Genomic DNA, 288,358 nt, shown 5'->3' with positions numbered 1-288,358 from the left:
TGGCTCGTCATCCCAGACAGAGCTGCTGAGACAGTTTCTTTGACTCCTACCAGCACCGGCCTGCCCTCTGGGGGATCTGGCAGGCATGTGGGGACTGGGAATGAGGGGAGGAAGCAGAAGTTTGTAAAGGAAAGACACAAAGCAAATCTGGCCAGACCCTGCTAGTAAACATCCAATGTGCACATCCACATCTACCACTTCATTTCACCTTCACAACAACCTTAGGAAATAGGCAGGACAGGTACTATTTCTCTCTCATTATAGATATGAAAAAGAAGCCCAGAGAGATGGAGACGTGTACAGACAGCTGGTTGGTGGTAGAGCTGAGGCTAGAGTCCAGGGTTCCAGGGCTCTTTCAACAGACTGGTTCTCCTTGGGTTAAGAATTAATCTAGGGGCTTCCCTGGTGGCGCAGTGGTTGAGAATCTGCCTGCTAATGCAGGGGACACGGGTTCGAGCCCTGGTCTGGGAAGATCCCACATGCCGCGGAGCAACTGGGCCCGTGAGCCACAACTACTGAGCCTGCGCGTCTGGAGCCTGTGCTCCGCAACAAGAGAGGCCGCGATAGTGAGAGGCCCATGCACCGCGATGAAGAGTGGCCCCCACTTACCGCAACTACAGAAAGCCCTCGCACAGAAACGAGGACCCAACACAGTCAAAAATTAATTAATTAATTAATTTAAAAAAAAAAAGAATCTAATTTTCCTGCCACCCCAATTTTATATAGGGAGCAGGAGGAGATGCTTTGCACCACAGACTTTAGAATGAGAACGTAACCTTGGAAATCATCAGAAGAGAATACAAGAATTCAGGGAAAGACCCAGCGGGACTCCAGAGGTCTATTTCTTTCCATAACTCACTTTGTAAAACCACCTCTGGGAGATTGCCTGGCTTGTGCCTCCTCTGAAATATCCACCTTATCCAACTTCAGTAGTGACCCATGAGGTCTCCCTGTGCCACGCCCTGCTTACCACTCTGACCTCCTCTCTCTCCAAGTCTCTACTATTGTCCCACGATCCAGCCGACAGGAGCGTGAACAGTTCCCGGAGCATGCTGGGTTCACACCTCCCAGCCTTCTAACACTTGCTTTGCTGCCTCCTTCAGTCTCATGAGCTCTCCATTCTCCCAGTCTGTTAGTCCCTTCTTGGTCTCCCTTCCTTCTCTACCAAGCAGGACCCCGTGGCATGCCCCCTCAGCATTATTGTCCCTTTGCTAGCACCCCTACACTTCATTCACACACACCCAACCAAACCCCAACTGGGGACAGCACAACGCGACTTCTCTGCTCCTACAGTTGAACGGCTAAGCACTGCTGGAGGCAAATCGCACAACTCTGGAGACCGCTGCTCCTATAAACTTCCAGTCTCTTCAGCTAGGCCTGCAGCCCACTCATCAGGCCTCTCACTTGTCCATGGTCCAACCCCTCTCACACTCCTCTCGATGATGTCTCCAAACTTTTTACTACCCTCCTCAATCCCTTTACTTGACCCTGCTTGCCTCCCTCTTGGCAGAAAACTTTGCTTCCCACCTCACTGAGAAATTTGAGGACATTGGGATGGATCTCTCCAACTTCCTACTCCCACCAACTACAGTCTCCTCTCCATCCACACCCATCCTTCCTTTCTTCTCCCCCAGTTTCAGAGGGTGAGGTACCCTCTTCCTGTTTAAGGCCAACACCTTTAGCCAGCCCTTGGACCTACCCCTCCTGCTTCCTTCAGGACCTTACTCTGTCAGATGACCCCTCTCTCCCTCATCCTCTATATCTCTTCCTCAACTGGGTTCTTCCTCTCAGCCTAAAAATTCAAGCCTCTCTTATAAAAACAAAACAAAACAAAACAAAAAAGCCAAAACAAACCCAAACCTTTTTTTTTCTTGGCCCTTTTTCTTGATCCCTTCTAGCTACTATTCAGTCTCTTTTCCTCTCCTTCTCATCTAATTTTCTCAGGAGAGTATTCTACATATGCTATCTTCACATTCTTTACATTCACTTCTCAACCAACTAAAGTCTGGCTTCTGTCCCTCCCCTACTACTTTGCTAAATACTCTTGCTAAAAATCACTAGTTACCTACTCCTTGCCAACTCAATGGACACTGCTCAGTTCTTAGCAAATCTCTCTGAGGTTTTTGAGATTTCTGACCACTCCCTCTTTAAAGAAAAAAAATAACAGGCTCTTGGCTTCCACAGCCCCCTGTTCTCCTTGTAATACCCGTTATTCATCCCTCTGCACGTGTGTAAGCTCCTCTTCCTCCACTTACCCCTTCACCGTTGGTATTCCCCACTGTTGTCCTTAAGCCACTGCTTTCATCCTGTACTAGTTTCTCCCTGCATGATCTCATTCATTCTCATGTTAGTAACTCCTCTTTTGGTTGGAGGAAAAAAAAAAAAAAACAACCCTCACTCAAATTATCCTCGATGGCTGGGCTTTGATTTGAGGCTGCACATAGACTGAGATGGGAACTCTATCAGGTAGTGAAGCAGCTTCAAGAATGGGCAAGTCCCTGCATCTTTTTCTTGGGCCACGTGCTCACTTTCTCTGTCTCTCTCTTTTTGTATCCTTTTGTCCAGTGTCTACTCCATTCTTCTCTTTCTACTGCCTGATGTCCTCTGTTTATCCATTGTTTTCATCCCCTTCTTACTTCAGCTTCAAATGGCCTCAGCTTGTCATGTCGCAATTTTCTACAATCTTCCATCTTCGACTTCCATTGTTAACTGGCCTGGAGTCTCTGTAGTTCTTAGTTCAAAATCCTTAGAGAGAGATTCTAATAATCCCAGTTTATCTTTTTCACCAGGCCATGGGTCATAAGTCTCTGGTCAGTTTACAGATTGGCTGCCCTTGGGTCAGGGACATACTTGGTTCCATTGGCTGCAAGCACGGCAGGTGGGGGGAGTAGGTTAGATGGATCATGTAGCACAAACTATAGCTGCTTGGACATCAGTCAGTGGATGCATTAAGTTCCCTTAGAAGTGCTGTGGTCATGGCAGGACATGACTAATATCCCCAGTGTAATCTCACATCTAAATCTCTAGCACAGACTCTCCCCAGGGCTTTAAATGTTTTAAATTTTTAATATTAAAATGGAAGCATTTAAATTTCAAAATGCCTGCTAGGCATCACCTCTTGGATACTCCCTAGGCACATTAAACTCAACATGTCCAAAAGGGGAAATTCTCCATTTTCTTCTAAACCAGCACTACCTTTTGGATTCTCTATCGTAGTCGATGGCACCACCATTTTATTGCTCTTTTTATTACTGCTGTTGTTAGTACTATCCACAGAGCTACCCAAACTAGAGATCTGAGTATCATTTTGAAGTTTCCTTCACATAAATCATCCATCTTCAATTGATCACAAAGCCCTGCCTATTTTACCTCCTGATTTTTTTTTTTTCTTAATTCCATTCTCCCCTTTCCACACTGCTCCAGTTTAGGCCACCATTATTTTTCACGTGGATGGTAGCAACAGCCTCCCAACTGGGTTCCCCTTTTATGGTCTTGTCGCTCTATAACCCATCCCTCACGCCGCAAGTAGAGTGATCTATATTTCTAAAAACATACATGACCATTCCTCTTCTGTGTCTTAGATCTTGCAATGACTCTCTACTGCCCCAGCTCCTCGGCTACCACGACTTGCCTTTCATTTCACATCTCAGCATCACCACACTGCTTATTCCCTCCACACAGCATGCTGTTTCTCACCTCTATGCCTTTGCTTCTGCTGACCCTCTCTGCTTGGAATACCTTCGCCCTGTTCCTTCCTCCACATGACAGGATCATTCAGATTCTGTTCAGGTATAACTTCCTCCAGGAAACTATTTTGTCTTCTCTCCTGTTTCCAATGTGAACAAGGCAGTCCTCTATGTTCTAATTATGTCCTGGTCTTATTTCTATCATTGCGTATCTTCCCACATTGCTCTTCAGAGGGCAGGACCTGTGTCTTATTCTTATCTATATTACTAACACCTAGCATAGGTCCTGGCATGCAGTAGGGGCTCAATTTTTGTTGAATGCATGAAAGAAGGAGAGGAAAAGGACGCTGAGGCAATAATAGGCAGGCCGGTGAGACAAAGGAGATGGGGAGGATGAGAGGAAGAGGGAGGGAAGATAGAGAAGATGGGAGGGGAGAGTGAGAGAGAGAACGAGAGGAACGACCACACTGGGTCAAAATCATCTTTCCTCTGACCTCACTCAGAGAGACTAGCCAGAGGGCTGGGACCTGGCTCATCCCCCTTTTCCCTCTCCTAGAATCACAAAAGCTGGCAGAGCTATGTCAAGGGCTGGGCACAAGAAGCCCTGGCGATAGATGGAAATGCAGGCTAAAGGACTGTCAGCTGGGTCACTGCTGACAGCTGTAGCAAAAGGGCAGCAGACTATAAGAGGATGCGGTCCTGCTGGGCTGCTGGAACCAGAGATGGGAGAGCCATTAGTTATTAATAACCATAACTAGGCCGTGGTGGCGCAGAGAGGTGACTGCCTCCAACTGGCTAGGATTCCACTTTTCAAATAAGCCATCGCTTCCCACACCTGTGGGTAATGGCGCAGTTCCCAAAATGAAGCCACCGTCCTATCAGCCAATCCCAGGTGGTTTGGGCTTTTAAACCACATAGAGAAATGACAAATGACAAGGGCTTTGAAATAAGAGGCTGAAAGCCTAGGAATTATGATAGTGTGGCCTGGACTCAAGGAAGACTAATCCTAGTAGAAGCAGAAAGAAGGCCCTTCCCCTGGAACAAAATGCTCCTCCATCCTCCCGTTTCCCCCAAACCACTCCTGGCTCAGGCTTCCCCATTTCTGTCAAGGATGTAAATAGCCTCTCAGTCACCAGGCTCTTCCTCACTATTTAATCATTAATTAGCCAAGACTTGCTTAATCTTTCTATAAAATTTCTCTCTGCTCTTCCCCAGTTAAGTTCTTTACACTCAGGTTAATATATAACATAGTTGCCTCCTAAAGCCCAAAGTCTTCAGTGGTTCCATGGTGTCCAACAAATGGAATCCACACTGCTAATCCCAAGCTCTCTTTCCAATTTTGTTTCTTACCATCTCCAGTATCAACCTTTTACTCCTGCCAGTCTAGAAACTCACAGTTTTCTGAACTCTCCCTTATGCTGTCCTACATCTGGGCTTGACTTGAGGATTCCTTCCACCTAAAATGCTCTTCACCAATCTCTCCCCCCGGGACATCACTGCTAAGTCCATACTCAGCGCCAAGAACAGCCCCTGTCATTTACCATCAGTGTGAAATTGGGCACATTGTGTTGCCCCCCTAAACTTCCATTTCCTTATCAGTAAATGGGGGTAAAAACAATACCATTCAGGGCTGATGGGAGAAATACATAAATTTTTAAAAGGTATTCAGTGCTCCTTAGTGCAAACAACAAAAGCCAACTCTAGTTATGTTCAGAAGAGGGAATTATTGAAAAGATAGCAGGTTGCTCACAGAATCAACTGGAAAGGCTGGCTATCCAGTTCAGAAAAGGGTCAGGGACCCAGAGAAGCTGGGCAGGGAGACCCCCAAGTAGCTCACATCTCAGGGTCAGTCTAACTAAAATGCCACTACTGATGCTACCATGCCACGGGTACCACCCTTGGACCCCTGACCCCCCTCTGCTTAAGTGCTCCGCGAATGGTAGCTTTCATATTAAATCTTCACCATCTTTTGAGGCTCAACTCAATTACCACAATAATAATACCCCCCGCCCCCCAGTTTCCAACACCCTGAAATGTTGATATTCTCACTTGATCCTTTCAAGCACCTGGTCAGGTAGAAAGTAGCCAGCTGGAGCAGAACTGGTTAGGTCTAGGATACCTGGCCAGTAAGTGACAGACTGAAAGCCAGGTCTTCTGTCCCTAAATTCTATAACAGTAAAATGTATTGGGTGATTACTATGTGTCATGCACTATTCTAAGAGTTTTGTGTGTATTAACTTATCTAATCTTAATATAACCCTATGAGATAGGTATTATTATATAGTCCCATTTTACAGTTGGGGAACTGAGGAACAGAGAGGTTTAGTAACTTGCCAAGGTCATAGAGCTGATAAATACCAGATCTGAACCCAGACAGTTAAGCCTTAGAGTCTATCTTCTTAACTGCAACACCCAGGCCAGAGTGCCTTCAGAGCCTAAGCTCTTAACTGCTGTACTGTATTGCATTGCAAGTCTGAGATCCTTTTTTTTTTTTTTTAATAATTATTTATTCATTTATTTATTTATTTATTTATGGCTGTGTTGGGTCTTCGTTTCTGTGCGAGGGCTTTCTCCAGCTGCGGCGAGCGGGGGCCACTCTTCATCGCGGTGCGCAGGCCTCTCACTGTCGCGGCCTCTCTTGTTGCAGAGCACAGGCTCCCGACGCGCAGGCTCAGTAGTCGTGGCTCACGGGCCTAGCCGCTCCGCGGCATGTGGGATCTTCCCAGACCAGGGCTCGAACCCGTGTCCCCTGCATTGGCAGGCAGATTCTCAACCACTGCGCCACCAGGGAAGCCCTGAGATCCTTTTTTATGCAGACTAATGTTCCTCCTTTTTCAGAGACCAGTCCAATCACCTCAGCTAGAAGTGATGCCACACACCTAGTTCATCTCTCACGCTACAGGGTAGATATGTAGCGTTTACAAGACATTAAGTTCCTTGAGGGCCATGTGCTATATCGCTTGTAGCACTTCGTAACTGGTGAGTGATTGAGTGAAGGAGGAAGTGAATGAAAGAGAAAAAAGACAAGTGAATTCAACTATGGAGAAATGGGCATTGGGTCCAGGGCGCGGGTTGGGGGAGGATTACAAACCTGGTCAAGCTCCATGTCAGAGGCCCAGATGATTAAGGCCCAGGGATGACTCTGAGGGTACCCCAGCATCCCAAAGCTGAACTGGAGCCCAAGGTTTGCTGATGATTGGACCTTGTCTTAGTTTGCTAGGGCTGCCCTAACAAAATACCACAGACTGGTGGGCTTAAGCAACAGAAAGTTATTTTCTTATAGTTCTGAAGGCTGAAAGTCCAATGTACCAGCAGGCTTAGATTCCTTGAGGCCAATCTCCTTGGCTTATAGATGGCCACCCTCTTGATGCCTCTTCAAGTGGCTGTCCCTCTGTGCCTGCATGCCCCTGGTGTCCCTTTTGTGTGCTCATCTTTCCTCTTCTTGTAAGGACATCAGTCCAATTGGATTAGGGCCGACCTTGAGGGCCTCATTTTATATTTAATTACCTCTTTAAAGGCCTATCTCCATATACAGTAACATTCTGAGGTACTGGGGTTAGAGCGTCAACATATGAATTTTGGGGGATACAATTTAGCCCGTAACAGACCCCTTCCTCCATCTTACCCTTGGCTTTTTCCCAACTAGGGTAGAAGGGAAATGGGTGTGCAGTGGCGGTAAACGCATTGAGTCACACTGGGCCTTGTTCACCTACCCAGGGACCTTAGGCCTGTGTAACTCTATGCATTTGCCTTGGGCCTGAAGTGGGTAGAGAGTATCTTTTGAGATTGGACTTAAGGTTAAACAGGACAATGCTGGCAACTTTAGTGCATCCCTTCCAGATATACAGAAAATGAAAGTTGTGCCATCTGGCTTTTAATATTCCACTTGGGTGCTGTCTATTTAGTTAATAAAAGAAAACCCTAATCACTGTCCTTTGCTAAGTGAGCTGTTATAACATCTGTTTGAAAGCCCCCTACACACAAGTAATTAAACAAGCACCATGTCCTCTGGGGGTGAGGCAGGGAAGTCAGCTGTACTGCCAGCGTTCTCCAGCTGCACAATGCTGGACATCCCAGAGTGCTAGTTTGTTCAGCAGCTATTTACTCAATGTGTACCATTGCCCAGGCCCCAGGGGAGGAGGTGGGAATAGAGACAGAGAGGGAGGCCTAGTTCTTGCTCTTAAGAAGCTTACAGTCTAGTGGCGGAGAAAAATGGGTAGCCAGATAATTCAGTACAGTGATCAGTGCTCTGGCAGAGGGAGACACCGGGTGCTGTGCAAAGCCAGGAGGGGCATCTCACCCGGCCTTGGGAGCCAGAGCAGGTTTCCTGGAAGAGGAGGAGATGAAGAGCTCAGTCCGGAAGAGGGACTTCCCTGGTAGCCCAGTGGTTAAGGCTCTGTGCTCCCAATTCAGGGGGTGTGGGTTCCCCGGTTGGGGATCCCGCATGCCACACTGTACAGCCAAAAATTAAAAAAAAAAAGAGAGCTCAGTCCTGAAGAAGCAGAAGTTAGAAGTTAGTGAGTTAAAGATGGGGACAGGCTGGGGTGGGTAGGTGAGTAGATGCTGCAAGCAACGTGATTGTGTTGCACAAATCCAGGGGGCGCCATTCACCCTGTGGTCTATGACAGAAGCTGCCCCTGGAGCTGTGTGACTCAGTGACAGAAAGGAGTTAGCCTCCCAATTTTCCAGAAAACCTTTTTTTTTTTTAACTGGTTGGTGCTTTTTCTCTTTTCTTTTTTTCTTTATAATTTTATGTTGGAGTATAGTTGATTAACAATTTTGTGTCAATTTCAAGTGTACACCCAGAAAACCTTTAAAAAGCTAGACTGAGAATCTGGACAAGGTCTTATGCTAAATACAAAGAAAAGGTCTTTAGGAGGATGCTATGGCACGAGGGAAGGGGGCACGAGTGGGTTTCTAGGTTCCTACAAAGACTGAGTTGAGACCTCCACTGAAAGCATCTCACCATGCCCCTAGACCTGGAAACAGTGCTGGGGCCTGGCTGGAGAAAGGAAAGGCTGTCAGGAGGTAAAGCTGGAGAAGGCTGCAACTTCAGACCAGGAATGCTAACAGGCAAGACTCATCCCTAACGGAAACCAGGAAAGAAATTCACCGTCAGTCTCATGTTTTACAATCAGGAATGGCTCATTTTCATAAACCCACTTTTAATAAGAGAAAGCCCTGGGCAAGATTGCGAAATAAAATAATCATACTCCTTTCATTCATACTGCATTGTGTGGTTTACATAAAGTTTCATTTTCTTTTTTTTTTCATGCTAGCTTCACAATAAGCCAGTGAGGCAGGTAGAACAGGGATTGCCACTCCCTTCTGGCAGATGAAAAAACTGAGGCCCAGAACAGTTAAGTTACCCCAATTCATAGAGAAGCAGCCGAGCTAGAATTCAGGCCCTTTTAGACCTGGTCCATGCTTGTTCCACTCACCACGGAGAAAGGCCTGCCTTTGACAGCTTGCTGGCCAGCTCCCTCGCCCCCACCTCCTGCCTTGGGGCATCACACTCCTTACATCCACTTAGGATTTTTCTCCCCCTTCGGCAGCTACCCTTTCTAGGCCACATGACCTCATCCACATCCAGCCTTTCTCTTATCTCAGGAATGTGTCCAGGTAGAGAAGCTCTTTTTAAGGTTCTACTCCATGGGAGAGGGGGGAGAACCTACCCACTAACCTAATTAATATTCCTGAGAGGTTTGGGAAATGACTGTTACCCCTTCCAGAGAACAGTGCACTTTAAGTTCTCAATGCCTTAATCCAAAGGATGGACTCCAATAGTGAGAATTCTAGCGTTTTGGCCTATTTTGAAGCACACTCAGATCCTACCATGTACGTGCCCCCAGCACACACACACCGGGGACTAGCCCCACCTGGGTGAGCTAACAAGCTACTCATCTAGTCCTTTGCCCATAGGTTAGACAAGTGCCTTCTGCCCTCTGAACCCCACGTACCCAGGGACCACATCTCCTTGACTCACAGCTGACCAACTGTGGCATGGTGGCCAGCTGGCACCGTGAGCTCTCCAGGGAGAGCCAGCTTCGGATGCTAACGGCACACTCCTGCCTGGTCTGGAGAGCCGGCCCCCCGCCATATGTGCCCCCTTCCTGCCCCTCCAGGCAGCTGCAGCTTCCCTCTCCTTTCCCCTGGGATGCTCTGGGATTCTTGTCAGGTTGGAGCCAGGAGGCGTGCGGCCCAGGTTTGTCACGATGGGAAAATGGAAATCACAATCACAGAGCACACGTGTTCCCTGTGCTGACCGAGGTACCAGTCCTGGGGCAGGTCCGCTCAGGCCTCTGATAAGACCCTGGGAAGAGAAAGGAGGAGAAAGATTTCACTTGAAAGCCAACAAAGCCCAGAAAGGAGAGTGCCTTTCTGTAGGAAGGGCTGATGCCTGGCATTGAGCTGGGGGAAAGCGGCCACGCTCCCCATAACTGGGAAAAGGGATGGAGCTGCACAGGCCTGGTGAGGGGGGAGTCCTGGGGGCGCTGGGAGGGAGATCAGGAGGCCCATTTAGCACTTTGCTCCTGCCACCTCCCTCGGACTGGCAGGTACATTGGGGGAGTGCCGATTCCTCTCCCAGCAAGAAGTCTGTGGAGCCATCACTCTGGGAAGGGAAGTCCTTTAGTCCTCTGTGCTACTTGCCCGTAGGTCTGAGCCCCTGATTTGCCCTCTGGGCTTCTCCCTCAGAGTCCCTTCCCGTCCCTGGTCTCTCCTATCCAGGCCCTCAGTCAACCCTGCTGTCCTCCAGCCTCCTCCTTCCACGGTGAGGGCTCCACAGTTTAATTATGCTCCAGCACTGTCTTTCCCTGTTCCCCTGGCTATAAAACTGCCTAATTTAGCTCTCTAGATCTATTTAGATCTCTAATTGATATGACAGTTGGAGGGTATATCTCCCCCACCTCTGCCCTTTATTTTCTTTATTTATTTTCTGAAATCTGTTTGCCTTTCTCAAGTCTTCACAACTGGAACCGAAATTAGAGCTGTAAAGCACATCATGCCAGTGGCTGCAATGAAACTAAATCTCTGTTCAAAAATGCTTATTCATATTGTATTCCAAATGTTCTATTTCATGTGCCAAAGCTTTTACCACTAGCAACAAGCCATTGGAGAAATAAGTACTAAATGTAAATCGAGTTAGACCAGCCATGGGTCCTATTTGAAACGACTGGTCAGAACAGATAAATTCAAAGAGTAAAGTGGAAAGGGAATTCCTTCTAATTAGGAAACAGGGTTTTGTATATCCTCTCTATCAATATGTTTTTGTCTCCCTTTTTATCTTCCGTGTAGTAAGGAAGAAAGAAGTAGCCAGAGAATGGGGCAGCTGAAAAAGCAAATGAAGTCAAACTAGTTTGCAAAGTCTAGGCCAGTGGTTCTCAAACTTGAACCTGAATCAAAATCACCTATGGGTCTGGAGCAGGGCCTGAGAATTTTCATGCTAACATGTTCCCAGGTGGTACTAATGCTGTTGGTCTGGGGACCACACTTTGAGAACCACTGCTTTAGGGGCTGTGCTGAGTAGGCTTGAAGGTCAGGAGTCTCTGGTCCTGGGAAGACTTGCCCAGTGGCAGGGACTGCCCCGTGTGCCCTGCAGGAGGCTCTAGCTCAGCGGTCAGAGCTCAGCAACCCGCTCCTGGGGAGCCTACAGTGGCCAAAGAGCACAGGTTACGCCCGGGACCTCCGGCTCCAGAGCTCCCCGTGTTGTGTCTGCATCACAGTTCAACTTCCTCCTCTGCCCGCTCCTGCTCCCCAAGAATCCTCCTGCCTGCGAAGCTCTGTGTCACACTCTATTTCCCTGGGAACACAGCCCGTGATGCTTCCCCAAGGTCACAGGCCAATTCAGTGGATTCGGGACAGGAGCCCATGTCTTCTGACTTTCGACATTTCTACCACACCTGGCTGACCTCCCACACTGATTCCTCTTAGGCTCTCTCTCTAGATAACATCCATCCAGGGATTTGGGACAAGTGACCTTAGAGACTGGGTCAAAGGGTGCTAGGAGAAATGCCCCTCGTGTGCCAGGAGCGCCCTGCACGGTAATGAGTACATGCGTGCGTCGGACAATTAGAGCTGTTACAGGTTCATCCGCCAGGAGGAAATGCGAGGTGCCTTCCTGGCTCCTCCAGGCTCCTCCGCTTGCCTGGGACAGTGGCTAGGGGAACTCAGCCTGGACCAGGCTGAAATAAAAGAGATCATGTCAATGGCTCAGGGCTTGGAACCCAAGGCCCTGGACCAGGTGAGGCTGGCCTTGAGGACTAAAGCTCTGCCCCAAGACAGAGAGAGGCGTGCTAGGGATTGTCAGAGGGCCCACCACGCCCTGCTAATGCATTTCCTGCTCCTCATTTTGCAGCAAGACCCAGGGGTTCACAACTGGCACCTAGGCTGTGCCCACCGGCAGGATCTGCTCACTGGAGTCCTCCCTCACCATGTGTCGGCTGCCACTGCAGCCTGTTTGGTGGTGAAGTATGTGGAACCTTGCATTATGGCCTGTTTACAGCCCGGTGGAGCCACAGTGATGGAATTTGTAGGGATTCCTTTGCTGCTTCTGTTTATCGCTGTACAGTGGCAGCGAGGCCCAAAGGAGACCAAACCCTAGACTTTCAACAGTTCCCTGGGCCCCTCCGGATCGCCCCTCTGTCTTGGGGAGCTGGAGAGGGGCTGAGAGGAGGCCTCTGACCCCAGTTAACAATCAGGAGGCCAAGTACTTGGGAAGACACAAAGCTTTTGTTTAAGTATCAAATCCCCCAAGTAGTAAACAGGCCAATACTTAGTGCAGCGTTCACAATGCCCCACAGCAAGTGAGACAGACGGACCACAGGCCTTAGAAGAAGGCCAGGAAATGGGCATTTTTAGAAGTTCCAAGACTTGAGCCAAATAAGAGTGAGGGCCAAACAAGGCTTTCAAAAGTGTTGTGCTGGGCTGAGAGGGAGAAATGGCAGTGGGTCACTGTGCAAGGAAGATTATGGATGCTCGGTCCGGACAGAAGGGTGCTGGTTAAAACCTCACCAGAATGGACATTTATTGTCCCTGCTTCTGTGTCCTGCTTAATATGTTTCTCTCATCTGTAAAGACCAATCTCTCTCTTATTAAAACATTTTATCACGAAATATTCAGATATACAAAATATATAGAATAGCATAATATACACCCATTTATTCACCATTGTGTTTAAGAAATCAGACCTTACAAATATAATTGGCATCTCCTGTTTACCCCATTCCCATCCACTTCCCCACTCCCAAGGAATAGTACTCTGATTTGGAGTTTATCATTCCCTTGCATGAGAAAACACCTTCTTTGTTCTCTGTTTACCCATATTCATCAGTAATTTCAAACCTAGGGCAAAACTCACCGCCTGGCGCAAAATCATCCCCGATTAATCACACCTCACATAAATTTCTTTATTCTCTCTTCTAAGGTTTACATCTTCCACTTTTTTTTACTCTGTTTCCTTTTACCTGTGGGTTCATTCCTCGATAACAGTAAACTTCCTTTATGGGCTCCCTTGATCCCTCCAACCAGCACTGATGTTAGTTCTGAAGGGGAAATATAGTTGGCTTTTAAGTTAAAATAGTCCTGGATTCAAATCCTGACTTCATCACTTACTAGCTCTGTGACCTTGAGCAGTCAACTCCTTTCTCTGGGCCCCTAGTTCCTTATCTATAAGATGGGGGGGGTCACATTAAGTTTGCTGTGAAGATCAAGAAAGGTAACATATTGGGGTTTATCATCCCCATGCACGTGAAAGTCATCTTCAATGTATTGAAATCCACAGCCATCATCAATTTCAAACTCGTAAGCATTGATTTGGTTGCTTGTGCTTATTTGATTCATCTATTGGTTACGCACTGTCTCCCGATACACTGTAATCGCTCCGTGTGCATAAATGTCTTGTCTTCCCAGAAAAGCTGTATGCTCATGAAAAGCAGAGAGTGAGCCACACAGAATGACAATATAATTTATTGCCCAAACCAAGATATTTTTTAGAGTAGGGAAGGGGTGTTAATAATTGCATCAGGTCCCAGCATAAACAAGGACTGTCCTAATGGAACCGGGATATATGGTCCTCCTAGTCATATATCTCTTCAGAATCTCCTCCAACCCTCAGGCCCAGGGCCAGGTGGGGAGTAGATGCTTGCTAAATCAATGCTGTGGAGTGGAATTGAAGGGCTGGCAGCCTTGGAAGTTAGCAAACATGGCTAGCCTTGTATAGCTCATCCCTTCCTCCCTCTGTCTCTTGCACGCCCTTCTCCTTATTCAGCACTAATGTCACCCCCAAATGGTACATTCATCATCCCAAATTAGCCATTATTAAAGCCATTCATTTGCAGGGCTGCAGCTAAAATGAATTGTGTTATTATTCCAGTTATGGCAATGAATGGCTGAACATCAAAAGCCATTTTGATTTTGCAGCAAGAAGGCAATCAATTATTGTGTCCTGCTGGTTTGTCCAAAGCAGCATCCAGCTTGCTGCTGGTGAAAAAAGTCTCCCTCCCCACCTAATCATACACACAATTCCTTGGGCCTCCCCTCACGACACCTGAGAGCCCAAGAAGGGGAAGGACAGTCTGGGGTCAATTTTACCTCTCAAAACCTGGGGTCTTCTTCCACTACAGACGCAAGAAAAAAGTGTCCTTGTGTTTTCTGTCTGATTGTGGTGGCCCGATTGAATGGAGGAATACAGAAAAAAATTTTTGCAGCTCACAAATAACCTTGTGAGCGGTAAAAGCTTGCTTTACTCCAAAGAAGAATTTGAGTTGACAAGAAAAATATTGGAAAATTACTTCCCTATACCCTTGCCTTCTGTGATTCCACTTTTAAAAGCATAAGGGTTGGGACTTCCCTGATGGCGCAGTGGTTAAGAATCCGCCTGCCAATGCAGGAGACACGGGTTCGAGCCCTGGTCTGGGAAGATCCCACATGCCACGGAGCAACTAAGCCCGTGCACCACAACTACTGAGCCTGCGCTCTAGAGCCCGCGAGCCACAACTACTGAGCCCACGTGCCACAACTACTGAAGCCCGTGCACCTGGAGCCCGTGCTCCACAATAAGAGAAGCCACTGCAATGAGAAGCCTGCTCACCGCAACTAGAGAAAGCCCACGCAACAAGGAAGACCCAGTGCAGCCAAAAATAAATAAATAAATAAATAAAAGCATAAGGGTTAAGTCTAATTAAAGGCAAGCCAATGGGGAAAAAAAAACCCCTGGGGTCTTCTTGGCTTTGAGGCTGAGGTATGAGACTCCTCCTGGCTTATACTGCTTTCATCTCTCCCCTGCTCCTGATCCCTACAGACCCGGGCAGTGAGCCAGACTTGGGGCGATTTCTTGGTTCAGTCCCCTCCACTGTCCTGCTTACCTACACTATAGGTCTTGTTGGAGGCAACGTTGCAAGGCCCAGCAACCTCATTTCTGGGCTCCTCCTTCTTGAGTCACACAGTTCTCTGGATCCCCACCCTGGCTGCCCAGTACCATCACGTTGCAAAGTTACTGATGCATGAAAAAGGCGTGAGGCAGGTCATCTCCTGGAAAACACCTGCATCTTAGTAGGGTCTTTACTGCTTTACCTCAAAGGAGTGATTTAAACTCCCAGGGTAGGACAGTGCAGGTTGGGATGGAGTGATGGTGACAATCTTGCCCGGACAAGGTATTGATTAGCAGGCCCTTTCTGGGCTGGGAATAATGATGACGGTGATGAGAATAATAGCAGCGACTGGGCTTTGGCTGTTTACACTGTGCTAGACATAAACCAAGCAGGCCGGGCTCCTCCAATCCCCACTGTGCACAGCCTTGAGCTGTTGGGAAGATTAAATGAGCTAAAGTATTGCAGCACTTCAAAACATATTTCCTGAGGGCTGTACTGGGTAAGGTGCTGTGAGCTCTGCTACTTCTCCTCACATCACACTTTGGCTCTGCTGCCTGTAGCCAGAGCTCCTCACTGATAGTCCGTCTCCCCTTCTCCCAGCTTGGCTTTAGGAGTCAGGCCTGGGGGTAAGACTTAGCAAGAGTGTGTGACGTAGAGCAAGTTTTTCCAGGCCTGTCTCCTCATCCACAGGTAGTGGGAACGGAGGCCACGTTAATTAGCTGAAATGAAGTTCTCTCAGTTGGAGAGTGCCCCCAAGGGCTACCACTATAGAATTCATTTGCCTGTGCCCAGTGACAGAAATTACACAAGCCCTGGCATTTCCCCCAAGCCCCAGAAACAGAACCGTGTGAGACTGTCAGCCCCAAGGCTCTCTGTTCACCACCACCCCTGCACTCCTGATCTGTATTTCCCATGTGTTGTGCACACACACACACCACACGTACACACACACCACATACACAGCCACACCCACAATACCTCCCCCCCAATCTCACCCCCCGCACACACACACACCCACCCCTCCCCACCCCCTTACCCCTCACACACACACACCCTGAGGAAACTTTCTAGTGAGATCCTCCTAAGAAATGGGCTATGGGGGCAGAAACGGCCCTCAAGCAACAGCTCCCAAATACTTGCCAGCTAATATATGGATTTTTGCTGTATATTTGCATTGTCTATGGGAACACAAGCAATATTATGAAGTATTTGATCAGTGTTTTTATGTTTTTAGCCGCATTTCTGCCACTACCATGAAGAGGAAGGCCTCTATTTCCAGGAGCAAAGACAAGTATGAGAAGTAAGTGACTTGTCGAAATGGTGTGACAAATCAGAAACTGGACTGGAACAGCAAATGTAGCTTCAGAGTTTCTGATTTGTTTCCTCACTTTTAAGTTATCTCTTGAGTTGAGAGCACTCATTTATTTGTTCTGTTGGGCCAGGAAGATCCCAAAGATTACAGTGGTCCTGCAAGTATCCATCCAGCTTGTTTTTCTCTATTCCAACTTTTGATATCCCAATGGGGAGCAACAGCCTTTAAAATACAAAGCCCAGTTCTTTAGAAAAATCTGTAATGTTTTTACAATGTAACAGTAAAACAAGCTTACTTCAGATGTTTAGAGAATGAAGAGAAGCTGAAATATACAAGCTGAAATCTACACAACCTGTAAGCATTTTGGTACATTTTCTTTTTGTCTTTTTTCTGTATGTGTGTTTGTAGACATATTTCAAACCACATTTCCTGAATCCTGAGACACATATTCTTCATTTCTGAAATCAGGATGCATCTTATAATGGATGTCAAAAGTGATTTGCAAATGGCCAGACAGAAGAATCCACTGTGATATTGTTGTCATTGCCTGCGTGTGCGCAGACTTAGCCGGGTGTCGAGGATATCTGTTCATCTGACTCTCACTTCAAGTGAGTTATTTGCATTGGTTGCATCACTCATGGTTAAATTTTTAACTTAAATTTGGCTTTCTCCCTAATTGTCACTTAAAATGTCTTCTGAAAATTACACTATGATGCATCATTGAAATGAAAAATTATTGTGTCTGCAGAAGATTGCCTGTCATGGTCCAGACAATGCAATTAAGGACAGTAGAAATTGCCAGATCTCTTGGAATAGATCATAAAAATTTCAAAGCTAGGAAAGGTTGGTGTGACCGTTGCATGCATTGTGAGGGACTATTACTCAGGCACTGAACGTCTATCTGTCAAAAGCTTCTGAGTGACTTTCAAGAGAAAGTCTGATTGATTTCTAGCTAATGTAATTGAATTGAAAAAAAAAATAGACAACGGAAAGAAAAAAAGAAACTATGAGTTTAACGGAAGAGGAAATGTGGATGAACTCCCAAGATTCTTCTACATGCTTTGATATGATCTTCTCACATTATCACAAGCCAGGGTTATGAAAAGCAGCCATATCTCAACACAATATGCTGCGACACTGCCAATGGCCAAAAGTAATTCAGAAGAATCTTTAGATTCTGGAACGTGAAGAAAGGTTAGACTCTACTTTTGGGGGTGCTCCTGAAGAAGAAAGTGGTATAAATTGTATGGATCTATGCACATTACTATCAGCAGAATACAATTTAGGTATATTAAAGGTAGTGTTTCTTTTTCCCCAAGCTATTAATAAACCAATTTCTTACAATCTATGTCATCTCTGAATTGAAAAAAATAGGATCATACTGTATGTACAGTTTTGGATTATGCTTTTTCATTTAATATATCATGAGCATTTTCAATGTGGCTGAATATTTGAAAACCTGATTCTATGGCTTGCTATTTTTTAGTATGTGACTATACTGTAATTATTTCAACCATTCCCCTATTATTGGACATGTAGTGTTATAAATAACACTGAGATCAACATCCTTATCTTTTATCAGGTTAAAAGGAATTTATCCTGGAATTTATCAGGAATTCCTCAGTTCCTCAGACATAAAAATTGTGAAGGCTCTTGATACATGTTGAAAAACTGCTTCTCAGAAAGGTTTTGCCAATTTACAATTCCACCTACAGTGAATGAGAGTGTATTCCATCAGTACACTTTTTTTCAATTGAAAAATTGGCCTTTGCTAATTTGATAGACAAAAAAAGATAGCGTCTCATTTATACTTGCAGTTCATTGATTACTACTGAGGTTAAATGCTTAAAAATATTATTGTTGGCATTCATATTTTTTGTGTACAGTTTGCCAGTTCATGTCCTTTGCTCCTGTGTCCACTGGAGTCTCAAGGTCTGTCAGATTTGTTTCCAGTTATGTCCAAGATGCTGTTGATGCCCCATATTCCCCGGCCCACCTGATTTCACCTGCAGCTGCAGTTTCCAGCCTCCTGACAGTCATCCACATTAAGTGGACTGTCTTTCCTCTCTGTCTGCGGCTTTCTTGGGCACAATAGAAGCTTGCTCTGCCTCACCCAGGTGTGCCCTGGAAGTGCAGGATATTTTAACACCACTGAGGCTAAACTTCAACCAGTGGGGATGGAAGTCCATGGACAAATATCACAGACTCTCTGTCCTCCAGCGGGATGATTCTGAGACACGTCTCACACAGTTTCTCAGAGAGTCCCCAGCAGGCCTGAGTCCCAGCTGCCCACAGGTAACTTGCTCATTAACATTCTCCATATTAGTTTTTCTTCCTCGTGTCACTTTCCCTATTTTCTTTTTGCGCTTCCTGAGATCACCTCCCAAATAAACCACTTGTACCCAAATCCTTTTCTCAGGGTCTGATTTTGAGAACTGAAAGTAAAAAAAAAAAAAAAAAAAGAAACCAGAATGTTTTCTGTCCACTTGCCTTTTGACAGCAATGTTCATTCTCTCAGATCGAACTCCTCCAATATGAATGGCATATTTGAAAACAAACACAGAAGAATGAACACTATCCCCTTAGTAAACTTCAGAGTGCAGGACACGGCAAGGCAGATGGTCCCGTCACCGGGGGAATAGCAGTTGGTTGCTTCCAAAACCTTGCAGGAGATGTCTGGACTCTCAGCGCAAAGACAAAATTAGCTTTCTGCAAGGCTAAAGATCAGAGTCTGGATTGAGTGAATTCAATAAGGTCAAGTCAACTTAAGCAGGCTCACATGGCTTTTTGATACATAGAGACTTCAATAATCTTTGTGTTATCTATATTTCTCTGTCCCCCACAAATATATTGGTATTCTGGTCTTGTATATATCTATACTGGCATGCCAATTTATTAATTTACAATGAGAAATACAATTGTTAAACAGGCTAAAATGCTTGAGTGGGCAGATCAGTGTATTCTTTCCCTGTGGGCAAGTTGTATGGGGAGCCAAGTAAATTATCAAAACATTGCTTGGTGAGCATAAAATCAGAACAAGGGGGAGTTAGTTGATCATAAAAATGATCTCTCAGATTAGACAACCTGAAGCACGCTCATCAAGTATAGGGCCAGCCTTGCCAAAGAACCCATAATGCTGGGTTCACTTGGCCAAGATCATTCTCTTGGATGGAGCTGGCTGGTAACTGTCATTTCTTTGCTTCTAGCTGGCCAACTACTTTCTATTCACTCCAAGAAGTGTATCATACAATTAATTTGGTTTCCACTTACCAAAATTACAGTTGCATTCCAGTTCTGCCTCCTTAAGATTTGTCCTAGTTCACCTTGAGCAGAGTTTTGAGAGTTTGCAAAATTTCCAGTCACGTGTTTACTGATAATCTCCTGGTTGATTTCCAGATATCTAATCCTGTGCCTTGCATGTGAACTTTACTAGTTTAACTCTCAGGTGGCAACTTAATTGACTTTGTTTGGAGGGGGGAAAGTGTATATAGGGAGCATCACATAGGTGCCCCCACCCCTGTTGAGATGAAAACTACTTTCAACTCAACAGATTTCTGCCTTCTTTTCCAGCTTCATCTCCCACAATCACTCTGTGTTCTAGTAACAGCCTTCAACGTGCCATCCCCAGAATAGCCAATGCTCTTTCCCTTTCCCACAGTCCACACGTGAGAGAATGTGCTTCCCGTCCTCATTCCCCAATGAACTCATCCATTCTTCAAGATCCAGCTAACATAGCACTTCCTCTGAGATTACATCCTTGAACCACCTCCATCCCTACTTCAGCACCGAAGAGATGGACTCTTTCTCTTTAGTGCTGTCACAGCACTTAATTCAAACTTCTATCATACCATTTACCCCATTGTACTACAATAATTTATAGGCCCACCTTCCCAATAGACTATGAGATCCCTGGTGGCAGAGGCTGGAGTCTTATTTATTTATTTTATTTATTTTTATTTTTGGCTGCGTTGGGTCTTCGTTGCTTGCACGGGCTTTCTCTGGTTGCGGCGAGTGGGGACTACTCTTCATTGCGGAGCACGGGCCCTAGGCGCGCGGGCTTCAGTAGTTGTGGCACGCGGGCTCAGTACTTGTGGCGCACGGGCTTAGTTGCTCCGCGGCATGTGGGATCTTCCTGGGCCAGGGCTCGAACCCGTGTCCCCTGCATTGGCAGGCGGATTCTTAACCACTGCGCCACCAGGGAAGCCGCTTCTTTATTTTTATATTCCCAGTGCTTAGCATAGTGCCTAGCCCTCAGTAAATGCTTGCATAAACGAATTATCCAAAGTGAGACAGCCAAGTATCCAGGAACTGTTATATTTCGAAAACAGTGGTCTTGAAAGATATATGACAGAAAATCATCGAGGGTCGTTTAACAAAGTTGACAGAGAGCTATTAGCTCATACCTTATGCCATCCAGTCATTCATCAACAAATATTTGTGCCCAGCACTGGTGACATAGCAGTGAGTAAGATACACAAGGCCTCTATTTCATGGAACTTACATTTCTACTGGGGGGAGACAGATGATAAGCACATAGATAATTAAAATAATTACCAGGGGGAGGGGCAAGATGGCGGAAGAGTAAGACGCGGAGATCACCTTCCTCCCCACAGATACATGAGAAATACATCTACACGTGGAACTGCTCCTACAGAACACCCACTGAACGCTGGCAGAAGACGTCAGACCTCCCAAAAGGCAAGAAAATCCCCACGTACTTGGGTAGGGCAAAAGAAAAAAGAAATAACAGAGACAAAAGAATAGGGACGGGACCTGCACCAGTGGGAGGGAGCTGTGAAGGAGGAAAGGTTTCCACACACTAGGAAGCCCCTTCGTGGGCAGAGACTGCGGGTAGCAGAGGGGGGAAGCTTCGGAGCCACGGAGGAGAGCGCAGCCACATTGGTGCGGAGGGCAAAGCGGAGATTCCCGCACAGAGGAGCGGTGCCGACTAGCACTCACCAGCCCGAGAGGCTTGTCTGCTCAGCCGCCGGGGCGGGCGGGGCCTGGGAGCTGGGGCTCGGGCTTCGGTGCTAGCCGGGAGGGAGTCCGGGAAAAAGACTGCAGCTGCCAAAGAGGCAAGAGAATTTTTCTTGCCTCTTTGTTTCGCGGCGCGCAAGGAGAGGGGACTCAGAGCGCCGCCTAAATGAGCTCCAGAGACGGGCGCGAGCCGCGGCTATCAGCGCGGATCCCACAGCAACAGGGACGCAGAGGGAAAAACGGAGAGATTCCCGCACAGAGGCTCGGCGCCGAGCAGCACTCACCAGCCCGAGAGGCTTGTCTGCTCACCCGCCGGGGCGGGCGGGGGCTGGGAGCTGAGGCGCGGGCTTCGGTCGGATCCCAGGGAGAGGACTGGGGTTGGCTGCGTGAACACAGCCTGAAGGGTCTAGCGCACCACAACTAGCCGGGAGGGTGCACGAGAAAAAGTCTGCAGCTGCCGAAGAGGCGGGAGACTTTTTCTTGCCTCTTTGTTTCGCGGCGTGCAAGGAGAGGGGATTCAGAGCGCCACTTAAACGAACTCCAGAGACGGGCGCGAGCCGCGGCTATCAGCGCGGACCCCAGAGACGGGCATGAGACGCTAAGGCTGCTGCTGCCGCCACCAAACAGCCTGTGGGCGAGCACAGGTTATTCTCCACACCGCCCCTCCCGGGAGCCTGTGCAGCCCGCCACGGCCAGGCTCCCGTAATCCGGGGACAACTTCCCCGGGAGAGCGCACGGCGCGCCTCAGGCTGCTGCAACGTCACGCCGGCTTCTGCCGCCGCAGGCTCGCCCCGCCTCCTCCGTACCGCTCCCTCCCCCCGGCCTGACTGAGCCAGAGCCCCCGAATCAGCTGCTCCTTTAACCCCGTTCTGTCTGGGCGGGGAACAGACGCCCTCAGGGGACCTACATGCAGAGGCGGGTCCAAATCCAAAGCTGAACCCCGGGAGCTGTACGAACAAAGAAGAGAAAGGGAAATCTCTCCCAGCAGCCTCAGAAGCAGCGGATTAAAGCTCCACAAACAACTTGATGTGCCTGCATCTGTTGAATACCTGAATAGACAACGAATCATCCCAAATTTAGGAGATGGACTTTGGGAGCAGGATATATTAACTTTTCCCCTTTTCCTTTTTTTTGTGAGTGTAGATGTGTATGCTTCTGGGTGAGATTTTGTCTGTATAGCTTTGCTCTCACCGTTAGTCCTAGGGTTAGGTCCGTCCGTTTTTTTTTTTGTTTTTTTTTTTTTGGCTTAAAAAATTTTTTTTTCCCTAATAAATGTTTGCTTAATAATTTTTTCCTTATTTTCTATTTTTAAAAAAAATTTTAATAAGTTTTTTCATATTTTTTATTTTAAAAAATTAAAAAAAATTTTTTTAATAAATTTTTTCTAAATAATTTTTTTCTTATTTTTAGTATAAAAAATTAATAAATCTATTTTTAAAAATTAAAAAAAATTTTTTTTTCTTAATAAATTTACTCTTAATAATTTTTTTTCTTATTTTTTATTATAATTGCTTTATTTTATTTTATTTTATCCTCTTTTTTTCTTTCTTTCCATTTTTTCTCCCTTTTATTCTGAGCCGTGTGGATGAAAGGCTCTTGGTGCTCCAGCCAGGCATCAGGGCTGTGCCTCTGAGGTGGGAGAGCCAACTTCAGGACACTGGTCCACAAGAGACCTCCCAGCTCCACGTAACACCAAACGGCGAAAATCTCTCACAGATCTCCATCTCAACATCAAGACCCAGCTTCACTCAACGACCAGCAAGCTACAGTGCTGGACACCCTATGCCAAACAACTAGCAAGAGAGGAACACAGCCCCATCCATTAACAGAGAGGCTGCCTAAAATCATAATAAGGCCACAGACACCCCAAAACACACCACCAGACGTGGACGAACCCACCAGAAAGACAACATCCAGCCTCATCCACCAGAACACAGGCACTAGTTCCCTCCACCAGGAAACCTACACAACCCACTGAACCAACCTTAGCCACTGGGGACAGATACCAAAAACAACGGGAACTACGAACCTGCAGCCTGTGAAAAGGAGACCCCAAACACAGTAAGATAAGCAAAATGAGAAGACAGAAAAACACACAGCAGATGAAGGAGCAGGGTCAAAACACACCAGACCTAACAAATGAAGAGGAAATAGGTAGTCTACCTGAAAAAGAATTCAGAATAATGATAGTAAGGATGATCCAAAGTCTTGGAAATAGAATAGACAAAATGCAAGAAACATTTAACAAGGACGTAGAAGAACTAAAGAGGAACCAAGAAACGATGACAAGCACAATAAATGAAATTAAAAATACTCTAGATGGGATCAATAGCAGAATAACTGAGGCAGAAGAACGGATAAGTGACCTGGAAGATAAAATGGTGGAAATAACTACTGCAGACCAGAATAAAGAAAAAAGAATGAAAAGAACTGAGGACAGTCTCAGAGACCTCTGGGACAACATTAAACGCACCAACATTCGAATTATAGGGGTCCCAGAAGAAGAAGAGAAAAAGAAAGGGACTGAGAAAATATTTGAAGAGATTATAGTTGAAAACTTCCCTAATATGGGAAAGGAAATAGTTAATCAAGTCCTGGAAGCACAGAGAGTCCCATACAGGATAAATCCAAGGAGAAACACACCAAGACACATATTAATCAAACTATCAAAAATTAAATATAAAGAAAACATATTAAAAGCAGCAAGGGAAAAACAACAGATAACACACAAGGGCATCCCCATAAGGTTAACAGCTGATCTTTCAGCAGAAACGCTGCAAGCCAGAAGGGAGTGGCAGGATATACTTAAAGTGATGAAGGAGAAAAACCTACAACCAAGATTGCTCTACCCAGCAAGGATCTCATTCAGATTTGATGGAGAAATTAAAACCTTTACAGACAAGCAAAAGCTGAGAGAGTTCAGCACCACCAAACCAGCTTTACAACAAATGCTAAAGGAACTTCTCTAGGCAAGAAACACAAGAGAAGGAAAACACCTACAATAACAAACCCAAAACATTTAAGAAAATGGGAATAGGAACATACATATCGATAATTACCTTAAATGTAAATGGATTAAATGCTCCCACCAAAAGACACAGACTGGCTGAATGGATACAAAAACAAGACCCATATATATGCTGTCTACAAGAGACCCACTTCAGACCTAGAGACACATACAGACTGAAAGTGAGGGGATGGAAAAAGATATTCCATGCAAATGGAAATCAAAAGAAAGCTGGAGTAGCAATTCTCATATCAGACAAAATAGACTTTAAAATAAAGACAATTACAAGAGACAAAGACGGACACTATATAATGATCAAGGGATCGATCCAAGAGGAAGGTATAACAATTGTAAATATTTATGCACCCAACATAGGAGCACCTCAATACATAAGGCAAATACTAACAGCCATAAAAGGGGAAATCGACAGTAACACAATCATAGCAGGGGACTTTAACACCCCACTTTCACCAATGGACAGATCATCCAAAATGAAAATAAATAAGGAAACACAAGCTTTAAATGATACATTAAACAAGATGGACTTAATTGATATTTATAGGACATTCCACCCAAAAACAACAGAATACACATTTTTCTCAAGTGCTCATGGAACATTCTCCAGGATAGATCATATCTTGGGTCACAAATCAAGCCTTGGTAAATTTAAGAAAATTGAAATCGTATCAAGTATCTTTTCCGACCACAACGCTATGAGACTAGATATCAATTACAGGAAAAGATCTGTAAAAAATACAAACACATGGAGGCTACACAATACACTACTTAATAACGAAGTGATCACTGAAGAAATCAAAGGGGAAATCAAAAAATACCTAGAAACAAATGACAATGGAGACACGACGATCCAAAACCTATGGGATGCAGCAAAAGCAGTTCTAAGAGGGAAGTTTATAGCAATACAAGCCTACATCAAGAAACAGGAAACATCTCGAATAAACAACCTAACCTTGCACCTAAAGCAATTAGAGAAAGAAGAACAAAAAAACCCCAAAGCTAGCAGAAGGAAAGAAATCATAAAGATCAGATCAGAAATCAATGAAAAAGAAATGAAGGAAACAATAGCAAAAATCAATGAAACTAAAAGCTGGTTCTTTGAGAAGATAAACAAAATTGATAAACCATTAGCCAGACTCATCAAGAGAAAAAAGGAGAAGACTCAAATTAATAGAATTAGAAATGAAAAAGGAGAAGTAACCACTGACACTGCAGAAATACAAACGATCATCAGAGATTACTACAAGCAACTCTATGCTAATAAAATGGACAACCTGGAAGAAATGGACAGATTCTTAGAAATGCACAACCTGCCGAGACTGAACCAGGAAGAAATAGAAAATATGAACAGACCAATCACAAGCACTGAAATTGAAACTGTGATTAAAAATCTTCCAACACACAAAAGCCCAGGACCAGATGCCTTCACAGGCGAATTCTATCAAACATTTAGAGAAGAGCTAACACCTATCCTTCTCAAACTCTTCCAAAATATTGCAGAGGGAGGAACACTCCCCAACTCATTCTACGAGGCCACCATCACCCTGATACCAAAACCAGGCAAAGATGTCACAAAGAAAGAAAACTACAGGCCAATATCACTGATGAACATAGATGCAAAAATCCTCAACAAAATACTAGCAAACAGAATCCAACAGCACATTAAAAGGATCATACACCATGATCAAGTGGGGTTTATTCCAGGAATGCAAGGATTCTTCAATATATGCAAATCAATCAACGTGATACATCATATTAACAAATTGAAGGAGAAAAACCATATGATCATCTCAATAGATGCAGAGAAAGCTTTCGACAAAATTCAACACCCATTTATGATAAAAGTCCTGCAGAAAGTAGGCATAGAGGGAACTTTCCTCAACATAATAAAGGCCGTATATGACAAACCCACAGCCAACATTGTCCTCAATGATGAAAAACTGAAACCATTTCCACTAAGATCAGGAACAAGACAAGGTTGCCCACTCTCACCACTATTATTCAACATAGTTTTGGAAGTGTTAGCCACAGCAATCAGAGAAGAAAAAGAAATAAAAGGAATCCAAATCGGAAAAGAAGAAGTAAAGCTGTCACTGTTTGCAGATGACATGATACTATACATAGAGAATCCAAAAGATGCTACCAGAAAACTACTAGAGCTAATCAATGAATTTGGTAAAGTAGCAGGATACAAAATTAATGCACAGAAATCTCTTGCATTCCTGTATACTAATGATGAAAAATCTGAAAGTGAAATTAAGAAAACACTCCCGTTTACCATTGCAACAAAAAGAATAAAATACCTAGGAATAAACCTACCTAAGGAGACAAAAGACCTGTATGCAGAAAATTATAGGACACTGATGAAAGAAATTAAAGATGATACAAATAGATGGAGAGATATACATTGTTCTTGGATTGGAAGAATAAACATTGTGAAAATGACTCTGCTACCCAAAGCAATCTACAGATTCAATGCAATCCCTATCAAACTACCACTGGCGTTTTTCACAGAACTAGAACAAAAAATTTCACAATTTGTATGGAAACACAAAAGACCCCGAATAGCCAAAGCAATCTTGAGAATGAAAAATGGAGCTGGAGGAATCAGGCTCCCTGACTTCAGACTATATTACAAAGCTACAGTAATCAAGACAGTTTGGTACTGGCACAAAAACAGAAATATAGATCAATGGAACAGGATAGAAAGCCCAGAGATAAGCCCACGCACATATGGTCACCTTATCTTTGATAAAGGAGGCAAGCATATACAGTGGAGAAAAGACAGCCTCTTCAATAAGTGGTGCTGGGAAAATTGGACGGGTACATGTAAAAGTATGAAATTAGAACACTCCCTGACACCATACACAAAAATAAACTCAAAATGGATTAAAGACCTAAGTGTAAGGCCAGACACTATCAAACTCTTAGAGGAAAACATAGGCAGAACACTGTATGACATAAGTCACAGCAAGATCCTTTTTGACCCAGCTCCTAGAGAAATGGAAATAAAAACACAAATAAACAAATGGGACCTAATGAAACTTAAAAGCTTTTGCACAGCAAAGGAAACCATAAACAAGACCAAAAGACAACCCTCAGAATGGGAGAAAATATTTGCAAATGAAGCAACTGACAAAGGATTAATCTCCAAGATTTACAAGCAGCTCATGCAGCTCAATATTAAAAAAACAAACAACCCAATCCAAAAATGGGCAGAAGACCTAAATAGACATTTCTCCAAAGAAGAGATACAGATTGCCAACAGACACATGAAAGAATGCTCAACATCATTAATCATTAGAGAAATGCAAATCAAAACTACAATGAGGTATCATCTCACACCGGTCAGAATGGCCATCATCAAAAAATCTAGAAACAATAAATGCTGGAGAGGGTGTGGAGAAAAGGGAACACTCTTGCACTGTTGGTGGGAATGTAAATTGATACAGCCACTATGGAGAACAGTATGGAGGTTCCTTAAAAATCTAAAAATAGAACTACCATATGACCCAGCAATCCCACTACTGGGCATATACCCTGAGAAAACCATAATTCAGAAAGAGTCATGTACCAAAATATTCATTGCAGCTCTGTCTACAATAGCCAGGACATGGAAGCAACCTAGGTGTCCATCATCGGATGAATGGATAAAGAAGATGTGGCACATATATACAATGGAATATTACTCAGCCATAAAAAGAAATGAAATGGAGGTGTTTGTAATGAGGTGGATGGAGTTAGAGTCTGTCATACAGAGTGAAGTAAGTCAGAAAGAGAAAAACAAATACAGTATGCTAACACATATATATGGAATCTAAGGGAAAAAAAAAAAAAAAAAGAGGTCATGAAGAACCTAGTGGCAAGATGGGAATAAAGACACAGACCTACTAGAGAATGGACTTGAGGATATGGGGAGGGGGAGGGGTGAGATGTGACAGGGTGAGAGAGTGTCATGGACATATATACACTACCAAATGTAAAATAGATAACTAGTGGGAAGCAGCCGCATAGCACAGGGAGATCAGCTCGGTGCTTTGTGACCACCTAGAGGGGTGGGATAGGGAGGGTGGGAGGGAGGGAGATGCAAGAGGGAAGAGATATGGCAACATATGTATATGTGTAACTGATTCACTTTGTTGTAAAGCAGAAGCTAGCACACCATTGTAAAGCAATTATACTTCAATAAAGATGTTTAAAAAAAAAAATAATTACCAGATTGTGGCAACTATTGTGAAGAAAATAAAGCAGAGTGACATGAAAGTAAGTGACCTGAAGAAAAAGGGTTTTCTTTGATTAGGTTGTCATGGAAAGCCTTTTTGCTAGAATGACATTTGATCTGATATCTGAATGATGAGGAGGAGCCAGGTATTCAAGGATCTGAGGAAAGAGTGTACCAGGCTAAAGGAATGGGAGGTGCCAAGTCCCTGAGGTAGAAACAGGCTTGTGGTTAAAAGAACAGAAAGAGGGCTTCCCTGGTGGCGCAGTGGTTGAGAGTCTGCCTGCCAATGCAGGGGACACGGGTTCGAGCCCTGGTCCGGGAAGATCCCACATGCCATGGAGCAGCTGGGCCCGTGAGCCACAACTACTGAGCCTGCGCGTCTGGAGCCTGTGCTCCGCAATAAGAGAGGCCGCGATAGTGAGAGGCCCGCGCACCGCGATGAAGAGTGGTCCCCACTTGCCGTAACTAGACAAAGCCCTCGCACAGAAACGAAGACCCAACACAGCCAAAAATAAAAAATTAATTAATTAATTACCATCACCATAAAAAAAAAAAAAGGAACAGAAAGAAGTTCTCTGGGGCTGAAGAATTTGTGAGTGCTGGAAGCATGGTGCAGGATGAGCTCAGAGAGGTGAGCAGAGCCCAGATCATGCAGAGTTGTGTAAGCCACATGAAGAAGCTTGGGTTTTATTCAAAGTACAATGGATAAGCACTGGAGGGTTTTCAGTAGGAGAATGATATGCTTTGATTTGCATTTTAAAAAGATCACTAGCCTTTTGCAGGATAATTATACATAGAAACTAAGATTCCCATAAGCAGTACAAAACTGAAAGCTATCACTAATTCTGCTACTTCAACAGCACTCAGTCTAATGGTACACTGATACACAAGGGAGTGAAAAACCAACTTAAGGCTCTAATATACCCTCCAGAAAGTTAGTTGAATGGCACCACTTTTACAGATGGTTGGGGCAGGTCATGAACACCTTACTCCTTTATAAAGAGAACTTTAAAGAATGCAGAGTCCACTCCAGCTAGATACTTAAAAATGAGGAGGGAAGAAGAGTAGTCCACAAAATGGCCTAGAGTAGGCTGGGGAGGAGACTCTTTGGTCCACGGCCAGATTCATCATTAAGGTATAAGTAGCTTTCAGCTCACTTTTAGTGGTCAATAATCTGTGCTGAAAACCCCACCTAAACTCCCTAACAAAGGTTTAGGAGTTGGAAGAGAGAAGGGCTGAGCAGGAAGCTGTCCACAGAGCACCCACTTTCCCCTCCTGATAAATCACTGCAGAGAAACTACACAGCCACTTGGTCTCATTCTCAGCCCCTCTCTGCCAGCTGCAGGATTGGGAGCAATACAGGTGCAATTACAATTCCACCAGAACATAACCTGTGTGCCCTGTGAGGTTCTGGATTTGAATTTCCCTTAATAAATCTTAGGAGAGATATGGGAACAGAGACCCACTGAAGTATTCTGTCAGAGTTAGGCTTTTTGCTTAGCGTGAACCAAGAAGACTTCTGGTGAAGCCTGAGCAAGACAGAACAACATCATCAACTAGGGAAGAATTCTGAGGCAGAACCATGGAGGCTATTTCAATCTCAACCCCTCCCCACAAAGAGGCAGGAGCATTGGATAAGGAAGGCAGACCTAGGACTCATATCTTAGAAACCGAACATGTAGAGGGTTGAGCCTAGCAAGAGGGGGGAGATTTAGAAGACAACAAGGACGAAGTCCAGATGGATGCTGCAAACTGCCGGGAATCTAAGGTAACGCCCTGCCAGAGGTACTAGTGATGCTGATAAGACAAGGTCTTTGCATGAGAAAGAAGAAAACAAAAAATCCAAGGCATTGGGACTACCTAGATGGAAGAAGGGGGCTACTAATACTGTTTGTCCCCAAAGGATATTTAGAATCCAGGTGTTATAAGCAAGGGGATCCGGGTCCAGCTGTGAAAGTGAGGAAAGGGTTTTAAATTCTTTCCCCTAAAGGAGACACAAAAATTAAGGTAGCATCTAAGCCAAGGGTGCAGTTGAAACATCAGGTGGGGGAATTGAAGTCGCTTCTAAACTAATCAAGGGAGTTTGTCCATGTAGATTAAATTCAAAGTACTAAGACCTTAACCAGTAATCTGGCATCTATATGAGGGCCCCAAAGAAGGGAAGGGCTTGGAATTTTTTAAATGAGCACCTGGGGAGAGGTTTTGCTGGTCCCTCAGTGAAAAAGATCCCCAAGAAGAGGGCAGGAAGAGAACTGAATGGAGGAGCTACATGCTGTGAGTAAAATGGCCTACCTAGTGAGAGGAACCTAATGGAAATGTGTGGGAAGGGCTGATTAATTAACTGACTTGTATGGAGGGATATAATTATAAATCTCCCACAATTCTATTACAGCGCCTCCAGTAGGGGCAGTCATTTACTTCATAGCCCTTGAGCACCTCAATCAACAGTGCATGTGGTGCCCCTTCCCCCTCCATACGAGACCATCATCCAGAACTGACTGGAGAAGATCACAGATCGTATATGAGCAGTGCCTGGAATTGTACTAAGCCAGGCGCATGTGGGATGAAGGGTGGAGGGAGAAAACAGTGACCTCGAGGTAGGGAGCCCATCTTTGAAGCTGCTGATTGGCTACTCAGGTGCCAAGGGCCTATTAAGGAATATCCGTATCAATTGCCACCCGCCCCTCCTCCCCAACATATTGCAGAGCTACTTCAGGCTAGGGAAATATGACACCTCATCAGTTGGTGGGAAGACAGAATAGCAACTGCATGATATGCCATCTGGAAGACAGCTGAAGCTGCAGGTTGGATGCAGGACATTAAGGGAAGGAGTGAATGTCATGGCTCCTATAAAGGGACATATCACAAAGGAGTCAATTTTTGTTATATTGTTTGACCTGATGTGCTTGAAATATAGCAAACTGTCCAACTCTATAACACTTGAAAGATTTTGGCCTGACAGTTCCTGATTCCTTCAATACGGGTGGTATTTCGTTTAGAAAAATATATGACCATCGCCAGAAGAGATATAAAGCTGAGAGAGAGAGAGAGAGAGAGAGATCCCAGCAATAGTTAGCCAAAGCTCTATTGGCCTTTTTCTCAACCTTGGGTTGATCTGTCAAGTCTAAATTGTATTGTATTTTCACAGAGCCTTTAGTTATTGTTTCAAAGTGTTCACAGAGGCAGTGGGCTATAGAGGTAGAACACTGAATTACATTCAGACCATCTGAGTTCTAGCAAGTGACAGAACAAGGATATGAGTAGCTTAACCTCTCCAAGCTTCAGTTTCCCCCCATAAGGAGGAGCCAAACCTCATCTACCTCACAACGTTATTTTGACAGTCAGCTGAGAGAAAATGGATGTGTTTTGTAAACTGAAATGCACTCTGTAAACATGAGAGATTATTGTTTATCATCACCATAGATCAGGGTCAACAATCTTTTATTTGTAAAGAGCCATATAGCAAATGTTTTAGGTTGGTCAGATTTGGCCTGTATAACATAGAATGCCAACCTCTGTCCCAGATTATCAACATATTTTGGGACGGATGATCCACCTTCTCTGTATTTTTTAAGGTCCCCCATAAAATCTATCTTGACTGTAAAACTATAAGGATTATCTGAATCTCTCCAGTTTTATTAAGGTAAAATTCACACAACATAAAATTCTCCATTCTAACCATATTAAAGTGTACCATTCAGTGTCTTTGAGTACATTCAAAATGATGTACAACCATCATTATTATCTAATTCCAGAGCATTCTGATAACACCAAAAAGAAACCCATGCCACTAAGCAGTCACTTCCTTTTTCCCGCTTTCCCCAGATTGGCAGCTGCCAATCTGCTTTCAGTTTCTATGAATTTGCCTGTTCTGGACAGTGAATGTAAATGGAATCATGCAATATGTGACTTTTCGTGTCTTGCTTCTTTCATTTAGCATAATGGTTTCAAGTTTCATTGATGTAGCATATATCAGTACTTCATTTTTTATGGTTAAATAATATTCCATTGTATGGACATTTTGTTTATCTATTCATCAATTCATGGATATTTGGGTTGTTGCCACTTTTGAACTACTAAAATAGTGCTGCTATGAACGTTCATGTACAAATTTTTATGTGCACATATGTTTCCATATTTTCATATTCTAAGTATATATCCATTTCCCTTGGGTATGTGGTTAACAGTGGAATTGCTGGGTCATATGGCAATTCTATGTTTAACATTTTGCAGAACTCCCCAACTGTTTTGTACAGTGGCTGCACCGTTTTATATTCCCACCAGCAATGTATGAGGGTTCCAGTTTCTCCACATGTTCATCAACAACTTGTTATTTATTGGTTTTTTTTTTCTTCTTCTTCTTCTTTTTTTTTTTTGGCTGTGCCGCATGCGGGATCTTAGTTTCCTGACCAGGGATTGAACCCATGACCCCTGCATTGGAAGCAGAGTCTTAACCACTGGACTGCCAGGGAAGTCCCTTTTGTTTGTTTTGTTTTTTAATAATAGCCACCCTAAAGGGTATGAAATGATATCTCATTGTGGTTTTGATTTGCATTTCCCTAATGACTAATGATGTCATATGCTTATTGGCCATTAGTATGTGTTCTTTGGAGAAATGTCTACTCAAATCCTTTGTCCATCTTTAAATTGGGTTGTTTGTCTTTTTGTAGTTGAGTTGTAAGAGTTCTTTTATGTAGTCTGGATATTAGACCCTTTTCAGATACATGATTTGCAAATATTTTTTGCATTTTGTGTGTTGTCTTTTAATTTTATTGATAATATCTTTTGATGCTCAAGTTTTTAATTTTGGTAAAATCCCATTTATCTATTTTTTTATTGCTTTGCTTTTAGTGTCATTTTAAAGAATCCATTCCCAAATCCAAGGTTACAAAAATTTACACCTATGCTTTCTTCTAATAGTTTTATAGTTTCAGCTCGTACATTTAGGTCTTTGATCAATTTTTAGGTTTTCTTTTTTTAATGCGATGTGCTGGTTAATTTTATGTCAACTTGACTGGGCCCCAGGAGCCCAGATATTTGGTCAAACATTATTCTGGGTGTTTTTGTGAGGGTGTTTTTGGATGAGACTAACATTTAAATTGGTAGACTGCCCTCTGCCAATTTAAAGGGTAAAGTAGAATGCTCATGTGGATGGACCTCATCAAATCAGTTGAAGGCCTGAATGGAATAAAAAGACTAACCCTTCTCTGAGTAAGAAAGAGTTCTTCCTGCCTTTGAACTGGGACATTGGCTTTTTACTGCTTTTGGACTCAAAATGAAACGCTGCCTCTTCCTGAATCTCAAGCCTGCCGACCTTTGGACTGGAACTACACCATTGGTTCTCCTGGTTCTCAGGCCTTTAGAATTGGACTGGAACTACAGTCTCCTGAGCTTCCAGCTTGCCCTCCACTCTATCATCGATCTATCTATCTATCTATCTATCTGGAAAACACAAGAATGTGTGCTCTCACTACTCCTATCCAACATTATATTCCTATTGGCTCTGTTTCTCTGGAGAAACCTAGTACATATTGTGTGAGGTCTAACTTCATTCTTTTGCATGTGCATATCCAATTATCGCAGCCCCATTTATTGAAAAGATTCTTCTTTCCTCATTGAATGTCTTAGCACCATTGCAGTAAATCAACTGACTGTAAATGTAAGGGTTTATTTATGGACTCTCAATTCTATTCCATTAATATATATGTCTATCTTTATGCCAGTATCTCAGTATTTTGATTATAGCAGCTTTGTAGTAGGTTTTGAAATCAGGAAGAGTTTCCCAACTTTGCTCTGCTTTTTCAATATTGTTTTGGCTATTCAAAATCCCTTGCAATTCAATGAATTTTAGGATCAGCTTATCACTTTCTGCAAAAAAAGGAAGTTGAAATTTTTATAAAGATTGCACTGAATCCGTAGATCAATTTGGGTAGTATTGCCATCTTAACAACATTAAGTCTTCCAATCCATGACCATGGGATGTCTTTCCATTTATTTAGGTCTTCTTTCAACAATATTTTGAAGTTTTAAGTTTACAAGTCTTATACCTCCTTGGTTAAATTTATTCCTAAATATTTTATTCTTATTAATGCTTTTATAAATAGAATTTTCTTAATTTGGTTTTCAGATTGTTCATTTCTAGTGTATAGAATATAGAAGTACAGCTGATTGGCATGGGAGGACATGGAGTTTGCCTCTCCTCACAACTAGGGCACCTGCCGGACACTGGTGGGGGACCCTGACGCCCAAGGAGACAGGAGGAACCCCTGAGTGACCGGGTAGAATGTGGGGGGGAGTGAGGGGGGAGGACAAATGGAGGCCGGACAGGACCAGCACCCCTGAGGGGTGGCAGGGAGAGGGGAGGTGTTCCTTGGCCTGGAGGGACCCTTGGGGGCTCAGAGGATCAGGGGAGGCATGGAGGGTGTTTCCCCCACCCACTCAGGCCCCGGGAAGCCTGCTGGGCTCCCAGGCCTGGTCCTCCACCCTCCAAGGCCCCCTCTGGCCACAAGGGAACTAGGGGTGTAGGAGGGAGGGACGAGGGGGGAAGAGGAGGAGAGGCAGACATGGGGGACCCTCCGGGATCGGAGGATCAGGGGGAATGCGCCTAGCATTTCCCCGCCCACACGGGCCCAGGGAGCCTGCTGGGGTCCCGGACCTGGTCCTCCATCCTCCAAGGCCAGAGGCACTCCTGGGCACCTCCTGCTGCGTTGAGCCTAAGCCCCACCCCACCTCCCAGGGCCTTTTCCGGCCCAGTGGGTCCTAAGCATAGGCCCCGCCCACTGCCTAAACCCTGCACTTGCCTAAGCCCCACCCCCACAGCCAAGGCCTTTTCCAGCTTTTTTTTTTCCTCTTTTTTGCCGTTGTGGTTCTGTTTTACCTTCAAGTTGTTTCATCTATATTTTTATGTTGTTATTTTTTCTAACATATCTGTTAGTTTTCTAATCTTATTTTATTCTTTACTCTTTGTTACTGTTCTGCTCCTTTTTTCCTTTTTATTTATTTTTTTTGCCTCCCCACGCAGCTTGCAGTATCTTGATTCACAAGCTGGGGATCGGGCCTGAGCTCCTGCGGTGGGAGCTCCAAGTCCAAACCACTGGACTAACAGAGAACCTCAGACCACAGGGAATATTAATGGGAGTGAGGTCTCCTGGACGTCCTCATTATGGCACCGAGACCCAGCTCTACCCAACAGCCTACAAACTCCAGTGCTGGAGGCCTCAGGCCAAACAACCAGTAACACAGGAACACAATCCCACCCATCAAAAAAAAAAAAAAAGAGATAACAAAAAAGTATGTCACAGCAAGGTAAAAACCTACAAGACCAAATAAATGAAGAGGAAATAGGCAACCTACCTGAAAACGAATTCAGAGTAATGATAGTAAAGATGATCCAGAATTGCAGAAATAGAATGGAGGCATGGATCAAGAAAATACAAGAAATGTTTAACAAAGATCTAGAAGAACTAAAGAACAAGCAAACAGAGATGAACAACACAATAACTGAAATGAAAAATACACTAGAAGGAATCAATAACAGAATAACTGAGGCAGAAGAATGAGTAAGTGAGCTGGAAGATAGAATGGTGGAAATAACTGCCAAGGAGTGAATAAAGAAAAAAGAATGAAAAGAACTGAAGACAATCCCAGAGACCTATGGGACAACACTACATGCACCAACATTTGAATTACAGGGGTCCCAGAAGAAGAAGAGAAAAACAAAGGGACTTAGAAAATATTCAGAGATTATACTGGAAAACTTCACTAACATGGGAAAGGAAATAGTCACTCGAGTCCAGGAAGCACAGAGAGTCCATTACAGGATAAACCCTAGGAGAAACACACCAAGACACATATTAATCAAGCTAACAAAAATTAAATTAAAAAAAATTAAAAGCAGCAAGGGAAAAGCAAAAAATAACATACAAAGGAATCCCCATAAGGTTATCAGCTGATTTTCCAGCAGAAACTCTGCAGACCAGAAGGCAGTGGCAGGATATACTTAAAGTGATGAAAGAGAAAAACCTACAACAAAGATTACTCTACCCAGCAAGGATCTCATTCAGATTTGAGGGAGAAACCAAAAGCTTTACAGACAAGCAAAAGCTAAGAGATTTAAGTACCACCAAAACCAGCTTTACAACAAATGCTAAAGAAACTTCTCTAGGCGGGAAACACAAGAGAATAAAAAGACCCACAAAAACAAACCCAAAACAATTAAGAAAATGGTAATAGGAACACGCATATCGATAATAACCTTGAATGTAAATGGATTAGAAGCTCCAACCAAAAGACATAGACTGGCTGAATGGATACAAAAACAAAACCTGTATATATACTGTCTACAAGAGACCCACTTCAGACCTAGGGACACATACAGACTGAAAGTGAGGGGATGAAAAAAGATATTCCATGCAAATGGAAATCAAAAGAAAGCCGGAGTAGCAATTCTCATATCAGACAAAATAGACTTTAAAATAAAGACTATTACAATAGACAAAGAAGGACACTACATAATGATCAAGAGATCAATCCAAGAAGAAGATAGAACAATTGTAAATATTTATGCACCCAACATAGGAGCACCTCAACATATAAGGCAAATGCTAACAGCCATAAAAGGGGAAATCAACAGTAACACAATAATTGTAGGGGACTTTAACACCCCACTTTCACCAATGGACAGATCAACCAAAATGAAAATAAATAAGGAAACACAAGTTTTAAATGACACATTGAACAAGATGGATGTCATTGATATTTATAGGACATTCCATCCAAAAACAAGAGAGTACACTTTCTTCTCAAGTGCTCATGGAACATTCTCCAGGATAGATCATATTTTGGGTCACAAATCAAGCCTTGGTAAATTTAAGAAAATTGAAATCATATCAAGCATCTTTCCGACCACAACGCTATGAGACTAGATATCAATTACAGGAAAAAAACTAAAAAATACAAACACATGGAGGCTAAACAATACGCTACTAAATAGCCAAGAGATCACTGAAGAAGTCAAAGAGGAAATCAAAAAATACCTAGAAACAAATGATAATGAAAACACAACTACCCAAAACCTATGGGATGCAGCAAAAGCAGTTCTAAGAGGGAAGTTTATAGCAATACAATCCTACCTCAAGAAACAAGAAACTTCTCAAATAAACAAACTCTCCTTACACCTAAAGCAATTAGAGAAAAAAGAACAAAAAACCCCCAAAGTTAGCAGAAGGAAATAAGTCATAAAGATCAAATCAGAAATAAATGAAAGAGAAATGAAGGAAACAATAGCAAAGATCAATAAAAGTAAAAGCCGGTTCTTTGAGAAGATAAACAAAACTGATAAACCATTAGCCAGACTTATCAAGAAAAAAAGGGGAAAGACTCAAATCAAAAGAATTAGAAATGAAAAAGGACAAGTAACAACTGACACTGCAGAAATATAAAGGATCATGAGAGATTACTACAAGCAACTCTTTGCCAGTAAAATGGACAATCTGAAAGAAATGGACAAATTCTTAGAAAAGCACAACCTTCCGAGACTGAACCAGGAAGAAATAGAAAATATAAACAGACCAATCACAAGCACTGAAATGGAAACTGTGATTAAAAATCTTCCAACAAACAAAAGCCCAGGACCAGATGGCTTCACAGGCGAGTTCTAGCAAACATTTAGAGAAGAGCTAACACCTATCCTTCTCAAGCTCTTCCAAAAAATTGCAGAGGAAGGAATACTCCCAAACTCATTCTACGAGGCCACCATCACCCTGATACCAAAACCAGGCAAAGATGTCACAAAGAAAGAAAACTACAGGCCAATATCACTGATGAACACAGATGCAAAAATCCTCAACAAAATACTAGCAAACGGAATCTAACAGCACATTAAAAGGATCATACACCATGATCAAGTGGGATTTATCCCAGGAATGCAAGGATTCTTCAATATATGCAAATCAATCAATGTGATACACCATATTAACAAATTGAAGGATAAAAACCATATGATTATCTCAATAGATGCAGAAAAAGCTTTTGACAAAATTCAACACCCATTTATGATAAAATCACTCCAGAAAGTAGGCATAGAGGGAACCTACCTCTACATAATAAAGGCCATATATGACAAACCCACAGCCAACATCATTCTCAATGGTGAAAAATTGAAACCATTTCCACTAAGATCAGGAACAAGGCAACGTTGCCCACTCTAACCACTATTATTCAACAGAGTTTTGGAAGTTTTAGCCACAGCAATCAGACAAGAAAAAGAAATACAAATTGGAAAAGAAGAAGTAAAACTGTCACTGTTTGCAGATGACATGATACTATACATAGAGAATCCTAAAGATGCTACCAGAAAACTTTTAGAGCTAATCAATGAATCTGGTAAAGTAGCAGATACAAAATTAATGCACAGAAATCTCTTGCATTCCTATACACTAATGATGAAAAATCTGAAGGAGAAATTAAGGAAACACTCCCATTTACCATTGCAACAAAAAGGATAAAATACCTAGGAATAAACCTACCTAAGGAGGTAAAAGACCTGTACTCAGAAAACTATAAAACACTGATGAAAGAAATTAAAGATGATACAAACAGATGGAGAGATATATCATGTTCTTGGATTGGAAGAATTAACATTGTGAAAATGGCTATACTACCCAAAGCAATCTACACATTCAATTCAATCCCTATCAAATTACCAGTGGCATTTTTCACAGAACTAGAACAAAACATTTCACAATTTGTATGGAAACACAAAAGACCCTGAATGGCCAAAGCAATCTTGAGAAAGAAAAACAGAGCTGGAGGAATCAGGCTCCCTGACTTCAGACTATACTACAAAGCTACAGTTATCAAGACAATATGCTACTGGCACAAAAACAGAAATATAGATCAATGCAACAGGATAGAAAGCCCAGAGATAAACCCATGCACATATGGTCACCTTATGTTTGACAAAGGAGGCAAGAGTATATAATGGAGAAAAGACAAGCTCTTCAATAAATGGTGCTGGGAAAACTGGACAGCTTTATGTAAAAGAATGAAATTAGAACATTCCCTAACGCCATACACAAAAATAAACTCAAAATGGATTAAAGACCTAAATGTAAGGCCAGGCACTATAAAACTCTTAGAGGAAAACATAGGCAGAGCACTCTATCACATAAATCACAGCAAGATCCTTTTTTGACCCACCTCCTAGAGGAATGGAAATAAAAACAAAAATAAACAAATGGGACCTAATGAAACTTCAAAGCTTTTGCACAGAAAGGAAACCATAAACAAGATGCAAAGACAACCCTCAGAGTTGGAGAAAGTATTTGCAAATGAAGCAACTGACAAAGGATTAATCTCCAAAATTTACAAGCAGCTCATGCAGCTCAATATCAAAAAAACAGACAACCCAATCCAAAAATGGGCAGAAGATCTAAATAGACATTTCTCCAAAGAAGATATACAGATTGCCAACAAACATATGAAAGGATGCTTTACATCACTAATCATTAGAGGAATGCAAATCTGAACTACAATGAGGTATCACCTCACACCAGTCAGAATGGCCATCATCAAAAAATCTACAAACAATAAATGCTGGAGAGGGTGTGGAGAAAAGGGAGCCCTCTTGCACCGTTGGTGGGAATGTAAATTGTTACAGCCACTGTGCAGAAGGGTATGAAGGTTCCTGAAAAAACTAAAAATAGAACTACCATATGACCCAACAATCCCACTACTGGGCATATACTGTGGGAAAACCATAATTCGAAAAGCGTCATGTACCAAAGTGTTCATTGTAGCACTATTTACAATAGCCAGGACATGGAAACAACCTAAATGTTCAATGACAGACGAATGGATAAAGAAGATGTGGTGCATGTATACAATGGAATATTACTCATCCATAAAAAAGGAACGAAATTGGGTCATTTGTAGAGATGTGGATGGACCTAGAGTCTGTCATACAGAGTGAAATAAGCCAGAAAGAGAAAAACAATTATCGTATATTAACACATATATGTGAATCTAGAAAAATGGTACAGATGAACCTATTTGCAGGGCAGGAATAGAGACATAGACGTAGAGAATGGACATGTGGGCACGGAGGATAAGGGGACCGTGGGACGAATTGGGAGATTACGTTTGACATAAATACACCACCATGTTTAAAATAGCTAGCTAGTGGGAACCTGCTGTAGAGCACAGGGAGCTCAGCTTGGTGCTCTGTGACCACCTAGATGGGTGGGATGGGGGAGATCGGAGGGAGATCCAAGAGGGAGGGGATATAGGTATACTTATAGCTGATTCACTTCATTGTACAGCAGAAGCTAACACAACATTGTAAAGCAATTATACTCCAATAAAAAAAAAGAAGTACAGCTGATTTTTGTATGTTCTCGTATCCTGCAACTTTGGTGAATTCATTTATTAGCTCTAATACTTTCTTTGTATATGGATTCTTTAGGGGTTTCTGTATGTAAGATCATGTCATCTACAAACAGAGATAGTTTTACTGCTTCTTTTCTAATTTGGATGCCTTAAATTTCTTCTTCTTGTCTAATTTCCCTGGCTGGAACCTCCAACACAATGTTGAATAGGAGTGGTGAGATCACACATTCTTGTGTTATTCCTGATGTTAGGGTGAAAGCTTTCAGTCTTTCACCATTATGATTTAACTATGAGTTTTTAATAGATCCTCTTTATCATTCCTATTCTGTTTGTTGATTTTTTTTTATATAAATGAAAGGGTACTGGATTTCATCAAATGCTTTTTCTGCCTTAATTGAGATGATAATTTTTTTCCCCTTCATTCTTTTAATAAGGTATATTATATTGATTGATTTTCATATGTTGAAACACCCTCACATTCCTGGGATCAATCCCACTTGTTCATGTGTATAATCCTTTTGATATGCTGCTAGATTTGGTTTGCTAGTATTTTGTTAAGAATTACTGAAACTACATTCATAAAGGATATTGGTCTGTAGTTTTCTTTTTTTGTGATGTCTTTGTCTGGCTCTGGTATCAGGGTAATGCTGGCCTTAGAATAAGTTAGGAAGTGCTCTCTCCTCTATTTGTTTGGAAGAATTTGAGAAGGATTGGTTTTAATTCTTCTTTAAACATTTAATCAAATTTGCCAGTGAAACATCTGGTCGTGGACTTTTATAATTCATTTTATTACAGTAAGGTCAGTGGTAATGTCCCCACTTTCATACTTGATTTTAGTGGTGTGAGCCTTCTCTCTTTTCAAAGAACTAGCTTTTGGATTTGTTGGTTCTCAATGTTTTTCTGTTTTCTATTTTATTTATATTTGCCCTAATCTTTTTATTTCCTTCCTTCTGTATGCTCTGGGTTTAGTTTGTTCTTCTTTTTCTAGTTCCTTAATATGGAAGATTAGGTTATTGATGAGATCTTTTTTCTTTTTCAATCTAGGCATTTACAGCTATAGGTTTCCTTCTGAGCACTGGGTTAGCTTTATCCCATAAGTTTAAATGTTGTATTTTCATTTTTATTCATCTTAAAGCATTCTCTTATTTACCTTGTGATTTCTTCTTTGATCCATTGGTTGTTTAAGAGTGTTAATTCCCACATATTTGTAACTTTTCCAGATTTCCTTCTGTCATTGATTTCTAATTTAATTCCTTTGTGGGTGAAAACATACTTTTTATGATCTAAATACTTTAAATTTATTGACTTGTATTATGGCCTAATATATGGTCTACCCTGGAGAATGTTCCATGTGCACTTGAGAAGAATGCATATTCCTCGGTTGTAGGGTAAAGAGTTCTATATTCTTCTAGGCCTGTTTTGTTTATAGTATTATTTAAGTCTTCTGTTTCCTTGCTTATCTTTTGCCTAGTTGTTCTATCCATTATTGAAATTGAGATTTGAAGTTTCTAACCATTATTGTTGAACTGTCTATTTATCCTTTCTGTTCTATCAGTTTTTGTGTCACATATTTTGGGGCTCTATTGTTCTCTGTATATATGTTTATATTGTCTTGATGGATTGACCCTTTTATCATTATATAATGTCCTTCTTTGTGTCTTGTAACAATTTTTGTCTTAATGTCTGTTTTGTCAGATATTAGTATCCACTCCAGCTCTCCTTTGGTTACTGTTTGCATGGAATACATTTTTCCATCCTTTCACTTTCAACCAATTTGTGTCTCTGGTTCTAAAGTGAATCTCTTGTCTGCAGTGTATAGTTGCATTATGGTTTTTATCCATTATTCCAAACTCTGCCTTTTAATTGGAAGATTTGCTCCATTTATGCTTAATGTAATTACTTATAAGGAAAGACTTACCTCTGCCATTTTAGTATTTGTTTTCTATATATCTTACATCATTTTGGTTCATCAATTCCTGTTATTGCCTTCTCTATGTTAGATATTTTTTAGTATACTAATTTGATTCAATTCTCATTTTTTTTATTATATAATTTTGATCATTTTTCCTGGGGATTACAATTAACATATTAATTTATAACAATCTAGTTCTAATTAATATCAACTTAATTTCAATAGTTTACAAAAACTTTTCTCCTATAAAGCTCTGTCCTTCCCCTTCATATTGTTCTGATCACAAGTAATATATTTATACATTTTGTGTTCACCAACATAGATTGCCTTATGTAATTATCTTTTAAATTGTATAGGAAAAATAGAGGAGTTACCAACCAAAAATACAGTAATACTGAATTTTATATTTTCTTATTTAATTATCCTTACCAGTGTTTTTATTTCCTTATATGAATTTGAGTTATGTTTAGTGTGTTTCCATTTTAGCCAGACAGACTCCCTTTGGCATTTCTTGTAGGACAAGCCTACTATCAATGAACTCTCTAGGATTTTGTTTATCTTGGAATGTCTTAACTTCTCCTTCATTTTTGCCAAACACAATATAGAATTCTTGGTTGAGAGTCATTTACTTTCAACACTCCGAAGATGTCTTCCACTGCCTTCTGGCCTTCATGGTTTCTGATGAGAAATTACCTGCTTATCTTATTGAGAATCCTTTGTATGTAAGTTACTTCTCTTTTGCCGCTTTTTAAATTATTTTTGTCTTTTGACAGTTTGATTATAACATGATCTCTGGATTTATCCTTTTTGGAGTTCTTGAGTTTACCGGGCATGTAGATTCATGTTTTTCATTATAACTAGGAAGTTTTGGGTCATTATTTCTTCAAATATTCTTTCTGTACCCCCACATCTCCTTCAGTGACTAACATTATGCATGTGATTGTACACTTGATAGTGTTCCATAGGTCTCTGAGGCACCATTCATTTTTCTTCATTCCCTTTTCTTTTTGCTCCTGAGACTAGATAATTTCAATTGTCCTATCTTCACCTATTCTTTTTCTTCGGATTCAAATCTACTATTGAACTCCTCTAATGAATTTTTAATTTCAGTTGTAATTTTTAACCTGAGAATTTCCATCTGGTTCCTTTTTATAATTTCCATCTCTTTATTCATATTATCTATTTGGTGAGACATCATTCTCATGGTTTCCTTTATTTCTTTGTACATGGTTCCCTTTATCTCTTGAGTATATTTAAGTTAGTTGATTTAGTCTTTTTCTAATCAGTCCAATGTTTGGGCTTCTGCAGGGACAGATTCTATTAATTTCTTTTTTTCTTGTATGGACTCTACTGTTATGTATGTACATATGTATGCATTTATTTTTCATGCCTTGGAATTTTTTTTGTTGAATACTAAATATTTTGACTATTATGCTATGCTAACTCTTGAAACTCTTGCCGCCCCTCCCACCCCACATAGTTTTCTGTTGTTCCTTGGTGTGTTTGCTCTTGTTTGTTTGTTTAGTGACATTTCTGAACTAATTTCGTAAAGTCTGTACTCCTTGCTGTACATGGCTATTGAAGTTTCTGTGAATTTAGCTTAGTAGTCTGTTAGTGAGTAGAAAGTCACAAAGCTCTTCCACAAAGATTCAGGCCCCATTTTTTCTTGATTAAGCATGTTTCTGGTTGCTATAAACCTTTGATTAGTTTCCAGAGCTCCAATAAAGTTGATTCTGATAGTTTTTGCCCATTTATTCACTGTTTTGTTGGAGGGATGGGCCCTTGGAGTTCCCTACTCTGACATTTTCACTGATAAACTTAACTTGTTCAGTTTCCTTCACCTCTCTGGTCTCAGCTTACTCACCTGATAAATAGGAAGAATATAACATATCTCACCAGGTTGTTGTAAAAAGTAAACAGTGCCATCTAGCATGGTAGGCTAGCAATATATGTTTTCCAAAATGCTACTTGGAAAGAGTATCACACTAAGCCTTATAGATCATTACCACCTTAGCTCTAATTGGTTTCCAAGAAGATGGTGGATCTTGAGAAAAATGTGGACATAGGACAGGTGAGTTGGATTAAGTAGAGGACAACAACTTGGATGCTACTGGCAACTTGAGAAATATTAGACACTGCCTACGGAAAGGGGTAGAATGAAAAGGCAGGAAAGGCAATTTTTTACTTTATAATTTTGTCCTAGATCAATTACCAGTGGCCAGCACTTGTGACTTAGCCTCACAGAAAGCCTCTGAGACACACAAAAAGCAGAAGATCCTTTGCCTATTAAGACCTCATTTGATTTATTACCTTCTCCCCAGAACTTTCCTGATTTGTCCAATCCACAGAGATTTCTCCATCTTTATCCTGACTTATTTTTTAGTATTTATTTATTTTTATAGCTGTGTTGGGTCTTAGTTGCAGCATGTGGGCTCTTCATTGCAGTGTGCGGGCTTCTCTCTAGTTGTGGCATGTGGGTTTTCTCTTCGCTAGTTGCGGCGTTCCTGCTCCAGAGAGCTTGGGCTCTGTAGTTTGCATCACGCGGGCTCTCTAGTTGAGGCGTGTGAGCTCAGTAGTTGTGGTGTGTGGGCTTAGTTGCCCAGTGGCATGTGGGATCTTAGTTCCCTGACCAGAGATCAAACCCATGTCCCCTGCATTGGAAGGTGGATTCTTTACCACTGGACCACCAGGAAAGTCCCTATCCTGACTTTTTTTGTGTGTGTTATTATCCTGACTTTAAATCATAAATTGCTTTTGTACCATTGTAGTTTTAACTCTTCTTGTATGCTAACTCAACTCATCCTCTACTGCCCCTCCCTAATTGTACTATAATCTCCTTGAGAGTGTATTTTGACATTTATTTATTTGTATTTGTTATAGCATTCAACAAGTGCTATGCACATAGTAGGTATCCAATAAACATTTAAAAAATATTTCTAGCATGATAAAAAAAATCACTAGCTCAAAAAATAGATGGAGTTCTTTCAACATCTCCATGTCAAGGCAAATCATTTGAATGATAATTAGTTTTCTGAGCTCAGCTATAAGCTTTGTCGTGCTTCAGCAGGGAGCAAGGGTCCTATATAATAGTCAAAATGGAGCAAAATTCTTGACCCAAATCAAAGAAATTCTCTTTCAAGGAGAACCCTTCAATTTCAAAGTCCTCCTGCTGATATTAAAAGCCCCAGAAGCTCTTTTAGCCCAAACAACCCTGGCTTCAAAGTCAAAATTCCTAGGGACTTCCCTGGTGGTCCAGTGGGTGAGACTCCACGCTCCCAATGCAGGTGTCCTGGGTTTGATCCCTGGTCAGGGAACTAGATCCCACATGCATGCCACAACTAAGAAGTCCACATGCTGCAACTAAGAGCCTGTGCCCTGCAACTAAGACCCGGTACAGCCTAAATAAATAAATATTTTTTAAAAAGTCAAAATTCCTAGTACATTGTGTTGATTCTCCATCCCAGACCTTTTAGGAAGCAACAGAAGCTTTGCACTTGCCCATTTCCTGACAGGCTATCAAGTCAGTTAACTCTGGGATGCATCAGTCCATTCCTCTAGTATCCAGGCTATCAGAAAGTGATCATAATGATAGGGGGTCCTCCCCAGCCTGTTGGTTTCATTATCCTTCTTGATTAATAGGACAACCTGGCCCATTCTATAGAGCTTCTTCCTGCCTTTGTGTTATTGGCCCTTAGTTATGAAAGCTTTTGCCTGGAAAGCTGTGTCAGAGGTTAATGTGACTATTTTTTTTTTCTACCCAGATTCACTTTACTGGAAACAAACTCCCTAGAATGCTGCTTGGATAGTTATTTATCTTTATAACTTGAAAAGGCCATGTTCATGCTAGGGGCTCTGGGTGAATCTCACCATTGTTATTTTCCCTCTGTCACCTCCCACTAGTCGCATCAGCTAAAAAGATCCAAAACAGACTGTGAAAGAGAGTAGGTCAATGGGATGCAGGGCTTGGCCTTCTAAAGGGCATGCTTTTTTCTCAAAATGGTTTGTCACTGGACACTGGAAGACAAGGACATGGATGTCTCTCTAGGGCCTTCCCATCTTGAATTTGAATGAACCTGGCCCAGGGTGAATCAATAATGATCTTTGCTTTATGCTTTTCATCTACCCTAATATGCTGCTCAGCGCACCATCACTGTTAAAACACGGGGTGGAAGGCAGTTTCTTTGTGTTGGAAGCACAGTCACATTTTCCTTCCAGTTCAATCTTCAACTCAGGATTTTAGCTTACTACCTTCTCTGAGGCTTGAAGTTTGGGGGGATAGTGGATGATCCACCCTACTATTTAAAAAATCACATTGTAGCTTCTCTGGAGATGCCTCTGTCATCTGGAAGGACAAGAATACAAAAAATTGAGCTATGTTCTGGACATGGGAGAGCCACAGGGCTGGATGGAGAACAAGGACTGGGACAGCCCCAAAGCCTGGTTCAAAGGCTACCCCCTCTGGAAGATTTAATGTTCTCTCCTTTGTGTTTCCAGAGCACTTAAAAAAACCTTTAAATAGTATTTCTTTATTTTTAGTTGCTCAATTAATATATGAATACATTCTTAAAGGATTCAAATAATGCAGGAGAAGATAAAGACCCACTTACCTACCTCTTTGCCCTGCAATCCTAATCCCCTCTCCAGAGGTAACCCCTATTATCAGAGTGGTATACCTCCTAGACATCTTATGTGTACATGCAAACATATATATATTATATACATATATATGTGTACATTGAAAACATTCAGTGTTTTTTAAAACATATATAGAGTATCACACTGTGTATTTCATTCTGCAGCTTTTTTCCTTCTGAACTAATGGTTCTCAAATGTTAGTATGCATCAGAAACACCAGGGGTGGCTTGTTAAAACACAAATTTCTGACTCCCACCTCCAGACTTTCTGATTCAGTAGGCCTGGGATGAGGTCAAGAACTTACATTTCTAAAAACTTCTCAGGTGAGCTGAAACTGATGGTCAGGGAACACACTTTGAGAACCACTGCCTTAAACTTCACTTTATTCTAAAAACTGCTGCATAGCATTCCATAATAGCATCATGTATATACCCCTTCTATAGTGTTTATCATGTGTCATTTTAGTTAACAATCTTCTCTGCCATCATTGCCACACTCCCACACTCACAATATATTGAGCTCTGTGAGGGAAGAGATTGCAGCTTTGATTTTTATAGCCTCCATAGTGCCTGGCATGTAATATATACCAAATAAATTAGTGATTGAAAAGAATAAATGACCAACTGATCTGAAGGGCTATTTGAAGCTAAGTATTTGTGTCTGGGGGGAGGTCCAGTAAGATTTAGGAGCACTAAACATCTTGGACTCCGTTTGAGCTCTGATGAGTCACTGATTTATCGATGGGAAGGGTGTGAGTGTGTGTGTGTGTGTGTGTGTGTGTGTTAGGGTGGGGATGGAGAATGTACAGTAGGAGAAAAAGCTGTAAGTTGATTTCTTGTCTCCCCCACCTCTTCCTCACCCTTCCACCCCGTCCCACACTGTCCACTGCCTTTTTAAAAAAGCAGTGGCTTATATGAGGGCAGAATAAATGGCCTCTGTCTGTGCTCAGAGGCTAATAATTTGCTGGTTACACATTACCAGAGGTAGAAATCACTCCTCTTGCACTTGAATATTCTCATCTATAAGATAGAATGGCACTGGAAAAGGATACTCATTTTACACTTTGAGTTTAGCACTTTTCATTTGAGAATCATAAGGCATTCTTATCGCTTTTGTCCTTATATCCTCTGCCTGCAGCCTGATAATTTGCTATCAGAGAAACATTTACTACAGTCGTATGCAGATGCCTGACATCTCCAGTGGACTTGTAGTATGCTTCTCAGTCACATTTCTTTACTGAGGTGTGAATTACAACCCTCTGCTCATTGTATGATGCAACCAAAATCACTTATTCATACTATTAACTACTATTAGCATAGTACCATGCTAAAACTTGAGGGCCATAAAAGAATTTTAAGGTGAGATTTCTGTTCTCAAGGAGCATAGATGTTAGGTGGAAGGATTAGACATTTACACATGAAACATTCAAGTAGCAATACATCATGATGTATGATTAGGTGCCAATGTGTATAGTATAAATTTGTGTGGTTCAATATGTAGCCACTAGCCACATGTGGCAATTGAGCAACTGACATGAGACTAGTCAGAATTGAGATGTGCTATAAATGTAAAATACACCCCAGATTTCAAAGACTCAGGACAAAGAAAAGAATGTAAACCATCTCATTAAGAATTTTTATGTTGATTATATGTTAAAATGATATTTTTTGATATATTGGCTTAAATAAAATATGTTAAATGTATTTCTCCTGTTTCCTTTCACTTTTTAAAATGTGGTTACTAGAAAAATTAAAGTTATATATATATATGGCTCATTGTCTTTCTGTTGAACAGAGCTGGTATAGAGAGCTGTGTTGTAGGAATTCATAGAAAGCTGAAGCAGTCACAGAAGAGATGGGACTCTTGGTAACGAAAGATGAAAACTCAACTCAGCTTAATTAAGCACTCACACACACAAGGTGGAGGTGGTACTTTATTGATTCAATTAACTGGGAAAACTAGAGAGTATATTGGGACTGTAGGAAGCCATCTCATGCACCATGTGAAAATAACATTGTCGAGACAGGAACAATTCTGATGATGCTGTTGGAGCCCCAGACTCACAATGTCCTAGGTAAGTAACCTGAGCAGGAAAAAGAGACTCTTTTCCTCTAGCTTCAATACACAAGTCTTATTTCTGTTTTGTATATAAGTTCATTTGTATCCTTTTTTTAGATTCCATATATAAGTGATATCATATGATATTTGTCTTTCTGTGTCTGACTTACTTCACTTAGTATGATAATCTCTAGGTTCACCCATGTTGCTGCAAATGGCATTATTTCATTTTTTTATGGCTGATGTACAAAACAGAAATAGACCCACAGACATAGAAAACAAACTTATGGTTACCAAAGGGGGAAAAGTGGGAGAGAGATAAATTAGGAGTTTGGGATTAACATATACACACTACTATATATAAAATAGGTAACCAACAAGGACCTACTGTATAGAACAGAGAACTATACTCAATATTTTATAATAACCTATAAGGGAAAAGAATCTGAAAAAGAACACACATATATATATTATATATATATTATATATATAGTATATATATTAGATATATATACTATATATATAATATATATATATAGTGTGTGTGTATAACTGAATCACTTTGCTGTACACCTGAAACTAACACAACATTGTAAATCAACTATACTTAAAAAAAAGAAAAAAAGACAAGTCCTGAGGAGGATCCTCATTGGCCCAGCCACACCTGTGGTTGGGAGAAGCAAGAGTTCTGTGATCGTGAGGTTTACTAGGGTCATATGGAGACGGGGAAGTGTTCTTCAATGGAACCAGAAGAAGAGAAGTAGGAAAGAGTAGACAAAAACCAGTTACTATGTCCACTGCAGCTGGACTATATATATGTAAATACAATTTAGATAAGAATATAAATATAATTTAGATAAGCTAATGTGCTAGACAATGCCAGAGGCAGACTTGTTTTTTCTTTTAGTTAACTTTATTTTTTGAAAATTAATGTCAAGGCTGGGAATTCCCTGGCGGTCCAGTGGTTAGGACCCTGCGCTTCCACTGCAGGGGGCACAGGTTCCATTCCTGGTCGGGGAACTAAAATCCCGCAAGCATCAGGGCACAGCCAAAAAAAAAAAAAAATTAATGTCAAGGAAATTTTTTTAAAAAGTTTTGCCTCACCACTTCTCTCTGGTATGTATTGTCTCCTCCCCTCTCGAGAGCCAGTGTATTGAGCTTAGACCCAAGGCTGAATTAAGGCTCTGCCATTTACTCGACATGCAACATTGATAAAATACTTAATGTCTTGGGACTTCCCTGGCAGTCCAGTGGTTAAGACTCTGTGCCTCCACTGCAGGGGGCGCAGGTTTGATCCCTGGTTTGGGAACTAAAATCCCACATACTTCACACAGCATGGCCAAAAATAAACTAAAATAAATAAAATTACAGAAAGAAATGCACAGCATTTGTGCTAATAAATGTTTACGAACCGATTCCCTGGGTAAAAAGTGCTCTGATTTGTAGAGTTTACCAATTTCTGTGGTGTAAATACTCCCACCATGGCAGATTTCAAGTTACCAATGTAAGGTCACTGAACACATGGTTAGGAATAGATGTGCAGAATCAACTCTCTTCATATCACCTTTACAACTCAATTCTCTCCTCGAGCTTTGAAACCATACTGCCGTCCCCTTCAAAGGGGACTATGGAACAAAATGGAGAAGTTATCATTTGTGAATACTGTTCTGGAAATTCTCTCCTGATATCCCTTCTTTGCCAGACTCTTCTGATTACCTCAGATGAATTGACTGTAGCTATCTCAGCTTTTCTTTGGGCCTAGTAGAAGCTAAGCAACTACTTTGTGGTTTTAGGGCTACTGGCTCCCATATGAACGGAGATCTTTTATAGCAAAGGTCAAAATGGCTTTCCAGCAAAAACCAGTCAGGAGGCTTAAACTGAAATAGTAAGAGGTCTTATCTCAAAGGAATTTCAAAACAGCTTCTCTCAAGTTTGCCTGTTTAAAAAATAAAAGATTGACATCACTACATACCCATTTAAATGACTAACAAAAAAAGTAGTGAGACCACCAAATACCGGTGAGGATGTAGAGAAACTGGACCACTCATGCATTGCTGGTGGGTATGTAAAATGGTACAGCTACTCTGGAAAACATTTGGCATTTTCTTAAGAAAAACTAAACACGCCACTGTAAAACCACCCAGTGATTGCACTTCTGGGCATTTATCCCAGAGAAATGAACATTTTTATTCACACACAAACCTGTGCATGAATGTTCATAGCATCTTTTTTCATAATAGCCAAAAATTGGAAACCCAGATGTCCTTCAATAGATGAATGGTTAAACAAACAGTGATACATCTATACCATGGAATACTACTCATCAATAAAAAGGAGCAAACTATTGATATACACAGTAACTTGAATGAATCTCCAGGAAAATTATGCTGAGTAAAAAAAGCCAATCACAAAAAGTTACACACTGTATGATTTCATTTATATGACACTCTTGACAAAATTATAGAGATGGAGAGCAGGTTAGTGGTTGCCAGGGGTCAGGGATGGGGATATGGTGGAAGGTGAAGGTGAACGTGGCTATCAATGGCAACATGAAGGATCTCTGTAGTGTTGAAATTTCAGTATTTTGACTGTGATGGTGGATACATGGACCTACACAGGTGATAAAATTGTATAGAACTGCACACACACACACACACACACACACACAAACACACTGAGTACAAGCAAAATTGGGGAAATCTGAGTAAGACTGGTGGATTATATCAATATCGACATCCTGGTTGTGATATTATACTATAGTTTTGCAAGATGTTACCATTTGGAGAAATGAGACAAAGTACACAGTGGCTCTCTCTGTATTATTTCTTACAACTGCATGTGAATCTACAATTCTAAATTAAATGACTAATTAAAAAGTCAGAGAAACGCTAAAAAAGAAAAAAGAATAAAAGAAGATCCTCAACCTCAGAATTCTCCAATGTGATAAAGTCCTTTCATCTATTTGCTTCCGCCAGATGTCTCATCCTTTAGCACTGACCTTTTCTACATTAATGTCTTCATTTAAATGCCTATACTTTTTCACTTGCCCCCAATTTGCTACTGTGTGTTGTGTGCATCATGCCAAGCACTTCTTAGTCATCTTCTCCTGTCTCGTTTCACACACTTCTTCTTACACATAGTATTCTTATTGGTAAACTGTTTGTCTTTTTATAAATCTGGTGATTTAAAAACAACAACAAGGACTTCCCTGGTGGTCCAGTGGCTAATACTCTGCGCTCCCAATGCAGGGGGCCCGGGGTTCAACCCCTGGTCAGGGAACTAGATCCCACATGCCACAACTAAGAGTTCGCATGCTGCAACTAAAAATCCCGCATGCCACAACTAAGACCCGGCACAGTCAAATAAATATATAAATATTTAAAAATACAAATAAAACCAACAACAGTGTCAAAGACACTGGCCCAGGGCCTTGTACTGCCTGTCTATCTCAGTTAGATCTGGCAGCCTTACTTAGTCTTCCAGGCTAGGCCTTCCTTAAGCCATGCCACTCTCCAGGATTTTATTTATACAGAGGTAATCTAGAAAACTCTTATTTTTCTGTCATGTTAGAGTGTGCTGTTTAAGAACAAGAGCTTTGGAATTAGACAGACCTAGGTTTCAATCAAAGGTTTGGCACTTACTAGCTGTGACCTTAGGTTACTGAGTCTGTTTCCTCATATGTGAATGGGGGTAATAATAATATCTACCCCATAGGTTGCTTTGATGATGAAATGAGATAATATATGTTAAATGCCTAGCATACAGTAAGTGCTCATTTATTATTTTCTGAGATCTTGGATCATCTTTACTATCATTACTCTAAATTCTTTTATAGGTAGTTTGCCTATCTCTTCTTCATTTAGTTGTTCTTGTGGGTTTTTATCTTGCTCCTTTGTCGTAAACATATTTCTCTGCCATCTCATTTTATCTGACTTTCTGTGTTTGTGGTCTCCTTTCTGCTGGCTGGAGGGTCGTAGTTCCTCCTGCTTCTGTTGTCTGCCATCTGGTGGTTGAGGTTGGTTCTGAGGCTTGTGCAGGTTTCCTGGTAGGGGGCACTGGTACCTGCCCACTGGTGGGTGAATCTGGGTCTTGTCCCTCTGGTGGGCAGGGCCATGTCAAGGGGGCATGTTTATAGGTGGCTGTGAGCTCAATATGGCTTCAGGTAGCCTGTCTGCTGATGGGTGGGTCTGTGTTCCCACCCTGCTGGTTGTTTGGCCTGAGGTGTTCCAGCAATGGAACCTGTAGGTTATTGGGTAGGGCTGGGTCTTGATGCCAGAATGGCAACCTCTTGGGGAGCTCACACTTATCACTATTCTCTGGGGCCTCTGTCACCAGTGTCCTTGCCCACAGTGAGTGCTCATTTATTATTTCATTACTCTTGCACTTTCTGCATTTAAACTTCACAGCATGCCAGCTTTGCACCCTCAGGCTTTTTTGTGTATGTATCCTAGGCCAGGATCCATTTTTCCAGTCTTTTGCCTCCCAATGCCCTGCATGCTTTTGCTACCCAGTGCCTTTATAAAGCAAAAACAGATGACTATGCTCAGTATAGAGGAAGGATGTGACTACTGACAAGGGATGTCTCAAGGTTCAGTCCCTTCCTTGTTTGAGTCCTAAGCCAAGACTGCCCTGAAATCTTTTCTTGCCTTCTCAGGCTTTGGATCAGTTTAGCAATGTCCCATCTAGTAAACATCAACGAGCTGGTAGGCTTATCCTTTTTCCCAGTCCCACCATATCCATTAGGCCCTAGAGCTCAACTGATCTCTCCTGTACTAGTCAGAAATATGGTTGCTTTACTCAGATAATTCTAGACAGGGTGGTAGGATAATTCTTCCCCCACAACCTAAGGGAGAATATTTCAAAGCAGTTGGAGAAAGCAAGCAATACCAACATTATCCCAAGCCTTTCTTTCCCCATGTACAAAAGGGTGGTGGTTCTCAAAGTGTGGTCTCTAGACCAGCAGCATCAGCATCACCTGGGAGTCCGTTAGAGATGCAAGATCTTGGGCCCCATCCCAGACCTTCTGAATCAGAAACTCTGGAGGTGGGGTTCAGCAATCTGTGTGTTAACAAACCCTCCACGTGACTCTGATAAACACCACAGTTTGAGAGCCACAGGTGTAGTGGTTAGAAGCACAGATTCTGAAGTCAGATTGCTTGGGCTTAACTCCCTGCTCTTCTGTTACTAGCTATGTGACCTTGGGCAGATTACTAATACTCCCATGCCTCAGTTTTCTTACCTGCAAAATGGAAATAATAGTACTCTCTCTCCTTGAAACTCCCACTATTTTTTCTCTTGGCTTCAGTGACACTACACTTTCCTGGTTTCTTTTATACCTCACTGCCCCTCAGCCTCTTTTGCTGGTTCCTTGTCCACTGATTGACCTCTAAATGTTGGAGGCTCCATGGCTCAGTCCAGGAACTTCTTCCTCTTTTCTATTCCATTCTCTCCCTAGACAAGGTCATCCAATCACAGGGCTTTAACTATTATCTACCTGTTGTTGACTCTGAAATTAATTTGTATCTCCAACTCTCATATCACCCAGAACTCAGATAGGTATATCTGATTATTTGACACCTCAGTTTGGAATTTTATTAGGCATCTCAGCCTTTACATGTCTAAAACTGAATTTTTAATATGTGACCAACTCCTTCTCCTTGAGTCTTTCCCATTTTAGTAAATGATCTCACCATTCACCCAAGTCAAGAAACCTGGGAATACCCTTGAGTCTTCTCTTTCTTTTTAGACCCTTCATCCAGACCATCACCAAAATCCTAACTCCAAAATACATACAGAATTGTCCTTGTCTCTGCTCCCTATCGCCTTACTCCAAGCCACCACGACCTCTGACATTGGCTACTGCCAATAGTCCCCTAACTGGTTTCCCTGCTTCTGTTCTCACTCTAAGATGGTTTATTGTCTAAAAGTATCAGGGAGATCTTTAAAAATGTCAATCTGACCACCTCACTCCTCTGCTTAAAACCTTCCAATATCTTTTCTGAACAAGTATTCAGAAGAAGAATGAAATCCAGGCCCCTGACCCAGGCCGACAAGGCCTCCATGATTTAAACACTGACCGCCTCCCCTACCTCCTCTCACATGACTCTCCCTGTTGTTCATGATACTCCTGTCACACCAGCTTTCTTTGCATTTCTCCAACACGTCAAGCTCTTTCCTGCCTTCAGGCTCCTGCATCAGCTATTCCCTCTGTCTGGAACATTTCTCTCCCAGGTCTGCAAATGGCTGGCTTTTTATCATTTAGATCTTGGCTCAAATGTCACCTCCTCAGAGAGCCATTCCCTTATCAACCAATCAAAGGTAGACTCTCCATCTCAATCACATTACTCTGTTTTTATTTTGTTCATAGTGCTTATCAAAGCACCTGTCATAGTATATTTCTTTGTGTGTTTATCTGTCTCTTTGCACTAGAATGTAAGCTCCATGAGAGCAGGGACCTATCTTGCTCACTGTTGTGTCCCAGTGTCTAGCACTGTGCTGGCACATAAAAGGCTCTCAATAAATATTTGCTGAATTAATGAATATTCTCAAATACAGTCAATCCTTCAGTAATCGCAGGGGATTGTTTCCAGGACCCCCTGCGGATACCAAAATCTGCAGATGCTCATCCCTTGTATAAAATGATATAGTATTTGCATATAACCTATGCACATCCTCCTGTATATGTTAAATCATCTCTAGATTATAATACCTAATAACAACGTAAATGCTATGAGAATAGTTGCCAACACATGGCAAATTCAAGTTTTGCTTTATGGAACTTTCTGGAATTTTTTTCGAATATTTTCAATATGTGGTTTGTTGAATACACCAATGCAGAACCTGTGGATACGGAGGGCCAACTGTAGTTGTAGTTCTAGGAAAATGGGTAGTTCTCCATCTGTATGCTGGAACATGCCAGAGATAAATTCCTACATGCATGCCTACATTCACACCTAACCTTAGGCTCTTGTTTTCTCTGAGCAACTTATGACTCTCTCTGTCTCTCCATGTATACAAAATATATAATATATATATATATATATATATATATATTCCCTGTATATATATTTTTTCAGTAAGTGTTCCTAGAATGAATAAATGAAGGAATGAACTTCTACAATCTCCTCTCTGTTTCACCTAGCACATAGATATAAGCAACAGTGATGATTCTGATATTTGCTTAGCCATTATATTGCCCTAAAAGCACCGCCCTCCAAATGAAGGAATAGGGCTACCTACATGTCATAATGGAAGAAGGTAACAGTTAAAGCAGTTAGCAAAGGCAGTGAGTGCCACAGTGAGCCAGCTGCAGGCTATGTGTGTGCGGAGGGGGTGGTCTTCAGGGGGGAGTGGAGGAGATGGAGTGCTTTGGCCACTACAGTGGTTCTCAAACTTCAGTACTGATAAGAAGCAGTGATTCTGATTCAGTAGATCTGGGGTAGGGGTGACCATCCATGCAGGTTTGTCCAAGAGTTTCCCAGTTTTAGTACTGAAAGTCCAACGTCTGGGGAAACCCCTCAGTCTTGGGGAAACCCAGATGATTGGTCACCCTGGTTCTGAGTCAGTTATTGTAAAACAACATCCCCAGGTGTTTCTGATGCAGGTTGTCCCCAGGCCACACTTTGAGACACTGCAACATGAATAAAAGGTTTGGTGGAGGCCCAACTTGCCTCACTAACTCTCATCTCCATTCTGATACCAAATAATAGGGTTGGCTCAGCTGCTGCTGTTCTCTTTCCAACCTTAGCTAAAAGGAACACTTTGTAAGGCTTCAACTGATTCAAGAAGATTGAAAATACAGGGCTAAGTGATTAAACCTCTTACAGATGGAAGAACATTTAAATGCCTGAATTGCCTGAGTACTTTAAAAATAGGGAGATATGGCCAAATTGTATCACCCAAGAAGGTCTAAAACAATCAACTAAAAGGAACCACTCAGAATGTGAGTGGCATAGTGTCATTTCTTCCCAGTCTGCTGACCTCTTCACTTCAATGGCTATGGGCAGAGTTGTTAAGTGATCTATGAAATGTTAACCTTTCTATCATGGCTGCAGATGCTGTCACAGGAATAAATTTGAATTCAGTCAATGAAAGTGTGTCAGAGGACACCGATCTCTCTCCCCAATCATCTCCAATTCTTTCAAAGATTTTCTGCTCAGTTGTCATTATGATTTGAAATGCATTTCAGTTTCTTCACCTTAGATTTCATAGTTGAAGTGTGTACAATTAAGAATACAACATTTAGTTTCAAATAAGCCAGTCTGAAGACAGACAACTACCTAAGTAGAGGTGTATTTGCAATACAGGTGTTATTTACGGTTTGTGGTATGTGTCGGCGGGGATGTGGAGAAATTGGAGCCCTCATACATTGCTGGTGGGAATGTAAAATGGTGCAGCTGCTGTAGCAAAGTTTGGCAGTTCCTCAAACAGTTCAACATAGAATTACCATATGACCCAACAATTCTATTCCTAGGTATATGCCTCAAAGAATTGAAAACAGACTCAAACAAATACTTGTATGCAGATGTTCACAGCAGCATTATTCACAATGGCCAAAAGGTGGAAACAACCCAAATGTCCATAGATGGATGAATGGATAAACAAATTGTGGTATATATACATACAGTGGAATATAATTCAGCCATAAAAAGGAATGAAATCCCTCCATCCAGAGCGGAGTTCAGACACATGCTACAACATGAATGAACCTTAAAGACATCAGGTTGAGTGAAATAGGCCAGGCACAAAAGGACAAATATGGTATGATTCCACTTACATGAAATATCTAGAATAGGCAAATTCATAGAGACAGAAAGTAGGCTAGAGGTTACCAGGGGCTAGAGGAAGGGAGAAATGAGGAGTTATTTTTCAATGGGTACAGAGCTTCTGTTTGGGGTGATGAAAATATTTTAGAAATAGATTGTAGTAATCATTGTACAACAATATGAATGTAGTTAATGGCACTGAATTGTACACTTAAACATGGTTAACATTTTATGTTATATATATTTTAACCTCAGTTAACAAAAAAACCCCTGGTAGTGAGTAGGCACTAAGTAGTTGGGGGTGGTGGTAGGCTGGAGGAGAGGATGAGAAGCCTGATGCCCTGAAGGTAGTTGCCTGGTAAGCCTGTAGCTTTGAAGATAGGATTATGTAGGGCCCAGAACACTGCAACAAAGATACAGAAGGTAGTATATGAGGTGCCACTCAGGTGAGTGGCGCAGGTAGTCCTTGGAGCACACTTCCATAAGCTACAGAGTACAATGATGGGTAAGTGGTCAGCAAAGTCTTGTTAACTGGAAATTTGAGTGAGTGAACAAGCATCCAGGAGCCTAGCATAGCACCTAGTAGGTGCTCTAAAAATTGTGTTGCATTATTGATTGATGGGAGGGGTGTGCAATAAATCTTTTTGAATAAATAATTTCATATTATTGCCTCTTTTTGAGATGCCTTTTTCCTCCATCTCTGAGGAAATCCTGCCCCCCATCCCTCAAAACTTGGTATAAACACAGCCTCCTCTGTGAAGGCTTTCTTGATTTCATGTCCCCTACCCTAAATATGTGACCTCTCCTGTGACTATGAGGAGTTATGGAGAGGCATTAGTGCCATGGTTCAAGGGAGTATTGACACTGGGACAGCTAGGCGAGAAATGTCAGGAAGGGTCACAGGTTTGCACTAGGAGTTTGTACACAGAAGTTAGGGTTGCTACAAGGGAAGGGAGCTGAGGGTCAACCAACAACAAAGTAAGTAAGGGCAACCCCCTCCCCCCTAGTGATTGGTCAGAAAAATGAACGTAAGCTACAATTGGAGGGAAACCAGTCAACCGATAACAAAGTAACGCAGCCCTAGCCCCCTGATTGGTCCCAGTGACACATTCAATCCATATAGCAACCCCTCTCTTTATCTTTACATTAATGTATGGCCTTGTCTCCTTCTGGAACATTCTTTCTCTTCACATCTCTGCCTGTGGAAATCCTGCCTTGTTCTTCAAGGCCCAGTTCAGGCTGAAGCTCCTTTTATGAAGCTTTCTCTGTTTTCATGTCTCCCATCCCCAACAGGAAGATGAGCTCTCTCATAATGCAATGAAAAGGAGATATGGGGGCACCAGACCCGGAGTGCAGGACATTGTTGGACGCGTTCGGATAAGAGAGATGGGAGAGTGCTGGAAGGAAAGACTCAGGTTTTGCATTAAGATTTTGCACCTGCGTTTGTTCATTTACATTGTGGTTACTGTACATAACAAAGTAACCAACCCTGGCCTCTGAGGGTAAGAGCTAAGCCAGTGAGATAGGAACACAGGTATGAGGGCAAGGAGTAGGTAGTGATACCTAAAAAGAGAAGGTAAAACTACTCATTGGCAGAGCTAAGATTTGAACCCAGGTTCTTTTGGCTCTAAAACCCATGAAGTCATTCTTTATATCAGTTGTTCTCAGACTTCAGTATGCATTTGAATTACCTAGGGAGCTAGTTAAAATGCATATTCCTGGGCATCATACCTGAGATTTTGACTCACTATATTAGAGCCCAGGAATTGGCATTTTAATAGACTCCCCAACTAATTCTGAACTCAGTTGTCCAAGGACCACATTCTGAGAAACTTTTCTGTTTCCTGGTGCCATGACCTCAATCCTTAACCCATCTTCATCATTCATCTTTAGCAGTGTGATAGACACCTCATTTTAGAAAAGACGCTTTTTCCCATTGATTAGTCTTGGCACACCCTTGTAGAAAATCAATTGACCACAGATGTACAGGTTTATTACTGGACTCTCAATTCTTTCTCAATGTACAATATATCTCAATTATCTATATGTCTATCCTTATGCCAGTACCACACATCTTTTTAAATTGAGGTAAAGTTCACATCACATATAAATCACCATTGTAACCATTTTAAGTGTACAATTCAATGGCTTTTAGTACATTCACAATATTGTGCAACCATCACCAATATCTAATTCCAGAACATTTTCAACATAACAAAAAGAAACCCTGTACCCATTAAACAGTCACTGTTCATTCCACTTCCCCCACTTCCAGCTCCTGGCAACCACTAATCTGCTTTCTGTGTCTATGGATTTGCCTATTCTGGACATTTCATATAAATGGAATCATACACTATATAGCCTTTTGTGTTTTCAAGGTTCATCCATGTTGCAACGTGTCAATACTTTATTCCTTCTTATGACTGAATAATATTCCATTGCATGGATATACCCTATCCATCAGTTGATGGGCAATTGAATTATTTCTGCTTTTTCACTCTTATGAATAATGCTGCTATTAATGTACAAGTTTTTTTGTGGACATATATTTTCAATTCTCTAGGAGTGAAATTGCTGGGTCAGATGGTAACTCTATGTTTAACTTTTTGGAGAACTGCCAAAATGTTTTCCACAATGGGTGCCCTACTTTACATTCCTACCAGCAATGTGTGTGGGTTCCAATTTCTCCACATCCTTGCCAACACTTGTTATTTTCTTTTTCTTTTTTTTTTAGTTATACCCATCCTACCAGGTGTGAGGTGGTATCTCAGTATGGTTTTTTTTTTTTTAAACATCTTTATTGAAGTATAATTGCTTTACAATGGTGTGTTAGCTTCTGCTTTATAACAAAGTGAATCAGTTATACATATACATATGTTCCCATATCTCTTCCCTCTTGCATCTCCCTCCCTCCCACCCTCCCTATCCCACCCCTCTAGGTGGTCACAAAGCACCGAGCTGATCTCCCTGTGCTATGCGGCTGCTTCCCACTAGCTATCTATTTTACATTTGGTAGTGTATATATGTCCATGACACTCTCTCACCCTGTCACATCTCACCCCTCCCCCTCCCCATATCCTCAAGTCCATTCTCTAGTAGGTCTGTGTCTTTATTCCCATCTTGCCACTAGGTTCTTCATGACCTTTTTTTTTTTTCCTTAGATTCCATATATATGTGTTAGCATACTGTATTTCTTTTTCTCTTTCTGACTTACTTCACTCTGTATGACAGACTCTAACTCCATCCACCTCATTACAAACACCTCCATTTCATTTCTTTTTATGGCTGAGTAATATTCCATTGTATATATGTGCCACATCTTCTTTATCCATTCATCCGATGATGGACACCTAGGTTGCTTCCATGTCCTGGCTATTGTAGACAGAGCTGCAATGAATATTTTGGTACATGACTCTTTCTGAATTATGGTTTTCTCAGGGTATATGCCCAGTAGTGGGATTGCTGGGTCATATGGTAGTTCTATTTTTAGTTTTTTAAGGAACCTCCATACTGTTCTCCATAGTGGCTGTATCAATTTACATTCCCACCAACAGTGCAAGAGTGTTCCCTTTTCTCCACACCCTCTCCAGCATTTATTGTTTCTAGATTTTTTGATGATGGCCATTCTGACCGGTGTGAGATGATACCTCATTGTAGTTTTGATTTGCATTTCTCTAATGATTAATGATGTTGAGCATTCTTTCATGTGTCTGTTGGCAATCTGTATATCTTCTTTGGAGAAATGTCTATTTAGGTCTTCTGCCCATTTTTGGATTGGGTTGTTTGTTTTTTTGTTATTGAGCTGCATGAGCTGCTTGTAAATTTTGGAGATTAATCCTTTGTCAGTTGCTTCATTTGCAAATATTTTCTCCCATTCTGAGGGTTGTCTTTTGGTCTTGTTTATGGTTTCCTTTGCTGTGCAAAAGCTTTTAAGTTTCATTAGGTCCCATTTGTTTATTTGTGTTTTTATTTCCATTTCCCTAGGACCTGGGTCAGAAAGGATCTTGCTGTGATTTATGTCATAGAGAGTTCTGCCTATGTTTTCCTCTAAGAGTTTGATAGTGTCTGGCCTTACACTTAGGTCTTTAATCCATTTTGAGTTTATTTTTGTGTATGGTGTCAGGGAGTGTTCTAATTTCATACTTTTACATGTACCCGTCCAATTTTCCCAGCACCACTTATTGAAGAGGCTGTCTTTTCTCCACTGTATATGCTTGCCTCCTTTATCAAAGATAAGGTGACCATATGTGCGTGGACTTATCTCTGGGCTTTCTATCCTGTTCCATTGATCTATATTTCTGTTTTTGTGCCAGTACCAAACTGTCTTGATTACTGTAGCTTTGTAATATAGTCTGAAGTCAGGGAGCCTGATTCCTCCAGCTCCATTTTTCGTTCTCAAGATTGCTTTGGCTATTCGGGGTCTTTTGTGTTTCCATACAAATTGTGAAATTTTTTGTTCTAGTTCTGTGAAAAATGCCAGTGGTAGTTTGATAGGGATTGCATTGAATCTGTAGATTGCTTTGGGTAGCAGAGTCATTTTCACAATCTTGATTCTTCCAATCCAAGAACATGGTATATCTCTCCATCTATTTGTATCATCTTTAATTTCTTTCATCAGTGTCCTATAATTTTCTGCATACAGGTCTTTTGTCTCCTTAGGTAGGTTTATTCCTAGATATTTTATTCTTTTTGTTGCAATGGTAAACGGGAGTGTTTTCTTAATTTCACTTTCAGATTTTTCATCATTAGTATACAGGAATGCAAGAGATTTCTGTGCATTAATTTTGTATCCTGCTACTTTATCAAATTCATTGATTAGCTCTAGTAGTTTTCTGGTAGCATCTTTTGGATTCTCTATGTATAGTATCATGTCATCTGCAAACAGTGACAGTTTTACTTCTTCTTTTCCGATTTGGATTCCTTTTATTTCTTTTTCTTCTCTGATTGCTGTGGCTAACACTTCCAAAACTATGTTGAATAATAGTGGTGAGAGTGGGCAACCTTGTCTTGTTCCTGATCTTAGTGGAAATGGTTTCAGTTTTTCACCATTGAGGACAATGTTGGCTGTGGGTTTGTCATATACGGCCTTTATTATGTTGAGGAAAGTTCCCTCTATGCCTACTTTCTGCAGGACTTTTATCATAAATGGGTGTTGAATTTTGTCGAAAGCTTTCTCTGCATCTATTGAGATGATCATATGGTTTTTCTCCTTCAATTTGTTAATATGATGTATCACGTTGATTGATTTGCGTATATTGAAGAATCCTTGCATTCCTGGAATAAACCCCACTTGATCATGGTGTATAATCCTTTTAATGTGCTGTTGGATTCTGTTTGCTAGTATTTTGTTGAGGATTTTTGCATCTATGTTCATCAGTGATATTGGCCTGTAGTTTTCTTTCTTTGTGACATCTTTGTCTGGTTTTGGTATCAGGGTGATGGTGGCCTCGTAGAATGAGTTGGGGAGTGTTCCTCCCTCTGCTATATTTTGGAAGAGTTTGAGAAGGATAGGTGTTAGCTCTTCTCTAAATGTTTGATAGAATTCGCCTGTGAAGCCATCTGGTCCTGGGCTTTTGTGTGTTGGAAGATTTTTAATCAGTTTCAATTTCAGTGCTTGTGATTGGTCTGTTCATATTTTCCTCAGTATGGTTTTGATTTGCATTTCCCTAATGACTAATGATGTTGAGCATCTTTTCATGTGCTTATTGGCCACTGCTATATTTTGTTTGGATAAATATCTATTCAACTCCTTTGTCCACTTAAAAATTGAGTTGTCTTTTTTGTTGTTAAGTTGTATGGGTTCTTTATATATAATATTTATGCTAAACCTTTATTAGATATGTGATTTGTAAATATTTTCTCTCATTTATGGGTTGTCTTTTCAGTTCCTTGATAGTGTTCTTTGATGATCTAAAGTTTCAATTTTGTTAAAGTTGAAATTTTGTATTTTTTCTTTTATCATTTGTGTTTCTGTCATATTTAATGATAATTAATTACCAAATTCAAAGTCATACAGATTTTACCTTTATGTTTTCTTTTAAGAGCCATATAATTTTAGCTCTTGATTTAGGTCTTTGTTCTGTTTTGAGTTAATTTTTTTATATGATGTGAGGTACGGGTCCACCTTCATTCTTTTGTATGTGGATATTCAATTGCCCCCACACCATTTGTTGAAGAGACTATTCTTTCCCCATTGCACAATCTTGGCACCTCTTCAAAAATCAATTTTGTGTTGGTTAAAGGAGAAATAAATAACATAGAGTGTATGGGTTTCTATCTGACCCTCAATTCTATTTCATTGATCTTACATGTCTATCCTTATGCCAGTACCACACTATTTTGATTACTGTAGCTTGTAGTAAGTTCTGAAATTGAGAAGTGTGACTCCCACAATTTTGTCCTTTTTCAAGATCATTTTGGTTATTTAGAATTTCTTGAAATTCCATGTAAGTTTTAGGATAATCTTGTTCATTTCTGCAAAAAAAGGCAATTGCATTTTGATAGGGATTGCATTGAATCTGTAGATAGCTTTAGGCGATATTGTCATCTTAACAATATTTAGTCTTCTAATCCATGAACATAGTATGTTTTCCCATTTATTTATGTCTTCTTAATTTCTTTCAACAATGTTTTGTAGTTTTCAGTGTATAAGTCTTATACTTCCTTGTTTATATTTATTCCCAAGTATTTTATTCTTTTTGATCCTATTGTAAGTATAACTGTTTTCTTAATTTCTTTTTCAGATTGTTCATTGCTAGTGTATAGAAATACAAAAGATTTTGTATGTTGATCTTGTATACTGAAACTTTGCTGAATTCATTTACTAGCTCTGGAAATTTTTTTTTTTATTTAGAATTTTCTGTATATAAGATCATTCCACAGGTGAATAGAGACAGTTTTTTCTAATTTGGATAACTTTTATTTCTTTTTCGTGATGAATTGCTCTGGTTAGAACTTTCAGCACAGTGTTGAGTGAGAGTGGACATATTTGTGTTGTTCCTGTCTCCCAGGGAAAATCTTTCAGTCTTTCACCATTGGGTATAATGTAAGCTGTGAGTCTTTCATAAACACTCTTTTTCAGGTTGAGGGATTTCCCTTCTACTTCTGGATTGTTGAGTGTTTAAACCAACCTTACATTCATGGGATAAATCCTGCTTGGCCATGGTATATAATCCTTTTTTTATGTTGTTGGGTTCATATTGCTAGCATTTTACTGAGTGTTTTGCTTCTATATTCATAAGGGATACTGGTCTTTAGTTTTATTTTTTTGTGTGATGTCTTTGTGTTCTGTGTCAGAGTAATACTTCATAAAACGTGTTAGGAAGTTTCCCTTCATTTCAATTTTTCTGGAAAGTTTGAGAAAGATAGGTGTTTATTTTTCTTTAGACATTTGGCAGAATTCACCATTGAGGCCATCTGATCTTGAGTTTTTCTTTGTGAGAAAATTTTTTTATAACTCATTCAATCTCTTTACTTGTTACAGGTCTAAACAGATTTGCTACTTATTCTTAAATCAATTTCAGTAGTTTTCATGTTTTTAGGAACTTCCCCATTTCACCTAGTTTATCTTATTTGGTGACATATAATTATTCATAGTATTCCCTTGTAATAATTATTTCTATATAGGTTGCTGGTAACACCCCCTCTTTCATTCCAATTTTAATTCTGTCAGTCTTCTCTCTCTTTTTTTATTGGTCAGTCTAGCTAAAGGTTTGTCAATTTTGTTTATCTTTTCAAAGACAAAATGTTGGTTTCACTGATTTAGTCTATTGTATTTCTATTCTCTATGTTATTTATTTCTCCTTTAATCTTTGTTATTTCCTTCCTTCTATTTGCTTTTGGTTTAATTTGTTCTTTTTTCTGTGTGTGTTTCTCAAGGTAGAAGGTAGGATTTTTGGTTTGAGATTTTCTTTTTTAATGTAGGCATTTACAACTATAAATTTCCCTCCGAGTACTGGGTAAATTTCATCTCCTAAGTTTTGAAATGTTGTGTATTCATTTTCATTCACCTGAAATAATTTTCTTATGTGCTTTGTGATTTTTTTAATCCCTTGGTTGTTAAAAAGTATGTTGTTTAATTTCAACATATTTGTGAATTTTCCAATTCTCCTTCTGTTATTGATTTCTAATTTCATTCCACTGTGGTCTGAAAACATATTTTGTATGATTTATATACTCTTGAGAGGGCAGACAGAAGAAGAAAGAAGAGCTACAATCCTGCAGCCCACGGGAAAAAAAACCACAATCACAGAAAGATAGACAAAATGAAAAGGCAGAGGACTATGTCCCAGATGAAACAACTAAATGAAGTGGAGATAGGCAACTTTCTAGAAAAAGAATTCAGAATAATGATAGTGAAGATGATCCAGGACCTCGGAAAAAGAATGGAGGCAAGGATTGAGAAGATGTAAGAAATGTTTAACAAAGACCTAGAAGAATTAAAGAACAAACAAACAGAGATGAAAAATACAATAACTTAAATGAAAAATACACTAGAAGGAAACAATAGCAGAATAACTGAGGCAGAAGAATGGATAAGTGACCTGGAAGACAGAGTGGTGGAAATCACTGCCTGGAACAGAATAAAGACAAAAGAATGAAAAGAAATGAAGACAGCCTAGGAGACCTCTAGGACAACATTAAACACACCAACATTCGCATTATAGGGGTCCCAGAAGAAGAGGAGAGAGAGAAAGGACCCGAGAAAATATTTGAAAAGATTATAGTCAAAAACTTCCCTAACATGGGAAAGGAAATAGCTACCCAAGGCCAGGAAGCACAGAGAGTCCCAGGCAGGATAAAGCCAAGGAGAAACACGCCAAGACACATAGTAATCAAATTGACAAAAATTAAAGACAAAGAAAAATTATTAAAAGCAAAAAGGGAAATACAACAAATAACATACACAGGAACTCCCATAAGGTTAACAGCTGATTTCTCACAGAAATTTTGCAAGCAAGAAGGGAGTAGTATGATATATTTAAAGTGAAGAAAGGGAAGAACCTACAACCAAGAATACTCTACCCAGCAAGGATCTCATTCAGATTCGAAGGAGAAATCAAAAGCTTTACAGACAAGCAAAAACTAAAAGAATTCAACACCACAAAAACAGCTCTACAACAAATGCTAAAGGAACTTCTCTAAGTGGGAAACACAAGAGAAGAAAAGGACCTACAAAAACAAACCCAAAACAATTAAGAAAATGGTCATAGGAACATACATATTGATAATTACGTTAAACGTGAATGGATTAAATGTTCCAACCAAAAGACATAGACTGGCTGAATGGATACAAAAACAAGACCCATATATATGCTGTCTAAAAGAGACCCACTTCAGACCTAGGGACACATACAGACTGAAAGTGAGGGGATGGAAAAAGATATGCCATGCAAATGGAAATCAAAAGAAAGCTAGAGTAGCAATTCTCATATCAGGCAAAATAGACTTTAAAATAAAGACTATTACAAGAGACAAAGAAGGACACTACATAATGATCAAGGGATCAATCCAAGAGGAAGATATAACAATTATAAATATATATGCACCCAACATAGGAGCACCTCAATATAAGGCAAATGCTACTAGCTATAAAAGAAGAAATCGACAGTAACACAATAATAGTGGGGGACTTTAACACCTCACTTACACCAATGGACAGATCATCCAGACAGAAAATTAATAAGAAAACACAAACTTTAAATGACACAATAGGCCAGATAGATTAAATTGATATTTGTAGGACATTCCATCCTAAAACAGCAGATTAAACTTCTTCTCAAGTGCACACGGAACATTCTTGAGGATAGATCACATCTTGGGTCACAAATCAAGCCTCGGTAAATGTAAGAAAATTGAAATCATATCAAGCATCTTTTTTGGCCACAATGCTATGAAATTAGAAATAAATTTTAGCGAAAAAAACGTAAAAAACATGAACACATGGAGGCTAAACAATACGTTACTAAATAACCAAGAGATCACTGAAGAAATCAAAGAGGAAATCAAAAAATACCTAGAGAAAAATGACAATGAAAACACAATGATCCAAAACCTATGGGATGCAGCAAAAGCAGTTCTAAGAGGGAAGTTTATAGCAATAAAAGCCTACCTAAAGAAACAAGAAACATCTCAAGTAAACAATCTAACCTTACACCTAAAGGAACTAGAGAAAGAAGAACAAACAAAACCCAAAGTTAGTAGAAGGAAAGAAATCATAAAGATCAGAGCAGAAAAAAATGAAATAGAAACAAGGAAAAAAACAGAAAAGATCAATAAAACTAAAAGCTGGTTCTTTGAGAAGATAAACAAAATTGATAAACCTTTAGCCAGACTCATCAAGAAAAAGAGGGAGAGGACTCAAATCAATAAAATTAGAAATGAAAAAGTAGAAGTTACAACAGGCACCGTAGAAATACAAAGCATCCTAAGAGACTACTACAAGCAACTTTATGCCAATGAAATGGACAACCTGGAAGAAATGGACAAATTCTTAGAAAGGTATAACCTTCCAAGACTGAACCAGGAAGAAATAGAAAATATGAACAGACCAGTCACAAGTAATGAAATTGAAACTGTGATTAAAAATCTTCCAACAAACAAAAGTCCAGGACCAGGTGGCTTCACAGGTGAATTCTATCAAACACTTAGAGAAGAGCTAACACCCATCCTTCTCAAACTCTTCCGAAAAACTGCAGAGGAAGGAACACTCCCAAACTCATTCTACAAGACCACAATCACCCTGATACCAAAACCAGACAAAGATACTACAAAAAAAGAAAATTACAGACCAATATCACTGATGAATATAGATGCAAAAATCCTCAACAAAATACTAGCAAACAGAATCCAACAACACATTAAAAGGATCATACACCATGATCAAGTGGGATTTATCCCAGGGATGCAAGGATTCTTCAATATACGCAAATCAATCAATGTGATACACCATATTAACAAATTGAAGAATAAAAACCATATGATCATCTCAATAGATGCAGAAAAACCTTTTGACAGAATTCAACACCAATTTATGATAAAAACTCTCCAGAGAGTGGGCATAGAGGGAACCTACCTCAACATAATAAAGGTCATATATGACAAACCCACAACAAACATCATTCTCAATGGTGAAAAATTGAGAGCATTTCCTCTAAGATCAGGAACAAGACAAGGATGTCCACTCTCACCACTATTATTCAACATAGTTTTGGAAGTCTTAGCCACAGAAATCAGAGAAGAAAAAGAAATAAAAGGAATACAAATTGGAAAAGAGAAGTAAAGCTGTCACTGTTTGCAAATGACATGATATTATACATAGAGAATGCTAAAGATGCCACCAGAAAACTATTAGAGTTAATCAATGAATTTGGTAAAGTTGCAGAATCCAAAATTAACGCACAGAAATCGCTTGCATTCCTATACACTAACAACGAAATATGAGAAAGAGAAATTAAGGAAACAGTCCCGTTCACCATTGCAACAAAAAGAATAAAATACCTAGGAATAAACCTACCTAAGGAAGTAAAAGACCTGTACTCAGAAAACTATAAGACACTGATGAAAGAAATCAAAGATGACACAAATAGATGGAGAGATATACCATGTTCTTGGATTGGAAGAATCAATATTGTGAAAATGACTATACTACCCAAAGCAATCTACAGATTCAATGCAATCCCTATCAAATTACCAGTGGCATTTTTTACAGAACTAGAACAAGAAATCTCAAAATTTGTATGGAGACACAAAAGACCCTGAATAGTCAAAGCAGTCTTGAGGGAAAAAAACGGAGCTGGAGGAATCACACTGCCTGACTTAAGACTATACTACAAAGCTACAGTAATCAAGACAATATGGTACTAGCACAAAAACAGAGATATAGATCAATGGAACAGGATAGAAAGCCCAGAGATAAACCCACACATCTATGGTCAACTAATCTATGACAAAAGAGGCAAGGATATACAATGGAGAAAAGACAGTCTCTTCAATAAGTTGTGCTGGGAAAAGTGGACGCTACATGTAAAAGAATGAAATTAGAACACTCCCTAACACCATACACGAAAATAAACTCAAAATGGATTAAAGACCTAAATGTAAGACTGGACACTATAAAACTCTTAGAGGAAAACATAGGAAGAACACCCTTTGACATAAATCACAGCAAGACCTTTTTTGACCCACCTCCTAGAGTGATGGAAATAAAAATGAAAATAAACAATTGGGACCTAATGAAACCTCAAAGCTTTTGCACAGCAAAGGAAACCATAAACAAGACGAAAAGACAACCCTCAGAATGGGAGAAAATACTTGCAAATGAAGCAACTGACAAAGGATTAATCTCCAAAATATATAAACAGCTCATGCAGCTCAATATCAAAAAACAAACAACCCAATCCAAAAATGGGCAGAAGACCTAAATAGACATTTCACCAAAGAAGACATACAGATGGCCAAGAGGCACATGAAAAGCTGCTCAACATCACTAATTATTAGAGAAATGCAAATCAAAACTACAATGAGGTATCACCTCACACCAGTCAGAATGAGCATCATCAGAAAATCTACAAACAATAAATGCTGGAGAGGGTGTGGAGAAAAGGGAACCCTCTTGCACTATTGGTGGGAATATAAATTGTTACAGCCACTATGGAGAACAGTATGGAGGTTCCTTAAAGATATTAAAAATAGAATTACTATATGACCCAGCAATCCCACTACTGGGCATATACCCAGATAAAACCATAATTCAAAAAGACACATGCACCGCAATATTCATTGCAGCCGTATTTACAACAGCTAGGTCATGGAAGCAACCTAAATGTCCATCAACAGATGAATGGATAAAGAAGATGTGGTACATATATACAATGGAATACTAACCATAAAAAGGAACGAAATTGGGTCATTTGTAGAGACTTGGATGGACCTAGAGACTGTCATGCAGAGTGAAGTAAGTCAGAAAGAGAAAAACAAATATCGTATATTAACACATATATGTGGAATCTAGAAAAATGGTACAGATGAACTAGTTTGCACGGCAGAAATAGAGATACAGATGTAGAGAACAAATGTATGGGTACCAAGGGGGGAAAGCAAGGGGTGGGAGGCGGGGGGTTGGATGAATTGGGAGATTGGGATTGACATATATACACTAATATGTATAAAATAGATAACTAGTAAGAGCTTGCAGTAGAACACAGGGAACTCCACTTCACTGTACTGAAGAAACTAACACAACATTCTAAAACAACTATACCCCAATAATAAATAAATAAATAAGTAAATAAATAAATATTCTTAAATATATTGATACTTTTTTTAAAGTGTATTTTGTCATTTATTATGTCCTACTTATTGTATAATATAAAATAGTAAGTTTCCAATATGGGCAAAGGATTATGTTCAAAATCTTATTTCTTTTAAGTTTTTAAAATTATATTCTATTCTAAGCTATAATACAGTTTTGGTGGCAACATCTAGAACTTTCTTCCCACCTGAAATACCTTTTTGTCCTTAAATTTCAATTCAAAATTCAGTTGAAATTGATAATATTCCCCAGAAATTAGCACATATTCAGAAAAACTTCAGACAAGAACCAACTGTACAATATATCTGTAATGAGCTACTTAAATCATGCTATCATATGCAATTCTAGTTTTAGTCTGTACTTTTATATCATGAAAATTATAGAATTTTGCCACATTTCTATACATCTTAGTCACAAAATAGCAAGACTTGAATTACTCTTTTTGTTGATTCTTTTTTTTTTTTAACATCCTTATTGCAGTATAATTGCTTTACAATGGTGTGTTAGTTTCTGCTTTATAACAAAGTGAATCAGCTATACATATACATATATCCCCATATCTCCTCCCTCTTGCATCTCCCTCCCACCTTCCCTATCCCACTCCTCTAAGGTGGTCACAAAGCACCGAGCTGATCTCCCTGTGCTATGTGGCTGCTTCCTGCAAGCTATCTATTTTACATCTGGTAGTGTATATATGTCCATGCCACTCTCTCACTTCATCCCAGCTTACCCTTCCCCCTCCCTGTGTCCTCAAGTCCATTCTCTACGTCTGTGTCTTTATTCCTGTCCTGCCACTAGGTTCTTCAGAACCTTTTTTTTTAGATTCCATATATATGTGTTAGCATACAGTATTTGTTTTTCTCTTTCTGACTTACTTCACTCTGTATGACAGACTCTAGGTCCATCCACCTCACTACAAATAACTCAATTTTGTTTCTTTTTATGGCTGAGTAATATTCCATTGTATATATGGGCCACATCTTCTTTATCCATTCATCTGTTGATGGACACTTAGGTTGCTTCCATGTCCTGGTTATTGTAAATAGAGCTGCAATGAACATTGTGGTACATGACTCTTTTTGAATTATGGTTTGTCAGGGTATATGCCCAGTAGTGGGATTGCTGGGTCGTATGGTAGTTCCATTTTTAGTTTTTTAAGGAACCTCCATACTGCTCTCCATTGTGGCTGTATCAAATTATATTCCCACCAACAGTGCAAGAGGGTTCCCTTTTATCCACACCCTCTCTAGCATTTATTGTTTGTAGATTTTTTTTTCACACACACACACTGTATTTTATTTTTACAAGAGATAAATAGACTGACACCAAGCATTGTAAATGGATGACCACAACAAAAGCAACAATGATTGCAATCACCAAACACGAAACACACTCATACTGTGTCATAATATTGACATTCAGTCCAGTAATCCTCCACTGTAACAGCTCTTTTACTTTGCAGTGAAAATTGATTTCTATATTCTTTGCCTCTGAGTCCTTGTGGGATTTTTTTTAAAAATTCAAACAGAAAGTCACAAAAATTATAATCATCCTCATCAGTTCACTCAGTCCCATGTAATTAATTTTTTTTCATCTTGATCTTTTGTTAGCACTTTTATGAGTTCATCAGTTTTTCATTAGAGTTCTGAAAATGCTTATTCATTCAGTTCAGCAGTACAGTTACCAGAAACCTGTACTTGTCAGAGTCTTTTCTATGAATTCCTTGAAGATGAAACACTTTTATAGGAACATATTTGCAAAAGCATCAGAGTACACCCAGAACTGTCTGTAACTGACAAAAGACTTAAAAATGACCACGGTTAAAGATTTGATGAAAGTTCATAATAGTGCAATTGACAAGGAAATTTAGTTATTTCTGAGATATACATTTTAAAGTAATAACTAGAATTATGACTTATAACATTATACCAGAACATATAAGATTTTTAGAAATTTCACGTAATGTCTGAAACATTTATATTAACATGTTTCCATACAGATAACCCAATGAAAGTTTAGTATTAGTTGTTTTGTTTGTTTGTTTGTTTTATACTGCAGGTTCTTATTAGTCATCAATTTTATACAAATCAGTGTATACATGTCAATCCCAATCGCCCAATTCAGCACACCACCCTCCCCACCCCACCGCAGTTTTCCCCCCTTGGTGTCCATATGTCTGTTCTCTACATCTGTGTCTCAACTTCTGCCCTGCAAACCGGCTCATCTGTACCATTTTTCTAGGTTCCACATACATGCGTTAATATACGATATTTGTTTTTCTCTTTCTGACTTACTTCACTCTGTATGACAGTCTCTAGATCCATCCACGTCTCAACAAATGACTCAGTTTCGTTCCTTTTTATGGCTGAGTAATATTCCATTGTATATATGTACCACAACTTCTTTATCCATTCGTCTGTTGATGGGCATTTAGGTTGCTTCCATGACCTGGCTATTGTAAATAGTGCTGCAATGAACATTGGGGTGCATGTGTCTTTTTGAACTATGGTTTTCTCTGGGTATACACGCAGTAGTGGGATTGCTGGATCATATGGTAAATCTATTTTTAGTTTTTTAAGGAACCTCCATACTGTTCTCCATAGTGACTGTATCAATTTACATTCCCACCAACAGTGCAAGAGGGTTCCCTTTTCTCCACACCCTCTCCAGCATTTGTTGTTTGTAGATTTTCTGATGATGCCCATTCTAACTAGTGTGAGGTGATACCTCATTGTAGTTTTGATTTGCATTTCTCTAATAATTAGTGATGTTGAGCATCTTTTCATGTGCTTCCTGGCCATCTGTATGTCTTCTTTGGAGAAATGTCTATTTAGGTCTTCTGCCCATTTTTGGATTGGGTTTTTTGTTTCTTTAATATTGAGCTGAATGAGCTGTTTATATATTTTGGAGATTAATCCTTTGTCAGTTGCTTCATTTGCAAATATTTTCTCCCATTCTGAGGGTTGTCTTTTCGTCTTGTTTATGGTTTCCTTTGCTGTGCAAAAGCTTTGAAGTTTCATTAGGTCCCATTTGTTTATTTGTGTTTTTATTTCCATTTCTCTAGGAGGTGGGTCAAAAAAGGATCTTTCTGTGATTTATGTCATAGAGTGTTCTGCCTCTGCTTTCCTCTAAGAGTTTTATAGTGTCTGGCCTTACATTTAGGTCTTTAATCCATTTTGAGTTTATTTTTGTGTATGGTGTTAGGGAGTGTTCTAATTTCATTCTTTTACATGTAGCTGTCCAGTTTTCCCAGCACCACTTATTGAAGAGGCTGATTGACACTTGTTTTATAGCTTAACATATCTTCTATCCTGAAGTATGTTCCATGTACACTTGAGAAGAATGCATATTCTCTTGTTATTAGGGGGAGCGTTGTTCTGATGTTTGTCATGTCTGCTTGGTTAATAGTGTTGTACAAGTTTTCTATATCCTTGCTGATCTTCTGTCTAGTTATTCTACCCATAATTGATAATGGTGTGTTAAAATCTCCAACTACTATCGTTGAATTGTCTATCTTCCCCTTCAATTCTGTCTGTATATGTTTCAAGTGTTTTGGATTTCTGTTGTTAGGTACATATATATTTGTAATTGTTATAACTTCCTTTTGGATTAATCATTTTGTCCTTATGAAATGTCTTACTTTGTCTCTCTAAATAATGTTTGTCTTCATGTCTATTTTGTCTGTTATTAGTCAGCCACTCTAGCAATCTTTTGGTTACTGTTTGTGTGATATATCTTTCCCCCTACTTTTACGTTCAACATCTATTTATCTTTGATTCTAAAATGAGTCTCTTGGACTTTCCTGGCGGTCCAGTGGTTAAGACTCTGTGCTTCCAGTGCAGGGGGCATGGGTTCAATCCCTGGTTGGGGAAGATCCTGCATGCCACACAGTGTGGCCAATAAATAAATAAAATAAAATAAAATAAAATGAGTCTCTTGAAGACAGAATCCAGTAGGATTTTGATTTTTATCCATTATGCTAATCTCTACCTTTTAATTGGAGAGTTTAATTCATTTATATTTAATATAATTACTGTTAAGATAGGATTTATGCCTACCATTTAGCTATTTTTCTATGTGTCTCATGCATTTTTTGCTTTGTTATTCCTCAATTACTGCATTCTTTTGTGTTAAATAGATATTTTCTAGTGTATTATTTTAATTCCTTGTCTTTTTTCCCCACTATATATATATTTTTGAGTATATTTGTAGTGACTCTAGGGAATATAATTAACCTCCTAATCTATATCAAAATAGTTTAGATTAAAACCAATGGAATTTCAATAATATAAAAATCTGCTCCTACATTGCTTCATCCACCTCTCTTCTATCCATATTATTGTCACAAACTACTTCTTTATATATTGTGTTCATCAACATAGATTTTTAATTTTTGCTTTATGAAGTTGTCTTTTAAATCAGATATGAAAAAATGTAGTTACATGCAAAGAATACATTTGTACTTTTATATTTTCCTATGTAGTTATTTGTGAGCCTTCTTTATTTCTTCATGTTGATTCAAGTTAATATCTTGTGTCCTTTTATTTCACCCTGAAAAGCTCCATTTAGTATTCTTGGAGAACAGTTCTGCTAGAGATGAACCCTCTCAGTTTTTTCTCTCTTAATTTTTCCTTTATTTTGAAGGTAGTTTTGCCATATATAGAATACTTGGTTGACCTTTAAAGTTTTTTCTTCCAGCACTTTTAATATGTCATCCCACTGCCTTCTTGCTTCCATGGTTTCTGGTGAGAAATCAGCTGCTAATCTTATTGAGGAGCTCTTATGTATGCTTACTCATTTCTCTCTTCCTGCTTTCAAAATTCTTTGTCTTTTGACAGTTTGATTATGATGTGTCTCAATGTGGATATCTTAGTTTGTCCTACTTTGATTTCATTGAGTCTCTTTTATATGTAATGTGTTTCATCAAATTTGGGAGTTTTTCAGTCATATTTCTTCAAATATTCTTTCTGCCTCCTTTTATTTTTTTCCTTTCCTTCTGGGACTCACAGTATATGTATGTTGGTATACTTCATCATATCCCACAGGTCTCTGAGTTTCTGTTCAGTTTTCTTCATCCTTTTTTCTTGCTGTTCCTCAGACTTGATAATTTCAATTGATCTGTCATCATATTCATTGACTCTTCTGTTCTAATATGCTGTTGAGCCCCTCTAGTGAAATTTTTATTTCATTTATTGTACTTTTCAACTCCAGTATTTCTATTTGATTCAGTTTTATAATTGCTATCTCTTTATACTGTCTATATAAAGAGACACTATTCTCCTAATTTTCTTTAGTTTCTTTAGAAATCGTTTCTTTTAGTTCTTTGAACATATTTAAAATAGCTGATTAAAAGTTTATATCTAGTATTGCCAATGTCTGGGCCTACTCATGGACAGTTTCTATTGCTTGGTGTTTTTCCTGTGTTATGGCCTTAGGATTTTTTTCATGTCTCATAATTTTTCATTAAATACTGGATATATATGTGTTTTTGGCCACACCACATGTCATGCAGGATCTTAGTTCCCTGACCAGGGATCAAACCCATGCCCCCTCAGTGGAAGTGTGGAGTCTTAACCACTGGACCACCAGGGAAATCCCAATACTGGATATTTTAAATAATATAATTGACAATCCTGGAAATTATGTTGTTCCCTCCCCCTAGGGTTTGTTGTTATTCCTGGTTTTTGTAGTTGTTTTTTGTAGTTGTTTGCTTGTTCAGTGAATTTTCTGAACTAATTCAGTAAGCTCTATACTCTTTGTCATATGTGGCCAGTGACGTCTATGCTCAAGTAGCTTAGAGGGCAACTAATGACTAGGTAGAGATTTTCTTAAATGCCTAGAGCTAAAAATCTCACAGTCTTTGCCAAGGGACTCTGCAAGCATGTTGGACACACTTTCAACTCTCAGCCAAACACTTTACGACTCTGCATTAGCTTACACTTCCTGCTTGCACAGAACCACAAATCAGCCAGGGGTGGGTGAAAGTTTATGGCTTTCTCAGGGCTTTCCTGTGTGTGTGCACAGCCCTACACATGTGCCTGGTCTTCTAGATTATAAGAAATATGTACTAGCTTTTCAAAATCCCTACGGACAACTCATTTTTCAGTTTTTCCTTTTAAGCTTTTCAGGTAATCTATGGTTTGCTCCAACTGTTATCCATTACCTTAGGCATCTATCACATTAAAACACTTGCTGAAGTCTTCACAAAGTTAATTTCTCAATACTTCAAAGCAACATATCATTTTGTTTACATTATTTCCTAGAAAACCAATGAAAGGTAAATTTTAGCTCAGTTCAAGTCAAACTATTTCAAAACAATACAATTTTCTAAGCACTTTAAATGTAACTGAGGATCAGGTTAGCAAGCTTTCCCAGAGTCTGGTTGCTAAATCATTTTAGGCTTTAAAAAAAGAAGAATATTTAGAACTAGCAGTTAGTGGGAGAATGCTAGCACAGTAAATGAAAGTGACAGTGATGCCTTGCCATATCAAGATTCAAAGGTATTAACCAACTTCAAAGCTGTGAAATAGTAAAGGTACAGTATTTGTGATGGAAATAGTCTGAGACACAATTTAGTCCTAGGTTTGTCTGACTCTGGAGACTATTTTCTTTAATTACTAGGTTATATATTTCCTCTTCTCTCTGTATCATGTCAATTATCTGATAAAAATCTGGATTTACTGGATCAAGGCTAAACTCTTCTTCTGACTTTCAAGCTCCTCTCTAATTTTTCTTCCACTTGCCTAGCCATATTTATTCTCTGCTAATTCCTAAAGCAATCGTCCGATTTAGTCAGATCAGTTTGCATACTGTGCTTCAAATCTGTCATATTCATTTCTCATTCTGGGCCTTCACTTACCAGGAGTGCCCAAATCTCAGCCATCCTCCAAAAGCCAGATCAAGACCCATCTCATGTACAAAGTTTTTCCTGATGTAGTCCTCTGAAAACTTATAGAATTTATCATCGTAGCACATACTTTTTCCATCTGGTTTATTTTTCAATGATTGAAAAATTGAGGTATAATTTACATACCATAAAATTCACCCTTTTAGAATGTACAATTCAGTGGATTTTAGTATAATTCACAAAGATATACAACCATATTTTTATTGCCTACTCTTCACCCCATTGGTGAGAGAGGGAGTCTGACCCTAAGATTATGAGGATGGCCAAGCACATGACACCTGACACTGGACAGATGAGATTGACAGCAGTTTATTAATCACATATACTCAATCCCCAGGGGAAGGCACAACATGTCACACAGGGCCACAGAGGAGTTGTACTTGGGAACAGAATGAATATGCAGGGGCTGTGGGAGGCAGACTTTGTAGTATCAGGAATGTGGAGTGAGCCTTGGTTCCCACATGAGAATGTGATTGGTTTGTTTGAATAATTTCACAGACTGGCAGGGAACTGAAACCTTTTACTTAAAGATAAGCAGGAATTTTGCCTGGTCCCTGTGATAAGGAGGGTTATTTAGCCAGGGGACCTTATCCACAGGAGTAGATTGGGGAGGATGGCTTACAGTTAGGCTATTAGATCCACACCTTCCTCCTCACTTTAGATGTCAAGGAAGTACATAATATTGATCTACAAACCATTTCCACTTTCTAGAACATTTTTATCACTCCAAAAAGAATCCCCATGCCCATTAGCCCATTCCTCCTTTTGTCAGATGTAGGCAACCATAAATCTACTTTCTATCTGTAGATTTGCCTATTCTGAACATTCTTTATATATATATATATATATATATATATATAGTTTATTTATTTATTTATTTTGTTTCACCAGGTCTTAGTTGCAGAAGGCAGGCTCCTTAGTTGTGGCCCACCTGCTCCTTAGTTGCAGCACGTGTGCTCCTTAGTTGTGGCTGGCAGGCTCCTTAGTTGTGGCATGCAAACTCTTAGTTGTGGCATACATGTGGGATCTAGTTTCCTGACCAGGTATTGAACAAGGACCCCCTGCATTGGGAGCTCGGAGTCTTAACCACTGCCAGCAGGAAAGTCCTGAACATTCTTGATTATGGTACCTTTGTAGTAAGTTTTGAAATTGGGACATGTGGGTTCTCCAACTTGTTTTTCTTCTTCAAGATTTTTGGGGCTATTCTTGGTCCCTTGCATTTCCACATACATTTTAGAATCAGTCTGCCAATTTCTGCAAATAAGCTACCTGAGATTTTGATAGGGTTTGTGTTGAATCTGTAGATTAATTTGAGAGGATATTACCATCTTAACAATATTAAGTCTTCTAATCCACAACCATGGAAAGTTTTTCCACTTATGTAGGTCTTCTTTAATTCCTTTCAACAGTATTTTGTAGTTTTCCATGTACAAGTCCTATAGTTCTTTTAAAAAACTATTCCTAAGTATTTTATTTTATTTTATTTTATTTTATTTTATTTTATTTTATTTTATTTTATTTTCTGGCCATGCCATGTGGCATGTGGGATCTTAATTCCCCAACCAGGGATCGAACCCGCATTCCCTACATTGGAAGCACGGAGTCTTAACCACTGGACCGCCAGGGAAGCCCCAGTATTTTATTATTTTCAATGCCAGTGTAAATGTAATTGTTTACTTAATTCATTTTCAGATTGTTTATTGCTAGTGTATAGAAATACAACAAATTTTTGTATGTTGATTTTATTTCCTACAGCTTTTGTAAACTCATTTATTAGCTTTAAGAGGTTTTTTGAGGGTTATTTGGGTTTTTCTATATACAAAATTCTGTAGATTTTGTTCTGTATGCAAGATAATGTTATCTGCAATAGTTTTATTTCTTCTTTTCCAATCTGGATGACTTTTATCTCTTTTACTTGCCTAATTGCCCTGGTTAGAACCTCCAGTCAACTGTTGACTAGAAGTGGTAAGAGTGGACCTCCTTGTCTTGTTCCAGATCTTAAGGTGAAAACTTTCTGCCTTTCACCATTAAGTATGTTGGCTGTGGGTTTTTCATAGATGCCCTTTATTAGGGTGAGGAAATTTCCTTCTATTTATAATTTTTTGAAAGTTTTTGTCATGAAAGGTATTTAATTTTGTCAAATGCTTTTCCTGTATCTGTTGAGATGATCATGTGGTTTTTGTCCTCTATTTTATTAATATGCTGTGTTACATTGATTGATTTTCTTTTTTTTTTCTAACATCTTTATTGGAGTATAATTGCTTTACAATGTTGTATTAGTTTCTGCTGTATAACAAAGTGAATCAGCTATATGTATACATATATCCCCATATCTCCTCCCTCCCACCCTCCCTATCCCACCCCTCTAGGTGGTCACAAAGCACCGAGCTGATCTCCCTGTGCTATGCAGCTGCTTCCCACTAGCTATCGATTTTACATTTGGTAGTGTATATATGTCCATGCCACTCTCTCACTTCATCCCAGCTTACCCTTCTCCCTCCCCATGTCCTCAAGTCCATTCTCTACGCCTGCATCTTTATTCCTGTCCTGCCCCTAGGTTCTTCAGAACCTTTTTTTTTTTTTTTTTAGATTCCATATATATGTGTTAGCATACAGTATTTGTTTTTCTCTTTCTGACTTACTTCACTCTGTATGACGGACTCTAGGTCCATCCACCTCACTACAAATAACTCAATTTCGTTTCTTTTTATGGCTGAGTAATATTCCATTGTATATATGTGCCACATCTTTATCCATTCATCTGTTGATGGACACTTAGGTTGCTTCCATGTCCTGGCTATTGTAAATAGTGCTGCAGTGAACATTGTGGTACATGACTCTTTACATCGATTGATTTTCATATGTTGAACCAACCTTCCATTCCTCGGATAAATCCCACTCAGTCATGGTGTATGATCCTTTTGATATGTTGCTAGATTTAGTTTGCTACTATTTTGTTGAGAACTTTTACATCTATATTCATAAAGAATTATTGGTCTGTAGTTTTCTTTTCTTGTGATGTATTTGTCTTATTTAGGTGTCAGAGTAACACTGGGCATGGAACTTTGAAGGAGCTCTGCATTAGTTAGGGTGCTCTAGAGAAACAGAACCAATAAGAGATATATATGTGTATAGAGATATAGATGTAGATTTATTATAAGGAATTGGCTCACATGGTTATGGAGGCTGAGAAATCCCACGATCTGCCATCTGCAATCTGGAGACCCAGGAAAGACAGTGGTATATTTCAGTCTGAGTCCTAAGGCTTGAGAACCAGGAGAACCAATGGTGTAAATTGCACTCTGGGTCTGAAGGCCTGAGAACCACAGGTACACAGGGGACAAGAAAAGATTGATGTTCCAGCTCAAGCAATCAGGCAGGAAGTGCCAAATTCTTCCTTCTTTCACTTTTTTGTTTATTTAGGCCCTTAATGTATTGGATGATGCCACTCACGCTGGGGAGGGCAAACTGCTTTACTGAGTCCACAGGTTCAAAATGCTAATTTCATCCAGAAATACCCTCACAGACATACCCAGAAATAATGATTAGCCAAATATCTGGACACTTTGCGATCCAGTCATGTTGAGACATAGAATTAACCATTACAATCTCCAACCTCATTTTGCACCCTCCAGTGGTTTCCAGGCTGCTTGTTTTCACCATGATTGTGGCCCATTGATTTTCAAAGTTACTGTGGAATCAGGGAGAAGGTGGAGGTGGGAATACAGTAAGTTAAAATGCCACAAATATTGCTATTTTTACTCAGATTCAGCTATTTTCCTTAAACATTCCCTGGATTGTTGCAAGCTTTTTGTTAATTTCTAGAGTTCTCAGTTAATTCTTAAGAATTTGTGCTAGTTTTCTCATTGCTTTTATGGAGAAGAGGATTTTCAGTGGTCCTTACACTACCATTTTTACTAACATCCTGCAATATAACATATATATTGCTTTTGTATCACATGCTACTCACAGTTTCCAAACTAAACTGTAGATTTTTTGACTGTATACTTCTATACACCACCTCTACAATGTCTAGCAAAGAAGTTCACTTACCAACGTTACTGGAATTGAGATTGAGCTCATTGTTTCTTTATGTCTTTATGTTGAACAGGTTGTATTTGTGAAATAAAACCAGCTGTCATCTACAAACAGATTCCCTGCTTGGTGGAGTATATTCACCAAAACTTGAAACACTCCACAGGTGAAAATGGCAAAAAAAATTAAGTCCCAAGCTGCAAAGGCAGAAAGAGCAGTGATGCTCTGAATATAATTTTGCAGCTGATTTTCTCCTTTACTGACTTTTTAAAACAAACTTTTTATTTTGAAATAGTTTTAGACTCACAAGAAGCATCAGAAATTGTGTAGAGAGTTTTCATAGTTTACCTACCTTCCCCTAATGTAACTATCTTGTGTTACCATAGTACAATTATCAAAGCCGAAAAACTAGCATTGGTACAATAATATTAACTGAACTATAGACTTTATTCATATTCCTCAACTGAGTTTTAAAGTCTATAGTGCAACAAGGAAAAAAATGGATGCAGAGAAAGAAGGACTGCCTGAAGTTGTCTAAGGCCAAAGGCATTGAGTAAAAGGGAGCAAGTTGAGCTGAAAATTCAGGATAGGCACTGTATAGTGCCTCCCCCTAATTGGCTTCTGGGGAGTGTGCCTTTTTGTTACTGGTCTTTTTGTGGAGGGTGCTTTTGGGCGGCCTTTTTGTCAATGCTTGAGGCAGGGGAGCTTTTTCTTATTTGCATAAAGATTCCATGTTAACCTTGGCCTTGCCTTTCCCTGTACTCAGAGTAATCCATAAGTTAAATGTTGTAAACAAAAAAATTACCTTTGCCCTTACTACCTATCTGTTCAATTCCCCCCCCCATACCACTCCTGAATGTGGGAATATTTAGACAATACATTTAGATAAAAACACTGCTTAGGAGGAAGGGTGATACTGTCCTTTACTGCATGGAGTATGAAACAAACAAAACAATAAACAGATAGGCAGGATGAGGAAAAAAGGTTGCTTTCCAGCACCTCTTTAGTTGGGTGTTCATAATGAAGCTTCTTAAATTTGTACTAGCATAAATTCAGTGTAAGACCTATTCATACATATGTGAATGTATTTTAAAGTCAAATAAAAACATTGCAAAATTATCTTGTCAGAAGGGTTGACTAAAAGTGCATTGCACTCAAATTCTGTTACTTTGTAATATATTACAAATCATCAACTGCTCTTCTCACAGCATAATTTATGGATGATTTCATGGTAAAATTAAATGGGAGAAGCCAGAGTGTGACAGTGAATGTTTTAAATGTATTTTATAATGCTCAAATCTAGTATTAGGAGACTAAAAATTAATTGTTCTAAAATAAATTCCAGATGGATACAGTTTAAAAGTAGAAGATGAAGCCTTAAAACCACCAAAATAAAAATAAGTGCAGGGACTTCCCTGGTGGTGCAGTGGTTAAGAATCTGCCTGTCAATGCAGTGGACACGGGTTCGAGCCCTGGTCCGGGAAGGTCCCACATGCCACAGAGCAACTAAGCCCATGCACCACAACTACTGAGCCTACGCTCTAGAGCCTGCAAGCTACAACTGCTGAGCCCGCATGCCACAACTACTGAAGCCCGCGTGCCTAGAGCCCATGCTCCACAGCAAGCCACCACAATGAGAAACCCGTGCACCACAAGGAAAAGTAGCCCCCACTGACGCAACTAGAATAAGCCTGCGAGCAGCAATGAAGACCCAACACAGCCAAAAATAAATTTTAAAAAAAGTGGATAATCTTTCTACAAATATACTACATAACAATAAAAAATTCCTATTACAAATATTATAAACAAAATTAAAAGGTAAAGAACATTCTGGGGGAAATATTTGTAAAATATATTACAAATAACCAAATTTGACAAATCAATAAGAAAAAGTTAAATATTCTTATAGAAAAATGATCAAAAGAAAAAACAGTCCTCAAAACAAGAACATAAGAGGCTAATAAGTGTATGAAAAATTGTTTAACTTCACTAGTATGTCCGAGGTGTAAATGCCCAACAGTTAGCTTTTTTGATTGTAATATAAGTGCCTGACATTAAGCTTTTGATTTTCGAGGCATCCATTTCAAAGACATCCATCTTCAATAAACACACTGCCAGTTGCACAAGTAGATAAAGAGCCAGGCCGCCCCGCCTGTGAAGTTCCCCTTTTAGAAAGCCCTGGGTGACCTAGATAACTGACCGCTTACTTTTCCCTTCCTGTGATTTAATTCCTGCTCTTATGTTTTAAATTCACCAATGAAGGGTGAATCAAGGGAAACCTTGGACACTTCACACTTGAACCCAATAAAGGCAGAACCCCACGTCCACACAATATCTTTTTACCCGTGACCTCTCCGTGTGGCCCTCGGACATGCTGTGTACTGTCCAGAATGTGTAAGTAACATATCTTGTTTTTTCAAAGTTTCTGGATGGTTGTTGCAGAAGTGGGTCTTGCAATCATAATAAGAACCACGAGGGCCAGTTGGGGAACTGTCTATGGGGGCACCTCTCAGGTAGCACAGGCCCAGGTGAGAGCCGCAGGCATTCCTAGCTGATAGCATCACTATCAATAGGTGGAAACCAACACAAAACAATATCGAAGAAGGTTATTTGTCAAAATGACATGATGTTATTTTTCCTTATTAAATTGGAAATGATGAAAAGACATGATGACTTTCAGGATTTCTTCGAGTGTAGAGAAATGGGTACTCATATATTGTTGGGGGAAGTAAGTATATACTAGTATAAGCATTTTGATAGGCAAGTTGGCTAAACTTATAAAAATATTTTAAAATGTGTATATCTAATAATTTCACTTCTAAGAATTTAACCTAAGGAAAAAAGTATGAGATGTAGACAAAGAGAATGTATAATAATGCTCATATCAGTATTATTGATATAGGAAAAATTAGAAATAGCCAATCCATTATTATTGGATATTTAGAATCAGTAAATTGTATTATATACATGTGATGGGATACTCTGAAACCATTAAAAATCATTGTAGTGGACACTATTATGTGCATACAGATCCTGCTTCAAGACAGAAGGCCTTATTCCTCCAGCAGCCAGCAGAGCTGCTGGCAGATTGTCCTCAGCTGTCAGCCTTTTCTGGGAACTCAGCCCAAGAGAGTGACCTATCCCAAAGTTAACACTCTCTTCCAAGGTGCAGTTTGCATTCAATGACCAGTCAATGCTGGAATATAAAGGTTCAGCCTCCTTGCTCCAACTGGGGACAATTCTGGGAGATTATTCCAGATTCAGAGCTCCCTATGCGGTCTGCTAAGGCCCTGTGACTGCTTTGCAGCCCAACTTCTCTCTTTGTCCAATATTGTTTCCTTTCCTTCCTTCAACAGGTGTTGATCTCAAGAGCACTCTCTAATATACTTTTGCCGAGTTGGAGTCTGATTTCTGGGAAATTCAATCTACAACAGTTGTGTTGAAGAATATTAACATGGGAAGATATTAAAAATATTTTGCTAAATTAAGAAAGCTGACTGGCCATGGCCAATTAAACTAACTGAAAAACCCTTTTGATACAGACCTCTATGAGTACAAGATAAAAATATACAAACATTTTTTAAATTGCATAACTGAGTTCACAAGAAATCAAGGAAAACTCCCAGATGCCAGAAATGAAGAGGAAATGGAAAATCAGAGTTGTAATCTTGTGAGTGGGAGTTGTGGTTACCCTGGGAAGGGAGGTTTTGTTTTGTTTTGTTTTTTAGTTTTTTGGGTTTTTTTAAGTTTTAATAATAAATTTTATTCAACCCAATATGTCAAAATGTCATTTTAACATGTAGTCTATATAAAACATTATTAATGAGATTTAAAAATTTTTTTTGCACATTGTCTTTAAAATCGAGCAGGGAAGGGAGTTTCAACTTTTAAGAACCACAGGGACAGGAGATGAGGTCTTGGGCCCAAGGGTCTCATCATAAAGGTCCCCTGGAAGGGCTGTACTCTGTATAAAAGTTTGGAGTAGAAAAAAATCTGCATCTTTGGCATAGGGAGACAAGGAAGTTTATCTGACTAAATCAAAGATGGAAGAAAAAATTTCCTCTGAGAATTTAAAACACAGTTCTGGAATTCATGTGAGCTTTGGGTTTTAATTTATCCTACCTGCATGACCAAGGAACCTGTACACTGAGGGTCTTGGAAGAAGCAAAGGTAAAACTGCTTGAAGGGCTGTTCCCACAACACAGACTGTAAGAATTTTTCACAGAATTTTTTTAAAGCCCAATTAAAGAAGATATTTCAATTTTAAAAAACCTACAAGATTTAGAGAACAAACGTATGGACACCAAGGGGGGAAAGTGGGGTGGTGGTGGTGTTGTGATGAATTGGGAGATTGGGATTGACATGTATACACTAATATGTATAAAATGGATAACTAATGAGAATCTGCTGTATAAAAAAATAAATAAAATTCTAAAATTCAAAAAATAAAATGTGAAAAAAACCCACAAGATTAAATGATCTACCAAGAGTGAGAGTCAGTGGACACAATCACCAGCAAGATTAGAATCCTGAGAATCATTGAGCTAGGGGATAATAGATTTGAGAAAATTATCCAATATTAAGGAAAAATAGAGACGGAAAATATGTCTGAGAGGCTGAAAAACATAGAGGATAGAATGAAAGGTCCAGGGACTTCCCTGGCAGTCCAGTGGTTGGGACTTCGCCTTCCAATGCAAGGGGTGTGGGTTCAATCCTGGGTTGGGGAGCTAAGATCCCACACACCTCGTGGCCAAAAAACCAAAACATAAAACAGAAGCAACATTGTAACAAATTCAATAAAGACTTTTAAAATGATCTACATCAAAAAAAAAAAAAAATGAAAGGTCCAACCTTAATCTAAGAGGAGTTCTAGAAGGAAAATAGCGAGAATGGGAGAAAGGAAATACTTGAGTACATAATGGCAGAGGATTTTCCAGGACTGATGAAAGATTTAAGAACAAGTGCCAAATAAAATAAATAAAATAAAATCTATATGCAGACACATTATAATCAAACTGCAGAACACCCGAAACAAAGAGAAGAATCTTTAAAACTACCAGAGAGAAAAGATAGATTACCTCCAAAGGAACAACGAGATAGACAGCAGACTTTTAAATTACGAAATATAGTCCAGAACACAGGTAAATAATATCTTCAAAGTTCTGAAGGAAAATATCTGTCAACCTAGATTTCTAAGCCCAGCTAAATTATCATTCAAGAGTGAGGGCAATAAAAACATTTCCAGGAATGAACTGAGAGAATCAAGAACTCACAGACTGTCACTGAAAGAAATACTAAAGTATGCACTTCAGAAAGGAAGCACTAATGTGGAAAAAGGAATGGCGAGCGAAGAATTGGTAGACGTGGGTAGATCTAAATAGCATCCATCATGAAAAAACAATAATGAGGATGATGAATAATTTGGGGGTATGAAAGCAAAGTTGGAGAGGCATGGTTTAGTTAAAACTTTCTATGTCTTTGAATCGTGTTAAGGGCGGTAGAACTATTGAGAAACTTTAGACATTTGAAGTAAAAAAAAAAAAAAGTATGTATAACTTCCAAATCAGCAGGAGGAAAAAAGAATTTTGAAAACTGACTAATAGAAAAAAAAAAAGGCAAGAAAGGAGAAAAAAAACTTAGAAAAAAGCAGAATAAGAGAGAAATCCCATGATAAGGTTATATAAGTAAATCCAAGTGTATCATTCATCACAATAAATGTAACTGGATGAAAACATGTGAGAATCTTTGTTGCATTTAAAAATCCAAAATTTATCTAAATTCTGTTCATAAAAGTCATACTTAAAACATAAAGGCATAGAAAGTGATGGAAAAAGATATGCCAGGCAAATACTAACCAAAGTTGATGTAGCTATGTTAATGTAAAGTAAAACATACTTTAAAGCAAAAAACATTATTAGGGATAAAGAGTGTCACAGAATATTGATAAAAGGAATAATCCACCAGGAAGACAGAACAATTTTAAGTCTGTCTGCAGCTAAATATATTGCCTTAAAAAACATAAAGCAAAAATTGACAGAATTACAAGGAGATAATGAACAAATCTATCATCACTGGTAAATTTTATCGATAATACACCTCTTCATGTTGATACAGAAAGCAGGCCAAAAATTAACAAGAATGTAGAAGATCTGAACAACACAGTTTAAAAAAGAAAAACGAGTTGAAACACAACATTGTAAATAAACTATACTCCAATAAAATTAAAATATTAAAAAAACTTGAGTTGATATATATAGATAGAATTCTGTGCCCAATAATTACAGAATACTCATTCTTTAAAAATACACATGGATCATTCATTTATCACACTTTTTTATCACAATGCAATACAATTAGAATTCCCAGAAACAAAAAGATAATAAAAAAGAATATACTTGGAAATTAAAAGAAAGTAGGTTTTAAAGCCAGTTTGTGTGTTATCATCATATTTGGGGGAAAACTGGTATCTGTCTTATGCATTGAAAGAGAAAGTTGGAAAGAGGCACTAAAAATGGTTAAGAGTGGTTATTTATGGTTTGTTGGCTTACAGGTGATATTAAATTTTGCTTTATTTTTAAAGAGCTTTTCTGTATTGTTAAAGTTTCCTACTTGGATCATGTAAGCATGTACTTTTTTTCTAATTAGAAAAAAATCAAATGAATTTTACTTAGGATGAAGTGTAGAATAATAATTTGCCTGGGCTATTGCAATAGCCTCCTAAGTGGTCTCCCCATTTTCATTCTTGCCTCCAAATACATCCTCTTTTCCAAAGAACTTAGAATAAAATTCAAGTTCCTAATCTTAGCCTGTAAGGTTCTACATGACATTGCTCCAGCCTACATTTCCAACCTTACCTCCAGTCACACTTGCCAGATTCATTCTACTTCAACCACACAGGCTTTAATTTCCTTGAACTCTATGCTCCAGGTTCTTTCCATCCTGGGTCTTCACATTTGCTACTCCTTGCACCTAGAAGCCCTACCACCCTCCTTCCCTCAACACTCTCTTTGCCTGGCTAAATCCTAGGTATTCTCCATGTTTCAGCTGAGTATGAAATCCTTAGGGGAGCCTTTTCTGACCTCCTTCCCCAGACTAGGTTTGGTTTCTCTGATACTCTCAAAGCACGCATTGTTTTCCTTCATACTACTAATAAACTTGAAAATACGTATTTATGTGTTTACTTGGTTATTGTTGGTCTCCCTTGCTAAACTACTTGCTCCATGAGGACAGGGACCACATCTGGTTTGATCATTGCTATATGCCCAGCACGTAACATAGGGCCAGGCATGTGGTAAATGCTCAGTGGTTATTTGTTGAAAGAATGCATTAATGAGTGCATGAATGAATGACTGAATCCTCACAAACGCAACTAGAGACTATAAAACCAAAAAGGGAGGTAAAGAAGTTCATGAAGGAGAAGGCTAATAATATGCCACAATCGTGGTTTTAACTTCCTTTTGTATTCTCTTTTTCTACATTTGCTTTAATGGACTATTCCCCTTTAAAGAGAGAAAAGTCCTGTGAGTTAGCTTAAAAATGAAACAGCAACGATAACAAAGTTGCTACTTCTGAGGCCAAGGACAGTGAAGTAGGATGATTTGTAGATGGGTATAAACTACTGGATCACATTTCATTGTTTCATTATATAATTGATACAGTACAACAAAACCAAAGCCCAATTCAAGTTGGCCTGGATATGCTCTATCTTCTCTTCCAGGGACAACTTGTACACATTCAGTCAGCTTGAGTAATAATGGTCTTTGTAATTAGGGCCAGTACATCGGAAGAAGAGATACATTTTCCACTGACTCCCTGTTGCTCTCTAGAGAAGAAAAATATTGGCTACTGTTTAGGCTTACTCCAGAGTTTACAGTTTAGGGTATAATCTTAAATTCTTAAAATACAGCCTTTTAAAAAGATGTTAAGAAAGCAAAGTAGGACACTCTTAATTCTGTGACACCATGGACTTAAATTCACAGACACTAACTTCCTTTCAGTTAATCCCACCCTCAGAAGAAAGTCATGGTGGTAATTTCAAAGTCAAATTCTCTACAAGAGCTTGGTGTTTTAACATAACCACTTTTTCCAAAATCTCAGTCTTTTCCTTCTATTTGATCTAGTCATAAACTAGATGCTTCACAGTTATCTGCATAGTTAAACCTAGACAATATCTGCTTGAGTATTTAGTCCCTTAATAGTTCACATCTTTCTGCTGTTTATCTCTTTTCAAAATTTACTCCCAGGTAACTCCAGAGTTCTACAATGATGTGTGAGACCAAGTCAACAAGTTTTAAAGTACAAGTTATTCATAAATAATTCTAAAATAAACTTATGCAATACAGTACAGAAGAGGCAGGGTACAAATTCATAACATAAGTATGTCCAATTACGAATAAATATAGGAGATGAGAGAGAACAGGATTTGTAAATGCGCCACACTTTTCTTTATACTCCTTTTAAATGTCAAGAAATTCAATTACTAAATATAAACACAGTACTCAAAAAGGCATTGTTAATAATTATTAGTGCACAAAAGGAAAATATTTTTAACTTAAATAGATCCAAACACTGAGAACAGGACCGAGGAAGCCAAATAACACTGTGTGCTCAAGAGTATTTCTTATTCAAGTAAAACATGTTGTTAGTATGGCACATCAAACTATTTATAATCCTCTGTTATTTGTATATTACAGAACAATAGTGAGCGCCTAAACAGAGAACACTGGAAATCATTTGATTAAATCAACAAAAAGGAAACTAAATAAACTTTTCTGGTGACAGTAATGACCAATTGCTATGCAACTGATTGTATCACGGTATAATCAATTGGCTTAAGTTCTTCAGACTACTGAAATAAGTGGACCAACGATTTCATGGTCATATTTCAGTTATTTAGCTGACCATGTAGTAATCTAATTGGTTAGCCTGTAAATTCTATCCAGCTATCACTATAAAAATGGAATAGCTTATTAGTATGAGAAAACAGCATTTTCTACTAGATTAATAGAAATGACTGTAAATGATCAGAATAGCACTAGAATTGAATTTAGGCCCTGCCTGAAATATGTCAGAATAATAAAGAGAAGATAGAAAACATTAACCAATTTTTTCAAAGTTTTTTATTTTTTATCCGTGGTATTTTACCACTTTTCCTCCTTATTCATGTTGTTTCAGAAGAAATTAATAAAATCCAACTCTCGTTTCATAGTCACGGTGACCTCGAGAGTCTCAGTTTCAACAATATAGGAAGCTTTGGCACTGCTGCATTCCACAGGATGGGGAAGGGTTACCAACAGCTTCCTAAAAAACAAAACAAAATAAAAACCTAGAATCAGTGATATCAAGACAATGGGAAGCAATATATATCATCACAATGTTAGGAACCAAAAAACTATTTAGACAGTATGAATACTGGATCAAAAATATGCCTAAATAGCACAAACAGTATACCATTTTTTTGTCCTTAAAAATCCAAGCAGTGGTTTTGACCACCCCTCTTTTTTTCTAAATTGACCTCATTTCACATTATATACACATAGTCTCAGGCTATGTTTATTGGTATAGAAATAGAACCATTGCAACTTTAAGCTGGTTGGATAGATCTGTTGCCAGTCATACTTATGTGTAGATGGAATGTGGCTGCCTGACAGAAACCTGAAAATTGGAATGGTTCTAAATAATTCTGCTAACACAACTGAGTCTCTACTACTACTTTAGGTGTAGTTATTGAAACTCAGGCCTGGAATGATTTCAATACCAGATCAATGAAAGTGCTTTTCTCTGCCTGCTTCTGTTCTTTCTACTATACATTGACAAAAATTTCCTGTGAGAGATTGCTGAGTGTAATTTGCAGTTTATGGCTCAGTTGCTGGATAACTGTATGCTTTAGAGGCATGGTTGGGATGAGACATGCATAATTCTGTCATAGTGGGATGAATCTGAACTATGCATAGGGTCGGCACATGCTGGTATCTGAAGAAAATTAAATACATGAAACACTTGTTACCTCACATTCTCAGTAGAGAAGGCTTGAGTATCTCCGTAAAAAGTGGACAGAAAAGCTCTTTTAGAAGGTATAAGATCCAAATCAGTATAGGAAATGTGGTAATCTTTAGGGGTACTTATTGAATACTTGTACAAAAACTAGTATTTGAAAACAAAGCCCTTGAAAATCAATTGCTTCTTTGCTCATTTGCAAAGACCTAAGTTCAGGAAACTGGGCTCATTAAAAGTATTTATCACACATCTCTGGAACCTATAGGAGAAATTTTCTGTTACTCTTGTTCCATTCCAGATATTTGGGGTAGGAGAAACAACTCTCTCCACTTGAAGTAATGAAATCGCGATGTTTTTAAATATACCCTGTAATATTTGGCATCTCAAAAAAAAATGGGTGCAAAAACCATTTAGAGTCCTTTTTTTTTTTTTTTTGGCCATGCTGCACAGCTTGCAGGATCTTAGTTCCCTGACCAGGGATTGAACCTGGGCCCACGGCAGTAAAAGCACCAAGTCCTAACCACTGGACCACCAGGGAATTCCCAAGAGTCCATCTTTTTAAAGTTGTTTACACTATAGGTTGTACTAGAGTTAGATTTGCTTTATCCCTTATTCTACAAATGATAGTATATTCTTTTTTAAAAGAAAGCAAAGCTCAGTGGTGGTAGCTTCATTGCACTAAAAGACAACTAAAATCAGCTGAAGAAGGAGTTCCAATGATAATGTGCACTTCTCTATCCAGAGAGAAATAAATTCAAAAGAGACAGTGGCCATTGGAATGATCCATCTATCCCTGCATTTTTGTCTAGTCCTTAGTAGTACAGCTTCCCATACTAAAATTTTGAGTAGAAACTGTGCAACTTATTTAGGCTCTTAGAAGAAGGAAAATACTGTCTGATATCTGAAGTGAGAGTTATATTTTAAACAATATAAAATTCTACTAATACTTAATCATATACAATTCATTGAAGAACAGGACTGTATTTTATTTCGGTGTCCCCCCAGTGTCTAGCGGACTTCATAAATGTTTGTTGACTGAATGAATAAACGAATGAAAAGCAAACAGGTCACCACAAAATGATATTTGAATAACTGGTATAAATTAGTACTATAATAAAATATGAATGAACATTTAAACCCAATCCCTCTGCCTCTACTTTGAAAATATATTTGCCTTTTAAGAAGCTACAGTTTAGTCACTGATCAAATGTTTATCCAGTGTTAATTTTCATTAGAAATTATTTAAATGCAAACAACAATATATGAAAGTAAAACCCCAAAATTATCTGTACAGTGAACTCTATAGACTCACATGTTTACATTTATATTAGAGAATTCAAGTTGATGTTTCTTGCAAGAGATTTAAATAAAGGACAACCTTGTTCTGTGCATATTCACATAATGCACTTTTTATTTTATGTAGTTAATAAATTATTTGATTTACATATCTGGGATAAAAAAGGACATGGCCTTTTTAAGGTTTCCTATTGGAGACATAACTATTTTCAAAGAAAGTGCAGAAATAGCTACTGAGCTGCAATTCACTATTCCATTTAGAAAACATTTTTTTAGGTGTTTACGTCTTTGAACATCAGTCAACTCTCAATCTATTGGGTTGGCCAAAAAGTTCGTTCGAGTTTTCTCGTAAGATGTTACGCAAAAACCCGAAAAAACTTTTTGGCCAATGCAATAAATCAGAGGAGCACAGCAAAGGTGAGATAATCTAAAGCAACACACAACCAAAAATTAACTCATATTTGTCTTCAGAGTGTGTTTTTATTATCACATTCAAGGAATTCATTTATGATATTCTTAGAATTCATCTTAAAAACTAATGAAACCCCATATGAAGATGAAGTCAGGAGATTCTGAGACATTATACAATTTTCCCTATCTTTCTTCCTTTCTATCTCCTCCATGTTGGGAATCTACATACCAAAACAACGTTGTAAAAAATGAAGAATTCAGCAAACAGTTTTATTTCTTTTCGATCTACAATGCTAAAATTCTGAGTTTTATTTATAATTTTAATGCCATTGACTATCAATAGACTGATATTACTAGTCAATTCAGTTAAAATAAATTCACTTGTTTTGCCTTACAGATACATGAGCAGAATGTCCGCTCTTATCTTTCTTGGAGCCGGTAAGCATAGTGTTACAGGTGTCAAAGTTAGAAACTAAAGAAAGTAGATGTGACTATTAATAAACTAAAAAACAAGACACATTTCCAATAATACAATTTCAGGTAATAGCATGGCTCCAAAGCATGTTCAAGTGTTTAGGAAAAGTGATAAAAACTTTAATTCTATCTTCTGTCTTCTATATTAATTAATGAATCTTTTTCTTAAGAGACAGTACATTCATGCACTGAGCATTTAATGTATAAGTACTGTAAGATCCAAATGACCTAGTGCAGCCTACATTCAATGTGGAAAAATATCTGTGTGTGAGTCTTTCATTTAGTGGGCTCTGATAAATGTCTGGAATGACAGCATAGCCAGAGCAGCTGCCTAAAGATGGATGGAGACAGGGAGAACTGCTAGGGGAACGGAAATTAACTCCACAGTGTGTAGATATGTGTGTGCTTTTAACAAGTGCACAAATATCATGAAAAATTGACTGTTCATTTAACCAACTTTCCTTGCAAATGTTGTGTGGAAGAGTAAATGCGTGTATAACATGTAATGGAAAAAAATTACAATACTCCTTGAAGTGAATGGTAGGAATAAGGAATGTAATTTTTATAACATGAGACATTTTTTTTGAGTGAATACATTTTTGAAATTATATTAAGTAATGAGAAAATATTTGATATGTTTTCATCTGTAGATCATTTGGGGTTAAATGCATCTACTGTAGAAATCAAGGTTAAGCTATGCATGTTATGTTGGGTTGTTTACACACAGAAGTCTTTTGTACCAGAGATCCAGTTTTGTTATTTTCTTGAAGCCCTACAATCAACAAAGGAGAATTATAGGTACTGATAATGGAAGGAAGAGAATGTGCTAGGAGCTGACTCTGCTCCCCGCACCCAGTTTGAAATGTCTATGAGTTACAAAGAAACACTGCACTCAACCAAAGTGTGCTCATGCTATACATCCAGGTGAAAAGTGAACAAAGCAGTGAGATATTTAGACATTTTCTCTAGCACTTGCCAGGTTCTATCGATTCCCTCCTTATAGAGTTAGTTTTGAGAGACAGGGCTGATTTATCCAGGTTTCAAGATAAACATTTTTATCAGAATTTTACCGTATACATTGTGTTTGGGGAACATGATTTGAACTTGTATAATAACAAGACTATTTTGAAAATATCAAACGTTTAATTGAATTATTCCATTATCATCTGCATTATTTTTAAATGTATTCATGCAACTTGAGGATCTAGTGATAAATTAGCTGTTAGAATTTTTGTTTTAAGCAATTGATAAGACTTTTTGCTTATTTTTAGATGAATATAATCAAATTTAACCTTAGAGCCCCACAGTATCCAATACGCTTAAAGATTGCTTCTTTCATGCCATCACTGTACCAGAAAGCCACATGCAAGACTTACAACTTAAGAGGTTTTCACCTCTAGCTATTTTTCCTGACAGATAAGCAAGCTGTATCTGAATGTCAAGGACTATGTCTTGGTGGTATCAACCTACTCCAAATGTATGCATGTAAAGTAGGAAAAAATCTAGGTATTTACAAATATATGTTTATATTACCTAGATCAAACATCTGAATGATTGACTTTTTCACTTTTCTTCAGACTTTAGGAGTGAAAGAAAATAATTACGTACACTTTTATAAAGGATATTGACTAAAGATTCATTAATATTATAATATTCATTATTCTAGTTCTAAGTTTTACTCACTTATTAGGAGTACGGAGGTCAAGGGTCATTTCCTGAATGTTGATTTCAATTTCAGAAAGGTTCGTATTTGGCAGTTTAATTTTAATCTGAAAGAGAAAATGAAAAATACCGTTGTCTTGAGGAACAGTTAATTTGAAGAGTGCAGTAAAATATGGGGGAATGAGAAGTAATATTTATTTAATGCTGACTATGTGCCAGACTATGCTCTTTCCTCGTAACAATCTTGAGAAGCAGTGATTATTACCCCCATTTTACAGATGGAGAAACCAAGATACAGAAAAGTTTAGTGAGTGACCCAAGGCAACTGTCCGTAATTTGACTAAGATCTATCTGCCTCCAAAGCTATTATAGAAACACTTTGGTTACATGCCTGTACATTCATTGCTTGAAGGTGTATACTAGTGCACCTGCTAGAGTTGGGGACCTTCAACTACTTTTATATCACTGGGTACTTTGTATAAAGAGTGGTTAGTTCTCATGTTGGGTGTGGGTTGGTGATGCCATGTTGTAGTCTCCTGGTATAAACTCCCATACACATTTCCTGGAGAAATGTAGGGGTCCAGAAAAGTTGTTAACAGAACAAAAGAGAAATAACAATATGACCCCTACACAAAAATGGGACTATTTATTGATTTAGTAAGATTTCACTTAAAACTGTTTCATCTCAATTATGAGCTAGAAGACTTGAAATATTGGACATCTGGTGAGTTCAGAGCTGGAATAGCAAACATAAAAGCAACAGGTTATAAAGGAAATACATATCAAATAAGTAGTGGGAAAAATTGGAAATCCTTATAAGAAGCTTAAAATAGGCAATAGTGTTTTTGTGATATAAAGTATGTGAATAAATACATGTCTGTGAGTTATATTTTACTTTATTAAATCTGTATATAAACAAACATTTGTAAATAGAGCTCTACAGGTCCTACTATCTAAATATATCCTTTAGTTAATATTTTCATTAAACAAAGAATTACCTCCTAATTTATATTTTGAAAATTCAAATCTTCTTAATTAGACATGCTTTTAATGAGAGAAATAGAACATTTCTCAAAGAGGTAGTTATAGGGGCTCTACCTCAAATTAAATGAGCAGTCTACTGGACAAGAAAGACCTATTCTTACTTCAATAACATTCAGATCTGATAGTCAGGTTGAGATGTTCTTTAGTTGCAGGATGACTCATTTCACCTGGACTAAGAAGTACAAATATTTGTTTCTTTAGTTTGAAATGTTTATCTCTTTCAAGGTAAAAAATTATTTCCCCAGGGTTGAAATGACATTTGAGTAAGGAAAAAAAAATTATGACAAGTGAAATTTAGATACAACTTTTGGATAGAACTTCAAAGTGGTTCTTAAAACTGTTTGCAACTCTAGTTAAGGGTAATTCAGAAACAACTCATTAATTTTTCCTCTTGAGGAAATTAAAATTGTGTACTAAAATGGTTTCAGAGGAGGGACAGGAGAAGGAACAAATTAAGTTCCTTAATGGTACACATTAATATCTCATAAAGTAGAAGATTCAATGAAGAGTCAACAGAAAAACTCCTCCTGAAACATGAATCAGACTTCTTCAGAAATACTTTTATTGAATACCTGGAAAATAGACATTGTTATTATTGACTTCGAACTGACTGTACCCAAGACCTTACTTGTCCAGTATTAGTAAATACAGTATGTCACTGACCAGACAAAGGGATTGATGTTCCTCTCTTTACATAGGAGGCAAACTGAATTCATTTCAAAGAAAAATTATTGTAATAGGTAAACTAATGAAAATTGCTAAAAATGTCATTGGGAAACTTTCAACCTTTTGGGAGCTCAACCTTTGGAGTCAAACTTGGGCTTGAATTCTGGTTCTGTCACATATTATTGTTTATTAGTTATCTATTGTTGTATAACCAAAACCAATTATTCCTCCTCCCCCCTTAATTTAATGGCTCAAAACAACAATAAACTTTTATTATCTTACACATTTTTCATAGGTTAGGAATTCAGGAGTGGCTTAGCTAGGTAGTTCTGGCTTAGTTAGGGTCTATCATGAGGTTGTGGTTAAAATACTGGCTGAGCTGCAGACATCTGAAGGCTTTACTGGGGCTAGAGAATCTGCATCCAAGATGGCTCACTCACATGGCTGTTGGCAAGAGGGCTCAGTGTTAGGGGAACCACTGACCAAAACCACCCGCCCTGGCCAGGCCCGACAGTAACCACTTGCATGAGTTATCTTACAACAGGAGGTCCTGGTAAGGAATGCGGAACTAACAAGCTGCTACCAACCGAAGAATTCGGGAAAGGTTAAAAGGAGACGCCAGTCCATATGCCCTACCAACCTCCCAGAATCCTCCTCGCTGGAATCCATCTTGGCTGAGCCATGCATACACCAGCAAGAAGGACCCTGAGTCAGAGTGACTGGCCAGAGACAACCCGGAAACTAGCCCCATTACCATAAAACCTGAGGCTGGAAGCCATGTGGCAGAGCAGTTCTCCTGGGTTCCCTTACCCTGCTGCTTTCCGCCCAGGTGCCCCTCCCCAATAAAGTCTCTTGCTTTGTCAGCACGTGTGTCTCCTTGGACAATTCATTTCTGAGTGTTAGACAAGAGCCCACTCTTGGGCCCTGGAAGGGGTCCCCCTTCCTGCAACATCTGTTCTTCACCACATGGATTTCTCCATAGGACTTAGGGCCCTGAGTGTCCTTACGACACAACAGCTGTCTTCTCCCCAGAGTGAATGATCCAAAAGTGTGAGACAGAAACCATGCCTTTTTAAAAAATGTAGCCTCAGAAATTATACGCTTTCATTTCTGTAATATCTTACTGGTTATACAGGTCAGCGCCATTCGATGTGAGAGGGGACTACACAAAGGGATGAATATCAGGAGATGAGAATCATTGCGGGCCATCTCAAAGCCTGGCTACCACCATACCCAACACTAACTTCAATTTACACTTCTGCCTTCCGGCCTTATGAATAAAAAGTAACAGGAAAAGAGTCCACTAATTTAAAGTTTGTGAGATCCCTTTTTCCCGTGTTCATCCTGTCTTCGGGCAAGTAGTTGAAACTACTCCTTTAGTCTCTCTAGGAATTCACTTTGGGGCTTTCCTGGAAATGGGTAAATGTAGGTCAGATTACTTACAAATTGTTTTTCATTGTCATTCATTTATTCTCCTCTATGTGTTGTAACAGAGCTGGCTTAATATGCCAAAACCTTTGGGGTGGGGTCATTAATGTGAGATTATCATTTTGAGTTTTAAATTTCCTCTTTATTGTATTTTTCTTATGCTAAATTTATATGACAAGGTGGTTCTTAAAGACATTATATTCCTATAATCTGTAAGTCATTAATACAGGCTCCCCAGGTCCTCTGATGAGTGTCTTCTTTGATCATATTTTAAGTTGTTTGAAAATTGAAATGAGAAGGCCAAACAGCAAGTGTTCGTTGGAGATCAACCATTTTAGGCTTCCTCCTGAACTGTCACTTCCTGAATGCCAGAACAAAAGAATAAGTGATACATACCTTATATATATAACTTGACCAGTCTATGCTACCTACTGAAATTTTAGTGAAGCTTAAGATGTACAGAAAAATTTGGCCTGTCACTTTGGAAGATAGTCTTACTTTACAGGTTCTAGATATTGTAAAAATATTTTCATTTGACAGAAGTACAGCAACTACCTCCAATATACTTGATTTTTAGCAAAGAAATTAAGACTATATGAGTTTCCATTTGAAACATAACAACATTAGGAAACTTTGATTAACAGAAAAAGTTTGGGTAGGACCCATTCTGAATTGCTTCAGTGATTTAATTTCCCATTGTTTAACTACGGAAACACATGTGAGATACTTTTTCCATTGCAGCCATAATAAATATTTTATAAAAACTCTCAGGAACAATGATAATCTATAGGAAAGTAAAAAAATTTAAAGGTGATGGATCACCCCTACTTTGAAATTGTATAAGTATTTACCTCTGGAGAATAAAAATATAGAGGTATGTGTTCTCCAAAACTAGGACACAAAACCAACAGATGTCTTTTAATATTAATGGATACATTTTCTATAAAGTTACCATGGTGAAACATTCCAGTACTATATGGCCATGTCTGTTTCATAAGATCATGGAGCATGACTCCTCTCCTCTCACAGGAGTCAAGAGTAAGCTCAGCTCATTCTGGAGTAAGAACACTCATCTACAGGACCTTCATACTTCTACTGTTACCCACACTCATCCCCAAACACAGCCTCACCACCGTTATCTGTCTTGAGACTACCAGAACTAAATTCATTATACTTTTTTTTTTTTTTTGGCTGTGTTGGGTCTTCGTTTCTGTGCGAGGGCTTTCTCTAGTTGCGGCAAGCGGGGGGCCACTCTTCATCACGGTTCGCGGGCCTCCCACTGTCGCGGCCTCTCTTGTTGCGGAGCACAGGCTCCAGACGCGCAGGCTCAGTAGTTGTGGCTCACGGGTCTAGTTGCTCCGTGGCATGTGGGATCTTCCCAGACCAGGGCTCGAACCCGTGTCCCCTGCATTGGCAGGCAGATTCTCAACCACTGCGCCACCAGGGAAGCCCTAAATTCATTATACTTTTATCTCTATGTGTCAAAATACAGGAAGCCTCAGATTTCCAAGTCCTTCCTTATCACCTAATAATTACCGTCTGGTCTTCTATATTGTTTCCATTTCCTACCCCTTACCAACTCATGTAACCCTTCCATTAGGTCTTCTGGAACACATAGTACAACATACCTTATTTCATAAGCCTCTTTTAATATTCTCTGCAATTTTTCTTAGTTTAACTGAAATCTGGATCTCCCTTGATGACAGATTCCCGTATAGTCTTCTCAATTTGTGCCTATTTTTTTTCCCTCTCAATCCCCTTATATCGCCGGGCCTGCCCCCTTCCTTCCAGCTTTTTAAAATAAATCTCATGTCTTTCACACTATACCACCAATTACCCTCTTTGTTGCAATCATCTACCAATTCCTGAGTCAGACCTCCCACCCCAATTTCTCTAAGAATAGTTCTTTGTTCTCCACTGATATTTCTACCATTAACTGCTATCTTAAGTATTGGTGATTTAAATATCCACTTACATAACATTTCCACCATCCTAGCCTCACTTCCTGATGAGGTGAGATGCCTTCAGGTCTTTGAACAAATATTGCCTTCTCAGTGAGGTCTTCCCTGACCACGCTATTTAAAGTTGCAGCCACTACCTACACTAGTATTCCATATCACCGCCCCTTGCTCTTTTCCCCTTCACAGCATTAATCACCTTCCAACGTACAATAAAATTTATGCATTTATTTTGTTCATTTCTCTCTCCCACTAGAACGTATGCTCTGTGAGCACAGTGATATTAGAACAGTACCTGGCACATGATAGGTACTCAATAAATATTTGTTGAGTAAATGAATAAGTGAATTTATGCAAAGATGTTTCAATATTAAGAAATTGAATTTACCAATAGATCAAAAGTAAAAATATCATATGATTTCCACAAATCTTAAAAAGACATTTAATCAAATTCATCATCTATTCCTGCTTAGAACTCTTAATAAAAATCAGAATAGATGAATAGTTCCTTAACACACAAGCCAAAATTCAATATCGGGCTGGATGAGGAAACATTAGAAACATTCTAACTGAAGGGAGAAATAAGAAATAATACCATTATTTACCACCATTATTTAATGTAGTTCTGGATGCACTAACTCATGCAATTAAACAGGAAAGAGGCCTTCCCTGTTGGCGCAGTGGTTGAGAATCCACCTGCTAATGCAGGGGACATGGGTTCGAGCCCTGGTCCGGGAAGATCCCACATGCCGTGGAGCAACTAAGCCCGTGCGCCACAACTACTGAGCCCGCGTGCCACAACTACTGAAGCCCACATGCCTAGAGCCCGTGCTCCACAGCAGAAGCCACCGCAATGAGAAGCCCACGCACTGCAACAAAGAGTAGCCCCCGCTCGCTGCAACTAGAGAAAGCCCACGCGCAGCAACGAAGACCCAACGCAGCCAAAAATAAATTAATTAAAAATAAACAGGCAAGAAATAGGAGGTAAAATTATCATTATCTGAGGGAAGAGCATTCCAACTGGAATGAACAGCAAGAATCAGGAAATAACTTGACATACTGAAGGAACAGAATGAAGGCCAGGGTGGCTAGAACATAATGAAAAAGGAAGAAAATGTGGTATTAGATGAAACCGAAAAAGTAGGTAGAGGTCAGATCACATAGAGCCTCATAGATTAAGATAAAGATTTTGGATTTTGTTCTAAGTGCAATAGGAAGCCATTGGGGGTTCTGGGCAAAGAAGTGATGTGACCTGATATATCACTTTTTAAAAAGGATTTCTCTGGACACTGTGTAAAGTTTTCAAGGGAGCAAGAGTGGAAGGAGGGAGATGAATCAAGAGAGAATCATAATGGTCCAGGTGAGAGATGATGGTGGTTTGAAAGATGATGGTAGTTGTGGTGATAATGACAATTAGGTGGATTTCGAATATATTTTAAAAGTAGAGCCAATAAGACTTGCTGATGAATTGCATATGAGGTATAAAGGAAAGAGAAATAAGGAATGATTTAAGTTTTTAGCTTGTGCAATTGGGTGAATGTTGTTGCCATCTCCTGAGATGAGGAAGATCAGTAAGAAAGAGGTTTGGGGAAGACAAGAGTTCTATTTTGGACATGTTAGGTTTGAGTTGCCTATTAAACAAGTGGGCAATGTCAAGTAAGTGGTGGGTTATATGAATCTGAAGCTCACGGGAGAGGTCAAGACTAGAGAGATAAATAGTATTTAAAGCCATGGGACTAGATGGAAAGAGAATAGAGAAAAAAAAAGACATAGGTATTTTTCACAGACCTAGAGAACTTCAGGCAGGAGAAGAAGAGCCAGTGATCTGGGACCAAAGAAGATGAGAAACGTCCAGTGATTTGGGAGGAAAACAAGGAGAGAGTGAGGTCATTAAAGAGAAAAAAGTGTTTCAAGAAGGAAGGAGTAATCAACAGGGTGGAATACTGCTGAGTGGTCACTCTCATGTCTTCAATCTCTCTTTTTCTAATTTTGTCCAGGACAACTCTTCATTTTTCAGGACTGTCCCTCTTATTGCAGAATCTAGAGCATCCCTGGCCCCTGAGTACTAAATGTCAATAACACCCTATAGCCAAAAATGCGTCCACCCATTTCTGTAGGTCCCCTAAGGGCCCATACCATGACTACTTCTTTACGGTTTGTTCATTAAGTCTAGTGACACGTAGTAGGCAGTCAATAAATACTACATGAGTAAATGAATGGATTCTTGTCATCAACTGAAAAGCATTCTTAAGTCTCTCCTATCCTAAAAAAAAAAATCCCTAAACCGGGCCTCCTCTTCAACAAACCATCTCCTCTCTCTCCTCCCTTTCACTGCTAAACTTTCTCAAAGAACAATCTATATTTGCTGCCTTCTCTTCCTCAATTCCTATCCACTTCTCAGCTTTCTGCAACCCAGTGTTGGCCCCTACCATGCCTCTGAAGCTGCTCTCTTCCAGAAATCACCAAAGTCTTCTTAACTGATGAATCTAAAAATTTCTTCTACATCCTAATCCTGCTTTACTTTTCTACAGCGGGAGATACTATTATGGTTTTCCCCATCTCTGCATATCCTTCTGAGTTCCTCTTCCTTTATCCATCCCTCAAATATTTGTGTTTTCTATGGTCAATCTGTGAATCTGCTTGCATAGATTCAGAAGTTTCTGCCAGTTCTGGTTCAAGGATTCTGGACCGTGTAATTAAAATATTTGATGAAACCTCCTCAAAATGACATAATCAGAATGTAAAATTACTGATTTTGTTACCAAGTAATATGTATAAGATCTCTTTCACCCTTATTTAATGCCTGACCTTAAGCCCATCTCAAACTCCCTCTCCCTCTCTCTTACCTCTCTGTCTTTCTCAATCTCTATCTGTGCATCTCTCTCTCTCTCTCTCTCTCATTTTCGAGGACTTTTATTTTCAACTCTACTAATTTTGGTATTATTTAAAATTTTAAATATATATAAATTCCATCATCAGAAATATATTAAGTCTATACAATTACATTAGCTTTTAAGGAGGGTATTCATCCCCCTACCATCGTTATGGAAAAATATTATGATATTAACTATAAATGTATCTATATTACTGAAAGAACTATCAGAAATTTAATTGAAGGTTTACTGTGCTGCCTGGAGCTGATAATAAGGAATTGTATTACAGATGAAATATCCTTCTCCCTGACACACAGTCTGATAAATAACCAGTCAGGTAAGGTTAGCATAATCAGAAAGCCTACCATAAAAATGTGTCCATCCTCCAGAATTTTAAATGGGAAAGAGAATCCACTCCATTATCAAGCAGCCAAATCTGTTTATTCATAAGGAGTAAATGAAAATGACTGTTTTAACCTTAAGAGAGAAATCGGGATTTGAGAAGCATGCCATTAAAGAAAGAAGTGAATTCTCAGAGGACGTGCAGACACTTTGCTCAGAATGATTGATAGCTCTTTCTGAGATGAATATGTGTGATCAAACATGTGACTCTTGGTTGTGTCTGCCAGATGGTGACTGACTCCTATGCCATCCCTGACTCTCACCCCATTCCCAGTGAGGTTTAAAGATGGAGTAAGGCTCATATCCCAGTGAGGAGGTGACAATGAAAAAGAGGCTTAATGGCTTGTTTTTAGTCATATTATCATGTCCCCTTATCAATATAGATCCATTATAGTAGGAGCACCAAAATATTATGTATCCATGGCAGCTCAAAAAGAGTATCAAGCCATTTGCAGGTTTGTCCCCGCTCCTAGAACAAATGATGGGCCATTTGGCAGAATATCAACAAACCTAGCCCCATTCATTTTTGGATTTTAGAGATAGTGTGCTGTTAAACACCCATGGGTGAAAATGGAAATCCACTGACCTACTTCCCCACTGCACCCATCCCCATTTCTGCCACAAATAGTCCTATGGGGAAGCCAGGCTATCTCCTTACATATCTTTGATACCTAAAATTCCTTTTCCACTCTCCCCAACTGGCACCCAAGAGGTCAGGTACCTCAGTAATCCCTGTTTCTCAGGGATAGGCAGGTTCCCATTCTTCCCACCTTGTTTCTAGGACAGCTTTTTGGCTTCTCCATCATCATTGTTTGCATTTCTAAAGCCATGCCACAATTCCAACTTCATTTTATTGCGCCAATGTCTCTTAGTTTTCAATACCTAGCCTGGAACTTGAGTAAGAATTTACAATGTATCTGTTAGAACTTTGTCTCTGATTGTTGAGCCCATCCCAAGGGCCATTTATTCTGTTTCCAGTCAGTCCCATTTCTGCAAGTTTCCTAGTATCCCCCTCAACTCCTCCCCCTCTCCAAACATACATATGTTACTTAAAAACAGTTCTACTTCATTCCAAGCCTGATGAAAGCCAGCACTCTGTGGTATTATATTCTAACCCCTGCAGAGAGCAAACACCAACTCTGAAAATCAACATCTCTAGTCTCTGTCTTTGAATTCCACAGAGACTTGTATTTCTAACAGCCTGCTGGACACATCCAACAAGATTTTCTACAGGCACTTCAAACTCAATATTACCGGAACGTAATATTTTTCTTATAGAACTTTGTCTTCTTTTTCTTTTGCATTCCATACCTGATCCCTACAACACAAACAAAACCACCCTTTGTTTACTCTCATTCCAAAAGTAATAGATAGTAGTTGTAAAAAATATAGAAAATTCAGATGAGCAAATATGAATAAAAAACATCTCTAAGACTACCATCCAGATATAAACCACTTTACCCTAAGACTACCATCCAGATATAAACCACTTTACCCTAAGACTACCATCCAGATATAAACCACTTTACCTCCCCATATCTCGATTAATGCCATCACCATTCACCTAGTCACTCAAGCTAGAAATCTGACTCCTGTTTCTCCCTTACATATCACATTCAACCACTTTCTAAATCCTGTCGACAATACAGTGGATCCTTGAACAACACTGGGTTTGAACTGTGTGGGTCCACTTATATGTGTTTTTTTTCCCAATAAATACATACTACACATCTACAGTTGGTTGAATCCATGGATGCAGAACCACAGATGTGGAGGGCCAACCATAAAGTTAGAAGCAGATTTCTGACTGTGTGGAGGGTAGGCGCCCCTAACCCCTGCATTGTTCAAGGGTCAGCTGTACCTCCAAAATGTTTACTGAAACCATTCTTTCCTCTCTATCCCCACTGCCATAGTCCAGGCTCTTACTTCTCTTACCTGAACTAGTGCAACTGTCTATCAACTGGTTTTCCTATCACCAGTCTCCCAAACTCACACTCATCTCTTACCATAATCTCCACCAACAACTAGAGTTGTTCTGAAATACACATCTACTTGTTTAACTCACTTACTTTAAAACGTCTAGGAACTCTAATGCCCACAAAATAAGTCCCAATTTCATGGTATCTTAGTCTGCTTGGGCTGCCATAACAAAATACTATAGACTGGAAGTCTGAGAACGCCAGACATGCCAGCATGGTTGGCTTCTGGCGAGAGCGCTCTTTCTGGCTTGTAGATGGCTGCCTTTTCACCGTGCTCGCATGGCAGGGATAGAAAGCAAGCAGGGCAAGCGCTCTGGTATCTCTTTGTATAAGAGCACTAATATCATCATGTGAGGGCCCCACACATGTGACCTCATCTGAACCTAATTACCTCCCAAAGGCTCCATCTCTGAATACCATCACACTAGGAGTTAGGGCTTCAACATATGAATTGGGGGGGGTGGGGGCACGATTCAGTCCACAGCATATGGTATGATATTCAGAGACTTTTACAACTACCTCTAAGCTGGGTATTCTGTTTTATCTTTTATTACTCCACACCAGTGCATTCTGGGGCTCCAAGAACATCACATATAGTTCTCAAAACACATCATTCTGTTTACTCTGCTTAGACAGCTGTTCCACCCTGGCAAACTATTATGTTCTTCAAATGTCATCAGATCCCACCTGTTTTGTGAAGTCTGCTTGGATTTCCTCTTTTTTGTACCCATATCACTTCTATCAAATTCCAACTGCCTCGATTCACATCGTAGTTCTGCCAGAGTTTAAATGTGTGACCTTAAGCAAGTTATTTAACTTCCTTGTGCTTCAGTAACCTCATTTGTAAAATGGGGATAACAGCACTTATTTCACAGAGTTTTGGCATGGGGATTAATGAGTTACTATGCGCAAAGTTCTTAGAGAAATGCCTGGCACATAGTAAGCATTATATAAATTGTTTGCTGTTACTATATCATGTTAAGTGAAGACAATCAGGATAGAAACTTTTATTTATGGACTGTAAATGTAGGGAAATGGCTCCACTATGGCATTCTGGCAACTGTGCACTATTCACATAGGCCACGTAGGCAAGGCTCCACTTCAGTCTGCCCTAGGTCTTGGCAGAACATCCTGTAATTCTCTTAGAGCAGGAGAAGATAGGCAATTCTTGTGAGGAGCTGCCTCAAGGCTGTTTCTTATCTGTCTTTCTATCTTGTGGGAGGCTCCCTATCTTGCAGGAGGATGCCATGAGGTTCCAATAAGGCATAGGATTTTCCACCTCCCTTCCCCTGGGTATAGAGGCAGGCTGTAAAACAGCTTAGCTGCAGTCTAGAGTTGGCTCTTCAGCAAGAGTGCCTCACTACTCATGTCACCTGTCATCTGGCTCCTGTAGTTCAATGTTGTCCTGTGGGGCAAAGGGACATGGGGAGCTGATACCATGCTGATCTTGCTTATGCCGTCTGTATAAGTAATAAACTATATCCTTTTGGACTTGTTTCCTTATCGGATGGATCTATGAAAATCTGTGCTGCTGCTTATGGACTATTTGACCTCTTAACAGTAAGCACCTGGAGAGAAGGAGAACCTTATATCTATTTTGTTCAACACTGTATGTCAAGTGTCTGGCCTGTAGTAAATGCTCAATAAGTATTTGTTGAATTTTAAAAATTACAGAAAACAATGATAAATATGTATTCAAGGATATGTATCAAATCCATTATAGTAGAAGTCTTGTGGGGAGGGATGGAGAGTATAGAAGATAAAAGAGAAAATATAATTTAAGATAAAATAAAATAAAATAAAATAAGACAGAGGCATTCTACTCATGAAGTTTAAGGAAAAACATATGCATGTCACCTAGGAGGAAAAGCCCTCTAGACTCTCTTATATCAGTGTAAGAGACATTGTAAGCATGACCTTATTTTCCCAACTGTAATATAAGGAGGAAAGTCTAAATCAACACTTTCAAACTGTGTTCCAAAGAGCCTCAGTTTTTCTCCTAGGAGCTGTCTCATAGATGATAGTACCCTTTTAACCAAGGCAGTAGTACGTGTTTTATGTGTTAGGCTTTCTCACAGAATTTTGTTTGAAGAAAAGAGTTGGCAGCTAAAAACAAAACAAAACAAACCTCCAAACCACTGGCCTAGTTCTATCTCTAAAATTAATGTACAGCATGATGACAATAGTTAATAATACTGTATTGAATATTGGGAAATTGCTAAGAGTAGATTTCAGGTGCTATCACCACACACACCCACACACACAAATGGTATGTGAGGAGATAATATGTTAATCAGCTTGACTGTAGTCATCACTTCACTATGTATATGTATATCAAATCAACATACTGTACACTTTAAATATATACAGTTTTTATTTAGAAAATAAAATGCCCAAATATAGATTAAGGCACGGGAAGCTTGGTAACTACAAACTCAGGAGTAGAGCAGCAGGCATAATTTGGATAATGGAACTCTCTGAGTTGGGGTTAGAAGGAAAAGATGGAAGGTTTGCTGAAGACATACATATTCTTAACTCAGAATTTTGTTTAGGATCAACACTTTGATTTAGGACTCATAAATCTTGCTTTCTTATTTGGAGTCTGGGGAGGGTAAAGGAAAGGTGGTTCTTGTAAATTTTTAAACCCCAAATCAGTCCTTGTATTTAAACAGATTGTTTGTGTTCCTATTACCTTCCTCAGCTTAAGCAGAGGGCTTCTTCTTAAAGTCTCTGGGTCAGATTGTTACATAGAGACCAGGTCCAGGACCCAAATAACATATTTAGCCAATTCTAAGGTGCTATTTTCCTCACATTTTTATGTTTCTGTTATTGGGATGAATCACACAATCAGCGTGTATATTTAATGTGGTAGTATACCTATTTTTCCTATGTTACTAAACAAATGGCACATCTACAATTTGATGATGTCTTAGAGTTGAAAAAATGCCATATTATTAACAGGAATAATAAGCTTAAAAATTGTGCAAGAAATATTTGAGATGAGGTCATCAACCTCTGCAGTCAGAGTCTTCCCAGCGGGGTTAAGCAATGACAGTGGATGTCTTCATTAATATGCCTATAGGATAAAATTCAAGCTGCAAATCTGTTTTTTTTTTCTTTTTTGAGAGACAGCTTACCAGTACACCACTGTCCACAATTATTCTTTACTCTTGTTACACTCAATGCTTACCCAAATAGGTCATGCTATTTCATGCCTGGATACCTTTCCATGTGCTCTTACCTCTGTTTGGAATGCCCTTCTTGGAATGCTGTCCACTGGAGAAATCCTATCCACCTGGTGTCGATCCCTTTCTGCTTCATCTCACCACGTACCTGGTATATGCCTCTAAATATGTACTTGCCATAGTGAACTGCAATGATTTGTTAGGTGTCCATCTCATTACCTGTAAATTCCTTGAGGGTAATTGACTGTTTCTTATTTGTCTTTGTATCCCTAGTACTTAGGACAGTGCCTGGTATGTAGTAGTATTTAAAGATTGAATGTATGAAGAAAAAGAAAGAGAAAAAGAATGCTATACATGTGGTGAAGTGCCATAGCACCAACAAATGTTTCATCTGTTTCTGGCATTCAAAGGTGTCCATGTCTTATCCAAACCTTCTGAACTCCTGGCAAACTTAAAATTGTCAACACTGAATTTAATTGTTAATAATAAAATGGGTTCATTTATGTTAGTTAAGTCTCCCCAGTCAATTATAAGCTCATTAGAGGGAGGGATCAAGTCTTTTTCTGTACATACGTGTCGAGTTTTAGATAAATTGTGTACTCCTACTCTGAGGTGTGATTTAGTTTCCAAGATTATTCATTCAGCATACCTTTATTATTAATGCTGGGAGCAAGCTGCATGAGGGAAATGGAAAGGCTCAAAACAGTTTTATTTATTTAGGGCCTAGAATTTCTTTAGAGTTTAGAGTAATCCGCAACACCAAACATCAAAAACATAATCTTACAGTCATTTAAGAGAGAGAAATTTGAATATTACTGGTAAAACCCTGGGAGCTAATTACTTCAAGATCACTTGAAACCTTAACTCATTAAGTTTGAAAAATCTCCTCAGGTCCTTAAAGACGCTATTCCCATTATGTTATGTGATCCAATTGAATGTCTTAGATTTTGCTAATAAGAGAAAACCTGAAGTTTATGCAAAAGAGAGAATCCATTTATCTTTTGCTTAAGGAAAAATATTAAGCATCTCTCATGGGTACCTCAGTACTCTGTGTTGTAGAGTATTATAAGAGAGGGAGGGGAAAATACAGATGCACAGCCCCTGATCTCAAAAAATAAATTCCCAGCACCAAACACCAGAATTACTAGTGTATATTGCCAAAGTGAGCTGCATTCCACACTCTTGGTTAGGCCCAGTAAGGAAGTCTTATTGATATTGTTGGTATCGCTACTGTTATTATACAGAAACAGTGGCTTGGCAAAGGATGCTCTTCAACATGTTGTAATGTCATTCAGATAAGGGAGCCAAGTAACATTTTGGATGTCTTTTGAGAGTGTTAAGTCAGTAGTTCAGATCCAAAATTTAAGAAAAAACTCCCCTTTTACATCCCCCAATGTAAGCTGAGTCATTAAAAGAAATACAGATACAAGAGATAAGACAGATTCAGGGAAGGACATATTTCATTCTGATTGACTGTCACTCATCAGAAATTAATAACCAATCAGATGACATGTATGGGACAGAACTAGGATGAAAGAAAATTCAGTCCAGATTGGGCAGTTTTATTAGGACTAGAAGTAGTGTGTTACGTCATATGATTCTGTTTATTTGTAAATCTTATCCACATGTGTAAACTTAGTTTATTTTGTGCACGTTCACCAATTTTAAACTGTCTATCCTATTATTCCCTTAATACCTCAAACATAGCAACCACTATTTTTAAAGGATTTACAGCCTTGCCTATGGTATTATGTATACAACAGTCAATTTAACTATAATGGTCAAATGGAAAATGGGGAAGAGGGGAGAGGCTTACCACTAGATCCTTACAACACGCAGTTGAAGGGTCCTTTCTGGTCAATCCCAGGAACATATCTTCAGTTCCCACCTGCTGTTTGAACACAACTTCATATCTGAAAAAAAAGCCAGTGATATAGAGACTCAAATGAAAGAGCAATTTCCTGTCACAGAGCAGAAAACTAGAAACTTATGAGGACATGCTATTACAAAAAATAAAAGGAAAAAATAAAGTGCTTGCAGTTTTTCAGGCATGTAGCAGAATATAAGGGAACAAAAGTCTAGAAATTCAGTCAAAAATACCTAACACTGTCAGGATTTATGTTGTGTACACTGTTTTCTAAAGATAAAGCTTGACTATTTCAGAGCCATACAAATAAAATAGATTGAGGGAACTTCTAATAAGATTCTAATAAGAGTAAAAGCAGAAGAAAGAAGGAAGGTCCTTTCCTGGAAAACAATGGCTCAGAAGAATAGTGAGCCCATAATCCAGGGTTTGATGGATAGATGCAAACCTTCCTCTGTTAAATTTAAGCCTCAGAGTAGAGTTAGAAAATCCAGGTTTAGTACTCTTTCTGTCATTAACTGTGTGATCTTGGTCAAGTCACAAACTCATGTGCTCAGCTTCCGGATTTGTACAATTTATGGGAGGGGGTGGGTTTGAACTAAATGATCTCTATTGTGTTTTCTACCTCAAAAATTCTACAGTAGAAACACTGGTAGTGTAGTCAGCACAGGTACAACTATAGTGTTTAGAATCTAGTCCTACAGAATTCTTAGTTCAGTGAAAGGTTTTACTGGTATTTCACCTCACACATGACAATTCACAAATCTTTCCTTGCCCCCAAATTTGGGACCCTAGGGATAGAGTGGTTTATAGAAACCACCAGCCATAATGAACTATATCTTTTTATTTTTTAATTTTAATTTTATTTATTTATTTATCTTGGTCGCACTGCACAGCATGTGGGATCCTAGTTCCCTGACCAGGGATCGAACCCACACCCCCTGCACTGGAAGCGCAGAGTCTTAACCACTGGACTGCCAGGGAAGTCCCTACCCTATCTTTTTAGATGGAATGAAGTAAGTAAACATTTACAAATATTTGAAGGAAGATTTGGTATTTGATTAGATATAATGAATGAGAGGAAAGCATCAAAGATGATGCTGAGGTTACTCGCTTGGGTGACTGAGAGAACAGTGAAGCCACTAACTGTGATTGGGAATGTAGGTGGAGGGGAAATGGTGAGCTTGGTTTAGGGTGTGTGGAGTGTGAGGTGCCTTGGGACATCCAGGCAAATGTATATAGTAGGCAGTTGGAAAATTGTATCTGGAGACATTGAACTTCTGACCACTTGCAAATAGGAATGCCCAAGGATGAAAGAGGGACTTCTCTGAGTTGGAACAGGGCTAACAGTAAATAGCTATTTGAGATAGGACACTTTTTTCTTAATAGACTGTAACAGCTACCAGGTCTTCACAAAGGTGAAGCCAAGTCAAAACAAAACAAAGATATTGACCTATATGCCCAGGACTCCCACATGGATTTGCTCTAGCTACTGCTTTCCTCTCATTCATTGTATCTAATCAAATACCAAATCTTCCTTCAAATATCTCTCAAATAAAGACCCTCATATTTCTCTCCAAGGCCAGTGACTTAGCTCAGGCCCTTATTATTTTTTATGTGGTAGCTTGTGATTCTTCTTTTGTGATCTGCCTGTTCACCTTCTTTACCCATTTTCTTCTTTACCAATTGGGACAGTTTGAAATGTATTTGCATAAGATAGAAAATAAAGATTAAAAAATCTTATAAAGCAATTTTCTTCATATCCTGACTGGAGTTCTTGTTCATTTAAAGCTTTGAGGGATATTCTTTCTACAGAACATCAAATATCAGGATGAAAAGTAAAAATTTACTCAGATTTGGAGCTTGCCACATATGGATGTTTGACATTTATTAAACTATGTGACAAATGAATGACTTAAATCTTACCTTTCATAGGGATGTGTGGGCGCTGTATAAACATAACCTGGGATTCACTCCCTTCATACTTAGGATGCAGACAGAAATGTTTTTAAATCCCCTTTGATTTCTTTTTTTATAAGGCTTACTTTTTTTTATATCGTTTATTTGAAAGCTGGATACTTTCTTTCCAGTTAATTATCTGCAGTCTCCCACTGCTTCTATTTTCAGAACTGACATAGAAGATAGAAGCATCGGGTTTTTTTTTAAACACTGGACACAGTTTTACAGTCAGAATTTTAAAAGTTCTCACATTTGCCATAGAAGTTTTCAAGACATTATAAAGCACACTATAATTTAATAAATATTGCTTTTGTTTTTCGAGCTATTCTAAATATTCAAACAAGATTTTATTCTAAAATACATATTTAAAGCTTAGTGTATTTAATCATTAATTTCAATTATGTATGTAAACACACTTTAATCCTTAACAGTATGAGTGATTTCACTTATTAGTATGAAAGGCTTTTTATGATAATTCTAAAATTCATATTTATTATTCCTACTGAAAAGACTAGAAAGCAAGCCTTTAATCCTGCTTGCACAATATACTAAACATAATCCTAAAATAACTAGTAAATTAGTCCAGGTAACAGCTGATAATTGGTGGGAGAACATAGCCTTTTACTGAAATTGTGGAACACTGAGTAATTAAAAGCAAGTCTTTGACACAAAAACATGGCATAATAATTTAGTTTGTATGAATGCTTGTAATTTAATGGGTTGGTTTTATCCACTGTTACTTCCACATTATACAACTAAACGATATTAAATATAAATTGATAATGGAAATGACTACTTTTCACTTTTTGTTAGATAATAACTGAAAGAAAGGTATTATGTCTTAATATTCGTTTCTGCTCTAGAAGGAAAAAAATCATCAATTACACGTGCCTTCTGTGTGTCACCATAGTTTTATCTTTTATGTGGTAGAAGTTACATTATGAATCTTGTCAAAAATAGACCGGTATCAGATGACACATCTAACTTAAACCCCAAAAAACATGTTCCTTGGCTTCATTTGACTTACTCTGGTGTTTCTCTAATATCCCACACATCATGGTGCTCTGCCCCTTCTGGAACCTCCTCTGGATTCCAGATGTGCTCACTATTTTCATCACTTGTTTGAGGGATGACTGTGAAGAAAGGGAAGATAAAGCTGAAGCTTTTGCCTGTTAGCCCCTTGAAATTGCTCCTGTTCTTCTTCACACTAAGTTTGGGATCACTGAAGTGAAATATTTTCTATTTGTAATCGCTAGCTTGTTATTTGGTCAGAGAAAGCTAAATTCGGAACAGTTGACTTAAATTTTTTAATCAACACACAGCCAATACATTGAAGAGTTGTAATAATAATTGTAGAAAATTTGGAAAAGACATATAAGCAAAAAGAAGAAAATAAAATAATCTACAATCTAACCACCCAGAGATGATCAATGATAGCATTCTGGTGTACATCTTTCCAGTCTCTCTCTCCCTCTCTCTCTCTTCTCTCTGTATATGTGTGTATATCTATATCTATATCTACAGAAATATATATACATATATGTGTACATACACATATAAAACATATAATATATATTTAGTACATAAAATAACATACTGTGTATAAAATATATATTATATACAACATATATGCAAAGAAATATTACACATTTTTTCAGAAACAAATAGGATCATATGTAAAATATTTTTACATAAAAGAACAAATCAAACATGCAATCAATCTGATTTGGATAGAAATATTTTATCTTGCCTTGTGTTTTACTATATAAAAGCCCCTTGATACCTTTTCCATGCAAGCCTGACATAATTCTTTAAAACTACTATCAGTGAAAGAAACTGAAAACAGTAGAGACAATGATCATTTTTAATCCATTATTTTCCTCATATAAACATAAGCTCTAAAGAAAATCTCTCTCATTTGTCCTTTATGTCAACTGAGCACATGCCTGAGGTTTCTACATGTCATCTTTAAATGTTTGAAAGTAAATAGGGGGCTCACACCAATGAGTACTTGCCAGAGCAGTCGCTGCCAGTGTCTTCGTCCCCGCAGTGAGCCACAGCCACCCCCTGCCTCCTCAGGAGTCCCTCCAATAGTAGCAGTAAAGTTTAACCATTCAGAGGACCTTCAAGATGGTGGAGGAGTAAGACGTGGAGATCACCTTCCTCCCCACAAATATGGTAGAAATACATCTACATGTGGAACAACTCCTACAGAACACCTACTGAACGCTGGCAGAAGACCTCAGACTTCCCAAAGGCAAGAAACTCCCCATGTACCTGGCCGTGTGATTGAAAGGGTCTTGGTGCTCCAGCTGGGTGTCAGGCCTGAGCCTCTGAGGTGGGAGAGCCGAGTTCTGGACCACCAGAGACCTCCTGGCTCCACGTAATATCAAACAGCGAGAGCTCTCCCAGAGATCTCCAACTAAACGCTAAGACACAGCTCCACTCAACGACCAGCAAGCTCCAGTGCCGGACACCCCATGCCAAACGACTAGCAAGACAGGAACACAACCCCACCCATTAGCAGAGAGACTGCCTAAAATCATAATAAGTTCACAGACACCCCAAAACACACCACCAGACGTGGTCCTGCCCACCAGAAAGACAAGATCCAGCCTCATCCACCAGAACACAGGCCCCAGTCCCCTCCACCAGGAAGCCTAAACAACCCATTGAATCAACCTTAGACACTGGGGGCAGACACCAAAAACAATGGGAACTACGAACCTGCAGCCTGTGAAAAGGAGACCCCAAACACGGTAAGTTAAGCAAAATGAGAAGACAAGAAATATGCAGCAGAGGAAAGAGCAAAATAAAAACCCACCAGACCAAACAAATGAAGAGGAAATAGGCAGTCTACCTGAAAAAGAATTCAGAGTAATGATAGTAAAGATGATCCAAAATCTTGGAAATAGAATGGAGAAAATACAAGAAACGTTTAACAAGGACCTAGAAGAACTAAAGAGCAAACAATGATGAACAACACAGTAAATGAAATTAAAAATTCTCTAGAAGGAATCAATAGCAGAATAACTGAGGCAGAAAAACGGATAAGTGACCTGGAAGATCAAATAGTGGAAATAACTACCACAGAGCAGAATAAAAAGAAGGACACTACATAATGATCAAGGCATCAATCCAAGAAGAAGATATAACAATTGTGAATATTTATGCACCCAACATAGGAGCACCTCAATACATAAGGCAAATGCTAACAGCCATAAAAGGGGAAATCGACAGTAACACAATAATTGTAGGGAACTTTAACACCTCACTGTCACCAATGGACAGATCAACCAAAATGAAAATAAATAAGGAAACACAAACATTAAAAGACACATTAGACCAGATAGACTTAATTGATATTTATAGGACATTCCATCCAAAAACAACAGAATACACTTTTTTCTCAATTGCTCATGGAACATTCTCCAGGATAGACCATATCTTGGGTCACAAATCAAGCCTTGGTATATTTAAGAAAACTGAAATCGTATCAAGTATCTTTTCCGACCACAACGCTATGAGATTAGATATCCATTACAGGAAAAATCTGTAAAAAATACAAACACATGAAGGCTAAACAATACACTACTAAATAACTAAGAGATCACTGAAGAAACCAAAGAGGAAATAAAAAAATACCTAGAAACAAACGACAATGAAAACACGACGGCCCAAAACCTACGGGATGCAGCAAAAGCAGTTCTAAGAGGGAAGTTTATAGCAATACAATCCTAAATTAAGAAACAAGAAACATCTCAAATAAACAACCTAACCTTACACCTAAAGCAATCAGAGAAAGAAGAACAAAAAAAAAACCCAAAGTTAGCAGAAGGAAAGAAATCATAAAGATCAGATCAGAAATAAATGAAAAAGAAATGAAGGAAACAATAGCAAAGATCAATAAAACTAAAAGCTGGTTCTTTGAGAAGATAAACAAAATTGATAAACCACTATTCAGACTCATCAAGAAAAAAAGGGAGAAGACTCAAATCAACAGAATTAGAAATGAAAAAGGGGAAGTAACAACTGACCCTGCAGAAATACAAAGAATCATGAGTGATTAATACAAGCAGCTCTATGCCAACAAAATGGACAACCTGGAAGAAATGGACAAATTCTTGGAAAAGCACAACCTTCCGAGACTAAACCAGGAAGAAATAGAAAATATAAACAGACCAATCACAAGCACTAAAATGGAAACTGTGATTAAAAATCTTCCAACAAATAAAAGCCCAGGACCAGATTGCTTCATGGGTGAATTCTATCAAACATTTAGAGAGAGCTAACACCTATCCTTCTCAAACTCTTCCACAATATAGCAGAGGGAGGAACAGTCCCAAACTCATTCTAAGAGACCACCATCACCCTGATACCAAAACCAGACAAAGATGTCACAAAGAAAGAAAACTACAGGCCAATATCACTGATGAACATAGATGCAAAAATCCTCAACAAAATATTAGCAAACAGAATCCAACAGCACATTAAAAGGATCATAAACCATGATCAAGTGGGGTTTATCCCAGGAATGCAAGGATTCGTCAATATATGCAAATCAATCAATGTGATGCAGCATATTAACAAATTGAATGATAAAAACCATATGATCATCTCAATAGATGCAGAAAAAGCTTTTGACAAAATTCAACACCCATTCATGATAAAATCTCTCCAGAAAGTAGGCATAGAGGAACTTACCTCAACATAATAAAGGCCATATATGACAAACCCACAGCAAACATCGTTCTCAATGGTGAAAAACTGAAACCATTTCCACTAAGATCAGAAATAAGACAAGGTTGCCCACTCTCACCACTATTATTCAACAGAGTTTTGGAAGTTTTAGCCACAGCAATCAGAGAAGAAAAAGAAATAAAAGGAATCCAAATCGGAAAAGAAGAAGTAAAACTGTCACTGTTTGCAGATGACGTGATACTATATAGAGAGAATCCTAAAGATGCTACCAGAAAACTACTAGAGCTAATCAATGAATTTGGTAAAGTAGCAGGATACAAAATTAATGCACAGAAATCTCTTGCATTCCTATACACTAATGATGAAAAATCTGAAGGAGAAATTAAGGAAACACTCCCATTTACCATTGCAACCAGAAGAATAAAATACCTAGGAATAAACCTACCTAAGGACACAAAACTCCTGTATGCAGAAAACTATAGGACACTGATGAAAGAAATTAAAGATGATAGAAACAGATGGAGAGATATACCATGTCCTTGGATTGGAAGAATCAACATTGTGAAAATGACTATACTACCCAAAGCAATCTACAGATTCAGTGCAATCCCTATCAAACTACCAATGGCATTGTTCACAGTACTAGAACAAAAAATTTCACAATTTGTATGGAAACACAAAAGACCCTGAATAGCCAAAGCAATCTTGAGAAAGAAAAACGGAGCTGGAGGAATCAGGCTCCCTGACTTCAGACTATACTACAAAGCTAGAGTAATCAAGACAGTATGGTACTGGCACAAAAACAAAGCACAAAACCAGTATGGTACTGGCAGAAAGAAATATAGATCAATGGAACAGCACAGAAAGCCCAGAGATAAACCCATGCACATATGGTCAACTTATCTCTGATAAAGGAGGCAAGAATATACAATGGAGAAAAGACAGCCTTTCAATAAGTGGTGCTGGGAAAACTGGTCAGCCACATGTAAAAGAATGAAATTAGAACACTCCCTAACACCATACAGAAAAATAAGCTCAAAATGGATTAAAGACCTAAATGTAAGGCCAGACACTATAAAACTTAGAGGAAAACATAGGCAGAACACTCTATGACATAAATCACAGCAAGATCCTTTTTGACCCACCTCCTAGAGAAATGGAAATAAAAACAAAAATAAACAAATGGGACCTAATGAAACTTAAAAGCTTTTGCACAGCAAAGGAAACCATAAACAAGACCAAAAGACAACCCTCAGAATGGGAGAAAATATTTGCAAATGAAGCAACTGAGAAAGGACTAATCTCCAAAATTTACAAGCAGCTCATGCAGCTCAATATCAAAAAACAAACAACCCAATCCAAAAATGGGCAAAAGACCTAAATAGACATTTCTCCAAAGAAGATATACAGATTGCCAACGAACACATGAAAGGATGCTCATCATCACTAATCATTAGAGAAATGCAAATCTAAACTACAATGAGGTATCACCTCACACCAGTCAGAATGGCCATCATCAAAAAAATCTACAAACAATAAATGCTGGAGAGGGTGTGGAGAAAAGGGAACCCTCTTGCACTGTTGGTGGGAATGTAAATTGATACAGCCACTATGGAGAAGGGTATGGAAGTTCCTTAAAAAACTAAAAATAGAACTGCCATATTACCCAGCAATCCCACTACTGGGCATATACCCTGGGAAAACCATAATTCAAAAAGAATCATATACCACAATGTTCATTGCAGCTCTATTTACAATAGCCAGGACATGGAAGCAACCTAAATGTCCATCAACAGATGAATGGATAAAGAAGATGTGGCCCATATATACAATCGAATATTACTCAGCCATAAAAAGAAATGAAATTGAGTTATTTGTAGTGAGGTGGATGGACCTAGAGTCTGTCATACAGAGTGAAGTAAGTCAGAAAGAGAAAAACAAATACCGTATGCTAACACATATATATATGGAATCTAAAAAAAAAAAAAAGGTTCTGAAGAACCTAGTGGCAGGACAGGAATAAAGACACAGATGTAGAGAATGGACTTGAGGACACGGGGAGGGGCAAGGGTAAGCTGGGACGAAGTGAGAGAGTGGCATGGACATATATACACTCCCAAACATAAAATAGATAGCTAGTGGGAAGCAGCTGCACAGGGAGATCAGCTCGGTGCTTTGTGACCACCTAGAGGGGTGGGATAGGGAGGGTGGGAGGGAGGGAGATGCAAGAGGGAAGAGATATGGGAACATATGTATATGTATAACTGATTCACTTTGTCATAAAGCAGAAACTAACACACCATTGTAAAGCAATTATACTCCAATAAAGATGTTTAAAAAAAAAAGAAAGTAAATAGGCATGCTAAACCCAGCTTGCATTTGTTCCAACTGTTGCGGCAGCAAATGGAGACCCACATTAGGTGCAGAACATTATTTTGATTACTGTTAAGTGTTCCCAGAAATGCACCTGATTGTCAGGTTTTCAATTCTGCCAGTTCATTTGAAATGATCTGCTTCCATCTAGCATGGGCTTTGTAAAGCATAATTACAGATTTATATATAATGTTTTACATATGACTCATTGTTCTTAGAATTTAGAGATTATTAGACCTACATTATCAGAAATACAGGCAGCACAGAAATACATCCAAATTTGAACTAGTCTTCTGTGAAGTGAATATCTCTTGAATAAGGCAAATAGACTCTTGAGTATGTAGAATAACTGAAATTTAAAAATTGTCCACTCAGACCTCATTTTAGTCATTATTTTGAACATTTTTCCAGACAAAATCTTTTACAATTACCTAAATTGATGAGAGTACTTCATTTCCTCTCCCTGTCCACCCTCTGGTAACTGTGATCATGACCAACAGAATTTCAGATTTCTATATTTTTAAAGATGTGAAAAATGTTCAACTCTGTGAAAATGTATAGGCCAAAATGCTGGGAAAACACCCAAAAAATATTTATTCTAGTTTACTGGACCCGTGACTTTATAAGTTACCCCATGGGCTTTAATTTATAAGCTTTTCAACATAAGATAAAATTGTGTAGTTATTTGTTTCATTGTGTTCTCCAAAGGACTATTAGCTCAATGGGGGCAGGGACCCTTTCTATTTTGATCTCCATTGTAGTCTCAGAGATGATCATACTACCTGGTACATAATTAGCTCTCAACAAATATTTATTGAATGAATTAATGAATTCTGTGAAATTGCCAGAATATAGCAGCATAGAACGTGAAGAAGTTAAGTGTCGTGGTAACTAGACCCTAAATAATAAAAAAGTTATCTAACCACATGTGACTTTTTTGGTTTTCCATCTCAGGAAATATGCCAAAAAATGTGAATAACTCAAGGCAAATTAATTTCCATTACTAGAAAAACAACTTACCTGCAACACTAGAGTAAAAACAACATCTTTATATGTAAATAGTTGTTCATCGTTCCCACAATTATTTGAGTTCATCTTTGATAAGTGCTAGTGTTAGTTAGTATTACTCTCCCTATAATTTTGCTCCCAAAGAAAAGATTATACTGATTATATTGATCTATATGCTTTATTAAATAACTTACCTTTAAGCGCTTCTCTTTTTGGTGGTCCAATATTCCCAGGACCCATGGCTCCCATTGCAGATGAACTATTTGACTGGAGGAGAGGAAAAAAAGTCCAACATTCTGTAATTACTACTTGTATAACTTACATGACCAGTAATACTTTAAATTTGATAAGCTTTCCATCTACAGTTTCATTAAGCTTCCCAGTTTAATTATCCATTGTTGTTATATAACCAAGAGACAGATGTCAAGTATTATTTTGAATGTGTTTTCCTTGTCCTTTCAAAAAGTATTTGCTTTAATAGACCCCAAGGCAGAATTGATCTTTGATCAGACTAAATCCCCAGTTCCAGCCCAGTGAATCATGTATTCTTGGGGATAGGGGAATGAGCCACATTCATCTCCTTGAAGGTTAGAACCCAGTGTTAGAATAAGAGCATCGACCCCTTTGGGTTTTGGCAGTTGTCTGGTCATAGTTAGATGGGGGACAGAAGTATGGGAAAGTGTTCTAGAAATAAAAACAAACCACTAAATAGAGTCTAAGTATTTAGACATCAAACAACTCATTCAAAAGTCTTGATAATAGCTTTTACTTCTTTCCACTGTGGATATGAAATACTTCTTCGTCCCATCACCTCATGACACTGAACTAGTGGATTTAAACAGCAACCCCAAATTAATAGTGTCAAATACATGCTGAACCACTTCAGTCTTCATGCAAGTTCAGGTTTATTTTGCCATCTTCTGTACGAGCAGACATACCCTCTGTATGGGACAGGGACAGCAGACATACTGCCCCTGTCTCACCAGTAGAAGAACAGTTTTCTTTTTTCAGCTGAGTATAGTGGCAACCACCTCATTGGTCCCTGTCAGGAGTTCTTCGATACTTCAAGAAAATCCCAATTTTTTTTTTTTTTTACTAATTGTTCTTGCTGATGTCAGACTCTGCAGCTCCAATTCACTCCATTGCTGGCAGTCAAAACTTCTTATCGCGTGGTCCTGGCAAACTAGCACCTCCAACTCTCCTTTTCCAGGCCCCTGCCCTTATCTCCCAAGACTTCAGACAGGTACACAAGTTATAATGTCCTGTTTGGGCAAGAGGAATAGGGTCTGTCCTTGAAAGCTGGTGGAAAAGCTCATCTGTGTCTTTTTTATGCTAAATTATTCCAACAGCTATAAATTAGAAATTAATCTGTAACATCTCAACGGTTTCTGAGACAGTAACTCTTGCTTTCCAAAAGGTGCTTCAAAAGTGCTATGTCTGCTGTTAAGGTGTTACAGGCATTTTTATGTGAAAATCCCAAGACAATATTCTGTACATTTTTTTCTTTTAAATCACTAAAGTCATATAAACTTGCAGTGTTTTTCTTAAGTTATTAATCACCAGAATATTAATAATACTAACAGTCAATCAGGGTAAAGCATTTTTTGGAACCTGAGGGCCTCTTGTTTTGTTGAGTGCTTCCTTCCACAGCAAATTAAAATCCATAGAAATAAAAACTTGAACATTCCTGACAAAAATTGGTATGCTCTCCATGGACAGTGATGATTGGATAAGTATATCAGAACAGAGGAGGAGTTTCAGTTTATTAACTTAATGAAAATAAATGATTAAAAATAAAATTTTCAAGTGAAAAGATGGATCAGGGTAATAAAAACATTAAAAACCATCTGGCAATTGTTTCTATAAGAATATCATTTCAGCCTCTACCATGAATCTACATCCAATTATCTGAGCAATTTATCATTGCAATTCATGCCACTTTGCAATATGTAAGAGAGTTAGAACATCCTTGTTACGTTGTCTGTGCAGAGTGGTAAACCTCATTTCCCAAGGTCTTAAGATCCCCTCGTGAGACAACAGACATACTCTCTTCCCAATCTCCTATATTCTTAACAATTCTTTGTGGGGATAGTGTAAATAAACCAATGTGTATGCAACAGTTCTAAATGCTGTTTTCAGTGAGTGTATTTTCAAAAACACATCGCTCTTGTAATCGTTCCACAGTTCCCAAGATTAATACATGTTAAAAAATGAAAAGCTGTTTCTCTCCTGGAAAATTTAATAGTTCATTAGAAACATTAATTTTTCTCCCACTGTTCTGATACCCCAATTCTATATCCTCTAATGATATCTGTACTGTGGTGTCTGAATGACCACTTATCTCAAAATTGCTTATAACCCAGATATACAGAATCATACATTATTATAGTAATTTTCCTCTCTATATTGTACAATTTGGTAAAATGATTCTAGTCTCTATTCTCATAAGCACTCATCTTTCCCCTGGAAACACCTCTAGATGCAAATAAAGATCTCCATACATAAATGCCAAAGGAAACAGGCTTTGTAACCAGGGGAAATTCTTATCTCTGAATCTGTTCTAGTTACAAGTTCCACTTCCCTTTATTCCAGATCGCTGTTTCTCTATATGACATACTTTTTTCTATATGACATAACTTTACCTTTTCTATACTTTTTCTATATGGCATAACTTTACCTTTCCCAGGATTTATCATTCTATTTCAGCTAAGGTAGCAAAAACGAGTTTGCCTTCCCAAACTTATTGATATATTGCACTTAACTTTTTCTTCTGTATCCTATTTGTTGTATATATTCAATGCTGTTACTAACGGCCTGCTTTTTCTTTCCTTCTTTGGCCTCTACTAAGAATTCTCCGACTAAAACTTCTTGGTTCCTAATCCTGGCTCCAAGCTGACTCAGTTCCCCTCCTCCACAAATCTTATTTCCATTGCATGTCTTATTTGATTCTGCCCTGTTCCACGTAACTTCTTCCTGGAGGGTGGAAGCTCAATCCAGTGTCAATCTGGTTGACACTGGATTGGCTGCCTATTTAGATTATACTACTTGTTTTTCCACACTATGGCAAAAAAGAATTTGGGGAGGAGAAAATTGATATGTATGTTCATGGGAGATGGTTTATTCACGGTAAACTGGTCATGATAACAAAGAACATTAAAATAGTTTAAAGCAAATTAATATATTCTGCTATAGTACGAGACTTTTTTTAATAAATTTATTTATTTTATTTATTTATTTTTGGCTGCCTTGGGTCTTCATTGCTGTGCGAGGGCTTTCTCTAGCTGCAGGGAGCGGGGGCTACTCTTCGTTGCGGTGCGCAGGCTTCTCACTGCGGTGGCTTCTCTTGTTGCAGAGCACAGGCTCTAGAGCGCAGGCTCAGTAGTTGTGGCACGCAGGCTTAGTTGCTCTGCGGCATGTGGGATCTTCCAGGACCAGGGCTCGAACCCCGGTCCCCTGCATTGACAGGCGGATTCTTAACCACTGTGCCACCAGGGAAGCACCTATAGTATGAAACTTCTGCCGCAAATTTTGTTTGCCTTCATATAGGCAGTCTGATAGCCAAGGTTTGCTAATATCTAAGGAGGAGGAGAATGGAGAGCAGGGGGTTACATGGAAGTATTTTGAGTATTCTGAGCATACTGGCAGTGACTGTGGAATGGCCAAAGCTCAATTCATGCAACTCTCCTACCCAAAATGAAGCCCATCTTGCTGCTGCAAGCCTCCCTGAGGTTCCCTGTCCTGACCCCAAATGCTATTCAACTAATTAGATTCCACAGCTCTATCTGAGCATGTAGCCGGAAGCCAATTTTAATAGGCTGAAGCTAGTTTGTCCCCTTATTTGGCTCAAAATATTTTCTGTTCTGCTTTCATGTGTAGACAAATTTTTAAAAATTAAGGGTTTGGGGGCCCTAATTAATACTAATTAAAATTATTTGTTTTATAGAAATATTGTCTAGGCTTAAAAATCCTAGCTACCACTCTTTGTAATGGTTGTCAAGCATTCTTTGGCCATAAATATAAATGACAAACATTTTGAAATGTGGCTATTGCTACCATAGTTACAGAACTATTTTCCTATTCAGTGTTCAGGTAGTTTAGAAAAAATATAATTACGTTTGCTAGAAATGTACTAGAGGTTATACTCTCATGCATAATCAGTCCTGCAACCTCCTGTGAATGTATTAGATGACAGAGCCCTGCTCCCACAGCAAGGTTGGAACAAGTTGTTCAAATACAGTTTCACAACTTAGTGTGATCAGAACTAATTCATCTGTAAGTATATAACCACCTGTCCGGACTCAAAGTCATCCTCTTCCGGATAAAGCAGCTTAGAGAGAGCCTGCAGAGCTGAAACTGAGGAAATGGTTTCAATTTCCATATTTTTGGATTCCATATTTTCAGCTTCTGCATTTTCAGATTCCATATTCTGAGGAAGAAGATAATCAGAAAGAGGTATTTTAGTCTTCTATTTTATTTAAGACATGAAGATTTTTCTAAATTGTCATATCTCCCTTCTTTCCCTGGGTCACTCCATTATCTCTTATTCCTCCTTGAAAATCCTTGTAAACTCCTTCAAATATATGTATTTTGCTGACTCACAGACCTGGGGCAGCAAGTAAACGCAAGTATTCAACTTGCTTTATTAAAACTTCGTGCTCAATCTAACAAGCATTTCTTGAGCACCTACATAGTGGTTCTCAGATTTTAGTGTGTTTAAGAGTCAATTGGGGAGTTAGTTAAAAATGTACATCCTTAAACTCTTCCCCAAGAGAAAGGGTATGTCAGTGTCACGTAGAATGTACATTATTATTTGGAAACATACTTTTGTGGACTACCTTTTTATCTGTCTAATATATGCTGTCTAGCTTGTATATTCCTATTCAGTGAACTGAAAAGGATGTTTGTTGGGGGGAATGTCTCAAGGAACTTTACTCATTTCACACTTTTGCCTCAGGCAGGCCGGTATCTTCTGCTTTATTTAAAATTTTAATCAACCCTTGATGATGCCTTGCATTATATTGCTGTTTGAGACCTCTAGTGGGTTGGTTCATTAACTTTAGTGAAAGTTCACACAAAATAAATTGTTTTTTTCTGATTATAATAGTGATACTATATATGTCTATTGTGGAAACTTTAGGAAATAATACATTAAAAGTGGAAATAATACATTAAAAGTAGAAATAAGAGAATCACAACTACTTGTAATCCTACCAACCAGACATCAGTCTTTTAAATAATCTCTACCGTTATATTTGGAGTAGGAATTCAGGATCTTTAAAAATCTTGGGAGTGTCAAACTTTAATGAATAACCTGAATAAAGACTGTAGAATTAGGCCTATTGTTAGTGATTTGGGCATAAATATAATAGGAATCTTTTCTACACTTCTGCTGATATTTTTTGAACATTATTTTATAAAATTAATTCACAGGAAGCATTTCTTTAGTGCTTTTATTAAATGATCCACTAAAATTTTTGTGTTGTGCCTAGAACAGTAATACAAAGGAATTCTCAAAAGTGTGCTGGTACAATCACCTGTCAAAATCAATCTGCATGTAAATGGCGTTTTACAAATCTTTTGTTTTACTATTATATTTTACCATTATTTTGACTTTCCTTTTTAAAAGGAAAACTGATCTGAATGCTTATCGGAGATGTCAAGGGTATGAAACAAATGTTAAATTGCCCTATAGAACTAGCACAGAGGCAAGTATATCATAGTGGTTAAGAGTAAGGGCTCTGGAGTCATGTTGCTTAGATTTGTATCTATCGTTTACTTCCTAGCTCTGTGACTCTGGGCTACATCTTTTAAACTAATAATGATGTGGAATAACTTAATGATAAAACTCATTACATTGAAAACTCATTAAATTGGAAAAGGTGAAATAAGAGCTGATTAAAACAATCTTCTCTCACAGTATGGTCTGGTTGTCTGCTATGGAAATGAATAATTGACACATTAAATTAAACAAAGAGGCTTCTGTTTATATTTTTAAAGTCCTAGCTGATTATGTGTTCATTAAATATTTACTTAACATTAAAAGCAAAAAGTTTATTGAAACATTTTCTACCTTTGACAGTGAAAGGGAAAAATGGATCCAGATATCAGATGCAATGATATAAATGGTATTTTGAGTTGAGATTGTACAATGAGACTTTTAAAAAACAAATATAGCCGAAATTGTTTTACTATTCCAGCATTACCTACCTTACAATATTGTTGTGATGGCCGTATTATGCAACGTAGGTAAAAGAGTTTGCTAAAATATGAAAAGCTTTATAAAAATATCATTATTATTTGGCACATAGTGCCAGCACCCACAGGTACACGATGATGAGGCTTGCTAGAGCTTAATGGTGGGCTGGTGAGAGGGGAAGAAACTGGAACCAGTAGAACTAACCCAGAAGAAGGGTATTCAGAAGTGCCAAATATAGCATCTGAGTTAGCAATCAGAACTGCTATTCACGCGTGCTCATGGGCTTGGCAGTGACGTGGCAGCGAGAGTTTCAGGACGTGAGCAGTGTTTCGGCAGAAAGGTTGAATAGCCATGGTTACAGGGAGGCCTATTTAGGTAAAGTAGGATCCTGGTCCATAGGTGGGGGTATAGGAGGCAGGATGGGGTTCTTGAGTATTATGGGGGAGTTGGCAGCTAGAGGAAGGTTCAGAATAAGGCAGGGCTCAACATCACAGCTAGAAAAGAGAAAAGGAAACAGGCACTCCATCAGAGGCTTTCTAATGTCCCAGTGGAGGTTATGAAGGAAGGCTGTGGTTCAGTAAGTACACTGGATACTGTATTTAGGAAAAGCAGATTAATTCTAAATCTCCATCAGTTGGGAAGTAGCTCTCGCCTGGTTCTCATTTGGTAAGAGGCAGGGCAGTGTGGGCAGTGGGAAGCTACACCTAGAGGCTGAGCGTCTTCAGTAACTGGAGCTGGCATGTAGTCAGCAGTTGGTGAATACTGAATGAAGTATGACTAAATTCATACGAATGTTGATTTCAAAATAGTCACCTTGGAATGTTATACATTGATGTAAATTATGCTATCGATGCTCAAAATATTTTGGAACTGCCTTCATATGTATCACCAAGAAAACAGGTATCACTATGGTATCACTCAGTCTGATTACACATCAGATTTGTCTCCAAGTGATTTCTAGATATATCTAGATATCACATCTACTTTCAAAATATGAAGATTTGATACTTTGAGGATATTCAAAAGAATGTGCTGCAAGCCTCAAGGCGATTCTAAAAGAGTAGCTTCGAAAGTAATTTGAGCAATAACAACAGCATTAGAATAAGTGGATAGCCTCCCAAAGTGACTGCTTTGAAGGGAATACCACTCCTTGGGATGTAAAACAAATCATTCACAATAGTTTATAGTATGCTCTTTATATCTGAAGTATATTAGGAATCAGACTTTTTAAATTCCAAATTATGCTGGCATACAATGGCATAGGTTCATACTTAGCTAAATTGGAGTAGAAATATCATAATAAAATTGGCACTCCAGCAAAGATAATTTTTACCATATCAACCATAATAATCATCTATAAACACAAAATAATAAATCACGACAAGTTTGTTGATATTGTATTTTGACAAACAAAAGAATCAGCAATACTTTGTAAGTAACTAATCAAAGAACTCAAAGTATCAAAAGAGAAAAACAATGATCTGAATTTTTAGAAAACTATATTCTAAATTCAATGGAAATGAAGATTCTACTAGCTTTTTTAGAAGTCTAACAAATTAAGAATAATTTGTTAAACTATTAAAAACATATTAAAGTTCATTTGACAAATAGATAACATCGGAAAAATTAAAGCAAGATGCCTTTTTATGAACTATGCAGTGTTATTTATTTGTAGGACTATCTTTTATTTGTAAATTTGATATAAAGTTCATCTTGAGCCTGACAATCAAGGTCCTTCAGGATTTAACCCCAACCTAATTTTCTGCCCTTCCCTCCTATTATTCTCCTACCTGTAATCTGCATTCTGTTAAAAACTGAACTGCTAATTAAACATACCCTATAATCTCCTGCCTTTGTACTTTGGAATGTATTCTTCCTTTTGCTTAGACTACCCAGATAGTATAGTGTAGTGATTAAAAAAAAAAAAAAATTCTGGAGCCACACTGCCTGTTTGAATCTGTCATTGCCACTTAAATAGGCCAAGAATAAATTTAAGGCAAATTTAAGCAGGAACTTCATTTTAAAAATATATTGCTAAATCTTTTATTTGAGATTTGGTTATTTAGAAAGTAAATTTTCTAGACACTTTTTTTTTCTCTCACTCTCTTTTGCTAGGCCAATTCCAGTGGCAGAGTTTTCTAGACAGTGCTTTTAATTTTTCCCACATCAACTTGAATCTTTAGGGCCTTCATAGTTGATTGGGGGATTTCTTTCGGTACTAGCCACAATGAGCTAAAGAGACAGATGCTTCAGAACCAGCTCTTTACCAAAACATTGGAGCCATTTAGGGACTAAACAAGCTCAACCAGGATGACTCCAGACTCACGGCACCGAAACAATAATATCAATAACCCGAGATTAAGTCAGACTCTAGTTGAGAGGGCTGGGGTCTCAGCAGGAATGGCTCTTCGACCTGAACTAATTGGAGAGAAGTCTAGGTTAAATTAGTGAAAATTCTGAATTACACACTATTCAACAAGAAATGACATTTTATTAATTCAAGTTTATATAGCAAATAAAATCAGGGTAATAAAGAATCACCAAATAGCATCATTTGGGAACTTGGTTAATAGGTAAACACATATCCCTATGTAGAGTTACTGACTGTTTATAGCTGAATGATTTCAAAGTATTAAAAATTCATTTACTCTCTTAAATAAAATTGGCATTTCTTCTGCAACTTTATTTATATAGTACCTTATTTAACAATTCCTGTATTAAAATTCTTCTGAAAACACAAAAGTAAACATCATCTATGCATATGTCTGAGTTAAATTATAATATACTGATTGGTTTTTTCTTACATTTTTTGACAACTATACACATCAATGATCCCCTGACTATTAAAACGAATTCATTTTGACTTGTTTTTACAATACCAAGAATAATTTCCTTTTTTAGGTCTCTAACTTTCACTGCTATCAAATGTACCAAGTCATAAGTAACTATGGGGACTTAACAAGAGTTTTTGTTACAAATTTAAAATATATTTAATGGAAGATGATTTTTGAAAGTACCTGGAATATTTCATAAACCTAAATGTCAAGAAATGAGCCTCTTGATTTAATATTTCCTCTATCCATTATTCTTTGTTTTAGCCAAACTTAATACACTTGCCAACAATTTTTTTGTTTCTGTCTCATTCCCATACTCCACCTCTATCTAAAAAGGAGTTGAGACAGCTCATTTTCCTTCAGAGCTTTGAAATTTTCTCCCCAAGCCAACAGGCCTGTTTTCTTCATTTCTTCAGGAAATAGTCTCTGTTCTGAATCCCTGTCACAACAAGAAGCTCTTAGGAGAAGCGACCCCTACCTCTCTGCTCAAACTCTGTACTCTCCCCTCACTCAGATTTTATTTTTTGTCACAGTCCCTTACCTTTTGACGGGTACAGTCCAACGACATATAACACTTACTCTCCCAATCAGCCCTTGGTGAGTAGCAGGTTTGGTAGGGACAAGTAGGCTTTTGCACACCACGCTCCAGCCCCCCAAGTGCGGTCTGACTGCTTCTCACTCCTCAACGGATCTGACCAACTGCCGTTGGAACTCTCAGGCCACAGCGTTCACATTCCCGCACACAGGGCATTGTCCACGTAGTACGGGCCGTTTTTTTCAGTCTGAACAGCGTTATACCCCCTAAAAAATATATCCCAACCAAGGCAACCTGGTCCAAGATAAATCATGCCTGTACATGTAAAACAGAAGATAACAGTGGCTACTTCAACTTGGAGCACCCAGATCTACCTACAAGGAAATAATAGTTTTCACTCTCAAATTAGCGTTACAACCGTAAGTGTATGTAAGTGTCTAGAGAAAAACGTCGGGAAGGCTTCGCATGTTCATTTTGGCCTTCTGACATTCCATCCGCATTCATCCCTTGTCTGGTAAAACTGCCCCATCTCACTCACATCCTGATAGACTGAGTTTTGTTAAAGCTGAATCCTGCTTCTAGAGAGTCTAGGGCAGGGGGATTTAGGGAACGGGTCTGTTCTATCGGCAACTTGTGGCTTTTTGGGGGTATCTCTCAGAGCCGTAAGTATCTAGAGTTCTCTGATAGCTAAGGCATCTGAGGACCCCTTCTTTCCCCCTCCTAAGGTTCGGGTTTCCTCACCTGGGTCAGTTTTTGGGTGGCTCTCTAGGATCCAAAAACACACTGCGGAGAGCTCTGCGTCCCTCTGTTGCCTGGGTAACAACTTTGTTTCCGAAAGCCCCCACCCCCCACCTCCGGGTTCCCGCTTGACTTTCCTGGCCAATCATAGAAGAGGGTCCTTTGAAACCTCACGAGAAGCAACCAATCCGAACGCGCGTCAGTTGTGGTCAATGGCCGCCCTTTCCAGTTAACTAGGTCGACCCCTTTTAAGCCTGGGTCTCAGCATCGCTCCAGCGGAGACACGCCCACTGTGCAGGCTGGCTCTTTTCGGCCGCAGAAGTTCCGGGTCCGCCTCTCTGGCCGCTCCGCAGTTTCATCTGCCTTCGGTTTTACTTCGCCGCCACTGAAACAACCGCCACCACCGGTTTTCGTTTGTTCAGAAAATCAACCGGCTCCCTCATTGTTACTTATTTCCTGCACGTGGATTCTAGACCGCTAGTTGTCCAGCGGATCTGGAACAGCGTGGGCGGAAAGGTAGGCTCTGTGGCCGGGGGTTTGAGGAGGTTTTGTGGCGGCTCCCCACGCGCTCCCCACGCCCCCTTTCCGCGCTGTGACAGAGACACGTGTTGTGGTTCTGTCCCGGCTCAGCGTTTGTGTCTATGTGTGTGTAGGGTGGGAACGCGCTTTTTTTCCTCTGCTGTGGGCAAGCCTTCTGGATCCGGAGCCCCAGGGGGAGCACCCCTACGGCTGCCACGCGGCTCCAGCGAGGCACCGGCCAGAGCTACGCGTCGTTCCCACTCACGGGAACGTCGCCGGACCCGGTGCCCCGCTTTTCCCGCTTTGGAGTGCAGAAACGCTGGCGCGGCGCCAGTTTGCGCCGCTTGGCAATAGGAGTGTTTGCACTTCGCCTAGAGGTACAGTTGTGACCCTAGTTTCTCAGGAATTCCGTGGTTTGGTTTTAAACAAAAGGGAAGCAGAATAGATGGCTTAATAAATATTTGGAGTATTCAAAACTGATTAGCTGTGTTCGATAGTGGGCCCCTTCATATAGTATTTGAGTGTTGTAAGCAAGGAGAGGTAGGATGGCTTTAATGGATGGTTACTTTTGGTTATCCAGGACCTGGAATTAGGTTATGAATTAACTAAATTGCTTTCCTTCTTTCTGCTATCCGGTGAAGGGGATAGTGAAGCTTGAGTAATTTGTTACTTGTTATTACCACAAGTAAACATTCTATTCTACTTGTTATTACCACAGTAAACAACAACAACAAAATGGAGGTAGAATATTTAAGTTATTGACTAAAGTTTTGGCTTTTTAGCCAAATTACCTATAGCGTAATTCCCCTTATTACTGTAGGTGATCAGAGTTTAAGCGTCTTAAATTTTGTTATTTCTCTCGGATACTTGCGGAACTTAAGTTATGTATGCTATGCTGTCTCTTGCTTCTTGATTGTTTTTTTCTTTCTATTCCGCCTCATTGTGCATTAGCCTAAGTCCGTAATGCCTAGCTAGTGCTTTTTGGACCTTTTTGCTGTGACAGTAAGAAATTTTGTATTGTGACCCAGTACTTATACGCGATATATAACTGACAAGTATTTCGCAGAAACAGTACTTAATTACGTGCTTTTACTCTGATGCTTTCCATTATATTTTTTAAAATGTGGACCACAACCCACTAATGAATTGTCATTCACGGTTTGAAAAAGATCTGGTCTTAGATCTTTCGTTTTCAAACTTGTGTGTGTTTAGGAATCTCTTAGGATGTTTGTTACAAATACAGATTTCCCTGGCTTACTCCAGGAACTGGTTCTGTCGGTCTGTGGTGGGGCCCGGGAAGGTGCTATAAAGTGCTGGGCACAGTGCCAGATGCACAAATATTTAATAAATAATAGTTTTCTGCTTGGAAAACAAACGCTATTTATGTTTAGGGATATAATTACCTCTTCAAGGTTTGGCCTGCCCCTGCAAGGTTGAATCCGTGCTAAGGGCTGTTTTCTCCAGGGTTGGGGAGGTAGGAAGTTTGGAGATCCGTCCTCGGTCTGAGATGAATCTTCAGGCACTTGACTTACATAGAGAATTTCGTAAATACAGAAACTTAGGGGTTGAGGAACACAAAGGTTAGAGAGGTTCAGTGACTTGCCCAGGGTCATGTTGTCAGTGAGTGGATCTCAGAGATAAAGATCACTTGATTAAGTTTAATATTCTCATCCATCCTGCCTTGATAGCAGGTCAGATCTAGAGGCAGATGTTGAAACAGGAAAAGAGCTTCCCTGGCTTGCTTATCCCAGAAGCAGAGGCAACAGCATTTCTCGCTTTTGACTGCTAGTTTGATCTTAAACTAATGAAACTTGAGAGATCTAAAAGATAAAAAACACAACTAAAAGTTTCTCTGGGTTATAGGTGTGAAAAAGGGATATAGCTTAGTTAATTCTTTTATAATATATAAACTGTTTTAAAACGCTAGTTAAATAATTTATTAAACCAGCATTAAAAGAAATTAAATATGAAAAATTTCCCTCAATTCTGCTACCAAAATATAACTGATATTTCTGTTTCTTTTCTGTTGTTTCCAAATCTTAATTCCTGTTTATACAATGTTTTGTTCCTTTTATTTAATATGGTTCTGGGAATTTTTCCTATGTTCTTGATAGTCCTTATGTTTTTCATTATTAATAGCAGCTTAATATTGCATAAACTGAGATGGCCATAATGTACTCAGCCTAAATAAACAAGCAACAGAAGATTTATTTCCGATTATTCCATGTTATCAATAACACTGTAAAGTTTGGCTATTTAAAATCATTTATATAACTTACCTTCCATGCACTCAAGAGGAATCCTAACAAGAAGGCCAGGAATCTGGACCTGAGCTGTGAATTTTTGCCCCCTTGGATGTATGGATTTGCCCCTCTAGGTTTCTCTGTGCTGGAGTAGCAGTCATCAACCACAATATGAGTTAGGTTGAATGTATTTTTTTAACTAATAACTATGGACATTTTCAAAAGGATATACTTTAAAAAATATATGAATCATAGCATATTCAAGCAGATTTAAGTGCCATAATAACACTCATGGTGATTAGCTTTCTTTTTGAATATCTTTTCCAAAGATTATATGAGTATGTATTCATTTGTAATTTAAATTTTTTATAAAGGAAGCAATTAAGTTGACTGGGAGAATAAAAGCTATAATTGGTCTGTATTAGCACATTCCCCCTTTTCAAAGCACGCAGGTTGTCTTATTTTCTGTCATTCTAAAACATTAACTAGCCCCTCTTTTTAAAATTATAAAATATTTCAGACAGAAAATTACAGAGACTATTATACACCATCATCCATGTACCCACCAAAGATTTAACAATTGTTAACCTTTTGCCATATTTTCATTAGATATTGTTTTTTTAAAGAACTAAAACATTACACTAAAACCAAACATAAAACTAAAACACTACCTCTTTGTACCCCTTCCCAATCTCATTTCCTTCCCAATCCCAGAGATATTTGTTCTTCTGAAGTTGTTAAATATTTTTCCTGTGTTTTTAAGTGCACTCAAACATAGATGGCCATAAATGGTTTGTAATATATTGTTTTGTATGTCCTTTGACATTTTCATAAATGGTATACTGTACTTACTCTTCTGCAACTTTTTGGGGGTCAACATTGTTTTTGAGATTTGTCTGTACTGATAAATGTAGATAAAGTTAGTTATTTTGGGGGGGATAAACTGGGAGATTGGGATTGACATATACACACTACTATATATAAGGATAACTAATAAGAACCTACTGTATAGCACAGGGAGCTCTATTCAGTGCTCTGTAATGACCTGTATGGGAACGGAGTCTGGAAGAGAGTGAATATATGTATATGTATGTCTGATTCACTTTGCTGTACAGCAGAGATTAACACAACATGGTAAATCAACTATACCCCAATTAAAAAATTAATTAAAAAAATTTTTAAAATGAAATAACATATATATAACTCACATAAATACTAAAATGTGATTTTTATTTTTTACACAATTATTTCAGTAACACAGAAATATTCAAAAACGCTATCTTGCCATTTAATAGGTACAGTTTTCATAGGTTTCTCCCAGTAGACTTATTGCACAATCCAGGAATAAAGCTTAAAACAGAGCGTCATTTAGGAGTAATAAAACCTAAATTAGGGCTTCCCTGGTGGCGCAGTGGTTGAGAGTCTGCCTGCCGATGCAGGGGACACGGGTTTGAGCCCTGGTCTGGGGGGAATCCCATATGCCGCGGAGCAGCTAGGCCCGTGAGCCGCAATTGCTGAGCCTGCGCGTCTGGAGCCTGTGCTCCGCAACAAGAGAGGCCGCGATGATGAGAGGCCCGCGCACCGTGATGAAGAGTGGCCCCCCGCTTGCCGCAACTGGAGAAAGCCCTTGCACAGAGACGAAGACCCAACACAGCCATAAATAAATAAATAAATTAAAACAAACAAACAAACAAACAAAAACTTGTTTCACACCTGGTTGTAGCTAATTTCTATCCTCAGACATTTAAAAAAAAAAAAAAACCTAAATTAACAAAAGAAAAAAAAAGTTGCTTTTATTGCTGTAAAGTAGCCCTCATATAACTATGCCACTTAAAAATATCTCCATTCCACTATTGTTGTTGGACATTTAGGTTGTTTCAAGTATACAAATATTCATGTAAATCATACCACTAAAAGCGGTACCTAAAATAGGCAAATTCATAGACACAGAAAGTGAAATAGAGGTTACCAGAAAGTAAAATAGAGGGACTGGGGGAGTGGGCAATGGGAAGTTATTGTTCAATGGGTACAGAGTTTCTGTTTGTGGTGATGAAAAAGTTTCGTAAATATTGAATAGATAGTGGTGATGGTTAAACAATGTTGTGAATGTACTTAATGCCACTGAATTGTACACTTAAAAATGGTTAAAATGGTAAATTTTACATTATATTTTACCACACAAAAAAATTACAAACATAAGAATTATGCTTATTTTTCAAAGGCATACTTTGAAAAATATACTTGATGACTAGTTTTTTTGTGGAGTAAAGCCCTGAGAAAAGTGAGATTTATTTTAAAAAATAAACTTGAATTAAGTTATATTAGCCAGATCTATTTTTCCTTGTAAAATGATATTTTTTGAAATCTTTAAATGACTACTATTACTTCATGCTTGTATAAGATTTTAATGAATACTAGTATGCTTCAGAAGTTTCCAGTTTTTCATTTGTTTTTTTTTTTTTTTGCTCTTTTTCTCCAAGGTTTTGAGGGAGGATTCTTCTAAAAGTGAGTAGGCGTTGAGGCTGTACTTTGCATTTGAATGCCATTCCTCTTTCATTTCTTAGACTAGTTCTCTCCAGTGATGTACTCTCTTCTTTCTCCTCTCCCCTCTCCTAATCCTGTTCTTTCACCGCTGCCCTTTTGGGTCCCTCTGCCTCCTTTCCATTTAGCCAAGCCTTCTCTTTGGGTTTCTCTGCCCTCCACTCCCGTCCTCTCTTGAGTCCCCTCCCCTGCCTTGTATCCTTCTCAGCTCCTCCAAGATTTCCCCTCTCTTGAGACCTTCTGCCCACCCTCCCCTGTGGTCTCATCCCTGGTCTTTTCTTTTCCAATGTTGTAACTGCTAAAGGCATTCACTAAAATAAGACTTGTTTCATGGACATTTACAGTCTTCTCTGCAGTGTCAGACTTGTAACATTTGGAAAGTTGGTCTTAATTTTGGGATTTGAAAAAAACTTTCTAGCCTTTAAAATAAGATTCTGACATTATGGCCTTGACAAGTTATAGTATGAGTACGAAGGGGGAGAAAAGCACTTAACGTGAAAGATAATCAGTGAGTTATATTGCTTAAGATGTTTAATATGAACTGAAAACTAATGCACCATTTTCCGTAGCTCTATATTTTATTTTGGCATAAAATAAAATGATTACCATTAGAAGTTTGATCCCTTCCTATTTCCTTGAAAATGGCTGTGCTAATTTCACCTCTCCCTATCCATTTCTCTCTGGGGACTCAAACATTTAGGATAAAACATTGGTAACTCAGTTTCTACTTCCAGAGTTGGCATCAATAACTGTCAGTGCAAATAAGGACCCTATTGTACTTTGAGACTTCAGTTTTTCTACTTTCTTCTTTAGTTCCATTTCTGTAACGCTTTCTTGGTGGAAAAGGGGTTTCTTCAGTGATTTGGTACTTTTCCTTTGCTTCTCTGCCTCTCTCCTTAGTTCGATAATTAATATGTTAAGGAACCATATGTATCATCAGAAGTTACTATTTATTGGAATGGTTTTATACCATGACTAATCACATTGCATGAATTTTCAGGCCAGGTTGTTTAGTCATGATGTTCTTGAGAAGGTGAACTGAATTCGTGGAATGGTGAATGGAATTCACCATTCACGTGGAATTCATGAATGGTTATCTAGTAACTAGGCATTTTAGGGGGAACATTGTCTCCAAAGAGGATTTGCTTCCAAGAAGGCAGAAAAACTTTTTAATCCATTACATGGCTGAACTTCTATGCTAGTCACTTCTTGACAGTTATTTCTCAAAGTAATGTGGGGGAATAATGGCATGAGTGATTTCCCCCCAAATCATTTATACTTTGTGAGACAGAAGCCCCTAAACATTTATGCTGAAATGACTTATAATAGGTACCCAGGCTTGAACTTATTTTGTTTCTGCTCTTTGAGATGCAGTTTTATCTTCCTAATATCTGTTGCTTAAGCTAATGTTACAGTGAAAGTATTGTGTTCAGTTCCTTCACTTACTATTTGTTTGACCTTGGGAAAGTAATTTAGTATCTTAGAGCCTCAGTTTCTTCAACTATAGAATGGAGATCAAAATACCTTTACGGTTTGTTGTAGGTAATTAAAAGATGAGGAATTTCAGATTCGATAAGTGCTTTTATCATTTCCCTTTTATATAAGAGATTCAAGAACTTAAGTGGTAAAATGGTATGTCCTGAAATGACCTACCATCATTTATTGATCCTCAGTCAGATTTCTTACTAACCAGAACACTCCTAGGACCTATAAATGACGATAGGTAGTACAAAAAGAAGATAATTTGCATGCTGATAAATGAGATAGTTGTGTAGTAATTTTTTTTGAATTGTAATTTGAAATGCAATTTATGTTCACTCTCTGGGCCAGCTTAGAGAGTGCTCCATAAATATCCCTGATTGACTGATCCTTCACTGACAGTGAGGAGAACCCCAGCACTATATTTTAGAAAGCTTTCATATAGCACTTTACATTAAATTAAATTAGACAAGATAATATATGTGGAGGGCCCTTTGTAAACTTATTTTTAAGAAAACATTTTGGTTACTCAGTGAAACTGCCAGAATTTTAGAGGTGAGGAAACAGATTCTAATGCATTTAAGTGACTAGCACAGCCCGATAGGTGATAGCACTGATTGAATTGCCTCATTTAGATTGGACTACCAGGCAGGGATCATCTGCCCATTTCCAGGAGCCTTTTTCGATGATTTCTTTAGGCCTAGTGAATCTTCTGCAGAAGTCCTTCACCATCTAGTACTTCTTTCTTTGAACATGTGTGCTTGCATTAAGACATCCAGGATGGAACTGTGAGCTGGGCTCAACATAAAAAGCTGTAGTTTTGTCAACTTTAAGCTCCTAGTCAGGCAGTGTGGATAAGGAGAGAGCACTCTGAAGAGGAATAGATGTTGGCTAGAGGAACTCAACAATGACAGAGACAGATATTCCTACTCATAGCCACATAGAGGGAGTACAGACTTGTTTTCCATTTTTTATTAAACTAGTGATATGCAGAGAGAAACTAAAGTGTGCTAAGGTCTTATTTGTTAAAAAGGATATGGAATACTGATTAACTTCAGGCTTTCTTAGAAGAACATAAATTTAAACGTGTTAAAGAATTCAAGAGAAACTCATACAAATAAATATAATTAGCATATGTAACTTCCAAGTATGGGAAAAATGATGGAATACAGAAAATTCCATCAGTCCAATTACGCAGAAAAAGATAAAAGATAATACAACATGGCAAATAAAAAAGACAAAATAAGATGGGAGAAATATGAGTCCAGTTGTGTCAGTAGTCATAATAAATGTAAATAAATTAAACTCACTCATTAAGAGATTCTTAGACTCTATTTTAAAATTTTCAGCTTTGCTATTCATAAAAACCACGCTAAAAATGACTCAGAAAGGTTGAAAACAAAGGGAAGGAAAAAGATACACTAGGCATATAGCAACCAAAAGAAAAATGGTGAAGCAACATTAATGTCAGACAAAAATGTGATCTAAGGCAATTTAGATTCTTAACCACTGTGCCACCAGGGAAGCCCATGAGAGACATTTAAAACACCCTTGTTAGAAACTGGTTAAGCAGAATAGATTAAAAAGATTTTTTTAAGTACAAGGATGTGACAGATATACGATCTAAATGAGATGGAAGGGAATCTTTAATTCCAAATTCTTAATGACAGATTCATTTTTAGTCCCAAGGTGATTTTCATTTGTTTTATTTCTCAAATTTCTAAGGAAGAAAATATTTAAATGTTCATGCTGCATTTAACAGAGAAATTCTAATAACAGGGTAATTCTTAAATTACTTTCAAAAGAATGGAAAGTCCACAAATGCAAGGGCACAAGAAAAAGTTCCACCTTTTGATGGCTACCAGAAGTTTTTCCTTTGGCCTGCAATATGACATTGATGACACTACCTAATTCTGAAAGTATCAATGTCTATGACAGTATCAGAACCATGGTTTGACAACAGTATTTTTTCTGTCAACATTTGTGATATTATCATATACTTATATATCATAAATATGTAATATATAATTATATAACATAATAATATAATATTATTATAATATAATTTATAATGCTTATAACCTCAGGAGTGTGGTACCCTTGGGAATATAAGACTAAATACAGCAAGGGCTCTTATTCTGCCCAGAATGCCTTTCTTTCTGTGCCTTCCAGGACTGAGTTATTATACCACTGAAATCACCCTTTGGAGCTCACATTTTAAACGTTTTAAGATGTGTATGACTTAAAAATAAGCATGTCATATTAACACATTTAGATACATATTGTCCTTCAGAGTTAGTCTTGGGGAGGTGTTCACTTATAACCATGACACGAACACTACTCAAGATACTGTATTGTATCAACTCTAAGAGGTATAGTTTTCCATATTTTAACATCTGTGCAATTGAAATGAGTCTTAATAGTTGATGGTATCTTACAATCCCTTTTGGCTAGGAGGCAGTTGTGATGTCATAGTTGTTTCCATATGCACATTTAATATCAAAATGTCTAGGATCAAAACCTGCCTAATGGGTGTCTTGGGTGAAAATCCCAGAGATAATAGGGGATCACCTGTAACTCCTAGAAACCAATGGTTGTGGGGAGCGAATGCAAAAGATGGTTAATCAGGTTTAGTTATTGATTATGCTGAAGTGGGAGACAAAAGGAGGCTAGTCTACATATTTGCAAAGCTGGCTTGAAAGCATAGCAAAAATGGCTTTTAGTTCTCTTATGAGTTCTTTTAAGAATTGCTGCAGCAACAGTTAACAATTGTTGTTGTTGTTAACAATTGTTAACAACAGTTAACAATTGTTGTTGTTGTTAACAATTGTTAACAACAGTTAACAATTGCTGCAGCTCCTGGTGGCACAGAAGACTTTAAGAAATTTGAGTGGAAAATTGGATTCTGAATATTTTTTTCTTAATATATGCATGTTTGATTAAAATCTGTGTCTATATTGAAAGGAGCTCTTTCAAAAAGTAAAAAGTTTAAGTGATGATAAGGAACTGTAACAGGTTGGTGTTGGTTTTTTTGTTTTTGTTTTTGTTTTCCTTTTTACTGGTGTATAAAGTAATGGGGCTCATAACTTTGATGAAATATTTTTGATACTGATTTCTTAGAATTGCCTTTCAGAGCTATTGTGTAAAACCTGATTGTTAGTCGCATCCCGTCTTAGAAATCTTGACTGGAACAGAATGATAAGTACACCGTGATTTTCCCTTAACACTTTAAGGGATATTTAGAGATATTATTCCATCTTCTTCTAACATTTACTGTTGCTAATGAAGAGCCTGCTGTCAACCTGGTTGTTACTCCTTATTAGGTAAATGATTTTTTCTCTCTGATAACCTTCAGATTTTTTTCTCTATACTTAATATTTTAGGGTTTCAATATAAAGGGTGTGTGTGTGTGTGTATGGTGGTGGGAGGAGTTGCCTGCTTGCACTTGGTGGTTTTAAATATGAGGACTCATTTTTCTTCAGTTCTAGCAAACTCATTTATTAACTCTGAATAATGTCTCTGCCATTCTATTTTTTTCCTTCTGACATTCCTTCTGGATATATACTGAAACTTCTCTTTTATTTTCTCCTTATCTCTTAATTTCTCTCTTCTTTCCCATCACTTTATCTGCCCTGTGTTCTGGCAGATTCTTTTCTTCTGTTCTCTCTTCCTGTTCAATGATTTTTTTTCCTCTTCAACTGTGTCTAGTCTACTATTTAAATCTATCCCTTGAGCCTTTTTATTTCTAATACTGTATCCGTTTCTTGGATTTCTCCGTGGTTCTTTTTCACATTCACTTCTTTGTTTTTAATGGATGCTATTTCTTTCTTGAGCTCTTTGAACATATAAAACATTTTAATGTGCCATTCATATTGCTCTATCACCTCTAATTCCTTAGATGAGAATTTCCTCAATTTTCAGGTCTATAGACTACTTAGATGTTTTGTAGTTCTTGTCTTTGAGTTAATTTTCTCGGGGTGTTTTGGATCATGGGTGACCTAGGAAGTGGAGATATCTCTGATAAGTGATGTCATGGACAACCTGCCTGGGCCCTGAAAGTTTTATCAGCTCCTAATTAGTGTTTTTATGTTACCATCTTAGTTTGAAGTTTCCACACCACAAAGGTAAATTGAATTTGAGCCGTCTGTGTATATCTTCTGTACCAGCTTGGGGTTCCAGCATGTCTCCATTGCCTTTGCATTCTCCTATAGAGATTTCCCAGATATAAGCTCCACTAGGTTTCTGCTGATTGAGGAGCCTATGACCTTACCCTGTGGCCTCAAATTTACCCACAATCTAGCATATTTCCAGCTTTTAGGGCACACATCTCATTCAAGTCACCCCCTTGGGCTAAGCAGCTTCACGTTCTGCTCATAGATATGAAGATATGAATTCCCTGTCTGGCACCTGAAAAATTGTCTTCTTTTTTTTTTTTTTTTGGCCATGCCGCGGGGCATGTGGGATCTTAATTCCCCAACCAGGGATCGAACCCGTGCCCCCTGCATTGGAAGCAGAGAGTCTTAACCACTGGACTGCCAGGGAAGACCCTGTCTTTTTTCTTAAAAAACTCTGTATTTTTAAAAAAGTGTTTTTAGTAAGTGCTTTTGAACTGATATTTCTTGGAGTTTGGAGTATAGGAGAGTGATTCCAGTGTGGCTCCCATCTACCGTCTTGACTTGGAAGTCTCGTTGAGATCTCTAAAAATTTTCTTCTTCCATTCCTCTCTTACCCCCATTTAGGGTTTGGAGTCAGGAGCCGGTTTATTTTTGGAGAAATTGGTGCCCTTACCGGTTGGTTCACTTCTGGCTCTGCAGAGACAACCACTTAGCTACAGAGTTTACTTTTTCTACACCTAGTATAGGAGGTTTAACTTAGGGACTCCATTCCAACCAGTTAGAAGTTCATCTTCTACCGGCCTGTTCTCACTCTGTAACACAACTCCAGCTAGGCAGAATACAGGATTCAGCTTTGGAGCATCAGTTGCATCAACTCCTATCCCAGTAGGAACTGGATTTCCTCAGGGTAAGAAGAGTACCATTTGATTCTTTTAGTGGCTACAAAGGTAATCATCTTTCAAAGACAAACTTTCAATTCGGAGTATGGAAAGGGTAAAAGGATGGTGTGGCATTTCTAAGTCAATTATTAGGAATTATGCTACTCATTCCCAAGGTAGTCCTATAAATTGAAGTCATTTCTGATTTGAGACACAAGGCACATTGAGTTCTGATCTGTGGTATCCCTTCGTTTTTTGTGAGCCATAGGAAGAGTACTCACTGGGTTTTGAACATATACTATCTTGAAATTAGACTGCTTGCTTATTAAATGTCTCTCTCTAGAGAGATCTTTGTCTACTGATCATTTTAATGACCTTGGATATACATTCTTCCCTCCTGCATCTCAGAATTTTTAAAGGGAGCATTTTAAAAAATGTCTTTCTATGTGAATTCAGTTGGATCCAGCCCTTTCTTTCAGTAACACCCGATAGCCTGATGAAAGCTATTCCCTCTGGAATTCTCCCCTATACTGTTAGTTATCTAATAACCTGTAATTGAGTGTTAAATAACCTTTCTTAGGACGGGTAATTTAAATACTGAAGCACTTTTTTCGTGGGTCATGAAATACATTTAAAATTTTCTAGAAACTCTATTAAAGGGATGCCTCACGTGACTTTGTGATTCAGTGTCTAAAACTAAAAATTATGTTTTTAATAAAGTCTGCCAGACTGGTAGAAGAAGTGTAAGTTCTGTTGTCTGTACTGAAAATAAAAATTTCAGAACTACTCCTTCCCCACCAAAACCTTTAAAACTTTTGTTCTCCTTAAAGTAGACCAAATTAGGAAACCTTTATCTGTGGATGAGTGAATAGGGAGCTCTGTACATGTATTCCTGTATTAATATCTGGTTATCTTTCCTTCTGTATTGAGATGAAATAACCTATGGAATAAAATGTTATAAAACTTAATTTGACAGGAGCTATGTTATCTAGCTGCCATTTAATGTGGCGGCGAACTATTATATTGATTTTTTTCCTTTTTCTATTTAGAATAAATGCAATAAAATTAAACTTGGGCAACAGGGCTTTCACACAACCTACAGTGATTCTAGGGGCTTTTGAGCTGGGTGCCACCACCCGTACTAATGCTGTAACAAGCAGTGCCGTATCACACCAGGGGACAGCATCCACTCCTTTTGCTTTTGGCTCTACTACTAGCTCTGTTACTCAGTCTGCAGCAGGGTTCTCGTTCATTGGTGGAAGTGCACCTCAGACTGGGTGCACCAATTTCAATATTGTCTTGATGGGGAACGCCTCTCAACCAACAGCGTTTGCAGGATTACCCCTCACTCCTGCTACTCGGACGTCTAGTGGAACGATTGCTACACAATCAATTACTCCTTTCAACCGTGGTGGACAGTCCACCAAACTGGTAAGGTTTGAACTCTCCTCTCTAATGGAGAAGCACAGTATTCAAGATTGATTTTGAGATTCTTATTTGATTGATTCATCCGAATATGACCGACTTCTCTTATTGGAGGTTAGTGTTATTGATGAATGTGATAGAAATTAAATCTAAACTGCTCCTTTTGGTTTTGCAGTTTTAGGTTTAGAACCAAGGAATGTTTGTTTGGGGGAAAAGTTACACCCTTCTGAGAATGAATAGTCTAGACAAATTGGCCTCTAGTAATAATAGAGTTACACTGAAATGTTTCGTTCAACTGTTTAATGCTTGTGTTTACCAAGTATTTTTTTTTTCACAATCTGTTGATATGTTCTGTTTTCCTTTTTTAAAATAAAACTTCTGAAATGAAATTTATCAGGAGGTACAGTAAAACAGGAAAGAATATTTTTGGAGTAGTATAAAATTTTAGAGAATATTAATAATGTAATAATAAGTGAGTTATATGGCATAGTTGGGGAATGGTAAAATATTTTGGCTAGTAGAGACATTTTACATGCATGGGTTACCAGTTTCTAAATAAGTAGGATTCAGTAAAATGCATTTAACCTACATTGAACATTAATGAGAAGACATTTAAGATCTTTCTAAACCAAAATGCAGTTAATAAAAAGTACTGGTTTATAAGCCATATAAGCTTGGTTTTACTGTAGATGCCTCAGATATTTTAGAGCTTGAGAAATACAATGAGTGAGATGTTGTATACATTTTACTTTATGGTATATTTTATTGAATTACATATTCATAGTAATGGTTTCAGAGCTTTTGGAAACAACCAAAAAGGTAAAATATTTTAAAAATTATAGATAATAAACAACTTATTTATAATTTGTATTTAGTAGTGATAATGTAACCAATTTTGATTGGTTGGTATGGCATTGTAGGACACAAAGAGATGAAGTGGAGCATTAAAATCATTATGAAGCTAGAATATTTGGTCACTACCTTGGGGGGCATTATTTTAATTGTGTACAAATGCATTTTTGATATTACAAATAATACGTATCTGTTATCAATAAAAAACCAACCAGGAAATAAGTGTTTGAACTTTGGCTCTGTTATTTACTAGTTCTCTGACCTTGGACAAGTTACTCTGACCTCTCAATGCTTGGTTTGCTCATCAATAAGTGCTCAGCGTTTTACCTTGTAGGGTTGTTGTGAGGATTAGGTAGGTAAGTGAATATAAATAATTAAAGTGCTTACAACCTTGTCTGACATGTATGTAATAGGTATTCAATAAATGTTAGCTATCTTTGTCGTTTTTATGAAAGTATACATTTTCCCGCAGTGTTAAATATGTTGGATATTATCCCTTTTGTTTGTTTGTTTGTTTTTTAAGCTTTGGTAGTTTAACACTGAAAATAGTATCATAGCCTCATGTTCATTTACATTTTCCTTTATTAGTAGTAAGGCTAACTTCTCTTCAAATGATTGATTAATTGTATTTGTGTTTTTTTCGTGTGTTTGTGTGTGTGTGTGTGTGTGTGTGTGAGAGAGAGGGAAATTGAATGAATTCCCTTTTTGCATCATTTGCTCAGTTTTCTGTCTTTTTTTCTTTTTTTTTGGCTGCACCATTGCAGCTTGCGGGATCTTAATTCCCCCAACCAAGGATCGAACCCAGGCCCTCGAACCCGCACCTTTGGCGGTGGGAGTGTGGAGTCCTAACCATTGGACCACCAGGGAATTCCCTGCTCAGTTTTCTAATATGGGGCTTATCTTTTTCTCGTTTATATGCAGTTACAATATCCTAACCCTTTGATATTTGTATAAGAAGTATTTTTGTACCTATGATTTCTGTTGGTGACAAAGTCACAGGTACTACTAACCTACGTGGTTTGTTGCCTACCTTTATAACTAAGGAAAGTGCTCAGTTTCTGCTAGACGTTAGTGAAAATAAAGATGTAATTCCCCTCCCCCCCAAAAGAAGTATTTTCCCCAGTTTGTTTCAGTTTTATTTTACTTAGTTTTGTAGATATTAAAAGATTTAAAAATTTTAAACTAAGCTTTTTATTTTGACATAATTGTAGAGTCTCATGCAGTTGTAAGAAAAGATACAGAGATCCCACATACCCTTTGGCCATTTTCTCCTTGTGGTAACATCTTGCAAAACTATAGTACAATATTGCAACCAGGATGTTGATATTGGTAGTCAAGATATAGAATAGTTCTCTCACCACTAGGATTCCTCATTTTGCCCTTTCATAGCAACACCTACTTCTCTTCTGCTCCCACACTCTATTTAACCCTGGCAACTATTAATCTGCTCTCCATTACTATAATTTTGTTATTTCAAAAACGTTATATGGATGGAATCATACAGTATGTAATCTTTTGGGAATGGCTTTTTTCACTCAGTATACTTCCCTTTAGATCATCCAGATTGTTGTGTGTGTCAGTTGTTTGTTTTATTGCTGCATAGTATTCCATGGTATGGATGTCAATTTGTGTAACTATTTGTCATTCAAATGATTTTTCCTCTGTAGGTCAGATGACATTTTTCTCTTGCTGTTTTCAATATTTCTTCTTTGTCTTTAGTTTTCAGAAATTTAATTATTAAGTGTCTTGGTGTAGATTCCTATCATTCTGTCATCAAGTTCATTGATTCTTGTCTCTACCCCCTCTGTTCTGCTGCTGAGTCCTTTTGCTTGGCCTCAGCTTTGCATTTTGGTTATTGGTTATCTGGTTATCTCAAATTTCCACTTGGCTCTTCTTTATATCTTCTATTTCTTTGTAGAGATTTTCATTTCTTTTCTTTTTCTTTTTTTTGCTAAGGGTATTTTTCTTGTGTTTCAAGTGTGTTCATAATTTCTTTTTGATACACTTTTATCATGGATGCTTTGAAATATTTGTCAAATAATTCTAACATTTCTATCATCTTGGTATTGTCTTTTAAAATTCCATTTGAGATCTTTCTGGTTCTTGGTAGGAAGAGTGATTTTTAATTGAAACCTGGACATTTTCTTATTATGTTATGAGACTCTGAATCAGATTCAAGACTTTTGCTTTAACTGGCTTTATTTGACATTGCTCTGGCATGAGACAGAAGGGTTTCGCTGTGTTACTGTAAGGTGGGAGTAGAACTTCATTTTCCCCAGTCGGTCTCCATTGCTACCCAAGGCAAGGGTCTCCTAGTTACTGCTGGGCAGGAGTGGGAGTTCCTGCTCCTGATGTGGTTTCCACTGACACTGTGAGGACATGGGTCATTAACTGCTGGCAGAGATAACATCCTGGCTCCCTACTTGACCTTCTCTGATACCATCCTGGCTGGGGTACTGGGACACCTCGTTATAGCCTCACAATGGTGGAAGTTTAAGTTCCTCACTTGCTGTTCTCTGGAATAGGTAGGGAGTGGGACCACACTTTTTTCTGTGATGTTTGGTTATTGTCTAAAAGTTTTCTGTCTTGTTGGTCTGCCCCATTCTTGTCTTTTGTCTAGAGAGCAGGTTTTTGTTGGGTTTTGTTTTGTTTCTCTATACCCATTGTTGTTTCTGGCTGGCCAACCTATTCAACTCCAAGCCTGGGAAATACGAGGCAGAAAGAAAACCTATGGAATTCATTACCATAATGTCCCTTGGGTCTCAAGATCCCTAGTTGATTTGCCTTCTCGCCACCTTTCAGGGTTTTCTTGTTTATTTTATATATAATGTCCAGGGGTTTTAGCCGTACGTAGTGGGAGGAATAGGGAAAGTACATTTTCCTGGAAATGGAAATCCTTAAGATTTAAATTTTTATGTTGTCAAATCTCTCATTCTTCTGAGTTTCTCTCTCTGGACTTATTTGTATAGACCTTTTTCACCTTAGGATTCTTAATTCTTTTTGTTCTTTTATGGTTTATATTTTTAGGAATTTCTTGCCTTCCTATTGATTACCTGAACATTTTTAGAATTCCATTATATTTTTAGGAATCTTTTTTCTAAATGATTAGTGAATTAAACCATAGTATTTCATTAAATGGCCATTTTTTCCCTATTGATTTGAGATGCTGCCTTCCTCGTACACCAAATTATTATATATGCTTGGTTCTGCTTCTGGACTTCCTATTTTGTTCTATTGATCTGTCCTTTCTTCTTCTAGTATCACCATTTCGTTATTGTAGCAAGCCCCACTATCTTGTAGTGTATGGCCACCTTCCCCCATTCTGTTAAAAAAATGCCTATTTTCTATGGCTAACAATTTATTAAGCTAGTTGACATTTTCCTCTGTTCTTAAACATGAAGGAATTAAGGCTTATTTTGTTAGCCTTACAGCACTAGATGGAGAAAATTATGATATTGAGCCCTTCCTCTTGTCCAGTGGTTCTCAACTGGAGGCGATTTTTGCCCCTTCTCCCAGAGGATATTTGGCAGTATCTGGAGACATTTTTGGTTGTCCAGACTGGGTAAGTGTTACTGGCATCTAGTGGGTAGAGCCCAGAGATGCTGCTAAATACTTTGCAGTGCACATAAAGGAAAATTTTGTTGTCCTCAACACACAACCTTTTGACACCAAATATATGGGGGTTCTTCCCACACCAACCAATTCTCCAACTCTCCAGACACCAAATGGGTGTCCTACAATTCAGCTATGATGCTCACCACCTGGAGGTAGCACAGACCCCACAGGGTAAGGGCTCAGTTCCTCAAGACTATCCCCAACTTCAGATATCAATTGCAAGTCCCAGGTTGTCACCTGTACTTCTGACCAACTGGCTACAAACTGGGGGTGCCTGTGTCCCCTCCCTCCTTGGGTTGGATGATTTGCTAGAACAGCTTACAGAACTCTGGGAAACACTTGACCTAAAATTTCTGGTTCAATATAAATGATACAATTTAGGAACAGCTAAATAGAAGAGATGCGTAAGGCAAAGTATGAGGGAGCAGCCCAGATCTTATATGTCCTCTCCAGGCATGTCACCCTCCTAGCATCTCCATGTGTTCACCAACCCAGAAGCTCTCCAAACCCCTTCATTTAGGGTTTTGATGGAGGTTCCATTATGTAGGCATGATTGATGAAATCTTTGGCCTCTGGTGATTGATTGAACTCAATCTCCAGCTCCTCTCCTCTCCTGAGACGTCAGAGGGTTAGGCTAAAAGCCCCAACCCTCTAATCACTCGGTTGGTTCCTCTGGTAACCAGCCTCTCAGCCTTAGGGGCTTTCTAAAGTTCACCTCATTGACATAAATCAGGTGTGGTTGAAAGGGACTTGTTAATAAATAACAAAAGGGGCTCCTTTCACCTTTATTGCTCTTGGAGCTATTTCTGAAACGGGGGACAAAACCCAAATATTATAACAAAAGATGCTTCTATCTCTCTTCTCACTTAGGAAGTTACAAGGGTTTTAGGATCTTTGTCCAAGAAAGGGTACAAAGACCAAATATGCATGTCTTAAATCCCAGCATGGGACAGTCCTCCACAACAAAGAATTATCGGCCCAAGATGTCAGTAGTGCCATGTTGAAAAACCCTGTTCTAGTCCTATGATTAGGAAAATGAGACTTTGTCTTTTAAACCCTTCCTTATTTAAGAGTAAGGCTCCTTTAGCTTAAAAGCACATCATATTAAATGGCATTTGTTTCCTTAGTTACCTCTGGGTATGTGATTTAAGGTCAGGCCCCTGAAATTATGCCAGTATCTGAGACAGATGATCAAGACTTTAAAATATGGGCATAACTCTAGTGTAAATTTAATTAGCGCTAGTGAAGAGATTTCAGTAATACAGTCAGTTACAAAATAAATAATGCAAAAAACAGTTGCTTTCCCATGTTTAAACAATAGTAATTGGGAAATATAATGGAGGAAGTTCCCATTAACAATTTCAACCAAAGTTATGAAATGCCTAAGAATGAACTTTAAAAATGTGCATGACCTATATGAAGATAACCGTAAAATTTTACTGAGGAATATAAAAGAAGACATGAATAAATGAAGAATACACACGCTCGATAGTATAGGAATGTCATTTAGTTCTAAATTAATCAACACGTTTAACATTCTTATAAAACCACAATGGGAGTCTTTGGGGGAAGGAAAGGAAGGAGGGACTTGACAAGGTTCTAGAGTTTAAATGAAGGGGATAAATGCATGAGACTAGTCATCTCTTGTTTTTTAAGAAAAGTAACGATAGTGTACTTGTAGAAAAATATATGAAAATATATTGTAAATTTATTCTCTGACTCTTAAGTTTAAAATATTTAGTATAAAATAAAAATGAATTCTAGTGCTTCAATAATTGGAACTCTCTTGCGGACCAGGGATAGAAAGAAAAATCAGTGAAAAATTTTAAAGAACAGAATCAAACCTGGGTTTATGAAGATGACATTTCCAATCTGGGGAGAGAGGATGGAGTATTGAACAAATGAATTGCAGTAGCTGGCTAGCCAGGTGATTTGGGGGAAGGGGATTATGTTTTGCCTAAAAAGATTAACTGAAAGAAATACTAGGTGAATTAAAGGTAGAAAATGAAACCATAAATATTTAAAAAGCATAGGTGAATATGAAAATGTGTAAATAATATTTCTTGGGTTAGGGAGAGGACCATTTATTTAAGTATAATTTTAAAATATATAATATAGTCTGTCAAATGATTTAAAATTAAGACTATAAAAATAGTATAAATAAGTATACTGCCCCCATCTACCCTGTATTACTCCCTCCCCCCTTCCCCACCCCCTCTATTCAGCTAACCACTGTAATTGTGTGTATCCTTCTAGAGTTTCTTCATGGATTTGCTAGCAAATAAAAATATATATTCCTAGCCCTCTGCCTTTTTAAAAAATAATATAAATGAGAGTATACTCTACATATTATTCGGTACCTTGCTTTTTAAACGTAAAACTTTATACACTTATTTTAAACATTTTGTAGCTCTTTTCACATCAATCAGTATATGGAGAGCTTCCTCAGTATTTTTTAAGCATCATAGAATTCCATGGTCTGGATGTGCTATAATTTATCTAGCCCTTTGCTTGTGGACGTTTGGGTTGTTTCCTCTTTTGCTAATATAAACAGTGGTGCAATGGATCTTATTTTACATGTCATTTTACAGGTGTATAAGTATATCTTTGTGGATAAATTTCTAAAAGAAGTATTACTGGTTCAAAAGATAGATGCATTTGTAATTTTTAAAACATTGGCCTCTTATTTTGCATAGGGGTTATACCAGTTTACACTCCCATTAGAAATCTCGGAGGCTGCCCATTTCTTCACAGTGTCCTTAAACAGAGTGTGTTACCAGTTTTTTTTATTTCTTCCCATCTGTTAGGTGAAATTGTTCTCAAGGTAGTTATAATTTGTGATTTTCTCCTAAAAGTGAAGTTGAACACCTTTTATATGTTTGAGGGAATTTTGAAACATGATATGGAGACATAAACCATAAAGGAGAAAACAATGGAAAGATTTGACTACATAAAAAATAAAAACAAAATCAAAAAAGCAAATGACAAACTGGGATTAGGAAATATTTGCAACATTTGACTAAATAGCCTCAATATATATATAATACTTTTATTAAAAATCAGTAATAAGAAGACAATACTCCAATGAGAAAATGGGCAGATGACATGAATAGGCAATTTTGAATGAAGAAATTAAAGCAGCCATTAACCCATGATAAAAATTTAGCCTCACTGGTAGGTATTGAATTAGAAATATTAAAACACCTTTGCTATAATTGGTACTTTCTTTAAAAGTATACATGTGGTGCTTCTCTTAAATGAAACATAGGGATATTCCATGATACATATTTTAAATAGTTGGAGGTATGTGGTAATGTTCCCGGTTCCTTCCTAGCATCTCCCCCCTGTCCCCAAACCCCCGGTGGCCCTAGATGTTTTGGATAGCAGAGTCTTACATCCTATATTGTCATGAATTGTTCAACAGTTGGATACACGTAGCAATAGATTCAAATGCAGTTACTTATTAAGCACTTTTTCCTTTTGAAAAGGAAGAAGAATATCTGTAATTATGTATTGGAGTCTGGAAAAGGTTGACTCGATTCAGCATAAATATTTATTGAGTACTTACTATCATGTGCCGTGTGCAGTGATCTATAGTGAGGATGAAAAGATAAACTTTGTTTTCAATTAATCAATTAATCTTATTTGTGTCTTTATGTACTTAATTTCTCTAGCTTTATTTCTTTTATAGATTTTATTTTAAATTTTCAAGAAGAGTCCAGGTAATCTGTTTTCTGAAACTTTATTCCAGACTTCTATTTATTATTTTTTCTCACAGATTTATTATTGTATAATTCACATACCACATAATTTACCCATTTAAAGTGCACAATTAATTGGTTTTTAGGATATTCACAGAGTTGTGCAGCCATTACTGAAGTCAGTTTTAGAACATTTTCATCACCCACTGAAGAAACGTCATACCCATTAACAGTCGCTGCCCATTCTCTTCTCACCCCAGTTCTGGCAACCATGAATCTGCTTTCTGTCTCTATAGATTGCTCTCTTCTGGACATTTCATATAAATAGAATCATACAATATGTGGTATTTTGTGATTAGCTTCTTTTGCTTAGCATGTTTTCAAGGCTCATCCATGTTTTAGCATGTATCAGCGCTTCTTTTTTATGGCCAAATAAAATTCTATTGTATTAATATACCACATTTTATTCATCCATTCATCAGTTGATATTCATTTGGGTTGTTTCCTTTCATCTTTTGTCTGTTATGAATAATGCTGCTGTGAACATTCATGTACATATTTTAGTGTGGATATATGTTATCATTTCTTTTGTTTGTGTACCTAGGAGTGGAATTACTGGGTCATATGGTAACTTTATGTTGAACACTTTGAGGAAGTGCCGTACAGTTTTCCAAAGAGATTACACTATTTTACATTCCCATCAGCATTGCATGAGGTTTACAATTTCTCCATATCCTTGCCAACACTTGATATTATGGCTTTTTGGTTATTGCCATCCTAGTCGATATGAAGTAGTATCTCGTCGTGGTTTTGATTTGCAATTCCCTAATGACTAATGACATTGAGTATGATTTCAAGTGTTAGATGGCTGTTTGTATCAACAACTTTGCATCTTTATGACCATTCTTTTTTTTTTTTGGCTGCACTGCGCAGCACGCGGGATCTTAGTTCCTCAACCAGGGATCGAACCTGTGCCCCCTGCAGTGGAAGCACAGTCCTACCCACTGGACCGCCAGGGAAGTCCCCTGACTATTCTTTTGTAGTCACCATCTCCTTCTGACCACAGCCCGGAAAGGATCTCTACTTTTAAGGATTCATGTCCTTAGATTTTGCTTACCTGGATAATCCAGGATAATCTCCCTCTTCGAGTTACTTAACCTTCACTTCATTTGTAAAGTCTGTTTTGTCAAGTTAGTAATATGTTCACAGACTCTGGGTATTAGGATGTGGCCATCTTTGGGGACCATTTTTCTGTCTACCATACCATCTTAACAATATAAAATTATCTGATCCATGAACATGAGAGCTTTCCGTTTATTTAGGATGCCTTTAATTTCTTTCAATAATGTTTTTTATTTTTCTGGATACAAGCCTTACACTTGTTGGATTTGTTCTTAACTATTTTATTCATTTTGAAAAATCATAAATGGAATTATATTCTTAATTTCATTTTTGGATTGTTCATTGATAATATATAGAATTGTAATTTATTTTTATATTGATCTTGTATCCTGCAACTTTGCAGAACTTGTTCATTGTTCTAATAGATTTTTTTTATTGGCGTATAGTTGCTTTACAATATTGTGTTAGTTTATACTGTACAGCAAAGTGAATCAGCTATACGTATACACACATCCCCTCTTTTTTGGATTTCCTTCCCATTCAGGTTACCACAGAGCAATAAGTAGAGTTCCCTGTGCTATACAGTAGGTTCTCATCAGTTATCTGTCTTACACATAGTATCAACAGTGTATATATGTCAATCCCAATCTCCCAATTCATCCCACCCCCCACTTTCCCCCTTGGTATCCATACGTTTGTTCTCTCTACGTCTGTGTCTCTATTTCTGCTTTGTAAATAAGATCGTCTATACCAATTTTTTCAGATTCCACATATATGCGTTAATATATAGTTGTTTTTCTCCAGATTTTTTTATGGGTTCCTTAGAATTTTCTGTATTCATGATCATGTCATCTGTTTATAGAGATAATTTTACTTCTTCCTTTGCAATCTGGTATCCTTTATTCGTCTTCTTGCCTAATTGTCCTGGCTAAAACTTCCAGTGTGTGGTTGAATTGAAGTGGTAAGAGCAGACATCCATGTTTTGTTTTTGATGGCAGTGGAAAGGTATTCAGTCTTTTACTGTTAAGCATGATGTTAGCTGTAGGTTTTTCATAAATGCCCTTTATCATGTTGAGGAAGTTCCCTTCTCTTTCTAGTTTGTTGAGTGTTTTCATCATGAAAAAGTGTTGGATTTTCTCAGATGCTTTTTCTGCTTCTATTGAGATGATCATGTAGTTTTTAAATAACAGCATAATTGAGGTATAATTCATATATCTTAAAATTCATGCTTTTAAACTGTACAATCCAGTGTTTTTTTTTAAACATATTCACAGGGTGTGCAGCTATCACCACTATGTAATTCAAGAACATTCTCATCACTGTAAAAAGAAACCCTGTAACCCTTAGCAGTCACTTCCCATTACCTTCTCTTTCCAGCTCCCGCTAACCACTAATATACTTTCTGTCTATGGATTTACCTCTTCTGGACATTTCATATAAATGGGATCATACAGTATGTGGTCTTCTGTGTCTGGCTTCTTTCATTTAGCATAATGTTTTCAAGATTCATTCATGTATCAGTACTTGATTTTTCTGATCCTCAGGAGGGCTCTTTTCAGCCTTCTCTTTCCCTGGTTATCTCTGCTAAACTGGCTGGCTTGCAGCCTAAATGTTGCTCTCATGAAGCTACTTACTTCCTCTTAATTGCTTACCACCAAAATCTCTATTTTTTTTCGAGAGAGTCCTTTGGCTTGAACTTCCTCATACTCTGTTTCAAATAAAGTCAGTTCTTCTGGACATAGCTTGGGAACTTTCTGTTCTTATGGGCTACCTTTATCCCTGGGCAAAATCTTTGAACCAGTGCTTTGGGTGCTGGGCAGTGACCGTTGCTTCTGATCTTCTTGCTTCTCTCTTCCGGCATGCAACCTCAGCCCTACAGGCAAGCTGGGGCAAGGCAGTCAGGGTGATTGATGGGGCTCCAGCATTGCCAGCCTACTGTGCCTGGTGTAGACCCTCTGCCCTATGAGTGGGGGCTGACTGGAGGAAAGGAGCCCCTCAACTCTTGGCTGTGCTCACCAGGAATTTCAATCCTTTAACTGTGTGTCAGGGGTGATGAGGAATGCTGGCTGCTTCCCCTCCTAATGAGATACTGTATTCCTTGGTTGGGAGCTGAGGGAAGAGGGAGTCCAGTCTTCTTGGTGACTCCTGCCTGGAGTGTAGCTTCTCTCAAGGGGAGCAAGGGGATGGAGGGAAGAGCGGGGGTTATGATTCATATGCCGTAGACTCTCACCTGTATTACTGAATTTTAGCAGATTTTCTTGAATAAATGTTTCTTTATTTGCTGTACCTTCAGGACAATTTCCAGAGATTTCAATTTTTTAAAAAAAAATATTTTTTACCAGTTATGGTTGCTTCACTGGGGAATGGGTCCCTAGGACTTCTTATGTCACAATTTTGGAAGTGGACCCCCCTATTAGGTTGCTTACTTTTTTAGTAGAGTTTCTTTCTTATGATGGTGCTAGAAGGCTGGCTATACTAAGCAGTACTGATGAACTATTTTTTAAATCAGGATTTTACTATGTCAGATTTATTAAATATCACGGTACTTGATTTTCCTTGCTTTGTTGTTATTTCTCCATATAAGTGAAGTTTGTTATAATGGTGTTTTACTTATTAAAAATTATTTTTATTGACATATTTTTCTGCTTGTTACTTTAATTTAGGGTTGGTTCCAGCATCTACTGTTGCTGCCGCTACTAGTTCAAGCACCATGCTGTTTACCTCATTTTCAAATGCTTCTGCCTCCACTGCTGCTACTAGGCTCTCATGTAAGTTACTGGTTGCAAAGAAAATACTATTATTTCGCATCAGGCCACTTAACTCAATTTGCCAGTATAAGCTATGGATCTCCGACGTCTCATAAATTATCATTATGCTTGATCCCGTTTGTAACTGTTGATGTCAATAGTAGCTTTGCTTAAGAACCTGATTGTCATGGCTTTCGCTATGAATTTTATATTAACATGATTATTACAGCTTCAAGTGATGATTTTAAGCATATAATTCATTAACGGTGTAATGTTTTGAAGTGAATGGGAATAGGAAGAGTGGAAGTTTTGCCAAGTATGTCTGAAGGGAAGAAGTCTTATTATCCATGTGAATAAGATAAAATGGGAAATAAATGTTGGAGCCTTGCTGTATTTTATTCTTCTATATAGACCAGGTTTGCGGTCCTTATATTTTACTTATCAGAAGTGTTACATGACAAAAGGACCAGCTGTAGTTTTGAGCTTTAATGACACTGTGTGATGTCTCCAGTTCTCTCCCCTTAAAGATGAACATCTGGATGCTTTGAGCTGAGAAGTGGGGCGTTAATTATCTTGTAACCCCAACTTCTTTGCTACACCTCTTCCATTAGTAGAGTAATAACAAATGGTGAGAATATTGACTTCTGTATATATCTTAGGCAATTCTTTCTTACAGGTCCATATAAGCTGCTTGTGCTTTTGTGGCATCTTCACAGTGCCATGATGTTCATCATTAGAGTTTGTTATTGTAATCCTAGCAGTAATATGGTCCTCCCAAAGCCCTGTTATAGCGAGCCTGTCACCATTTCTGGGAATAAAACTTGCCAGGAATTGCTGATGCCTAGTTGAGCATGAAAAATGGCGGCCGCCATCCCCATTGCCTTGTGCAGTTGGCGTAGGTGGAACATTAGTTGAAATTGCAGGTTGCCACTTGAATTGTATTTTCTTCCAAGTAGATACAGTTCCAATCCTGAGACATGACTGAGATTCTGGAAACCTTTTGGTATATGTAAGCAATATCCTTCTCAAGTATAATAGATTTTGTGAATATGACTATGTCTGAGGTTGGGAGTTAAAATTATTGAATGAATTCCATTTTCAATCAAAGTCTTGACTTCTGACCTTTTTTTTAAAATTAATTAATTAATTTATTTATTTATTTTGGGCTGCACTGGGTCTTTGTTGCTGCGTGCAGGCTTTCTCTAGTTGCGGCGAGCGGGGGCTACTCTTTGTTGCGGTGTGCGGGCTTCTCATTGCGGTGGCTTCTCTTGTTGGGGAGCATGGGCTCTAGGTGCGCGGGCTTCAGTAGTTGCGGCATGTGGGCTCAGTAGTTGTGGTTCGCGGGCTCTAGAGTGCAGGCTCCATAGTTGTGGCGCTCGGGCTTAGTTGCTCCCGCAGCATGTGGGATCTTCCCGGACCAGGGCTCGAACCCGTGTCCCCTGCATTGGCAGGCGGATTCTTAACCACTGCGCCACTGGGGAAGTCCGACTTCTGACTTTTGACAGGTTTTTTTTTTTTCTTTCCTGTCTTTGATGTCCTTGCCTACAAAATGAAAAGAAATCTTGACCACAGTGTTTTTAAAGTTAACTTTAATGAGGTATAATCTACATATCATAAAATTAACTTAAGTGTATAGTTCAGTGATTTTTAATCAATTTACCGAATTGTGTAACTCTCACCATAGTCTGGTTTTAGAACATTTCTGTCATCCCAGTAAGATCTCTCAGCCCGAAACAACTACTGATCTGTTTTCTGTCTCTATCTATGCCTTTTCCGGACTTTTCATATAAATGGATTGACTGTAGTTTTTTGAGGCTTAGCCAAAGTTACTAAAGGACTCAGATGAAAAAGACCCTATATAAGTTCTTCATTCACTGTTTTTGATTAAAAGGGTAATAGGTAATATTATGTTGTTCTCTGCAGTTGGTGCCCCTACAACTTTGTCTGGAATGCTTGGCGGCACAACTTTGGGATTTGGATTAAAAATCCCTGGAGCAGGTGGAGCAGCTGCTGTTGCATCTAGTAAGATTTTTAGAACTACTGGGATGTGTTTGAATGCTCACTGGAAATGTACTGCATAACAAAAGCAGTAAGTAGGTTGTATTCCTTAGCTTCTAGGACTAAGAAGGTTTTGATCATCTCACCAGCGTATCCAAAAGGTACATCAGTATTGACAATTGCCAAAGGGTAGAATGAGACAGTTGATATCAATGAGATTACTTCTTTGAGATGACCATAATCAAAGCTGCTATCAAACTCTTGTCAACTCTGAAACTTAAAAATTCTTATTATTGATCATACTGTTTAAAGTGACCCAGTACATTGGGATTCATAGTTTTATTCTCTAAAAGTTAATTTAAGGTTCGACCTGTATTAAAGTTGATCCTCTCCTTAAGCTGATTACAGGAGTTTCTGTGGACCTATCCTAAATTTGTTTCTGCCAGTTAGGCACTAGTTAGGTTGTAAATTAAAGAAAACTTGGTTATCCATTGCCTTTTAGCTGTTGTGAGCTGGGTGGTTAGAGGTCAGTTACTACTTAAACCTACCATTTAAGTCAGACTCCACTTTAGGGAAGTCTTGTTTGTTTTGACTTTTAAAAGTTTACTTAAGACTGAAATGAATCTTTCTTCAAACCTGTCATAAGCTGAAAGTCAGTCCCTGTTAAGTTTAAAATAATTATTCCTAAATAGAGATGTAAACCATCTTTTGCATGACCAACACTTAACTGAATTTCTACTGTGTACTCGGCTAACTGGCCAACCTATGAGCATTATGAAGGGCATGGCTTGAGAATTTTATAAGTAACCATATTTGCAAAAAATATAACACATAGTTTCCCTTATAAAGTGCTGAACAAAAATTTGATTCTTTCAGTCGTGGGTGGAGTCACTGAAATATGAATTTGCAGGCTTTTTGGTGACTCTGCTGTAACTCACCCCCTACCTATCTGAGTCTTAAGATTCCTTCCTGCAAACTGGTACCTTTGCTACTAGCCCATTCCATCCACCACTGCCTTATGTACTTACCCATCTCCCCATCAGATATGTCTCAACTCAATACCCCCAACCCAGAGTTGCTTTTTTCCCCTACTCACCTTTCCTTCTCCCCAAGTATATTTACTTGCTCAGATTCTTCATCTCACAAATTAGCCCTGTAGGGCAGCTTTCAGGTATCTGTATCTTTAAATTTATAGCCATTTGAGATTATTCTCTGCCCTGGGTATAATCAGCAAGTTTTAAGAGAAGCTCACTTGTTATAAATCTCATCTTTCGCATTAGTCTATGACAGTAATGATGTCCATTCCTAGCATGGAGTGAGATACATAGTTGTTGATCAGAGACAGGATAGGAAAATTGGATAGTAGGATCTTTTAAAGGATGGTCTCACTATTTTATGTAATGATTTTTAAGATCATCAGAATGAGATTTATTTAAATGTAAATCCAAATTTGGTATGCAATTATTTTCTATTATTTGTAGAACAGTGCTTCCCATTTAGTACACAGATAACATAGAGTTGACTGTATTTAGTTTAGACCAAAGTTGTAACTTGCAAAATCAGACTGTGATAGAACCTTCATTCTCAAAACCATTGCTTCTTTTGGTATTAATTGAAATATTGTTATTTGAATATTGTCTACTATGCCAGAGCTAATTTATACCTTTTAAAAATACCATGAAAATAAGGAACAAAGATAAATACTATATAAAAAGTTTAAAATAATCATACCTTTTTTTATGACTCAAGATTCCTTTGTGTTTAGACTGACAGGTATTAATTTCCTGAAGGTATCGCACAGCATCTTTGGAGAGCTGTTCATTTGTCTGTTAACCTCTTTCTTTAGTGGTAGTGATGGTAGTTGCTTTTTTAAAAATTATAAAAACCATACACACATGCATATATACATATATCACACCCTCTAGAGAAAACAGTTTGGTGCTTGTCTTAACAGGCTTTTTTCCAAATGCATACAAACATACATTAAATTTATTTGTTTTACAAAAATGGGATACACACACACATAATCATAGAATTTGCTGTTTTCTCTTAAGTATACATTATCTTTGGACATCTGTCCATGTCAGGAAATGCTGACTTAAAAAAAAATCTTCTCCAGTGTCCTGAGTGATAGTGACCCCGGGGATCCTTTGTGACTGGGCATGGTCTTCTCTTGTGGTGCTCATTCCACTTTCACAAAAGCTAACCAAAAGAATGGGGGAATTATTGTAAGGATCCTTGTGGCCAAAAGGGAAATGAAATCTTGTGGAAATCTAATACAGGTATTATCGTGGCAATGAACTTCAAGGAAAGTGGAATTTAGAAGTTGTTCTGAAGTCAGCTTTAGGGACCTCCTGAATCTAATATTGCATAAACATAATTCAGCTATTCTCCTTTTGTCTGTTTATTTCTTTTTTTAACTTCCTTTTGGTTTCTTTACCTCTTTTTCTGCTTTATATTCTTAATTTTGACTTGCTCATGACTCCTTAAGTCTACTTCATGTTGTTCCTCTGTCAGTCCTTTCAGCTCCCTCTGCCTGTTGTCTGATTCTTTCTACATGTTTGGAAATATTTCCAAATTTCTGCTTAGAGTCTGATTCTTTCCATATTTCTGGAAATATTTCCATATTTTTACCTACCGTTTGATTCTTTCTGCAGTTCTAAATTTTCAAAAATGAGATTCTGACCTACCTTATCCCTGTTTGGCTAGAGCTTTTTGTGCCAGACCCTCTCATAGGCTGCCAGTAGCATATGGGATGGCTTCCTATACTTCAGATGCCCACCCTTGTCAACTGTGAACTAGGATCAAAGGACAGAGTTACTGAAATAAGGAATGGGTGTCTGAGCCTGATCCCTCAGCAGGAACGGAGTAGGCCAGTTTCCCTAAGAATAGGCAGTGCATGTTGGCAGGCACCGTGATATATGTATTTATCTCGGGTGGCAATTAACCTGAAAGTATTGCTAATTGGGAAAACAAGGCTAACGTAAAACAAACAAATAATTGTATACATGTTATAATATATTTTTATAACAAATTTCTTGTTACAGAAGCAGCATTTATTAATTACAAGAACATTTGAAAATACAGAGAACCAAAAAGAAGAAAACACTTCCAGTCCCCACCAGCCACAATTTTCTGTGCATTGTTTGTTAAGTGCTCACTGTGTAAGGAAGAACCAAAAGTGCTATAGAAGTTCAGAAAACCACCAGATAACCATGAGTAGAAGAGAAGTGGACAATAAACATGGGGAAGGAAGAATCTGAGCTCGGCCATGATGTGTACTGAGAATTTCATGTACAGAAGACAGGGCATTTTAGTAAGGGTGTAATAGAAAAGACACACAGAAGAGAGGTCTGGGCTGTAGATAAAACTTTGAGAGGGTTTTAACTATAATACTGGCTAAGATGTATGCCTACTACGGGCTGTGGTGTAGAGAAACAGGCAGTCTCCCCTATTGATAGGAATGTAAATTGGCAAAGTCTTTTTGGTAGGGGAATTGGAAAGTAATATTACAATTTAGAGCATGCTGACCCTTTGATCTAGCAATTTCATTTCTACAAATTAATTACACAGATATATTCACATAAGTATGCAAAGTTATAGAGGTACAGAGATTTTGTGTAAGATTGCAATTATTCTTTCCTTGAAAGTTTAGCAGAACTTGCCGGTGAGGTCCTCTGGGTCTGGAGTTTTCTTTATGGGAAGAGTTTTGAGGATTGATTCAATTTCTTTAATGGTTATAGGTCTGGTTAGGTTATAAATTGTATTTTTCTATGCATTTATACAGGATTTTAAGTTGTTAGCAGGAAGCTTAATCCAGATACCTGGCCTGCCATATATTATAGCAACATTGAGTTAAAATCATACAACTTGGAGTTCAAATTCACATTAAAAAAAAAATGCTTCTATAGTTTTTCATCCTGAATGATCAAGGACTGAATTTAAAAATTTCTTACTTATTACTAACATCATACACTTTATTTTCCAGCTACAACGTCAACCATCACCACTACCACGGTCACCACCACCAGCACCAGCACCAGCACCACCAGTAGCTTTACCTTGAATCTAAAACCACTGACATCAACTGGCATGAATAACACTCCTCCATTCGGCCTGACTTCTAGACCTTTTACTTCGACCATTAAGTAAGCCTATTTATTTGAAAATTCGTGTAAGTCTCATTTTCTTTGTCATATAGAAGGCATAGGCATTTGTCAAAACCCATAGAACTGTATGACACAAAGAGTGAGGCTTAATGTCAACTAGGGCCCTTAATTAATACTAATGTGACTCCCTCTTGCGAGAGCACCAGAATCACAACTGGCTGCTGGACAATCATCGACAGGAAGACACTGGACTTCACCAAGGAGGATACCCCACGTCCAAGGACAGAGGAGAAGCCACAGTGAGATGGTAGGAGGGGTGCAATCAGAGTAAAATCAAATCCCATAACTGCTGGGTGGGTGACTCACAGACTGGCGAACACTTATACCACAGAAGTCCACCCACTGGAGTGAAGGTTCTGAGCCCCACATCAGGCTTCCCAACCTGGGGGTCCGGCAACGGGAGGAGGAATTCATAGAGAATCAGACTTTGAAGCCTAGTGGGAAATGATTGCAGGACTTCGACAGGACTGGGGGAAACAGAGACCCCACTCTTGGAGGGCGCACGGAATAGTGTGCGCATCGGAACCCGGGGGAAGGAGCTGTGACCCTGGGAGAGACTGAACCAGACCTACCTGCTAGTGTTGGAGGGTCTCCTGCAGAGGCGGGGGCTGGCTCTGTTTCACCGTGGGGACAAGGACACTGGCAGCGGAGGTTCTGGGAAGTACTCCTTGGCGTGAGCCCTCCCAGAGTCTGCCATTAGCCCCACCAAAGAGCCCAGGTAGGCTCCAGTGCTGGGTTGCCTCAGGCAAAACAACCAACAGGGAGGGAACCCAGCCCCACCCATCAACAGTCAAGTGGATTAAAGTTTTACGGAGCTCTGACAGCCACAGCAACAGTCAGCTCTACCCACCACCAGAGCCTCCCATCAAGCCTCTTAGATAGCCTCAACCACCAGAGGGCAGACAGCAGAAGCAAGAAAAACTATAATCCTGCAGCCTGTGGAACAAAAACCACATTCACAGAAAGATAGACAAGATGAAAAGGCAGAGGGCTATATACCAGATGAAGGAACAAGATAAAACCCCAGAAAAACAACTAAATGAAGTGGAGATAGGCAACCTTCCAGAAAAAGAATTCAGAATAATGATAGTGAAGATGATCCAGGACCTCGGAATAAGAATGGAGGCAAAGATTGAGAAGATGCAAGAAATGATTAACAAAGACCTAGAAGAATTAAAGAACAAACAAACAGAGATGAACAATACAATAACTGAAATGAAAACTACACTAGAAGGAATCAATAGCAGAATAACTGAGGCAGAAGAACGGATAAGTGACCTGGAAGACAGGATGGTGGAATTCACTGCTGCATAACAGACTAAAGAAAAAAGAATGAAAAGAAATGAAGACAGCCTAAGAGACCTCTGGGACAACATTAAACGCAACAACATTTGCATTATAGGAGTCCCAGAAGGAGAAGAGAGAGAAAGGACCAGAGAAAATATTTGAAGAGATTATAGTCGAAAACTTCCCTAACATGGGAAAGGAAATAGCCACCCAAGTCCAGGAAGCGCAGAGAATCCCATACAGGATAAACCCAAGGAGACACATGCCGAGACACATAGTAATCAAATTGGCAAAAATTAAAGACAAAGAAAAATTATTGAAAGCAGCAAGGGAAAAACGACAAATAACATACAAGGGAACTCCCATAAGGTTAACAGCTGATTTCTCAGCAGAAACTCTACAAGCCAGAAGGGAGTGGCATGATATACTTAAAGTGATGAAAGGGAAGAACCTACAACCAAGATTACTGTACCCGGCAAGGATCTCATTCAGATTTGATGGAGAAATCAAAAGCTTTACAGACAAGCAAAAGCTAAGAGAATTCAGCACCACCAAACCAGCTCTACAACAAATGCTAAAGGAACTTCTCTAAGTGGGAAACACTAGAGAAGAAAAGGACCTACAAAAACAAACCCAAAACAATTAAGAAAATGGTCATAGGAACATACATATCGATAATTACCTTAAATGTAAATGGATTAAATGCTCCAACCAAAAGACACAGGCTTGCTGAATGGATACAAAAACAAGACCCATATATATGCTGTCTACAAGAGACCCACTTCAGACCTAGAGACACATACACACTGAAAGTGAGGGGATGGAAAAAAAGATTCCATGCAAATGGAAATCAAAAGAAAGCTGGAGTAGCTATACTCATGTCAGATAAAATAGACTTTAAAATAAAGAATGTTACAAGAGACAAGGAAGGACACTACATAATGATCAAGGGATCAATCCAAGAAGAAGATATAACAATTATAAATATATATGCACCCAACACAGGAACACCTCAATACATGAGGCAACTGCTAACAGCTATAAAAGAGGAAATTGACAGTAACACAATAATAGTGGGGGACTTTAACACCTCACTACACCAATGGACAGATCATCCAAAATGAAAATAAATAAGGAAACAGAAGCTTTAAATGACACAATAGACCAGATAGATTTAATTGATATTTATAGGACATTCCATCCAAAAACAGCAGATTACACGTTCTTCTCAAGTGCGCACGGAACATTCTCCAGGATAGATCACATCTTGGGTCACAAATCAAGCCTCAGTAAATTTAAGAAAATTGAAATCATATCAAGCATCTTTTCTGACCACAACGCTATGAGATTAGAAATGAATTACAGGGAAAAAAACGTAAAAAACACACACACATGGAGGCTAAACAATACGTTACTAAATAGCCAAGAGATCACTGAAGAAATCAAAGAGGAAATCAAAAAATACCTAGGGACAAATGACAATGAAAACACGACGACCCAAAGCCTATGGGATGCAGCAAAAGCAGTTCTAAGAGGGAAGTTTATAGCTATACAAGCCTACCTAGAGAAACAAGAAAAATCTCAAGTAAACAATCTAACCTTACACCTAAAGAAACTAGAGAAAGAAGAACAAACAAAACCCAAGGTTACCAGAAGGAAAGAAATCATAAAGATCAGAGCAGAAATAAATGAAATAGAAACAAAGAAAACAATAGCAAAGATCAATAAAACTAAAAGCTGGTTCTTTGAGAAGATAAACAAAATTGATAAGCCATTAGCCAGACTCATCAAGAAAAAGAGGGAGAGGACTCAAATCAATAAAATCAGAAATGAAAAACGAGAAGTTACAACAGACACCGCAGAAATACAAAGCATCCTAAGAGACTACTACAAGCAACTTTATGCCAATGAAATGGACAACCTGGAAGAAATGGACAAATTCTTAGAAAGGTATAACCTTCCAAGGCTGAACCAGGAAGAAACAGAAAATATGAACAGACCAATCACAAGTAATGAAATTGAAACTGTGATTAAAAATCTTCCAACAAACAAAAGTCCAGGACCAGATGGCTTCACAGGTGAATTCTATCAAACATTTGGAGAAGAGCTAACACCCATCCTTCTCAAACTCTTCCAAAAAATTGCAGAGGAAGGAACACTCCCAAACTCATTCTATGAGGCCACCATCACCCTGATACCAAAACCAGACAAAGATACTACAAAAAAAGAAAATTACAGACCAATATCACTGATGAATATAGATGCAAAAATCCTCAACAAAATACTAGCAAACAGAATCCAACAACACAATAAAAGGATCATACACCATGATCAAGTGGGATTTATCCCAGGGATGCAAGGATTCTTCAGTATACGCAAATCAATCAATGTGATACACCATATTAACAAATTGAAGAATAAAAACCATATGATCATCTCAATAGATACAGAAAAAGATTTTGACCAAATTCAACACCCATTTATGATAAAAACTGTCCAGAAAGTGGGCATAGAGGGAACCTACCTCAACATAATAAAGGCCATATATGACAAACCCACAGCAAACATCATTCTCAACGGTGAAAAACTGAAAGCATTTCCTCTAAGATCAGGAACGAGACAAGGATGTCCACTCTCACCACTATTATTCAACATAGTTCTGGAAGTCCTAGCCACGGCAATCATAGAAGAAAAAGAAATAAAAGGAATACAAATTGGAAAAGAAGAAGTAAAACTGTCACTGTTTGCAGATGACATGATACTATACATAGAGAATCCTAAAACTGCCACCAGAAAACTGCTAGAGCTAATTAATGAATATGGTAAAGTTGCAGGATACAAAATTAATGCACAGAAATCTCTTGCATTCCTATACACTAATGATGAAAAATCTGAAAGAGAAATTATGGAAACACTCCCATTTACCATTGCAACAAAAAGAATAAGATACCAAGGAATAAACCTACCTAGGGAGACAAAAGACCTGTATGCAGAAAACTATAAGACACTGATGAAAGAAATTAAAGATGATACCAACAGATGGAGAGATATACCATGTTCTTGGATTGGAAGAATCAACATTGTGAAAATGACTATACCACCCAAAGCAATCTACAGATTCAATGCAATCCCTATCAAATTACCAATGGCATTTTTTACGGAGCTAGAACAAATCTTCTTAAAATTTGTATGGAGACACAAAAGACCCCAAATAGCCAAAGCGGTCTTGAGGGAAAAAAACGGAGCTGGAGGAAGCAGACTCCCTGACTTCAGACTATACTACAAAGCTACAGTAATCAAGACAATATGGTACTGGCACAAAAACAGATACATAGATCAATGGAGCAAGATAGAAAGCCCAGAGATAAACCCACGCACCTATGGTCAAATAATCTATGACAAAGGAGGCAAAGATATACAATGGAGAAAAGACAGTCTGTTCAATAAGTGGTGCTGGGAAAAGTGGACAGCTACATGTAAAAGAATGAAATTAGAATACTCCCTAACACCATACAGAAAAATAAACTCAAAATGGATTAGAGACCTAAATGTAAGACTGGACACTATAAAACTCTTAGAGGAAAACATAGGAAGAACACTCTTTGACATAAATCACAGCAAGATCTTTTTTGATCCACCTCCTAGAGTAATGGAAATAAAAACAAAAATAAACAAATGGGACCTAATGAAACTTCAAAGCTTTTGCACAGCAAAGGAAACCATAAACAAGATGAAAAGACAGCCCTCAGAATGGGAGAAAATATTTGTAAACAAATCAACGGACAAAGGATTAATCTCCAAAATATATAAACAGCTCACTCAGCTCAATATTAAAGAAACAAACACTCCAATCCAAAAATGGGCAGAAGACCTAAATAGACATTTCTCCAAAGAGGACATACAGATGGCCACGAAGCACATGAAAAGATGCTCAACATCACTAATTATTAGAGAAATGCAAATCAAAACTACAATGAGGTATCACCTCACACCAGTTAGAATGGGCATCATCAGAAAATCTACAAACAAGAAATGCTGGAGAGGGTGTGGAGAAAAGGGAACCCTCTTGCACTGTTGGTGGGAATGTAAATTGATACAGCCACTATGGAGAACAATATGGAGGTTCCTTAAAAAACTAAAAATAGAATTACCATATGACCCAGCAATCCCACTACTGGGCATATATCCAGAGAAAACCGTAATTCAAAAAGACACATGCACCCAAATGTTCATTGCAGCACTATTTACAATAGCCAGGTCATGGAAGCAACCTAAATGCCCATCAACAGATGAATGGATAAAGAAGTTGTGGTACATATATACAATGGAATATTACTCAGCCATAAAAAGGAGCGAAATTGAGTCATTTGTTGAGACGTGGATGGACCTAGAGACTGTCATACAGAGTGAAGTAAGTCAGAAAGAGAAAAACAAATATCATATATTAACGCATGTATGTGGAACCTAGAAAAATGGTACAGATGAGCCAGCTTGCAGGGCAGAAGTTGAGACACAGATTTAGAGAACAGACATATGGACACCAAGGGGGGAAAACGGCAGTGGGGTGGGGATGGTGGTGTGCTGAATTGGGCGATTGGGATTGACATGTGTACACTGATGTGTATAAAATTGATGACTAATAAGAACCTGCAGTATAAAAAAACAAATAAACAAAACAAGTAATACTAAACTTTCATTGGGTTATTTGTATGGAAATATGTTAATATAAATGTTTCGGACATTACATGAAATTTCTAAAAATCTTATATGTTCTGGTATAATGTTATAAGTCATAATCCTAGTTATTACTTTAAAATGTACATCTCAGAAATAACTAATTTTCTTGTCAACTGCCTTATTATGAACTTTCATCAAATCTTTAACCGTGGTCATTTTTAAGTCTTTTGTCATTTACAGACAGTTCTGGGTGTACTCTGATGCTTTTGCAAATATGTTCCTATAAAAGGGTTTCATCTTCAAGAAATTCATGGAAAAGACTCTGACAAGTACAGGTTTCTGGTAACTGACTGTACTGCTGAACTGAATGAATAAGCATTTTCAGAACTCTAATGAAAAACTGATGAACTCATAAAAGTGCTCACAAAAGATCAAGATGAAAAAAATATTAATTACATGGGACTGAGTGAACTGATGAGGATGAGTATAATTTTTTTGACTTTCTGTTTGAATTAGAAAAAAAAAATCCCACAAGGACTCAGAGGCAAAGAATATAGAAATCAATTTTCACTGCAAAGTAAAGGAGCTGTTATAGTGGAGGATTACTGGACTGAATGTCAATATTATGACATAGTATGAGTGTGTTTCATGTTTGGTAATTGCAATCATTGTTGCTTTTGTTGTGGTCATCCATGTACAATGCTTGGTGTCAGTCTATTTATCTCTTGTAAAAATAAAATACAGTGTGTGTGTGTGGAAAAAAAAAAAAAGAAGGCATAGTTTGCTTGTACATCTTTAGAATAGTGTTTAAAAGTTAGGTAAATGACTCAGAATCGAGGAGCAGTTAGAGAAGGGATTTCTGTTGCTTAGGAAGTTGAGCAACGAAAAGGATACCATTGTCTTCTGAATACCATTATAATACAGTTATTACTATTGCTAATAATAGATAACATTTATTGTGCGATTACTATATGTTTAGAAATATGACAGTGCTTTACAACATCATACCATTTAATCCTCACAATAACCTTATGAGGTAGGTACTATTTTTGTTCTCATTTTATGGATGAGTAAACTGGAGCACATAAAGATTTTATAATCCACCTCTGGTCACACACTTGGTAATGGTTGAGCCAGGATTAAAATTCAGGTAGTCAAGCTCTAGAGCCTGTATTCTTACAGTTTATGACATGTTCATGTCTAATTATTTGGGGTTTTTTTTTACAACTTTATTGGAGTGTAATTGCTTTGCAGTGTTGTGTTAGTTTCTGCTGTACAACAAAGTGAATCAGCTATATATATACATATATCCCCATATCCCCTCCCTCTTGAGCCTCCCTCCGACCCTCCCTGTCCCACCCCTCTAGGTGGTCACAAAGCACCGAGGTGATCTCCCTGTGCTATGCAGCTGCTTCCCACTAGCTATTTATTTTACATTTGGTAGTGTATATATGTCCATGCCACTCTCTCACTTCGTCCCAGCTTACCCTTCCCCCACTGTGTCCTCAAGTCTGTTCTCTACATCTGCGTCTAATTAAACTTTTTATTTTGAGTTAACTGTAGATTCACATTTACTTCTAAGAAATAATACAAAAAATTCTACGTGTACTTAACCTAGTTTTCCCCAATAATAATATCTTGCGATACTATAGTACAATATCACATTCAGGGTACTGACATTGATATAGTCAAGATATAGAACAGTTCCATCACAACAAGGATCCCTCCTGTTTCCCTTTTATATCCACACTCGCTACCCTCTTCTCCTTTCCCTGAACCTGGGCAACAATTGCTCTGTTCTCCATTTCTATAACCTTGACATTTAAAGAAATGTCATACAAATGGAATCATACAGCACGTGATCTTTAGGGACTGTTTTTCCCACTAAGCATAGTTCCTTGAGATAAAGTTGTCATGTACATCAATAGTTTGTTCTTTTTTATTTCTCAGTAGTATTCCATGGTATTATAGATGTGCCATCATTTGTTTAACCATTCACCCATTGATGGACATCTAGGTTGTTTCCAGCTGGGGGCTATTATGAATAAAGCTGCTATGAACATTTGTGTACAGGTTTTTGGTGAACCTAAGTCTCATTTCTCTGGGGTAAATGCCCAGGTGTACAGTTGCTGGGTAGTATGGTAGTTGCAAATTTATTTTTTTAGGAAACTGTCGTAAATCTTTTCCAGAGTGGCTGTACCATTTTACCTGCCCAGGAGCAATGTATGAGAAATCCAGCTTGTCCAGATTCTTGCCAGGATTTGGTGTTGTCACTATTTTTTACTTTAGCCCTTCTAATAGATATGAAGTGATATCTCACTGTGGTTTTAATTTGCATTCCCCTGATGACTAATGATGTTGAACATCTTTTCATGTGTTTATCTGCCATCTGCATGTTTTCATTTGTGAAGTGTCTTTTCATATCTTTTGTCCATTTTCTACTTGAATTTGTTTTTTGACTGAGTTTTGAGAGTTTTATGTATTCTAGATACCTGCCCTTTGTCAGATATGTGGTTTACGAACATTTTTTCTAACTCTGTAATTTGTCTTTTCATCTTTTAAAGAGTATTTCACCAAACAAAACTTTTAATTGATGAGGTCTGATTTATCAATTTTTCCTTTAATGAATTGTGCTTTTAGTGTCAAGTTTAAGAACTCTTTGCCTAACCCTAGGTCCCAAAGATTTTCTCCTAATTTTTTTCTAAAAGTTTTATAGTTTTACATTTTATATTTAAGGTTGTGATCTACTCTGAGTTAATTTTTGTATAAAGTGTGTGGTTTAGATTGAGATTCTTTTTTTTTTTTTTGGGTCTATGGATGTCCAGTTTTTTCAGCATCATTTGTTGAAAGGCTATTTTCTTCCACTGAATGGCTCTTTCACCTTTGTCAAAAATCAATTGGACGTATTTGTGTCAAATGCTTTTTCTGCCTCAATTGATAGGATCTTTTAAGATTTTTGTTCTTTAGCTTCATGATATGGTGAAATATAGTCAATGATTTTCAAATGTTGAACCATCCTTGCATATGTGGAATAAATCCCACTTGGTCATGATGTATAATTTTTTAGTACATTTTTGGATTCAGTTTACTAGTATTTTGTTTGTGGGCTTTTGTATCCAAGTTCGTGAGAGATATTGGTCCATAGTTTTGTTTTCTTTCTTTTTTAAATTCTGTCTTTGGTTTTGATATCTGGATGTTACTAGACTTATAAGATGATCTGGGAAGTATTCCCTTCTCTTCTATTTTATAGAAGAAATTTTGTAAAATTTGTGTTAATTCACTAAAAGTTTGGCAGAATTCTCCAGTGAAACCCCTTTTTAAGGAGCTTTTAAATTATAAATCAATTTCTTTAGTGGTTCTAGGACTATTCAGGTCATGTTTCATCTTCCATGAGTTTTAGTAGTGTGTGGTTTTCAAGGAATTGGTCTGTTTCTTCTAAATTGTGGAATTTATGAGTGTAAAGTTGTTCATATTTCCTTTTTGTCCTTTTAATAGCTATAGGCATAGTCCCCTGTTTCATTTCTGATATTGGTGATTTGTAGCTTTCTTTTATCAATTTTATTCATCTTTTCCCAAAGGAGTAGCTTTTATTTCACTGATTATTCTCTATTATTTTCATTTTCAATTTCATTGACATCTACTCTTTATGAATTTCTGCCTTCTGATTGCATTGGTTTTATTTTGCTCTTTTTTCTTGAGGTATGAACTTAGATTATTGATTTGAGACATTTCCCCTTTTGTAATGTAAAGCATTTAGTGCTATAAATATCCTTCTTAGCACTGTGTTAGCTTTGTACTACATCTTCTATAATGTTGTATTTTCATTTTCATCCAGTTCTATGTACTTAAAAAATTTCCCTTGTGAATTCCTCTTTGACTCATAGATTATTTAGAAGTGTGTTAATATCCAAGTGTTTGGAAATTTTCTTGTTTTATTTTTAGATTGATTTCTAATTTGAGTCCATTATGGTTGGAGAGCATGTTCTGTATGATTACAGTTCTGATATATTTGTTCAGATTTGTTTTATGAGCGGGGATATGGTCTTTCTTGGTCAGTGTTCCATGAGCACCTAAAAATTGTTTTCTGCTCTTGGGTAGAGTGTTCTATATATGTCAATTAGACTCTGTTGCTTCACTGTATTTTCAGATCTGTATCCTTGCTGCTCTAGTGCTTCTTTTCAGTTGTGGAAAGTGGCTTTTTGAATTTCCCAACTGTAATTGTGGATTTGACTATTTTTCTCTTTAGCCCTATCAGTTTTGCTTCATGTATTTTGGGGTCCTGCTGTTTGGTTGGTACATATTCAGGGTCATTAGCTTTCCTGGTGCTTTAATTCCTTTATTACTATGTAATGTTCCTCTTTGACTCTGGCAATTTTCTTTGCTCTGAAATCAACTTTATCCGATATTAATATAGCCATTTATTTTTAACAATCTTGCATGTATATCTTTTTCCATCCTTTTACTTTCAACATGTGTTCTTGTATTTGAAGTGAGTTTCTTATAGACAGCATATTGATGGATCATAATTTTTATCCATTCTGCCAATCTCTCTCTGTTGGTTGGTATATTTAGCACATCTACATTTAAGGTAATTATTGATGTGTTAGGGCTTAAGTCTGCCATTTTACTATTTTGTTGTTGTTGTTTGTTACCTCTGTTTTTTGTTTTCTGTTTCTCTTTTTTTAAAACTTCCTGTGGGTTATTCAGACATTTTTTAGGTTTCCAGCTTGTTCTGTTTATAGTGCTTCTGAGTATATTGCTTTGTATAGTTTTCTTACTGATTGCTCTAGGTGTTGCAATATACATATGTAACTTATAACCATCTAGCCATAATGACATTTTACCACTTTGGGTAAAGTGTAGAAACTTTACTTCCATTTAGTTCCCTTTATGCTTCTTACCTTTTAAGTATAGTTGTCTCAGGTATTTCCTCTATGTACTTTGAACACCACATTCCATGGTGTTATACTTTTTGCTTCAACCATCAAATATGATTTATGAAACTCACGAGGGGTAGAATAGCCTATTATATTTACCCTTTTCCATCCATTTAGCTGTTCTTCTTTCCTTTATGAAATTCCATGCCTTCTTCTGTTTTCAGTTCCTTTCTGTTTAGCCAATCTTCAAGGGTAGGTTTGACAGCAACAAATTCTCTTTCGTTTACTTTGCATAAAAATATCTTTATATTCCCTTCATTTCTCAAGGACATTTTCACCAGATATAGCAGTTGTGGTCAACAGTTTTTTTCTTCAGTACTTGAAAAATGTTGTGACACTTGCTTTTAGCCTCTATGGTTTAAGATGAGAAATCTGCTGTCATTCGAATTAGGGTTCCATTTTAAGTGATGTGTTGTTTCTCTCTGGCTGCTTTCAAGATTTTTTTCTTTATTTTTAGTTTTCAGAAATTTAAGTATTATGTGTCTTAGTGTAGATTTCTTTGAATTATTCTCTTTGGGGTTTGCTCAGCTTCTTGAGTCTTTAGGTTTATATCTTTTGACAACTTTGGGAATTCTTCAACCTTTATTTTTCAGAATACTTTTTTAATCTCATTCTGTCTTTTTTTCTCTTTGTATAATTCTCTGATGATAAGTATGTTACCTCTTATTACCATCCTCCAGTTCCTTGAGATTTTTTTCATTTTTTGTCTCTATTTTCTCTCTGCTGTTCTGTAAGTTCTATTAATTTATCCTCAAGTTCACTGATTCTGTTCTCTGTCATCTCCACTCTAGTGTCAAACCCTTCAAGTGAGCATTTATTTCAGTTATTTTTCAATTCTTTAATTTCCATCTGATTGTTTTTCATAACTTCTATTTCTTTGCTGAGATTTTCTTTTTTTTCATTTGCTTCCCCAGACTTCATAATTGCTTGTTGGAACATTTTTTTGATGGTTGCTTTAAAATTCTTTTCAGATAATTCCAACATCAGATACCTCTCAACGTTGGGATCTCTAGGTTGTTTTCTTCTCTTTTGAGTTGTCATTTTCCTGGTTCTTGATATGATGGGTAATTTTCGATTGTATCCTGTACATTTTATCTATTATGTTAGGAGATCTTGGTCCTATTTAAATCTTTGTTAATTAGGGAATCCTTTTGTTAAGGTGTGGTGCAAGAGTTGGGTACGTTTGTATGTTCAGCTTCCCACTGGACCCTGCCTACACCACCTCAGCCAAAGTGGTGCAGTGACTCACACTGCCTCAGTGCAGATGAAAGGTGTGGAAGTTCAGTTCCCCCTCCGCCCTGCAGACTCATTCCCCATGAAAGTGGGGGCATTGCATCGTACTACTTCATTGCCTCTGGTGGGGTTATAAGCTCAACTCCCATCTGGGCCCCAGGGCTCCCAGAACAAGAGGAAGCGGGGGACTAACTCGTATTGCTTAGTTGCTGCAGAATTTCAGCTTCCTATTGGGCCCCACTGACACAGGAGGAGGGGGGAAGCAAGATGTCAACTACTCTGCCTCATATCACTTCATTCAGCCTCATTGATGGTAGGTTGGTATGGAAGCTTAGCTCACTACTGGGTCCCACTGACATAGGCTCTGGGAGAAGGGGCACAGAATGCTGGCCCTGCTTTGCCCTGCCTCAGTCAGTCTTGATTTTTCCAGTGGGTATAGAGGTTAAGCTCTCCACTTAGCCTTGCTGACATAGGGGTGGTGGGAGGTGGAGTCCTTATTAGCCCGAGTTGCATTACCTTGTTCAGTCTCAATGATGCCAGGTGGGTACACAGGTTCAGGTCTCCATTGCCCGCCACTGACACTGAAGACAAGGGGTGAAGCCTCATGGTAACTAACACTGTCTCGCTCTGCCTTGTTAAGTCTTGTTGCTGCTGGGTGGGGATTTAGGTTCAGCTTATCACTGGACCTCGCCAACAATACCCTGGTGGGGGAATTGGAACACTGCCTGCCTCTGCTGGGCTGGGAATTGATGATCACCTCTCCACCCAGCCCTCCTGACACTGCCCCAGCAGGGAATCAGAGCATTGCCTGGTTCCGCCAGTCCCTTGATGGAAAATAAGGTACCTGTTCAGCCTATTTGATACCACCTGGTAGGGGAATCAAAGTTCCCCTTAGTTCTGCCCAGTGGAGGGTGGAAGATCAGCTGCCTACTCTGTCATGGATACTGCTTAGATGGGGAATGGATCACTTTGACTAAGAGCTGAGGGGAGAGGGAATCCCGTGTCTTTGGCCGCATAAATGCAGAATGGAGCTTACATCATGCTGAGTTGAGGGAGAAGGAAGGGAGCAGGTTGTGGCAGACTTTAGCTGTTCTTACGGAAATTTAGTAGATATCTTAATAAATCTTTATTTGCTGTATTCCCCTAAGATAATTTCCAGAGAGTTTGAATGGTTGTTTTTAAAATAATCTTTACCAGTTATGGTGGTTTTGTTGGCGAGCAGGTCTGAGAAACTCCTCATGTGCTGTTTTCTTCTCTAAGTCCTCATATGTTGTACTAAAGTATAAAAAAATCTGATCATACTTTTGAAAGTATGATCATATGATCATACTGTATCCTTTTTTTTAGTGAAATCATAACTCCTGTGATGACATATGGTCAGCTGGATGGTCTGATAAACAAATGGAGCCTTGAGTTAGAGGATCAAGAGAAATGCTTTCTTCACCAGGTCTCCCAGCTCAATGCTTGGGACTATACATGTATTGAGAATGGTGAGAAGGTAAGAAGATATTCTCATTAATCTACCTGCATTGTACAAGTATTTTCAGATGAACACAGGAGAATAGACCTGTGTTTAGTGGTTAATTTTTCCTTCCAATATTGGTGATAAACTTAAAAATATTTTCTTTAGGTAATAAGTGCCCTGAATTAGGAACTCTTTCATACTTGAAGTGTATGTGAGAAAAAAAAATACTGCTTTAAAATTACAATGTAAATTCAAATATTTACACTATTGTATTCTTATTTTCCTTTATAGATTATTGCTTTACATGGAGAAGTGCAAAAGGTGAAACTGTATCAGAAAAGGTAGAATCTTAGATTCCCTAGGTTGAAAGATTAAAGATCTGTTTCTTTGTCCAGTTGTTTTTCCTTGTTATAGTTTATTGACATTTATTTTGTCACTCCAAATTCCTTTCGTCAGCCCTTCTATTGACTTGTTTTTTTTTTCAGGCTGGAACAAGAATTGGATTTTATCCTGTCACAGCAGAAAGAACTAGAAGATCTCTTGACCCTTTCAGAGGAGTCTGTAAAGGACCAGAGTGGGTCTGTTTATCCACAGCATACAGATGAGGAGCGTGAGAAGACGTAAGCAACTGAATAAAGATTGAGGAATGGGGCAGGACTTAGCTACCAAAAAAGGGAAAAAATAGTATTGAAAGGCAGGGAATAAAAAAATTGGTAGAAAAGTGCAAGTTCTGGTAGTTGCCATTTATCACCTTATTTGACTATTTTCTGTTTATCTTTTCAGGATGCTTGAAAATGAAGTAATCATTCTGGCAATTTTGTTTTATAGCAGTTTGTACACTGTTATTAATCTGAAGCTTATACATGACCACTTATATAAAGTTTTTATATTTGTCAAATTTGTTCTTAAATCAGAAATACCAATTTTATATATGTGGTGTCATGATACTGTGGAATATTTATGATCTCCTATTTATACTGACTCTTTTAAACCTAATGTTCCTTCAGTTGCTTCAGTGATAAATCCATTTCCTATTTTAAAGGCAATTTGTTAATCTCGGGGGCAAACTGCATGGCTTTTAAACATTGAATGATTTCGTCAATGTCTTGGGCTGGATATATTTTATTTGTGTGTGATTCAGTCTTTACCTTTGGTCAATATATTGCCAATGTTCCCACAGTAACTTTATCTCTTTGGAACTGAGATTTGTTAATCAGGCCAAATTATAAAATGCTGTTAGGAGAACTTGTATGAATGGCTACATAAACTAGATTGAGAATAAATCTGACTCATTTTATCAATGGCTTATTAGTGAGTCAAGACTGAGCTTATTTTTTAAAACCTTGCAAATTAGCTTTTTTGTAGGTGCATAAAATGTGGTAAGTACAGCTAATCTGCATGGACCCTAGTTCTGTTTCTGCTTTTGTATTTCAGCCTTTGTGAATCTTTCTTTCCTTTGCATTGACTATTCTATGCATTCTATCATTTTTTTTTTGGAAACATAGATTTACATTTTCAGCCATGAGATCCTAACTGTAGGTTGAAGAAATAATTGAAACATTAGGTTCTTTCCAATTGCTTTTAGGTAGTCAGATTTACATTGTGTTGGAATCTTCACTAGAATCTTCAACAATCTAGGCAACCAATTACCTATAAGTACTTTGGAACAGAAAAGCAGTAGATGGTTATCAATAAATCTAATTGAATTATTTAATATTTATAGAAGTTAAGATTGAAAAATCCTCTGGTCACTTTAATTCTTATAAACATTCATTGACTAGGTTAAGAGTGTGTGTGTGTGTGTGTGTGTGTGTGTGTGTGTGTGTGTGCGCGCACAAATAGTTGGGGTGGAAATCTTGAGAATTTAGCCAACTAATCAATTTGTTGTGAACTTAGCAGATTTATCTGCCTTTGATTATTGTGAATCTCATTTCTTAAAATATCTTTTGTTGGATGATGGAGTATATTTGTATAAGGTTTTACTTTGAAAATTTATGTATTCAAAATTGTTGAAGACATCTCAGCATTCACTAAATATTGCTAAACACCAAATAACTTCTCACATATCTAAGTGACCTATGGGTTTATTCTGATACCTAAAAAGAGGGTAAATAGGTGACTGTAAAAATGACAAGATGGGTAAAAGCCTTCACCTATGGAGTCTTTTTAGAATATGGCCATGAATGCTACATCCATTAAAATGAGAAGGTAGGGGAACTGGGGCAAATCCAGTTGGCGGTATCATTCTTTGTATGTCAGTAACAGTGCATAGTGGAGAAAACATTTCTGGTTAATCCCTTTATTTTACCTACCTTTTCAGTTACAAGTTAGCAGAAGATGTAGATGCTCAGCTGAAACGAATGGCCCAAGATCTCAAGGACATTACTGAGTACCTGAATACATTTGGAAGTCCTGCTGATACTACTGACCCGGTGTGTTAACTGCTTTATCTATTTAGGCAACCAGAATTTAGTATGAAATTAGCATTCTGTGGTTCCTTTAGCTAGTTACCTTCTCCTGTCCACTGTAGTGCTCCTTACCTGCCTCCAGAGATATGGAGCTTTTGGGTGTAGTTAGTGGGGCAGGAAATATTTAGGAGCAGAAAAGGTTGTGAGTTTTTTGTGGTTATTCCCAGGAGGGTAAAAAAAATTACTGTTCTCCCAAAATTTTCAGGATTTTTTCTCTGTTCTTCCTATAAGTATGTCCTTGTTCTTATTTTTCTGTTCACTTACTTGTTAGCTAGTTTATTCTTCCTTTTACATATTAATCTATATATTCATATAACTGTAAGTGTGTGTATATATACATATATATGTATGTATATACATGTTTGAGTCTGTTAGGTATATCCAGGCAATCCTTAACTTATAATTAGGATATATCTCAATTATATATACTTATCAACTACGAGACTTAAAAATATATTTTTCCATAGATATTTGTTAAGTATGCTTATTAGGTTTCCACCTGCCTTGTGGAATCCTAGTTAACTCATAATGTAACTTTATTGTAACATGAGAAAATACAGCCGAGGCTCCAATTAGAGAGTTGAGATTTTTGAGTTAATTTGGAGGTAAGGAAGGACTGGTTTATTTTCCTTTTTCTATACTCTAATTAAAGAGCTTATTTCCTCAACCTTTCCCTATTGTCTTAGCTGCTAAATGGAGTCCTCCTTTTCCCCTCTCCCACCCCATGGCAGTGACGGTAAGAGGAATCTCCCATTGTGGGAGCTTCCATTGTACTTTCTATCAGTTGATTATAATTAGGAGTGGAGCCAGGAGCTGGATAGGCGAGGATGAATGACCTATCTGTAAGTAGTAATTATTCTTTAGTGAGCTCTTTGTCAATTATACATAGACAGTTCTTTATCTATATGCATATTACTAGCTTTTTTAATTAGAAAGAGAGCATGGTATAGTTGAGAAAGCACTAGAACTTTATTCAAGTCACTTAATCTCCCTGGGTCTTGGCTCCTTTTGCAGAATGTCAAGGGTGAACTAAATGATCTTGAAGTCTCCTCCAGCTATAAAAATTATGCCATTCCCTACTTTGGGTGAATCTAAAATTGAATAATTACAAACATAAATTAGTCTGGGATTATACATGCTACCATCTTCCTGTGTTCACGCAGATGCAGGAGTTGACAATATAGGTTTTCTTTTTAGTGAAAGATTAGATCACCATTGCAATTCTAAAATTCAAAATTGTTTCATTGTCATAGAACTTTGATGCATAGATAAATACATGCAGACTTAGACATGAAGCAGAGCTGATGTCTAATCTCTCTGTGTTGAATTAATATAAAATGAGTGTTCTGAACAGAGCAAGTAAAAGGAGACTGTAATCCCATCCTTATCCTTTTTCTCTGCTTAGCCTTGGATTGTTTTATTTTATTTTAATAGTGGGGAGTAAATGATTTGAGTCTTTTGTTTTTGTTTTTACTGGCAAGGGTGACTGAGATGTTTAAGATGAGTGAATTAAAGGATAATTGCTTCTTGATAGCAGGACAAAAGAAGCAAGAGATCAGCAACAATTCATTTCTTTTCTCAGATAGCATAAATCATTGGACAGGAAGCAGAGAAAACATTTGTTGAACAATAATATTCTTGTAGATAATTAAGTGTAACCAGATCAACAGAGCTTTGTTATTGTGGGCCATACACCAGGGTAGAAAAATAGCAAGTATGTTCAACAGTATTCACGATGATGAGACTTACCTGTTTATTTTCACCATTTTTGAGGGGAGATAGGAAAGACCACCTAATTTCTAAAATTTTTATTAAGCAGGTGCGTATTATGGTATATGATATTCAGCCACATATTTTTATAAAAATTCATTGTTCCTACTACAAATTATATTTCTGTTTGTTATATTAAGATACACTAAATTTGCTGTTTTTATTACATACTGTTTAAGTGTGGTAACATTTTCATTTCTTCTTGTTTTCAGTATTATCCTGGACTTTGCCAGAATATTTGTCAAAAGTGTTCTAACATTTTTAAAAGGTTTAGTACTTTTGTTACAAAGTTAATGCATATGCTTATTCCATGTATTAAGCTTGGGAAATATGGAAATCTGTAAAGAAAAGTAAAACACCTGTGTTACCAGTACTATGCTAATATATTAGTTTATTTCTTCCAACTATTTTTGCTATGCTGGTAAAAATACTTATTTTCTTTTAAATAACTTCGGAAACATACCTATATAAAGTTTTGAATTCTGTCTTCATTTAATATTCTTTCATAGTATTTTCCCAAAATTTTAACCATTCTTTGAAAATATGGTTTTAATGACTCTATAATATTTCATTAGAGATGACTTTACCATAATATATTTAATCATTTTTTATTGATGGAGCTATTGTTTCAAATTTTTACCATTGTGAAATTAACCTGTAATGACCAGTTGTATGTTTAGATTTCATTATTTCCTCTGGATAGATTTCTAGAAGTAGAATATACTGAGTTAAAAGGTACAAATGTTTTAAAACTTTGGTATATATTGCAAAAATTTACATTTTGAAGGGCTGGGTCAATTTATATTACCATAGGCTGTATATGAATGTACCTATTTCCCCCACACACTTGACAACTGAGTATTACCATTTATTAAAAATTGCTGTTTGGAAATCTTGCCACTTGTGACAACATGGATGGACCTTGAGGGCATTATGCAAAGTAAAATAAGTCAGATAGAGAAAGACAAATACCATATGATCTCACTTATATATGGAATTTGAGAACAAAAACTAAAACTAAACCAAGCTCAGAGATACACAGAACAGATTGGTGGTTGCCAGCGGGTGGAGGTAGGTGGTGGGCAAAATGGCTGAAGGGGGTCAAAAAGTACAAACTTCTAGTTATAAAATAAATAAGTCATGGTGGCTATAGTTAATAATAATACTGTATTATATATTTGAAAATTGATAAAAGAATAGATTGGAAAAGTCCTCATCACAAAAAAAAAATTTTTTTTGTAACTGTATGGTGGATGTTAACTAGACTTAATGTAGTGATCATTTCACAATATATACCAATATCAAATCATTACTGTATATACCTGAAACTAATATAATGTTACATATGTCAGTTATACCTCAATAAAAAAGTTGATTTTGTTGACAGAAGGTAATATTTTAAAAAATATTATATGAATTTCTTGTCCTGTCAAATGTCTCTTAATGTTCTTTACTTACTTTTGTACTATAGAAGTCAGTTTTTTATTGAATTGTAGGAATTGAATTCTTGACAGTTACAAAATAGATTGAACTAATATATAGATGTAATGAACATTACAAATATAAAATAGCAAAAAAAAACATGCAATTAATATTTAGCACATTCTCAGTCAATTTCTTACCAGAAGAAATGAAAATAACTTCCTAATTTCAATTTTTTATGTTTATTTTTTATTTACCATATCAGAATAATCATAATCTAAAAATCTTGTGTGTGTTTTTAGCTCCAGCAGATCTGCAAAATTCTGAATGCTCATATGGACTTTCTACAATGGATTAATCAGACTTCAGGTGGGAGTTTATTTGTACCCCAAGTTATCTGTAAGTAGAAAATGTGATACAAGTCAGGCTTTGTGCACCATGACCACACTCAAATAAGAGCTCAGTTGTAGGGGTATTATTTAACACATGGTATGTCTATATTAATTCTGAAGAACTGTAATTGCTTATTTTATAAAATGAAACACAGGAAGGATAAACTAGAAACTGATGAAAATAAGGGATGTTTAGGAATGAGGTGGAGGAGATAGAGATAGAAACAGTACTTCTGTGAGTATACCTTTTTATGTAATTTTGACTTCTGGACCATATAAAAGTTTAAATACTCAAAAATTTAAATTAAGCCAAAAATAATGGAAAGAAAGACAAATGCTAAAATTGAATACAAAATGAAAACAAATAAACCTGTGTAACTAATCTATAACATAAACATGCAGCTCAGATAACTTTTGTACATAGTGTTCTTGATGATGCATCCTTGCTAGGATGTAATCTTAATGATAAAAAGAACTGCAAAGAAATCTTAAGCTATCTTAATAAGTTTATTGTTAGTTTCAGAATTATACTATGTATTATATATGCATGTGGTATAATAATATTACTACCATTATATATATTATAGTAGAAAGCAAATGCACGAGTATATTGATAATAGAAACCAAGATTTTCATTGAAAGATAAAAGAGATATATTTTTCTTCCTTTCATATTTTTATTATAAATTTGAATTGCAAACATCAGTATGAATTCCTATTTCCCTTTTCTGTACGTGGAAGGGGCCAAGAAGCAATGACACGCCCTGATAGCAGTGAGCACATCTAACACCTAGATCTCGGTTTCTAAATACCATTACGATTAAAAGGAACCTTGGAGAAATATCTGATCTCAGGTCTCAGGCAGGGAAAGTACAGGGTGAGTTTGGCACTTTTCATGCCAGAAAACAAAGATTGTTCAACGACTTATGAAATTATATCAGGATACAAGATTGTGCTTTAATGGGCTTCTACTGGCCAAATCAGGTTTCAACAACAAAAAGAATAATGACAGTGATGGATTATAACACATTGAGGGAGAAAAACCTCATGAGTCCACAGTGATACTCCAAAAGAAAAAAAAGAGAGAGAGAGAAACGGAAGGTACAGAGAAAAGTCTTTATAGAAGCATGGCAGCTAATAATTATAGAAGGAACGATAGGATTAGAGAACCACCATTAAAAACACTTTCAACATAATACATTTATTAAGCTTTCCCTGATCTTGAGTACTCGGCCTCATTTATAAAATGTTTCAACTGTCAGTCATTTCTTGGCAGAAAAAATATACTAGCAGGAAATGAACCAAATATAAATTGCAAGTTACTGAATTTTTTAAAAAAATTTATTTAGGTATAATTTATATACCTCATTTTAATTTAATTTATATACACTCATTTTAATTGTACAATTTAATGAGAAAGCCGCCATGTTGTAACCCCAGCTCAATGATTGAATGATTCAGGCAAGGGTCATCAAAGGATGCTAAAACCATTGAATTTAAGATTGTTGGGGAACAGGATATTTGCATAGTCTCAAAAATATTACTCTACACATTACTTAAAAATTACAAAGAGCAAATGTACCTTTGCAACAGTGCTGACAAGTACCACTTCAATCAAGTGATCAAATTTAATATCACCAATAGTGGGATAACGACATTGTTTGCCTCTTTTTTTAAAAAAAAATTTTATTTATTTATTTATTCTTGGCTGTGCTGGGTCTTCGTTTCCGCACGAGGGCTTTCTCCAGTTGCAGCAAGCGGCGGCCACTCTTCATCGCGGTGCGCGGGCCTCTCACTATCATGGCCTCTCCTGTTGCGGAGCACAGGCTCCAGACGCGCAGGCTCAGTAGTTGTGGCTCACGGGCCCAGTTGCTCCGTGGCATGTGGGATCTTCCCAGACCAAGGCTCGAACCCGTGTCCCCTGCATTGGCAGGCAGACTCTCAACCACTGCGCCACCAGGGAAGCCCTTGTTTGCCTCTTGATCTGACATGAGAAGTGCACAATATCCCATATGTAGTATTCTTTTTAAAAATGTTTAACCTGAGTCTAATATTAAGAAAATAATCAGACATTCTATGTGTGAGACATTCTGGAAGATAATGTAGTGTTCTTACCAAAAATGTTTAACTGAATCAAGTCACAAGAAAATAATCAGTCTATGCGTGAGACATTCTGAAAGATAATTGGCTTGGACTCTTGAAAAATCAGTCATGGGAAACCAAAAAATTCAAAACAAAAAAATTAAGGGGATTTTGTAGATTAAAAGAAATATAACAATCAAGTCTACCATGTTAACTTTGATTAGATACTGGATTAAAGCCAAGAAGACATTATTTAGAACAATTGGGGAAATTGAATTTGGACTACACATTAAATATTAAGGAATTTTTTATCTTCTCATATGTCTTACTGTGGTTATGTAGGAAAATATTTTTATTCTTAGAAGCTGCATGCTACGTTATTTAGAGAAGTGTCATATCTCTAGTTCTGTTTCAAGTGGTTCAACCAAAATCATTTGTGAAGAGAAAAAGATGGAGCGATTTGTGGCAAAATGGTAACAGTGGGTTAATCCAGGAAAAGGGTATATAAGTTTGTGACTTTTACTATTCTCTCAACTTTTTAATAGATTTAAAATAAAAATTGGTGGAAAGTGATTTTTATAGACTTTTGCCTAAATATGGAATATATTGAGACCTCAGTAATTGAGACAAATGGGGGCTAGTTAGCCAATCAGAGTTACTACTTTTAAAGATGTAGTATGAAAATAATACAAATCTTGTTTGGCTTTATAGATTCCTCATTCTCTACATTAATAGAGGTCATCAACCACGAACTTCTTCTGCTTCTTTACCTTCCAAACATACCTATATCATCATCATCCATCTTTACTTCTTTCTTTCCTGTGTTCTATTCCTTTCTAAACTGTGTTTTGAATCATCAGAGGGAGATTAAGTTCTATATTGCTTTAGTATTAATTACCTGAGGGGGAGAGGTTTCTGAGTCAGACAGATATGGATTCAAGTCAAGGTATTACTACTTAATAGTTATGTGACCTTAATTGTTACTTAATCTCTCTGAGTCTGTATCCTTATTTTAAAAATGAGGGCTAATATTTACCTTTTAGGGCTTTTGTAAGGATTAAAGGAAGCAAAATTGAACTTTCCTTGAGCAGTGCCTGGCCCATGGTTGGTGGTCAGTAAATGACAGCAGCAGAACTGGTTGTCAGAGTTTACTGTATATAGGAGGGGCAGGGTGGGGAGAAGGACAAGAAGGGTCATATGGTTCAAAAGGTAGCTATTAAGTGAGTCTAGAGAAAGCAGTTCCGCATAGATTATCATTGAAAACCACTTACCTAGAGAAGTTGTTAAGAACAGCTGAGATGTGGGAGAATGTCAGTGGCTAGAAAACACTGAGGAATGAGATCATACAAAGTTTGACTCAGTTGTATTCCTCTCTGTTGCATATTTTCCTACAATGAGCAATGCTTCTTGGATAGAGTTGGGGGGATGTCAAAATGTAATTAGGTAAAGAAAGATTATAGTGATTTTTTTTTCTCTTGGCTGAGATCCTCCTTGTCATAAATGAAATCTCAAGGCTCTCAGCCAGTGTTTTCCTACTAATAAAATTAAGGTTGTTAGTGCTACAAAGAACTTACTTTATTATGTAAATGAAGAAACTGTGGTTCAGAGAGGTTAAATGACTTCCCTAAGAACACACAGTTAATTAGTGGCAGAGCTAGGACCGGAATCTAAATTTCCTAATTATCAGAACAGTATTCTTTCTGCTGGTATGCTCTTAAAACAATTCTAATGTAGGCATCACTGGATATAAAAACAAATCTTAATCATTTACATAACAATAGAGGACATGGGTTTTCAAAGTATGATAATGGTAGTACTTGAGTAGGATGTAAGTTCTAGGTGTCTGGGTAAAGTTTCAGTCAACACAGGGTAAAAAGGGTAAGACAATGGAGAGTAATGATTACTTGGAGTTACTTTTCTGCTAAAATTTGAGTTGAGCTGGAGGGGCATGAGAGCTCATACAGGTTCCCAAATGAGACAGGGAAGCCACGATAATGGAAAAAAGCCTGGTGATTCTTGATACTGTGGGCTCCTTTTTTGCTGTTCCCACGAGGAAACTTTCCTTTTCATATCAGGAAAAGACATGATCAAGGAATGGAGAGTGGCAGGATTTAACTATGCTAAGAGAAGGGTTTTTTTGTTGTTGGTTTATTTTACTTTTTAATAATTAAGGGGTCATGTCTGCTGAAATGGTCTATGGACTGAGAAGTTTTAAGGTTAAACTTCTCAATGAGTCTCTTTATTCACATCCAAATAATAGTTATAAAAAAACTAATACATGTGCTATTTTAACAATAGAAATAATGTAATTTTTTTAATTAAAGAGAAATCTCTAACAGTAAGGTTTGTTTTAAATAAAAATGATTTTAGAGCTCTACCCAACACCAGAGCCTCCCATCAAGCCTCTTAGATAGCCTCAACCACCAGAGGGCAGACAGCAGAAGCAAGAAAAACTATAATCCTGCAGCCTGTGGAACAAAAACCACATTCACAGAAAGATAGACAAGATGAAAAGGCAGAGGGCTATATACCAGATGAAGGAACAAGATAAAACCCCAGAAAAACAACTAAATGAAGTGGAGATAGGCAACCTTCCAGAAAAAGAATTCAGAATAATGATAGTGAAGATGATCCAGGACCTCGGAATAAGAATGGAAGCAAACATCGAGAAGATGCAAGAAATGTTTAACAAAGGCCTAGAAGAATTAAAGAACAAACAAACAGAGATGAACAATACAATAACTGAAATGAAAACTACACTAGAAGGAATCAATAGCAGAATAACTGAGGCAGAAGAACGGATAAGTGACTTGGAAGAAAGAATGGTGGAATTCACTGCTGCAGAACAGACTAAAGAAAAAAGAATGAAAAGAAATGAAGACAGCCTAAGAGACCTCTGGGACAACATTAAACGCAACAACATTCACATTATAGGGGTCCCAGAAGGAGAAGAGAGAGAGAGAGGACCAGAGAAAATATTTGAAGAGATTATAGTCGAAAACTTCCCTAACATGGGAAAGGAAATAGCCACCCAAGTCCAGGAAGCGCAGCGAGTCCCATACAGGATAAACCCAAGGAGACACATGCCGAGACACATAGTAATCAAATTGGCAAAAATTAAAGACAAAGAAAAATTATTGAAAGCAGCAAGGGAAAAACGACAAATAACATACAAGGGAACTCCCATAAGGTTAACAGCTGATTTCTCAGCAGAAGCTCTACAAGCCAGAAGGGAGTGGCATGATATACTTAAAGTGATGAAAGGGAAGAACCTACAACCAAGATTACTCTACCCGGCAAGGACCTCATTCAGATTTGATGGAGAAATCAAAAGCTTTACAGACAAGTAAAAGCTAAGAGAATTCAGCACCACCCAACCAGCTCTACAACAAATGCTAAAGGAACTTCTCTAAGTGGGAAACACAAGAGAAGAAAAGGACCTACAAAAACAAACCCAAAACAATTAAGAAAATGGTCATAGGAACATACATATCGATAATTACCTTAAACGTGAATGGATTAAATGCTCCAACCAAAAGACACAGGCTTGCTGAATGGATACAAAAACAAGACCCTTATATATGCTGTCTACAAGAGACCCACTTCAGACCAAGGGACACATACAGACTGAAAGTGAGGGGATGGAAAAAGATATTCCATGCAAATGGAAATCAAAAGAAAGCTGGAGTAGCTATACTCATATCAGATAAAATAGACTTTAAAATAAAGTGTTACAAGAGACAAGGAAGGACACTACATAATGATCAAGGGATCAAACCAAGAAGAAGATATAACAATTATAAATATATATGCACCCAACATAGGAGCACCTCAATACATAAGGCAACTGCTAACAGCTATAAAAGAGGAAATCGACAGTAACACAATAATAGTGGGAGACTTTAACACCTCACTTACACCAATGGACAGATCATCCAAAATGAAAATAAATAAGGAAACAGAAGCTTTAAATGACACAATAGACCAGATAGATTTAATTGATATTTATAGGACATTCCATCCAAAAACAGCAGATTACACTTTCTTCCCAAGTGCGCACGGAACATTCTCCAGGATAGATCACATCTTGGGTCACAAATCAAGCCTCAGTAAATGTAAGAAAATTGAAATCATATCAAGCATCTTTTCTGACCACAACGCTATGAGATTAGAAATGAATTACAGGGAAAAAAACGTAAAAAACACAAACACATGGAAGCTAAACAATACGTTACTAAATAGCCAAGAGATCACTGAAGAAATCAAAGAGGAAATCAAAAAATACCTAGAGACAAATGACAATGAAAACACGACAATCCAAAACCTATGGGATGCAGCAAAAGCAGTTCTAAGAGGGAAGTTTATAGCTATACAAGCCTACCTAAAGAAACAAGAAAAATCTCAAGTAAACAATCTAACCTTCCACCTAAAGGAACTAGAGAAAGAAGAACAAACCCAAAGTTAGCAGAAGGAAAGAAATCATAAAGATCAGAGCGGAAATAAATGAAATAGAAACAAAGAAAACAATAGCAAAGATCAATAAAACTAAAAGCTGGTTCTTTGAGAAGATAAACAAAATTGATAAGCCATTAGCCAGACTCATCAAGAAAAAGAGGGAGAGGACTCAAATCAATAAAATTAGAAATGAAAACGGAGAAGTTACAACAGACACCACAGAAATACAAAGCACCCTAAGAGACTACTACAAGCAACTCTATGCCAATAAAATGGACAACCTGGAAGAAATGGACAAATTCTTAGAAAGGTATAACCTTCCAAGACTGAACCAGGAAGAAACAGAAAATATGAACAGACCAATCACAAGTAATGAAATTGAAACTGTGATTAAAAATCTTCCAACAAACAAAAGTCCAGGACCAGATGGCTTCACAGGTGAATTCTATCAAACATTTGGAGAAGAGCTAACACCCATCCTTCTCAAACTCTTCCAAAAAATTGCAGAGGAAGGAACACTCCCAAACTCATTCTATGAGGCCACCATCACCCTGATACCAAAACCAGGCAAAGATACTACAAAAAAAGAAAATTACAGGCCAATATCACTGATGAACATAGATGCAAAAATCCTCAACAAAATACTAGCAAACAGAATCCAACAACACATTAAACGTATCATACACCACGATCAAGTGGGATTTATCCCAGGGATGCAAGGATTCTTCAATATATGCAAATGAATCAATGTGATACACCATATTAACAAATTGAAGAAGAAAAACCATATCATCATCTCAATAGATGCAGAAAAAGCTTTTGACCAAATTCAACACCCATTTATGATAAAAACTGTCCAGAAAGTGGGCATAGAGGGAACCTACCTCAACATAATAAAGGCCATATACGACAAACCCACAGCAAACATCATTCTCAACGGTGAAAAACTGGAAGCATTTCCTCTAAGATCAGGAACGAGACAAGGATGTCCACTCTCACCACTATTATTCAACATAGTTTTGGAAGTTCTAGCCACGGCAATCAGAGAAGAAAAAGAAATAAAAAGAATCCAAATTGGAAAAGAAGAAGTAAAACTGTCAGTGTTTGCAGATGACATGATACTATACATCGAGAATCCTAAAAATGCCACCAGAAAACCACTAGTGCTAATCAATGAATTCGGTAAAGTTGCAGGATACAAAATTAATGCACAGAAATCTCTTGCATTCCTATACACTAATGATGAAAAATCTGAAAGAGAAATTATGGAAACACTCCCATTTACCATTGCAACAAAGAATAAAATACCTAGGAATAAACCTACCTAGGGAAACAAAAGACCTGTATGCAGAAAACTATAAGACACTGATGAAAGAAAGATGATACCAACAGATGGAGAGATATACCATGTTCTTGGATTGGAAGAATCAATATTGTGAAAATGACTGTACTACCCAAAGCAATCTACAGATTCAATGCAATCCCTATCAAATTACCAATGGCATTTTTTACTGAACTAGAACAAATCATCTTAAAATTTGTATGGAGACACAAAAGACCCAGAATAGCCAATGCAGTCTTGAGGGAAAAAAACGGAGCTGGAGGAATCAGGCTCCCTGACTTCAGACTATACTACAAAGCTACAGTAATCAAGACAATATGGTACTGGCACAAAAACAGAAACATAGATCAATGGAACAAGATAGAAAGCCCAGAGATAAACCCACGCACCTATGGTCAACTAATCTATGACAAAGGAGGCAAAGATATATACAATGGAGAAAAGACAGCCTCTTCAATAAGTGGTGCTGGGAAAACTGGACAGCTACATGTAAAAGAATGAAATTAGAACCCTCCCTAACACCATACACAAAAATAAACTCAAAATGGATTCGAGACCTAAATGTAAGACCGGACACTATAAAACTCTTAGAGGAAAACATAGGAAGAACACTCTTTGACATAAATCACAGCAAGATCTTTTTTGATCCACCTCCTAGAGTAATGGAAATAAAAACAAAAATAAACAAATGGGACCTAATGAAACTTCAAAGCTTTTGCACAGCAAAGGAAACCATAAACAAGATGAAAAGACAACCCTCTGAATGGGAGAAAATATTTGCAATTTAATCAACGGACAAAGGATTAATCTCCAAAATATATAAACAGCTCACTCAGCTCAATATTAAAGAAACAAACAACCCAATCCAAAAATGGGCAGAAGACCTAAATAGACATTTCTCCAAAGAAGACATACAGATGGCCAAGAAGCACATGAAAAGATGCTCAACATCACCAATTATTAGAGAAATGCAAATCAAAACTACAATGAGGTATCACCTCACACCAGTTAGAATGGGCATCATCAGAAAATCTACAAACAAGAAATGCTGGAGAGGGTGTGGAGAAAAGGGAACCCTCTTGCACTGTTGGTGGGAATGTAAATTGATACAGCCACTATGGAGAACAGTATGGAGGTTCCTTAAAAAACTAAAAATAGAATTACCATATGACCCAGCAATCCCACTACTGGGCGTATACCCAGAGAAAACCATAATTCAAAAAGACACATGCACCCCAATGTTCATTGCAGCACTATTTACAATAGCCAGGTCATGGAAGCAACCTAAATAAATGCCCATCGACAGACGAATGGATAAAGAAGTTGTGGTGCATATATATAATGGAATATTTCTCAGCCATAAAAAGGAACGAAATTGAGTCATTTGTTGAGATGTGGATGGATCTAGAGACTGTCATACAGAGTGAAGTAAGTCAGAAAGAGAAAAACATATATCGTATATTAATTAACACATGTATGTGGAACCTAGACAAATGGTACAGATGAGCCGGTTTGCAGGGCAGAAGTTGAGACACAGATGTAGAGAACAGACATATGGACACCAAGGGGGGAAAACTGCAGTGGGGTGGGGATGGTGGTGTGCTGAATTGGGCGATTGGGATTGACATGTATACACTGATGTGTATAAAATTGATGACTAATAAGAACCTGCAGTATAAAAAAACAAAGAAAACAACTAATACTAAACTTTCATTGGGTCATTTGTATGGAAATATATTAATATAAATGTTTCAGACATTAAAAAAAATGATTTTCAAGCCAAAATCTCTATCTTGGAAGGTTTCTGGGAAATATTTTTATGATTTGATATCTTTAATGACAGTACAAATTTTTTTCTGCTATAAAACATAACTGTTACGCTATGTACTTAACTTAAAAATCAGCTTATCTTTAAAAGTGATTTGAAAATCATACACTATGGTTTATATATGTTAAAATATTACACTGTCCAATCAACCTTTCAATATCTATGAGTAAACAGAGAACCAGGCCCCTTTCTTCCTCTAACCTATGTAGAACTGACTGATGGAACCAAACAAGGAAGAGATAAGTTTAAGAGTATTGAATTAAGGGAGTGTCTGAACATGTACTGCTATTGACCAGTTTTTAAATTTGATATTTATCCATTTTTTAACATTTTCTATGCCTCTTTTCCTCATGATTAATATAGCTAATTGAGAGTTAATAGTAACTATAGTCAAATACTAGTTCCCTCTCTTGTCTTTCTCTTTATACAAATTTACTGCATTATTTCGAGGTTGGCTTGATGGCAATGCTGCAATCACACATCTGTCTTCTCAGTTGGCAGTCATTGAAACTGCAGCAACTCCAGCTCTGCTGGGACCACTTATGACAGAGTTGGTAGTCAATCTGAGCCAATTTGTTATTCATTTTAAATATATGGAGCTACTTCTTTTAGAGGAGGGAGGTAGGACTGAAGGGTAGGCGTTTTTTGTTTCTTCATATACCAAACCTTGTCATGTCTGTTAATATTTATCAAACACCATAATAAAGGGATGGGCAGTGGAAAATCTTATGCAAGTCATTATTTGAAAGTTCCTTGAGTATTTTCATGGCATTTGTTTCTTTCATGAAGTGTCCGAAAGCTTCATGACTAAAATTTATTTCATCCATAATCATTGCAGTCTCCTATGGGTTAGAACCCCATGATTATTTAATAGCTGCTCACAACATTTAGACTGCTATTTATGGCAGAAGGAGAAGAATCTTCAGAGTAACTGAAAATGCCATAAGGAATTTTGTGATATTTCTACAATATAGTTCTATTAGCAGTGGTCTGTGAACACCTTATTTATTCTTGGCATAAAACATACTTAGTCGTCTAGCGTGACTCTACTAACTTGCATAAAACGCCTTCAGGATCATTTTAGAGAAGCAGCTTTTTGTGATATGTCATAATCATACTTCATTTTTACCCAATGTTAATATTTATTGTTTGAGGGATTCTTTTAAATTAGATTTTTCAGGGCTGGGCATGTTGTTATCTTTTTTTAAAAAATTGAGGTATATTTGACATATAGCATTATATTAGTTTCAGGTACACAGCATGATTCAATATTTGTATATACTGCCAAACTATCACCACAATAAGCCTAGTCAACATCCATCACCTTACACAGATAGAAAAAAAAATTGTTTTTCTTGCAGTGAGAACTTTTAAGATCTACTCTCTTAGCAACTTTCAAATATGCAATACAGTATTATTAACTATAGTTACCATGCTGTATTTTTTAAGAAGCTTTGGTCCAGATAAGAAATGCTTTAAAAAATTTTTTTATTAATTACTTTCAGCCCTCTCATATCTGAAGAGTATCTAATGCCGAGATGCCAAAAGATGCCTTTGGATTCCAATCAAAGTGTCTTCTTCCTAGTTCATCTTCTAGAATAGAATCTGATTTACTGATTGAGCTGGTTTCTTTTACCTCTTCTTTTTCTGAAATTCTTTGGGAAATCTTGGTGACATTGGTTGATCGATGAGGTCATCTCTTATGTTCTGGAGTATAATGTTCCACTTTAGATACTTGAGAGGCAAATGCTCTTGATCTGTCAGAGATGTGGCAACAACACAAAGACTCACTTTAAAGGTCTGTTAAGCTCAACAGAGACAGGTACTTACTTGCTTCTTCCCATTGCAGTTAACTGAACGGTATTTTATTTCTTTCCATTGTTTAATGAGCTACCTGCTCATCTCTGCTCCTCTTTACAGACAAAATAGATTTATTGTCACACCATTGTTCCTTAATTCTAAAGAATTTCTTGTAGGTTAGATTAGGATACTGAGATTAAAAATGATCAAGACTTCAGCTTCTGTTAGGAAAGAGTGCGTGATGGTTAACATTCTCAGAGCTCCTCTTACCAAACTTCCTTTCTATATGTAAATCCAGATTTGAAATACACTCAATACATCTGCAAAATTAGATTTCTCACTAATCCTCCTTATGTACATTTTGTGCCCAAGTGAATTTCCTCAAGCTGGAGAGTCTCCCCAGATGAATTATATGTAACATGATTTAAATCACTCCCAAATAGCAGAATTTATATTGTTTGTGAGATATACAGATTTTTCTCCAAAGCAATTTTCTTCCTGTTAGTGACTAAAAACTATAAATATACTGAAGCCTTGCTATAACGCAGTTTAGGGGCCCACGCTCTATGGCTACCTCATAGATAAAGTGGCCTGATAGTATTTCACCAATGAAATCTCCCCAGTTGGGATTCAGATAGGCCTGTCTTATTTTGAGCACTTCAGTGTTTGAAGGGACAACAAACAGTGTTATGCTGTGGTGCCAGATAGTACTTTTTATTTAAAATTTTCCCAGCATTTGACAAACAGATGCACTGTAACAGAAAAAGCGCTCTTAGATGGGCGTCTAAAGATATGAGTCCTAGTTTTCATTAGTTTTGGCCTTTCGGAAGCCACTGAACCTTCTTGAGTTTTTAGTTATTCTCTTCATCCTAGGATATTGTGGAAATCAAATAAGGTAATATGCATAGGCATTTTGAAAACTCAAGTGCTTTATAATGGAAAGTGTTATTTTAGATACAAGTCAAAACCAGAGAGTAGTGACTTTCAATACAAAGCACCTACTATGTGCCAAGGTGCTGTGTTAATCAGCGTAGGAGGTGTAAACGTCAATGGCATGCACCTCTGCCTCGAAAAGTTTCAAAGTGCATGTGTAGGGAGCAGTAAAGAAAGAGAAACCTATCTTTAGTTGATTCCCTAGAAGAGCTAGAATTTGAAATGAGACTTGAATAGTAAGTAACATTTCAACAGGATGACTGTCTGAGGACGACTTCAAATGCAATAATTCTACTATCTTGTCCCCCTCCTGCCCCTGCCTCCAAGAACTCACGATACCGTCACCATCTTTTATTTTTATTCCTTTCCTTTAAATGTATTTCTTATTAATTTTGTGTGAAGGGTAGTGCTATATACAAGCAGAGTGTCTTGTCATCACCAACTTTTTTTTTTTAACATCTTTATTGGAGTAAAATTGCTTTACAATGTTGTGTTAGTTTCTGCTGTATAACAAAGTGAATCAGCTATATGTATACATATATCTCCTCCCTCTTGCGTCTCCCTCCGACCCTCCCTATCCCACCCCCTAGGTGGTCACAAAGCACCGAGCTGATCTCCCTGTGCTATGCGGCTGCTTCCCACTAGCTACCTGTTTTACATTTGGCAGTGTATATATGTCCATGCCACTCTCTCACTTCGTCCCAGCTTACCCTTCCCCCTCCCCATGTCCTCAAGTCCATTCTCTACGTCTGCATCTTTATTCCTGTCCTGCCCCTAAGTTCATCAGAACCATTTTTTTTTTTAGATTCCATATATATGTGTTAGCATACAGTATTTGTTTTTCTCTTTCTGACTTACTTCACTCTGTATGACAGACTCTAGGTCCATCCACCTCACTACAAATAACTCAATTTCATTTCTTTTTATGGCTGAGTAATATTCCATTGTATATATGTGCCACATGTTCTTTATCCATTCATCTGTCGATGGACACTTGGGTTGCTTCCATGTCCTGGCTATTGTAAATAGTGCTGCAGTGAACATTGGGGTGCATGACTCTTTTTAAATTATGGTTTTCTCAAGGTATATGCCCAGTAGTGGGATTGCTGGGTCATATGGTAGTTTTATTTTTAGTTTTTTAAGGAACCTCCATACTGTTCTCCATAGTGGCTGTATCAATTTACATTCCCACCAACAGTGCAAGAGGGTTCCCTTTTCTCCACACCCTCTCCAGCATTTATTGTTTGTAGATTTTTTTGATGATGGCTATTCTGACTGATGTGAGGTGATACCTCATTGTAGTTTTGATTTGCATTTCTCTAATGATTAGTAATGTTGAGCATCCTTTCATGTGTTTGTTAGCAATCTGTGTATCTTCTTTGGAGAAATGTCTGTTTAGATCCTCTGCCCATTTTGGGGTTGGGTTGTTTGTTTTTTTGATTTTGAGCTGCATGAGCTGCTTGTATATTTTGGAGATTAATCCTTTGTCAGTGGCTTCATTTGCAAATATTTTCTCCCATTCTGAGGGTTGTCTTTTGGTCTTGTTTATGATTTCCTTTGCTGTGCAAAAGCTTTTAAGTTTCATTAGGTCCCATTTGTTTATTTTTGTTTTTATTTCCATTTCTCTAGGAAGTGAGTCAAAAAGGATCTTGCTGTGATTTATGTCAAAGAGTGTTCTTCCTGTTTTCCTCTAAGAGTTTTATAGTGTCTGGCCTTACATTTAGGTCTTTAATCCATTTTCAGTTTATTTTTTTTATTTTTTATTTTTATTTTTTTAATCAGTCATCAATTTTATACACATCAGTGTATACATGTCAATCCCAATCGCCCAATTCAGCACACCACCCTCCCCACCCCACAGCGGTTTTCCCCCCTTGGTGTCCATACGTTTGTTCTCTATATCTGTGTCTCAACTTCTGCCCTGCAAACCGGTTCATCTGTACCATTTTTCTAGGTTCCACATACATGCGTTAATATACGATATTTGTTTTTCACTTCCTGACTTATTTCAATCTGTATGACAGTCTCTAGATCCATCCACGTCTCAACAAATGACTCAATTTCGTTCCTTTTTATGGCTGAGTAATATTCCATTGTATATATGTACCACAACTTCTTTATCCATTCGTCTGTCGATGGGCATTTAGGTTGCTTCCATGACCTGGCTATTGTAAATAGTGCTGCAATGAACATTGGGGTGCATGTGTCTTTTTGAATTACGGTTTCCTCTGGGTATATGCCCAGTAGTGGGATTTCTGGATCATATGGTAATTGTATTTTTAGTTTTTTAAGGAATCTCCATATTGTTCTCCATAGTGGCTGTATCAATTTACATTCCCACCAACAGTGCAAGAGGGTTCCCTTTTCTCCACACCCTCTCCAGCATTTGTTGTTTGTAGATTTTCTGATGATGCCCATTCTAACTGGTGTAAGGTGATACCTCATTGTAGCTTTATTTGCATTTCTCTAATAATTAGTGATGTTGAGCATCTTTTCATGTGCTTCTTGGCCATCTGTCATTTTCAGTTTATTTTTGTGTATGGTGTGAGGAAGTGTTCTAAATTCATTCTTTTACATGTAGTTGTCCAGTTTTCCCATCACCACTTATTGAAGGGGCTGTCTTTTCTCCATTGTATATTCTTGCCTCCTTTATCAAAAATAAGGTGACCATAGGTGCGTGGGTTTATCTCTGGGCTTTCTATCCTGTCCCATTGATCTATATTTCTGTTTCTGTGCCAGTACCATACTGTCTTGATGACTGTAGCTTTGTAGTATAGTCTGAAGTCCAGGAGTCTGATTCCTCCAGCTCCAATTTTCTTTCTCAAGATTGCTTTGGCTATTCGGGGTCTTCTGTGTTTCCATACAAATTGTAAAATTTTTTGTTCTAGTTCTGTGAAAAATGCCATTGGTAGTTTGATAGGGATTGCATTGAATCTGTAGATTGCTTTGAGTGGTATAGTCATTTTCACAATATTGATTCTTCCAATCCAAGAACATGGTATATCTCTCCATCTGTTTGTATCATCTTTAATTTCTTTCATCAGTGTCTTATAGTTTTCTGCATCCAGGTCTTTTGTCTCCTTAGGTAGGTTTATTTCTAGGTATTTTATTCTTTTTGTTGCAATGGTAAATGGGAGTGTTTCCTTAACTTCTCTTTCAGATTTTTCATCATTAGTGTATAGGAATGCAAGAGATTTCTGTGCATTAATTTTGTATCCTGCTACTTTACCAAATTCATCGATTAGCTCTAGTAGTTTTCTGGTAGCAGCTTTAGGATTCTCTCTATATAGTATCACGTCATCTGCAAACAGTGGCAGTTTTACCTCTTCTTTGCCAATTTGCCTTCCTTTTTTTTCTTGTTCTTCTAAAACTTCCAAAACTGTGTTGAATAATAGTGGAGAGAGTGGGCAACCTTGTCTTATTCCTGATCTTAGTGGAAATGGTTTCAGTTTTTCACCATTGAGAACGATGTTGGCTGTGGGTTTGTCATATATGGCCTTTATTATGTTGAGGTAAGTTCCCTCTATGCCTGCTTTCTGGAGAGATTTTATCATGAATGGATGTTGAATTTTGTCGAAAGTTTTTTCTGCATCTGTAGAGATTATCATATGGTTTTTACCCTTCAATTTGTTAATATGGTGTATCACATTGATTGACTTGCATATATTGAAGAATCCTTGCATTCCTGGGATAAACCCCACTTGATCATGGTGTATGATCATTTTAATGTGCTGTTGGATACTGTTTGCTAGTATTTTGTTGAGGATTTTTGCATCTGTGTTCATCAGTGATATTGGCCTGTAGTTTTCTTTCTTTGTGACATCTTTGTCTGGTTTTGGTATCAGCTTGATGGTGGCCTCGTAGAATGTGTTTGGGAGTGTTCCTTCCTCTGCTATATTTTGGAAGAGTTTGAGAAGGATAGGTGTTAGCTCTTCTCTAAATATTTGGTAGAATTCGCCTGTGAAGCCATCTGATCCTGGGCTTTTGTTTGTTGGAATATTTTTAATCACAGTCTCAATTTCAGTGCCTGTGATTGGTCTGTTTATATTTTCTATTTCTTCCTGGTCCAGCTTCGGAAGGTTGTGCTTTTCTAAGAATTTGTCCATTTCTTCCAGGTTGTCCATTTTATTGGCATAGAGTTGCTTATAGTAATCTCTCATGGTCCTTTGTGTTTCTGCAGTGTCAGTTGTTACTTCTCCTTTTTCATTTCTAATTCTACTGATTTGAGTCTTCTCCCTTTTTTTCTTGATGACTCTGGCTAATGATTTATCAATTTTGTTTATCTTCTCAGAGAACCAGCTTTAGTTTTATTGATCTTTGCTATTGTTTCCTTCATTTCTTTTTCATTTATTTCTGATCTGATCTTTATTATTTCTTTCCTTCTGCTAACTTTGGGTTTTTTTTTGTTCTTCTTTCTCTGATTGCTTTAGGTGGAAGGTTAAGTTGTTTATTTGAGATGTTTCTTGTTTCTTGAGGTAGGATTGTATTGCTATAAACTTCCCTCTTAGAACTGCTTTTGCTGCATCCCATAGGTTTTGTGTCGTCATGTTTTCATTGTCATTTGTTTCTAGGTATTTTTTGATTTCCTCTTTGATTTCTTCAGTGATCTCTTGGCTATTTAGTAGCTTATTGTTTAGCCTCCATGTGTTTGTATTTTTTACATTTTTTTTCCTGTAATTGATATCTAGTCTCATAGCATTGTGGTCAGAAAGATAACTTGATACGATTTCAATTTTCTTAAATTTTCTAAGGCTTGATTTATGACCCAAGATATGATCTATCCTGGAGAATGTTCCATGAGCACTTTAGAAGAAAGTATATTCTGTTGTTTTTGGATGGCATGTGCTATAAATATCAATTAAGTCCATCCTGTTTAATGTATCATTTAAAGTTTGTGTTTCCTTATTTATTTTCATTTTGGTTGATCTGTCCATTGGTGAAAGTGGGGTGTTAAAGTCCCCTACTATGATTGTTTTACTGTCGATTTCCCCTTTTAAGGCTCTTAGCATTTGCCTTATATATTGAGGTGCTCCTATGCTGGGTGCATAAATATTTACAATTGTTCTCTCTTCTTTTTGCATTGATCCTTTGATCATTATGTAGTGTCCTTCTTTATCTCTTGTAATAGTCTTTTTTTTTTATAACATCTTTATTGGAGTATAATTGGTTTACAATGGTGTGTTAGTTTCTGCTTTATAACAACGTGAATCAGTTATACATATACATATGTTCCCATATCTCTTCCCTCTTGCGTCTCCCTCCCTCCCACCCTCCGTATCCCACCCCTCTAGGTGGTCACAAAGCACCGAGCTGATCTCCCTGTGCTATGCGGCTGCTTCCCACTAGCTATCTATTTTACATTTGGTAGTGTATATATGTCCATGCCACTCTCTCACCCTGTCACATCTTACCCCTCCCCCTCCCCATATCCTCAAGTCCATTCTCTAGTAGGTCTGTGTCTTTATTCCCATCTTGCCACTAGGTTCTTCATGACCTTTTTTTTTTTTTCCTTAGATTCCATATATATGTGTTAGCATACTGTATTTGTTTTTCTCTTTCTGACTTACTTCACTCTGTATGACAGACTCTAACTCCATCCACCTCATTACAAATACCTCCATTTCGTTTCTTTTTATGGCTGAGTAATATTCTATTGTATATATGTGCCACATCTTCTTTATCCATTCATCTGATGACGGACACTTAGGTTGCTTCCATGTCCTGGCTATTGTAAATAGAGCTGTGATGAACATTTTGGTACATGACTCTTTTTGAATTATGGTTTTCTCAGGGTATATGCCCAGTAGTGTGATTGCTGGGTCATATGGTAGTTCTATTTTTAGTTTTTTAAGGAACCTCCATACTGTTCTCCATAGTGGCTGTATCAATTTACATTCCCACGAACAGTGCAAGAGGGTTCCCTTTTCTCCACACCCTCTCCAGCATTTATTGTTTCTAGATTTTTTGATGATGGCCATTCTGACCGGTATGAGATAATATCTCATTGTAGTTTTGATTTGCATTTCTCTAATGATTAATGATGTTGAGCATTCTTTCATGTGTCTGTTGGCAATCTGTATATCTTCTTTAGAGAAATGTCTACCTAGGTCTTCTGCCCATTTTTGGATTGGGTTGTTTGTTTTTTTGTTATTGAGCTGCATGAGCTGCTTGTAAATCTTGGAGATTAATCCTTTGTCAGTTGCTTCATTTGCAAATATTTTCTCCCATTCTGAGGGTTGTCTTTTGGTCTTGTTTATGGTTTCCTTTGCTGTGCAAAAGCTTTTAAGTTTCATTAGGTCCCATTTGTTTATTTGTGTTTTTATTTCCATTTCTCTAGGACCTGGGTCAAAAAGGATCTTGCTGTGATTTATGTCATAGAGTGTTCTGCCTATGTTTTCCTCTAAGAGTTTTATAGTGTCTGGCCTTACATTTAGGTCTTTAATCCATTTTGAGTTTATTTTTGTGTATGGTGTTAGGGAGTGTTCTAATTTCATACTTTTACATGTACCTGTCCAGTTTTCCCAGCACCACTTATTGAAGAGGCTGTCTTTTCTCCACTGTATATGCTTGCCTCCTTTATCAAAGATAAGGTGACCATATGTGCGTGGGTTTATCTCTGGGCTTTCTATCCTGTTCCATTGATCTGTGTTTCTGTTTTTGTGCCAGTAGCAAACTGTCTTGATTACTGTAGCTTTGTAATATAGTCTGAAGTCAGGGAGCCTGATTCCTCCAGCTCCATTTTTCATTCTCAAGATTGCTTTGGCTATTCGGGGTCTTTTGTGTTTCCATACAAATTGTGAAATTTTTTGTTCTAGTTCTGTGAAAAATGCCAGTGGTAGTTTGATAGGGATTGCATTGAATCTGTAGATTGCTTTGGGTAGTAGAGTCATTTTCACAATGTTGATTCTTCCAATCCAAGAACATGGTGTATCTCTCCATCTATTTGTATCATCTTTAATTTCTTTCATCAGTGTCTTATAATTTTCTACATACAGGTCTTTTGCCTCCTTAGGTAGGTTTATTCCTAGATATTTTATTCTTTTTGTTGCAATGGTAAACGGGAGTGTTTTCTTAATTTCACTTTCAGATTTTTCATCATTAGTATATAGGAATGCAAGAGATTTCTGTGCATTAATTTTGTATCCTGCTACTTTACCAAATTCATTGATTAGCTCTAGTAGTTTTCTGGTAGCATCTTTAGGATTCTCTATGTATAGTATCATGTCATCTGCAAACAGTGACAGCTTTGCTTCTTCTTTTCCCATTTGGATTCCTTTTATTTCTTTTTCTTCTCTGATTGCTGTGGCTAACACTTCCAAAACTATGTTGAATAATAGTGGTGAGAGTGGGCAACTTTGTCTTGTTCCTGATCTTAGTGGAAATGGTTTCAGTTTTTCACCATTGAGGACAATGTTGGCTGTGGGTTTGTCATATATGGCCTTTATTATGCTGAGGAAAGTTCCCTCTATGCCTGCTTTCTGGAGAGATTTTATCATAAATGGGTGTTGAATTTTGTCGAAAGCTTTCTCTGCATCTATTGAGATGATCATATGGTTTTTCTCCTTCAGTTTGTTAATATGATGTATCATGTTGATTGATTTGCGTATATTGAAGAATCCTTGCATTCCTGGAATAAACCCCACTTGATCATGGTGTATGATCCTCTTAATGTGCTGTTGGATTCTGTTTGCTAGTATTTTGTTGAGGATTTTTGCATCTATGTTCATCAGTGATATTGGCCTGTAGTTTTCTTTCTTTGTGACATCTTTGTCTGGTTTTGGTATCAGGGTGATGGTGGCCTCGTAGAATGAGTTGGGGAGTGTTCCTCTCTCTGCAATATTTTGGAAGGGTTTGAGAAGGATAGGTGTTAGCTCTTCTCTAAATGTTTGATAGAATTCGCCTGTGAAGCCATCTGGTCCTGGGCTTTTGTTTGTTGGAAGATTTTTAATCACAGTTTCAATTTCAGTGCTTGTGATTGGTCTGTTCATATTTTCTATTTCTTCCTGGTTCAGTCTCAGCAGGTTGTGCACTTCTAAGAATTTGTCCATTTCTTCCAGGTTGTCCATTTTATTGGCATAGAGTAGCTTGTAGTAATCTCTCATGATCGTTTGTATTTCTGCAGTGTCAGTGGTTACTTCTCCTTTTTCATTTCTAATTCTATTGATTTGAGTCTTCTCCCTTTTTCTCTTGATGAGTCTGGCTAATGGTTTATCAATTTTGTTTATCTTTTCAAAGAACCAGCTTTTAGTTTTATTGATCTTTGCTATTGTTTCCTTCATTTCTTTTTCATTTATTTCTGATCTGATCTTTATGATTTCTTTCCTTCTGCTAGCTTTGGGTTTTTTTTGTTCTTCTTTCTCTAATTGCTTTAGGTGCAAGGTTAGGTTGTTTATTCGAGATGTTTCCTGTTTCTTGATGTAGGCTTGTATTGCTCTAAATTTCCCTCTTAGAACTGCTTTTGCTGCATCCCATAGGTTTTGGGTCGTCGTGTTTTCATTGTCATTTGTCTCTAGGTATTTTTTGATTTCCCCTTTGATTTCTTCAGTGATCACTTCGTTATTAAGTAGTGTATTGTGTAGCCTCCATGTGTTTGTATTTTTTACAGATCTTTTCTTGTAATTGATATCTAGTCTCATAGCATTGTGGTCGGAAAAGATACTTGATACGATTTCAATTTTCTTAAATTTACCAAGGCTTGATTTGTGACCCAAGATATGATCTATCCTGGAGAATGTTCCATGAGCACTTGAGAAAAATGTGTATTCTGTTGTTTTTGGGTGGAATGTCCTATAAATATCAATTAAGTCTATCTTGTTTCATGTATCATTTAAAACTTGTGTTTCCTTATTTATTTTCATTTTGGATGATCTGTCCATTGGTGAAAGTGGGGTGTTAAAGTCCCCTACTATGATTGTGTTACTGTCGATTTCCCCTTTTATGGCTGTTAGTATTTGCCTTATGTATTGAGGTGCTCCTATGTTGGGTGCATAAATATTTACAATTGTTATACCTTCTTCTTGGATCGATCCCTTGATCATTATATAGTGTCCTTCTTTGTCTCTTGTAATCGTCTTTATTTTAAAGTCTATTTTGTCTGTTATGAGAATTGCTACCCCAGCTTCCTTTTGATTTCCATTTGCGTGGAATATCTCTTTCCATCCCCTCACTTTCAGTCTGTATGTGTCCCTAAGTCTGAAGTGGGTCTCTTGTAGACAGCATATATACGGGGCTTGTTGTTGTATCCATTCAGCCAGTCTATGTCTTTTGGTTGGAGCATTTAATCCATTTACTTTTAAGGTAATTATCGATATGTATGTTCCTATTACCACTTCTTAATTGTTTTGGGTTTGTTACTGTAGGTCTTTTCCTTCTCCTGTGTTTCCTGCCTAGAGAAGTTCCTTTAGCATTTGTTGTAAAGCTGGTTTGGTGGTGCTGAATTCTCTTAGCTTTTGCTTGTCTGTAAAGGTTTTAATTTCTCTGTCGAATATGAATGAGATCCTTGCTGGGTAGAGTAATCTTGCTTGTGGGTTTTTCCCTTTCATCACTTTAAATATGTCCTGCCACTCCCTTCTGGCTTGCAGAGTTTCTGCTTAGCTGTTAACCTTATGGGGATTCAGTTGTATGTTATTTGTTGCTTTTCCCTTGCTGCTTTTAATACTTTTTCTTTGTATTTAATTTTTGATGGTTTGATTAATATGTGTCTTGGCGTGTTTCTCCTTGTATTTATCCTGTATGGGACTCTCTGCACTTCCTGGACTTGATTGACTATTTCCTTTCCCATATTAAGGAAGTTTTCAACTATAATCTCTTCAAATACTTTCTCAGACCCTTTCTTTTTCTCTTCTTCTTCTGGGACCCCTGTAATTCGAATGTTGGTGCATTTAATGTTGTCCCAGAGGTCTCAGAGAGTGCCCTCAATTCTTTTTCATTCTTTTTTCTTTATTCTGCTCTGCAGTAGTTATTTCCACTATTTTTCTTCCTGGTCACGTATCTGTTCTTCTGCCTCAGTTATTCTGCTATTGATTCCTTCTAGAGAATTTTTCATTTCATTTATTGTATTGTTCATCCTTGTTTGTTTGCTCTTTAGTTATTCTAGGTCCTTGTTAAATGTTTCTTGTATTTTCTCCATTCTATTTCCAAGATTTTGGATCATCTTTACTGTCATTACTCTGAATTCTTTTTCAGGTAGACTGCCTATTTCCTCTTCATTTGTTTGGTCTGGTGGGTTTTTACCTTGCTCCCTCATCTGCTGCATATTTCTTTGTCTTCTCATTTTGCTTATCTTTCTGTGTTTGGGGGTCTCCTTTTCGCAGGGTGCAGGTTCGTATTTCCTGTTGTTTTTGGTGTCTGCCCCCAGTGGGTAAGGTTGGTTCAGTGGGTTGTGTAGGCTTCCTGGTGGAGGGGACTGGTGCCTGTGTTCTGGTGGATGATGCTGGATCTTGTCTTTCTGGTGGGCAGGGATGCGTCCAGTGGTGTGTTTTGGGGTTTCTGTGAACTTAGTATGATTTTAGGCGGCCTCTCTGCTAATGGGTGGGGCTGTGTTCCCCTCTTGCTAGTTGTTTGGCATGGGGCATCCAGCACTGGAGCTTGCTGGCTGTTGGGTGGAGCTGGGTCTTAGTGTTGAAGCGGAGTTCTCTGGGAGAGCTCTTGCTGATTGATGTTACGTGGGGCCAGGAGGTCTCTGATGGTCCAATGTCCTGAACTCGGCTCTCCCACCTCAGAGGCTCAGGCCTGACACCAGGCCAGAGCACCAAGACCCTGTCAGCCATGTGGCCAGGTACGTGGGAATTTTCTTGCCTTTTGGGAAGTCTGAGGTCTTCTGCCAATGTTCAGTAGGTGTTCTGTAGGCATTGTTCCACATGTAGATGTATTTTTTTTTATTAATTAATTAATTTATTTATTTTTGCTGTGTTGGGTCTTAGTTTCTGTGCGAGGGCTTTCTCTAGTTGCGGCAAGCTGGGGCCACTCTCCATCGTGGTGCGCGGACCTCTCACTGTCGTGGCCTCTCTTGTTGCGGAGCACAGGCTCCAGATGCGCAGGCTCAGTAGTTGTGGCTCACGGGCCCAGTTGCTCCGTGGCATGTGGGATCTTCCCAGACCAGGGCTCGAACCCGTATCCCCTGCATTGGCAGGCAGATTCTCAACCACTGTGCCACCAGGGAAGCCCTAGATGTATTTTTGATGTATTTGTGGGGAGGAAGGTGATCTCCACGTCTTACTCTTCCACCATCTTGAAGGTCTCCCCCATCACCACCTTAATGTATCAGTGGTGAGATCACGATGAGAATTCTCATGGCAGAGTGGAGAGCTTCGTATGTTTCTAGAAACACTGTTCTTCCCATCAGATCACAGTTAGCAATAAGAATTCAAGTATATTTATTCTGAGTGTTACTTTAGTTTCAGTAACCTGGGAATCTTCTTAAAATTACCTATGACAAGTGGGAGAACAGTGTTCTCTCTCTTTCTCTCTTTTTCCCCCTCCTTCCCTCTCTTCCTTTCTTCCTCCCTCCCTTCCCCTCTCTCCCCCTTCCTACCTCCTTCTTCCCCTTTTTGAATGAGAAATAAACCTTAATTAGGTTAAACTCCTGAGATTTCAGGGCTGCTTTTAAACAGCAGCCTAACCTAATACTGAAGTATATTCTACAGTAACTAAAACCTTAAAAATCTTTCTTTGGCTTAGCAGGCATGCAACAATGAGGAAACCCATATTGGAAGCTGAAAAGATGGCCAACCATATTAAGCAGTGAGAATAAATGTTAAAACTCTTGCCTCACATAAATTGGAGGTCATATTATGTGCCTACTCAGCAGGCACTTCTAGAAGAAATTGGGAATCAAAACCTTATTTTTGTGGGTTAGTTTTTTACACTAATTGAAATTTTTATTGAGGTAATTGTGGATTCACATTTAGTGTAAGGAATAATATAGGTCCTGAAGAAATAATATGGAGTTCCTATTGATAGTTTACCTAGTTCTCCCCAGTGATAGCATCTTACAAAACTGTAGTACTGTATTGCAACTGGGGTATTAACATTGATAAAATTTGTCTTATTCAGATTTCTACAGTCTTACTTGTGTGTGTGTGTGTGTGTGTGTGTGTGTGTGTGTTTAGTCATATACAATTTTATCACATGTGTAGGTTTGTATATCCACAACCATAGTAAAAATACAGAATAGTTCCATTACTACAAGAATTCCTCATATTCCCCTTTTATTGCCACACCCACCTCCCTCCTACCATATCCCCCCTACTCCCTGCCCCCTAATTCTTGGCAACCACTAATCTATTCTCCCTTTCTAAAATTTTATCATTTCAAAATACTATATAAGATGAAATCATATAGCATGTATCATTTAGGGGTTGGCTTTTTTTCACTCAGCATAATTCCCCAGAGATTCATCTAAATTGCTATGTGTATCAGTGGTTTGATCCTTTTTGTTGCTGAGTAGTTTCCCATGGTTTAGATGTACTACAGTCTGTTTACACATTTACCTGTTGTAGTACATCTTAGGTGTTTCCAGCTTTTGGCTACTTATGAGTAAAGCTTCTATGAATGTTTATGTACAGAGTCTTGTGTGAACATAAGTTTTCATTTCTCTTGGATAGATGCCCAAGAGTGCAACTGCTAGGTCATATGGTAGTTGCGTCTTTAGTTTTATTTAAAAAACTGTTACACTGTTTTCCAGAGAGACTGTACCATTTTACATACCCACCAGCAATGTATGAGTAATCTAATTTGTCTGCGTCCTCAACATTTGGTATTTTCACTTTTTTTTTTTCATTTTAACCATTCTGATAGATGTGTAGTGAGATCACTGAAGTTTTAATTTGCATTTTCCTAATGGCTAATGATGTTGAACATCTTTTCATGTGCTTATTTGTCATGAGTATGTCCTCTTTGATGAAATGTCAGTTCTTGCCTTTTGTCCATTTTCTAATTGGATTTTTTTTTACTGTTGTTTTGAGAGTTCATTATATATTCTAGATACTAGTCCTTTGCTAGCTCTGTGGTTTGCATATATTTTCTCCTACTCTGTACCTTGTCTCTTCTTAGCAGAGTTGTTCACAGGACAAAAGTTTTTAAAATTAAGTCCAGTTTATCAATTTTTCCTTTTATGGATCATGCTTTTGGTGTGAAGTCTAAGAACTTTTTGTGTAGTCCTACATACCCCCAATTTTCTCCTCTGTTTTTTCCTACAAGTTTTATTGTTTCATATTTTATATTTAAGGCTGTGATCCATTTTGAGTTAATTTTTGTATAAGATGTGAGGTTTAGATCAACGTTTTTTTTTCCTCTATGAATATCAAATTGTTTTCTGGGATCTCTATTCCGTAGATCTATATGTCTTTCCCTCCACCAAAACCACACTGTCTTCATCAATGTAGCTGTATAGTAAGCCTTAATATCTTGGAGAGTAATTTCTCCCACTTTATTTTTCTCCATCAAGGTTGTTTTAGCTATTTTAATTCCTTTGCATTTCCATACAAATTTGCTGGGATTTGATAGGAATTACATTAAATTTATAGATCAGTTTGGGGGAAAATTGACATCTTTACTGTGTTGATTCTTCTCATCCATGAACATAGTATGTCTCAATATTTATTTAGGTCTTCTTTGAGTTCTTTCATCAGCATTTTGTAATTTTCAGCACCCACATCGTGTATATGTTTTGGTTTTGTCCGACTTATACCTAAGTATTTCATTTTGTTTGTAGTGATTGTAAATGATATTGTGTTTTAAATTCTGGTTTCCACATGTTCATTTTTAGTACATAAAAACACAATTTTTATATGTTGATCTTGTATGCCTGCTGAACTCACTTCTAGGAGTTTGGTATTTTGGGGTTTTGTTTTGTTTTGCTTTTGATTCCTCGGGATTTTCTACATAGATAGTTACATCATCTGCAAAAAGGGACAATTTTATTTTTTCCTTCCCCATCTGTATGCTATTTATGTCTTTTTCTCACATTACACTGGCTAGAACTTCAGGACCATGTTGAATAAGAGTGGTGAGAACAAACATCTTTGCCTTGCTTCTGAGTTTAGTCTTTCACTGGAAGTATGATTTTAGGTATAGGTTTTTTTGTAGATGCTTTTTATCAAATTGAGGTAATTCCACTCTTTTCCTGACTTTTTTTATCATTAATTTTTATTATTAATGAGTATGGATTTTGTCAAATGCTTTTTCTACATCAATTGATATAATCATATGATTTTTCTTCTTTAACTTGTTGATATGGTGAATTACATTGACACATTTTTAAACATTGATTCAACCCTACATTTATGGAATAAATTCTACTTGGCCCTGGTTTCTAGTTCCTTTTATATGTTGTTGGATTTGGTTTGCTAGGATTTTCTTGAGGATTTTTAAGTGTTTGAGAGATTTTTTTAATTGTTATTTTATATTGGAGTATAGTTTATTTACAATGTTGTGTTAGTTTCAGGTGTACAGCAAAGTGATTTAGTTATACATATACATATATCTATTCATTTTCAGATTCTTTCCCATATAGGTTATTACAGAGGTTTGAGTTGATTTTTGTTCATAGTTAGAGGTAGGGGGTCAACTTCAGTTCCATGTAGATATGCAGTTGTCCCTGTATAATTTGCTGAAAAAGACTATGCTTCCCCCCATTGTATTGTCTTGGCACCTTTGTTAAAAATGAATTGACCATAAATATAAGGTTTTATTTCTGGACTTCATTTCTGTTCCATTGATCTCTATGGCTATCCTATGCTAATACCATGCTGTCTCGATTACTGTAGCTTTGTAGTATGTTTTAAAATTGGGTGGTGTAATTCCTGCAATTTATTATTCTTTTTCAGATTGCTTTGGCTATTCTGGGTCCTTTGTCTTTCCATGTAAATTTTAAAGCTTGTCTATTTCTACAGAAGTAGCCTTCTGGAATTTTCATAGGCACTGCATTGAATTTGTAGATCAATTTGTGGAGAATTGACATCTTAACACTATTGAGTCTTTCAATCCATGAACATGGAATATCTCTTCATTTTTTTAGATCTTCTTAAGTTTCTCTTAGCAATGATTTATAGTTTCCAGTGTACAAGTCTTATAGTTCATTTGCTAAGTTTATTCCTGAGTGTTTTAATTCTTTTTTATGCTACTGTGAATGGAGTTGTTTTATTAATTTCACTTTCATATTGTTCAGTACAATTGCTTTTTTAATAATGTCAAATGTATATGGCATATTTCCCATCAAATTTTGACTATTACTAGCATTTTACTTCTAGTATGATATATAATTTAATAGGCCTGCAGGGACAATCACTGACGCATATCATGGGACCAGAACTCTGGGCAGTTAAGTGCCTAGGTGCAGTTTTTGCCCTTAAGGAACGAAACTCCTGAAAAATGTAAAGTATGTTAATACAGAGATAGTCTTGAGAATTCAATTTGAAGCCATAACAAAATATTTATGGTAAGCCTCTCTTAATAATGCTGACTTGTGTTTCTCGACATTTCATTGATTTTTAAAAATGTTTATAAAAGTACTCTTTTGCATTTAATATGTATCAATCAGCAAATTAAGTAGTTTGTGTTTATGTTGACACTTCTGGCCTCAAGTGAATGGCTTGTTGTAGTGCTCATTTGTGTTTCTGTCACATTGAAAAATGTTATTCAGGGGGAAAAAATTGGTCCCTGCAGTTAGTTATTACAACAGAAAGGAGATGTGTTTTCCCAGACTGTTCTACTAGCCTTTCAGTAGACAACCATCATTTAAATCACTTGTTCTTAAAAGGTGTGATCTTACGGAATGCCTATATGTCATAAGATAGAATGAGGTATTATACTTCAAAAACTGCAAAACATTGGTTCTTTTCCAATTGGCTGAAGAAAATTAAAGTATATTGTCCCACATTTTTTAGTTTTTCTCTTGTAAAGTTTTCCTTAAATTTTTGGCACCAGTTATTGCTTATCAACCAGTGAGCATTAGTGAATACTAAAACAAATGACCAAATTTATTTGTGCACATTAACAGAAAAACTCAGATTATCACACTTACTTCAACAGCTTATTTTTACTGCAGAAAGTTACTGTTCTATATGGTGAAACTAATGGTATTTTGTGTTGTTCTGCCCCTGAGCAAATTAAGGACCACCAAGTTAAAGAAATCATTAGAAAGGAACTGAAATGTGAAAATATTCAGTGTACTAATTTGCTTATAGGCAGCAAAGACCTACCAAAATCTACACATTCAATTTCATGACCATCCTGTATGACACTTTTAGGCTGTAATGAGTAAAAAGCAGTTAACACTTCTCTTCAACAAAATACAAATGTCAGGTAGACTGTTACTTCCCTGAAAGCTAGGGAGAGCAAATCAAGAACAGTCTTGTGCAATAGTTTCCAACCAGACAGAGGCATGTTTTTCTCTTCCTCTGGATTTTCTAATACTTAAGCCTATTAAAATTGACATGTATGGAACTCCCCTGGCTGTCCAGTGGTTAAGACTCCGCACTTCCACTGCAGGGGGCACAGGTTCAATCCCTGGTCGGGGAACTAAGATCCCACAAGGCGCACAGCGTGGCCAAAAAAAAAAAAAAATTGACACGTAAAGTTTTGTCAATCATATGTTGAAGGGAGAATGTAAGTTACGTTCCTGGGATATTTTGTCCTCTGAGTAATGATGTGTGCCTTTTCCCCTTATAGGCATGCTGCAAAGGAAGGTAGAAGAGGTACAAGTTTTCCAGCATCGTCGTTACAAGGAGCAGGAATGCAATGTCAGGATTGCTTTTGATTGAATGACCCTATCTTCAGCATGCTGTTTTTGGATTATACATTACCTACCAAGTTTGATGGTGTTTGTTAGAGTAGTATTTACAGTTAATATTTAATCTTTGGTGGCAATAAAGGCTGCATGTATTTTTTCCCCCACTTAAATATTGTGCTGTTGGGAATGATACTGTAGTTTGGCTTTTAGTATTAGCAAATCAAAACTATATCAGCTCTTCTGTCTAGAGAGCAACCTATTTGATGTTGACTCTGTGTGTGCAATTCATGGCTTACTCTGCTAGATTCCATATCTTACTGCCAGTACGCATTGTCCTTTTCACTCCAACCAGATCATAAAGAAATGTTTGCCAAAAAATAGATGCCAACCAGTCTTTACTGGGTGCCTGTTAACATTCAACGTATAGTGTCAGCTACTGTGAAGTCTCTCTCCTCAAAAGAACTTACTGTCTGCTTTGAGATATACTTAATGCCTGTCTGTATAAAAAAACAGTATAGACAATACAAGGAAGTGTGTTATGAAATACAGAAAGTATGCTATAGAAATTCAGAGAAGGGAGGAAGAGTTAGGATGGATTTGGGACTTGATTTAGGTTATTTTAAAAAGGGTATGGTTCAGGCAATTCATTTATTTTTGATGTACAGATAATCTGGTGTTTTACTTGGTTTTAGCATATGATTTATAGTTGTGGGTTTTGTATATTTGTTTTTCAAGAAAAAGCGTTGTTCTTAGTTTGGAAACAGTCTGATTTCTTGTGTTTCATGTTTTACCTAAGTCATAAATAAAGGCAATGCTCTGAAAAATAAAAGTATAACACTAAAATAAACAACTTAAAAGTTTTTGAGTGACTAAAGCTTAATTGCCTGTAATTCCTGAGCTGAATTTCTGTTGTACTGACTGAACATGACCATCCTGAAGGGTACATATTATGGAAAGAAAATATTTTTGAAGTGAGTATTAGTGATTTACATCACCTTATGAGTAAACCAAATATCAGAACTTACATGGCCTCTTTTTTTCCTACCCACACTTCTCAAAGTAGCAGCTTCTAATCATTACCTCTCAAAATTACAGAGACCATTTAACTCTATGGATAATTTCTGTAGGTAAACAGCTTTTGAGTATTATCTTGAGTAATCTTTAGTGTTTGAATACAATATTATTATCCTAGATAAAGACATTTTCCCTATTGTTTTTGGCAGTTCAACTCTTGTAGTCTGTGAATACGTTAAGTTCCACATTCAGTAAAGAGAACATAGTATACAGAAGGAAATACTGGATTTATTCTTGTCCCTGCTTAATTAACTGGACAGATAATTTCATTTGGAGCATTATCTTTTGTCTATAACATGAAAGAGTTGGACCATATGAAGGTTTTCCCAACTGGAAGAAACTAGTTTTCATTTCTCACAAGTTTTTTGATTCCTTTATGTCTTTTCACTACCAGTACTTGCTTACTGTAAACTTCCTCAGTAAAATAAAGAAAGAGGAGGCTACAGTACTCCTGTTGACTTTGCATTGGCAGTTCTAATATTTTTTTTCCAGGACATAAAAGAGGCATGTGATACAGAGTGAAGTAAGTCAGAAAGAGAAAAACAAATACCGTATGCTAACACATATATATGGAATCTAAAAAAAAAAAATGGTTATGAAGAACCTAGGGGCAGGATTGGAATAAAGACGCAGACCTACTAGAGAATGGACTTGAGGACATGGGGAGGGGGAAGGGTAAGCTGGTACAAAGTGAGAGAGTGGCATGGACATATATACACTACCAAATGTAAAACCGATAGCTAGTGGGAAGCAGCCGCATAGCACGGGGAGATCAGCTCCGTGCTTTGTGACCACCTAGAGGGTTGGGATAGGGAGGGTGGGAGGGAGGGAGATACAAGAGGGAAGAGATAGATATGGGGATATATGTATATGTATAGCTGATTCACTTTGTTATAAAGCTGAAACTAACACACCATTGTAAAGCAATTATACTCCAATAAAGATGTTTAAAAAAAAAAGGCTAAAAAAAAAAAAAAAACGAGGCGTGTGAATGGCAAGTGGCTTCCAGATCAATGCAGTAATACTGTGGGTTTACTGGTAGATCTCAGTGTACTGTTTGGAGCCTTGGACTAAATCGTTTTTAAGGTTCCTTCTGACTCTGGTTCTAACATGTGTCTAAAAGACATGGCATTGTTGAACAGATATTAATTAAAAGATCAGAAATAACCTATTCTTGCCAGTAATTTTAAGGCTACATTTATGTTAGGTACTGGAATCTTGAGACCCCTCTCCCCCACAGCCATTGTTAAAGACCAGCTAAGATATTAGCTGAAGGAGAATTCTTAAATTTGTGCTGACGCTTCCCCAGTGCTTATCTACTTTTTTTGTCCTCTGAAAAAGACAGCATTTATGCTATCTCATTTGGAGGATTTGAAAGACATGCACAGTTGTTTACTCTTAATATTAGATGAGTGATGCTATCCCTCTTCAAGAGAAGATTTTTGGTTTTAGCATCTTCTTTCATATCTGGAAATTATAATTGCTTCATAATGTATTCATCAGAAGTGTGCTGTGAACAAAGCACCTAAAAAGGACAAAGCCTGAAAATATGTCTATGTTAAGGAGGAACTTCTGGCTTAATTAAACTAACCTTGTTAAATTGTCAGAAAGACAAATGAGGCATATTTTTCAGTTTGTCATAAACTCTTCTGGGGGTGAAATTGTGAAATTACCTCGTGCTAAGATCTCTGTGCCCATAAATAACATCTAGAAATCTCAAAGCTTTTAATATACTGTCTGATATCCTTTTGAAGTGGGGAGAGGATGCTGTGGGGAAATGGAATAGCTATTATTCCACAGGTAATAAATTTGGCAGAGCTAGAAATAGCCTGGTTTTCCTTCTAGTGCAATTTTCTGAATGTTTGTCCCTTGGTACCTACCACTCGGACTGGCTACAGTTATACACAGGTACATAGAGTACTTCCTTATGACCTTGCTTTGTAGTTGTAATTCCACCCCATGTATGTCTTTTTAGCCATTCATTCTCCACTCATCCCACCTAGTGGATTTGTAATGTAGTGTGTATCACTTCAGTACCAATAGAATGTATGTTTTATAGGAAGTTGTATACAAGTCTGGTGTGGTGGTCAGTGTAGTAATCTGTTCCACCCTTTGCCGCCTTCCCAGGGGACAGACACACTAGCAACTTTGGTGTATTCTTCCATTTCCTTGTTGATCAATGTGTCAATTGGACAGTTTGGTTGAGTAGCAGAACTCAGCCCACCACCATATAGGATTTACTTAATGCGGGTTATGTTATGACCCACACTTTGTTTTTGCTTAGATTCCATCCCTGTTCTGTGCCAAAACCACAAAATGGTGCATGTTAGAGCTGCATTCATTCACCTGTGTGCTTCAAGAGCACAGTCATTTGCATATGCTAGGTCTTGGATAACTCTAGTACTTTCCATGACATTCTCATCTGTTAGAAATTCTCAGGATAGGAAGTATAATGTCTTCCAGTAGCTGCTCTTTGGTCTTATCCTCTAACTTGAGTGTGGCAATACAGACAGTTTGAATAAGTCTGAACCTACTGGATAAACTTGGAATATTTGCTCATAGATGACCACGCTGCAAGTGATTTTAAAACCATTCTTTTGTATAGTACTTTATAGTCATCCTATTCTGAAGTCATCCTATCCTATCCCCATTTTACAGATGAGGAAACTGGCCTAGACCAGTTAAAGAAACTTAATGAAACGTACATAGTCTTGTAACTTGCCAAACAAAAGTTCAAGTCCAGATTGCCTACTATGTTATATTGTCAATAACGGTGGGAACTGAGAATCCAAGCAGTGTGACCCCCCCAAACCCATGATCCTGTTCTTCTTTGGCTCTTTGTGGTGTAAAAAGGGTTCTCTTTAATTAAAAAATATATTGACTAGGTAATATAATCATGTGGTTCAAAATTCAAGAAGATAAAGTGAAAAGTTTTATCCCTCACCATCCAGTTCCCTTAACCCGGAATCATTTACTTATCACTGTCTTATGTTTTCCCAGAGGTATTTTATTGCATATACAAGCAAACACATACATATATTCCTTCTATTTTAAAAACTAAAATGGAAGCACACTATACACATCGTGCTGTACCTTGCTTTTGCACTAAATATATTTTAGAGATTGTTCAGTAGCAGTCCATAGAGAACTTTGTCGTCTTTGGGACTGCTGCATAGTTTTCCATTGAATGGATGTATAACATTCATGGATATTTAAGTTGTTTCCAATATTTTGTTATTATAAACAAGGTTGCATGACTAATTTTATATATATACAAAATTTTATAATATATATAGTTTATAAAATTGTATAACCTATAATTATATATGTACACATACAATTAACTTCTTGAGGACACATAGTATTGAGGATAAGTTGAATTGTTGCTTTAAAGGAAATGTGCATTTATGATTTAAATTGTATCCTCAAGTTGCCTTCCACAGAGGTACCAATTTATGTTTCTACCAGCAGTGTATTGAGGATGCCTGTTTCCCCTCAATCTCAACAAAACAAGTGTGTTCTCAAACTTGTAGATCTTTACTAATCTGGTGGGTGAAAAATGTTAATGTACTTTTAGAAAATAAACTTTATTTTTTAAGAGAAGTTTTAGATTTACAGAAAAGTTGCATAGTACAGAGTTCTGTATTCCTCCACTCAGTTTTATTTAGCGTTAACATCTTAAATAACTCTGGTATATTTGTCACAGCTAATGAACCTTATTATTAACTAAAGTGCATAGTTTATTGATATTTCTATATTTTTTACCTAGGGCCCTTTTCTGTCCCAGGATCCCACATTACATTTGGTCATCATGTCTCCTTTGATTCTTTTGGTTGTGACAGATGCTCAGACTTTCCATGTTTTTGAGGACCTTGACAGTTTTGAGGAGTACACATCAGGTATTTTATAGTCAGTGTACTTTGAAATTTACATCTCACTTGTGAGATTAAACATCTTTCTTTTCATGTACTTAAGGACATTTGTATTTCCATTTCCGGGAACTAGGAGCCCATTCTCTTAACCACTGTGTTCTACCACTCTCATGATTCATCGTAATTATCAATAAAAACATTCATGGGCCTGAATACACGTGGGTTTCTGATTCTCAGGATAGGAAGTACAATGTCTTAGCCTCTGTTAGAGACAGAGGAGAACCATTTGTGCTAGTGATGTGGTCAAACTTGAGTCTGATCACTGCAGAGGATGAACCAGAGGCTCGACTGGAAACAGCAGGTAGGTGGGATTCGTGATAAGAAGTCCTTGAAAGCAGAAGCAGGTTTGATAGGGACACATTCAAGGGAAATTAGAGGGGCCAGGATTTGGTGATACTGGATGAGAGAGTCAAGAAGTCAAAGGCGACTCCTAGGTTTATGAGCTGGATATTTTGGATGTTACCTTTAACCTATACAAGAAATCCAAGAGAAATACTTGAACAATTTACAATATACCGGTTGCTCAGTACGTACTCTGGGTTCCTAGCTCTGCGAGACTACAATTCCCAGAATCCTGCGCTCCACCACAATCCCCTTAGAGTCGGCCGCGCAGAGTTCTGGGACTTGAAGTCCGCGGCCTATTTACCCAAGTTAGAGCTAGGGGCCTGTGGAAACATGAAGAGGTAAGGGCTTGTCTGAGAGCAGACGGCGAAGGGAGCTTTGTTCTATCTTTTAACTCTTCAAGTGGCTTTTGTTACTTTGGGTTTGGGGTATGTCACGTTCTGGGGACGCGGTTTCGTGTGAGCGGGAAGACAAAGGAGGAGGGAAAAGGGGAGACGGGCTGGACAGGCCTGTAGGGCGAAGTTCAGGAAGGGCCGCCGCTGCTGCCGGTCGCCGTAGGCATGCCCTCCCGGCACAGGCACCTAGGCAACGGCGCCGGCCCCGGGACAGATGCTGTGGCTCCTTCCTATTTCAGACGGACCCACCCAGGTGAAAGGGTCTTGGCCGATTGATGAAACCGGCCTGCGCCGGAGAAACGCGGGCCAGCGCCTTCCTGTCCCGCCCTACCTCCACCCCGTTCTCAGAAAGGGGCCCAGGGTAGGCGCGTTTATTCGCAGTGTTTGTGTGTTAAAGAGGACTTTCTCGGGCTCAGAGACCACGTAGCATTTTCAGGTGTTAAAGTAAGCAAGTGATACTTTGTTTTTACAAATTTAGAAGCAGGGTGCCAAACCGGTTCCATGTATTGTAAGAAAAGAAAGGCACCGCTGCGAGCAGTTCCCCCTACTGGTTCTGCAGGAAATGGCAGCTTTAACGTGGCTGGTCTTTGTTGAAAGCCTGAGCTTACAATTATTGACAGTACACAAAGCCTTTTGAAAGGATCCTCATTAAATTAGTTTTGTATTCATTCTGCAAGTAGAATAATCACTCTGGAATAGAGCGGTGCATTTAAATTCTTACTGGTATAATGCTCTCCTGCACCGTCAGTTTCTGCATCTTTTTCAAAAGAAGTTTCTGATTTTCCTTGTCTCAAAATGACTTTTAAAAAATGTTTATATATCTTTCATACATGCAGAATAATGTATATATACAGATTAAAGAATAATAATAGACTCGTACTCACTACAAGCTTTAGAAATAGAACATTACCAGTATCGGTAACATAGATGCTGTATCATTTGATAACAGCAGTATCATCGATACAGTATTCATAGAACATTACCAGTATCAGAAGTCCCCTGTTTGCCCTTCCCTGAGTGCTTCTCTTCCCTCCCTGAGGGGATCACTAGCCAGTATTTTGCGTTAATCATTCCCTTGCTTTTTTCTTTTTAAATAGTTTTATCACATACGAATTTATATCTAAACAAAGTGTTGCTAGTGTTATCCTATTTTCAACTCTACGCAGACACATACATGAATTTTTCTGTGACTTGCTTTTTTTCACTCCACATTTCTTTTTGAAATTCATGTGTACTGATGTATTTAGCTATGGTTTATTCATTTCAAAGCCACTTAAACTTAGCAAGATCTTTCAGAATTCTAAATAATAAGTAAAGATTAAGATACTTAAAAGGAATTTTTGAAAACCCTGGCCCTATGGATACTTTAAAATTTCCCAAAGTTGGTATAAGTCTGTCTAAAGTATGGGAATCTTGCTTATAATTATGGGAGATACATCTTTTAGGTCTCATCATAACCCCAGTAGTAAAGGGCTATTTTTTAAGAAAGGTATTTCATATTTATTTTCCTCATGGAGTTAACTCGCTTTGTTTTTGTCTTTTATAATCATTTGTTGCACACTTAAATGGTCCTGCTATTTCTTTACACTCAGAGTTTTTAATTATTTAGGGTTAGTTAGCTCATATTAGCATTACCTAGATTTCTACACAGTAGTGCTTAAGCTGTAAAATGTTATGACCCCCTTCATCTTTGTTTCTATACTCTCTTCTTTGGTAATCTCCTTTCTCACAGCTCCAGATCCTGACAACACAGATGACTCAAGATTTCCATATGCAGCCTCAGACTCTTATCTATGCAACCGTTCTGCTATCACTTTCCTTTTAGCCAGTATCACATTGTCACCTCAGACTCAGTATGTCTTTGAAGCATTCCTGATACTTCATGCTGGTATTTCAATTGTAATAGGTAGTTGACTCAACACGGCTAACACAATAATGACTTCCCTTTCCGAAACCATTTAGTCCATCTGGAACTTCCTCTTTAGTTCATTGGTCCCATCTCTCAGTTACACAGCTTGAAATTCAGGGTTATCTTTCACTTCTCCCTTACCCCTACCTTTCTCATCTAACCCTTCCTTTCAATTTCTATTACCACTCCAGTTTGTACTTTCATCACCTTATGCTTGATAAATTATAGTTTCCTAACTAGTTCTTCTGGTTTCTTTCTTACTATTCCATACTATTCCATAAGGCTTATTATAACCGCATTCATTTTCCTAAACCATCACTTGTACCATGTCACTTAACTACCTAATAAATTGCTTTCTAATACGTGTACGTTAAGGTCCAGACCTCTTAGTTGGTGTATTTAAGGCCATTCACAGTCTGAGTCTAATTACCCTTCCGACATGATCTCCCAAGGCTCCCATACATGAATGCCAGCTAAACTGAACTTCTTATTATCCCCCAGAACATAGTTCTGTCTCTTCATACTCGTTCTCCCTGTTCTTTCCTTCATCATACTCAATCCTTCAAATGCCAGTGTAAGAATTACCTTTTCCAAGTCTTCTTTACTACCTTGCCTCCCAATTATCTTTCTTCTGTGAACTACTGATTTGGCATATCCTTCATAAAGAAGATATAAAAGATATAAAATCTTTCTTCCTCTCTCTCTCCCTCTGTCCCTCTCTCTCTCCCTGTCCTTTTCCCTCTCCCTCTCTCTCCCTCCCTCCCTCCTCTCTCTCTCTCTCTCTCTCTCTCTCTCTCTCTCTCTCTCTCTCTCGCCCTCTTCCCCCCCTGCCCCACACATGCACTCGACACATACGTATCTGTTACCTTTCCCTAAATAAATTGCAAGCTTCTTGATGATAAAGACTCTGTCTTGAATATCTTTGACTCCATCAGTACCTAGCACAGTGCATTCATTGTGTGTAAACAGGTATTTAGTTAATGTTTGTGGAATGAATGATAAAGGACAACAAATAGAGAAGTGTCTTTGAACAAATGGGATCACTAATGGTAGATAATATTGATAAGGAATATATTTTGAGATTAACTGTCTCTTCTACTTTCCACATATATTCTTGTATCTATTCCAGGGTAAATAGCTGTGTGAAGAGTGATGAGCACGTCCTGGAGGAGCTGGAAACAGAAGGGGAGAGGCAGCTGAAAAGCCTCCTTCAGCATCAACTTGATACCAGTGTCTCCATTGAGGAGTAGGTATTGATTTTGCAAACAGACTATCATAGACCCTCACCTCCAGGTGACAGACGCCTCTTAAAGTATGGATGTAACACTCCTCTCTCAGCCCGCTTTCCTTGGCAGACTTCTACTTATTAGGCAGGGTTTTACTTCTGTGTCTCTTCCCCTAGGAAGCCTCCCATGTCCCACTCCGTCCGGGCTAAGTACCTTTCCTGTGTCTTCCTTTAACATACATAGCACTTACAATCCAGTATTATCATTGCCTGTTTACTTGCCTCTCTTCTACAGTTCTTCCACAAAAGCAGAAACTGTTTTTATCTTTTTTACTGTTTCATCCTCAGTACCTGGCACAGTCTCTGATGCCTAGTAGGTGCCCAGTAAATAAATATTTGATTCAGTCATTAGTCCTGGATTACTGGTGGAGTTCCATATCATTACAGTGGTGCTTCAGCCTAGAAATAGTACGTGAGAGAGAAATTGCCACTGAGTTTCATTGTGCCTCTTAATGGCGAGCCCCATTTCCGTGAATTGTGGTAACTTGAAGATGTTCTAACTCTCTTCCTGCTTGTTTTGCAGATGTGTCTCTAAGAAAGAGAGCTTTGCTCCTGGTACTATGTACAAGCCCTTTGGGAAGGAAGCAGCTGGGACTATGACTTTGTCCCAGTTCCAGACACTGCATGAGAAGGACCAGGAGACTGCTTCTCTCAGGGAACTAGGGCTTAATGAGACAGAAATCTTGATTTGGAAGAGCCATGTTTCAGGTGAAAAGGTGAGTGGGGCAAATTTTTTCTGGAGAATAAAAAGTAAGATCTTTTCATTTTGGTACTGAGAACCTTTTCATTTTTAGTTCTCACAACACTGAGCTTTGTGTCTGAATCTTCTTTGGTTTTTAGGATAGGGACCTTGGTAAAAGAGAAGCTGCTCCTTGACTTTTTTCCCCCTAAACAAATGGGATTTTATTTTATTTTTTAAATTTTATTTATTTATTTTTGGCTGTGCCACGTGGCTTGTGAGATCTTAGTTCCCTGACCAGATATTGAACCCGTGCCCTCGGCAGTGAAAGTGCAGAGTCCTAACCACTGGACCGCAGGGTATTCCTGCTCCTTGACTTCTTCGCTAACATGTCTGTAAATGACCATTTCTGGGCCCTGATCATTTTCTTTCTTGTTTAAGGCATCAGATTGTCACTTTTAGGGTGTGTCCTCTGTGATATATGCCATCTCATTTCTCTTATTTCAGAGGACGAGACTTAGGGCAACCCCTGAAGCGATACAGAACCGTCTTCAAGATATTGAGGAAAGAATCTCAGAGCGTCAGCGCATCCTTTGCCTGCCACAGAGATTTGCAAAGAGCAAACAGCTGACCCGGCGAGAAATGGAAATAGAAAATTCTTTATTTCAGGGAGCTGAACGTCACTCCTTCCTCAAGGCTCTTTATTACCAAGGTATGTGATCGCCACTGACTTGATATGTTCTTTCACTGACAGAAAGATTTAACATCAGGGCATTAACTATGAAGAGTTAGTGAAGGGAGTAGGGGAAAGATGAACTATTGCTACTCTTGAGGAATGTATAGTCCCTTGAGAAAGACAAATATGTACCTAGTTAGTTGCAGTACAACATGAAAATTGCTATTGTAGAGACGTGAATAAAATGCTGAGGGGACACAGGGATAGAACATCTAAGTCTAATTGGGGGAGTCAGGAGTTGACATTTGTACCAAGTCTTGACTGATCAACAGGCACTTGTCAGGTAAATAGTGGGGAGAGGGCATTACAGATACTGGGTGAGTAGGAATAGGATTGTGAAAGAACCTGGTGTGTCTAGGGAACAGTGAAAAGTTCAGTGTGGCAGGAAGTACAGGACACAGTGAGGACTGACAGGAGATGACACTGGAAAGGTAGGTGAGGCTAGATTGTGAAGGGTCTTTAGGTAGAACTATAAACTAGCACAAAATATATAGATAAATGGTGTGTGTCTTAACCAGAAAGAATGGGTTTAACAGGTAAGTTTTGCTAGGCACTGTGGAAGGTATGCAGAAGTTTAAGAAATGGTTCCTGACTTTGTGCCAATTGCTGGTTGGAGAGAGAAACATATAACATTTAGTAACAATGCTAGATACAGTTGTTAAGGGCTGTAGGAGTTCAGAGGAGGGAAAGGCCACTGTGCGTTGATTGGCATGACTGAACATGGCCTCTCAGAGGAGGTAAGATTTAAATGTTCTTTTAGTACTACCAAGTCTTCAGGAAGGAGAGGGAAAGGCATTTCACTAGCAGCAGTTGTTGCAAGCACTGTGGCGTGTTTGGAGGTGTCGTGAGAGACAAGGTTAGAAAGGAAGCTAAAATTTTTGAACTTTATTTGGCAGGTAGTATAGACCTATACAGAGTTCGTTATTCAGTTAGTCATTTTGGATATGGTTAAAGGTCTTTGAGCCAGGAGTAACATGATAAAAGCAGTATTTGAAAGTGATTAATCTAGTGGCCAGTAAATAGGATGCACGAGAGGGAGAACTGGAAGCAGGGAGAACAATTTAGGAGGCGTTACAGTCATTTCAGCAGGAAGAGCTGACTAGGATGATGGCAATGGAATTGGAAAGAGAAGTAGGTATGATTATAAGAGACATTACAAAAGAAGAATTGGTAAAACTTGTTGACTGAGAATGAAGGTCAGTGGAGAGAAATGTGTCAAAGATAGCCCAGGTGCTTCAACACTGTGTAATTTTAACAGTTGGCAAAATTAAGGAAGCCTTTATGGGGAAATTTTGAGGAAAGATGATGAGTTTGATTTTAAACATGTTAAATTTGTGAGACCGCAGGATCATCAAATGCAGATATCGAGGAGGCTGTTGGAAATGCAGCAGTGAAGCTCAGGGGAGAGGGCAGAGCTAGATCCATAGAATTGGGGCTCATCTATGCTTAGACCATAGGTAAAGCCAACAGAATGAATGAGTGATTTGTTAGAGACAGAGAGACCATAGACATGGAAGAGCAGTGGTGAAGGAAGGAGAGAAAGAATGAACAAACAGCCTTTGGTGGAGAGACATTATAGCATACTGATTAAGAACATGGGCTCTGGAGGCAGACTGCTGGGAACATTCCTGGCTCCCCCGCTTACTAGCTATAAGATGTTGGGCAAGTTACCACTCTATGCTTCATTTTCTTCATGAGAATATTAATGAGAATATTAATAGTAGCTATGTTTTAAGGTTGTTAGGAGAATTAAGAGAGGTAATACATGTGAATCACTTAAAGCAGTACCTGGTATTTGGGGTGGGCGGGTGGTATATGAATCTGTTCTGTTTCCTATCTTTGAAACTCCTTGCTTTACACCTTCACAGCATACCACAAAAAGACAAGTGCAGACAAGTACATGACCTCAATGAAGAGGAAGATAAAATTAGGCACAAAAGGCAAGTCGAGAGTTTTCTTACAGTGTTAGATTTAGGAATGTAACCTAGGGTCCCAGACTTCTAAGTTGAGTTCTTATTTAATTCCATATTCAGTATATGACAATGTTTATAGGACATGATCCACAGGGAGCATATTATCCTGATACAGAATATTAAAGAGAGGAGTTAGTAGAAGTTGTAATAAAGCTTTTACATTTAGTGTTGTTGATATTTTTCTCTATACCTTTAAGTTATTATACCAGACATAAAGTGACCTTAATGAATTTTAGATCCTATTTTGTAACTAATTCTGAATACTTTTATTAATCAGTAACGTATAACTATTGATGATGATATAATAGCTAATATTTTATTTTTGAAATGAACTTACAATAAAATTGCCTGTTTATTTGGGGGGGGGCTATGTGTACAATTCTGTGAATTGTAAATCGTGTAAATCACATAGATTCATGTAACCACCACCACAATCAGGATAGAGAACAGCTCCATGACCCTCAAACTTCCTCATACTTCCTCATTGATAGTCACTCCCAACTCCACCCATAATCCCTGGCAATCACTGATCTATTCTCCATCACTGTGATTTTGTCTTTTAGAGAACGTCATATAAATGGAATCATACAATATGTAATCTTTTGAGAGTGACTTCTTTCACTCAGCATAGTGCCTTTGAGATTCATCCAAGTTGTTGTGTGTACCAATAGTTCATTCATTTTGCTGAGTAGCATTCCATTGTATGAATGTTCCAAAGTTTGTCATCCATTCACCCATTCAAGTGCATTTGGGCTGTTTCCAGGTTATGGTGATTATGAATAATACTGATATGAATATTCTTGTACAGGCTTTTGTGTGAACATAAAATTTTTATTTCTCTAAGGTAAATATCTAGGAGTGGGATTACTGGGTCATATGGTAAGTGTTTGTTTAACTTTATAAGAAACTGCCAAACCATTTTCCAGAGTGGCTGAACCATTTTGCATTTTCACCGGCAATGTATGAGAGTTCCAGTTGCTCTACATCTTTGTCAGCATTTGGTATTGTTGGTATTTATTTTAGTTATTCTAATAGCTGTGAAGTCGTATCTCATTGTAGTTTTAATTTGCATTTCCTTAATGGCTAATGATATTGAACATCTTTTCATATGCTTATTTGCCATCCTTATATCCTGTTGCTGAAGTGTCAGTTCAAATCTTTTGCTGTTTTTTAACTGAGTTGTTAATTTTTTCCTGATGACTCTTGAGAGTTGTTTATGTATTCTAAACACAATTCTCTGTTGGATATATGATTTGCAAATATTTTATCCCAGTGTGTAGCTTGCCTTTTCATTCTCTTAACAGTGTCTTTTGCAGAGCAAACTTTCTTTTATTGTGGTAAAATATGCCTAACATAAAACTGACCATTTTAACTATTTTTTAAGTGTATTAAGTATATTCACGTTGTTCTGCAACAATTGTAACCATCCATCTCCAGAACTTTTTCATCTTCCCAAATGGAAACTTTTTACCCATTAAACACTAACTCCCCATTCTCCCTTTCCCTCATCTCCTGCCAACCACCATTCTGCTTTCTGTCTCTATGAATTTGAATACTCTAGGTACCTCATGTAAGTGGAATCATAACAGTGTCTTTTTGTGTCTGGCTTATTTCACTTAGCATAATGTCTTCAAGGTCATCTATGTTGTAGCATGTATCAGAATTTCCTTCCTTTTTAAGGCTAAATAATATTTCATTGTATGTTATCTACCACATTTTGTTTATCCATTCATCTGTCAATAGACCCTTGTGTTGCTTCTACCTTTTGGCTATTGTGAATAATGTTGCTGTGAACCTGGATATACAACTATCTGTTCCAGTCCCTACTTTCAATTCTTTTGAATATATACACAGAAGTGAAATTGCTGGATCATATGGTAATTCTATGTTTAATCCTTTGAGGAACTACCATACTGTTTATAGAGGCTATACCATTTTAAATTCATACCAGCAATGTACAAGGGTGTCTTTTGCCCATTTTTTAGATGAGTTGTTAATTTGTTGTTGAGTTGCAGTTCTTTATATATTCTGGATATTACTCCCTTATCAGATATATGATTTGCAAATATTTTCTCCGATTCTGTGGGTTGCCTTCTTAGTCTGTTGATAGTGTCCTTTGATGCACAAAAGTTTTTATTTTTGATGAAGTCCAATTTGTCAATTTTTTTTTGTTCCCTGTGCTTCTGGTGTTATATCCAATAAATCACTGCCAAATCTAATGTCATAAACCTTTTTTCCTATATTATCTTCACAGAGTTTTATAGTTTTAGCTCTTATGTTTAGGTCTTTGATCCATTTTGAGTTAACTTTGTTTATGATATAAAGGGTCCAACTTCATTTTTGCATGTTTGATATCCAGTTTTTCCAGTACTACTTGTTGAAACGACTGCCTTTCCCCATTGAATGGTCCTAACACACTCTCTGAAAATCATTTGACTGTAAATGAAAGAGTGTATTTCTAGGCTCTCCATTCTATTCCATTGGTATGTATGTCTGTCTTTATGCCAGTACCACACTGTTTTAACTACTGTAGATTTGTAGTAAGCTTTGAAATCAGGAAGTGTGAGACCTCCAACTTTGCTCTTCTTTTTCAAGATTGTTTTAACTGTTTGGGTCTCTTGAGATTCCATATGAATTTTAGGATGGATTTTTCTATTTCTTTTTTCTTTTTTTTTTTTTTCGGCCGTGCCGGGCAGCTTGTGGGATCTTAGTTCCCTGACCAAGGATCCAACCCAGGCCCACGGCAGTGAAAGCACTGAGTCTTAACCACTGGACCACCAGGGAATTCCTGGATTTTTCTATTTCTGCAAAAAACGTCATTGGTATTTTGATAGGATTGCTTTCAATTTGTAGATCACTTTGGGCAGTACTGACATCTTAACAATATTAAGTCTTCAATCCATGAACACGGAATGTCTTTGCATTTATTTCATTTATTTGTGTCTTTAATTTCTTTCAGCAACATTTTGTAGTTTTCAGTGTATACATTTTTTTGCATTAATGCAAATATTTTAAATTTTGATACAGTCCAGTTTATGCATTTTTTCTTTCATGGATTGTGCTTTTTTTATGTCTAAGAACTCTGTCTAATACCAGATTATGAAAAAGGATTTATTCCTTTACTTTTGTTTTTTTTTTTTAATTTATTTATTTATTATTTTTGGCTGTGTTGGGTCTTCGTTTCTGTGTGAGGGCTTTCTCTAGTTGTGGCAAGCGGGGGCCACTCTTCATCGCTGTGCGCGGGCCTCTCACTATCGCGGCCTCTCTTGTTGCGGAGCACAGGCTCCAGACGCACAGGCTCAGCAGTTGTGGCTCACGGGCCTAGTTGCTCCGCGGCATGTGGGATCCTCCCAGACCAGGGCTTGAACCCGTGTCCCCTGCATTAGCAGGCAGATTCTCAACCACTGCGCCACCAGGGAAGCCCCTCGTTTTTTTTTTAAACCTTATTTTTTATTTTTTTTTTTATTTTTAATTTTTGGCTGCATTGGGTCTTCGTTGCTGCACATGGGCTTTCTCTAGTTGCGGCGAGCGGTGGCTACTCTTCATTGCAGTGCGCGGGCTTCTCATTGTGGTGGCTTCTCTTGTTGCAGAGCACGGGCTCTAGGCGTGCAGGCTTCAGTAGTTGCAGCACGCGGGCTCAGTAGCTGTGGCTCACGGGCTCTAGAGTGCAGGCTCAGTAGTTGTGGCGCACGGGCTTAGTTGCTCTGCAGCATGTGGAATCTTCCCGGACCAGGGCTTGAACCCGTGTCCCCTGCATTGGCAGGCAGATTCTTTACCACTGCGCCACTAGGGAAGCCCTATTCCTTTATTTTCTTCTAACAGTTTTATGGTTGTATATTTTACATTTAGATCTATGATCCACTTTGACTTACTTTTTACATAAGGTGTGAGGTTTATGTTAAAGTTCACTTTTTTGCTTATGAATGTCCAATTATTCCAGTACCAATTGTTGCAAAGAGTATTCTTTCTTCATTTACTTGCCTTTGCATTTTTGTCAGAAATCAGTTGACCATATATTTGTGTTAATAATTAACATCATAGTTAATGGTGAAAGACTGAAATCTTCCTTCCAATACCAGGAATAAGACAAGGATGTCTACTCTCACCACTTCTATTCACAGTGGAATGAAATTAGAAATCAATAATAGAAGGACATTTAGGAAATTTACAAATATGTGGAAATTATACAACACTCTACTGAATAACCAAGGGATCAAAAAGAAGTTAAAAGGGAGATTAGAAAATACTTTGAGATAAATGAAAAAAAAATACCAAAACTTAAGTAATGTAGTAGAAGCAATACTTAAGGGGCTGTCTAAAGCTGTAAATGCCCATTTTAATAAAGGAGAAAAATCTCAAATTTATAATCAAAACTTCCACCTTAAGAAACTACAAAAACTTGTCCAAACCCACAGAATATACAATACCAAGAGTAAATGGTAATGTAAACTAGAACTTGGGGTGATTATGATGTGTCAGTGTAGGTTCATCATTTGTAACAAATGTCCCACTCAGGTGAGAGATACTGATAATGAGGGAGGCTGAGCATGTGTGGGGGCAGGGGAGCATGTGGGAAATCTCTGTAACTTCCCCTCAATTTTGCTGTGAACCTACAGCTTCTCTAAAAAAATTAAGTTTAATGAAAAAAAAAACTACAAAAAGAAGAGCAAACTAAACCCACATCAAGCTTAAGGAAGGAAATAATAAAGATTAGAGCAAAAATAAATGAAAAAAAGAATTAAAAAATAGAGAAAATCAAGAAAACCAAAAGTTGGTTCTGTGGAAAGATCAACAGAATTCACAGTCCTTTAGCTAGACTTACCAAGGAAAAAAGGGAGACTCAAATTTCTTGTACCCTGTTCTACTTTGATTCTTTTTTGCATGGAATATCTTTTTCCATCCTTTTACTTTCAACCTTTTTTTTTTTTAAACAAAACAAACCAAAAAAAAGTGTGTCTCCTGTAGACAGCAAATAGTTAGATCATGTTTTCATTTTTTAATCTTTTTTTAAGCCATTCTTCCAATTATGTAGAGTGTTAATTTATATTTAATGCATTTAAGTGGAGTCTGTTGATAAGGTAGGATTTACATCTGCCATTTTCCGATTTATTTTCCATATGTCTTGTATCTTTTGTTCCTCTATTACTCAATTTATTCCTTCACGTTAAATAGGTTTTTACAGTATGTCATTTTAATTAACTCGTTGCTTCTGTTACTTTCTGTTACTCTTTTAGTAATTGCCCTGGGGATTATAATTAACACCTTAGCTTAAACAAATTTGTATTAAAGTGCCAACTTAATTTCAGAATATTTAAAAACTTTGTTCCTGTTTAGCTCTGTTCTCTCCTTCCTCCTTTGTATTATTATTGTCATACAAATGACATCTTTCTAGATTTTAAGCCCATCAACAGAGTTTTATAATTATTGCTTTACGCAGTTATCTTTTATCTTTTAAGTCAGATGGAACAAGAGTTACAAGGACAAAAACGTTTATACTGTCTTTAATGTTTACCTATGTAGTCAACTTTACTAGTGTCTTTGTGTGAATTTGAGTTACTGTTTAGTGTCCATTTATTTCTGTCTGAAGGACTCCCTATAGTTTTTCTCACAGGGCAGATCTTCTAGTGATGAACTCTGTCAGTTTATGTTTATCTTGGGATGTTTTAATTTCTCCTTTAGTTTTAAATTATAGTTTTTTGCTGGACATTGAATTTTTGGTTGGCAATCTTTCTCTTTTAGCAGATCAAATATGTCATCTCACTGCCTTTTGGCCCCTTGTAATTTCTATTGAGAAGTCAACTAATAATCTCAGGACCCCTTGTCCATGGTGAACCTCTTTTTTCTCACTGCTTTCAAGATCCATTTTTCATCTTTTGCTTTTGACAGTTAGACTGCTTGTCTTAGTGTCTCTTTGGACAGACTCCACGTAGGTATCTTCGTGTTTATCCTACTTGAAGTCTGTTGAGGTTCTATGATGTATGGATTAATGTTTTTCATCAATTTGGGGAAGCTTTCGGCCATTAACTCTTCAAATATTCTTTATACCCCTTCTGAGATTCCATTATGCATGTGTTGGTATGCTTGCTGGTCTCCCATAGGTCCCCAAGGCTCAGTTATTTTTTCTTCATTCTTTTTTCCTTCTGCTCCTCAAATTTAGTAATCTTCGTCAGATGAGGTAGTTGACATATCTTCAGGTTTGATGATTCTTTCTTCTGTCAACTCAGATCTCCTGTTGAGCCCCGTTAGTGTATTTTTCATTTCATTTATTATACCGTTCAACTCGAAAATTTCTATTTGATTCTTTATTATAATTTCTATCTTTATTTTTATTCTCTGTTTGGTAAGATATTCTGAAATATTCTTTTAGTTCTTTATAAAATGATTTCCTATAATTGTTTGAATAACTTATGATAACTGATTTAAAGTTTTTTCGTGAGAAGCCCAATGTGCTTCCTCAGGGGAGTGTCTATCAGCTCTTTCTTTTTTCCTGTGTATGGGCCATTCTTGGTTTTTTGGGGTTTCGTTTTGTTTTTCTCAGTGTCTTTGTCTTAGTCATCTCAGGCTGCTTTAACAAAGTACCATAAACTGGGTGACTTATAAACAACAGATATTTATTTCTCACAGTTCTAGAGGCTGGAAATCTAAGATCAGGGTTCCAGCATGAACAGGTTCCGATGAGAGCCCTCTTCTGGGTTGCAGACTGCTGAATTCTTGTTGGATCCTCACATGGCAGAGAGCAGAGAGAGGAACCAAGCTCTCTGATGACTCTTATAAGGGCACTAATCCCATTCCTGAGGGTTCCACTCTCAGGACCTCATCTAATCCTAATTACTACTCAAACATCCCCATCTCCTTTTACCATCACACTGAGGTGTAGGGATTCAAGACACGAATTTTGGGGGGGACGCAAATATTCAGTCCATTACAGTCATAATTTTTTTAATTGAAAATTAGACATTTAAAATGATATTATGTGACAACTCTGAAAATCAGTCAACCCCTCCCTACCCAGTGTTTGTTGTTGTTGCTATTTGTTTGTTTAGTGATGTTCCTGGACCAATTCTGTCAATTTTGAATTCTTTGTCATGTAAAGCCACTGAAGTCTCTGTCCAGTTAGCATAGTGTCCCACTAATGATTGGAGAGAGTTTTTCTTAAATGTCTTGAATCAAGAACTCTACCAGCCTTTACCAAGGCGCTGTGTGTGTGTGTGTGTGTGTGTGTGTATTGGGTCACTCCTTCAGTGCTCAGGTGGGCAGTTTGCAACTCGGTCTTTTTTTCTTTATTCTGCTCTGCAGTAGTTATTTCCACTATTTTATCTTCCAGGTCACTTATCCGTTCTTCTGCCTCAGTTATTCTGCTATTGATCCCTTCTAGAGTATTTTCAATTTCATTTATTGTGTTGTTCATCATTGCTTGTTTCCTCTTTAGTTCTTCTAGGTCCTTGTTAAATGTTTCTTGCATTTTGTCTATTCTATTTCCAAGATTTTAGATCATCTTTACTATCATTATTCTGAATTCTTTTTCAGGTAGGCTGCCTATTTCCTCTTCATTTGTTAGGTCTGGTGTGTTTTTACCTTGCTCCTTCATCTCCTGTGTGTTTCTCTGTCTTCTCATTTTGCTTATCTTACTGTGTTTGGGGTCTCCTTTTTGCAGGCTGCAGGTTCGTAGTTCCCGTTGTTTTTGGTGTCTGTCCCCAGTGGCTAAGGTTGGTTCAGTGGGTTGTGTAGGCTTCCGGGTGGAGGGGACTAGTGCCTGTGTTCTGGTGGATGAGGCTGGATCTTGTCTTTCTGGTGGGCAGGTCCACGTCTGGTGGTGTGTTTTGGGGTGTCTGTGGCCTTATTATGATTTTAGGCAGCCTCTCTGCTAATGGATGGGGCTGTGTTCCTGTCTTGCTAGTTGTTTGGCATAGGGTGTCCAGCACTGTAGCTTGCTGGTCGTTGAGTGAAGCTGGGTCTTGGTGTTGAGATGGAGATCTCTGGGAGATTTTTGCCGTTTGGTATTACGTGGAGCTGGGAGGTCTCTTGTGGACCAGTGTCCTGAAGTTGGGTCTCCCACCTCAGAGGCACAGCCCTGATGCCTGGCTGGAGCACCAAGAGCCTTTCATCCACACGGCTCAGAATAAAAGGGAGAAAAAATAGAAAGAAAGAAAGAAAGAGGATAAAATAAAATAAAGTAAGATAAAATAAAATAAAGCTATTAAAATAAAAAATAATTATTAAGAAAAAAATTTTTTAAAAAAACGGACGGACAGAACCCTAGGACAAATGGTGAAAGCAAAGCTATACAGACAAAATCTCACACAGAAGCATACACATACACAGTCACAAAAAGAGGAAAAGGGGAAAAAAGAATTTATCTTGCTCCCAAGGTCCACCTCCTCAATTTGGGATGATTCGTTGTCTATTCAGGTATTCCACAGATGCAGGTACATTAAGTTGATTGTGGAGCTTTAATCCGCTGCTTCTGAGGCTGCTGGGAGAGATTTCCCTTTCTCTTCTTTGTTCGCACAGCTCCCGGGGTTCAGCTTTGGATTTGGACCCGCCTCTGCGTGTAGGTCGCCTGAGGGCGTCTGTTCTTCGCTCAGACAGGATAGGGTTAAAGGAGCAGCTGATTCGGGGGCTCTGGCTCACTCAGGCCGGGGGGAGGGAGGGGTACGGAGTGCGGGGCGAGCTTGGGGCGGCAGAGGCCAGTGTAAAGTTGCACCAGCCTGAGGCGCGCCGTGCGTTCTCCCAGGGAAGTTGTCCCTGGATCACGGGACCCTGGCAGTGGCGGGCTGCACAGGCTCCCGGGAGGGGGTGTGTGGATAGTGACCTGTGCTCGCACACAGGCTTTTTGGTGGCGGCAGCAGCAGCCTTAGCGTCTCATGCCCGTCTCTGGGGTCTGCGCTGATAGCCACGGCTCGCGCCCGTCTCCAGAGCTCCTTTAAGCAGCGCTCTTAATCCCCTCTCCTCGCGCACCAGGAAACAAAGAGGGAAGAAAAAGTCTCTTGCCTCTTCGGCAGCTCCAGACCTTCTCCCGGACTCCCTCCCGGCTAGCTGTGGTGCACTAACCCCTTCAGGCTGTGTTCACGCCGCCAACCCCAGTCCTCTCCCTGCAATCCGACCGAAGCCCGAGCCTCAGCTCCCAGCCCCGCCCGCCCCAGCGGCGGGTGAGCAGACAAGCCTCTCGGGCTGGTGAGTGCTGGTCAGCACCCATCCTCTGTGCGGGAATCTCTCCGCTTTGCCCTCCGCACCCCTGTTGCTGCGCTCTCCTCCGTGGCTCCGAAGCTTCCCCCCTCCGCCACCCGCAGTCTCCGCCCACGAAGGGGCTTCCTAGTGTGTGGAAACCTTTCCTCCTTCACAGCTCCCTCCCACTGGTACAGGTCCCATCCCTATTCTTTTGTCTGTGTTTTTTCTTTTTTCTTTTGCCCTACCCAGGTACGTGGGGAGTTTCTTGCCTTTTGGGAGGTCTGAGGTCTTCCGCCAGCGTTCAGTGGGTGTTCTATTGGAGCAGTTCCACGTGTAGATGTATTTCTGATGTATCTGTGGAGAGGAAGGTGATCTCCGCGTCTTACTCTTCTGCCATCTTGTCCTCTCTCTGCAACTCGGTCTTAAACTTCACTTCCTGCTTACGCAGAGCCTCAAGATAAGTCATAAGTGAGAGATTAGTGACTTCTCAGGCCCTAACTTTCCTTGGCATATGCATAGCCCTGCACGTGTACCTTACCTTCTAGAGTCCCAGGAATATGTCTGAACGTTTCAAAGCCCCCTATGGATATCTCATTCCCTATTTTTCTTTCTTTTTTTTTTTTAAATTGTGGTAAGAATACAACATGAGATCTACCCTCTTAACAAACTTTTAAGTGTACAATACAGCATTGTTAACTATAGGCACAATGTTGTACAGCAGATCTTTGGAACTTAAGCCATCTTGTATTATTGAAACTTTATAACCATTGAATAGTAACCCCCCATTTTCCCTTTTCCCCTGGCAACAACCGTTATACTCTTGGCTATGATATCTGTGATTTCAGTTCTTTTGGATAAATACTCAAAAGTGGGATTGCTTTATCATATGGTATTTCTATTTTTAATCTTTTGTGGAACCTTCATACTGTTTTCCATAGCAGTCATACTATTTTACATTCCCACCCAAAGTGTACAAAGGTTCCAGTTTTCCAGATCCTCACCAACGCTTGTTATCTCTTATCTTCTTGATAATAGCCATCCTTACAGGTGTGAGATGATATCTCATTGTGGTTTTGATGTGCATTTCCCTGATGATTAGTGATGTTGAGCACCTTTTCATATACCTATCGGCCATTCATATATCTTCTGTAAAGAAGTGTCTATTCAAATACTTTGCCCATTTTTTAATCAGGTTTTGTTTTTATGCCATTGAGTTGTAGGTGTTTCCTATATGTTTTGGATATTAACCCCTTATCAGATATGTGGTTTGCAAATACAGTTGACGCTTGAACAACACAGGGCTTAGGGGCGCTGACCCTCCGAGCAGTCAAAAATCCATGTATACCTTTATATTCAGCCCTCCATATCCATGGTTCCACATCTACAGATTCAACCAACCACAGATCTTGTAGTACTATAGTATGTATTTAGTGAAAAAAAAAGTCTGCATTAAGTGAACCTGTGCAGTTCAAACTGGTGTTGTTAAAGAATCAACTGTATTTTCTCCCATTCTATAAGTTGCCTTTTTACTCTCTTAATTTTTTCTTTTGCTATGCTAAAGCTTTTTAGTTGACGTAGTCCCACTTCTCTGTTTTTGCTTTCGTTACCTATGTTTTGGAGGTTACCAATACCAATGTCAAGAGGCTTTTCCCCTGTGTTTTCATCTAGGAGTTTTAGAGTTTCAGGTCTTATTTTTAAGTCTTTAATCCATTTTGAATTGAGTTTTGTGAATGGCATAAGATAAGGGTCCAGTTTCACTTTTTTGCACAAGGATATCCACTTTTCACCATTTGTTGAAGGGACTATCCTTTCCCCATTGTGTATTCCTGGCACCCTTGTCAAAGATCAGTTGACCATACATGTGTAGTTTATTTCTGGGCTGTCTACTCTTTTCCACTGGTTCATACATCTGTCTTTAAGCCAGTACCATACTGTTTTAGTTGCTATAGCTTTGCAGTATATTTTGAAAGCAGGAAGTGTGATTTCCCTATGTTTCATATTCCCTATGTTTCCTTTTAAGTTTTTTTTTTTTTTGTCAGCCTCTTGTTAGCTCCAACTGATAATGCCATCTCAAGCAGCTGCAGTGTTAAACAAGCCCCACTGATTGGTTTTGACATGATCTAGGGATGGGCTGTTCCACAGAGTGAGATATGAACCAAGTCAAAGACAAACCCTCAGAGTGTAGCTTTTCATTGAGGTGCTAGGAAAGTCAAACAGTGACAGTTCTCTGAGGATGGCGCTTTTGGGGAGCACCAGAACTGCTCTGCTTCCTCTAGTGTCAGTTAGGCTGCTGTTTTTCACAACTATCATAGTGGCTACTGAAAAACTGGAGCGAGGGAAATGGGATTATGGAAGTTAAAGTGCCACAAATCTTACTATTCTGACTGCTACTCAGCTGTTTTTCTTGAATAACTGTTCCTCATATTGTTGCAAGCCTTTACTTAATTTCCAGACTTATCAAAAGTTTGATTTTGACAACTTTTGCTGGTGTTCTTTTTGCTTTTATGGAGCAGCAGATTTTCAGAGGTCCTTACTCCAACATTCCAGAATTGCTTTCTCTCCATTTTACTTTTATCCTATCTATATTGTTATATTTGAAAGTGAGTTTCATATTTTGAAAAAAGCGAGTTTCTTAAAGAATGTAGGTGGGTCCTTTTTTTTCACTTCTTTATTGAGCTGTATTTTACATACCATAAAACTCATTTTAAATGTACAATTCAGTGGTTTGTAGTAAATTTAACAGAGTTGTTCCACCATTACCACAGTCTAATTTTAGAACATTTTCATCACCCCAGAGATTGTTCTCAGTCACTGTTTCTACTTCCAGCCCAGGCAGCCACTGGTCTACTGTCTGTCCCTATGGATTTGCCTATTCTGGACGTTTCATATAAATGGAATCATATAATATATGGCCTTCTTTAACTTAGCACAATGTTTTAATTATGTCTAGAACTAATACTTTTCCCAGTACTGAGGGATTTCCCAGTACCGATGGACTTTGTGTGTAAGCTGAAGACATCTTCAACAGTCAGCTAAGCAGTTGATAACTCCATTGTAGCCTTTACTCCCTGCTTGTGCAAAAACTCAATATTAGTCAGTGGTGAGAGCTTACGGATATTTCAGGTCTTTCCTGAGCACACACAAAGCTCTGGCCATGTGGACAGTCCTGTGCACATGTATGGCCTTCTAGATTCCTAGAAATATGTCGGAGCTTTTCAGAGCCCCCTAAGGACATTTTATTTCCTAGGATTTCCTTCTAAGCTTTTTGGTTAACCTATTGTTTGTCTCAACTACACCACCTCAGCTAGCCAGAAAATTCAACAACTGCCTCTGATTGTTTTTGACAGAAGTTCTCGGGAAAAAGGCTGTTAGCACTGGATGAATTTTGAGCTGGGTCAGATAAAGAGAATGTTGCTTGTGTGATCTTCCAGGGAACCACAAGACAGATCAAGTAATGACAGTTCTCTGGGAATGGGGCTTTAAAGGAACTCCAACTCTGTTCTTTCTTCTTCAGTGGTTGCCAGGCTGCCGGTTTCACTGTGATTTGGGGTTGTTGGTTTTCAAGGTTACTACCGACATGGGAGAAAGGGATGAGAAAAAGGCAAGTTAAAATGCCACAAAACTTATTATTCTTACTGAAATTCAGCTATTTTTTTCAGTAAATGTTTCCAAGATTGGTTAATTTTCAGAGTTCTGAAAAAGTTGATTCTGACATTTCTGCCAGTGTTCTCATTGCTTTTATGGCGAGAGAAATTTAAGAGGTTCTTTTTTTTTTTTTTTGGCTGTGCTGGGTCTTTGTTGCTGCGTGCGGGCTTTCTCTAGTTGCAGCAAGGGGGGCTACTCTTCGTTGCAGTGTGCAGGCTTCTTATTTCGGTGGCTTCTCTTATTGTGGAGCACGGGCTCTAGGTGCGTGGGCTTCAGTAGTTGTGGCTCGTGGGCTCTAGAGCACAGGTTCAGTAGTTGTGGCACACGGGCTTAGTTGCTCTGCGGCATGTGGGATCTTCCTGGACCAGGGCTTGAACCTGTGTCCCCTGCATTGGCAGGTGGATTCTTAACCACTGCGCCACCAGGGAAGCCCCAAGAGGTTCTTAACTCTGTCATTTTCACTGACACACCTTTCTTAACAGCATTTTCTGAAGCTTGAGAGTTTGTGATTTTGGTGAAGTCTAATTTTTTTTATGACTTCTGCTTTTGGTCTTGTAACTAAGATTTCTTTCTAACCCAAGATCACAAAGATTTTCCTCATATGTGTTCTTCTAGAAGATTTATAGTTTTAGCTCCTCATACATTTAGGTCTATGAACCATTTTGAATTAATTTCTGAATTACACATATGGTGTAAGGTTAGGGTTACATTAATCTCTTTGCATATGGATATCCAATAGTCCTGCCACTTTTCATTGAAAAGATGATCCTTTCCCAATTAAACTGTCTTGGTACTTTTTTAGAAAATCAATTAACCATAAATGTATGTGTTTTTAAACTTTTTCTCTTTATTCTTCTACTTGTTTTTTACCCTGTTTACTTTTCAGCAATTTGTTTATGCTGTGTCTGGGCATGAGTTCTTTGTTATTTCAAATTCTAAGTTTCTTACCTATTCCAACTGCTGCTTTGTAGTTTTCATTGTCTTCATGTACTCCATGCAGTCTCTCTAGGTTTTATAGCTGTATTCAGTGGGAGAGGCAAAAGTGTACTTACTTAATCTTACCTGGAAATAGAATTCCTAATAGGGGGCTTATTTGTGCTACTCCTTATGCTAAGCATTTTGCACATTAACTCATTTCAGCCTTAGCCCTATAAGATAGTGGCTGTATTACAGATAATGAAATTGAGCTTCTGAGGGGATAAGTGACTTTCTCAAGGTCAGTTGTTAAATGACCATGCTAGGACTTAAATCTAGGTCTGTTCTTATATAAAAGTCTGTGCTCTTGATCATGGCATTTATATATGTGGTTTGAAAAGATTTTTTGCTTTTTTAAGTGTGATTTTACTATATCTTGAGATAACTCTGTGTGTGTGTGTGTGTGTGTGTGTGTGTAATACATATCCCATTTTCTTTTTTTTTTTAATTAATTAATTTATTTATTTATGGCTGTGTTGGGTCTTCGTTTCTGTGCGAGGGCTTTCTCTAGTTGTGGCAAGTGGGGGCCATTCTTCATCGCGGTGCGCGGGCCTCTCACTATCGCGGCCTCTCTTTTTGCGGAGCACAGGCTCCAGACGCGCAGGCTCAGTAATTGTGGCTCACGGGCCCAGCTGCTCTGTGGCATGTGGGATCTTCCCAGACCAGGGCTCGAACCCGTGTCCCCTGCATTGGCAGGCAGATTCTCAACCACTGCGCCACCAGGGAAGCCCATATATCCCATTTTCTAAACTTAAATCAGTGGGAAAACAACATATATTATCTCTAGAAATATACTTCCTCTGAAATCTTAAACTCCAGTATACTACTCTTAATCACAACCTTTCTCTTATCCTTCTGACTCTCACAACTCTCTTACACTCATTTTACCATTTCTTCAACCCTGTTGAAATCTCCAGTTCCTTGACCTTTTAATTTTTTCCCAATCTGTCATCCCCTTCCTGTCTCCTCTTCCTTCCACATCTCGCTTAGACTCCATCATCCATTATTTACCCAAGTTCTTGCCACTGAATCATTCTCCTTGCTTCCTTGTCTGTGTATCATACCCACCCAGCAAATCCTCAACCCAGAATCAATCCAACTAATTGCCTTCTTTATTTCTGCATGGCTTTTGAGCACTACTAGAGAAAAATAGTATAACTTTGTTGATTAGTGCCTCTACAAATTCCTCATTGCTGGTATTGTCTAGAGCCTTCTTCTTTCTTCAGCAATCTACCTCCTAGTCCCTGGTCAGCTATTTCATTCCTTATAAATGCTATTTTAGATCTTCATTACTCTTTCCTATCCTACTGTTTCATTATTTTTAGCAGATAGTCTTCTTTCCTATTTCAAAGAAAACAATGCCATCAATAAGAACCTTCATCCACTTTCTGCCTGACTTTCTGCTAACTTTCGTATCTTAGCTATCATTTTCTTCAGTCTCAACTCAGTGCTAAGGACATCCTTTCTGCCTAAGGTTAATCTTTATTCCTTTGTGCTGGATCCTACCCCTCTTATCTCCCCAGGGACCTTAGTCAGTTATCCCCAGTATTACTTCTTTCCTTTCAAGATTTTAACGTGATTTGTACCATTTGCCATTGTCCATGGTGTATGTACTCCTACCATGAACTATCTTTAAAAAAATGATAAAAACAAAAAATGCCCTTCAGTTGTTTTGCTACTTGAGCAAACAGTACGTTTAGATTCTCTGCCTTCACTATATACCATAACAAGTAGCAATTGGTTTAAAAATGAAATATAAAAATTGAAGCCCTAAAAAAGATAGGATTAAGCTACATATGTTAATATTTTTGATATCCAAATGGGAAAATATTTTTCCAATATTTAATGAAAAATTTTAAACACAGAAAAGTTGAAAGAATTTTATCACAAACACCCAGTGATAACTGACTAGATTATAACATTAATATTTTACTTATTTATCACATCTGTCTATCCCTTTATCCATCTGTCAAACCACCTTACTTTATTGATGTATTTTAAATAGATTACCAATATAAATATATGTTCCCCTAAATATGTCAGTATACATATTGTTGACTAGAATTACATATTTACATTTTTTTCTTTTGATATAAAATTTCCATGCAATGAAATGCACACATCTTAAGTATTCATTTGCTGACTTTTAACCAATGTATACATCTTTGTAGTGCTGTGTTGGTAAATGTTTAACAGCCAGCTCTCCAGAAAAAGAGACTGTGATATGTATCATTTGCCAGTTTTAATGATGTACACATTCCCACCATGGCCAATTTCAAGCTACCAATGTGTTATCACTGAACATGGAGTCGGGAAGTGATGCACACAATCATTGGACCATGTTCAACACACCACTGCATTTGTGTAACCTAACCCTTATTAACACATAGAAGATTACCATCACCTCAGAAAGTTCCACCATACTTCTCAGTAATTCCCATCCCACTCTCCTAGAGGCAACTAGTGTTTTGATTTTTTTATGCTATAGATTAGTTTTGCCTGTTCTAGAACTTCAGATAACCAAAACCATATACTATATATTCTTTGTGTAAGGCTCCTTTAACTCAGCATAATGTTTTTGAGATTCATTGATATTGTGTGTATCAATAATTTTTCCTTCTCTCTATAAAATAAAATTTCTTGGAAGAGTTTTCTAAAATAACTGTATTATTTTTCTAGTGTTGCCATAACAAATAACTACAAATCTAGTGGCTTAGAACAACAGAAATTGATCCTTTCACGGTAGCTAGAAGTCTGAAATCAAGTTGTTGACAAGGCCATGTTCTTTCCGAAGGTTCTAGAGGAGGATAGTTCCTTGTCTCTTCTAGCTTCTGGTGATTGCCAGCATTCCTTGGTGTTGCAGATGTATCATTCCAATCCCTGCCTCTGTCATTGCATGACAGTCTCCTTGTGTGTCTATGTTTCTATGTCTTCACATAGCCTTCTTATTAAGGACACTAGTCTTTGAATTTAGGATCCATCCTAACGCAGTATGACCTCATTTTAACTAATTACGTCTGCCAACCCCCTATTTCCAAATAAAGTCACATATTGATGTGCTGGATGGACATGAATTTTGAGGGTACACTATTCAACCCAGTATAGTCAGCCCTCTGGCCTCCACAAATTCATATCTGTCTCACGTGCAAAATACATTCACCTCATCACAACATCCCCCAAAGTCTTAACCTATTTCAGCATCAAGTCTAAGTCCCAAATCTCATCTAAATATCAACTCAAAAAGTCCAAAATCTCATTATCTAAATCATCTAAATGAGGTGTAGGTGAGACTCTTGAGCATGTTCCATCCTAAGGCAAAATTCCTTTCTGTCCAGAGACCTATGAAACTAGACAAGTTGTCTGCTTCCAAAATACAATGATGAGACAAGCATAAGGTAGGCATTCCCATTCTGAAAGGGCAAAAAGGAAGGAATAAAGGGGTTACTGTTCTAAAGCGAGTTAGCAGCCCAGCAGGGCAAGTTCCATTAGATTTCAAGGCCTAAGAGTAATGCTCTGGCTTCAACGCTCTGTCCTCTGGCGCCAGGGATAGCCTTGCTCTCTGGGTCCTCTGGGACAGCCCTACCATCTTAGTCTACCAGGGCAGCTGCAGCCCCACCCTCTTTGGCTTTTGCATTTGTGACTTCATTTTACCTTCCTTCATTTTACCCTGTCTCTGTCACTTTTACATCAGTCTGGCACTGTTTCTGCTGGTATAAAATCCTTAAAAACCTTGTCAGTCTCCTGTGTATGTCAAGAGATCCACACCGTTAGATATGAGGGTTCTTCACAGATCATTTCTGGATAACCCCTTGTCTATTCCTGGCTTCTGAGATGGTTGATTTGATCCATGAGTCACATACCTAATCTCTTCAGTGAAAGTTTGTCCAGCCACACCGTTGGCCCTTTTTCCAGAACACGCTGTCTAGATAGGCTGAGAATTCTCCAGATCATCAAGTGCTGATTCCTTTTTAAGCAGATACTTACTCAATTTAACTCTCCTCTCTCATTTTATTATAAGCATCAGTGAGAAACCAGGCTACATCTTTCACACTTCGCTTGGAAATCTCCTCAGCTAAATATCCAAGTTCATCATTTATAACTTACACTTTCAACCCAACAGCAGAACTCAATTCAGCCAAGTTTCTGCCACTTTATGATAAAGATCGCCTTTCTTCCAGTGTCTAATAACATGTTCATCATTTCCTTCTAAGGCCTCACCAGAAGCACTTTTAATGTTCATATCTCTAGCAACATTTTGTTCATGATGATATATGTATTCTCTGAGATGATAGAAGCTTTCTCTACTGCCCTCTTTACTTCCTTCTGAGCACTCACCAGAACTACTATTAACATTCATATTTCTGGGAGGTGGAAAGGTAAGCTGGGACGAAGTAAGAGAGTGGCATGGACATATATACACTACCAAACGTAAAATAGATAGCTAGTGGGAAGCAGCTGCATCGCACAGGGAGATCAGCTCGGTGCTCTGTGACCACCTAGAGGGGTGGGATAGGGAGGATGGGAGGGAGACGCAAGAGGGAGGAGATATGGGGATATACGTATATGTATAGCTGATTCACTTTGTTCTAAAGCAGAAACTAACACACCACTGTAAAGCAATTATACTCCAATAAAGATGTTAAAAAAAAATCTCAAGAAAAAAACATTCATATTTCTACCAATGGTCTCTTCAAGGTAACTAGTCTTTTGCTATCAAGCACCTCAAATTCTTCTAGCCTCTATCCATTACCCAATTCCAAAACCACTTCTACAGTTTTAGGTGTTAGTTTCCCAGGGCTGCTGTAACAAAAACCCACAAACTGTTGGCTTAGAGCAACAGAAATTTATTCTTTCACAGTTCTGGAGGCCAGTTCAAATCAAGGTGTCGGCAAGGCTGTGAGGATGAATCTGTTCCGCGCCTCTCTCCTAGCTTCTAGTGGTTGCTGGCAGTCCTTGGCTTATAGATGTTTCACTCCAGTCTCTGCTCCTATCATCATATGATATCCTCCCTGTGTGTCTGTGTGTCTGTGTCTCCACATGGTCTTCTTAAAAGGACACCAGTCATTGGATTTAGGGCCCACTCTAATCCAGTATGACCACGTCTTACCTAATTATATATGCAAATACTCTATTTCTAAATAAGATTACGTTCTGACATTCTGGGTGAACATAAATTTGGAAGGGATAATGAAAAGGATCATGACAAAGAGTACGTAAAACATATGTTCAGTCAGATCAAAAAATAAAACATTGCCAATACTCCAAAAGTCGCCATATGCCCTTCAGAAATCACAATCCCTGTTAATTTTACTTACCCCTATGCTATAATCACACAACGCATTGTTACTATTATTATTTTGAACACTTACTGTTCAGATCAATTAAGAAAATGAAAACTAATATTTGATTTTACCTTATATTATTCCTTATTTAATGCTCTTCCTTTCTTTATGTAGATCTAAGTTTTGCCCCTATATTATATTCCTTCTCCCAAAAGAACTTCTTTTAACATTTCTTGCAGAGTAAGTTGTTTTTGTTTGTCTGAGAAAATCTTTATTTCTCCTGTACTTTTGAGGGATAATTTTTGCTGGATATAGAATTCTACACACCACTATGTATAACAACAAGGATTTACTGTATAGCACAGGGAACTATATTCAATATCTTGTAATAACCAATAATGAAAAAGAATCTGAAGCTATACACCTGAAACTAACACAATATTATAAATCAACTATAGTTAAATAAAAAAATTGTAACTGAAAAAAAATGAAATCACAACCCCCTGCCCATCAGATATAACCAGTGTCCAGACTTGTGATAGTAATTTCTATGTATTTCTTTGTATTTTTACCACCCATACATACAGCACTAAACAGTGTTCAGTTTTACCAGTTTTTAAGCACTATACCAATGAATTTTACAATATGTATTCTATTGGGTCTTTCTTTCTGCTTAACATTATATTTGTGAGATTTATTCATATTGCAATGTGTAGCCATAGTTCATTCCTCTTCATTGCAGTATAGTATTCCTTTATCTGAACATACCAACCTTTATTTATCCATTCTACTGTGGTTGGACACGTGGGTTGTTTCCATTTGTGGGGGTATAAGTATCAGTGCTGCTACTCTGATCATTCTTGTACATGTATCCTGGGACACATGTGCAGGAGTTTCTCAGGGCCTAGGAGTGGAATTGAGGGGTGAAGAGTTCATACATCTTCAGCTTTAATAGATGTAAACTCTCTTTACGTCTATTAAAGGGATTGTCCCAAGTTAAAATTCCACCAACCATGTGTGAAGGTTCAGGTTGCTCCATATCCTTGTCCATGCTGCGTATTGTCAGACTCTAATCTGATGGGTATTTGCTTATATTTCATTGTATTCTTTTTTCCCTTTCTTAATAATTAGCATTCATTTATATTGCTTTTTATTTTCTTAGTCTTTAGTAAAGTGTTATTTTCCATGCCTTCTATTTTTAAAATTTCAAACATGGAGAAAAATTGAAAGAATAGTACATCCATACCCCTCACCGACATTTAACAACTGTTGACATTTTGCCACATTTGCTTTACATCTCTTTTCATCTACATGAGAATGGGGTGTGTGTGTGTGTGTGTGTGTGTGTGTGTGTGTGTGTGTGTGGTTTATCACTAAACTGTTTGAAAGTAAGAGACATTAAGAAGTTTTACTCCTAAATACTTCATTATGTATCTCCTAAGAATACAAAATTTCTCCTATATCATCACAGTATTATTATCACTCTTAAGATATTTAATATTATCACACTAATATTATCTAACATAGAGTTTGTAATTAGATTTCTCAATTTTAAATCCAGAATGCAATCAGGCATCACACATTGCATTTACTTTGCTTTAGAATAGTTCCGCTGACTCTGTTTGTGTGTGTATGTGTGTGCATGCGTGCACGCGCACCTGCACATATCTTTCTGTCTGTCTGTGTGTCTGATTTTCAGAACATTGATATTTTTCAGGAGTCCAGGTCTATGTTGTTTGTTTCATTGTGATTTTAATTTCATTTTCTTGATGAGGTTGGAAACCTTCTCAGACATTTATTGACCATTTGGATAGCCTCCTTTGTGAAATGGCCGTTCAATTATTTTGCCCTTTTAGCAAATGTAGAAATGTCTGTTTCCTGCATGAATGTCTTTCCATCTGTTTTTATCTGTGTCCAGATGCAGTCTTGTTTCAGAGGTCACTCTAGGTATGCATCAAAGCAGTAGTTCAGCCCCAAAGCCCTATGGTAGATATGGCAGATCTCAATGATAACTACTTACCTTCAGTACTGCTACAGAGAAGAGGGAGCTAGAAAAGTGTTGTGATTATATGTCATGAATAGTCTGTCTCTAAACTTCATCTCTAATCTTACATGCATTTCTTATAAATTTAAAAAAGTTCTTTATCATTGTGGATACTTGCTCTTTGTTGGTTATATATGTTGAAATTGTCTATTCCCATTCTTTGGCTTATCATTTCACTGCCTTTATGGTTTCTTTTTATGAATAAAAGTTCTTCATTTTTATGTAATAAAGTTTATTAATTTTTCCTTTCTCCTTAGTGCATTTTGTGCTTTGATTAATAAATCCTTCCCTACATGAACTCAGGAGAATACTGTCCTTTATTCTAAAAGCTTTATGATTTTTTTCCTTTTACATTTAAGTCATTAAATTGATTGATTTATGTGTATAATATGAAGTAAGGATTCCAGTTTCTTTTTTTTCATATAGATAACCATCTATCCCAATACCATATATTGAAAATGTTGTCCCTGCACCGTTATTGTAAGTCTAGCTCTGTCATATATCATATCAGGTATTCATATATGCATGGGTGTTCTTCTGGGCACTTTCGTTCCTTTGATCTTTTTAGCTATTACAAAATCAATATCACTACAATATCAGTATTAATGTCTTGATACCTGGTACAGCAGAAGAACAATTCCTTCCACCTTGTTCTTCTTCAAAAGAGTTTTATCTACTTTTGGCACTTTGCCTTTCCAAATTTTAGAATCAGCTTGTCAAGTTCTACATACACATGCACACGCACACACACACACACACACACACACACACACAAACATATACTCTCTCTCTCATGTGATTTTGATTGAGATTCCATCAAGGAAATCAGTTGAGGACAATTGACTTATTTATAGTATGAATCTTCAAATCTTGGAATGTAAATATGGTATATATTTTCATTCATTTAATTGTTCTTTAATGTATATTTTCTGTTTTCTATTCTAACATTTTGTGAAACTGAATAGGTTTTTTTTCTTAATTTTTAAACAGCTTTATTAGGTATATAATTTACATATAATGAAATTCACCTATTGTGTTCAATTAGGTGCATTTTACTAAATTTATTGAATTGTGCAGTCATTACTACATCCAATTTTAGGACTTTTCCATGACTCTGCAAATTCCCTTGAACCCATTTGTGGTAAATAACTCCCATGTCTACCCCAAACCTTTTGTCTCTACAAATTTGTCATTTCTAGATATTTCATATAAATAGAATCTTATAATATATGATCTTTGAAATTTTGCTTCTTTCAGGTAGCATGATGTTTTTGAAGTTTGCTCATGTTGTAGCATGTATCAGCAATTCATTCCTTTTTGTTGCTAAATAGTTTTCCATTGTATAGATATACCACATTTTGTTTATCCCTTTACCACTTGATGACACTGGGTTGTTTCCACTTTGGGGCTATTATGAACAATGCTGTAAACATTCATGTCCAGGTTTTTGTGTGGATATGTTTTCATTTCTCTTGAGTGAATAGAATTTCTGGGTCATACAGTAACTCTATGTATAAACTTTTGAGGAACTGCCAAACTGTTTTCCAATGTTTCCAACTGTTTTCCAAGTAAAATGGATGCACCATTTTACTTTCTCATCAGTGATGTATGAGCATTCCTACTTCTCTACATCCTTGCCAACACTTGTTATTGCATATTTTTTTATTCAGCTATTCTTGTGGGTGTGTACTGTTATCTGATTGTAGTTTTAATTTAAATTTCTGTAGTAACAAATAATCTTGATACTTTTTCATGTGTTTATGAGCCATTCATATGTCTTTTTTTGATGAAATGTCTATTCAAGTCTTTTACCCAGTTTTTGATTGGGTTGTTCGTTTCCTTAGTATTGAGTGGTAAGGGTTCTTTATGTATTCTGAATACAAGTCCTTTACAAGATATATGCTTTGCACTTATTTTCTTCCAGTCTGTTTCTTTTTGTTTTCTTAATGGTGTCTTTTGAAGCACAAAAGTTTTTAATTTTAATGAAGTTCAATTTATTAATTTGTTCTTTTATGACTTGTGCTTTTGGTATCATATCTAAGAAATCTTTGCTGAATTCAAGGTCAGAAAGATATTCTCCTGTTTTCTTCTAGAATAGTTTTAGCCTTTACAATTACATTTATTATTCAGTTTGAGTTAATTTTTGTGTGTGAGATAAAGGATCAAAATTCATATTTTTGTATGTGGATATCCAATTGTCCCAGCATTGTTAATTGTAAAGATTATTATTTCCCCATTGAATTGTCTTGGCACTTTTTTAGAAAAATCAGTTGATCATAAATGTTAGTGTTTATTTCTGGACACTCATGTTGGTTCCATTGATCTATATGCCTATACTGTATATGTGCCTATCCTTATGCTCTGAATCTCTTTACCTTTATAGTAAGTTTCGAAATCAGATAGTGTAACTCCTCCAATTTTGTTCCTTTTTCTCAAAATTGCTTTGGTTATTCTGGGTCGTTTGTATTTCCATGTAAATTTTAGAAGCAGTTTGTCAATTTTTCTACAAAAAAAGCCTGCTGGAATTTTATACAGATTGTGTTGAATCTGTAATTCAATTTGGGGAAATTGCTGTTTTAATAATATTGAATATTGGAATCCATGAATATGGAATGCATCTTCCTTTATTTTGATTTTCTATAATTTATTTCAGCAATGTTTTGAAGTTTTCAGATTATATATACTACTTTTACTAATTTCTAAATATTTTATTCATTTTTGAGGATATTATGAATAGAATTTTTCTTATTTCATTTTCTGATTGTTACATGTAAATATATAGAAATACAGTTGTATAACCATCTTGTATTCTGTGAATAAACTCTTTTATTAGTTATAGTAGTTCAGTGCATACCTTAGGATTTTCTACATAGACAATCATGTTGCCTATGAATAAAGACAGTTATTTTTTCCTTTCCTATCTGGTTCCCAGTCTAAGGGGGAAAACATTCAGTTTTTAACCATTAACTATGATCTTACCTCTAGGGTTTTTGTGCATGCTCTTTAGCAGTATATTACTTTCTTATGGGTACTGTAATTACCATAAGTTTAATGGCTTAAAGCAACACAGAATTTTTCTCTTACAGTTCTAGAGGTCAAAAGTCTTAAAATCAAGATGTCCACAGGGCTGCATTCCTTCTGGGGTTCTCTAGGAGAGCCTTTTCCAGCTTCTGGAATCCACCTGCATTGCTTGGTTAATGGCCCCTTCCTCACATTACTCCAACCTCTACTTCCATCCTACCTCTCCTACTGTTTCTGACTCTTCTTTCTCCTTCTTATAAGGACCCTTGTAAATTACATTGGGATCACCTGCATAATCAGTGACTTAATCACATCTGCAGAGTTCCTTTTACCATGAGACATTTTCACAGATCCCAGGGTGTAGGATGCAGACATCTTTGGTGCCTACCACGTGCACGTTGAGGAGGTTCCCTTCTATTCCTAGTTATTTGAGGATTTTTTGAAAATCATGAATGGGTGTTGGATTTTGTGTACTGCTTTTTCTGTACCTACTGTAGTGAGCATGTGGTTTAAAGTTTTAATCTGTTAATAGGACATATTTTATTAATTGATTTTTAGATGTGAAAACAATCTTTCATTCCTGGGATAAATCCACTTATAAGTGTATCATCATTATCATTTTTATATGTTGCTGGATTAAGCTTGCTAATATTTTGTTAAGGATTTTTGTGTCTGTTTTCATGAGGGATATTGGTCTGTGGTTTTCTTTGCTTGTGATGTCTTTCCTTAGCTTTGGTTTCGGTGTAATAATGACATAATAGAATAAGTTGGAAAATATTCCCTCCTCCTTTATTTTCTGAAAGTGTTTGTGCAGGATCGATATTATTTCTTAAATATTTGATAGAATTCACAAATGAAACCATCTGGACCTGGACTTTTCTTTGTGAGCAGTTTGTTGATTACTAATTCAGCCTCTACTTATTATAGGTTTTTCAGCTGTTCTCTTTCTTCTTGAGACTGCTTTGTTAATTTATATCTTCCTTTGAATTTGTCCATTCATCTAAGCTTTCTCATTTGTTGGCCTAAAGTTATAATTAATGTTCCCTTTTAATCGTTTCCATTTCTATAGGGTCAGTAATGATGCCTCCCTTTTAATTCTTGACTTTAGTCATTTTTGTCTTCTCTCTTATTTTCTTGGTTGGTCTAGCTAAGGGTTTGCCATTTTGTTAATCTTTTCAAAGAACCAGCTTTTGGTTTCATTGATTTTTCTCTATTTTTAATGTTTTGTGTTGCACTGATTCCCTGATCTTTATTATTTTCTTCCTTCTCCTTTGTGTTTAGTTTGCTCTTTTTCTAGTTTCCTAAGTTGGAAGCTCAGATTATAGATTTGAAACCATTCTTTTCTGATATAGGTGTTTAAAGCTCTGTACATTGTTTTATCTGTATCCATAAATGTTATGTTGTGTTTTCATTTTCATTTAGTTCAGAATATTTTAAAATTTCCTATGGAAGTTCTTTGACCTGTGGGTTATTTAGAAGTGTGTTGTTTAATTTCCAGATATTTATATTTTCCCAGATTTCTTCTAGCAGTATATCTCTAATATGATTCCATTATGGTCAGAGAAATACTTTGTATGATTTCAGACTTTAAAAATTTTTTGAAACATACTCCCACCTTGGAGCCCTCACTCCAATATCAGGATGATAGATTACTTCACTTTCTGTAAGGCTTCTCTCAAATGTCACCTTCTCAATGAGACCTACTCAGACCAACAGTAAAATTGCAACCAACACTAGCACCACCTTCTAGCCCTTCCAGTTATCCCTTATGCTGCTGTATTTTTTCTTTTTCATAGCACTCATAACCTTCTAGCATACCATATAATTTACTTAGTTCTTTGAAGTTAGGGATCTTTGTTTTATTAATGTGTCCCAAGAACCTAGAATACTACCTGGATCATAATAGTCACTGAATAAATATTTTTGAGTATATACATTAGTATATTCATCCACTTGGTCATATGTAACCAAAATTTGTTCACTTTTGTTGTAGTATAGGATTTCATTATATAAACTTACTACAATTTTATAATTGATTCTTCTTAGGTGGATACTTATATTTTTGCTAGTTTCAGGCCTGTTATAAATAGTACTGATTTAAATATTCTTATTATTGTATTCTGGTGCACTATGCCCAAATTATTCTAGGGTATATATGTAGGAGTGGAATTGATGGGTCATATTATGAGCATATATTCAGCGTTAGTAGGTAATGTCATGGTGATTTGCACTGTGGCTGCACATTCCTACCAGCAATGTATGGGGGCTCCATTTGCTCTACAGCCTCACTGACATGTGGTATTGGTATTCTTTTTTATTTTTTGCCAATATGGTATTCCCTTCTTAATTAGTATTTCCCTGAATTCTAATATTGAGCATTTTTGCATATATTTATTAGCCAGTGTATTTCCTCTTTTGCGAGGCACCTTTTTCTGTCTTTTGCCCATTTTCCTAATGATTGTGTTCTTTATCAGTTATTTGTATAGCAAATATCTTTTTCCATTCCATGAGTTTTCTGTTTAGGATATTTTGATGAACAGAAGCTTTTAATTTTAATGTAGTTGAATTTGTCGATATATTCCTTAATGGTTAATGCTTTTTGGGTCTTAAGAAATCCTTCCATAAATATTCTTATACCTTGCTGGTGGAAATGCAGAATAGTACAATTCCTACAGAGTGGAATTTAGCAATGTATAGAAAAATTACATACACATTTGCCTTTTATCTCAGCAATGCCACTTCTTGGAATCTATTTCAAAGATATACTGAGAAAATACAAAATCCTGTATGCAGAAGGCTGTTTGTCAAGGCATTATTCACAATAGCAGAAAAGACTGGAAACAACACCAAGGTGCATCAGTAAGGGAGTAGTTGAATAAACTATTGTACATCCACACAATGAAGTACTATGCAGCTATAAGAAGGAAAGGGAAGAGCTCTATACATTAATATGGAATTATCACCAGGATATATTGCTAAGTGCAAAAGAGTAAGTTGTAGAACAGTGAAATAAGTTACCTTTTATGTAGGAGAGGGGGTGTAATGAATTATATATATATATACACACACACACACAGACATATATGTGTGATGTGTTTGTGCCTATTTGCTTATATTTCAAAAAAGAAACAATGGAACCATAAAACCAAAACCTAATAAAATTATTATTTATGGAGAAGGAAAGGAGTGGGATGAAGGGGACAGAGGTGGAAGTGAGACTTCTGTGAAAGTACTGTATAACACAATTTTCACTTTAGACCCATGTAAATGTTTTGCATAATTTAAAAATTTAATCAAAAGGGAAAAAAAATCAATCCTTAAAATATAAACAGCCTGAAGCAAATGAGCCTAACTATGAATAAAGTTGGTAGCATAACCATATAGAGAAAATAATTATTTAAAATGACTTCGAAACAGTATTTGTATATTCCTAATGGGATATATTTTAAGGTCAAAAGTAACTGCAAAGAATTATAAAACTGTATTAAGTAGTTTTGTTGTTGATAGTCATATTAGTATTGTTGATAACCATATTAGTATCGTTACTGACATTTAAAAATTCTATATATTGTAGGAAAAAGCTAATAAATAATTTTGTTAATATCATTAGGAGCCAATATCTTAAGCACATGTGAAAAGAGATACAAGTCAAAAATCAAGGAGTTTGAGTTAAAACCTTGTAATCTTAAATTTGAAGTGGAAATACCAGTATGAATTTATGATTTATTTTTCATAAAAATTTTCCTACCTTTGTTCACTGAAAAGGCCTAGAAGCAACAACAACTCAACATTTATGAACAGAACTAGCAACGTATTGTCGTTTCTAAACACTATTTCCCACTAACAGGAGCCAGCGGTCCTTAGAGAAATATTCCAGCTTTGAGTCAGGAAATATACAAGATGAGCTTAAGACATCTTGCTGTGCCAGAAAACTGGAAAGCAATACAGGAGCCAATTTTAAGGGACTTTCACTAGTCCTGAGTGGGATAATTTGACCACTAAAAAGAATGACTACATTTAATTGAAACACATCAAATATATGAAAATACAGGTCTCACAATTATACTAAAAATAATCATTTTTTAACACTTTTAAAGTACCAACTCATTACTTTTATAGTTGGTAAATAATGGGAAACAAATCAAGCATTTATCCTGCTTTTGCTGTATGAACTGTATGTAGGGAAACCACATAGTTGATGACGGTAAGTCCATTATAGAATTCCAGATAATAAATACAGAAGAAATAATAGAAATAATAAGTACAAAATAAATAATAGAATTAGGGGAGCCCCATTTTACAACTCTTAATAAATTAATGGATTTAGGCAATGGTCATCAATAGATACAAAACCCCTTAGGTGAAATGCGAATGGGAAAACTTCATAATGGAAAGATCAGACTAATACCACCTGAATCCACTGATCAATTTTAGCATCACTAAAAAGGGAACCACTAAACATTATGTGCCTTATGACATGATGTAATAGGAAATACACATCTATATAATATATGGAGGATTCTTGCCTAAAAATATTGAACCCAAATCTAAATCAGCACTATCCAATGCAACTTTCTACAATGATGTAAATGGTCTTTGTTCTGCCCAGTATGGTATCCACTAGCTACATGTTCTTGCTGAGCATTTGATATTCCTAATTTAACAGAGGAACTGACATTTTAAAAATTAATTTAAATAGACTCATGTGGCTAGTGGCCACATGAAAGCATAGCTCTAGATTTAACTGCCAGTTTGTAAGAAATAGAGGGGATTGAGGAACAAGTTAAATAATATCATGAGGAACAGCCAGTCAAATTCATTTGTTCTATGAACAAATGATGTGGTTTCTCTAATAAATCAATGGGATGGGGGAAAAAACAGGTTGGAGGGGTGGGAAAGAAGGGGCACTGTTTGTTTTTTTTTTAATGAGGCTTAAAAGATATAACAGCCAATGGCTGGTTTAGATCCTGAACCAAGTGTAAAAAGATATCTTTGAGAAAATCAGGGCCATTTGAATATGAACTCAGTAGTAGATAATGCTAAGGAATTATTATTAATTTTGTGAAGTGTGATAATGCCATACTAGTTACATTTTTCAAATGTCTTTATCAGTTAGATGCATGTACTTGCATGACCCTGAGAGTGAGCACCTCAAATTTTGTACCCCAGGTGCCTCACTTGCCTTACCATAAGCCCGGCCTTGCCCAAGATGCACTGTAATAACATAGCTATATATTATTGTCATTTTTCACAGGTTGTAAACACCTGCCCCAGCAGAGTTTCATTATCTGAGATTCAAATTTTAATTTTTATTAATTTGTCAAAGGTTGTATTGGTAGGCTTTGTAGAACTTCCCTATCTCTTTGTCTTGATCCAGATGAACCCCAAAAGAAGAACAAAGGTGATCCCATGAACAACCTGGAAAATTTTTACCAAGAGATGATAATGAAAAAACGTCTTGAAGAGTTCCAACTAATGAGAGGTGAACCCTTTGCTTCCCACTCACTGGTCTCAGCTACATCAGTGGGAGATAGTGGCACAGCTGAGAACCCGTCATTACTCCAGGACAAGGGAAAACAGGCAGCACAGGGTAAAGGTCCCAGTCTCCATGTGGCAAAAGTTATTGATAATTCACCTGAGCAGTGTTGGACGGGGCCTAAGAAGCTGACGCAGCCAATAGAATTTGTCCCAGAAGATGAGATCCAGAGAAATCGTTTGTCAGAGGAAGAGATCCGAAAAATTCCTATGTTTTCTTCATATAATCCAGGGGAGCCAAACAAGGTATAGGCCAAACCAAGAAAAAAAAAATGGGTTGTTTTCATTTTTATTTACTTCTACCTAAAGTAATACTTTTATATTAGCTTTGATTATACCAAAGAATCATGACATAGACACAGTGATTGTGTTTTTCCTTGACCTTGACTATTCATTCTCTGCTATATAAGTAGCTCTGACTATATAGGTAACATATTTCCTATGATGTTCTTTGTGGTTTCCTAAGGTCTTAAGCTACCCTTAGAATTTTAAAGAAATCTTGATCAGACTCTAGTCCATACCCACTAGAAACCCTCAACTGAAAAAAAGTAACCTCTAATTTCCTAGGCTAGTAATAAGTCAAGTAGTATTCATAGTAGCACCATATCTGGTAGCCATGGTGCCTGGTTGTGAGTAGGGTTTACTATTACCACATGAGTTTTCTCTTCAGAATGCTCCACCTGGCTTTTATATGACATATGACTTAAGTTGCTGATAGCTAAGCAGCAAAGTGAAAGCACAGGGCCTCTAAGCCTTGAGGAATTGGCAAATATCTAAGAAAAGTTGTAAATAATCCTTGTTTTGTTGATCAGATCATTATTTCACATTCATGGTATATGTTACATACAGAATTGAAAATTTCATTATCATGTCACTCAAAGAAGCAACACAAGCCCCTGGAGTATATACTTGATTGCGTCTAATTTAAAAAACAAAACCAAAAAAATAATGTTAGCTTCTGGCTGTCCCTGAATTTTTAAAAAGGTACCGTAGGTAAGGAATATTAAAGCAGTTTCCTTTGAATGATTGCATTTCTAATATATTCTTGATGTTCAAGGGTAGCTTTTTATTTATTTTTTATTATGAAATATTACTCATTATAAAAAGTTACAGAGAATAATATAGCAAAAACCTTTGTACCCAGCCAGCCATCTTTATCAATTCTTGCCTTTTTTTTTCTTGGCCATGCCACGCAGCTTGTGGGATTTTAGTTCCCTGACCAGGGATTGAACCCAGGCCCTTGACAGTGAGAGCGCAGAGTCCAAACCACTGGATCGCCAGGGAATTCTCTATCAATTCTTAACAGTTTCCATATTTGCCTAATTTTAAAAAAATAAGGCCCTATAGAGATGCCTGAAGACTTTCATGTATCCCTCACCAATCCCATTCCTCTTTCTCCTTTCCAGTGGTAACCACGATCCTGTATTTGCTATTTATCGTTCCCATCAGTGTTTTTATATTTTTACTATATATATTCATAAACAACATATAGTTTTACATATTTTTAAAATATATAGATGATATCGTACTCTACATACCCTTCTACAACTTGCTTTTTTGACTCAATATACATGTTTTTGAAATTTATTTCTACAGATATAAGGAACTATGTAGTATTCCATTGTAGAAAGATACTATAATTCATTTATCCATTCTCCTGAAGATTTTTTCTTTTCATTTTTTTCTGTTATAGACAGTTCTGCAGCAAACATTATTGTACATATCTCCTGTTGCATATGTACAGGAGTTTCTCTAGGACAGGTTTTCAAATTTTAAATTACTATTAGTAGGTCACAACCAGCAGTTTTTGAAAGAAATGAAATATAATAGAAAATATCAAAGTGCATTCCATAGAGTAGTAAGGATAATTATTGTTTCTTGAAGCTTTTGTTTAATATGTGTGTGTGTGATATCTGTGTGGGCCAGAATATAAAATGCATTTCTTCCTGTAGATCTCAGTCAAAAAGGCCAGAAAAATATTGCTCTATTGCAGTGATTCTCAAATGTTAGTGTGCAGCAGAATCACCTGGAAGGCTTGTTAAAACACAGATTGCTGGGTTCCGCCCCCAGAATTTTTTGTTCTATACATCTGGAGTAGGGCCTGAGAATTTGCATTTCCAAGTTCCCAGGAGATACTGATGATGCTGCTGGTCTGAGAGTGACATTTTAAGAATCACTGTTCTATATATTACATATCTAGGAGTGGAATTACTGTGATATAGGGTATGTGTATCTTCACCTCCATGAGCAGGGTTTAAGAAATCTCTTTCACATCTTTGCTAAGACTTTAAAGTTTTTGACTTTTTATTTTTGCCAGTCTAATGTGTTTGAAAGGTATCTCATGGTTTTAATTTGCATGTTCCTGATTTCCAATGAAGTTATGCATGTATTCATACATTCATTAGTCTTTCAGGAACCTTCTATGAATTGCCTGTTCTGTTTCTTTGCCCATTATTTGATTATTTAGTTTTTAATATTATTTATAGATTTTGATTATTTCGTTTTCAATATTATTTATAGATTTTATTTTAAAATTCTGGATACAAACCCTTGCTGCACCTGGTGAGTAGCTTATATTTTTAACATTGTTTCTGATGTCTTTTGTTAAGCAGAAGTCTTTCATTGTAACGTAATTAAATCATCAGTATTTTATTTGATGGTTTGTGTTTTTTGAGACATTTTAAGGAAATCTTTCCCTACAAATCAATAAGAAAAAGAGAAACAACCCAATAAAAATGGCCAGAAGATATGAACAGGCAATTCACAGGGGAGAAAACGTGAATGGACAATTAACTTATAAAGTCTCATTAGTAATCAAAGAAATGCAAAATAAACTACAATGAGATACCATTTAACACCCAGGATGTTGGCATACATTTAAAGGCCTGACAGTGCCAAGTATTGGTGAACGTATGGAACAGTAAGAACTCTTAATATACCGCTGGGTGAATATAAATGAATACAACCACTTTCAAGAACATTGTGGCAATATCTAGTAAAATGAAAGATGCTTATACACTATAAGTCAGTAATCCCACTTCTTGGTATCTATCCTAGGGGAACTCTTACACATGCACATTAGATGTTATAAGGATGCTCATAGTAGCATTGTTTATGAACAACATACATGTTCATAAGCAGGAGAATGGATAAAGCATGGTATATTCATAAAATAGAATACTATACAGAAGAAAAAATGAATGAAATAGAACTACAGGTATCAACGTGGATGAAACTCACAAACAATATTGAATGAAAAAAGTTTGTTGCAGACTTTGGGTTTCAGTGCCAGCATGTAAAGTGCTTAGAAGTCATCACTGCTCTCTTACAACAGGAAGAACAGCTGAACAAACTAAAAATCAATGACTTTTCTTGGACCCATCAGGGATTTGACATCAGAGAGCAAACTGCAACCCTGAAATCTGGAGAGACAGGCAATTACAAAGAATGACAGCCCAGATCTGCTTATCGGGAGCAGAAAGCACTAGAGCCATAAACTGGTAGGAACACTTAAGCGGTAACTTTGACAAATTGCAGGAAGCAGAGTGTAGATTAGTGTTTGAGTAACAAACTCCTGGGGGCCACAGTCTATGGGGTCCCCCACATTTTCATGACTTTTACCTCCAGGAACTCCACTGGGTTCTCAGTGTGAAGAGCCAAGAAAAAGTCTCCTGCTCCTGGCATGGTGACAGGAAAAGTAATCAATTTGAAATACATCCAGAGCTTCTATTTAACAAAGAGCTATCCAGCAAGTAAAACAACTTTACCAAAACCTTCTCTAGTGTGGGAGAAGGGAAATTATCCAACTCCAGGCTCCTCTAGCCTTACTGTCTCATCTAAGAGAAAGAGAATAAAAGCTGTGAAATGTGAAGGTTACAGGCTGGGTACATGGGCACAATAAAAGGCTGAAACTTAATTATAGGATTGCAGAATGTTTTCCCATACCCCACACCTTACTACCACATCAGCAGGGCTTCAGTATGTTAACTGTGGATTACAGTCAAAAGACCTGCAAGGCTCAGACTCTAAGACATTTTTAGGGAAACCCAAAGAAAACAAGGGAGACAAAAACAAGGACATTAGAGGAAATTGAAAAACCTCTGACACCTACAGCTAGAGTAAACATTAAACACAGCCCAGCTTCTAGCCAGATTAACATAAAACCTCACACTAATGACTTGTTTATCTCAGTTTCTATTATGTTATGCATCGTGTCTGGTTTTCAACAAAAAAGAAATGATAAGGCATGCTAAAAGAAAAACCACAGTCTCAAGAGACAAAACAAGCATCAGAACCAAACTGAGATACAGCATAGGTTTTTGAATGATCATATATATGGAATTTAAAATAACTATAATTAATATGATAAAGAGTCTGTTAGAAATAGTATACAACATGCAAGAACAAATGGATAATGTAAGCAAAGAGATAGAAACTCTAGAAAGATGCAAGAAATCAAAAACACTATAACAGAAATGATGCCTTTGGGAGTTCCCTGGTGGCCTAGTGGTTGGGATTCTGGGCTTTCATTGCCATGGCCCAGGTTCAATCCCTGGTCAGTGAACTGAGATTCCCACAAGCCATGCGGCATGGCCAAAAAAAAAAAAAGAAAGAAAGAAAGAAAAAGAAATAATGCCTTTGGTAGGCTCATGAGCAGACTGCATACAGCCAAGGAAAGAATTAGTAAGCTTGAAGACACGTCAATAGAATCCTCCCAAACTGAAATGAAGAGATTAAAAAAAGACTTTAAAAATGTAACAGAATATCCAAGGACAATTTCAAAAGGTGTAACATACACATTATTGGAATAGCAGAAGAAGAAAGGAGCAGAAGAAAAAGAAAAAAAGGAGCAGAAGAAATATTTGAAGTAAGAATGGCTGAGAATTTCCCAAAATTAATGACAGGCACCAGACCACAGATTCAGAATCCAAGCAAAGAATACAAAGTAGGATAAATACCAAAAAAATACACCTAAGCATATCATGTTCAAACACAGAAAACTGAAGACCAAGAGAAAATCTTGAAAATGGCCAGAGAAAAACTCTTTACCTATAGAGGAACAAAGATAATAATTATACTGGATTTCTCATCAGAAACCATGCAAGCAAGAAGAGAGTGGAGTAAAATATTTAAAGTGATGAAAGGAAAAACACCCACCTAGAATTCTGTATCCAGGAAGAACAATCATTCAAAATTGGAGGAAAAATACTTTATCAAACAAACAAAAACAGGGAATGTACAACAAACTAAGTAAATTAATACTGGATTATAACCCAAAGTATAGAATATCTGTGAGTCAATACTGATAATAACATGACTGAATGAATCAATAAATGGGGGAGAGGAGACAAATATCCCATGAAGAAGAATCCTAAATAGTTTATGTAGATGCTCCACCTCAAGGAAGGGAAGCGTAACTCCTGACTTCTTAGTTTTGAGCTACTCTTAGTGACTTATTTCCAAAGAGCACAGTATGGAAATACAGAGAAAAAAAAAGAGTAACATTACAGTGTAGAAACCCAACAAACACTGCCTCAGGTGATCGAAGCGAAGATCAATCATAAATCATGTTGATAGTATGTATGCTTGATATGATGTGATCAAAATTGTACTTTTTCTCTGTAGTCTTCCTCCTAGTAATCCATAACCACAATATAACCATAGGAAAACATCAGAAAAATTCTAGTAGTGGGGACTTCCCTGGTGGTCCAGCAGTTAAGAATCCACCTGCCAATACAGGGGACACTGGTTTGATCCCTGGTCCAGGAAGATCCCACATACCGCGGAGCAACTAAGCCCGTGCGCCACAACTACTGAGCCCGCGCTCTAGAGCCCACAAGCAGCAACTGCTGAGCCCATGCGCCACAACTACTGAAGCCCGCGCTCTGTAGAGCTCGTGCGCCACAACTACTGAGCCCATGTGCTGCAACTACTGAAGCCTGTATGCTCTAGGGCCTGCGTGCCGCAACTACTGAGCCCAAGTGCTGCAACTACTGAAGCCCGCGCGCCTGGAGCCCGTGCTTTGCAACGAGAGAAGCCACCACAATGAGAAGCCCATGCACTGCAATGAAGAATAGCCCCCCCTCACCACAACTAGAGAAAGCCCGCGTGCAGCAATGAAGACCCAGCACAGCCAAAAAATAAATTAAAAAAAAAAAATTCTAGTAGTGGAGCATCCTACAAAATACCCAACCAGTACTCCTCAAAAATGTCAAGATCGTTAAAAACAAGAAAAGTCTGAGAAACTGCCACAGCCAAGAGGAGACTAAAGACATATGAAAACTAAATGTACTATGATATCCTGGATGGGATCCTGGAACAGATAAAGGACATTAGGGAAAAACTAAGGAAATCTAAATAAACTATGGACTTTAGTTAATAATAATGTATCAATATTAATTAATTTATTTAAAGAAACATACCACAGTAATGTAAGATGTTAATTATAGGAGATATTGGGTGTGGGGTGTATGGGAACTCTTTGTACTAACTTCTCAGTTTTTCTGTAATTCTAAAACTGTTCTAAAAATGAAGTATTTTTTTAAAAATTTCAACAGGTAGCTGCAGAAAATGCATACAGTATAATACCATATATGTAAAGTTCAAAAAATACAAAACAACACTGTTTATTGCAGAGGGATACCAGGAAGAGCTTCATCCTCTGTTATCACTTGGAGTTTCTGTTTTTCTCTTTCACAGAAATATTTATCTTGTTTTTGAGCCTAGCTGTATCTTTGTGTGTATCTTTGTATATATGAATATATATATATATGTTGTGGACATATACATACATACATACCCATGTGTATGTATGTATGTATGCATGTATGTATGTATATTTTTGGAACAGAGAAGATGCATCCAAGCAAGAAGTGACCGAGCCACCTTGACCAGAAGTCCTCTTGATTTTTTTAAAAATGTTCATATCAAAGGGAATAATCTTAGTATGGATCTTTCCTACTTGGTGAGAAACTTAAAGTATGTTTCACATACCTCTCCCTTTCTCTGGTTATTTAATTTGATGATGCTTTCATAATGAGTGTTTCAGAGCCAAAACTCTTGATCACCTGAAATTACTTAAGTGAATCACAAGTCAGTTATTCTATGCCCTTGCCTTTAAGATATGAGTGTGGTTAAATGCTAAATATGTGAACATCCAGCTTCAGAGGCTTTGAGACATAAAGAGTCTACTGCTGATTGCAATGTTTAATATATTTACTCATATGTTTCAATGGTAAGTCATTTAAGCAGGCTCTGTTTATAGCTCTTTGCTTTTGCTGCTCCTGTCCGAATTTTTCTCAAGTTTTTTTTTAAGCTATAAAGCATATAACTTATGCTAGCCAATGTATCTCTTTTTTTCTCCTCCAGTGCAATAAAATACACATAACCTGAGATCTACTTTTAACAAAGTTTCAAGTGTACATTACAGTGTTGTAAACTGTAGGCACAGGGTTGTACAGCAGATCTCTAGAACTTTTCATCTTGCATGACTGAACTTTATACCCACTGAACAGCAACTCCCTATTTCCTCATCCTCCCAGGCCCTGGAAACTACCATTCTGCTTTCTGCTTCAATGACTTTGACTACTGTAGATACCATATATAAGTGAAATTTTGCAGTATTTGTTCTTCTGTGACTGGCTTATTTCACTTAGCATAGTGCCCTCGAAGTTCATCCATGTTGTAGCATATGACAAGATTTCCTTCCTTTTTTCTAGCTAAATCATATTCCACTCTATGTATATACCACACTTTTTAATTCATTCATCTGTGGTGGACATTTAGGTTGCTTCCATCTCTTGGCTGTTGTGAATAGTGCTGCAGTAAACATGTGAGTTCTGATATCTCTTCAAGATTCTGATTTTAATTATTTGGATAAGTAACCAGAACTGGGATTCTTGGATCATATGGTAGTTCTATTTTTAATTTTTTGAGGAACCTCCATACTGTTCTCTGTAGGAGCTGCACCATTTTCCATTCATACCAAAAGTGCACAAGGGTTCCAATTTATCCACATTCTCATCAACACTTATTTCCTGTATGTGTTCTTTGAAGAAATGCCTATTTAGGTCTTTTGCCCATTTTTTTCAAGTTGTCTTTTGCTATGGAGTTGTGGTAGTTCCTTATATATTTTAGATATTAACCTCTAATCAGATATATGGTTTCCAAATATTTTTCCCATTCCGTAGGTTGCCTTTTCACTTTACTGATTGTTTCCTTTGCTGTGCAGAAGTGTTTTAGTGATGTAGTCCCACTTTATTTTTGCTTTTGTTGCCTGCGTTTCTGCTGTAATATCTAAGAAATCATTGCCAAGGCCAGTGTCATGAGGTTTTTCCCCTATATTGTCTTCTAGAAGTTTTAGAGTTTCAGGTCTTATGTTTAAATCTTGAATCCACTTTGAGTTGATTTTCGTGTATGATATAAATAAGAGGCCAATTTTATACTTTTGCATGTGGATATCAACTTTCTCCAACGCCATTGGTTGAAGGGACTATCCTTTCCCCATTGTGTATTCTTGCCTCCCTTATTAATCAGTTGACTGTATATGTGTGGGATTATTTCTGGGCTCTCTATTCTGTTCCATTAGTCTACATGTCTGTCTTTATGCCAGTATCATACTGTTTTGATTATTCTAGATTTGTAATATATTTTGAAATTAAGAAGTGTGAGGCCTCCCCAGTTTGTTCTTCTCAAGATTGCTCTGGCTATTTGGGGGGTCTCTTCTGGTTCCTTATGAATTTTAGGATTGTTTTTCTATTTCTACAAAAAATAACATTGGGATTTTGATATGGATTGCATTAAATCTGTAGACCACTTTGGATAGTGTGGACATTTTAATAATATTGACTTCTAGTCCATGAACATGTGACATCTTTGAGTTTATTTGTGTTGTCTTTAATTTCTTTGAGCAACGTTTTGTGGTTTTCAATGTACAAGTCCTTCACTTCCTTGGTTAAGTTTTTCTTCAATTGAAGTATGTTTGACATACAAAAAAAGCTGTACATATTTAATGTATGCATCTTGGTGGGTTTGAAGATAAATATACGCAATGAAACCATCACCAGTACAATGCCCTAAACTTAACCATCACCTCCAGGAATTTCCTCCCTCCATTTTTTTCTTTTGATAAGAATATTTAACGTAAGATCTATCCTTTTAACAAATTTTTAAGTATCCAGTACAGTATTGTTAACTATATATACTCTGCTGTACAATAGATCTATAGGACTTACTCATCTTGCATAAGTGAAACTATATACCCTTTGATGAACACCTCCTCAGTTACCCCTCCTCCTAGCCCCTGGTAAGCACGATTCTATTCTCTGCTTCTATGAGTTTGACTATTTTAGATTCCTGATATATGTGGGATCATGTAGTATTTGTTCTTCTGTTTCTGGTTTATTTCATTTAGCATGTCTTCCAAGTTCACCTACGTTGCAGCAAATGACAAGATTTTATTCGCTTTTAAGGCTGGATAATACCTTGTTGTATTTATACACCACATTTTCTTTGTCCATTCATCTGTCAATAGACATTTAGGTTGTTTCCATGTCTTTGCTATTGTGAACAATGGTGCAGTGAACATGGGAATGCAGATATTTCTTCCAGATTCTGATTCCAGTTCTTTTAGATATATAGCCAGAAGTGGGATTGCTGGATTATGTGGGTTCTATTTTTAATTTTTTAATGATCTTCCAACTGTTTTCCATTGTGGTTGTACAAATTTACATTTCCACCAACAGTGTACAAGGGTTAAAATTTTTCCACATCCTTACCAACACATCTTTTTTTTTTTTTTTCGCTTTTGAGTTTCAGGAATCCCTTATATATTTTAGATATTAACCCTTTATTAGATATATGATTTGAAAATACTTTCTCCCATTCTGTAGGCAGCTTTTTAACTTTGCTGATTGTTTCCGTTGCTGTGCATATTGGTTTGAATTGATGTAATGACACTTGTCTGTTTTTGCTTTTGTTGCTTGTGCTTTTCACAGCATATCTAAGAAATTATTGCCAAGGCCAGGGTCAACATTTTTCTATGTTTTCTTCTAGGAGTTTTAGAGTTTCATGTCTTATTTTTAAGTCTTTACTTCCTTTTGAGTTGGGTTTTGTATAGGGTGTAAGAGAAGCATCTAATTTCATTCTTTTGTACTGGATATCCAGTTTTCCAAACACCATTTATTAAAAAGACTATCTTTTCCCCATTGTGTATTCTTGCCCTCCTTGTCTAAGATCAGTTTACGATAAATGTGTGGTTTATTTCTAGGCCCTCTATTCTATTCCATTGGTCAGTATGTCTGTTTATTTTTATGCTAGTACCTTACTGTTTTGATTACTGTAGTTTGAAATCAGGATATGTGACACATCCTACTTTGTTCTTCTTCCTCAAGATTGCTTTGTTGATTTGGGGTCTCTTGTGGTTCCATATGAATTTTAGGACTTTTTTAATTTCCATAAAATTTGTAATTGGGATTTTTTTTTTTTGGCTGTGTTGGGTCTTCTTTGCTGCACACGGGCTTTCTCTAGTCGTGGCGAGCAGGGGCTACTCTTTGTTGCGGTGTGCAGGCTTCTCATTGCGGTGGCTTCTCTTGTTGCAGAGCATGGGCTCTAGGTGCTCGGGCTTCAGTAGTTGTGGTGCAAGGGCTCTAGAGTGCAGGCTCAGTAGTTGTGGCGCACAGGCTTGTCGCTCCGCGACATGTGGGATCTTCCCAGACCAGTGATCGAACCCATGTCCCTCGCATTGGCAGGCGGATTCTTAGCCACTGCGCCACCAGAGAAGTCCCTGTCACTGGGATTTTGATAACAATTGCATTGAATCTGTAGAGCACTATGAGTAGTATGTACATTTCGACAATATTAATATTTCTGATCCATGAATATGGGATGTCTTACCATTTATTTGTGTCTTTTTCAATTTCTTTTTTTTTTAATGTTTCTATTTTTTTTTTTTTACTGAAGTATAATTTACAGTGTTGTGTTAGTTTCTGGTGTACAGCAAAGTGATTCAGTTTTTTATACACACACACACACACACACACACACACACACACACATATACAGTTAGTCCCCTACATACAAACCTTCAAGTTGTGAACTTTCAGAGACGCGAACGTGCGTTCACATGTCCAATCACGTAAGTTAGTTCACATGTCTGGTGTACATTGTCACATGCATGCATCCTCTACAAGTGATTGTGCTTTTGTGTACTTTACAGTAGTGTATAGAGTACAGTAGTACAGTATCTTTATTTTAAGCCCAGGATGTCCGGAAGCAAGCATAAAAGCAGTGGTGATGTAGCTGGTACTGCTAAGAAGCGCCAAGTGATAACGATGGAAACAAAAGTGAAAATAACTGAGAGAGTGGAGTGAGGCAAAACAATGGTAGGTGTCACTCGTTCTTATAACATGAATCTTTCAACCATCAGCATGATTTTAGAGAACAAGGACAAGATCATGTAACATGTGAATTCTGCTGTGCCAATGACGTCAACAATAATATCAAAGAAGCGTGGAAAAGTGATGGAGGAGATGGAGAAACTTCTCAGTGTGTGGATGCAGGATCAGCATCCGCGTCGAGTCCCACTCAGCTTAATGCTGATTTAAGAGAAAGCTAAAAGCCTTTATGAAGACTTGAAGAAGAAACATGGCGAAGAATCCGAGGGGACATCTTTTAATGCCAGCCATGGCTGGTTTCATCGGTTCAAGGCTAGAGCCAACCTTCACAATGTAAAAGTAAGTGGCGAGGCAGTGAGTGCAGGTAACAGTAGCTGCCCGGGAATTTCCTGAAATGTTTCGAGAAATTATCGATGAATGTATGTATTTACCCGAGCAGATTTTTAATGTGGATGAGACAGGACTGTACTGGAAGAGGATGCCAGACCGAAGTTACATCAGTAAGGAGGAAAAGTTGATGCCAAGCTATAAAGCAGCAAAGGATAGGCTATCTCTGTTGTTTGGTGGCAGTGCTTCCAGCGTATGAAGCTGAAGCCTCTCTTAGTTTATCATTCAGAGAACCCAAGAGCCCTTAAAACATAGCCAAGGGCTCTCTTCCTATTGTGTGGAAGAGTAACCCCAAAGCCTGGGTTACACAGGCCATTTTCCAGGACTGGTTTTTCCACCAATTTATCCCGGAGGTAGAGAAATATTGCTTGGAGGAGGATGTCCCATTCAACATTCTTTTGCTGCTCAACAGTGCTCCAAGCCAACCCCCGTTCATGGACGACTTTCATCCCAACATCAAAGTACAGTAGTGCATATGCCACTGAATACTACATCGCTCATCCAACCTATGAACCAGAGAGTTATAGCAACCTACAAGAAATATTATTTACATCACACTTTTCGTCAGGCAGTAAAGGTGAGTGATGAATCAGGAACAACTTGGCGACAATTTTGGAAGGACTATGACATCTACAAGGCCATAAAAAACATTGACTTTGCTTGGCGTGAGGTTATGGCCGTCACCATGAATGGGGTTTGGAAGAACCTTGGCCCACAGTTTGTTCACGATTTTCGTGGATTTGAGAAAGTGGATGAGGAGTCCAAAGAGGTCTTCAGCAATGTAGTGACCCTCAACGAGCAGCTGGAGCTAGATCTGCAAGAGGACGACTTCATTGAACTCCTTGCTGTGCAGCACGAGGAGCTTACTAATGAAGACCTGATGGAATTGGAGGCCCAGAGAAAGGACGAAGAGAGACAAGAGGAAGAAGTAACTGAAGAACCGAAGAGATTCACGATGCAGGAAATGGCAAGGGGATTTTCTTTATTTAAAGAGGCACTGTTAGTTTTTGAGGCACAGTACCCGAACGTAGAAAGGTACACAAAGGTTGCAGCAGCCGTTCAGAATGCAATCCAGTGCTACCGTGTCATCTATGATGAGAAAAAAAGAGCTACTACCCAGACATCACTAGATCATTTTTTAAGAGGGTAGATAGAATTGAATCCAGCAAGGAACCAGAACCTGTGTCATCAACGTCAGGCGTGAGTGAAATTGCAGCTTGCCCTGCATCGCCTATTGCTGATGATCCTTCAGCTCTACCACCTCCCACTTCCTCTCCTTCCTCCAGTCAGTAACTCTTCTTGCCTGTTCACTTGATGCCAGCTGCTGTATGCCAGCTGTTGTACTGTACTACTGTACTTTTCAAGGTACTGTACTGTAAGGTATAAAATGTTTTATTTTTTTGTTTTTGATGTATTATTTGTGTGAAAAGTATTGTAAACCTATTACAGTACAGTACTAAATAGCCGATTGTGTCAGTTGGGTACCTAGGCTAACTTTGTTGGACTTATGAACAAATTGGACTTAGAACACACTCTTGGAACGGAACTCGTTCATATGTAGGGGACTTACTGTATATAATTTTTCAGATTATTTTCCATTATAGTTTATTACAAGATATTGAATATAGTTCCCTGTGCTATACAGTAGGATCTTGTTGTTTATCTCTATTATATATAGTAGTTTCTATCTGCTAATCCCAAACTTCTAGTTTATCCCTCCTCCCTGCCTTTCCTCTTTGGTAACCATAAGTTTGTTTTCTATGTCTGTGAGTCTATTTCTGTTCTATAAATAAGTTCATTTTTATCATATTTTAGATTCCACATATAAGTGATATATGATATTTGTCTTTGTCTGACTTTCTTCACTTAGTATGACAACCTCTAGGTCCATCCATGTTGCAGCAAATGGCATTATTTCATTCTATTTTGTGGCTAGGTAGTATTCCATTGTATATATATACTACGTCTTCTTTTTCCATTAATCTGTTGACGGATATTTAGGTTGCTTCCATTTCTTGGCTATTGTAAATAGTGCTGCTATGAACACTGAGGTGCATGTATCTTTTTGAATTAGAGTTTTCTCCAGATATATGCCCTGGAATGGGATTGCTGGATCATATGGCAACTCTATTTTTAGTTTTTTAAGGAACCTCCATACTGTTCTCCATAGTGGTTACACCAATTTACATTCCCACCAACAGAGTAAGAGGGTTTCCTTTTCTCCACACCCTCTCCAGCATTTATTATTTGTAGACTTTTTGATGATGGCCATCCCGACTGGTGTGAAGTGATATATCATTTTAGTTTTGATTTGCATTTCTCCAATAATTAGCAATGTTGAGCATCTTTTCATGTGCTTATTGGCCATCTGTATGTCTTCTTTGGTGAAATGTCTATTTAGGTCTTCTGCCTATTTTTGATTAGGTTGTTTGTTTTTTTGTTACTGAGTTTTTTGAGCTGTTTGTATATTTTGAAAAGTAAGCCCTTGTCAGTCGCATCATTTGCAAATATTTTCTCCCAGTACGTAGGTTGTCTTTTAGTTTTGTTCATGGTTTCCTTTGCTGTGTGAAAGCTGATAAGTTTGATTAGGTCCCATTTGTTTATTTTTGCTTTTATTTCTATTGTCTTGGGAGACTGACCTAAGAAAACATTGGTACGATTTATGTCAGAGAATGTTTTGCCTGTGTTCTCTTTTAGGTGTTTTATGGTATCCTGTCTTACATGTAAGTCTTTAAGCCATTTTGAGTTTATTTTTGTGTATGGCATGAGGCAGTGTTCTAACTTTATTGATTTACATGCAGCTGTCCAGCTTTCCCAACACCACTTGCTGAAGAGACTGTCTTTTCTCCATGGTATATTCTTGCCTCCTTTGTCAAAGATTAATTGACTGTAGATGTGTGGGTTTATTTCTGGGCTCTCTGTTCTGTTACATTGATCTATATGTCTGTTTTTGTGCCAGTACCATGCAGTTTTGATTACTGTAGCTTTGTAATTGTCTGAAGTCTGGGAGGGTTATGCCTCCTGCTTTGTTCTTTTTCCTCAGGATTGCTTTGTCAATTCTGGGTCTTTTATGGTTCCTTATAAATTTTAGAATTATTTGTTCTAGTCTGTGGAAAATGACATGGGTAATTTGATAGGGATCACATTAAATCTGTAGATTGCTTGGGGTAGTATGGCCATTTTAACAATATTAATTCTTCCAATCCAAGAGCGTGGTATATCTTTCCATTTCTTGAAATCATCTTCTGTTTCCTTTATCAGTATTTTATAGTTCTCAGCATATAAGTCTTTCACCTCCTTGGTCAGGTTTATTCCTAAGTATTTGATTTTTTGATGCAATTTTTATTTATTTTTATTTTTTTTAATTTATTTTTTATTGAAGTAAAGTTGAGTTACAATGTTGTGTTAAATACTGCTGTACAGCAAAGTGACTCATATATATATATATATATATATATATATATACATTCTTTTTCATACTCTTTTCCATTATGATTTATCATAGGATATCAAATATAGTGGGATAGGATATTTGCTGTACAGTAGGACCTTGTTGTTTATCCATAGCTTTATTCTTTTTTTTTTTTTTTTTTAGAAAGGAACTGTTTATTAACTAATTTACATGTAATTCTACTAACTTTCTATGTCTCATGGTCATGACCATTGTCAGGATGTTGTTAAGGATACTGTGTCCCCTTTATGAGATCCATCAGAAGAAACTGCTGACTCGTCTTTTTTTATTTTTTCCTTTAAAACATCTTTATTGGAGTATAATTGCTTTACAATGTTGTGTTAGTTTCTGCTGTATAACAGAGTGAATCAGCTATATGTATACATATATCCCCATATCCCCTCCCTCTTGCATCTCCCTCCCACCCTCCCTATCCCACCCCTCTAGGTGGTGACAAAGCACTGAGCTGATCTCCCTGTGCTATGCAGCTGCTTCTGACTAGCTATCTATTTTAAATTTGGTAGTGTATATATGTCAGTGCCACTCTCTCACTTCATCCCAGCTTACCCTTCCCCCTCCCCGTGTCCTCAAGTCCATTCTCTACGTCTGCGTCTTTATTCCTGTCCTGGCCCTAGATTCATCAGAACCTTTTTTTTTTTTAGATTCCATATGTATGTGTTAGCATATGGTATTTGTTTTTCTCTTTCTGACTTACTTCACTCTGTATGACAGACTCTAGGTCCATCCACCTCACTACAAATAGCTCAATTTCGTTTCTTTTTATGGCTAATATTCCATTGTATATATGTGTCACATCTTCTTTATCCATTCATCTGTTGATGGACACTTAGGTTGCTTCCATGTCCTGGCTATTGTAAATAGTGCTGCAATGAACATTGTGGTACATGTCTCTTTTTGAATTGTGGTTTTCTCAGGGTATATGCTCAGTAGTGGGATTGCTGGGTCATACAGCAGTTCTGTTTTTAGTTTTTTAAGGAACCTCCATACTGTTCTCCCTAGTGGCTGTATCAATGTACATTCCCACCAACAGTGCAAGAGGGTTCCCTTTTCTCCACACCCTCTCCAGCATTTATTGTTTGTAGATTTTTTGATGATGGCCATTCTGACTGGTGTGAGGTGATATGTCATTGTAGTTTTGATTTGCATTTCTCTAATGATTAGTGATGTTGATGATGTAATTTTTAAAGGGATTTTTTTTAAACTTTCCCTTTCTGATATTTAATTGTTAGTGTAAAGAAATTCAACAGATTTCTGTATGTCAATCTTGTATCCTGCTACCTTGCTGAATTTGCTTATCAGTTCTAGTAGTTTTTGTATGGAGTATTTAGGGTTTTCTATATATAGTATAATGTCATCTGCATATAATGAGAATTTTACCTCTTCCCTTCCAATTTGGATACCTTTTATTTCTTTTTACTATCTGATTTCTGTGGCTAGGACTTCCAGTCCTATGTTGAATAGAAGTGGTGAAAGTGGGCATCATTGTCTTGTTCCAGATTTTAGTAGGAAGGCTTTTCCCTTTTCACTGTTAAGTATTATGTTGACTGTGGGTTTGTCATAAATAGCTTCTCTTATGTTGAGATATGTTCGCTCTATACCCACTTTGATAAGAGTTTTTATCATGAATGGATGTTGAATTTTATCAAATGCTTTTTCTGCATCTGTTGAGATGATCGTGTATTTTTTGTCTTTTCTTTTGTTGATGTGGTGTATCACATTGATTGATTTGCATTTGTTGAACCATCCTTGTGACCCTGAGATGAATCCAACTTGATCATGGTGTATGATCCTTTTTATGTGTTGTTGGATTTGGTTTGCTAATATTTTGTTGAGAAATTTTTGCATCTATGTTCATCAAAGATAGTGGCCTGTAATTTTCTTTTATGGTAGTGTCTTTGTCTGGATTTGGTATCAGGATGATGGTGGCTTCATAGAATGACTTTGGTAGTGTTCCCTACTCTTCAGTCTTTTGGAAGAGTTTGAGAAGGATTGATATAAGTTCTTCTTTGTATGTTTGGTAGAATTCCCCAGTGAAGACATCCAGTCCTGGACTTTTGTTTGCAGGGAGTTTTTTTAAATTACAGATTCTATTTCACTTCTAGTGATTGGTCTGTTCAAATTATCTATTTATTTTTGATTCAGTTTTGGTGGACTGTATGTTTCTAGAAACTTGTCCGTTTCTTCCAGGTTGTCCAATCTGTTGGCATATAATTGTTTATAGTATTCTCTTATGGTTTTTTTGTATTTCTGCAGTATCAGTTGTGATTTCTCCTCAATTATTTGGGTTCTCTCTCTTTTCTCGTTGAGCCTGACCAGAGGTTTGTCAATTTTGTTTACATTTTTGAAAAAACGGCTCTTGGCTTATTGATTTTTTCTATTGTTTTTTGATATCTATTTTATTTATTTCCTCCCTGATCTTTATTATTTCTTTCCTTCTGCTGACTTTAGGTTTTGTTTGTTCTTCTTTTTCTAATTCTTTTAGGTGGTAGGTTAGGTTGTTTATTTGAAATTTTTCTTGTTTTTGAGGAAGGCCTTTATCACTATGAAGTTCCCTCTTTGGACTGCTTTTGCTGCATTCCATAGATTTTGTATGGTTGTGTTTTCATTGTCATTTGTCTCAAGGTATTTTTTAATTTCCTCTTCGATTTCATTGTTTTTGACCTATTGCTTTTTTAGTAGCATGTTGTTTCATCTCCATGTAATCATTTTTTTTCTCGTTTCTCTTTCTGTGGTTGATTTCTAGTTTCATGCTGTTGTGGTCATAAAAGATGCTTGAAATAATCCCTGGCCTCTTAAATTTGTTGAGGCTTGTTTTGTGTCCTAGTATGTGGTCTGTCCTAGAGAATGTTCCAGTGTGCACTTGAAAAGAATGTGTATTCTGGTTGTTGTTGTTTTGTTTGATTTGGTGTTTTTTGTTTTTGTTTGGATGTAATGTCCTGAAAATATCAATTAAGTCTGTCTGTTCTGTTGTGTCATTTTGTTGCCTTATTGATTTTCTGTCTGGAATATTTGTCCATTGATGTCTTTTGAGATGATTTGTGATTTTTATCCTTCATTCTGTTAATGTGTTATATCTTATTGACTGATTTTCATATGTTGAACCATCCTTGCATCACAGGGATAAATCCCATTTGGTCATGATGTATGATCCTTTAAATGTGCTTTTTAATTCAGTTTACTAGTTTTCTGTTAAGGATTTTTGCATCTGTGGGATATTGGCCTGTAGTTTTCTTTTCTTGTAATGTCTTTTTCTGCTTTTGGTCAGGGTAATGCTGGCCTCATAAAATTAGTTTGGGAGTGTTCTCTCTTCTTCAGTTTTTTGGAAGTGTTTGAGGAGGATTGGTATTAATTCTTCTTTAAATGTTAGGTAGAATTCACCTGTGAAGCCATCTGGTCCTGGGCTTTTCTTTGTTGATTACTGATTCAATTTTATTGCTAGTTATATATCTATTCAGATTTTCTATTTCTTCATGATTTTGTCTTGGTAGGTTTTATGTTTCTAGGAATTTATCCTTTTTTCTAGGTTATCCAATTTGTTGGCATATAATTATCAGAGTAGTCTCTCATAATCCTTTTTTATTTCTGTGGCATCCGTTGTAATGACTCCTCTTTCACGGCTAATTTTATTTGAGTCTTCTCTTTTTCCTTAGCCTAACTAAAGGTAGTCAATTTTGTTGATCTTTTTAAAAAACAGCTCTTAGTTTGGCTGATTTTTTTCTATGATTTTTCTAATCTCTGTTTCATTTATTTCTGTTCTAATCTTTATTATTTCCCTCTGATAACTTTGAGCTTAGTTTGTTCTTTTTTTTCTAGTTCCTTGAAGTATAGAGTTAAGTTGTTTGAGAGCTTTCTCCTCTTTTAATTTAGGCATTTAATGCTATAAAATTCCCTCTTAGTATTGATCTTGCTGCATCCAATAAATTTTGGTATATTGTGGTTTCATATTCATTTGTCTCAAGGTATTTTCTAATTTCCCTTTTGATTTCTTCTTTGACCCATTAGTTGTTCTAGAGTATGTTGTTTAGTTTCCACTAATTTGTGAATTTTCTAGTTTTTCTTCTGCTATTGAAAGTGAGGTATTGAAATCTCCTAGTAATATTGTATTGCTTTCTGTTTCTTCCTTCAGTTTTCTCAATGTTTGCTTCATATATTTAGGTGCTCTGATGTTGGGTGTATATATATTTATAATAGTTATATCTTCCTGGTGAATTGACCTTTTTATCATTATATAATATCCTTTTTTGTTTCCTTTGAAAGTTTTTGACTTAAAGTCTAGTTTATCTTATATAAGCATGGCCAACCCTGCTCTTTTTTGGTTACAATTTGCATGGAATTTATTTTTTTATCCTTTCATTTTCAGCCTATGTATGGCCTTAAATCTAAAGTGAGTTTCTTGCAGACAGCACATAGTCAGATCTTGGTTTTTATTTGTTCAGCCACTCTACGTCTTTGATTAGGGAGTTTAATCCATTTATAGGTAAAGTAATTATTGATAGGGAGGACTTACTATTGCCATTTATTAGTTGTTTTCTGTATTGTAGCTCTTTTGTTGCTCTTTTTCTTTCTTGAGGTCCTCCTTTGTATTTCAATGAATTTTTGGTAGTGAAGTGCTTTTTTCCTTTCTCATTTTCTTTTGTGTATCCTCTATAGGTATTTTCTTCATAATTACAATGGAACTTACTCAAAACATCTTATGACAATCTATTTTAAGCCGATAAGAACTAAGTTCAATCACACTTAAGAGCTCTTTTTTGTTTTCTTGAATATTTCTTTTTTTTTATAGCATCCCATTCGTAATAGATGGAATATTTTCTCTTATTTCTCTGAGGGTATTAGTGATGGCTTTTTGAAGTTTTTTTTTTTTGTCCTTGCATAGTTTCTGTTTTCTCCCATTTGCTTTCATTTCTTTGTTTGTTCTGTTCTCTTTCACATTAGAGGCTTTTCTCAGATGCCTGATAATCTGTGCTCATATTTATGAGTAGGGGCCAAAAACAGATTGGAAGCTCTGAGCAAATGAGTGATTCTTATTGACTTTGAGCTTCACTTAAAGTCATCTGGCTCGTCCATTTCTTGGAGAAATTCCCCATCCCAAATCAGCATTTTTAGATCTTTCCTCTTGGGGTAATCAGATTCCCCAGAGAAGGCTTCAAAACTCTTGCATAGGAGGGTACCACCAGCACTGTGGGAGCCAAATGGGAGGAAGTGTTTGGGATATCCTCATCATTCAGAATGCATTATGTCTCTTAATCTCCTAGTTTTTAAGAATAGTATTCACATCCTCAACTGTATCTAGCACTCCCTGTGTTCAAAGAATGAACCTCCAGTATTCACCAAGATTGGGAGTGGTCTTTACCCAGTAGCATATTATAGGGGAGGTGTTTAAAGCTCTAACCTATTTTTAAAGAGTTTTCAACCTACCCACCTTATCTTAACCCCAGCTCTTTACATCCATTTCCAGAGACACCTGAATATATCAGTTCCTAAACTGTTTGAGGATTCTTAGGTGTAGATTGGGTTAGTTCCTGGCTTTCCCCACTGCTGGTTTAAGATTCAGCTTTCTTGAGTAAACTCGTTCAGTTATTTTCCAGCTTCCAGAATATTGTTGCTATTGCCTCCTTTCCTTGTTCTTCCTTACCTTGTCAGTTTATATTAAAAAAAAAAAAGTCTCTATAGTTTTTGGAGAGTTTTCTGGAGGGATTGAAATTAGATGCATGTGTTCAATCCACCATCTTTATCTGAAACTAACTAATTCCTACCACAATTAAATAGTTGCCTTACCTCCCTAATGTGATATTTCTGGTGATTCTTGGTTTATATTAGGTGTTATACCTGAAGAACCTTAGCCCTCGGGTGACCGAAGGAGATCTTGTCTCATTATTCGCTCGGTTCCAGGAGAAGAAAGGACCTCCAATTCAATTCCGAATGATGACTGGACGAATGAGGGGGCAGGCTTTTATCACTTTTCCCAGTAAGTAGCTTCATCTGGATAATTACTCAGTTGTAGCATAAGTTCATTAGTGACTACTTATCCCCTCTCTCGTTTAGATATAGCGCTTTGATTTCTCTACAGCACATGAGAAGCATGTGCTTGGACAAGCACATGGGAGGAAGGGAAGAGAACTAAGGAAAACATGTTTTTAATTTTTCTCTACTTTCCCTTCTGTGCTTCCTCTCCTCCTTTGACAGTGCACGACCACTTTACACCTTTGTCCTGACTGTTCCTCAGTCTTGGCGGTTCCTACTCACGCCATCAAAATTTACTTTCCCTTTGCTGAAAATAGTATTTCTAGTCCAAGTTATAATTATGTTAATTATTAATATATTGGTATTCTGATCAGAACACTCGTACTTGCATTATGCCCTATTAGGACTAAGAGACTGCAAGATATTATGCTATTATGCTATATTATGCTAATTCATTAGTAATTCATAATTAGCTAGTAGGTGATATATTCTTTTAACTATTGTTTGCATCTTAATACATGATTTCAGTATCCTAAACCAAAGGGAGGAATAATACAGGCATATCTCAGAGATATTACGGATTCAGTTCCAGACCACTGCAATAAAGTGAATATCCCAATGAAGCAAGTCACATGAATTTTTTGGTTTCCTAGCACATGTAAAAGTTATGTTTGTACTATACTGTAGTCTATTAAGTGTGCAGTAGCATTTTGTCTAAAAAAACAATGTACATACCTTAATTTAAAAATACTTTCTTGGTAAAAAATGCTAGCCATCCTCTGACAGTGCAGGGTTGCTAGAAACCTTAAATTTGAGGGAAAAAACTGCAATATCTGCAAAGCATAATAAAGCAAAGTGCAGTTAAACAAGTTATACCTGTATAGGAATTTCAGTTTCTATGACAGACCAGACTTTCTTTTTTTGGTGGAGGCTAGGTAGGAGCTGTGCCTTTTATTATCCCTAAAGTATCATCATTTATATACAGCCTAGTAATCTATTTAAAGGGAAGTGCTTTTACACATGAGCAGTGCCAAACTCCCCTGCATTCTTTTCATACAGCATTGTACCATCTTTCCTATCTCATTGAAGGTTTGTGGATCCTCAACACTAGTGATTTTTAGTCTTTTCAAGTGTGAGAACCCTTTTTAAACTTATAAAATTACTTCATGCACCCCCACCTAATATGATCCATTAATTGAAAAGATATGTAATAAAAAGGCTCTATACACTAAGTACTTCTAAATAAATAGCTGTTTTAGTAATTATACATGCATTTGAAAATTTGTAGTGCATACATGTATGAGACATAAATTGGTTCAATCTAAAAACATTGCTTGTCCACTTACGATTTCACAGACTCTAGGCAGTAATTCCATTCCTTCCTAATTTCCCACATCCAGGCTCTGAGACCCATAAATCAAATCCTCCTGCTATATGCTATATACTCTTACACCTCAAGCTTCCATATGCCTGCAAGCATTCTTAAACTTACTTATCCTAATGAGGGCTCCTACAACTACTCTCTGATCAAAAGGAAAAAGTAGCAAAATGTCCTCAATACCATGATAACTTCTTTTATTTGTCTTCCCCATTTTGAAAATGATTTCATTCTTACAGTACCTATAATCTGTTACCTAAGATAGAGGTTTGTGTATTATTAGTTACAGCTTAACCCTCTTTAGCACACTGTCTGTATCCTTGTTTCTTTACCTGTATCATTGAATTAGGAGAAAGCTCTCAAATATCCATTTTAAGATTTTATTGTTGTTATTCTTAACCATTAGTGTAATCTTGCTGAGTTATTACAAATTTGAGATTGTAGAAAACACAATAAAATCAAATAATTACGTGGCCTTATAGCCTACACTGAACTCCAAGGCAAAACAACATAAACTAGACTTGGAATAAAATCGATTAAGCCACATATAAACTGATGTTTTTTCTTTCTCTTTTAGATACAGAAATAGCATGGCAAGCATTGCGTCTAGTAAATGGATATAAACTACGTGGGAAAATATTGGTGATAGAATTTGGAAAGAACAAAAAGCAGCAGTCAGATCTCCAGGCTGCTTCTCTAATATCATCTACTACAGATAATACTACAGAAATCAGTGGCAGCTAGAAGACATAAAGATTGTGAGTCCCAGGAGGTCTTTCTTGCATCAGAATCTAGGATCTAGGATTTGTATATAGATAGCAATTTATTTGGAATTGAAGAAGAGAAGCTAACTGAGGGAGAGAAAACTGAATTAAAATCCCTTTCAGCTTTTGGAAAGAATTGGTAGAAAACATTTTCTATAATCAAACACTCTCTAGAATAGACAATATAATGAGTATGGAGGGTAAGGAATAAAGAGTATCATTTTCTCAGGATAAATTACAGTGGATTACTTCCAAGGGTTTTTTTTTTAATCATTATAATTTATATGAGGTCTTAAATATTTGTCACTGCCTCCTATATATACAAAACTAAAAAACTAATTAAGTGTTCAAATATTTATCTCTAGAGCCCATTTGTCCCTAATTTTATTTTCCTAGTAAATAAATGACCAAGACTCCAGGCCTAAACATCAGCAAATGCTCTTGAATGAGACCTATCAGCAGTAACAGTAGGTAGTTTTCATAAGTTAGTCGACATATTTAATGGACATTTCCCTTATCACTGTCTTCAAATAGGTTTATATTTTTTCTAATGAAAGAATTTAGATCAAAACATTAATGTTCTCATAGTCATTTAAGCTAGCTACCATTGAGTAATGATTGAATTCAAAGCAATAAACATTGAATCATTGTCTATTACATGTTAGGGATTAGATATATTAATTTTAGAAGAGGAACATACTAGCAAAGAATACTAAAGAGGGGTAGAAAGAAAAGAGCTCTCTAGAAGAGAGGCAGCCTACCCCAAATCCCCCAGTTGTTTGTTTGTAGTTGCTGGAGAATAGAAAGATGATATGATATAGAGGAAGTAGTACAAACTTTGGAGTCAGACCTGTTTGAACTTCACAGCCATACTTACCACTCTGTGACCTTGGCAAGTCACTTAATCTGAGCCTCAGTTTTCTCATCTATAAAAATGAGGATAATAATACTACTTACCTCATTGGGTTGTGATGTTTAATGGGATAATTGTATCCAGGTTGAAGATCAGAAAGAAAAAAGAATGAAAATTTAACGGGGTAAAGAACCATTAAGCACTCCAACATACTTGTAATGGGAATATCAGAGAAAGAAAGGAGCAGAAAAATTATTCCAATAAATAATGGCTGTAAACATCCCAAATTTGATGAGAAACATTATCTACACATCTGAGGAATCTCAATGAACCCCAATTAGGATAAAGAAGAAGAAATCAACAAACATACCATAATAAGAATGCTAAAACCCAAAGACAAAGAGAAACTTTTGAAAGCAACATGAGGCAACTGAAGCCACTTACAAGGGAACCTCAATAAGAGTAATAGATGACTTCTCATCAGAAACAATGGAGATGGCAGTGGGAAAACATATTCAAAGTGCTGAAAGAAAAAAACTGTCAATATAGAATCCTATATTCAATAAAGCTGTTTTTCAAAAATGAAGATGAAATAAAGACATTCTCACATAGTCAAAAACTGGGAGACTATGTTGCTGTCAGACCTGACTTACAGGAAATATTAAAGGAAGTTCTTCAGGTGGAAAGCAAGTGACCTCAGACAGTAATTTGAATCTACACATCTAAAAAATTATCATGGGTAAAGGTAATTATGTAATAAAAGACAGTCAAAATACATTTTTCCTTTCTTAATTGATTTAAAAAGCTATTTTATAAGACAATATGTATATAGTTGCATTGTTGGATCTATAACATATAAAACTGTAATATATTTACCAATAACAAGACAAAGGAAGTGGGTGGAAACAAAGCTGTATTGGATTAAAGAAATGACTCTAAAATGGTAACTCAAATCCACAGGAACGAATGAAGAAAATAAGAAATGGGAAATAAGAAGGTTAATATAAAAAAGTTGTAAATATATACTTGCTCTTTCTTCTCTCAGCTTCTTTAAAAGACATAAAATTATATTAAGTAATAATTATAATGATATATTGTTGGGTTTGTAATGTAGAAATAATAGTGATAATAACAATAATACCACAGAAAGTGAGAAAAGGAATAGATTTATATAGGAATAAGGTTTTTATATCTCATTGGAATTTAGTTAGTATATAGCTGAAGCCAATTAAGTTAAGATGTATATGGTAAACCCTAGAGCAACCACTAAAGAAATAACTAAAAATATATAGTGAAAATATTAAAGACATTTAAATGTTTTATTAGAAAATGTTCAATGCAAAAGAAAGCAAAAAGAGGAATGGAGAAACAAAATCTTGAGACATATAGAAAAGAAACAGTAAAATGGCAGCCATAAGTCCACCTATATTAATAATAAATATGAATAGATTAAACAATCCAATCAAAAGGCAAAGATCATCAAACTGGAAAAAAAAAACAAGACTTACCTCTATGCTATTTATGGGATTCACACTTTAGATTCAAGGATACAGACTGAAGATTAAAGGATAGAGAGAAACATCAGGCAAATGGCAACTATAAGAAAGCTGGAGTGGCTATACTATTATCTAAAGTCTATTTAAAATGGACTTTAAAACAAAAAATGTCACTATAGATAAAGAGTGACATCTTATATTGATAAAAGTCAATCCATCAGAAAGATATAACAATTATAAACACACATGCACCTAACAGAGTACCAAAATACATGAATCAAAAACTGAAATGAATGGAGAAATATAAAAGTATACAATAAGAGTTGGGGAATTAAGTACCCCATTTTCAATAAGAACTAGACAGAAGATGAACAAGGGAATAGAAGACTTGAACAATGCTATAAATCGACTAGACCTTAAAGAGACTTATGGAACACTTCACCTAACAAGAGCAGAATACACATTCTTCTCAAGTGCACATGAAACATCTCCAGGATAGACCATATCACATACCATAAAACAAACCTCAATAAATTAAAGTGGATTAAAACCATGCAAAGTATGTTCTCTGACCACATGGAATGAAGTTAGAAATCAATAACAGAAAATTGGGAAACACAAATATGAATTAGACACACTTTTAAATGACCAGTGTGTTAAAGAAGGAATTACAAGATTAATTTGAGATGAGTGAAAATGAACACACAAAATGCCAAAACTTCTGGGATACACCTAAAGCAATGCTTAGAGAGAAATGTATAAGTACAAATGCCTATAATTTAAAAGAAGAAAGATAACATATCAATAACCTCACTTTACACCTTAAGACACTGGAAAAAGAGAAGAAAACTAACTAGAAAAAGCAGAAGGAAGGAAATAAGAGATTAGGTAAATAAATGACATAGAGAATAAACAGTCAACGAAACCAAAAGTTGGTTCTGTATAAAGACCTACAAAAGTGATAAACCTTTCAGTAGGTTGACCAGGAAATAAAGGAGACTCAAATTACTAGGATCAGAAATGAAGGCGGGAACATTACTACCAACCTTATAAAAATTTAAAATAAAAAATTATGAGGGAACACCATGAACAATTTTATGCCAATAAATTAGGTAACTTATTTGAAATAGAAAAATTCCTAGAAATACACGAACTACTGAAACCAGTTGTTGGGGGGGGGGACAAAGAAAATCTGAAGATAACCTGTAATAAGTAAAGTGGTTAATTAGTAATTTTTTAAAATACCCATAAAGAAAAGCATAGGCTCAAATGGATTCTTAGATTAATTCTCACAAACATTAAAGAAGAATTAATACAAGTTCTTCACAAACTCTTCCAAAAAGTAGAAGAGGATGGAACACTTCTGATATATGCTACAACGTGGAAGAACCCTGAAAACATGCTAAATGAAAGAAGCCACTCCAAAAGACTATATATTATATGATTCTAAATATACAGAGACAGAAAGTAGATTAGTGGTTGCTTAGGGCTTCGGGTAATAGCTGAAGTGTAGGGGGTTTCTTTAGAACTTGATGAAAATGTTCTAAAATTGTGGTGATGATTGTACAACTCTGTGAATATACTACAAATCATGAATTGTACACTTATTAAATGGGTGAATTTTATCTTATCTGAATTATATTTTAATAAAGTCACACACACATACAAATACTGGTTATAACCTAAATGTCCGTCAGTATGAGAATGGATAAATTATGGCACATCCATTTAGTGGAATACTATACAGGCATTAAAATAATGGGATATATCTATTAATGCATTCTGACCTGTATGATGTCCAGGATTTTATAATAAGTTAAGTTTTATATATATATATATATATATGTGTGTGTGTATATATATATATACATATACATATATATACACACACATATATATATATATATAGAATACTTTTTTATAAACAAAAGCGTTTGTGTATGTATGGTATATGTATATATAGATATTTCTGAATAAACTTAGGAAAAAGCTGGGAAATACACATACCAAACTGTAAACCTTTTAGAGGTGGGATTGGATAGGCTGAAAGAGGACTTGCTTTATAAAATTTTTAAAGTGTGATTTGGGCTGATTTTTACTTTTTTCAGTATTTTTTTAAATAAAGAAAATTTTAATATTCTGCCAGTGACTTGGCTTCCAGAATATTTGTCAGGCCTGCTCTGAGGATATCATCTAACTATACTCAGGACAAACATCTATTCCTTTGATATACTGCTCACTTAGGATTAACTCCAATTTTAAATATAGTTTAAAGGACAAGAAGTAAGTTATACTGGTATAACCTCTTGCACATGTTACCCAGGAGCATACTTCTAAGCTGGACTTTTCAGAAGAAACTTCTTCCTGTTGGGTATAAAATCTCACCTCTGCCCTTTACTAGACCTGCAGACCATTAACAATAGACGAAAATAAAAATGGAGGATGTCCCTCAACTGGTGCATAGATAAACTGTGATATATCCATACAATGGAATACTACTCAGCAATAAAAACTATTGTGAACTATGATACATGCAACAACTTGGATGAATCTCAAATGCATTTTGCTAAGTAAAAGAGGCCAAACTCAAAAGCCTACTTACTGATAGATTTCATTTATATAACATTCTGGAAAGGATGAAACTATGGGAACAGAACAAATCAGTGGGTGACAGGTTAAAAATGAGAGACTGATTACAAAAAGGTAGCATAGGAATTTGTTTTAATAATGGAAATTATCTGTATCTTGATTATAATTACATGAGTGTATGCATTTGTCAAAACTCCTAGAATTGTACACCAAAAAGGACGAATTTTACTGTATGTAAACGTTTAAATAAATGTAACTTATAATGGAAGAAAGAAAAAGTTTCTCAAAGTCATTTCCATAAAGTATTGTTCCTATTCTGTGGTCTTTTGATCACTATTGAAGACTTAAAGCCACTTGGCTACTATTCCTTATTTTCTGTCCACAGGTCAGCAGAAATCATCAGTTTAAAAAATCTATATACACATATACACACTAACCCACCATTAAAAAAAATCAAAAGACAAACTGGAAAATAATTTGCCACACACAGGAGCTAATTTCCTTAACATAGAATGCATATAGTTTTCTTAATATACAGAAGTCAAGAATCCAACTAAAAAGTGGGTAAATGAAAAGAAAATTTATAGAGAAACTGAAATATAAATGACTGATAAACTAAGAAAAATGTTCAGAGTAGTAATACAAATTAGGACAATTAGCTCTCTTTTTTTTTGCTGCATCTTTTTTAAAAAACCTTTTTAGATTTATAGAAAAGTCACAAAAATAGTAAAAGAGTTCCTACATATCCTTCACCTAGCTTCCCCAATGTTAACATCTTACATAACCATAGTACAGTTATCAAAACTATGAAAATCTTTTTTTTTTTTTGGCTGTGTTGGGTCTTCATTGCTGCGCGAGGGCTTTCTCTGGTTGCAGCAAGCAGGGGCTACTCTTTGTCGCAGTGCACAGGCTTCTCATTATGGTAGCTTCTCTTGTTGCAGGGCACGGGCTGTAGGCATGCGGGCTTCAGTAGTTGTGGCAGGTGGACCCTAGAGCGCACGGGCTTCAGTAGTTGTAGCACACGGGCTCAGTAGTTGTGGCTCACGGGCTCTAGGGTGCACAGGCTTCAGTAGTTGTGGCACATGGGCTCAGTAGTTGTGGCTCGCAGGCTCTAGCGCGCAGGCTCAGTAGTTGTGGCACATGGGCTTAGTTGCTCTGCGGCATGTGCCATCTTCCCGGACCAGGGCTCGAACCCGTGTCCCCTGCATTGGCAGACGGATTCTTAACCACTGCAGCACCAGGGAAGTCCCAGAAAATAATACTGATGCAGTACTATTAACTAGTGTGCAGACCTTATTTGATTTTTTGTTTGTCCCACTAATGTCCTTTTATGATCCAGGATTCCACATTGCATTTTATTATCATGTATCCTTAATCTGTTCCTAATTGTGACAGTTCTCACTGGTCAGTTATTTTATAGAATGTCCCTAGTTGGGGTTTGTCTGACATTTTCTCATGATTAGATTGAGGTTATGCATTGTTGGTGAGAATACCACCGAAATGGTGTTGTGTCTTTTTTAGTGCATCATATCAGGAGATACCTGATGCTGACATGTCTTAATACTGGTGATGTTAACTTTGATCATTTGGTTAAGGTACTGTCTGCTATGCTTCACTATGAAGTTACTATTTTCCTCTTTATAATTAATGAATATCTTGTAGGAAGATACATTGAGACCATTCAAATATTCTGTTTCTCATCATACTTTTGCCCACCAAATTTAGCATTCATTAGTGGTTCTTATGGTGACAATTACTGCTGTGGTGTTTACCTAATGGTGATTTTCTATTTCTTCCATTTTATCTGTATGTATTAATTGAAATTCTCTGAGGAAGATGTCTCTTCTCTCCCATTTATTTACACATTTACTTATAACAGCATAGACTAATGGATGTTTATTTTATTCTATGACTTATAACCTAATACTATCATTGTTTTGTTGTTCAAATTGTTCCAGCTTTGACCATTGGGAGCTTCTATGTCATTTTGACATGTCCCCATTTTTTGATTACTTCCTTATTTTCTGGCACTACAAGATGTTCCAGGCTCATCTTGTGTGTATTCCCTACCCCAGTGATAGAATCAACCATTTCTACATGGTGCCCTAGTTCCCTTTATTGGAAAAAAAAAAGGTATTTAGAAACCAAGATCTGGGCACTAGGTGTCATGTTTGTATAACTTGTCTGAAGGTTAATATTATAAAGATTGATAACATCAAATGTTTCCAAGGATATGGAAAATAGACACTCTCATACACATTGGATGGGAGCATAAATAAGTATAACCCTTTAGGAGGACAATTTGGCAGTATCTTTTTTTTTTTTAGGTAAAAAAACATGGCAGATTTATTCACAAAGCATGGATGTATAAACAAAATAAGCAAATCTACATGGCCTCTAAACCAAACAATTTCAGCAAAGAAATAATCTTTCATAAGAAAGTTTTAGTGTAAGTGAAGAATAGTTTGTCTACCCAGAAAAAAACAAAAAAACAAAAACAGAATACAGGAAAAAGGAAAGCTCTCAGCACTAAATGTAGGCAACCCCCGATTTTTTTTTTCACACACACACACACTGTATTTTATTTTTACAAGAGATAAATAAACTGACACCAAGCATTGTAAATGGATGACCACAACAAAAGCAACAATGATTGCAATTACCAAACACGAAACACACTCATACTATGTCATAATATTGACATTCAGTCCAGTAATCCTCCACTGTTACAGCTCCTTTACTTTGCAGTGAAAATTGATTTGTATATTTTTTGCCTCTGTTTCCTTGTGGGATTTTTTTTTTATTCAAACAAAGTCACAAAAATTATAATCATCCTCATCAGTTCACTCAGTCCCATGTAATTAATTTTTTTTTAATCTTGATCTTTTGTTAGCACTTTATGAATTCATCAGTTTTCCATTAGAGTTCTGAAAATGCTTATTCATTCAATTCAGCAGTATAGTCAGTTACCAGAAACCTGTACTTGTCAGAGTCTTTTCCATGAATTTCTTGAAGATGAAACCCTTTTATAGGAACATTTTTGCAAAAGCATCAGAGTACACCCAGAACTGTCTGTAAATGACAAAAGACTTAAAAATGACCACGGTTAAAGATTTGATGAAAGTTCATAATAATGCAATTGACAAGGAAATTTAGTTATTTCTGAGATATACATTTTAAAGTAATAACTAGAATTATGACTTATAACATTATACCAGAACATATAAGATTTTTAGAAATTTCATGTAATGTCTGAAACATTTATATTAACGTATTTCCATACAAATAACCCAAAGAAAGTTTAGTATTAGTTGTTTTTTTTGTTTTTTTATACTGCAGGTTCTTATTAGTCATCAATTTTATACACATCAGTGTATACATGTCAATCCCAATCGCCCAATTCAGCACACCACCATCCCCACCCCACCGCGGTTTTCCCCCCTTGGTGTCCATACGCTTGTTCTCTACATCGGTGTCTCAACTTCTGCCCTGCAAACCGGTTCATCTGTACCATTATTCTAGGTTCCACATACATGTGTTAATATACAGCAGTATCTTTTAAAAATTTAATTGTGAAGATCTAGAAAATCTGGAAGTCAGTTATACAGAAATACTTATAAATATGCTCATATATATATATATATATATGCACAAGAATATTTTTTTTGCAGTATTGTAATAAGAAAAACCTTGAAACAACTTAAAAGTTCCTCAATAGGGGACTTATTAGTTAAGTAATCAAATTGTAGCACAACCATATGATAAAATATCATGTTGGCATTAAAAGGAATGAGACTGATCTATACATATTGATATGGACCTTTGCTTCATATATTTTTTTAAATTATTTATTTGGCTGTGCCAGATCTTAGTTGCGGCATACGGGATCTTTAGTTGTGGCATGCGGGCTCTTAGTTGCAGCATGCGGGATCTAGTTCCCTGACCAGGGATCAAACCCAGGCCGCCTGCATTGGGAGCGTGGAATCTTAACCACTGGACCATCAGGGAAGTCCCTGCTTCATATTTCATTGAGAAAATAAAAGCAATCACATGAGGACTTCATCTTTTTATCACCAAATCTACTGTCTACTTACATTTGTGCCTACATTCTAGCTTCCTCCATTGTGGTTAAGAGTGTGGGATCTAATGCCATGTTCAAATACTGACTATAATTTACTAGCTCTGTGACTTTAAGTTATTTAAATTTGCTATGCCCTAGTTTTTTCATTTTTAAAATTAATGAGGGTAGTAATAGTACCTACTTCATAGGGTTGTTCTGAGGATTAAATGAATACCTGTAAGGTGTTTTGAATAGTATCTGGTACATACTAAGAGCTCAATAAATGTAAGATTATCATTACAGTGAAGTACCCCTGCTCCTATCAAAGGCCATCCCCTTTATTTATACTTTGGATTCCAGTCCCCTGATTTCTCAAGGCTTAACACAAGTAATTATACTGTTTGTGTCACCAATCTATTATTCCCATCAGCATATAAATATGTTATAGTATGTCCCATTTATTAAAAAAAAAAAACTTACAATACCTCACATTCCCAAACTATAGCTCCATTTCTCTATTCCACTCAGCACAATTTCTTGAAGTTCTCTATAGTCATGGTCTCCACTTCCATTTTCTCCTAAATCTGTTTCAATAAGACACTGTTCTTTACTACGTCTTTGGTAACACCTCTCCCATCCATCTTGCGAAATCAGTGGTAATTTCTCTGTCCTCATCTCAAACGCTCAGCTGCATTCAGTGCAGTTTACCACTTCCTCTTTTTAAAAAATATATTTCAGGTGTACAGCATTATAATTTGATATCTGTATATACTACAAAGTGATCACCACCACAAGTGTAATTATCATCCATCACCATACAGTTGACCTCCTTCACCTGTTTCACTCACCCCTCCAACCCCTTTCCCCTCTGGTAACTGCTAATCTGATCTCTGTATCTATGAGTTTGTTTTTGTTTTATTTTGTTTGTTCATTTGTGTGTGTGTGTGTTTTTAGATTCCACATATGAATGAAATCATACAGTATTTGTGTTTCTCCATCTGACTTACTTCACTTGGCATAAGACCTTCAAGATCCACCTGTGTTGTCACAAGTGGCAGGATTTCATTCTTTTTTATAGCTGGCTAATATTCCATTGTGTGTATATACCACATCTGCTTTATCCATTCATCCATTGATGGACAATTAGATTGTTACCATATCTTGGCTATTGTAAATAATGCTTCAATGAACATAGGGGTGCATTTATCTTTTTGAATTACTGTTTTCATGTTTTTCAGATAAACACTCAGAAGTGGAATAGCTGTGTCATATGGTAGTTCTATTCATAAGTATTTGAGGATCCTCCATACAGTTTTCCATAGTGGCTGCACCAATTTACAGTCCCACAAACAGTATATGAAGGTTCCCTTTTCTCCACATCCTCTCCAACATTTGTTATTTCTTGTCTTTTCAATAATAGCCATTCTAACAGGTGTGAGGTGATATCTCATTTTGGTTTTGATTTGGATTTCCCAAATAATTAGTGATGTTGAACATCTTTTAATGTGCCTGTTGGCCATTTGTATGTCTTTGGAAAAATGTCTGCTCGGATCCTCTGCCCATTTTTTAATTGGATTGTTTGTTTTGTTGTTGTTGA

The 288,358-nt window shown here is 37.6% G+C and overlaps 3 protein-coding genes and 1 non-coding gene across 7 annotated transcripts; 2 read left to right on the top strand and 2 right to left on the bottom strand.

The window, feature by feature from the left end:
- Nucleotides 1-91,706: 91,706 nt before the first annotated feature.
- On the bottom strand, nucleotides 91,707-132,274 carry DNAAF6 (dynein axonemal assembly factor 6). Of its 2 annotated transcripts, none has more exons than XM_061179042.1 (7): nucleotides 132,188-132,274; nucleotides 126,170-126,307; nucleotides 122,076-122,148; nucleotides 114,827-114,932; nucleotides 111,793-111,889; nucleotides 96,463-96,548; nucleotides 91,707-91,902 (listed from the first exon to the last, which is right to left on the bottom strand). In XM_061179042.1, the coding sequence occupies exons 2-7, from the start codon at nucleotides 126,302-126,304 to the stop codon at nucleotides 91,773-91,775; spliced, it is 627 nt and encodes a 208-aa protein (XP_061035025.1). In that variant the 5' UTR covers nucleotides 126,305-126,307; nucleotides 132,188-132,274; the 3' UTR covers nucleotides 91,707-91,772. The 2 variants fall into 2 exon arrangements, with proteins under 2 accessions (XP_061035025.1, XP_061035023.1); XM_061179040.1 differs by lacking the exon at nucleotides 132,188-132,274 and adding an exon at nucleotides 131,453-131,552.
- TRNAK-UUU (transfer RNA lysine (anticodon UUU)) lies at nucleotides 93,064-93,136 on the bottom strand. The gene has a single exon. It is a non-coding gene; the product is annotated as a tRNA-Lys (tRNA).
- A 232-nt stretch (nucleotides 132,275-132,506) lies between the features above and the next one.
- Nucleotides 132,507-213,205, top strand: NUP62CL (nucleoporin 62 C-terminal like). Of its 2 annotated transcripts, XM_061178477.1 has the most exons (10): nucleotides 132,507-132,700; nucleotides 157,338-157,442; nucleotides 159,345-159,443; nucleotides 163,408-163,567; nucleotides 177,070-177,220; nucleotides 177,479-177,528; nucleotides 177,673-177,807; nucleotides 179,508-179,619; nucleotides 183,150-183,216; nucleotides 212,350-213,205. In XM_061178477.1, exons 2-10 carry the CDS (start codon nucleotides 157,385-157,387, stop codon nucleotides 212,439-212,441), a joined length of 924 nt encoding a protein of 307 aa, XP_061034460.1. In that variant the 5' UTR covers nucleotides 132,507-132,700; nucleotides 157,338-157,384; the 3' UTR covers nucleotides 212,442-213,205. The 2 variants fall into 2 exon arrangements, with proteins under 2 accessions (XP_061034460.1, XP_061034461.1); XM_061178478.1 differs by lacking the exon at nucleotides 159,345-159,443.
- A 4,856-nt stretch (nucleotides 213,206-218,061) lies between these two features.
- RBM41 (RNA binding motif protein 41) lies at nucleotides 218,062-278,292 on the top strand. 2 transcript variants are annotated; one of them, XM_061178079.1, is made up of 8 exons: nucleotides 218,062-218,099; nucleotides 221,192-221,308; nucleotides 221,871-222,063; nucleotides 222,534-222,738; nucleotides 224,631-224,702; nucleotides 254,248-254,651; nucleotides 275,478-275,625; nucleotides 277,577-278,292. In XM_061178079.1, exons 1-8 carry the CDS (start codon nucleotides 218,092-218,094, stop codon nucleotides 277,741-277,743), a joined length of 1,314 nt encoding a protein of 437 aa, XP_061034062.1. In that variant the 5' UTR covers nucleotides 218,062-218,091; the 3' UTR covers nucleotides 277,744-278,292. The 2 variants fall into 2 exon arrangements, with proteins under 2 accessions (XP_061034062.1, XP_061034063.1); XM_061178080.1 differs by lacking the exon at nucleotides 224,631-224,702.
- The last annotated feature ends 10,066 nt before the right edge of the window (nucleotides 278,293-288,358 follow it).

This window comes from Eubalaena glacialis, chromosome X (genome assembly GCF_028564815.1).
Source record: "Eubalaena glacialis isolate mEubGla1 chromosome X, mEubGla1.1.hap2.+ XY, whole genome shotgun sequence".
In the NCBI taxonomy this organism is placed as follows: domain Eukaryota; kingdom Metazoa; phylum Chordata; class Mammalia; order Artiodactyla; family Balaenidae; genus Eubalaena; species Eubalaena glacialis.
This window is presented reverse-complemented; position numbering and strand designations above follow the sequence as displayed.

Bases quoted from the DNA above. Each gene is read 5' to 3' on its own strand.
- RBM41 (XM_061178079.1), top strand. The intron at 222,064-222,533 runs GTGAGTGGGGCA...CTCTTATTTCAG, and splicing joins GCCATGTTTCAGGTGAAAAG to AGGACGAGACTTAGGGCAAC. The intron at 222,739-224,630 runs GTATGTGATCGC...ACACCTTCACAG, and splicing joins CAAGGCTCTTTATTACCAAG to CATACCACAAAAAGACAAGT.
- DNAAF6 (XM_061179040.1), bottom strand. From the start codon at position 131,479: ATGTCGTTGGACTGTACCCGTCAAAAG. The intron at 111,890-114,826 runs GTAAGTCAAATG...CTTTTTTTTCAG, and splicing joins GATATTAGAGAAACACCAGA to ATATGAAGTTGTGTTCAAAC. The intron at 96,549-111,792 runs GTAAGCCTCTCC...TTTCTCTTTCAG, and splicing joins CGTGTTGTAAGGATCTAGTG to ATTAAAATTAAACTGCCAAA.
- NUP62CL (XM_061178477.1), top strand. From the start codon at position 157,385: ATGCTGTTTACCTCATTTTCAAATGCTTCTGCCTCCACTGCTGCTACT. The intron at 159,444-163,407 runs GTAAGATTTTTA...TTTATTTTCCAG, and splicing joins AGCAGCTGCTGTTGCATCTA to CTACAACGTCAACCATCACC. The intron at 183,217-212,349 runs GTGGGAGTTTAT...TTCCCCTTATAG, and splicing joins ATGGATTAATCAGACTTCAG to GCATGCTGCAAAGGAAGGTA.